This window comes from Grampus griseus (assembly GCF_964374135.1).
Source record: "Grampus griseus genome assembly, chromosome: 16".
Classification (NCBI taxonomy): Eukaryota; Metazoa; Chordata; class Mammalia; order Artiodactyla; family Delphinidae; genus Grampus; species Grampus griseus.
In genome coordinates, this window is record NC_139010.1 from 72,110,611 (window position 1) to 72,371,862 (window position 261,252).

At 44.3% G+C, this 261,252-nt stretch overlaps 1 protein-coding gene across 1 annotated transcript; it reads right to left on the reverse strand.

Moving 5' to 3' along the window:
* Positions 1-12,195: 12,195 nt before the first annotated feature.
* On the reverse strand, positions 12,196-216,294 carry GFRA1 (GDNF family receptor alpha 1). Its single transcript, XM_082673720.1, has 9 exons — positions 216,007-216,294; positions 214,831-215,124; positions 213,601-213,684; positions 78,759-79,095; positions 53,388-53,497; positions 50,325-50,459; positions 40,489-40,670; positions 15,340-15,393; positions 12,196-14,393 (listed from the first exon to the last, which is right to left on the reverse strand). Exons 1-9 carry the CDS (start codon positions 216,044-216,046, stop codon positions 14,238-14,240), a joined length of 1,392 nt encoding a protein of 463 aa, XP_082529846.1. The 5' UTR covers positions 216,047-216,294; the 3' UTR covers positions 12,196-14,237.
* Positions 216,295-261,252: the final 44,958 nt, after the last annotated feature.

The window sequence follows — 261,252 nt, forward strand, 5'->3', positions numbered from 1 at the left end:
AAGAGGCAGCAGTAGGTGCAGGTGGGAGGTGGAGGGATAGAAGGCAGTGAGGGGGGCTCTGCTTAATCAGGACAGCAGGGGAGAAAATTGAGAGGTAGCTGGAGCCAGTGGCTGGTTACAGTGGAGTTTCGGAGAAACTGTCCAGGCTGGACAGGGAACCTCTGGAGGCTCAAGGCAAGTGAGATCCCTCCCCTGCGGGGGGAAGGGGGAGGCAGCAGGAACAGAACAGCAGGGTGGACAAAGGGAAGGCAAAGCCAGGCTGGCCAATCAGGTATGGAGGCCGGCGGGGAAGGAGAGGGACGGCCATCACTGAGAGTGCTGGGCTTTGAGGCCAGTCACCACACATAACAGGAGAAGTTTGGATGCCTTTCTCCCCACCCTCTGGGAACCTGTGACTCCCTCACATGTCCTCTGCAAAGGGGCCACCATTCACCCCACTGCTTAAGCCCAACCTGGGAGCTATGCTTGTTCACCTTTCACTACAGGTATCGAGTCCTATCACTCCTACCTCCCAATCCCTTCCACTCCTCTTACCCACTGAACGTGCCCCACCCTCTCTTGCACAGGCCCTGTACCAGCCCTGACTGTTCTCTCTGTCCCTTTGCTGGCCGCGTGGGTATGCGGAGCCCTCCTGCCTACAGCGCTGTGCCCTCTCCCGGTGCATGGGTCCCTACCCCTCTCCAGCCTCCCCATCTCTCCACAGTCCCTCCACGCCAGCCTCCAGCCTCCCTGGACTGACTTTTCTTTCTTGAATGAATGCACCACATTCATCCCCACCTCCCGACCTTGACACCGCTGTTCCCCTGCCTGGAGCACTCCTTCCACACTTCTGGTGCCTTCTTAACATTTAGGCTTTATATCTGAGGACACCTCCTCAAAGAGCCATCCTCTGGGGCTTCCCTGGTGGCGCAGTGGTTGAGAGTCCGCCTGCCGATGCAGGGGACACGGGTTCGTGCCCCGGTCCGGGAAGATCCCACATGCCGCAGAGAGGCTGGGCCCGTGAGCCATGGCCGCTGAGCCTGCACGTCCAGAGCTCCGCAACGGGAGAGGCCTCAGCAGTGAGAGGTCCGCGTACCGAAAAAAAAAAAAAAAAGAGCCATCCTCTGGTCACCCAGGTTAAAGCCACGCCCCAGTCCCTTTCATCATCATACCCTATTTATTTCAAAGTAATAACCACTTCCCATGTATTTAGTGCTTTACTGCGTGCCCACACCATAGGCACCTTGCCTGAATTAGCTCACATAATCCTCAGACCCACCCTGTGACATACGTGCCATTATCATCCTCATTTTACAGATGAGTAGACCGAGAGCACTGACCCGCTCACATTTTATTTGTTCACCATCATAAATTCTCCTCCCACGACTGTGTAAGCCCAATGAGAAGAAAGGCATGTCCTCTCCCATCCCCCACCCCATCCCCTCTGCCGAGAAGGATGCTTGGCACAGAGTAAGTGCTGACCTATGTTAGGAAACCCAGTGGGTCAGAGGAGGTGGAGGGAGGAGGACTCCTTTGTGGGCAGGCTGGCTGAGGAGGGGGCTGGCTCTTCCCAGGGAGGTGGGAAATACTGGAAGTGAGTGGGGATGTAGGGAAGACAGCCCTGGGTCATCACTCCAGGTGGCAACTGAAGCCTGGCAATGAAGGAGCTCTCCAAAGAAGGCAGGGCAGCAAGAAAGAGCAGAGGAACAGAGACCGAGCCTTCCCGGGCAGGGGAGCCACTTGTGAAGATACACAGGCAATTTGGAGTCAGAACTCATGAAAATGTCACCATTTCATTCATTGCCTAAAAGACATTCTGTTTCGTTGTCAGTAAATCCCAAATTAAGACAAAAAATCCAAACACATACATTGATTTTTCACATGACAAGAGGATCACCAGTTTAAAACCTCAGGTTTCCTTAAAGACCTGATCCCTCTGTGGCTTTGCAAAATGATGTGATTTGCGGGAAGCCACTTCTGGAGCCAGGCGGTTGCAGGATAACACCTGGGTTATAAGGCAGACCCTCGAGCTGAGCTGCTGGGGTTTGAATTCTGGGGTCTCCTGGACCTAGGGCACTTTGCCAAGTTACCTAACCCCTAAGTTGATTTCCTCATCGGCAAAACTGGGACAGCAGCACCTGTCTCAGTGCTGCTGCAAAGATACAAAGGGATGGTCAGCATTACCTAGAAGAGTAAGTACTCAGTGAATGAAGGATGCTGGGAAATACAGGTCTTCTACTGGAGATGTGCAAAGGCAAGGGACAAACGGACCAAACTAGAAATGGAGTCGATATGGGGGGTGGTGCTTGGGTAGTGGGGCGCTGTGGCAGACCTGGAGGTCCCGGTTGGCACCTGAGCAATCTGGCCTTTGGGGGTTTTGTGTGAGCGCTGAGTTCTGAGGGTGAGACCATGCTGAACGCAGGGGGTCCCTGCAGGGCAGGGCAAGGCCAGCTCATCAGTACCTAGAGGTAACTGGGTCCACCAGAGGGCAGCACAGGCACTGCCCTCGTCACCCCGCCCCCAAAAAAAGACACACCTTGGTCTTGGTGTGCAACCTTGAGGCATTTTATTGAGGTTGCCACCATCCCCAGCAGGGAAGCCACCATCCTCTGCCTCTGCTGCATTTGTTGGTCCCTCACAGCTGAGGCTTCTGAACCAGTGAACAGCACAGAGCAAGGCCGCCCAGCAGACAGGCGCGAAGGATCTGGATCTGGCTATCCCTAGATTACAGAAGGCGTTATTCAAAGAACACTTAATACCCTCTAAAAACTGCCTTGAAAAACTCAGTGGAATTAAAAAAAAAAATGCACTCTAGATGCACTCGGCAAAAGCTGAGAGTCCATTAAAATAGTTTGCAATTTCCCAGTGAGCGGGAAGATGCCGGCAAAGAGACAGGAAGCTAAGGAGAAGGTCACACGGTGGGGGGATGAGTGAGAGCTGCCGAGCTGCAGGGGCTCCTCTGCCACTCACCCGATAAGGGCCTTTCTGGGCCTCCATTTCCACATCCATAAAATGGGGGTGATCAACTAGTTCCCCACCCGCCAGTGGGAGAATGGAAGGAGAACGTGTGTGAAGGAGCTTGGCAAACTGTAAAGCCCTTGCAGGTTAAGGAGATATTGTCTGAATACCCTAAGGATCTTCCAGGGACAGAAATGTTTTGGAAGAATGAAAACAAAGGGGCTTTGCATCACAGTGTGGTCGCTTTCCTGTTCTGATACTGGTACCCACAGACAGAGGGAGAGGGTCAGGATTTATCCTCAATGGACTGGAAGGGAAGCAAACATAGATGAGGAACATGCATTGCAGGAAACACCCTTTTCTTTCTGCCTGTTGTCCATTTTCTTCTCAATTTGGTAACATTTTCTTTCTGAAGATCCTTTCCCGGAGTTTGGAATGAAATCCTGGCAAACCAAGGAATAAAACCCACTTTCCATCACCGATCTTGGTCTGGCCACTTCAAAAGTAGTTGCCCCGGTCCTGAGATAAGATGAGAGCAACAGTTTGACAGAAGTTCTCCAGGTGAGGGCTGCCAACGCGATGTGCTCTCTTCCCCTACATCTTCCAGCTGTCGGGCAGAAGTGGGAGAGGTCAGCATTTAGGGCAAGATGGGTACGAAGGACTAAATGGTTTTCCTGAGCCAACCCCCCTGCCAGGGGTCTGCTTCCTGCCCTCACCACGTCCCTAGTGGCAAGAGTTCCGGTTCTCTGGGGCCACCATCATTGTACTGAAGACAGAGGAGGCCCAGAAGTGACAGCTGCCAGGGCGGGGGGAGGTTCTGAGGAGGGTGACGGGACACCCCTCCGAGTTGGAGCTGAGTCAAGTGCTTCCAAAGTTGCACAGTAACAGGCCAGCCATGTTTTTCTGGGCACAGTCTGTGGGTAAATTAGATCTTTAAAGCAGTTAGGCAGGCTTTTGTCACTTGGTGTTAACTGTGTATGTTGCAACGACTTTAATTGGTTTCATGTCTAGAGTGAGGGACTGAGATGGAAGTGGGACTCTCAGGGGAGCGGTCCTGGCACTCAGATGGCTTGTCACATTTCTTTTTTAATCTGCTGTTCTTTTCCTTAAGGCAAGGGAGGTAATGTAATTATCTTTTGAAGACAAACGCACGCTGCAATATGTCAGCTTGGGCTGCTCTCATAACACAGCCCCAAGTGTGGGTAGAGGGAAATGAAGTGGGGATGCGGGTGGGTCTGTGAGCTTTCCAACTCAGAAGCCAGGAGAGTTTTCCCCATAAGGCTGCAGGGCAGAGTTTGAATGGGCACTGGCATCAAAAAACTGAATTCCAGTCCCGCTCTGCCGCCCTTAGCTGTATGACTTTGCACTTGCCCTCTCTTGCCTCAGTTGCTTTCATTGCAAAATTAGATTAATTCTACCTGGGAGTTGTGAGGGCTGAATGAGATCATGTACGCAGAGCCCATCCATCCTGGTGTGGGGGGCATGTGGTGAGCACCCCGTACTACCAGCTCTTACGGTCATGAGTGTTCTGAGGCACAATCCACAGGGTGGGCTAACCCTTGACACACCTGCCACCAAAGGGGCTGACCCAGTCTCCCCTTGGGCTGTGTGGGCCCTGCGTAGAGAGGACTCATCCTGTGTCACCAGCCACAGAGTAAGCAATTATTTAAAAATCCTCCTATGCACACAGTGTACACAGAGCCCGTGAGGTGCTTCTTCCCCAAATTGCAGCAATTCATCTCTGAAGAGGTTCTGCGGGGCAGACAGTTACTCTGCGGGGCTTTGCTGGACTCAGTAGGAACCTTTAGTCCTGAGCGTGCACTGAGCCACGGCCGCATCTGCCTCTTTCTTCCAAAGAGCAGGGGCCAAACCCTGAGCTGGGTTCCAGCCATTGCACAGTTCAGCTTACTTTATTTTTTATTCTTTAAAATGATTGGTTAAAAAAAAAAGTTGCATAATATTCCCTTATCCAGATGCACCATGAGTTCTTTCACCAGTTCACTGTGGATGGACATTCAAGTCGTTTCAAGTGTTTTGCTATTGCAAACTATTCCGCCATGAAAATCCTTTTGCATGGATCTTGCCACACTGTGTAAGAATGCAGGGTAAATTCCTTACAGTGGAATTGTTGGCTCAAAAGGGATGAAGATTTAAAATTATGATACATATTGTCAAACAGTTTTCTAAAAAAGATTGCCCTTTTTTTTTTGTGGTACGCGGGCCTCTCACTGTTGTGGCCTCTCCCGTTGCGGAGCACAGGCTCTGGACGCGCAGGCTCAGCGGCCATGGCTCACGGGCCCAGCCGCTCCGCGGCATGTGAGATCTTCCTGGACCAGGGCACGAACCCGCGTTCCCTGCATCGGCAGGCAGACTCCCAACCACTGCGCCACCAGGGAAGCCCAAGGTTGCCGTTTTTAATGTACCCGCCCAGGGTTTTCTCAGGCCAAGTGCTCACTTTATCTTTGAAAAATGGTGAATTCTTTGTCTACCGGCCTGGATGGGAGAACTCGTCACGAGGATAAAACCCATCAGTGCAGCCAGTGCTGCCAGTTTATGTGACTTTTATGGATACTCCTGCTCGTATCTTTCACATCATTGTGTTTTCGTTTATGCTTTATTTATATCATCACACACAAGCAGTCCTGTATCTGGTTTCTGCCACAGTTTTTATTCACTTTCTTGGCATTCCTCTCAGGGTTTTATTAGTCATTTCTTGTTCCAGCTCCTAAAATTTCTATCACTTGCATGCTGAGATTTGGTTGTATTAGGGAGGCGATCAGAATACTGAGGACTGTGGGAGGAAATTCCAGGTCCCCAGAGTACTACTCCCTCCCCCTTTCTGTTTGATGGTTCAGGGGACATCAGAGTCCTTCCCTTCCTGGGGCCAGCCCACTGCTGCTGGCAGGAGACGTTCACTTCCCTGCGACTAAGCTTAGAGATTTCTGCTCAGCGACCCAGAGCCGGGTAAGATGTTGGGATCTAGGGTTTTGCTATACCTTTGAAATACCAAGCCCAGTTCCAAAGGCTCACAAACTTTGGATCCAAGCTGTGGAGTTTGGCGGAAGTCATCCTAAACTTGGTCAATTGAAAGCAGCTCAGAAAGCAAGGGAGTAGGAAAACCCAGTTGAATGAAAAAGAACAAAAGTGTTCTACAGAATCTCAAGTGAAACACAGGCCTCTGTCCTCCAAAACAGCAAGGTCTTCTTGGGGTTGAGCGGGCTGCGATTTTCGGACTGAAGCAAACGACAATGGTGAAGTTAATTACTGCGAGTTGGGTTTAATAATTCGCCTTAAAAATCCTGGAGGTGATGAGGTGCCAGAAACGATAACTTCCCCAGGGAAGTGGGGGAGTCATATTTTGAGCAACCATGATCATGATGCTAATTCTAAAAGAGAAAATCTGGCCTCATGTGATCTAAAGTGATTCTTCCTTGCCAGCCACTGAGCTGGATGCTGGAAGTAAGAAAATGGCTCACTCTGTCTTTACTTTTTATCAAAACACTTACTATTTCTAAGTTTATACAAATAACTCAATACACATATGATAGCAACGAGAGGACCCACCCACTCTATCCTCTCAATATAAAACTGCATGTTGAAGACATGAGATAGCTATCAGCCGTGGCCCTACACTAGAACCTAGTTCCTTTTGGTATTGCACATATGAGCTCTTAGGCTGGGTCTAAAACCGTGGCCTCAACAAGGCGGGCCTTGTTGCTGCCTCCCCCTCCTAGGGATTTGACATTGTCTTTGGCAGAGGGGAGAAGTTGCCACTGGCATCTAGTGGGTAGAGACCAGGGACCCACAGGACCAGACACCCCTCAATGTCTCGACACTGGGGATTTCTAGTATTTGGAGATTTCAATATCACTTTCCAGTGAATTGAGATAAAAGAAGAAGACACAATAATCATTTTTTTAAGAAAGAAAACAATGTTTATTAGGATATTCTGGGGTGAGGGAGACGGCTGAAGGGACTACGTACATACATTCTGCAATGCTTAGGCAATATGCTAACAGAAAATTTAAACATCGCAAAACTACTTCCAAAGTCCAAAGAACAAAACGTGTACTTCTGCGTGGAGATGGTCTTCCGTGGGTGACGGGAATAAAGCACGTTGCAAAACAGCTGTGTGAGGAAGCCGCGAGGGAAGGACCCCAGGAGAACATCCAGGTTCCTCGGGAAGCAGGTACACGAGATGGTGAAATAAACGCGTTATCTTCTACATGTGGAAAACTCAGGCAACACACAATATAAAATGGCGACCGGAAAGAAAGCTGCTCACCCGTATCCTCTCCTAACTGGGGGCTTCAGCGGGGCTCCCTCCACCCCTCACCCCAGCTCTGGCGAGGCTGAGGGTCTGAACCCCTCTCCCGGGACAGAATTCTAAAATGATCCTAAACACCAGAATCCTTCTTCTCTTCCACCTGTATTGTGAACTTGCATGAAACAGAACGAACGCAACTGAGACGTACCCTCGGGTTAAGAGTAAGAATGCAACACCGTCCAAAAGATACAGCAAAACAATCCCACTTCCTACAGCTCACACAGCTTCTCAGCAGGAGCTGGATTAAACAAGAGAAAATAATTTCAATATCAAGGGAAAAGGCACAGAGGATGAGAAAACTCTTTAAAGCAAACTCTGGTAAAAAGCGTTTCCCCACCTCCTTTGGGGGAGAGAAGGGAGAAAAAGAAAAGACAGATAATTAGGAGAACTATAAGGCCCTGCATTTCAGGTTTCTGAAATCATTTCTTCAACCCTCTGAGGACAATCTGCTATTTCTGAATCCAGAAAAGCGCATCAGAAGTGTCTGATTACTGGGAGACCACACCAAATAAGGCAGGGCAATCTGTGATTTGGTTCTATGGCTTCCATTCTCCTTCCCCCCGCCCCGCCCCCATTTCAGAAATGCCTTCAGCTAAAGCTAAAAGATAGAAAAACCAAATTCCGGATCAAGCATGCTTTGCGTGCCAGGAAGGTAAAGCTGGATCATACAGCCCTGCAGCAGTTGCGACACAGAAAGAGAGAGGGAGCTTTATCGATAGAGCTTTAAGCGCCACTGGTGTCAAGAAAGCCGAGTACCTTCCCCTGGACCTGCAGACGCCCGGCCGGCTGGCTGACAGATGACAGGCCTTTACCGACTCCTAACAGCCTGTGTTTCCTACACCCGGGCATCTACTGGGTGTTCCAATTCCTCATCCTACTTTACTCTGGTTCTAAGATCTGTGTTATGTTTGACGGACAGCTCTGGTGTCTCCCATTCCCACCAGCACCACGGCCGGTCCCTGACAGCTGGGACTTCCACTGGCCCACAGGCTTGGCCGTGCTCACGGCCCTCTGAGGATCAGAGGGGTGACCCCACTGGGCTCTCCATGGCGGCCTTGAGGGCACAGGCTGAGGGTGGGTGTATCTGCCTGCTTCACGATGGGTAGGCTGGGTGGGTTGTATGCATGTGGACTGGGACTTACCTCTTAGAGACTGAGTCTGAAAAACAGCTTCACGGACTATTTATAAAGAGAATTTAGATTCTCCAAAGGATATCAAAGTGAAGGATTCTGCCAATCTGGAAAGGACGGTTGTTACCCTAAGCCGCTGTCAAAGGGCCCTAGATTCTCAAGTTACTCGTGCGGGAGCTTCGGCTCCAAATGGAGCTTCGTTCAAGTACAGTAGATGTTCCCTAAGTGTGCTGAATTGTTAAGCACCTGAGTTCACTTCTCAGGATGCTGGCGGAGGCTGCATCCCTGGGGTTGGTCAGGACTGGCAGGGTGGTCCATCTTTCTTGCCAGCATCCTGCACTTGAGGCAGATTAAAACATCATCAGACTCACCGGCTAATTTCCCACAAAGTCTACCCCATTTGGGGTCCTGTCCTTCCTGGTGGATGCCGTGAGCCTGCTGGGACTGGCTGGTCACGCTCAGCTCTTCTGGGGACAAATGCTAGTTTTCCACCTCTCGGCAGGGAATGCATCAGACAAAGCCGCTTTGATCCTAACACTTTTTTTCACCCTTTCTCCCAGGTCACCCTCAATAACCTCAGGAGGACACCTTCAGCACCGATGCATAACAGCTTAGTGCCGTAAGATGACGCAAATGGGCCAGTCCTTGCTACTGGATTTCAGAATGAAACACTTCAATGTCCTAAAGTTTTTCATTCACCCAGAAGTGTTTAATTTCCTACTATGGGTCATGCTTTCTGCTAGGGAAGCTGTTAGGGTGAGCGGGAAGAGAGGTTCAAAAGAAGAAAGGGACTGATGGTCTCCGGCCAGTCTTTTGGCACGTCCTGCAAAACGAAAAGTGGGGATTGGTAAGACAGCCGGACCTGGGATGAAGAGAAGAAAATCAGAGAAAACCTTCTATTGATGCTGGTGCTGGGTTTGGCAGCTGCCCTTGAGCAAAAATAAATTCCCTGTGGCAGTGGAACAAGATGCTGCTATGGGCACCTGCCAGAGGCAGACAGACCGCCGAAGTCGCAGCTGCGCTGGTCAAATGAGCCTGGGGACCTCAGGGGGCTGGGAGCTCGATGACTGTTACAGGCTGCGGTTCTCTGCAGGCAGTTTATTGAAACAGGGCTGGCGTGCCTTCCCCACCCCTCTGGGCTGGGTCTCAGAACAATCAGGAGTGCAGGTGGTGCATCCCGCTGAAAGACCCAGGCTGTCTCCGGGAGGGAGGAGAAGCTCGTCAGAGAGCTCTGGGAACTACAAAGGGATGCTTGGCGAGGAGGCAGGAGACAAGACAATCCCAGAGCTAAGAAGGGGGAGTTCAGGGGAGGGCTGGATGGATGAACTTTCTACTCTGGGATTAGCATCCTCTTCAGATCGCCTGGCTCCTTAGAGACTTCTCTGTCTTCAAAAAGCCAGGGTTACGTGCAGGATGGGCATCTGACAGAACAAGAATGAATTTGGGTAGGACTAAATTTAGAATGATTACGATGAAGAATTGATGGGAAGGGACTCCGTTAAATACTTGGGCAACAAGAAACAAGGGTGGGGACCGGGGTTATCAATAATTGATATGTGAGAGAAGGGAATCCGCCAATGTCTTAAGATAATGACCCTTGGGAAATGAAAGTGTCCCACTGAATACATCCCAGGATGGAGGCGGTGGCAAAACCCACAGATTTAAGGCCTCTGCAGTGAGAATATATTTCAGAGGTACGGTCGTCTTGAAGAATTCTAGACGACAGAATTCAAATAAATGGTCACTTGAGAATAAAAGCTGTGTCAAAGTCAAGAGGTATCAGATCTACACACGAGATGCTTATCTCAGGGATGAGCGAAAAACATAGCTTGTAAGGATATCTAACCAAATTCCCAGCTGCTTTGCTGTTTTAGAATTTCTGAAAAGAACTCCTTCCTCTGCCCTCCAGATATTAGCTCTGGCATGCTTCTTACAAAGGCGCTGGTGTCTAATTCAAGGAACTCTGGGTGTTTTGTTGGGACAGGTTTTCTGTTTGGACCAGACTGCATGCTCCGTTCACCAAGGGCACGTGGTCTCTTGCGGTACCTTGATTTTGCTTCATCTCTTCAAACTCCCCGAACTCAGTGCAGACAGGCACTTTGGCCAACATCATGTTCAGGCCATTGGTAACTGACTCTTGTGTGTTGTCATTGCTTTTCGGTCTTTCTTGAAACGATGGGTCTGACATGGTCTCATTTGTTTTATCAAAGAGCAGAAGCAAGAAAGATCGTGGGGGTATGAATCCAAGAGCTCAAGAACAGCTTGAAAGAGAATGAGAAAATGTGCATTCATTTAAGCAGGTCATTTTCTGGCCCGCAGTTTATTGACTCAAATAAGTCGTGCATTCCTGACGACATGAATGAAAACTTATTTTCCAAAAGACAGCTCCTCCGAGGCCACTGTTTTGTAAATAATAACAACAGAAATACATTTTTGCTGGATTCTAAGAACAGAATTTGCTAATTATATAAACTCTCACTGCTCTTACATGTCTTTTCCCAAGCACTTAACACTGATTTAGAAATGCTTCCTCTCTCCCACTTTCCTAGCTCAGCAGATGGAGTGTTTGGGAGTGTCTGATTCAGAGTACAAAGAGGCAGGTGGGAAATGGGGATGCAGCTGGAGACAACCCATCCTCGGAGCATGTGCAAGATAGAAACAATCTTAACATAGACTAGATCAAAGGCCACAGTGGCTCTGGAGGAGCCCTGTCCTATATTTGTTTTCCTTGAAGAAGTAGCTTCTAAAACATTTTTTACTACAGAATAAAGAATCGTTTAAAAAAAATTTTTTTTAATGGAAAACCACACTCCTTTCACACTTTGCATACAGTTTGCTATACTTAATGAAAAATAATCTATGTCATTCTCAACTTACACTTTTTTTTACTAGAGGCTTGAAAAAAACCAGATATGGAAAAATATATTCAGGTGGCATTCTGAATTCCCCCTCTTTACTGTGCCCTTCTTCCTTCGTGTACTCTATTTAAAAAGATACTCAAACACCTCTCGCTCAAATACATTCAACATCAAGGGGACTGAAAATGTGCTTCTAATCGGTTTGGCAATCTTGCCTTTTTTTTCTCTGAAATGAGTAGAGCATAGCCAGACTTGAGTTGGGAGCCACGGTCTCCATGGATGTAAGTTACTGTTTTTGTTTGCCAAAATCAACTACAATGAGAGGCCTTCTCCAACAGGCCCAAACCTCAGCAGACAGCCCTTGTATTTTGGTGACACTTTCCATGCAGGGCCTGCAGGACCGGAAGTAGTGAACCATTTTTTGCTTTTAGCACTGCCAGAGGAAGCTGGATAGGTAAAAGGTTTTGCCTGCTCCAGTACTGGGGCAAATGATGGTGTTTCTGGGGCACCGTGTTAAACTGAGATCACCCCGAATGGCAGAAACACTTGCTTGGCATGATTTTATAAGAATCTCTCTAACAAGTTGTCATGGAACATCCTTCCCTCTGTTTACTTAAGCAGTAATTTATTTTCAAATTGACGATTTGGTCACTCTCCTATGCTTCTATCTCTGAAGAAAAATGAGATCTGTGTTGGTGAAAAGATGAGGCTTTTCACAATTTAATTTATGTGCTGCACATCCATGGTTCTTCACTGAAAGCCACTCTTGTTAGCTCTGATAACTCCTATTTCCTCTTTGGTCATCTGAAGCTAATTAGAGCTGCTGTTTATTACAGAAGTAATCAATAGCTTTCTACAGTAGATTACATAGAATCAGACCTCTATGCAATTAGTCCAATGTAGATACATAGAGATACCTTAATTAAAACAAAATATGCTCTGTAAGAGATATGCTTTCACAGATGACTGGAATTCCAAGTATTTCGACATGTTTAATGTGTTTATTCAAAGGAAGAGTCTTTAGGAAACCTTTCACTAATTGAATTTGTTTGATGAGTTCCCCTTGAAAACATTTTGAAGTGAAAAAACTCGGTACTTAGTATATACATTTATGTTTATTAACATTTGGATATAAATGTACTTCAAACACCAATAGAGCTAAAAGGCTATGCCTTCATCTTGGGTTTAATAGATTTCCCACCCTAGTAATCTGATTAATTCTTACAAGGCAAACATCCGTGGGCAAAGGGAATCAGGATGAAATGTGCACTGTGGGTCTCCCCCCTCCACCCCTCTATTGATATGGGAAGAAAGCGAACGCTTCCAATACTCTATTGGGTGGAATCTCCTCGCCTCTATTCAGTTTCAAAGAAACATGGCTACTAGCACTCGATCCTTGTAGATTTCGAATCTCACCATTTCAACCAGACTTCAAAAGTGCACTTTTGAGTCTATTCGTTTAAGGAAAAGAACGATAGAAGAGGACGTGCAGCAACAAGCCAAATGCCTTATATCCAGAGTCCTGTTCTGTTCTGTGTCTCTGTGCCAATCAACTCAGCTCCACAGACCTTATTCGTGACCCTCTGGATCCACAAACCTTTTTTCTTTTTTGCAGAATCAGTCACAGTCTGTCATGGAGGACACAGAACACGGTGCAAGCAGACTCCCCACGACCTTCAGACCCAACTGCTCTACGCAGCGGCCAAGCCGTGACAGATGGGAGTCAAGACAATCCTTAGGAAAAGAACTGAGTACCCTGGCATGGATCTGCTTCCGAAGAAAGGGCAGCAAGTCCCAACCCCCGTCCCAGTCAAGTAACATGAACACCAAGGTACTGGTCTGTGTCAACTGGCAAGGGTGCCCCTGGACAATGTAGAACATTTACGAGTGGCTGCTGGTTTCCTCACAGGTATGCACGCTTGCGTTTCAGGAAATGATAAAAGACAACGCTTGGCTGCTCTGTGTCCTCCTGCCTGTCCACAATCACGTGATGCAGAGCCCGCTTTTGAAGAGCTGTCTTTGTGAACATCGGAGTTAACGCTACTTATGAGAGGAAAACAAGCTCCGTGTATTTTGTATTAAACCACCAGTAAAAAAAATGAAGACAATGTCATTGCTTTCAAAATACAGAAAGCCAGTAGTTGAAATCATTTAGTAGTAAAATTTTTTTCTACATATGACCTCATACGTGTAAAGAGTGTTGGAATGATGCTTCAGCTGTATTTGACTCTTGTTAGTTTAAGGGCTTCTCACTCAGGTAAGGCTTAGGAAAATGTCTCAGTGGTCAAGGTTCTGTGAAGTCTCATGCCCACTCTCACTCTGTATTTTGACTAGAAGACAGACACTACACTGGGATGTGACAGGTATTTTTTGTTTTTGTAGGAGAGTGCAGAACTGTTTACAGCGCATAAACTTAGCACGGAAAATACTAGTACATATAGAAAAGTGAACATTGGTACAAGCCTGTTTGCACAAAGTCCATCAAGATTGTCTTGATGAGGATCTTCACTTTGTGACCAAAAAAACCTGGCATCCGTGTACCGCTGCAGTCATGTCATCAGAAATAAAACCTATTACATGAGATATGGAAGATTCTTTAGAAATACTAACTCCTTCTCTAGCTAGTGAAGGCCAGAGTTAAATTGTTAAAATCACCATCCTCATCGTCCTCTTGAAAAACATGGCTCCAGTTTGCTTTACAGCCAAATCAACAAACTGTCCCCTTACAATACAGCATGCCCCAAAGCCTTCTGAGTTTGGAATGTAGCACTGTATCGGGGATCCCATATAAGCCCTAAGGATCACAAGAAGCTTTCTTAGAAAAAAAAAAAGAAAAAAGAAAGAAAAAAGTTCCAGTTGGATGAAACTGTTTTAGCAGTGTCTCAACTGAGTTCCTAAAACTGGAATTTCAGATATACAAGAGGACAGGAAACAGATAACTTGGTTTTTGTCTTTTTACATGTCCATATTGTTTTTTAAATGCAGCTACGATGTGTCAGCCAAAGATAAAGATAATAGGGTGGACAGGGCAGTTACCACCAGGACCAGCAGTGGGCTCAGACTGCAGCTTGGAGAGGCAGCCATTGATTTTGTGGTTATGTGGCTGGAAGCCCCAGCAAGACCATCCTTTTCGTAATCACGCTGTAAGAAAGAATGTTTTCATTATCACCCACTGCACGTGTTCGTTCTATCAAGGCATATTTTAACCGCACTCTTTCTCTCTCACTGCTCACCAAGCTGACCCGAGATTTTACCCCCACACCCAAGGTCCCCCAGCAACTGTGCACCATGGAACCATTCTCCTTCTGCGTACCAGTGACCGAGGAGGGATGCCTGCTGTCTCTCTCCATCATGAAGGAGGGCAGGAAGAATCATCTTGGGAAACTTGCCCAAGCAAGTATGAGTTCATGCAGAGATGGGTCACAAATCGCATTGGAGACTGGCAGAGAAGGCAGTAGCCTTTCCCTCCATTGGCTGGTTCAACCATGGACTTCATAGATGAAGGATCTCGCCCTGCTTTTCAGAGAGTCCCGACCAAAGCCCAGGCTCCCAAATTCCCAGTCAGCACAGCTGTCCTTCCCCAGGATTGATTCCTTCATCCCCATCCCTAGCACCTGCTCAATCCCATAATGCCACATCCCGCCACAATGAGCTATGATTGTGACAGAATCAACCACCCTCTCACTTGTAGATTGGGGAGTGTAATGCGGCCCGCCTTGGCTACTTCTGGGCTGCTGTGGAGGTCAAAGGACATCTGGTAAGGAGCGAGAGTCGTTATATATCTTCTCTGTGCCAGATGAATTCATATGACTGTGACCACAGAGATTATCATGGTACTGGGACAATGGTATTTGTGCTGGTCCAGTTCTGAGATTAGGATCCTGGGGTCCACACTTGGTTCTCACTTTGGGCACTAGGATCTGAAGACTGCACCTGGCTCAAACGGCAGAGGGACATTGAGGGTGACTTAGATTTTTTCTGGACCTGAAACCTTGTTGTCTTTGAGCCCTTCACATCATATCCTGTTCCAGGGTCCCAAAGGCTCTGTTTCTATAAATGCAGGGAGACTCAGAAAGAAACAACTTACATCAGAAAGACAGAGGTGTGGACTTCCCGACATATTGGATTTCAGCTTCTGTGCCTGGAAAGAGACAAAAACGCACACACACAAAATCACTCATACATACTATGGAAGAGTAATTACTGATGATTAACTGTCTAGGACCGTGCCATTTACAGAAATATGTGAGCCACAACTGTGAGCCCATATATAACTTAAATTTTTCTCCTAACCACGTAAGTGATAACAGGTGAAGAAAATTTTAATCACATTTTCTTTAACTCAGTATATTACCATTTCAACATGTAATCAATATAAAAGATGATTAATGAGATACTTTACATTCTTTTATTTTCATACTAAATCTTCCAAATTTGGTGTGTTTGACATAGTACATCTCAGTTTGTACCCACCTCATTTCAAAGTCACTGCACAGGTTACAAAAGAAAAAATTTTGAAGTCATTTACATTTTGAACTCATTTATAGTTCTGAAAGTTAATGTTTAGGAACTGCCTTCTAGGTAAAAATGGTGCAATAAAAATCCACATTTATTAGTAATATAAAGATAGGTCTTCCTGAAGCTTGTGTGTTTGTTCATTTGTTTATTAGTTGTTCCAGTCCACAAACACTTACCAAGCTATTTTCCAGCGCTGGGCATACGGTGATATGACAAAAACGGATGTGGTCCTGGGCTCATGTGGCTGCCCTCTAGTAGGAAAACCACTCAGTGCTTGGGGGCTAAGGCACAGGGCAGGGACTCTTTCAGACAGGTCCCCTTCAGGAATCGTGAAGGGCATTACGGACCCCAGATCCATCCATCTTAAAACTGCTTTAGGTGGTCACAAAGCACCGAGCTGATCTCCCTGTGCTATGTGGCTGCTTCCCACTAGCTATCTATTTTACGTTTGGTAGTGTATATATGTCCATGCCACTCTCTCACTTCGTCCCAGCTTACCCTTCCCCCTCCCCGTACCCTCAAGTCCATTCTCTAGTAGGTCTGTGTCTTTATTCCCGTCTTGCCCCTAGGTTCTTCATGACCTTTTTTTTTTAAGAATCCATATATATGTGTTAGCATACGGTATTTGGTTTTCTCTTTCTGACTTACTTCACTCTGTAGGACAGACTCTAGGTCCATCCACCTCACTACAAATAACTCAATTTCGTTTCTTTTTATGGCTGAGTAATACTCCATTGTATGTATGTGCCACATCTTCTTTATCCATTCATCTGTTGATGGACACTTAGGTTGCTTCCATGTCTTGGCTATTGTAAATAGAGCTGCAATGAACATTTTGGTACATGACTCTTTTTGAATTATGGTTTTCTCAGGATATATGCCCAGTAGTGGGATTGCTGGGTCATATGGTAGTTCTATTTTTAATTTTTTAAGGAACCTCCATACTGTTCACCTAAAGGGGTGGGATAGGGAGGGTGGGAGGGAGGGAGACGCAAGAGGGAAGAGATATGGGGACATATGTATATGTATAACTGTTTCACTTTGTTATAAAGCAGAAACTAACACACCATTGTAAAGCAATTATACTCCAATAAAGATGTTTTAAAAAAATACATGTACGTTACCTATGCAATACAAATAAATACATATTTTATTGAAAACTGCTTTAGGGCAGTTACAAGTTCCTGAGCTGTGAGGGCTTTAAGCCCCCTATTTCCTCACAAATGAAGCAAGTTTCCACTGGGTTTCTACCTGAGAACTGAGGTGGAGGGAAGGTTCCATTGCTCAAACAATTACAATAAAAACTGCTAACCCAGTGCAGCTCTCTTGTTTTGTAAAGGAAAACAAATTAGAGTGCAGAGAAGTTAAGTGACTTATCCAAGGGCACACAGTAAACTACTTTAGAGTCAAGATTGAGATAAGTCTCTGAAACTCCTGAATGGAACTGTGCTCTTTCCTGCTTTACAGTTTCTCCCAGGCAACCCTGGCATGCTTGGGTCTTCATGCTCCCCCTGCCCCCAAAAGCCACACAAAGAATCCCTCCCATAGCCCCCTCCCCCTGAAACTAGGAGCCCTTTGGCGTCGAAAGACCAAGAACTCATTTGTCGACAGGATGACCCTGGTTAAGCAAAACACCTGAATCTAGGAGTATCTGGGCAACCAGCTCTGTGGGAATGCCCTGGCAGGCTGCCTACTGCGGGACAACGTTTGCAACTTGTTGAAGACGTGCTAGCCTGAAATGATAGCATGTTCACCCAAGGAGTAATTTATTGACCATAATGCTACGTGGGAGGTGTCATAACCTTTACCTCTATTTGCATATGCACGCTGTGAATATGAAATAGAAACCTTTAAACAGGCGTCAAGAAAAAGACACTGTGAAGCATCCCTGGGCTATTCAAAGGTCACTAAATGTTATGTATAAGAAGATCAGAGGGCAAATCAGAAGAGGAATTGAGCCTTACTCAAAGGCCTACTTTTAATCCATATTAATAGCAAATCTGGTCCATTGCATTGTAACCTGTAGAGAATAATATGTAGAACTTTGCACGTTTTATTTCTGTTCAAGGTTGGAATTGTGCCAGACACCAAAATGGCCCTAAAACATCACATTCTGTCTTTTCTAGGCGGTAATCTACAAAAGACAACCCTCATTAAGGGCTTTTGCATAACTAAGAAGTTCACTAAAACGTGCAGAGAAGGCAGCCTGACTTCTAGCCTGGGCCACATTATTTCTTCAAGTTGTTTCTGTTCTGTGCTGTGGTCACAGCTAAGCTCCACCTCAGTGTCCTAGACTGCAGTGCCCTCTAAGAGGCCCAAGGGCTGGTAGGCCTCCTCCTCCTTTGTTCTATTGATTAGCACCAGCATGCAGTGTATCACTCATCATCTATAGCATCTGAGAGACTCACTAGCTACACTCAGTCACTTCAGGGACCTGTTAATGTACTAGTAAAATGCCCATCTATTACACGATTGTAAAGGGGGCTTCCACCAATGGACTAGAAAAGGTCTCTATCTTAACCAATTTTCTTAAGTGGACTCTACCTCAACATAGGTAGATTCTGGTCCTCAGTGGTCACTGAGAGCTCGACTTTGTACAGGATTAGAGTCATACAACCGGGTAGACATGCTCTTGCCTCCCATCTGAGAATGGCTGGGATGACTGTTTGATCACACAAGAAAATACATTGAGACCAGCTCCAAGTCTGTGAAGGCTCTGGGATCTTCTTCCCCCAAAGCAGGCATCTTGTTGGCCTGTATCTGAAGCAAATAATCAACCTCTGGCTTTGTCTCCCTGTATCTCCACTGGCTTTACTTAAGGTGGAGGCAGCAGCTCCAAGCTCATCTGGCCTTGAGAACCATTCTGGTGGGCAGAACAGGACGAACCGCTGAGTGAATATAACTGTGCGCCACCAGGTCTCTGCAAAGGCTCTGAGAAAATGCCTTCTCTCCTGTCAAACCATTTCCTAACCCAGCAGAAGCACCTAGCGCTCCAGAGGCTTAGCGGTCCACGCACACTGGCCTCAGAAGCTTCTGCCTACAGAGCGTATTAACACTGCTTCCCATCGAGAGGTCTGGGGGGCCGGGAAACCCCCCAGAACTGCAGAGGCAAAGAAGAGCAGCCCTCTAGTTCCGCCAGAACTTTGCATGAACCACACTAACACCTGTGAGTGTGATTAGAAGGCAAAGAACAGATGTTAGTGGTTGTTGGACTAGCAGGCAGCACCTGGGTAAAAGAATCGACGGGTTGCACATAGACATGAGATCTTTTAAAATCCTACACCAAACCTGGGGTATATATTACAAAATGAGGGCCAGTGGGTCTGCTGCTTGGACTGAGTGGCATCAACTGGGCGTTCAGTGACTCTTAAGGGTTCGTAAGCTGCAGATGGAGGGGCAGAGCCTGGGGATCCAGACCTACGTATGTCTAGCTGGCGGCATGCTTATAAGTCCTGTATTCAGTCTGAACCCCTCAGGTGACCACCGAGGGTCAGAAATCTACCTATGCAGATCCAAAGTCCACTTAGGAAAATCTGGCTCTTAAAGCCCCTTGTAGAAGCCTGAACAACCTGCTGTTTCCACATTTTAAAGGCTTTTATCCTGAGCCTTTTTTAAAACATCAAGCTATCGCTGTCTTGCTAGTCAGGCCTGATAAACACAAGAAGATAAAATTATAGGGCATCTCTCACCTTCAACTACTGCAAAGAGTATTTACATATTTTAAACATTGCCTCCGTTGATGAAAATTGGGACTGTCCCAGGAAGATTAAAGAAACAAAAAGGAAACCAAAACTTCTGAGATCTTGCAAGGTATAAGGCAAGTTAGAAACTGGAAGAGCACCATTGCCGAGCCCTAAACGGGTAAAACCAGGGGTGTAATAATGGAACAAGTCCTGTCTGCAAGCTCGACAGCCCTGCTCATTAAGAGGATAGGCAGGGGCCCAACACAGAGCCTGGCCAGCCCAGACCTATCTAGGCACCAAACCTTACAGTTTGTGGCTTTAAAATATCGTATCTCTTAAAAAGGAGACAGGGATAAAGAAGAAGAGAAGAGAATGGATTTCAATTTTTCTAAAAGTCAATTTTAACCATTGTTACAGCATGTTGAAAAACGAATTATTTAATCCCTTTTATGAAAGCGGGTTTCGTAACAGCTCACTCATAGTTATGCGGTTATGGGAGAAGCTGCCTGACTCGGAGTTGGGGGAAACAACACCACCAAAACACAGTACCACAGGGTTTTCACCTGGAGAAGGTGAAGAGGATGCTGGAGACACCATCCACAAACCAGTAGCTTTGCTGTCATTCTGGAAAACCAGGGAACTTGTTCTTTAGGCTCTCCATAAGCCTTGTCCCTGCAGCAGTCTCATAAAACTGTCGCTGGCAGTAATCCCACGTCCAGGAATGTCGCATAATAGAATTTCCATGGCACTGTAATTGTGGCCAGACCTCCCCAGGCCCTGGCACTAAAGGGTTAATAAATGCATTGGATGCCGTTAACCTCTGTTACTCCCTTGCTTTTTACCCCTGTGATTAGCATTTGGGAAGCCTGCCTGGTGCCCACTGCTCTCCGGTACAGAATGCCCAGGCACACAGACAGTTCATAGCTCTCAGTCAAGCCAGCTCATCGGGCACCGTGTACACAACACGTTCTGCCCGCGGTGGGTTCTCCCCGAGCCTCGGGTCAGATCAGGCTTTGGAGCTGCACACTTGCTCTGCTTATGGAATTGGAGACTTAATAGCATACCCACTTGCAGTCTGGCCTTTGCTGCCCCAGGACTCCATTTCTGTAGAGAAGCCAATGTTTAATCTTGGGTTTTTAGGCAGCTGTCAGCCAGCAGGGCATGGAACATTTCTCTACTCTCCTCCATGTATAAGAAAAGCCAGTTTCTGCTCTACCTCCAGAAAATAAAACCAGAGGAAGTTGCTCAATCCAATAGCAACAGATTGTCCAGGCCGCAGCCAAATGGTCATAATTAATGATGCTTCTGCTTCTCTTCTCCCTTGCTTTACTGATTAGAGAGATTTGCTATATTAAGAACCTGTTTGCTTAATGACAGAATACAAGCAATAAACAGAAATACACAGACTGTAAAACGCCATCAACGTTGCTCTCCAGTACTAAGTACCGAGCTGCATCTATCACCCTTGTCAATATCAGCTTATCAGCATACCAGACTCTTCTGCAGCATAAATTGGACCTTTGCTAGGGAAAACCATTGCATGAGTTCTTTCCAAAATAGTCCAGAACTCAAAGCCATTTCTCCGTTTAAATCTACGCATCTTACATTTTCTTGTAAGGCAAAACATAAGAAGGCTGTCTACCTAATTTGAAGGGTAACTTATTACGTTCTCATTTTTCACTTTGCATTTTAATCAAATGGATTCACCAGATTATAGACTTTTATGAGTAGAACTTACTACATAACAATCCTGTTGTGCCCTAGACACATATTTGCCCAAATTAATTTCTACGCACACAAAAAAGACAGAAAAAAGAAGTTGCCTGCTTAGTGAATCCAAGCTAAGGAACGGTCATATGCTCAGTGCGCTGTAGTCTTATACTCTTTTCAGCTTTTTGGATTTCGCCTGTTGGATTTGGGAGAGCCAGGGGAGGTTTTATTTCTGGTCTGGTCACAAGCAATTGGCCAGTCTTTCTAAAATCCTTGTCACTGTCTATTTTGAAACTCACCTTCCCGGTGAGTTCTGCTTTTCCTATGAACTTGGTAGCAACCACTGGTCTGAATAATGTGTAGTCAAGTCAGTGCTTAAAACAAGTGGACACATAAATAAGGTCTACTCTGAGCCGCTGGGCGTGGGCGTTTGTCTCTCAGAGCCTGTGTTCAGCTCTGTTTCCTCTGAGCCGATTTCTGCCAGCCCCATGGGCTCTGGCACAGGCTGGGGAGGGGCTGAGGGGCTATGAGGAGGGACAGAGTGAGATGTGGGTGGTGATAATTCTTGGGCAGCTTTCCTACCATGTCTCATCTACCTTCTCCCACCAAGACACTGTGTCTACATATTACCTGAACCTCAGCCCAAAGGCTTTCATTACGTTAAGCTCTAAGAAGACCTTGCAAAGATGTTTCACCCTGTACAGGTTTAGGAAGGCCCACTGGGTACCAAGTTTACTTAGTCTGGCAAGCTCTGGGCAGGTCGAGCCTGGTCATAAAAAGGGGTGGGGAGAGGACTGGAGGCCTGAAGTCACGCTTCCTTAGCCCAAGGAAGCACAGGCTCAGATCCCAGATGTGCTGTTTAGACAAGGCCCCCATGAAGTGAGGCCAGATTTTGTGTGTGTGTGTGTGTGTGTGTGTGTGTGTGTGTGTGTGTGTGTGTGTGTGTGTGTGTGTGTGTGTGTGTGTGTGTGTGTGGTGGTCGTAGCCTTAAAGGTGATATGGTTTCCTGTCTTAGGGCCAAGCCTAGAGTAGAAACTCTTTTACCTGACGGCACTGGGGGCTGGGGGCTGGGCCCTTAGGTCATTGGTCAATTGAGAAATGACGTTAAGGAGCAAAATCATTAAATCGCTTAAAAATTACACATTTGTATCTAATTTTTTAATTTAGAAGCTTTTCTTTTTTTTTTTCCGGTACGCGGGTCTCTCACTGTTGTGGCCTCTCCCGCTGCGGAGCACAGGCTCCGGACGCGCAGGCTCAGTGGCCATGGCTCACGGGCCCAGCCGCTCCGCGGCATGTGGGATCCTCCCGGACCGGGGCACGAACCGGCGTCCCCTGCATCGGCAGGCAGACTCTCAACCACTGCACCACCAGGGAAGCCCCAAGAAGCTTCTTTTTTTAATTATTGTGGTAAGAATACTTAACATGAGGTCTACCCTCTTAAATTTTGAAGTGTACAACACAGCACTATTATCTACAGGCACAATGTTGTACAGCAGACCCAGCACTTACTCATCTTGCATAACTGAACCTACATACCTGTTGAACAGCAACTCCTCGTGTCCTCCTCCCCCAGCCCCTGGAAACCAAAATTCTGTTCTTTGCTTCCACGAGTTTGACTATTTTAAATACCTCATATGAATGGAATCATGCAGTGTTTGTCCTTGTGACTGGATTACTTCACTAAACATAATGTCCTCCAGATTCATTCATGTTGTTGCATATTACAGGATTTTCTCCTTTTCAAGGTGAATGATATTCCATTGTATGTATTGTATCAAACATTTTAATTTAGAATTTGAATGTCATTCACTGATTTTTGGATACATGATCAAGGCCACTTTCTTAAAAAGGTTTTTTAAAGAAAGAGTTTGCTGATTGGAATTCCCTGGCTTATGTTCTGCACAAGCTACGCCTATCATTTACAATCTACAATTTCCAGTTTTCGTTTCATTAAAACAGGAATGGCATTTGTTTGACACCCACCGAGGGATCTCAGTGCAGAATCTTTCTACATTTTTACAATTTTTCTCAGTCTTTTAGAATTGTCTGGGCCACACCTAATCAAAGGCATTTTTTTAAAGGAATTTGAACTTTTCTAATGTATTCAACCTAGTTTTCATTGAAACAACTTTCTTTCTTTTGTGCTCCTATGTCAATCATTCATGTAATATTTAATTAAATTATGTAAGCAAAATACCAAATACAGCAGCACCCAAAGGTTTCAGAACAAACGCTCCTGAATCTTTTAAACCTGCGCCTCCACTGGAGAGAGCAAGGGGCCCAGGTAAGCAGAAGGAGAGAATGCCCACTAGCTTGGGGCATTCAGCCTGCCTTGGGCATTGGATGTTTACAGGAGAATGGCAGAGGTTGGCTTCTGTGGTGAGTTGGTGAAATGAGGGTCAGTTAAGAGAGCTTCTACTGTGATTTAGAACTTGCTCTTGGTACCAGATTGACTGATAAGGTATGCTAAAAAGACCACAGGTTAGGAAGGTCCTGGTCCTAGCTTTTCAACCATCACCTCTAATGACAATAACCCCCGCCCTACTACGGCCTACCTCACGAGTTGTTGTGTGAATCAAACGTGATACTCGGGGTGGAAATCCTTTTAAAATCCAAGTTGCTGTTGATGATCTCTTAGCCTCTCTGCGGTCCCTATACTGGATGTTCTTGGATTCAAGCAGGGGTGTGAAAAATACAAAAGATTAAGCTAATTTGGCTTGTGATAATGTGATACTGAATAGAACTGGCTCATGATCTTCTTTCCTCGGATTTAAAAATGAATGCAATGAAAGAGATACAGTCCTGTAAGATATATCAACGGTCCTCCATTAGCTAAGCAGTCCCTCGGGCTTGCCTGTCAGTCTCCCGCACACCATAAAAGGATGTCTGCAGCCCTGCGCTTGTAATTTAACACTAATGGCAGGATGGCAAGCAGCGCTGTGCGCAGACACTGTCTACAGCAGGGAGCTTACCAGGGCGCTTGGGCTGGCCTTTCTTCCCTCCCTTTACTCCACAGGATCATCTTACATCTATTTTGCTTTTCCCCAAGTTGGGGCGAACACAGGTTGCCAACTACATTAGAGAACTGTGTGTTTTTGTTCATGGTTAACTTGCTTGATTAGTAAACTATTCAGACAAGAAGCAATTACGAGCTGCATTTTAGAAAATTATGCCCAATTAACAATAAGATTATGCCAAACACTGTGTGAAAGATGTTTTAGTTTGGGGTGGGGGAGGGGTTTTGTAGAGCAAGCATTCAGTGATCATGGTGTAATGGTAACTAGGGGGATGGCCCTAAAAGGAAACATTTGTTTTCTCAAAACGTGCATTTGGAAACGCAAGTGTGCAGAGAGCAGCAGAAAAGATTCATCGTGGTCCCTGACGAGAAGTGCATGAAGCCGATCTCATCAGACACGTGCCCTCATCACCATCAGATAATATTTATTAAGCCTCTCATTCTCTTGTGCATTTATGTGCAGCTGAGAGCAGCCCTGTAATGGCTCTGTGACTTATGGTGGTAACTAAGGTTTGATAGAAAATGCCAGGTCTGGAGACAGCACGGACGCAGGGCTTTTGTTCACTCTCTGGGTGGGAAGACGGAGCACCGGTGGTGCTGCAAGAAACAAGGGGAAAGCAAAAAATTTAAAAACTTCAAAAAAGTGTACTTTTAGTGGACAGAGAAAAATATTGAAGAAAATAGAGGAAAACCAAATAGACTAATAGTGATAATGACTGTGACGATTACTCTTAAGAAAAGCCTCCATTGGTAATGATCCCATCCGCATTTTACTGCATACTCCCCAAGGACTCATATGACTTTCGGAGGGGGGCTACTCCCCTTTTGTACAGATCAGGAAGCAGAGGTTTCAGAGAGGTCGGGACCTGCCCAAGCTTCCACAGCCCCGAGTGGCTGCGCTGAGATTTGAATCTCTTTGACTTCAGCCTCTTCGACTCTAAAGCCCACGCATACTGGCTCTGCCAGACACGGTACCATTATCTCTCGTAATCCTTAGATCAACCCTTAGCATAATAAGGGTGCTAAGCCCGGGGTCACACAGCCAGCATGCACAGAGCCAGTGCGGCAGCCTAGAATCAACCCAAGGAGTCAGAGGTCAGGCCAGCGCTGGTGATTTTCACTCCCCCGACAGCCTCCACAGAGGAGCACCCCGCATGTCATATCTGAGGTCCCTGCAGCCCTCAGGGTGGCAGGGGAAAGCCACCCTGGGGGAAATTCCCACAACGTCTTCTCAGTGCCCCCCATCCTGCGTTTCCTCTCCAGCCTTGTCCACGACGTGACTCCTCTTGGGCCTTGAATCTGAGGAGCACACGGGAGAGGAGCCCTTCACTGAACCTCACCCCCAAGAGAACCAGAGCCATTTTCCTCCCACAATTGTGCTCCACGGCTCAAGCGCACGGCAGAGTCTATTATGCAGGGAAGCACGGTTGGTTAGAAGTCCTAAGGATAAAAGGTCAGTAGGGGATACAAGAAATTGGATTTATTTATAGTATGTGATCTAAGTGTGCTCAGAGGTATTCTCGTAGGTTGCCCAGAACGAGAGCATGTTTATAGCCAAGATGGTGCAGACGTCCTATTCCTTTTTATTAAGCATGTTTATTATGCAGCAATTGGGTTACACAATTGTCCGACTGCTGAATTACTATCCTTCTGATGGGCCAGCCTCACTACCCTCTGGACCGCAGGGGCGGGTGGCCTAATGGCTTTTCCCGAAATGCACTGAGGGGGCCTGGTCTTCCCGTCCCTATCCTTAAGTGGTTATTCTCACTTTTTGAGAAAAGTAGAAGAAAAAAAAAAAAGTTTAGGAGAAGACATCAAAAAAGGGTGACAATAAAAATTGTTTCAACCACAGGGTCCACACCCTATACAGCACCCAAGTTCATTTTCCAGATGAATTTTGGGATAAAAGTCACCAAATTGTCCCTCAGTGCTCAGGCTCCTTCTGTCTCACGGTCAGCAGAGACGAACCAGGAGGATAAAATAATGATAAAAAGTTACTGTGCTGGAGGCTCAGTTACTATGCTGAAGAATTTTAATTTGTTTAATTATCACAACCCTCCCAGGTGGCTGTGCTCATTATTCCCACATTACAGACAACAAACCCAAGGATTAAGGAGATGCGACTACTCTCCATTGTAGACCACAGGAAGGCTTGATTTTATTGTAGAGAGAAGCCTGGTCCTTCAGTATTTTCCACTCTTAAGCACAACAGCCTTTTTCCTAAAAAAGCAACTTTGAGCAATTACCATGCCACTGTTTGCCTACTGTCTGCACGATCCCTTGTCAAGAATCGGAACAGCAAGGCTTGAGTTACATTACCTGAAAGTGAGCTTGGTTTTGGAGTAAAACAAATGATGGCGCTGCCTTGAGTCTCCAAAGGAACTCAGAATCACTAAGTGCTACCCTCACCCTGATATAACGTAGCGGGTGCCGTGTGCTGGGGCCGGAAACAGCTGAAGCCTGGAGCAAATGCCTGTCCCTGGGCAGCAAGAATACCCTCCAGCTGTGGCCTCATGGCTGAGATGACCGTGACCTGGCAAAAGATACCCAAATGCTGTTGGGATGCACAGCCTTATGTTGTTCTCAAGCAACACCAAACTTCAGCTAGAAATTCTCTGGAGCTGACTAAGACGGGTGAGGCAACTAGAACACTGAGTGGGAGACAGAAAAGGAGGGAAACTCGTGTCATCTCGGGGTGATGCAGGAGAGGGGCTGCAGCCCCTGCCGGTGCCCTCTCCCGTGCTTCCTTCTCAGGCGGGCAGCTCAGAGCCAGCCTCCCCGCCACCCGCATCACAGACACAGCTGCATGTAACACAAAGCAGAAATGGACTGTGGGCCCCGAGTCCCTGGACTGCACCTTAAAGAGGAAGGAGCCCAGCCACATGGGACTTCCTCTGACTGTTGCCATTCCTCTGTAACAGAAACAGGGCTCCGAGCCAGGGCCGGCTCGCTCAAGAGTCTCACTGCACCCAAGGATCCTGGGACCGCATCCCCAGGGTATGCTCCACAAATTCCATGGTTACTGTGTTTGTGTACCTGGCTCAGGGCCTCCTATTTATCGACTTTAGTGGTCTGACAATACACCCCGGAAAATCCCAGAAATATAATAACGTGAATTACAATTCCAGTGACAAGATGACACAGTGCCTTCTCCCTGATGCTATCTGCCAACACTTTTATTAAGCGTAATGATAGTGTACAATTATATGATAATGTAGGCCTCCCCATTTTGCCACTTACTTCACAGAATGGTGAAGTAGGGGTTATTTGGAGGCATGGATAAGAGACCTGATTAGAGTTAAGAGTTGGGGTTGAAGTGGTGAGATCAAGGGGCCATTTGTAAAATAAAGAACCTTCTTAAGAGAAAACCAATTCACTCCCTGTTCCTACTGAAGCTCTTCTGACCCGGCTGCTGTTCACCCTGTGGGGGCAATAGGCTTATTCCAGCTCTAGGAGATTAGGGATAAAAGAGGAAAAAAGAAAAATTATAACTCAGAGATACTGCACTCTACGTGCTTAATTTGCAGGGCTTTGTGGTTGAGAAAAATAGATGCCGCGATCTGCCTTTGTTGAAAAGGTGACATTTGGGTTCATTAAAGGTGTACAATAGATTTTCATAAAGGCTATTTTTCTAAGTCACTAAATTGGTTTTTAGGAACTTTACACTCTCCTTCATTTGAACAATTATTAAACTATATAATAGAATTGTACAATTGCTAAAATTTTACAGCCGGGTATAAAATGCTGTATTATTAAACTATAATGAAGATGCTCAAGCCCATTACAACTTTTTAAATGAATTATAAAACCCTTTGCTGCTGGTAAAATATCTTAAATTACAGTATTGTGTATTCTAACAATATGTTGAACCAAAGTTTGCTACAATGCAAATATGCCACTCACAAAGAAACCATTACTTGAATTAAGTTTGCAGAAGCCCGAAATCTGATAGCATCTGATTCAGCAAAGCAGACAACACCTGATGTTTGCAGGCTGGGTGAAATAGCTAGTCCCCTGAGGGAAGTGCCTTTCCCCACATTCCTTTGACCACAGAACGAGTCAACAGTCAGAGCCTCTCATATTCAAAGGCTGTACAGGTGACACTTAGCAGGGCCCTGGGGATTGAGGAAATGCTTGTGGTAATAGCAGTCTTCTCCCCTTAAAGTCACCCCATAGGTGAGATTTTTTAAATGTCAGATGTTTAGTTGCTGAGTACCTGCCACTTACATGTATGTTACGGGCTGTATGGTGTCCCTCAAAAATTCATATGTTGAAGTCCTAACCTTTAGTACCGCAGGGTGTGACCGACTATGGATGGAGACAGGGTCTTTAAAGAGATGATTAAGTTATAATGAGGTCATTAGGGCGGGCCCTCATCCAATCTGACTGGTATCCTTATACAGAGAGGAAATTTGGACACACAGACACCAGGGTGCACACACACAGAAGAAAGGCCATGTGAGGACACAGCAAGAAGGCAGCCATCTGCAAGCCAAGGAGAGAGGCCTCAGGAGAAACCAAACCTGTTGACACCTTGACCTTGGATTTCCAGCCTCCAAAACTGTGAGAAATACATTTCTGTTGTTTTAGCCACCCAGTCTATGGTACTTTGTTACGGCAGACCCAGCAAACGAATATGATGTATGACACTGCACTCTGTGATATAGGGTGATATGCATATGTACCTGCCAGGAAGCCAGGCCTCCGAGATGAAATTCCTGTTTTTTGGTACCAGTTATACCCTGCAAGTTTCCATTTCCAATAGGGTTTGAATACACAGCTGAAAATGCCTTTTGGCATCCTGGATTGTACGGCAGCCTTAACAGAGTAATACCCAATTTTGAGCTCTGAATTCAAGCACTCTCCTGGATGAAGGGCTTTGAAAACACTCTATAAGCAGTTATTTCAAAAAGTGTTTTTACAACAGCCTATTTCCTCCCAGGGCTAACATGGGTGGATTCTGGGCTGTAGCTTCCCTCTGAGCTCATCCGCTGGCACCTGAAGCCAGGAAGATTAAATCCCAGGAGGCCACTGTCAGCCTCTCCATTGCTGCGAGTAGCCGGGCCCATCACACAGGGCCCCAGGGCCACTTGGCAGGCTGGTCCTGAGCTCCGTCAGGAGGCTGCCAGGGGAGCCCAGAAGCAGCCTGGGTGGTGTGCCCTGTGGCTTCGCACTTCTGCTAACGTAAGACCCTCCCACAGCTCATTTCTCCCAGGACTTAAACTCGCTCTAAGCAGGAGAGCATTATGCGAAGGAAATGCTAGGTATAGCCAAGATTTGGAATTTTCTTTATGAAACGAAAACAACAGTGGGTGCTAGAAAACACTGTGGATTACACAGAAATGATGGCAACCTCACAGAAACCATAAACCAAATGCCACAAAAAACATGCTGCACCGAGACCGTTTTCTTCAACAAAAGGCCCGGAAATGGCATCTAGAAGCCACAATCATTTAGATTCAGTGCACGTGCTGAAGGCTCAGTGCTGACCTGTCTGGTCAGCAGTCAATGTCAGCCCCTCCTAAAACTCCCCCATCCTCAAAGTCCATGCATGAGAACCCCAGCTGTGGTTTGGTATAAGCACTTCCATCTACCGTGGTGGTCCAGCAAAAGTCTCCTTTGACATGTCACCTGCAGGGTACTCATCTGGGATGCTGGATGGGGGAAAGCATCACTCAGACAGGGTGAGGGTGGGAGGTCCTAAAGGCCACGGACTCCTGCGGGCCCCTGGATGATGGGAACCTGGTCAAGAGCCTCGGTTAACACCACGTATGAGTCTACCCCGGGGGTCACTCTGAGGGGAGTGCTGCCTTGGGGAAATTAATTTAAGTGTCCCCAGCTGGGCGTCACGTGGTCACCAGAGCCCCGTTTCATTGTTCGCGCTGGCACGAATTAGGAAAGATTTGGTCCAATGCACCCGTCTGCTCTTTGATCTCCTGAAGCCCCTCACCACACAAGGAGAAGGAAACCTGAAAAGACTCTTACATGCCTCCATTTTCCATGTTGGCAGAAAGAAAAGGGGGTTTTTGAGGCAGCCCTCATTTCCCAGGCAGTGGTCTTCAACCAGGGGCGATTTTGTCCTGCAGGGGACGTTTGCTGTGTGGCGGGACATCTTTGGTTATCACAGTCGGGGAAAGGGGCTCCTGGCATCTAGAGGGCAGAGGCCGGGGCGCTGATCAACATCCTACAAGGCACAGGGCAGCCCCACAACAAAGAATTACCAGGCCAAAGGGCAGTGGGGCTGCGGTTGAGTAAGCCTGGCCTGGAGAACCGTTCAGTTCATAGCCGAGAAGTCACTAAACAACCTTTACTGAAGTTTCCACGATTGGTAGTGAGGTGTGTAGCCCATCTTCAGCAAAGATGCCAGGGAAGCAAGTGACTTCCCCTGGAGAGGCATTTGACACTAAACCATATTTCAAAACCATCACTGTGACAAGGCCTCACATTTTCTCATTTACTCTACAGGTGCAAAGCCCCACAGGCCACCAATATCAAAAAAAGCCACTGGAAAACAGGACCCACAAGCAATGCATAGTTTAGCCTGGCCCCTTGGAGCACTTCTCTGTTACTAAAGACGGGACAAAGGGGGCCAGTGATACCCAAGTGCTAAAAGCCCTTTGAAGCTTACAGCTCATAAAAACTTCCTTAGGGCAGAGCACTGCCCTGAGAACGCATGACAAGTAGGATCACATTTAATCCTCATAATACCCGAGGAGGCAATCTTACTGCCGTCCTCATTGCACAGGCGATAAAACTGAGGCAGAGAGGATAAGTGATTTGCCCAAGGTTTCAAGGCTGGTAAGTGGTGAAGGGAGCCCATGCTCAAAATTTCAACTCCAGCTTCCTTGTGAGAAGTTTCACAGTGTGTCCCTAGAATTAAAATTAAAATTCTGCTAACTTTTATTCCCGGTTCCTAGGAGATAAGTTCTAAATCCTTGGAAGTTCATGAATGATAGGAGTGTTCTGACTATGGTGATGGTTATGGCTCTGTTTAGACCAACCGTGGGTCAGGGGGTTGGGGTTTTGAGCCACATGAGGTCAGCCTGATCTCCTGACCTCCGGGGAGCAAACAGGAATCAAATACTGCGTTCAATCTCATGCCCAATGGATCAGTCAACCATGCCGATATAATGAACCCCAATAAAAACTGGTCACTGAGGCTCCGTGGGGCACCCTGGATGATGAACACACTGATGTGCTGGGAGGGCGGCATGCCTGAATTCCACAAGCATTTCACAGGGAGCGGGCATGGAAGCTCTCCTCGCAGGCTCCAGCTTAAGGGTCTCTTCATTTGGCTTATCCTGATTTGTACCCTTTCAAATAAAACTGTACTTGTAAGTATAGTGCTTTCCTGAGTTCTGAGTCATTCTAGTGAATTGAACCTGAGGGCATCACGGGAACACCTAAGTTTGTAGCCAGTTCGTCAGAAGAGCCTGGGAACTCCTGAAGTATGGTTGGCCTCTGCAGTGGGCAGTCTTGTTGGGGACCGTGCCCTTAACCTGCGGTATCTGTGCTAACCGGGGGCCGGTGTCAGAAGTGAGTTGTACTGCAGGATGCCAGCTGGTGTTAGAATAGGCATCATTCGCTTCCTTTATGCTCGTTTATGAACTGGCCTGGCACCTCAATTTGCCAGATGTTCGACAAGAATTTAGGGACTGATTTAGTCTCTATTGAATGAATAATGTTATCCAGAAACAAAAAGGTCAAATGCTCCGTTTTAGGTATTACAGTGTAGCCAGTTAAAATGCATAGAGGAGAAACATGCTGCTGTTCTATTTCCCTTCTGATCAAGCCTCTCTGTGTCTCAGGTCTATTGTTGGAGAAATGGGAATAATAATAGTACTGACCTCATGAAGTTACTGTCAAAATTAGTTTATATATATACGTATATATGCACACATACATATATGTATGTATTTATATAATGTGCTTAGAATAGTACTTGACCCATGGAAAGTACTATTTGCATATTTGCTTTATTAATACAAAACCACAAAAAGCAGAGGTGATGCAAGTTACCGCAGAAAATAGCTCTAGGATCCGTCATACGATTAGATCGTTTGTAATGTTTCCCAAAGTGGGGTTTGGGAACCAGTGGTGTATATGACTTTGTTTAGGTGGCATAAAAACATTTTTATTGCTTTCATTTTAATATTTATATAATGACTTTTTAATATAGAGAGAGCTATTGCATTGATTCACGTTTCACAAATGTTATTAATAGTATATTTCGATACTGAGTTTAAAGATGAATATTAAGCAAACAATAGCACTGGTGGAATGCAGTATGGGAAAGCCTGCGAATTCCTGGTCTTTGAGGCTAAGAGGCAGGGCTAGCTCTCAAATACCATCTTTTCTGCAAATAAGAGTGTTTCCTGTTTACAATTGTGTCATCTCTTCCCACTGTCAGCACTAGTTAAAGAGATATGGCAATGGCCTCTGGCAGGTGGTCATACTCTGACACCCAGGCTGGACCAAGACCTGACTACTGTCACAGCTCCAAGTTCACAGCACCAAGAATCTGATGGTTAGGAGGATCTCTTGAGAGACTCCTGCGCATGGAGAGATGGACTCTGAAACAGTTCTAAGCCCAGTTCAAGACCTGATCCTTTCTTTATTGTCTTGTGGTTTCCTTCTCTTCTTCGCCTGGTGTCCATAGACTATCCCACACCTTCCCCTCCTTCCTTGGGACTTTCTACAATGATCGCATCTTAGAACCAGCAGGATATCACTCGGTTCAAAGCCTTCTTACAAATGAAGGAAGCAAAACCTAAAGAGCTCCATCTTTTTCCATCCATGTGCCCCTACCCCCACCCCAATCCCTGGGAACAACCTTCCTATATGGCCCCAGGGTCCACAGTTAAAGCTCTAACATGTGTCACCAACCACGATAACGGTGGTGTCCACTTCCAAGTGCAGAGGGTTGGCCAGTCGTGCTAGGCCCTCTGCATACTGGCACTAGTTCTTTAATCCTCACAACAAACCCCAGAGGTGGGCGATAGCTTAAAGGAGACATTCAGAGACGGTAAGAAACATGACCCAGGTCATGACAGAGCAATAGGAAGTGAGCTGGGAACCTCGCTCCAGTTCAACCAACTCCAAAGCTCATGCTCCCCCCCAGCAAAGCAACTCCTAGGCTGTCAGCCACAGGGTGAAATGGAGGTACCGGAGGGGGGCTTTAACCACTGGCAAGGGTGGCGTGAGTACAGGGGATGAGTGTCCCCGCGCTAGGGGCCTGGTGTGGAAATAAGCGCCTCTCTCCATCTCCTTCCAGCTTCCCACCTTCCCACCAGTCAGCCTGTGCAAAATCCCACCACCCTGTCCTTGCTCTCAAGTATTCTTCTCCGGAAGATTAACAGGACGCCAAAGCTCCCCATTGCTCTGCTAGCATCAATTGCAAGAAAAACATTTAGAATATTGATTAAGTGCTTCATGCTAGAAGATTTAAATTTACCTCCTGTATTTCCAGGATTAGCTGACACATGGGGTCAGCCTGCTGACACAAATGATTTACAAAACACCCATTGGCAGCTTTCCTTTTTAAACTCAACACTTAAAATTTTCACTTGGTCACAGCCAGTGGAGTCCTGGGTATTCAGCAGGTTTGGATAATCACCTTCTTGCCACATTGAGACTTGTGGGGTTTGGCCCTGGGAAGAGCTTCAAAATCATTTCCAGTCTGGTCTGGCCCTATCCAGTACAGATGGACTCCGTTTAGGTCTGAAGAGGTACCGGGGCAGTGAGGGGGTAACACATACTGTTCCTCCAGGATGGAAGGTCTTGTTTCAGAGAGAGATTTTTGCAGTATTCTAATATCCAGTGTTCTAATTCAATATTCAAATATTCTTCACATGTAGGAGTTAAACAGGTTATAAGCAGGTGTTAAGGAGGCAAAGTGCATCTGCCCCCTGCCCCTACTACCAATCTGTAAACGTTGTGCTGCAACATACAAGTGCCCAGTGCATTTCTATAGCTTCAGACTGTACTTGGCCAAGAGAGGGGTTGTACTGAGGCTTTCCTGGGAGGCCAGGGAGGTACAGACCTAGACTGAAATCCACTGAATCCAGGTTCTCTGCTCCAGGAAAGATGCCCACCTCAAGGCATTTGCCCCCATGGCCCACGGACGGCCAGCCCTGTTCCTCTTAGGGCTAGCATAGTCTGACTGCCAAAGTAGGTGACATGATTGCTAAGGCGGGTAAAGGGACAGGGAGCCTTTGCATTGCTCACTTTAGCAGTAAGCATTCTTGCAAAAGCTATTCATTTGGACCCTGCTCACATCTCTTTTATGAATGAGAAAGCTGCTTTGCGAAGTCCTTTTTCTATAGAACGCTGCTTAAAAGTTCCATTAAGATGAGGGGAGGAGACTTGAGATCCACAATTGCTGTACCTCCATGTCTCACTCATAGATATGTTTTATTCGGTTCCCAAAAAAACTGACTTTGGATGTGGCTCGCCCTGTTCCCTGGAGCCCCGAGTAAGTGTTCACAGCTTCCTACACCCTTCTGCCTGCCCTGCTCTGAGTGTGCGCCCCCCGTCCATCAGACTTTCTCCTCTCGGTCACACGTCACGTCTCTTCCTGAGGAAAAGCACAGAGACAGTGAAAACTTCTCAGGGGTCCTCAGCCTTAGTCCCAAGGCTGTATTCCCCAAGTTTCTACAACCCTATTTGACCATGGAAATCAAGGGCCTAAAGTCCACTTTAAGAGGTCTTCACTTCAAGCCACCAGAGTTTAGTGATGTATAATAATGCAAAACAGAGATTTTTCCAACACCTACACTTCCCAAATTTACTTTAAATAAGTGACAAGTACAGTCCATTTGATTTAAACATTCTGAGCTTTTCCAGCTACCAGACCACTCAAGTGCACAGAAGATGAAATAATTCGTAGGATTCTTAATGTTTCTTTGTCATGTGACCACTTTGTGCAAGTCAAAGGGATATGCCAGCAATAGCACAGCCTGCGTCATGCTCGTTGCTAATATGCCTGCCAATTAATCCTGACATGGGAGCTTGGCTGGTTACCCAAAACCTGGTATTTTATCATCTCAGGGGGTTAGCTCTTGGACTTTTCTATGACATTTTATACTAATCAACCAACTTTCCTTTTTTTAAAGCTGAGCCTTTCGTAGGAACTGCAGATGAGTCCTATATACACCACACGCAAGGCCACTCATTTTCCCCAAACAGAATTGTGTTTGGTTTGTTGATAATTACACTCTGAAGCCGATTTTTGAAAATGTTTATTCTTCCCTTCCGAGGGGAAATCTATCTCAAATGTTAAGACAGAAACCCAAGTCCCTCAGAGTTTTCTCATATTATTGTATATTTAAAAATATTACAAGAGGGTGCTTCTCGAGGGTAGTGAACTTTAGAGCTGCCAAAGATAGTTGACTTGCTCCAAATCTGTTACCAATGGATCCCAAGCTGGTTTAACTCAGTTCTATTCTGAGTAATGACACATATGGCTGGGACAAACGCCACTCTAAGATATTTCTAGGACCCCCGGCAAGTGGTAATTTATCTGAAGATAGCCAGGCAAAGGAAGGACAGATGGGAAGAATAAGTCTCCTGGGAGCCCTACGTGGAAGCAAGAGTCCTAAATCAACGCCAGGGACCACGTTCTCATAGGCTAAGTCCCCTCTCATCACTCACCCACTCACCCCCAATCCTCTGGCTTCCAGTGATTCTTTCAACCATTCTTAATATAGGTCATTCTAAAGAGATAATCGAGCTACAACAAGTTTTAGTGGCAAACTTTCAGTCTTTCCCCTGTACCCTGTCTGCTGGGATTTCAGCATGAAGCATCCCAGCCTACAAGCTTTCTGTTTTTCCCAGCATTCGAAGCACCCCCTTCAGGAAGCACTGGGACATATGGGTCTCTCAAATCCAGCTTCTCCCTTCCTCTTTTACTATTATTCACCGCCCCCAGATTTATTGAGGTATAATTGACAAATAAAAATTGTATTTACTTCAGGCATACAACTTGATGTTTTGATATATGTATACATTGTGACAGGTTTACGGCAATCAAGCTAATTAACATATTCATCACCGCACATAGTTACCATTTTGGGGGGTGGGGTAAGAACAACTAAGATGTACTCTCTTGGCGAATTTCAAGTATATAATATGGTACTGCTAACTACAGTCACCGTGCCCTATGTATCCAGATCTTGTTCAACTTGCATGTCTGAAAGTTTGTACCCTATAACCAACATCTCCCCATTTCCCCACCCCCAGCCCCTGGTAACCACCATTCTAGTCTCTGCTTTAAAAAGTTCAACTTTTTTAGAATCCACATATAAATAACATCACGAACCTGGAGGACATTATACAAAGTGAAATAAGCCAGACACAGAAAGACAAATACTGCATGACCTCCTTTACTATTTTTTTTTTTTGGTATGCGGGCCTCTCACTGTTGTGGCCTCTCCCGTCATGGAGCACAGGCTCCGGACGCGCAGGCTCAGCGGCCCTGGCTCACGGGCCCAGCCGCTCCATGGCATGTGGGATCCTCCCGGACCGGGGCACGGACCCGTGTCCCCCGCATCGGCAGGCGGACTCTCAACCACTGCGCCACCAAGGAAGCCCTCCTTTACTATTTTTTTACTTCTTACTCTCTGCCAATTCCTAATTCAAAGAAAGAGCCCAGGTTGTCCAAGGTCATGGAACAAGGCAAAAAGTACACTGGGCTCAGAGTCGGAAATCCTAGCCCCACTACAGAATTACTGTGTGATCTCAGTTATGTTCCTAGCCTGTCCCTGCCTCATTTGCCTCATCTGTAAAAGAGAAGGATGTTTATCATACCTGACTTGTGGGCTGTTGTGAGGACTAGAGGGCACAATGCATGCGAAATGTTTTGCAAAATGAGACACACTATATACCTGTTAGTGCAACTCACACCAATGTTCCCTAGTGTAACACCCCAAGCAAGGCACAACGCCACCATCCATCTCTTGCAAAGGGCCAAATGGCCAACTGACTTGGGATTAAGCATCGCATGTGACATTCTGGAGCATTCACTCTGCCCCAGGCACTGAAACATGACCCTCATTTAATCCTCTTAATCTAGCAGCTGGGCAGTCGTAACATTTTGTAGCTGAGGAAGCAGAGGCTTGGAGAGGTCATGATGCTGGTAAGGGCAAGAGTCTGGGTCTGCACACAGGCTTGGCTGTAAAACCCAAGCCCTCACCCCCTGCCTCATGGGTGCAAAAATGGGCTCAGACAGGTAGTCTTCGCAGGAGGTAAGGTGAGATTTTGTGGAACCCTTAAGAGCTCCCTAGAAGTAAAATGCTGTTTAGCTCCAAGATGTGTGGATTGCGTGTGTGTCATCGGGGAGAGAGGTGTGGCCGCCCCTCCTTCCTTGGTGTTCCCACGTCTCCATTTCCCCCTCTGCTGAGAAGTTAAATGGCAGCCCTGAGAGAAACATCATGCTTTAATTTTTACTTTAATTTTACTTTGCCCCTCTGTTTATGAGGCAGAGTTCCTATCACTAATACAGCAGAAGGAAAGGCTGTTTCTTGGGAAAAGAGCTCATGTCTCCCCTGACATTGCCAGGGTGACCTTGCAGTGGCACAGAGTCCCCCTGACAGGGAGGGGTGGTCGGGCAGATCTTGCTGGAGGTAAACACCATGTGGCCAAGCCAAGCACTGTACCCCGAGAAGCAGAAGCCAGGTGATTTGGTGGGGCCGGGGGAAGGGAGACGGGGAGAACACCTCCGCATGGCTGTCAGACTCCTCTCTCATGGGGGAAACTAATTTCACGGAGTTTCCAGTGATGAGTATTCTTCTGAGTTGCCATCTATTAACTTAGTCTGACCTTCCAAAAATGCTGACGAGCTGCATCTTGCCCACTATTTGTACGTTCACTGAGGACAGCATTTGTTTTGAATGCCCATCTCCATGAAGTTTCCAGAACACAAAAGGAGCTTAATAAACAGGGTGAACACTGCCTCTGCCATCATGCTCTGTGCACTTAGACACGAGCAGAGAAGAAACCGGTTTTGCTGCAGCCAAAGCTTGCCTCTTCTTGTGGTCAGGAACCACCTCTGGCCACTGTCATCACCTCATCCTAACAGGGTCCTACCCTCCTCTGGCCACCTGTCTTTACAGATGCTGGAAGCTGAGCGGACCCGACAAGAACAGAAGGCTGACCTGAGAGGAAGCAGGACGCTGAGGCCTGGCCAGAGATAAAAAAGAAACTGTGCTCCGTGGTGCTGTGTCTGCGTCTAGACCCACCTCTAACCAGCTGGGGGACTTAGTGCAAGTCACTTCCCCTCCCTGAACCGCAGGGCTGTACTGCAGGATGGGGCAGTTAGATGCCATAATATTCCCCAAGCTTCCTCCTAGTTCTGGCATTTCCTGCACAGTGCACTGGAGATGGGAAGGGCTCAGGAAACACTTTAGAAGTATGAAGAACATCTGGTTAACCTTAGCTTGTGTCTTCCCTACCCGCCTTCTCCTCAGGCTTGTGTGTGGGTGTAGATGATGGTGTGTGTTGGTAGGGACCCAGGAGGACGAAGACAGAGACTAAAGCTCAGCTGAACGGCAGGTAGGATATCTAAGAAAAAGAGGGGAGTGTTGGGGGGTGAGAAGATAGCAAGCAAGTCACAAGTGGAAAAACTGCCCGAATACGTTCTAGGACACAGACTGGGTTGTGAGTCAGGAAGGTATTTGGCAGAGAAGTTTCCGGTGAGTGTTCCGGCGAGGCTGATCCTCGGCAGGGCCTGGGCTGGGGGTGGTGGGGAGATGGGAGGATGGATTCCTGTGACAAGTGTGAACACACACAGTGCCTGGCACAGGTCCCCTCTCCTGGCATGGCAGCAGGCAGAAGTCACCACGTGGTCACTGCTGCCTCTCAAATCAAGGAAGAACCGTGGAAAGAACACAAGCCTCTAGATTCCAGGGCTGGTTCTGTGACTCGCTAGCTCTGCAGGCTCAAGCCAAAGCGTCCCCTTGCTGAGCCCCACGTCCTCCAAGGCTCCAGTAACAACACAATCAAGGCATCTCTCTAGCAGCTGTGGAGGGTAACATCCGAAGAGGTGAAGTGTGTGAAAATACTTGGTGAGTATATGAAGATGTTCCAAAATAGCTGAATACTCATTATGATGAAAAAAATCAACAAAAAGAATCAACACTCTGCTTTGACTAAAGTTAGGAAATGACTATTTGTAAGTCATTGTGGTTCTTTCCCTTGGAGATCTGAATCAACTCCAAAGAAGTCTTTGGGCCGTTCTCACTGGACTCTATTCACACGAGGGGTTTTCAGTGCAGTGCCTCACAGCTCCTCAAACCACGAAAGAGCATCTCCTTCTGCTTCCTGAAGAATGAACCCGAGCAGGACGCTACATTTGCCTTAACACTTTGATAGTAACACTGTCTCTGGCTTATCTTTAGACAGAGTTAAATATTCCACATTCAGTCTAAATGGCAATGATGTTGACAAAGCCAAGAGCCCCCAAGACGACCCACTGAATGGGAGAAAATGTTTGCAAATGATATGACTGATAAGGGATTAATATCCAACATATATAAACAGCTCATACAACTCAACATCAAAGAAACCAACAGTCCGATTAAAAAATGGGCAGAAGAGGGAGATTGGTTCAAGATGGCAGAGTAGAAGGACATGCTGTCACTCCCTCTTGAGAGAACACCAGAATCACAACTAACTGCTGAACAATCATCGACACAAAGACACTGGAATTCACCAAAAAAGATACCCCACATCCAAAGACAAAGGAGAAGCCACAATGAGATGGTAGGAGGGGTGCAATCACAATAAAATCAAATCCCATAACTGCTGGGTGGGTGACTCACAAACTGGAGAACAATTATACCACAGAAGTCCACCCACTGGAGTGAATGTTCTGAGCCCCACGTCAGGCTTCCCAATCTGGGGGTCCAGCAACAGGAGGAGGAATTCCTAGAGAATCAGACTTTGAAGGCTAGTGGGCTTTCATTGCAGGACTTTGACAGGACTGGGGGAAACAGAGACTCCACTCTTGGAGTACACACACAAAGTAGTGTGCGCATCAGGACCCAGGGGAAGGAGCAGTGACCCCATAGGAGACTGAACCTACCAAAGCCCCAGCCCTCGTCAATGGCAGAGTCAGTTCCAGAGCCCATCCTTCTCTCCACTCTAGAGAATATCACGGTCTCCATCTCTCATGGTTAAAATGCACTTTTGAGACTCAAACCTGAGCAGCAGTCTATCATTCTCCCTCCATCTCTAAATGCATTTCAGAAAATGCATCTGTGTTGCCCTCAGAAGTAAAGCACCGACAGAGTGTTCAAGCCCTTGCTCTTACCTGTAAATTTGCACAAGGTGGTAAAACATGAGTGGGGATTTCATTCTCAGAGCCTGCTGGCCCCAGGGGCTTGTTCTTGACCCGGAAGGCTGTGGTGGTGGTGGCAGTGGTGGTCTGAACTGGGAGGGCTGGCTGCCACACGGTCACATCTGAGCCATTGCCAAAGGCTTGAATTGCATTTTCTGCAGTAAAACAGGAGGAAATCCAATTTTAAAATCAAGCAGCAAATGTAACAGACAGTCTACATGAAGGCAGAGAGGCACACTAGAAATTCTGATGAGAGCACTGGACTTCTGTGAACCAACCCCATCTATCCATCCACCCTCCACACGCTGAAAGCCAGCCGTGGGTCAGGTGCTCAAAAATTCATTCATTCATTAAACCCTGAGCTGGACACTTAGCTATGCTCTAGGTGCAACAAATATGTAATGTGTCCCTATTCACGTATCGGGTGTGGAGCAAGATCCTTGCCCTGAAACACCCATCAGTCGAGCTTTTTGAAAGCCAGGCTCAGACCTGTTATTTGGGATCACAGTCACTGTTCCATCTTCCAAGAAAATGCTTGTGTCAAAATTCTATACTAAAAGCAAACTATTTAGTGTTTTTGTTTGTTTTTTGTATTTTCTTTTTAAAATTTAATTTATTCTTTTATACAGCAGGCTCTTATTATTCATCCATTTTATACACATCAGTGTATACATGTCACTCCCAATCTCCCAATTCATCAAACCACCACCCCCACCCCCGCCGCTTTCACCCCCTGGCGTCCATACGTTTTTTCTCTACTTCTGTGTCTCAATTTCTGCTCTGCAAACCGGTTCATCTGTACCATTTTTCTAGGTTCCACATATATGTGTTAATATACGATATTTGTTTTTCTCTTTCTGACTTACTTCACTCTATATGACAGTCTCTAGATCCACCCACGTCTCAACAAATGACCCCATTTCGTTCCTTTTTATGGATGAGTAATATTCCCTTGTATATATGTGCCACATCTTCTTTATCCATTCGTCTGTCGATGGGCATTAGGTTGCTTCCATGTCCTGGCTATTGTAAATAGCGCTGCAATGAACATTGGGCTGCATGTGTCTTTTTGAATTATGGTTTTCTCTGGGTATATGCCCAGTAGTGGGATTGCTGGGTCATATGGTAGTTCTATTTTTAGTTTTTTAAGGAACCTCCATACTGTTCTCCATCGTTGCTGTAACAATTTACATTCCCACCAACAGTGCAAGAGGGTTCCCTTTTCTCCACACCCTCTCCAGCATTTGTTTGTAGATTTTCTGATGATACCCATTCTAACTTGTGTGAGGTGATACCTCATTGTAGTTTTGATTTGCATTTCTCTAACAATTAGTGATGTTGAGCATCTTTTCATTTGCCTGTTGGTCATCTGTATGTCTTCTTTGGAGAAATGTCTATTTAGGACTTCTGCCCATTTTTGGATTCGGTTGTTTGTTTTTTTAATATTGAGCTACATGAGCTGTTTATATATTTTGGAGACTAATCCTTTGTCCGTTGATTCCTTTGCAAATATTTTCTCCCATTCTGAGGGTTTTCCTTTCGTGTTTTTTATGTTTTCCTTTGCTGTGCAAAAGCTTTTAAGTTTCATTAGGTTCCATTTGTTTATTTTTGTTTTTATTTCCATTACTCTAGGAGGTGGGTCAAAAAAGATCTTGCTGTGATTTATGACAAAGAGTGTTCTTCCTATGTTTTCCTCTAAGAGTTTTATAGTGCCCGGTCTTACATTTAGGTCTCTAATCCATTTTGAGTTTATTTTTGTATATGGTGCTGGGGAGTGTTCTAATTTCATTCTTTTACATGTAGCTGTCCAGTTTTCCCAGCACCACTTATTGAAGAGACTGTCTTTTCTCCACTGTATATCCTTGCCTCCTTTGTCATACATTAGTTGACCATAGGTGCGTGGGTTTATCTCTGGGCTTTGTATCCTGCTCTATTGAACTATATTTCTGTTTTTGTGCCAGTATCATATTGCCTTGATTACTGTAGCTTTGTAGTATAGTCTGAAGTCAGGGAGTCTGATTCCTCCACCTCCGTTTTTTCCCTCAAAACTGCTTTGGCTATTCGGGGTCTTTTTTGTCTCCATACAAATTTTAAGATTTTTTGTTCTAGTTCTGTAAAAAATGCCATTGGTAATTTGATAGGGATTGCATTGAATCTGTAGATTGCTTTGGGTAGTATAGTCATTTTCACAATATTAATTCTTCCAATCCAAGAACATAGTATATCCCTCCATCTGTTGGTATCATCTTTAATTTCTTTCATCAGTGTCTTATAGTTTTCTGCATACAGGTCTTTTATCTCCCTAGGTAGGTTTATTCCTAGGTATTTTATTCTTTTTGTTGCAATGGTAAATGGGAGTGTTTCCTTAATTTCTCTTTCAGATTTTTCATCATTAGTGTATAGGAATGCAAGAGATTTCTGTGCATTAATTTTGTATCCTGCAACTTCACCAAATTCTTTGATTAGCTCTAGTAGTTTTCTGGTGGCATCTTTAGGATTCTCTACGTATAGTATCATGTCATCTGGAAGCAGTGACAGTTTTACTTCTTCTTTTCCTATCTGGATTCCTTTTATTTCTTTTTCTTCTCTGATTGCCGTGGCTAGGACTTCCAAAACTATGTTGAATAATAGTGGTGAAAGTGAACATCCTTGTCTTGTTCCTGATCTTCGAGGAAATGCTTTCAGGTTTTCACCATTGAGAATGATGTTTGCTGTGAGTTTGTCATATATGGCCTTTATTATGTTGAGGTAGCTTCCCTCTATGCCCACTTTCTGGAGACTTTTTATCATAAATGGGTGTTGAATTTTGTCAAAAGCTTTTTCTGCATCTTTTGAGATAATCATATGGCTTTTCTCCTTCAGTTTATTAATATGTTGTATCACATTGATTGATTTGCATATATTGAAGCATCCTTGCATTCCTGGAATAAACCCCACTTGATCATGGTGTATAATCCTTTTAATGTGCTGTTAGATTCTGTTTACTAGTATTTTGTTGAGGATTTTTGCATCTATGTTCATCAGTGATATTGGCCTGTAGTTTTCTTTCTTTGTGACATCCTTGTCTGGTTTTGGTGTCAAGGTGATGGTGGCCTCGTAGAATGAGTTTGGGAGTGTTCCTCCCTCTGCTATATTTTGGAAGAGTTTGAGAAGGATAGGTGTTAGCTTTTCTCTAAATATTTGATAGAATTCGCCTGTGAAGCCAGCTGGTCCTGGACTTTTGTTTGTTGGAAACTTTTAAATCACAGTTTCAATTTCATTACTTGTGATTGGTCTGTTCATATTTTCTATTTCTTCCTGGTTCAGTCTTGGAAGTTTATACCTTTCTAAGAATTTGTCCATTTCTTCCAGGTTGTCCATTTTATTGGCATAGAGTTGCTTCTGCGGTGTCTGTTGTAACTTCTCCTTTTTCATTTCTAATTGTATTGATTTGAGTCCTCTTCCTCTTTTTCTTGATGAGTTTGGCTAATGGTTTATCACTTTTGTTTATCTTCTCAAAGAAACAGCTTTTAGTTTTATTGATCTTTGCTATTGTTTTCTTTGTTTCTATTTCATTTATTTCTGCTCTGATCTTGATGATTTCTTTCCTTCTGCTAACTTTGGGTTTTGTTTATTCATCTTTCTCTAGTTCCTTTAGGTGTAACATTAGATTTTTTATTTGAGATTTTTCTTGTTTCTTGAAGTAGGCTTGAATAGCTATAAGCTTCCCTCTTTGAACTGATTTTGCTGCATCCCATAGGTTTTGGATCATCGTGTTTTCATTATCATTTGTCTCTAGGTATTTTTTGACTTCCTCTTTGATTTCTTCAGTGATCTCTTGGTTATTTAGTAACGTATTGTTTAGCCTCCATGTGTTTGTGTTTTTTACATTTTTTTCCCCAGTAATTGATTTCTAATCTCATAGCATTGTGGTCAGAAAGGTGCTTGATATGATTTCAATTTTCTTAAATTTACCGAGGCTTGATTTGTGACCCAAGATGTGATCTATCCTGGAGAATGTGCTGTGCGCACTGGAGAAGAAAGTATAATCTGTTGTTTCTGGATGGAGTCTCCTATAAATATCAATTAAATCTATCTGGTCTATTGTGTTATTTAAAGCTTGTGTTTCCTTATTTATTTTCATCTTGGATGATCTGTCCATTGGTGTAAGTGAGGTATTAAAGTCCCCCACTATTATTGTGCTACTGTCGATTTCCTCTTTTAGAGCTGTTAGCAGTTGCCTTATGTATTGAGGTGCTCCTATGTTGGGTGCATATATATTTATAATTGTTATATCTTCTTCTTGGATTGATCCCTTGATCATTATGCAGTGTCCTTCCTTGTCCCTTGTAACACTCTTTATTTTAAAGTCTATTTTATCTGATATGAGTATTGCTATTCCAGGTTTCTTTTGATTTCCATTTGCATGGAATATCTTTTTCCATCCCCTCACTTTCAGTCTGTATGTGTCCCTAGGTCTGAAGTGGGTCTCTTGTAGACAGCATATATGTGGGTCTTGTTTTTGTATCCATTCAGCAAGCCTGTGTCTTGTGGTTGCGGCATTTAATCCATTCACGGTTACGGTAATTATCGATATGTACGTTCCTATTACCATTTTCTTAATTGTTTTGGGTTTGTTTTTGAAGGTCCTTTTCTTCTCTTGTGTTTCCCACTTAGAGAAGTTCCTTTAGCATTTGTTGTAGAGCTGGTTGGGTGGTGCTGAATTCTCTTAGGTTTTGCTTGTCTGTAAAGCTTTTGATTTCTCCATCAAATCTGAGTGATATCCTTGCTGGGTAATTTGGTTGTAGGTTCTTCCCTTTCATCGCTTTAAGTATATCATGCCACTCCCTTCTGGCTTGCAGAGTTTCTACTGAGAAATCAGCCGTTAGCCTTATGGGAGTTCCCTTGTATGTTATTTGTCGTTTTTCCCTTGCTGCTTTCAATAATTTTTCTTTGTCTTTAATTTTTGCCAATTTGATTACTATGTGTCTTGGCGTGTTTCTTCTTGGGTTTATCCTGTATGGGACTCTCTGTGCTTCCTGGACTTGGGTGGCTATTTCCTTTTCCATGTTAGGGAAGTTTTTGACTATAATATCTTCAAATATTTTCTTGGGTCCTTTCTCTCTCTCTTCTCCTACTGGGACCCCTATAACGCGAATGTTGTTGCGTTTAAGATTGTCCCAGAGGTCTCTTAGGCTGTCTTCATTTCTTTTCATTCTTTTTTCTTTATTCTGTTTGGTGGCAGTGAATTCCACCATTCTGTCTTCCAGGTCACTTATCCGTTCTTCTTCCTCAGTTATTCTGCTATTGATTCCTTCTAGTGTATTTTTCATTTCAGTTATTGTATTGCTCATCTCTGTTTGTTCTTTAATTCTTCTAGATCTTTGTTAAACATTTCTTGCATCTTCTCGATCTTTGCTTCCATTTTTTTTCCCGAGGTTCTGGGTCATCTTCAATATCATTGTTCTGAAATCTCTTTCTGGAAGATTGCCTATCTCCACTTCATTTAGTTGTTTTTCTGGGGTTTTATCTTGTTCCTTCATGTGGTACATAGCCCTCTGCCTTTTCATCTCGTCTATCTTTCTGTGAATGTGGTTTTTGTTCCACAGGCTGCAGGACTGTAGTTCTTCTTGCTTCTGCTTTTTGCTCTCTGGTGTATGAGGCTATCTAAGAGGCTTGTGGAAGTTTCCTGATGGGAGGGACTGGTGGTGGGTAGAGCTGACTGTTGCTCTGGTGGGCAGAGCTCAGTAAAACTTTAATCCACTTGTCTACTGATGGGTGGGGCTGGGTTCCCTCCCTGTTGGTTGTTTGGCCTGAGGCGACCCAACACTGGAGCCTACCCAGGCTCTTTGGTGGGGCTAATGGTGGACTCTGGGAGGGCTCACGTGAAGAAGTACTTCCCAGAACTTTTGCTGCCAGTGTCCTTGTCCTCATGGTGAGGCACAGCCACCCCCCCACCTCTGCAGGAGACCCTCCAACACTAGCAGGTAGGTCTGCTTCAGTCTCCTATGGGATCACTGTTCCTTCCCCTGGGTCCCAATGCACACACTACTTTGTGTGTGCCCTCCAAGAGTGGAGTCTCTGTTTCCCCCAGTCCTGTCAAAGTTCTGCAATCAAAGCCCACTAGCCTTCAAAGTCTGATTCTCTAGGAATTCCTCGTCCCATTTCCAGACCCCCAGGTTGGGAAGCCTGACATGGGGCTGAGAACCTTCACCCCAGTGGGTGGACTTCTGTGGTATAAGTGTTCTCCAGTTTGTGAGTCACCCACCCAGCAGTTATGGGATTTGATTTTATTGTGATTGCACCCCTCCTACCGTCTCATTGTGGCTTCTCCTTTGTCTTTGGATGTGGGGTACCTTTTTTGGTGAATTCCAGTGTCTTCGTGTCGATGATTGTTCAGCAGTTAGTTGTGATTCCGGTGTTCTCGAAAGAGGAAGTCTATTTAGTGTTTTTTTTAAGTACCACATCCCTAATTATGATACTGGGGTAACTCAGTGGCATTCATAGAAATTTGGCAGCCAGTAAAATCAAACAGCAAAAGAGTGTGATTCGCTACCACAGAGCACCTACTATGAGCCCAGCATTGCTCAAGGTACAAAGGCAACCAGTTTCTTTAAAAGAAAAATCTATCCCAAACCTCATCAATAATATATAGTGAAAATTTAAGTAAGATTATTTTTTCCCTTTTTGCTCCCAGTTGTCCAAACAAAATCTGCATAATTAGGAAGGAGCAGCCCTGTTAAATGAAAAGTTTAAAATGTAAAACTTTAAAATCCTATTACAATTTCATGGGATTAGATTGTTTTTATGTCACAAGTAAATTGGATGTGTGTTGTTCTCCTCCCTAAGATGAATAAAAAACAGTTTTTAATCAGGTCCTTGGGGATTTGGCATGGATTTAGGAATTTTTTATTTCATATTCATTGTATAAGATATCAAACTCTTCCATTTGGGACCTGAATGTGTAAATTTTTAATATATGACTCTTAGCTGGCATTTTTCGATATACAAGACAGAATAATTTAAGCCTAGTCTTCCTCTTAGAAGGGACATTTTGTTCTAAAATTGTTGTCCTTTAAGTTCAGCAAATTGGAAGCTTGTTTTCTAAAACGACATTTTTTAGGCTGTAAGAAACCGCTTCAAATTAATATCAATGCTTCTAATGCTCCCATCCATGTGACATGGCTTAACGGGTGGGAGGAAGATAAAGAAAGAGGTACTTGGGGGACCAGTTTCCTTAAATGACCCAGGATAACAACAAGAAAACAGCAAAACCTTCCTTTTTCTTGTTAAGGCATGTAGATTCAGGAAACCCATGTCACTTGTTGAAACTGTCTGTGATTTCTAGCGTGTTTGCCTTGCCATTTGGGAAGACTGTTTGTCCACTTGCTCATTCATTCATTCAAGTGTCAATGGAACATCTATTGAGTGCCAGTCACCGCTCTGTGCTGGGTATCGGCAGGGGACAACAATGACAGCAACAAGAGACAAAAGTCCCTGTCCTCGTGGAGGTCACATTCTGGTTGGGGAGGCAAATAAGTAAAGTATATAATACATTAGGTGGTGAGAAATGCTTGGAGGAAGATGACACAGAGGTGGGGTTCAGGGAGCACCAGGATGGGAACGGGGAACTGGAGTTTCGATGGCGTGGCCCAGGAAGGCAAAGGTGGCACCTGAAAAAGGACTTGAGTGACAGTAACTGATGTCTCATCTCTGCCCCCAGACCATTCCGCTCTCTTCCCTTCATCTCGGCCATGTACTTTGGCTTGAAAATAACTGTCTCCTCCCCAATTACCAGAAGTACACAACAGGCTGGAATCATGCTCACGATAGGGGAATTGGAGGGTTTTGGTTAATTTGCAGGGAGCAGAATTGGGTTATTGCGTTTGGGTTGGAATCTACATATTCCAATTCCTTCTACTCTAGGGCCTGTTGCAAGAGACTGAATTTACAGCCCTGTGTCTTTGATAGGCTGTGCTCCATCTAATCAAAGTATAAATGGAATGACTATGAAAAATTCTGGCTGGCTTTGGTCACCAGTGAAGACCAAACGCATTTATTTTTATTGAAAAGTCATTAACAATAAGATACCATTATCCCCTTCACCAAAATATTATTAAGCAGGGACAACTTTAATTTCTCTATGAGGCAGTGGTTTTCCAGCCCAAGTGAGTATAATCTTTTTTCTCACACTGACCTCTGTTGTCATTGCTTTATCTTCAATAAAACTTGGATTCTGCCAGAACAGTGTGCAGGATGTGAAAAAGAGGATGTGTGTGTGTGTGTGTGTGTGTGTGTGTGTGCACGCGCTTATATATATTTCTTTTTTTTTTTAGTCAAGACCAAATAAAAGGCTTAAGGTGTAGTTCCCCGGTGTGCCCAATGTCTTGGCAAATGTCTCCATACTTTCGACTAGTTTTATGGGTTTTAATTTCACTTTAGTGTCCAAAAGCTTGTTTTAGTTTTAAGATGATCAAAGCATTGGGTTATAGCCAAGCACCTACTGAGCAAATCACTAAGATTTGTCTTTTCAACAGAAGAAACAATTGAGGAGGTTTTAGAAGTAACACTTAAAAGCTTTCCCACGCGTGCAGTAAATAGTTTGCTAATTCTTTAGAAATCACTCAGGGCACCATGGAGAAATTGTCACCTGAGGGCACAGTGCTCAGAGGGGTAGGTGAACCTTGGTCCGCACTTCCCACTGGGAAGTCATACCTGGTCCCTGACGTGCAGGCACGAGTTCTTGTCCATCAGGCCCTTCAACATCAGGCCTGACACAGAAGCCCTCAGGTCACAGTGGGCTGCAGAGGAAGGAACTCGGGCTTTGGATCCTATCTCTGGCATGGCTGGTTTAGGTGAATACCAGCCATTTATTCAACTGTGAAATGGAGGTAACACCGCATCTCCTAGGCGCAGGTTACAGTCAGTGCGACAATGTATACGGTACAATTCTCACAGACTGAATTTGCACACGGAGCAGGCACCCGATGAATTAATGGTGGCTGCCACTGCAAAATGCAAATAAGGCATTCAAGCATCTCAGCTGGATCATCGCCTAGAGCGTGCACATCTCGGTGGACAGAAGGGAGACCTGGCACAGTGCTCACACAGTTCATCTGATGAGGTCCATCGCTCACACCCGTACATTTCTCTCTATCCCTCTCCCTTTGGGAAACATGTTTCCAAGTTGCCTAAAGGACCCTGCAATAATAACCGGTACTGTTCCCAAGCAGAGCCCACCGCCCGCCCCCCATCCCCGGCTCAGCTCATCTCCAGAGATAACCGACCTCCTGAAGCTGCTGGCTGCATCACCAGCCGATCTCACTCAAGAACCGTTGCTTCTCCTCGGAGCCAGCCCTGAACATCCAGGGGGCTATTGATGTTAACATTCTAATTTTTCTCAGAGAGCCCTTGGAAGCCTACCCCCATCTAACTTGTCTGAGCGTCTCACATTGTATATTCTGACCAGGTTTTAAGAACTGCTGGAACTGACTTGGGGTTGGTTGCCAAGATCAAAATCTCAACTGTGGGTAGAAATGTTCTTTCCCACACAATGTACCCTTGGTTATTTGCATCTCTCACTCTCCTGGGCCTCTGGACTCGCCGTCTTAGCAGCACCTAGTTCATCACTTGCTCCGGCCCCGCTGCATTACGTAGTGAGGCCAAAAGGAGCTGAATTCACTGGCAGCGATCAGGAAAAAAAGGGACACAGAGACAGAGAGAGAGAGAGAGAGAGAGAGAAGGCAGACACAAGAAACACAAAGGGCCAGCTTGAACTTAGAGGGGAAAACACGTTTGTGTGTTTGTTGCCTGTTGTTTTTGCAACTCACTAAGACATGTGTTGTCCTTGAAGAAATTCAGAAATTTCAAGCACTCCTCCAGGTCGTTTCCACTGTTGTTGCAGTCACACCAGGGGGCCACGCTGAGGCTACTGGAGTCTATGTAGTTGGGGGTCATGACTGTACCTAGAAGAGTAAAAAACAAGGCGTTTTATTCTTGTGTGATGGTATAAACGTTCCTAGAGCCTAAAAAGAAACAAATGTTTCTCTGACAGTGGATGCACCCGTGGAGAATTACAAACGTTGTGTTTGCTGAGTGGAAAATTAGGTTAAACAGTGCATTTTCTTGGCAATTTATCTTGAGCACATAAAATAATTTACACATTTACTTAAAAAATTCTAACGGAACTCCTTGAGCTGCGCTTAGGGTGTTCTTCGCCGCACAAATGGTACAGATGCCATGGAGTAGCGGAGAAGTAACTTAGAACGCGTGAGCTGCCAAGTCCCTTGCATTTTCTTGAAAATGTCATTAATCTTCATAAATAGATAGAGCTGGTCTGACACATCTTAAAAAACCCTTTCAGGACTTTGCCTCTACCTCCCTCGGAAGCAATAGGTTCCTTCAGAGTAACCCAGAGAAGCTTAGAAGCTACCCTTATGGGTTACCCCACATTCTGGATGTATACAAGGCGGCCTCTGCTCACTAGACTCTCAACTGATTCCGTGTTCCACGTTGTGATGGAATTGGAAATAAACAAAGGAAATTCTCTAAGCCAATGGCTCCTCGAGTATTGTGTTAGGAGTCCTCAAAAGTCCTCAAAGAAATGCTGGGTGGTCACTCTTGCCTGCCTCTTCCTGTGTATTCATTGTTCTTCTGATGAGTTCTGTACTGGTACAAATAAACAATGTGTGTATACTTAGCACGACCCAAGTGTCTTCTCCTGGGTGGCTCACACCAGGCAAGGCCTACTCATGCCAAGAAGCCTTCTGTTTTTATACAGTTTGTGGAATTAAGAAGTAATAGGCAGTCCAGCGAGCCACAGGATATATTTGGTTCAGAAACAGAAAAAAAATTCTTTTTAAGCTCTTCTGGGTCAAGGGCATATCTTCTTTGCCCTACATTCCTTACTGACTTGAACTAAATAATGTCCCATTATACCTTGGGATGAAAACGTCAACCCACAGCAGAGAGAAGCTTCTAACTTTGGGTGAGAAAGGAACGGGCACCCCAAACGCTGAGTGAAGAGGCTAGAGTATGTCTGCTAAGCATCTGCTGTATGCCTGGCACCAGAATGGATCCCTGCCATTTGGAAGAAGTAGGAACAAGCTTTGTCCTGAGAGAAGTTAGAACCCAATGACCAGAGTGGAGGGAAAGAGTTGGACCCAAGAGAGAAATAAATTTTGGTGCACAGAATGCATTGTCTCAACCAGTTATTCCCTTAAATAATGAGGATTTCATCATCCTCAGGCCAGAAACACCTGGCAGCTCTGAGGCTTGGCGCCGTATGGAGTATTTCATGAGCATGTGCACCTAGAAGGTACGGACTGAGGTGTAAATAGTGATTATATCCTGGAGTGGGGCTGTACGTCTTTAACATTGTCTCCTTTGCGTTCTCTGTATTTAAAAAAAAAAAAACTCTTTACAATGAGCACTCCTTACTTAATTCAGTTATTTCTTAAACCTGTAATTCCATAGTTGATAAATAATCCTACTAGGGACTACTTTATTTAAGAAAAGGGGAGAGTGGATGCGAATTTGGAGAGCTGACTTAAGGGAGATAAGCTCATGGGACCTATCCATGAGAATGGTCAATAGCTGGTGAATGGTATTACCCAAGAGAGCACAGGTATCCTTGCAAAAAAAAAGTTGGGATGAGTGTGCAGGCACCTGCAATATCCCTGCATTAAGTACAGTCAGTGATTTTCCCAGTGGCTCTTGCTGAAGACACTCTGCTGACAAAGAATTTGGTCTGTGCTGTCACTCTTGGTGGGACTTTCTTTCTGCCTGGTGACATGTGTGATCCTGGCAGGCGCTCGCACCCTGGCTGAGCCATCAGGCTCTGACAACCGTGATTTCCCTCATCCTTCCCCAGCCTTCATTACCTGTTGCTTCTCAAACGACAATCGTGAGCGAGCCCTGCCACCAAGGCTTCTGCAGCCCTGGCACCCGGAGCCCTTCCTTTCCTCCTGCTGCCCCTGTTTATCCTTGGGTACAGATCTGCCTCTTTCTGTCCCTCTTCCGACTCGCACTGGTGCCTCATTTATTTGCACTGTTCCCCTGAATGCCAAGAACCTGGTTCCTCTAACGCCTTAGGTCTTGAAGGACAGAAAACACTATTTATGCTATGTCTGTTCTCAGGGGAAAAAATTAGGCAAAACACCCCTTACCCACCAGGAGCTGAATTACCCAGAATATTAATGGCGAGCAGGACCCCCAGTATTCAGGGATTTTCTTTCCAAAGGGCCATTTCTGGAAAACAGCCTTTCTGACTTCCCCAGACTGAATGACTTCCAAGTTCCCTCTCTCCAAAGTTCCCCAATTCAATTAACTTGGTTTGACTTGCTCTCCTCTTCCATAACCACGCTTTCCCCCCTACTTTTTTTTTTTTTTTTTTTGCAGTACGCGGGCCTGTCACTGTTGTGGCCTCTCCCGTTGTGGAGCACAAGCTCTGGACGTGCAGGCCCAGTGGCCAGGGCTCACGGGCCCAGCCGCTCCGCGACATGTGGGATCTTCCCGGACCAGGGCACGAACCCGTGTCCCCTGCATCGGCAGGCGGACTCTCAACCACTGCGCCACCAGGGAAGCCCTCCCCCCTACTTTTGTTCTGTGCGGTCAGTTCTCCAACTGAGACGCTTCCCAGGTCTTCACACTGGCTGCCTTCCAGTTCTTTAATAATCCCTGCTTCCTGCCTTTGCGCATCCATTGCGTCCATTTTCCTCTTTTTTCTTCCCCCCTTCTTCAGAGGCAAGTCCTGAAGGACCCAACATCAAAACACCAGCACAGAGCATTCCTAGGAGATTTTTACATCCACGGGGAGCGGCAGGCTACAATGGAAGGAGTCTGAGTATTTGTAAACCGGCATTTTCTCCCATCCCATGTCTCCCCAGTCTTACCAATAAGCCCCGAGTAGGCGAGGAGGCAGTCAGCGTAGTTCTCCTTTAGGCAGCTGCTGACAGACCTCGACTCCGGCTGGCAGTTGGTAAAAAAATCCGCCAGGCGAGATCTGCAACAGGAAGAAAGCAGGGGGTGGGGAATAGGCTTTAAAATAGCCTAAGCTTCTGGACAGGCATAACTTTTCTTTACTCCTTCCTTGATAGGCCTTTTTCCACACCAAAAAATACAGAGAACGTGAACTCTTACAATATAAGCATCCTCTCTTATGCGCGCCCCTAACCGTCCCCTCACCCTCCTGTGTGGGCGCCTTGCAGAGAAGACTTCAGGGCCTATAACTGGAGAAATCTAGACGCTTTGAAGTTTCCATTCAATATTTATTTCTGACTAGACTTATTTGCATCTTTAGGAAATGTGCTTCTCCACACACTCACCGGAGGTCCACACTGGGAAAATATTTACTTTATACAGAAACATGTCCCTGGCATCAAAACAGGATCCTATAGCCCAACTGCTCCTGTAATTACTAGTGGCTTTAAAAATATGTGTATCTGTCATCTAAGTCATTTCTCAGCCACCACCCCAGGGAGGGGGCAGTGGTTTATTCCAGCCAAGTGATACTGAGGAAGAGCTCGCCTTTCCAGAACTGAAGAGAAAGGCAAAAGGGACAGGGTGATGCTGGCTCAGGGTGCAATTTCACTGTCTGACTGGGAGTAGGGGGTCCACTGATCAAAGCGAAGCATCTGTCTGCAGTTTGCTAAGCCCCCAGGGGCCAGCGCAGTCCACCCAGAAGACCTGGGTGGAGGTGAAGGTGCAGAAGTGAAGATAGGGCCGTAGACAACACCCGTCTGGGGAGGAAAAGGGCTCTTTGTGGCCAACTGGCTCTTTTTCAGTCTAAAGGGGATATTGTTACAGAAATCCTGAATGAAAGCTGGGGCACCTCTGAGGTCATCCGAGCAGACCACAGCTCTGTTTCTATGTGAATAACACAATGGACTTCAAGAGAATTTAAATTATCTGATAATTATGGGACACAATGGACGTTTGTCTTAGCTTTCTTCCCTTCAGCTCACCCGAGTTGCCAGCCAACATACCCAGAGCTGTTTTTACTTCTATCCACCCAAGGAACTGTATTTACTTAGCATCCTTAATGATATAAGCAAGCTTGCCTGGGTGGAGCTGAACAAGGGAGGATGTCTGGAGAACACAGAGGTTTGTAAAAGGCCCGTAGGATGCACATTCCGTGTCCCTTTCCTACAACTTTAACTGGAAGGGGATTAAAAGGCCTGATGAAATTATCTAAGTTCACAGCACATTGAAAAGGATGGTTCGTATGGGACTGGTCTCTCCTTGAACCCTTGTAAACAAGGCGTGTCTGAGCTTCCCTACCTGTGCCAATCTGTACATCCCGTATGTCGTGCGCCTGGTTCCATCACGGTGACTCCCCGGGGCAGGTGTTGAAGCTCTGCTTTACTTTCTTTGCACAGCACCTGACACTCCTCAGACAGCCCCTTTAGAACGCTTCCCAAGCAGGGCCATGTGCTGAAGCTAAGTGGCTTGGCAAACTCCTCCAGATGAGGCTCGTGCGTATGCCTGTGTACGTGCCTGGATCTCTCCCACGGTCTAAGCCTAGTTGGTGTTTTCTGACTCGAACTGAACACACTGAAAGGCATAAAACCTGTCCATTTTCTGTAGCCTGGTTAAAGGATTTATCTTTCAGAGGAAATCCCTAAAGGTGACTCAGGCTTACTCAACTGGCACCAATGGCATCCAGCTTGGATCGAGTGTTAATTTCAGAAGAGTTTCCCTGGTCATGAAAGTTAATGATCTCATGGCATTGGGCTACTAACTTTGCAAAGGCCAACTGTGGTTCAGGCAGCTGCGACTCCAGTTCTGCACACAACCTCATCAGCTCTCTGACCTGGCAGCCCCGCGCTCCCAGCTGCCCCGCAGAGACGGTCGAAAGGTCTCACTCTCTCCGAGTCTCCTGTTTCTCGTAGCCTCTTGAGCAGACTATTAACTGAACAGCACCGTGATGCGGAATACTATCCTCCAGCGCAAGGCTAATGCCACCAGATTCATTTTACTTAACAACCTCAGAACGGACTCACAATTGGACTCTGGAATGAAAGGCTAATTGAGTCAGTCTGCTGCAGAGAACATAACCCTGATTGGGAGGATAAAACTAGATATACTGCTCTGAGCATCACCCCAGACAGGTTGGTTTTAGAGAGGAGATCATCAGCACAGATCCCGGTCCTAAGACAAAACCAAGCCAGTGGACAGCAAGAGTTTCAAAACAATCGTGAGCACATGCAGCACAGCTAAAGCGCGAACACTTCCCTGTTTCCTTCACCTGTGACCCCCTCCCCCTGCCGTTTATACGTGGAGACAGGACGGCCACTTCCTGTGATGCACATTTTACAGACAGAAAAACTGACGTCAGAAGAAGTTTATACAGCGGTTCCTGGAGTCAGCTCATTACGGGCAGACTGGTACCTTTTCACGAATTTTGCGAGTTGGGTAACATCACAGTGGTAGCTTGAAAGTGGCCTTGGTGGGAATATTTACACAATGGTAATCAGCAAGTGCTACAAGTCAGGGTCTTGTGCTGTTCTTGGAGAACCAGTTGCTACATATTTACTGGCACGGTGCTCTTTAGAAGCCAGCATGATGTAGTCAGTCGCAGAGATGAAGGATGTGTCGGGTCTTGGGAGTTGAGTCCCAGCTCTTCCAGGACAGGCTTCCTCTCCCTTTGTGTCAAATGGCATGTGAAATGGTGTCGTAAATTAACCTCCAGTCTCCAGTATTTTCCAAAGAGAGAAAACAGTCCTCCCCAAAGATCCTCACATCCCAGCAGCACAGTCCTCTGAAATCTCTCAAAGCAACGTGTGCAAATGATTACATGTATTGTTCCTGCCCGTTCCATTCACTGAATGATGGGTCAAGTGCTTGTGATAATAACGATGAATAAGTTCCCTGTCCCTGAACTCAAATAACCTGCCATCTAGAAGCTAAGAGAAACAAGTAAAAAGATTATAATACTACAGTGGCTAGCTCTTGATAAAAGGTAAGAAAAACTGCTAATAAAAATAACACAACGTGAATGAAGTATTTAGTATATATTAGGTATGCCTTCATACACTTTGTATTTTTCCCTGACAACTCTAATAAGGTAAGGGCTATTACTTCGTTTTCCTAATTTTACAGAGGGGGAAACCACAGCCTGAGAGGCTGTAATATTGAGACTGAGACTTGGAGGATAGCTAGGATCCTTCAGGAAAAGGTGGAAGAGGGTACTCGGGGCAGAAGGAAGCAGTATGTGATAAAGTAACCATATTCTTAACAATTACGGAGTGTTCCTACCTGCCAGGCACTGATCTAAGTGTCTGGCATGTATTCACATATTTAATTTTCACAACAACCTTAGTAGGTGATACTATCAGCCCCATTTAACAGATGGAGACACTGAGGGAAAGAGAGGTTAAGTAACTCCTTCCAGGTTGTAGAGCTCTGTGCCAGAGCTGGAATGTGACCACCTTCAGTGGGACTCCGGAGCTGGAGGACATTCTCAACCACTACACCTAACACATGCATCATCCAGAAAATTGTCAGTCGATCACTTGAGATGGTGGGACCATGGGAGGCAAATGGCTGAGTGACAGAGATGGTGCTGGCAAGATCACCAAGGGCCTTGAATGACCTAAGAGTTTGGATTTTATCCTGAAAGCAGTGGGAGTCACAGAAGGATTTTAAACAGAGAAGTAACATGAGCAGATCTGCAGAGGAGGAAGACTCTTGGGTGTCTCAGTTATTAAGCAAAGATTTGCTTGAGACCTCTTCTGTGTCCCCCCTGCTCTAACAGCGATGAGAAGAGCAGGATCAGGAAACTGGCCAAAGGCAGGAGGGACAATGGTGTTGGAGGCTGCAGCCAGCGGAGAATTGAGGGCCAGAAGGGGAGGAGGTAAGGAGGATGCCCTGAACGGTGGGTGTTGCTAGAATGAAGGTCAAGACTGCAAAAAGGAGGGGGCAGAATCAGGGTGTGAACAGCTCAGTAGACAGTGGTGCCGTGGAATGTGGAGGGGGACCCAGGAGAGGACAGTCTGCAAGGAAGACAGTGAGGTGGGCTGTGGGCGTGCTAAGGTCATGGCGCCTTGGGAGTCAAGCGTCTAGTAGGTTGTGCGAGCCCCGGACCTTCATCTGTCCAGTAGCCAACCAGCCCCAGCATCCCAGGACCGCCCCCTGCACACGACCTCCTGCCCACCCTGGGTTAAGAATCACGCTGTAATCTTTTTCAGTGGCTTCCTCCGCCTGGGCTGCAGTGATGCAAACGAGAAAGCTTACATGGCCAGTGTGGGATTAACAAAGAAATTCCACAACTGCATTTCTTCTGGAGACATGAAATCTCCATGACGACAGCAGTGATGAACCTGATTGTTTTTCTCTAAGAAAATGAATAGGCACTAAAGTAGAAATGTATCTCCCTGCGAAAGAGAAATTTCCCACCCTTAAAGGGAAGGAAAAGGCCGGCAAATGCCAAGTTGGCCTTAGGAAATCTGCTGAAAACAGTGGTTTATGCAGAAAATATCATATTAAAGGAAGCATGCTGTTAACTGGAAATAGAAAAATGATTATAATGATAAAATCTAGGCGCGTCTTAAACAGCAGATGGTCTTTTGACAGTGGGGGGAAAATCATTTACCTACTTTTTCTGTTACCGTTTTTAGGAAAATAGCGTCATGGCAAACAGGTAAGAAACATACTAGTGATGCCCAGTTTCACTCATCGTGGATTATTCTAATCCTTTAAATGTTTTTTTTTTTTTTTTTCCCCCAGGGCAAATCCCATACTTGGACACAAGCTGTGTGGTTGCTGGAATGGAGACCTGGACAAAGACTTGTGAGATCCTGAAAGAGATCCAGGCTCTGACACTAATAAGCCAGAGTTCCTGAACACGATGCTTGACTGCTTAGCTCTTGGATTTCCCTTCCACTTCAGAAAGACAGTCTATTGGACACTTGAAGCTACTTGCGGGAAAAAAATCCACTTGTTTCTGAAGCATTCTTATTTTCATCCATGGTCCCGTTCCACCATTACACATGATTTAGTGCCAAGGCATTTGGTTTCCTTTGAGTACAGAGACCAGATCTTTTTAGTGGATCCCCTCGTCTCACATGCGAGAAAGCTGAGGGCCGAAGAGGTTAAGGTCCTGTTCACTGTCACATGGTAAGTGGTGGCAGAGGGGCCTTCACTGGAAGAGGAATCGCCAACTGCCTGTAACAGCCCTGGAAGGAGAGAGTGAGGAGGGTGCTGGACTTTACCCTGGGATTGAATTAAAGTCGTCAAGTGTCTAATTGCTCTGTGCCTCCCACTGTCTGACCAGCTTTTCTTCAGAGCCTTCTTCCTAAGGTTCCACTGATTTCACAGCCTCAGTGAGTGCTTTGCCTGCAATGCTGGGGCTCAGGAGGGGCCAGAGGGTGCAGACAGACTCTGCCCAAGAGGGTGGTGAGTTTCTCAATGAATGAGGCTCCCCTTTCTTAGGGAGTCTTTGGGACAACACCACTGCCCATACAGGACTGCAAGACTTGCCGATCCACTAGCAACTCAAACTTGGAACAGGATCCATTGATTAATCTGCTCAGGTAAGAAATCACTGGCATTTTTCTCTGAATCCAGCGTGAATGTTAGGGCTTTAAAGTCTTGGTTTTCAACTCAAGCCGTTTAGTTTCTGAAAGCTTTCTCAATGGGTCAGTTTAGAGGAGCCCCAAAATGACAGGCCTGGGAGTGACACGCATCTGTTTCTAATCCCAGCCCTACCTTCCATGGTTAAATACCTTAGTAAGGTATTTAACATCTCCAATCCTCAGTTTTTTCACCTGGAAAATGGGGCCAATGGTATCTAGAGGTGCCTTAAATGGTTGCTGTGACACCTAAGTGACAATTATATAAAGCACCTCGCTCAGAACCTGGAATACACGTTGCCCAATACATTTTTACTTCACATCCCTTCATCTTTTCTCCCCAATTTCTGGTCCATTCTAATGTGAAGCCCTTGCAACAAAAACATCTAGCAAGCTCGACACAGAGAAACATATATCTTTATCTTCTGCTGGCCCTTATATTACATACAGGCAGACCTCAGAGACATTGCGGGTTCGGTTCCAGACCACTGCAATAAAGTGGATATTGCTTTAAAGCAAGTCACATGAAATTTTTGGTTTCCCGGAGCGTAAAAAAGTTATGCTTCACTAAACCACAGTCCATTAAGTGAGCAATAGCATTATGCCTAAAAAAATGTATGTACCTTAATTAAAAATACCTTATTGCTAAAAATGCCAAAACAATTGCAATAATAACATCACAGATCACAATAACAAATACAGCAATAATTTAAAAGTTTTAAATATTACAAGGATTACCAAAATGTGACACAGAGACGCAAAGTGAGCAAATACTGTTGGAAAAATGGTGCTGATAGACTTGCTCAATGCAGGGTTGTCGCAAACCTTCAATTTGTACAAAACACAGTTTCTGCAAAGTGCAATAAAATGAAGTATGTATTTAGAACAGGTTAATCTGTGTAACTGAGGGCTGTAAGTCTGACCAAAACAAATTTGATGAGTCCGAAGCCAGGAATCCTGAGGTGTTACTTAAAACCTCTCAGTCATATGAGCTTATAGAATAAAAGCATTTTAAGAAAAGCTACGTTTTCCCAGGCATTTATAGGGGGAAAAAACGTATTTTTTTAAATGACTCAATATCAGTAAGTTTGTTAATACTGCTAACGTTTTATGCAGAATAAAATCAATTAGAAAAACATGCTGCCCAAATCAGCCCTGGGATGACAAAGCAAGAGCACTGGAATGGTAATTTTCTGGAACAGCGACACAAAACAGATTCTTCCTCTTTCTGTTTTTAGAAAATTACTTTAGCCCTGCTTCTCCGGCAGCCTACTGGAGAGCACATCTGGAAAGCATCCTTCAGCAAATCGGAGCCTATGTTAAACATATTTTGCAGGGGGTGTCTTCTTGCTTTGCTGTTTCCCACTTTGGACCGTACATTCTGGCTTCCCAAAGCAGAGGCCCAGTGTTTGCCAGGGGCAGGCTGTGAAGCTGGGGGGCTCGGGCTGCTCTTCAGAAAGATCAGGTCCTCCCGCTGCCTGGGAGCAAATGTGACCTCTCTGGAGCACCGGCCCTGGGGCAGGTTTGCACGCCCCAGGCACAGATGCTCAAAGCTCCACTGTGTTCCTCAGTCCCTTAATGTGGGTCCCCACTCCTGGCGGCATGAGGAAAGCCTCAGCCAACGATGTGCTTCTTGGTGACTTAGCCAGACCGTGGCCACAAGTTGTTGGGACATAGAGCCGTGAGGTCCAAGAAGCCCTCAAGACTTGCCTAATGCTTTTGTTTCCTGGGACAGGAAGGCCCCTGTGACCAAGGCGAAATCAATGCGTGTTCCCCCCAGATCCCTGCTCAGCCTCATCCAGATTCTTAGGGAGGTTGCAGCCCATTTAACCAAATGCCCCACACCTGTGCCCCTCCCCCTGGGGAGTCCCTGCTCATCTGGCTCCTTGGCAGCTCCCGGCCTAGCACGTGGGTCACAGAAGGCTGCGGTCACTGTCCTCTGAGCTTGACCCACAGGAAGATGGAATGCAGTGGAGCCACGCCTCAGTTTAGCCCATGTGTCCTGCTTGGGGTCTATCTCTAAGGGTGAGGGCTCAATGAAAGCAAGCTGCAGGGCAGAGATGCGATGCCTCCTTAGCCTTTCTGATCACATCAAACTGCAGCAGCCCCGCCCCCCCCCACCACCACCACCAAGGGAAGCCCAGGTCAGCATCAGATCAATCTCAGCATCCCTCAGGAAGTCACCTTGCATGAACACTGACAGCCATCAATCAACATCTGCAGAGCAGCTGACACAGCTTGACAACTAACCTCTACGTGGCAAATCTGGAAAGCAAGTTATGGTAGTTGGCAACGGAATCCATCCCAACCTAGCAGAGGCTCTCTGCAGCGCCTGATGGGATGCCCCAGAGCTGCCCTTCAGCTGGGACTCCTCCCTTCCCCTCCCTCAGCAAATTTCTCCAATGCACACACTGATGGCCACACTCTAAGCAGACTGTAAGTCATCATGGGAGCACAGACACATTGCGAACAACCCTATGCTTCGTGGCCAAGTCAAATAAGTTGTTTTGTATTATCTGTGCTACAGCACGTCTCTAGCGCAGAAAATGTAGCTTTGGTGGTACTTGCTTTTACAGGAAGAAACTGAGGGAGAAGAGAAATAGGGGGTTTTTCTGGGTGATGAAATTATCATTAAGCTTTCAGGTATCCAACAGCTGTCTGTGACAAAGATGCTAAAACTCTTTGAGTAAATCGTATCCAATAAGTTTTCTATATTTCTGCAGGGAATCTTTAGTAATCAGTTTTGTGACTTTTGGCCATGAGGAGAAAAAGAAATAGAAATCTAGATGTTCAACCAATCCTTCGCCAGTAGAACCACACCTTAAAACTCCAGACCAACACCTTGTGAATTTACTTCATGTAGAATTGTGCAGGTACCTCCACCTTCAGGAGTGAATTACAGAAGTTGCCTTACATTCATCCTGAAATCTAAGAAGCTCTAAGTCAACTGCTCAGGTACCCAGGGCAGGAAAGGTCACCCACCATGCTTCCATTTACTTATGCCCACTCTTGCTTCAGAAAAAATTTTGAGATGAATTCGAATGTAGCTTTGATGCAACAGAATAAATGTAAAAATTAGAGAGGGTATTTGGGGCCAAAGAAAGGTAAGACAGAGGTAGAGGTGCAGTCAGTACAAAACGCACACATACACCTGGCTAGATGAAAGCTAAGTACTTGGCTCTGTGCTTTCTAGAAACCACTGGGAAGAGGAGGGAAGTAACTAGTTCCACAATTCACGATATACCGAAAATCAGAAACAAGATAGATTCTCAGAAGAAAATCTACTGTGGGAGGCCGAACAATGACCCATGAAGGTGTGTACACTCTAGGCCCTGGAACCTGAGACCTAAGGCTATGTCACCTGACATGGTAATAGCACCTTTGCAGATGTGATTAAAGTTGTGGGCCTTGAGGGGGGTAGATTATCCTGCACTATCCAGGTGGGCCCAATGTAATCCCAAGGGTCCTTAAAAGTGGAAGCGGGAGACAGATAAGGAGGTGAGAGCAATACAATGGGAGAAAGACTGGACCAGCTTTTGCTGATTTGGAAGATGGAGGGAAGGGCCATGAGCCAAGGAATGAGAGCAAAAGACAATAAAGTATATTTGCCCCTAAAGCTTCTGGAAGGAACTCAGCCCTGCGGATGCCTTGAGTTCAGCTCAGTGGAATTGGGGCAGTACTCCTGACTTCCAGAACTGGAAGAGAATATGTCTGTGTCACTTAAAGCCACCACGTTTGTGGTAATTTGTTACAGCAGCAACAGAAAATGAAAACACTATGAAACGGCAGTAAAGGTTTTGCAGATGGAATCTGAAAATGGGCCAGGACTTAAATTTCAATTCAACCATTTACTAACCATGACATTTTGGGCACGTACCTTAACTTTTCTGAAGCTTAATTTACTCTGGTAGAATGACAGGAAGTCCTTCCAATGGTTCCTGAAGGATTATGTACGTGTACCTGGCACCTAGCACCTGTTTACAACTGTTCCAGATTCCTAGATGAGGACAGAGTTCATCAGTGCTGTTGTTTCCTGTTCTGCTCTGACCTTGAGACCTCTATGAAGCCCTAGGGTAGAGATGACCACACTGGTATTTCCCTTAGAATCCATCTGCTAACAACTTGACAGATGAAATGCTTTTGTCCTGCGGTCACAAATTCACCCGTTCAAGGTCTGTATGTGCTCAATAATCTCACGATTAACATCGGGCTTACACCTTCCGTTAGGACTGAAGAGAGATTTCTCCTGTGAGTCCCCTACATCTTCAAGCAGAAAAATGAGTTTTACAGGACAATGGACTCAAACCCACGGAAAAACAGTGCAAGGCAATTCTACAGGTCACTACATATGATCCCTATACGATGTCCTCTGCTGGCCTGGTTGGCATCAGGCCTGTGTAAATTTAAGGAGGTGCTGTCTGCAGCCTCAGAAGCAAATGTCAAACCATGATGTTTATAGCTCGAGAAATTGAACTCTAATTACTTCAGGGAAACACAGGTAAATTCTAGAAATTATCCCAAATGCTGCCTGGCCTCCTTCAGTCAAACCTTGCTTCTTCAAGGGTTCCCAGAAGATGAAAAATTAAAATTACACAGGCTCTCTTGACTTTACTAATTTGCAAAACTCACCCCTTTGCCCCTACCCTCAAAGGACAGCCCTGTGGTACCTGAGCCCCAAGCTTCAAGCTCTGCTCAGCCGAATATTAATTTATCTTCCACACATTGAAGGAGCCTAGTTTCTGTGCCCTGGGAGGGGGGGTGGGGATGGCGGAAGACACATGGATGTCTGAATGGTAACAGCCTGCACTTGCACAAACAGACTTCAAGCAGAAACATATGAAAAGAAGATCTCCTATTAATCCTTAATAGGGTTTCAGGCTTCCTAAGGAAAATTATGTTCAATAGTAAATACACACTAGGTCATTTTTCTTCCAGGCAAGTTGTTTTAAGGTCAACAGAGACTTTGAGCTCAGCAAATAACTAGTCCCTAATATCTTCCTTCCTAGATGGGGCATCGCTCGGGAGATGGAATTGTGGTGTTACGTGTCAAAAGAATAAATCACTTATTCCACCGCTATCAGATGATAATTCCCCCCTTTTTTCAGAAAATCCATACTCTTGGCAGTGATCCATTCTCATGTTTAACATCCTCTTGTCAACAGTACCCTTCCACCCCACTCCATACCCCATTGCACCCCACCATCCCAGTTTCTACATTTTACCTAAAGCTCTCAGCTGCATTTAAAACTACATTCCTCCTTTTTTTACCCTGTAGGGCAGAGCAGCTGTTTTCCATGGCTCGCATAAGCCATTTTCTAATAAACTGTCCCCTCAACCACTCCACTCAAACAGGGCTTATTTTGACCCATTCACAGTGAACTCAAGGGTCTCCTCTGAGCCCTCCCACCAATCCCCTCCCTGGCTCTGAGCCCCATGGAGGGCGTGGCTTTGGCCTTTCGGCCCACACCTCCCCTCCATCACTTTCTTTTTCCCATCTTCACTTTGATGATACACTGCTTGCACCATAAAAAGGTGAGCACCTGGGATTATGCCTGGCACAAAGCAGATGTTCAGAAAATATGTGTTGAATGAGTGAGTGAATAAATGAATGAATGAATCCAGTGCCACACACTATGGCTCCAATCACCTAGAGACCAATACTCATCATGGACATCTTGGCGTTACAGTTGGGCACAGGTGAGCAGAAACAGCAGCCCCCGTCTAATTCCTCCAGACACTGCACTAACAGCTATGTTCGTCTAGAGCCGGTCACTGTGCCTGACGCTTCATAAGCCTGGGTCACTTAATACCCAATAACCTGACCAGCCAGGTTAGTCTTATTTTACAGTGGAGGACCCTGGGGTTCAGAAAGGCCAACATCCAGCCAAAATCACGGAGCTGGTAAGAGTTAGAGCCCGATTTTGAAGAGAAGACCACAGACTCTCCAGCTCACGCTCACCCCCACAGCAATGAAAGAATTGATGCTCCGTCTTTTATTTTAGTTCTGGGGCATTTGCCGCCATTTTGCTGTGAACCGTGCACACAAGAAGCCGAAATCTGATTTAGGGGGATATAAGGGATCTTTACTAGGCCCAGTAAAGTGTAATGACAGAATCAGTGGGCATTCTTTCGGTTTAATAGTGCTTGCAGTTTAAAAGCATAAAAAAAATAATATCTGTTGTTACTGTTCAGTAAGGCCCAAATGCAATCCTACGACACAGCCGTGTTCATCTCGGCCCAGGCTGGGCATCCCACCTCCCCAGGCTGTGTACACCATCACCCCTCATCAAGAAGTGAGGGGGGCAAAAAGTGGGGCTCCCCAGACCCACAGGGAGAAGCCAGCAGCCCCTCAAGCACCCTTTCCTGGCTGCAGGGACCGCTCCTAAGGCTGGGGACAGGAGGCACCAGGCAGCAGCTGGCCTGGCCAGGATCATCTCCTTGAGTGCCTTCCCACTGTGCCCGGCACCCATCGGCTCCGGGAAGGGCAGACACACATGTGGGCCCCTTCCCGGAGCTGATGGGTGCCGGGCACAGTGGGAAAGGGAGTGAGCCCTGAAGTTAGACCAGGGGTTCCAATCCCAAGAGCCCCTGCTGCTGTTTCAGCTCTGCATTTCCCCAAGTATGAAACACAAGCACCAACAGCAGGGCTGTGGGCAGATTAAGGCCCAGAACCCAGTGCCTGGCACAGAGTTCAGTGCTCAATGAAGGGCCGATATGAGTGTTGCCATTACTACTCTCAGGGTGCTCTCAACGCCGGCCCTATCTCTCCAATCATAGCTTTGTGAGGCAGGTAATGGGGCAGGTCATGTCTCTCCTCCTTCACACGAAGGGACAGGTGTACGGGAAGCAAGTGCCAAGGAGGGTCACAACTTCAGCTGGGCTCTGGAGGCACCTGAGGCCAGCACACCCTGCCCCAATGTGGACAAGGACACAACGCCTGGCTCCCTCAAGAGGGCGCTCTCCCACGCAGCCTGGAATAGAGTCCCGTGGACAGGCAGTATTTCGTGGCACCTCTTGTATACCCAGAAAACACCCCTTCCTGCTTCCTCTGAGCCGAGGGATGTTGGGGAGCAGCCTAGAGAGAGCCCCGGGCCTGAGGCTTGTGGAGTGGACTCGTAAAGGTGCCTCGGCAACCAGTCGCCCGGGACCAAGGGTGCTGACCTCCAACTTGGTCATCCAGCACCTAGCTCAGTGCCTGGAGCACGGGGTTCAACAAGGACACCAACCTTCCAAGGGCCAGGGTCACTAAGCACCTACAATGCAAGATGCTGTGTGTAGGGCTTCCCTGGTGGCGCAGGGGTTGGGAGTCGGCCTGCCGATGCAGGGGACACGGGTTCGTGCCCCGGTCCGGGAAGATCCCGCATGCCGTGGAGCGGCTGGGCCCGTGAGTCATGGCCGCTGAGCCTGCGCGTCCGGAGCCTGTGCTCCGCAACGGGAGAGGCCGCAACAGTGAGAGGCCCGCGTACCGCAAAAAAACAAACAAACAACAAAACAAAACAAAACAACAAACAAGATGCTGTGTGTGAAGCAGTGGCTGTAGCGGGACAAGGACAAGGATGGAGATACAGCCCCGTCGGGACACTGCATCTGACGTCCCACAAGCTGCACCCACCACCTGCCCTCTCCTGTGACCAGCAATGAGCTAGGAGTGAAACAGCCTCTGCATGTGTATTTGTGCAGGTCAAGGCTCACGGTGATCTTGGCTCACGGGATCACAGCACTTCTGAATCTTGAACGTCCGTGTGTGGTTGAGTAACCCGCGCCATAGCCCCACCATAGGCGCTGCCCGTCCCACACTCCCTCCTGAGAACCCAAGATGCTTCCACTTGGAAAAAGTGACAAGAAAAGCAGAGTAAAGCATGTCAGCTTTCCTTATTTGAATAGCTCAGGTCAAAGATTGCTCCGAAGGTCATTTTAGAAGGAGGATTTCTATTCAAATAATTGCTTTAAAACACTGCTTTGCTTTGCATTTTTTTCCAGCATAACTCAGACAAATGAATTCCAATCTCAGGCCAAGCTCAGCCTATGGACAACAGGCTGTCTACTTCCTCTGCACACTGAGGGCGAGGTTCCGCCCTGCACCGGGGCCGGTAAATAGATACATGTTGGTCATGGCTCAGCAGCCTCTGTTTCTGAGGAGCTACCACCTGGGCAGACCTTAGAGTCCTTCACGGTGGATCCCACAGCCCTCCCAACAGAGCCCGACCTTAGTGCAGCCGAGAAACTGCCCAGGTGTTTTCTTCTCTCCTTCCCCAACCTGGGCTAACAGTCACCTCAGTCACAGCTGTGAGGCCTCTCCTAGGTCCCCTGCTGAGTCTCAGTGCCCCACAGGGCCCACCTGGCTGCTCACTCCTCATCCTCAGCTTGCAGACCCCTCGAGCAGGGCGAAGCTCAGCAGCCTAGGTCATCAACTGGTCAACATACCTTAAGGCGGTGGGTTTCCAGGTGTGGACCCCAGACCAGCAGCAGCATCACTGGGACTGATCTAGAAATGCAAATTATCCAGCCCCACCCGGACCTCATAGATCAGAAACTGATCTTGACTGCAGGCTAAAATTGGAGAACCACTGCCCTGGAGCAACGGCACCTGGGAGAAGTCCGGAACCCCCTCTTCCAGGAGGTGTGCGCATACACTCCATGTTGACGCCCTGGGCCCTGCAAAGCCCCCGGCACTCCAGTCCTGCTGAGCCAGTGAATGGACCAACCACCCACCAGAACGCTGAGCAGAAAACTTTCTCAAACCATATCTGTAGCTAAAAATGTTTCACCTCGATTTTTTTTTGTTTTTTTTGCGGTACACGGGCCTCTCACTGTTGTGGCCTCTCCCGTTGCGGAGCACAGGCTCCGGACGCGCAGGCTCAGCGGCCATTGGCTCACGGGCCCAGCCGCTCCGCGGCATGTGGGATCTTCCCGGACCGGGGCACGAACCCGTGTCTCCTGCATTGGAGGCAGACTCTCAACCACTGCGCCACCAGGGAAGCCCTGAGAAGTGAAATACTTTTGATGAGGGGCACTTAAGTCTTACTTTGACAAGATCCAAAGTTCTCTTACTTACAATTTTTGTTTTAAAATGAATAAATAAAGAGTTAAAAACAAAATCACCTCCAGTCTCCAATTCCACACGCTCTGAGGTGATGTGGGTGGTTTTCAAGAGACGCACACATTGCATCCGAAGCAGGGGCACAGCGGACAGAAGCCGGGCTCTGCAGCCCTGCAGACTCTCCGGGTGCTCATTCCAGCGGCACCACGTGGGTGACTGCAGAAGTTGCTCAAGATTGCACCTCCTCATCTGCGAACGGGGGACGAGGACAGCCCTCACTTCCGGGGTTGCTGTGAAGTGCTCAGCACAGTGCCTGGCGCACAGCGAATGTCACATAAATGTTACCCTCTTCGTCATCATGTTCATCACCATCATTGTCACCCACAGCTTCCTGCAATAATGTCCCTGGCTCTGCAGATTCTGGGCCCCTGAGTCCTGTACAACGAGCCACCCTGCCCCCCCCCACCCTTGTGGCTTGCTTCCTAACAGGATGATCGGATGATTCATGGCACAGAACCACCCAGACGAGAGGAAGGTTCAGACTCAGCGGCACTGAGTCAGTGACTGCCCTTTGCTGGATGGCTCACATCACTGACTCAGACACAAGCACCTCTAAGGACCCTTTATTCACAGTTACTCTGGGTCACTGAAGCAGCACGTGTCCCGTGAGGCTGCCAGGGGTGCCCCCACTGCGTATTCAGTTTAAACAATAGTGAATCTAGGACTCCAGGCCCAACAAACTCGTGGCCAGCTCCATCCACGTCTCAGTGGGTATCTTTGTATGCTGATAACTGTTTATTCTAGACAGAAATGCTCTTGAGATGACACACGGTCCAAACACCTCTGGACTTTGTCTACCACCGCCTCTGCCCCCCACTTTTCCCTAATGGTGCCGACTGAAAAGATGGTGATGTACAAAGCTTAGCAACACAGCTTCACGTAATGGAGCTGGAATTTCCATGCGCCGCTTAATGCTGTGGGTGCATAAAAGTGTAAAGCAGTAAAAATCTACCCCTTCCATCCACAAATCCTGCCTTAAAGGTCTCTGTCTGCTACTGGAGCAGGGATGGCGGGGGGATGCTGTATTTGGAATCATAAGCTTTCTTTGTCCCCTGTGATCAAAACTTGCGGAAGGTGTGAGGGAGAAAGAAAAACTTATTGAGTCTTTGCTTTGTTAGGTGGCAGGCACTGTGATGATGCCATTGCAGAGATATCGCATTTAATCCTCATGGCTGCCCTGTGAAGATGGAGTCGTTACCTCCCTTTGTAGATGCAAAACTGAGGCCACGAGCTGCCCATGTTCTACAACTATCATAACCAGGATGCGAGCCCAGGGTCGCCTCACTCACAAACACATTGACAGTCACTGGGGAAGGAAAAAAAAAGTCCCAACTCCAGCTTGGTGTGGTACTTTTCACATTGATGGTTCTTTTAAATTCTTATTTTCCTTGGATGTAAAATTTTCTGCGTAATTAATTGCTTTCGGAAATCACAGAGCAATTTCCCATTCACTGAGGTGGAAATGTCTCGTAGAAATGTAAGTGTCAACGTGACTGCAGGACATCTAACTTGGGGTAGTGCCTGAGTGGGGGTCTGGGGTTTCCTTGGGTGGAGCAGGACCCCAAGCCTGGCTGTGAGACCCGGGCTCTAATCATACACGACAGCCACCCGGTGACGGGGGGCAGATTTCCCCGCACAAAAATGAGACAGCTGTGGGTCACAGGCTATGGGAACTTATGTCAACTGCAAACCATGCATGATCAAAAGAAGTCTTGTGTCCTGTGGAGGCCGGGACAGTGAGGCAACAGCCTCAGCTTCAGGGGTCAGCATGCCAGCCAGCATGGGATGCCCTTGGACCCCAAAGGATGTTGGTCTGGATAAGGGGGCAGCCCTCTAGGAATACTGGGGTCTCCCTTTCCACCACTCTTTGCTCCGTGGATAAAGCACATTTGAAAAAGAGAACGATATAAAACGGAGGCATCCCCTTCCCTTGAAAGAAGAAAAAGAGACTGTAAATTCTGTATGGTTGGGTTTCGGTCCAGGCTTGAGCGGGGAGCTAGTTTACGCTGCCTAGGAACTTCACGGGTCCTAGTACGTGAAATGCTCACTGGGCAGAGCAGAAGGGTCCCCTTTGAAGAGGAACAGGCTGCACAAAGCAGCAGAAGGGATCAATTGGGTTCTTAGACAAAGTGGCCTGAAATCTGGGTTCCAGAAACTCCCTTCAAGTCCCCACCCACTCCCACTTCAGCATATCTGGGAACAATTCCAGGCTTCTCCGCACCCCCCCCACCCCCCCACCCCCGCACGTTTTATCAGCACTGCATTCAAGATGCAATCACAGAATGGAAGTTCTCCTATGATTAATGAAATGGCCAGAGGGCAAGGAGAAGGCAGGAAGGCAAACACCTGGATGACGCCCCCCCCCCACCCGTGACATAACCATGGGTTGTTTAGAGCTGGTTGTAGCTCTGTGACAACAGAGAATTCATCTCCCATGAGATACACAGCCAGGTCCCTGATATCTGCTGCCTGGGGGGAAGTGAGGGTCAAGGACTCTAAACTCCAGTGACACTTCAGCAGGGAGTTACAGAGTTCAAGCAACCAGGTTCCTGGGAGCTCCTGGGTGACGGTCACATGACTTACACACCTAGGACCCTCGGGTCAGACAGACTGTGTTCATTGAATGTGCCTGCATAAATGACTGAGTTAATAATAAGAAGAAAACCAGTGTGGTCTGGAAAGATTTTTTTCCTGTTTGTAGAAATGATTTGCAATCAGTAAGCCGTCACAGAGAAAGCACTCTATAATAAGCAATGAATGCTCAAAAGGAAATTAAAGTAAGAACTTAATGACCACATATTACCTGAGTAGCTTCTTTTCTTTTGTAATGTTTTAAGTGATGCTAGGAGGCTGTGATGGACATTATGTCCTAACGCTCTGTGAAAACTATCTTTAAAACTGATGCTGTCTTAGTTACTGAGCCATAAAGAGCGTCCAGACCCGAGGCTGGATGGGATTATCATTCTGCCCGTCTGGAACTAAAGGTGGTAAGGCTGAACAGTATAAGAACATTGTATTCTTGTCATGAAAGACAATCATTTGGAAAGAACGACAGAAGCCAGATTTTGGAGTTAGCAAGATCAGGCTGGTTCCTAGCTCCTCCACGTGGGCTGAGATCATGGGGTCCAGTGCCTCTCATCATTAAAACCCAGTAAACGGGTCGTTGTTCCCACATCTTCCTCAAATCCACAGCCCTGGGCCTCTGTCCCGTTTCTACCCCTGGTGGTCTCTCCCCTGCCTCTCGTCCTTCCAGCCCAGCTCAGATGACAGCTTCTCCAGGAAGCCTTGCTGACCCTCCAGGCCAAGGCCAAGTTGGCTGTTCTTATCTCTGTCCTCCCGCAGCACTTTGCACCTTCCTGACCACAGACTCCACACTAGGCTGTAATGACTGTATGTGCACCTGCCTTCTTTTCTGCACGGCCAGTGAGGAGCCAGGTCTTTACTCCTGGCACAGTAACTGCAGACCAGCTGGTTGGATGGATGGATGGGTGGGTGGGTGGGTGGATGGATGAATGGACAGATTTCCTATGTGCTGACTCTATCCTCCTGGTCACCCCTCATCTGGTCCACTGCAAGCACATCCTATCTGGCCTCCTGGCCTCTCCCCACCCCAATCCTTGCCCCACACTGCCACCTGGGCACTCTCTGAGGTCCAGCTGATCATATCTCACTTCCCCTGCCCCTTGTAGGATAAAATCCAACACTTCAACATGGCACCAGAGGCCCTCAACCTCTTGCCTTTGTATCACACTAATTTTTCTCCCTCTGCCTCCAGGACAGACCCTAGACCGCCTCCCACTCCCTTCACTATGTCCTCCCAAACCCGAGTGCCTTCTTTCTGCTTGATGTTCCCTACTTCTCACCTGCTGAGGCCCAGTCTGAATATGGGTCCTGAGACCCTCCACTATGACACCTCCTCCCCCAAAGAAATATGGGGCTCTCTTTGGGCTTTCTGGGTGGATACAGTTCCATTCCTTTTCCCTCCACTTTCATACTCAAAGGCAGCAAAAGACAGTCCTGCGGTCAAAATTCCATCTGTCCATGTGGTTCTAATAACTGGCAGAATGTACAAATGTAAAGGAGTGTCTGAATCTCTCTGTCTCAGGGCCAAGAGTGGCCAATGTGACTCTGGTGAGGACGTGGGCAGGTGAGGGAAGGGGTGAGGGGAAGCAAGTGGAGCCCCTGAGCTTGGGCAGGCACCGGGAGGGGCTGGCTGGGGAGAGTGAGAACGCTGAGTAAATCTGGACGGGCGTTTTTTAGCAACAGGCTCCAGCAGGAACAGACAAATGGCTTCACACCCGTCCCTGCCAAAGGAGAGATAAGGAAAGAGATAGAAGGCAGCAAGATAGAGCAAATTGCAGCGGTTTCCCGCCTGATTCACAGCTCAGGTTACCCCTGTTAGCCAGGGATGCAGTGAGCTCAGACCCTGCTTAGCCGGCGCTGCGTGGATGCACAGGCTGGGGGTGGAGGTCTGGAAGATCCACCAGGAGGCGTGTTCCTCCCCGCATCCAGCAGGTGCTGGAGGACGTCCATGCTTTTTGCTTAATGAATCACCGTACACACACAGGAACCCCCTACCTCACCAGGAGTCCAGGGGGCCTCCAGCCAAGAGATGGGGGTGCCGGAGGGAGGCAGGCAGCTCGCGCAGGTGGGGCGCATTAAAAAACAAGCTATTCTGGGCTTCCCTGGTGGCACAGTGGTTGGGAGTCCGCCTGCTAATGCAGGGGACACGGGTTCGTGCCCCGGTCCGGGAAGGTCCCACATGCCATGGAGCGGCTGGGCCCGTGAGCCATGGCCACTGAGCCTGCGCGTCTGGAGCCTGTGCTCCGCAGTGGGAGAGGCCACAGCAGTGAGAGGCCCGCGTACCACCAAAAAAAAAAAAAAAAACGAGTGATTCGGCACTCTGCATCGCTAAAGACACCCATGTAATCATTTGAAATGAAAACTGCTCAAATGAACTAGAAAATGTTCTACTTGTATTTTCTCATATTCCCGAACCTTTCTTTCCATGGTTCAGAAGTTTGCATTGTCTAACTGCTGATTTCCATTTGTGAATGAATCAGCGTAAAATAAAATTGAGTGCCAAATTAATCTACCCTTCTAGTTTTAGGCATTAATTATCCTCTGAGCCATTTTCTCCTGCGCTTTGCCACACGTCAAGACAGGCCCGGATACAGTGGTGTAGAATCCAGTTTTCAACGCAGGAATGTAGCCCAAACAGCAGAGGATGTCCCTGATTTCTAAGAGCCACAGTTTACTGTGCAAAACAGGACTGATTCCAAGCAAAGGAAATACATTCCTCACCTTTCAAAGGTGCACTAACACTGTCAGACCAAGTAAGTTACTGGAGAAGAAATCTGCTGCATGGTCTTGTGACATGTTTCCTCAGTTGTGTCCCAGTTAACAAATTAACAACAACATGTTTCCTCTAAGTATAACAGGGTCAGCCTCAGTGTGGAAAATGCGGTGCTGCCTAGGGCAGAATTTTGAAAATTACATATGCTGTTCTTCTGGAGCTATACCAAGGGAGATCTTCTTGGCTGTGCTAAAAACAAACAAACAAAACCCCAAAAAACCAAACAAACAAAAAAGAAAACCAAAAAACCCACCACCAACAACAACAACAACAAAAAAAAACAGGTCTCCAGGATACAATTATAGGATCCTTAGTCCCTGGGGAAAGGTAGAACCATATGTACTTGGTCACTTGGTAAAAGCTACCGCTCTTGGAAACAATGAGGATACAGAGCCTGGGAACCGGGAAGAGCAAGTATATCTTGGTGGGGGAGGGGCTAGGCAAAAAGCCTTGGAGACAGAGGGCAGAGGCCCTGATCCCTTCCCTTCTGAAGTTCAGCATTATCAGAATCTTTCCAAAAGCTATGAGGTACCCTTGACCAAGCACTGCTGAAGCCTTAAAAAGGCAATGTGGAACAACATGGATTGACCTGAAGGACACTGTGTTAAGTGAAATAAAACAGTCACAGAAGGACAAATACTGCATGATTCCACTTTACATGAGGTATCTAAAATCATCAAACTCGTGGAAGCAAAGAACAGAATTGTAGCTGCCAGGAACTAGGGGGAGGGGTAAGCAGGTAGTTTCTTTTTTTTTTTTTTTCATTTTTATTGGAGTAGAGTTGATTTATAATATTGTGTTAGTTTCAGGTGTACAGCAAATGGATCAGTTATACATGTACATATATCCACTCTTTTTTAGATTCTTTTCTCATATAGGCCATTACAGAATACTGAGTAGAGTTCCCTGTGCTATACGGCAGGTTCTTATTAATTATCTATTTTATATATAGTAGTATGCATATGTCAGTCCCAATCTCCCAATTTATTCCTCCCCCCCCCTTATCCCCTGGTAAGGTAGTTTCTGATGAGTGGGAATAAAACTTCAGTTATACAAGATGAATAAGTTCTAGAGATCTACTGTACAATATTGTGCCTATAGATAATACCATATTGTGCACTTAGAAACCTGTTAAAAGAGTAGACTTCACGTTGTGTTCTTACCACAATAAAACAAGAAAAGAGAGAAAATGCAAATACAACACTCAAATCCATCTAGGCTACATTGCCAGGAAAGGGAGAGTCTGAGATACTGTGTGCTCAAGTTGGAGGGCTGGCTCTGGTGGGAACCCCTTAGGACCCAGCCCCCAGGGCAATATGTCATGCTTTGGGAAATAGTGGCTGCATGCTGAGTATGAACTAAGAGTTGTTACTCTGCACCCAAGATGCAGCACCTCTGCTGCAGGTGCAGAATGACCAAGAAGGGCACAGTCACCAAACCACAAAGCAACCTCTGGGCTGTCCACAACAGCGACACCGTGTGGCAGCAGCTAAACCCACAGGTCAGGCCGGCTGGCCAGTAGCCTCAGGCTCCCTCTTTTCCTGGCATTGGAAGCAGAACAGGTTTTGGAAAATAACTGTGTAATTCTTAGATGAAAACAGGAGGGGGCATGCTCAAGAGAAAGATGCTAGCCCTTTGGGTAATGAAGAGCAGCAGAGGCGTCTGAGTGATTAATGAGAAAAATTAAAGAGCTATGAACATATTTGTAGCACCCTGAGTCAGAGCCCAAGGGCTGAGCTTAGCTTGGAGGTCAGAATTTGAGGGAAAGGAGGAGAGGCACAACTTTAAATTTTGTATATATAACCACTTTCATCGGGAATAAAGGAATATGCTTCCTTTAGGACCAAACCCCAACCTGACATCCTTCCAGGCACTAAGGAAAGCAACCGGAGGACAATGAGTATGGGAGACACTGTGCTTCAGGGGAAGAACTGGAGGCTCTTAATCTCATCACACCCTTCTAATAACACCTCCGCGTTTGCTTTTCTGCAGGCAAGCTTGGAGGCCTAAACAGTCAAGCTCTCGCCTGTCCCCAACCACCCTAAGAGGAAAGAAACCTGTCAGCTTCCCTAAAAGGGAAAAGGAGAAAAGAAAACAAAGTCAAAAGGAAAAGCTAAAGTTGCATCTCCTCTGTTTGAAGGCAAAACGCAGGAGAGAGGTTTTGCACAGAGGCCCCGCTGGACCCTGGGGAAGGAAACCTGTGCGCTTCGAGTTGGAAATCATTAAGCGCAGGGGGGTTTCAATGAGCTTCAGCAGCTCTTTGATAGTCCCTGATGTTGCGATGGCAATGGAGCATTTGAAATGTGAGCTTTCAAAGAATATGCTTTTTAGGAAGCGATTTTCCCTCTTGCTATCCCTTCGCTTTGGGGATATTCAAATTAGACCTTCAGTCATCCCATTGGGGGTACCTCCATTCCTCCAAATGGGTCTGGGTCAGAGCAGCTTTAACATGAAACCCTGCCGAAGCCCCAGCTGCTGTTCCACGTAGTAGTAACTCCAAGGGCTTTGCCCAGATGGATTGAGATGAGATGCAATAAAAGGCATAAACTTAAAGACAAGACTAATAAAACCTGATGAAAGAAAACACCGCTAGCCTACCTAGCAGCTTAAATTACATTTACCACATCTGACAGGGAGGGGGTAATCATGAGTAATAAGCTCAGGCTCTGGAAAGAAATTACGGGATAAATAACTTAAGGACAGGTAACACCAGGGGAAGTCACTGATTCACCTTCCCAGAGAAGACTCGAGACGGTTTAAAACCCACCAATCACATGCAGGCAAATTTCACTTGGGAGGGCCCTCGAGAGTCTAGGATTTGGATTCCCAAACATCCCAGAGCCAGGAACCTGGCAGCAGCACCGAGACTGCTTCTGGTTGCAGTTTCCAGTCCAGCCCGACTTCACCCCACTGCCTGGTGGCTGTTGTCACCACAGCCCGACCTCGGTGTGACCAGGCACAGTCAGTCATCAGGTGAGGGCTGTCCTATTGTCCCCTGTTCCTTTCCGCCCCATCAGCTGAGGCCACGCTATGCTACTTGGGCTGCCTCAACACAAGCAGTTCCTGGAACCAGGCTGGTCCCCAGACAGGACCCAAACCATCCCATTATCTGCAGATTCCTCCTGCCACCTCCTTGGAACACCAAGTTCCCAAACTTCCAGCTGTTTCTCACCACAGCTTAGCAGGGAAGCAATCTGATTCGACTAATTCATACCAACTCTCCGAGGATTCTCTCTTTTTAGAGAGCAGGCCAGGTAATGCAAATGGACCCCTCACGGTGGGCTTTGAGCCTGCACAGGAGGTGTCAGGAGCCTCCTCTGGACCTCAGGTGCAAGACAGACCGCGTGAGAAGAGAAGGAAAGGCTCCATCACCATGCTCTCTCCGCCTGCCAGCCATGGTCCAGTGGACGGAGGGCTCACGCACTGCTCCATTCCCTCCCCTGACAGCAGCCTCCCATCTCCAGGCTTCCTGGCTTGGACCCATCAGTGAACAGGATAATGTCTCCTGTAGAGACAGGGAGGGGCTGTCTGGCTTCAAGCCAAGGAAGACCCTGGAAAGTCCTGCTTTTAGCAGAGGGATTCCTCTGCTCAAAGACTAAAGGGACACAGGAACTTGGGGTCTTCAGAGGACAGGTCTTCAGATTCTCTGTCCCCTGGCATTCTAATGCCAGGCTGAGCTCCCACAGCTTCTCCCTTGGTCCTGTCCTCACCACGTTCATCTCGAGCAGGGCATTCTTAGAGTGCCCGGCTGATTGCCTTCCCCAGGTTATAGCTGCGAGGAGGTCCTGCCTCTTCCTCAAGATCCTTAGAGCACAGTGATCCCCGATCCTAGCCCTCAGTTAAGAGGGTCTCAATGGAAGAGGGGCGTGAAGGTGAGGAAGAGTCTTTGGAGAAGTTGCATTGCCTGAGCACCTGACTCTTCCCAAGACAAGCTCGGCCATCTGAGTTCTTCCTCAGATAGCTTCCAACTTGGAAAAAAAATGGAGGGATATTACTCCCCGGAAGTCTTCAGCATGAGGGAGTTCTACAGATAAAAAGGACTTTTATTTTTCTTTGGTCACTATTAGAGCTAGTCTAAGGAAAGAATGGGACTCCATTCTATCAGAATAAAACTTAAACTGACAAAACTCAGCTTACCAGAATCCTCAAACTATCAGTTTTTCCCCTGCCCTCTGCTCTAGAAACGGGAAACTTACAAGAAAACAAACACAAAGTCACACCCTCATCTACTTGTCCAGCTGTGAACATTTATCAAGTGCACAGGATCTTGTCAGCGGTGGCATTTGAAGATTCCTGGCTCTATCCTGGGGGCCAAGTACAGGTGTTGTCCGATGATGCCCCGCCTGCATCTCTATCCTGTGCTCTGAATCTAGCACCAGCATTGCCTCAGGCGGCAAAGAGTCACGTCTCTGCTTATCAAAATCTACTTGCTTTCTGATCAGCAATGAATTCAACCCAAAGTTCTGGAAGGACTCACATCAAATTGTTGACAGTGATGGCTGGGAGCAAGAGGAAACTTCCCTTTCCCTCTACTAATTCTATATTGCTTTTTTGCTTTAAAAAAAAAAAACACACACACATAGAATATATTCATGGAGTCCTTCAAACATTAAAATAAATTAATAAATGGCCAAAAAGGAAAAGGAAGTGACTCTTTTCAACAACACTGCCAGGTTTCGATGGGGGCTGAGATCCGGAAGCACGGAAGGCATCTATTCTCAGCCACATCGTCGACTGAATGGCCCAGAGCAGACCCAGGCATTCTGGAAGTTCTCCTCTTAGGGGCTGGACACGGCTCCATCCCTCCCTCTCGCTGCTCTCTTCCAGTTTTCTGACCTTGATGACAAGAGCCCCCGTATTTCCAGCACCTGCTACCCCACTTACTTAACGCTTTTGACCCCTGGCAGCTCTCAGGTCTAACAGAGGGGGCACATGCCTTCAAGCTCACCTGGGCTCAGGTGACCCTCTGCGCTTACGAAGTCCTATTGACCTCATTCCAGCACCTCTCAAAGCTTCCCTCAGGTTAAAGACGGGAACCTTCCTCAGCACAAAAGGCTGATCGGCTGCTGAAGAACCTCGTGCTGGAGGCAGAGGTCAGGTTTTGGCCCATCCATCCCAATGACTCCCCTCCCCCACCCCCCTGCAGAAATTCAGAAAATAGAAGCCTGGCCACTGAAGCAGCATAAAGGTTCTCTCCACCATCTCCTTAATCACCAGGCTGCTAGCACGCGCTTACCTGCAGATGTAATTCGTCTTGCAGGAGTCCTGCAAATTCAAGCAGTTGGGCTTCTCCCTCTCCTCGTAGGAGCACACCGGCACGATGGTCTGCCGTCTCCTCTCGGTGCAGGCGATGTCCCGGCAGGAGCAGAAGAGCATCCCGTAGCTATGCTTGGCCGGGACCTTGTCGAAGAACTGCCGGAGGGCCTTGTGGCATTTGCGCCGGTTGCAGACATCGTTGGACATGCTGGTGGTGCACGGCGTGATGTACGCGGACCTGTACTTCTTACAGGTGTCGTCTAGGTTGCAGGCCTTGGCGGCGTCCAAGCAGTTGTTCCCTTTCGGGATGTGCTCCACTGCAAAAGGAGAGAAAGGCGGGCATGATCACAGGGCTGTGTGCTGGGGCTGCTCTGCTTTCATTGAGATCTGGCCATTCACCTGGCAGTGCTGGCAGCTCTGATCAACTCTGTGTCTTGAAGCTAATAACTTAATGAGTTCATGACAATGAGGAAGTATCAGGGGCACAGAGGCTGGGAGCCCACGGCAGCACACAAGCTCCTAGCGTTGTCTCAGATGTATGATTAGGAGGTGTTGAGTAAGGCCAAAGGAGCCCAGGCACCTGCCTGACTACATATAAACAAGGCAACAGAAGAACAAGTTTCCAGCTCCTGGTTGGTAAATTGAAATTAGGATAAAAGAAAAAAGCAACAAATTATATACTTGTTTATTACATAATATATAAAATGATATGCTGAATGTAAGTATAATTGCCATGCAATCCTCCAGGAATATAATCATGTAATAAATGCGCATAGTACATGTTAATTACTATATGATTACAGAGTAATTGCACGGTTATTTGAGCCCAGAAGACGGAATATTATGCTAGCTCTCTAAACAGGAAGAAGCAACTACATCGAAGCTGTAGTTCTAGCTCACAGGCCACTGGAAGAGAACCAGAATAAATTACATAAAAATTTGCAAACCTCAATTACCATTTAACTTACTGCATAGAAAATTTGGGATCTATGAGTACTGAGGTTGCAGGTTAGAAAAATTCAGTTAGTATTTTGGATAGAATTTCAATGGGCTTACAAACCACACGCCTTAGGCATCTCACAAAACATATGTTGCCTTCTGTCCAAGCCCTCTGTGCTCATGCTGTCAGAGAAACCAGTGCTGTCCACTGCCAGGCTGCCCGCTGAGAGGCCTGGAGAGAAAGCACGGAAGAGGCAGGGCTCACTGGGGTGGGCTGGCAGCGCCAAGGCTAACGGGAAAAGTTAAAAGATGAATGGACGAGGGAAATTAAGCTCATTTCCCATAATATAGGTCTTCGCCAAGCAAGGCGAAGTGATGGAAAAACCTCCTAGAGCCAAGTTATGAGATGGTCCATGGAAAATTGATGATTAGGTGTAGCAGGGACCCTCCAGAGACAGCAAGAAGGCAGCAGACAAGCACCACACAATCGTGGGATTCAATCCCCATCAAGTTCCTGCTCAGGCCTCAGCCCCTTCATGGGTTCTGAAACCCCCTTTCATTCTCTTTATGCACCCAGTTGGTGGGGACCATGAAAGCATTTGAGAATTAGCAAGAGAGGAGACAGAGTCTAGCTGGGTTGGGTGGGACCAAAAGACAGGGCAGTGCATTTGGTATCTAAAAGGCACATGGGATATTCAGCCTTAAATAAAAGAAGGAAACCTGCCATGGGGAACAACATGGATGAGCCTTGAGGACATTATGCTAAGTGAGATAAGCCAGTCCCAGGAGGACAAATACTGAGCGGTTCCACGTATATGAGGTATCTAAAACTCCCAAACTCACAGAAGCAGAGAGTTGAATGGTAGTTGCCAGAGGCTGAGGTGAGGGGGAAATGGGGAGTTGTTATTCAAGAGGTATAACGTTTCAGTGATGCAAGATGAATAAGTTCTAGAGATAGGCCTTACAACATCACACCTACACTTAACAATACTGTATTGTGCACTTAAAAATCTGTTAAGTGGCATTATTTCACTCTTTTGGATGGCTGAGTAATATTCCATTGTATATATAAACCACATCTTCTTTATCCATTAATCTGTCAATGGACATTTAGGTTGTTTCCACGTCTTGGCTATTGTAAACAGTGTTGCTATGAACATAGGGGTGCATGCATCTTTTCAAATTATAGTTCTGTCTGGGTATATGCCCAGGAGTGGGATCGCTGGACCATATGGCAGGTCTATTTTTAGTTTTTTGAAGAACCTCCATACTGTTTTCCACAGTGGCTGCACCAATTTACATTCCCACCAATGGTGTAAGAGGCTTCCCTTTTCTCCACACCCTCTCCAGCATTTGTTATTCATAGACTTTTTAATGATGGCCATTCTGTCTGGTATGAGGTGGTACCTCATTGTATAGTTCTGATTTGCATTTCTCTAATATTTAGCCATGTTGAGCATCTTTTTATGTGCCTCTTGGCCATCTGTATGTCTTCTTTGGAAAAATGCCTATTTAGGTCTTCTGCCCACTGGGACCTAGAGATTATCATACTAAGTGAACTAAGTCAGAAAGAGAAAGACAAATACCACATGATATCACTTATATGTGGAATCTAAAATATAATACAAATCAACATATCTACAAAACAAAATCAGACTCACAGATAGAACAGATTTGTGGTTGCCAAGGGGGAGCGGAGGTAGGGGAGAGAAGATATGGGAGTTCGGGATCAGCAGATGAAAACTATTATCATATAGGATGGATAAACAACAAGGTCCTACTGTACAGCACAGGGAACTATATTCAGTATCCTGTGACAAACCATGGTGGAGAAGAATATGGAAAAGAATGTACATACGTGTAAGGCTGAGTCACTTTTCCATACAGAGGAAATTGACAACATTGTAAATCAACTATACTTCAATAAAATTAAAAAAGAAACCTGTTAAGAATGTAGATCTCACATTAAACGTTCTACTAAAATAAAATAAAATTTTGTACAAGAAAAGAAGAACAGACACAACAAGTTCAACATTTCAGGAAATGAAAAACTCTCCCTGGTCTACTGATGGTGTGCCTTGCTTTAAGAAAACCCAACATGCTGGAATCACAAAGATATACCCTGGCACCATAAGCAGTATTTTATGATGCTCCAGGTGTGTGTTTCTGCCTATGACATCTGAATTCAACAATTTCATGGGGAAGGCAATAAACAAGACATTCAGCCCTTCTTAGGTGAGCAGTGCAGGAAGCCAGAAGCTGCATGTACATCCTGCTGGTTTAACAAGCACCCCTGGTGCATTTTCTCCAACATGACTTTCCCAAAGTGGCTTCTCTCCTCTGTTTTCCCACTCAGGCACTTCAGGACTCAAGGAGTGAAATATTCACCATGTGTCCTGACAGATCACCAGGGCCTCCACCAGGCTTTGGTGACACTTCTAGCCTTTTTCTCTTTTGAGACTTTCTAATGATGTGCTGTTGGGCCCACTGGCAACAGTGATTGATATTCCTGAAGGTCTACAGCTAGCTAGGAGATTTCTAAATTATGCATTTGGGGATGATAATCTAAAATAAATTAATATGACCAGATTCTGGATCATCTGGATTAGGCCCTTAAGGTTGGACATCCGAACACAATTTCCAATAACTTGCATTGGTGTTCAATGGTATTTTATGATCTCTGGCTAAAAAGAAAATAGAGGCACACGGGTTGACTTAATACTTAAATGATGTAGCCAGGGATATATGAACAAACAGCTCACGTAAGTTCAAATGGAGAAAAATGTCAGAAAAATTAAGTCATCCCATGGCACACAGTAATGTAGGCCTGTCAAACTCAAAAGAACTCATGCTGAAACAGAGAACTACATCCTGACTGTAAGCACCAATTTAGTTTCAGCGAAACAATACCATTCCTCATATTAAATCTGTTATTGATTTGTATTTCATTGTTTTAAAAGTTTTGCTCATATCTAATTGGTGTGTGGTGCCTTTATAATTGTATAAAAGCAAAGAAGAGCTGATAGTTTTATGTTTATAAACTTCAAATAAAATTATAATAAGAATAAACTTAACACATGAGGTCCAGAACATTTATTTCTCTCTGAAAGTTCTCCGTATAATACATAAGTTTTAAAAAATTGGCCTGGAACAAAGCTCCTTGACATGGGTCTTGGAAATGACTTTTTGGATATGACACAAGCAATAACAACAAAAAATAAACAAGCAGAATTACGTCAAACTAGAGAGCTTCTGCACAGCAAAGCAAACCATCAACAGAAGGAAAAGGTGACGCATGGAATAGGAGAAAATATTGCAAATCATGTTCTGATAAGGGGTTAATTTCCAAAATATACAAAGAACTCATACAACTCAATAGTAAAAGTAACAGTAATGATAATAACCTAAGTAAAAAAATGGGCAAAGGACCTGAAGAGACATTTTACCAAAGAAGGTATATGAAAGGCCAACAGGTACATGAAAAGATGCTGATTGGTAGGGAAATGCAAATCAAACCACAATGAGGTATCACTTCAGGCCTGTTAGAACAATTGTCATCAAAGGAGACAATAAATGCTGGTGAGATGGTGGAGAAAAGGGAATCCTTGTGCACAGCTGCTGGGATTGTAAATTGGTACAGTCACTATAGAAAACAGTATGGAGGTTCCTCAAAAAATTAAAAACAGAGCTACCATATGATCCAGCAATTCCGCTCCTGGGTTTTTGTTTCCAAAGGAAACAAAATCACTTTATCAAAGAAATATCTGCACTCCCATGTTCATTAAAGCATTATTTACAATAGCCAAGTATTCACCAAGGAATAAACAAAGAAAATGTGGTATATATTTTTCAATGGAACACTATTCAGCCATAAAAGGAAGGAAATACTGGCGTTTGCAACAACATGGATGGACTCGGAGGGCATTATGCTAAGTAAAGTAAGTCAGACAGAGGAACACAAATACTGTATGATCTTACTTATATGTGAAACCCCAAAAAACAAAAATAAAAAACAAACTCATAGGAAAAAAAGCCTCATATTTGTGGTTATCAGAGGCAAGGGGAGAGGGTGGGGGAATTGGATGAAGGTAGTTAAAATGTACAAACTTCCAGTTATAAGATAATTAAGTACTGGGGATGTAATGTACAACATATAACTATAGTTAACACTGCTGTATGATATATTTGAAAATTGCTGAGAGAGTAAACCCTAAAAGTTCTCATCACAAGGAAAAAGACATTTTTTTCTTCTTTTTCTGTATCTATATAAGGTGATGGATGTAAACTTATCGTGGTAATCATTTCAAAATATATATAAGTCAAGTCATTATGCTGTATGCCTTAAACTTATACAGTGCTGTATGTCAATTATATCTCAAGAAAACTGAAAGAAAAAAAATTGACCTAGTGTATGCCTGCTTTGTTAAATAATGTTTACTTCCTTTTCAAAGTTGTTAAAACTCCATAAAATACTAAATAATTGTTTTCCTCTTGGTATTATCAAAAAAGAAAAGCAACATATCAAAGGAAAAGTTTTGCATGAAGTGGGAATAGGGTGAACGATTTAATGTCCAAACCAATTGCTCTGAGTTCGCTCCATTTAGCACCTGGTGTACCTCAGCCTCACTTTGAGCTGATTCTGTTTTCATCAATAAATGACGCTGCCAGAGCACCATCTCTTTATCATGATTTCAGAGCCTGTGACAAATTCCAGAATGCACGACCTGGCACATTCAGAGAGGCGAGAAACGACGAACTGATTCCCAGATTACAGGGAAATGTGTGACTTCCTTTTTGCTTACGATTCTCATTCACACACAACATTGTCATAACCATTCCCAACTTGATATACGAGGCCAGCATTACCCAAATAGCAGAATATGATGAAGAAAAAAGAAGAAAATTACAGACTAATATTCCTTACAAATATAGATTCAAAAAGTTTAGTAAATAGAATTTAGCAATATGTTAAAAGGATAATGTACGACGACCAATTAAGGTTTATCCCAAAATGCAAGGTTGGTTTAATATTTAAAAATCAGGGGATTCCCTGGTGGCGCAGTGGTTGAGAGTCCGCCTGTCGATGCAGGGGACGCGGGTTCGTGCCCCGGTCCGGGAGGATCCCACGTGCCGCGGAGCGGCTAGGCCCGTGAGCCATGGCTGCTGAGGCTGCGCGTCCGGAGCCTGTGCTCCGCAACGGGAGAGGCCACAGCAGTGAGAGGCCCGCGTAACGCAAAAAAAAAAAAAAAAAAAAAAAAAAGTCTCACATGCACAGAATATATAAAACCACTCTTAGCACCAATTTCACCTCCCTTCTTAGTGTCCTCACAAATTCACCTCCAACCCTCTCTCAGGTATCCTGCTTAATGAAGTTCAAAATAAACACTCCTGAAATCACAGGACAGATAAATTAGAGTTGAGTTTTTACTTGGTAAGAAGATTGATCCCCCGTATGTATTAAATGCGTCCGCCAGTGCACAAAACTGCTACGTCAGTGACTTGAGGGCAGAGGGAGGAATGGGCAGAAGGATTCAGTTTAGGCCACTGAGTCACACCCAACTCCCCATCAACTCACACACGGCCTGGAGGAGAGCTCGCATGCCCCTGGTTTATGGTCTGGGCACGCAAGCCTTCTGGCCTGCGTGGGAAGGCTTCTGAACAGCTTTACCGTAACTCTGAGTGCCATCCTCTCCACAGCTCATTTTAGAGCTCAGCATTAAAATGCTGCCCCCCCCACCTCCTCCACCTGTAATCTCTCCCTCCATCTGTTGTTATGTTTTTGTTTTTTTTTGCGGTACGCGGGCCTCTCACTGTTGTGGCCTTTCCCGTTGCCGAGCACAGGCTCCGGACGCGCAGGCTCAGCGGCCATGGCTCACGGGCCTAGCCGCTCCGCGGCATGTGGGATCTTCCCGGACCGGGGCACGAACCCGTGTCCTCTGCATCGGCAGGCGGACTCTCGACCACGGCGCCACCAGGGAAGCCCACCTCAAGGTTTTTGATTTGATCATTACAATGTAAACTGCCTTTTCTGACTATAAAATCAAGTATTTAGGATAAAACTTGATCAGGGACAGAATGTAAAAAACAAAAAGCAAAAACAACCCAGGGCTCGATGGCGCTGACCTCTCAGCTGTTTGCTGCTCCAAAGAGTATACACGGACCAACGATCTCAACCCTGACCTACAGGCAGAGCAAATGTAAAACATCCCTCCAACGACAGGGAGACGTGGAGGTGTCAAGGATGAGTTATGCACTGGGAGAAGCTTTCACATTCTAAATTCCTCTGCAGCGAGGAACTGCCTTTATCCCAAGTACAATCCTCACACTGTCCCAAATCAAAGAGGCTATCGCTGTGGCTGGCAGCCCCTCATTATTTACACTTAGAAAACGCCACTGTTATTGGCAAATGCCGGGGCCAGCTAACCAGTCAAAATGATTCAGGATGAAACACAGATGCAAGGATCTAGAAATCCATTTCTACAGATTAGGAGGTAGAATAGAACAGTAACTATATTAAAATTTGCATGGCCCACATGAAGATGTGCTTCATTAAGCAGAAAGTTCACAAGAGACAGTGAGAGAGCATTGTTTACAAATGCTTGCCAATTTCCGGGTATCTTTCTGTCTTTCTTTTTAGGGCTGCAGAATTGAGTTCACAACCCATTTTCCCTTTCTTTCTGACTTGATTAATTGCCATGTTAACATAACTACTGTTCTTCTCCTAATAGGCTCCCTCTAACGTGTTATCCCAGCAAATAAAAAAATGGATAAAAAGCTCCAAGATCTTCACAGGGGGTAGGTAGGGCAAGCTTTTCTGGAAGGTCACATTTACAGTCTGGTCTTCTGCTATCCACGTGGATCAGATGGCAAATCTGATCATACAGGTTGTGACCCTTGTAATCGATCCTTCAAGAGCTTGGCCTTTTCCAGCCGGGGTGCTAAAAATTACATTTAAAAGGCACATGTTGGCTCTTTGGAGCCCATTTTGTCATTCATACACCATTTCAGACACATTGTATTACACGATGATGAATTTCCTCCTCACCGTTTTTTTTTATACCTTCCACAACTACATTAAGCCTCAAGCCGTACCCAAGTTTTCTCTGGGGTTCACAGTGACTGAATTATTTTGAATACCTGTGAATCTGGAAAAAATTCTTCTGTCTGGTGAAGACAGCATCCAGTGTTCACCACAAGTCATGGGCTCACCCCATGCTCTCTCACCCCAAGTTCACCCATGAGAGCTTCCGTTTCCATAAAGTACACACTGTGCCCCCCCACCCCCCCACCATCCATACCTTAAAAAATGAGATGCCTCCTATAAGTGGTAAGTCACATGCTTGCTGCTGCAAAATGATTAATAGTGCTGTCTCAGCAAATGGTTTAATTAAGGTTTAATTAAAAGGTTTAATTAAAAAAGGTTTAATTAACCTTTCCAACCTCCTCTACCTTTTCCTTTTGTTATACATTGGATCTCTGAAGTTTCCTACTTGTTTATGTTCATCTAGGTTTGAAACAAAGGCATGAAAAATGATAGCAGGTGATGCAGGAGCTGGTGCCCAGGTGAGATGCCTGGTGAGGTGCGGTACCTCACTGTACACAGGATAAAGGGACAGGCGCTCAGAACTCGATGGCTGGGTTCCCACCTAATTTTTGTCTTGGGAGCTTAGCGTTGTTTAATGACCTTGGCTACCAAGAGCCTGGCTTTTTAAAATCTCTTTCAACCTAATTATAATTACTGTGTATAAATCATACAATGATCAATTATAAAAATGCCGGGTTCATAAATATTTAACTTAGCATTTAAATCCACACTGCAGGAGTGAATGAAATTTCCAAGCTCATCTCTTTGCAAACAACTGCTTTATTGCAGTTCCAATGCCAGTTACTGAGAACTGAACCAAGTCTGTCTTGCAGCACACTCGGGCTCATAATTGAGCATAATGCCTTTCCGTGTATTAAGACAGCACAATTTAGTTATTTCTAAAATAGGCATGCCTCTCATTAAAAAGATATTTTGCAAAGTCTTCTATCGCCATCTTTTAATTCCTCAAGTATGGAGAGGCACAATTACAATATTAGACACAAAAACACTCATTAAAATATATTTTATCTCATGTAAGATTGATTCAAGATAATTGAGGTCAGATTTGTTTGGAAAATATATTGTGACAAGTGCAAATGCTGATGCAAAGAGGAAATGATCTTCTACGAAGACTCAAGCAAAACAGCTAAATATTTTCCAGCAAAATCATAAAGCCATAATTAGATTTCAATTTAGTAATATTCAGCCTAAGACAGGCCATTTTTAATAATCTAATTATGTGTTCGGGGGCCTACCCCAGAACTCAACCACTGCTTCAGAACTATTAATTGTACCCCATGCTGTCGCATCTTCAAGCATGAAATGTGCCATTACATGTAGGACTGACTCTCATTTATGAGTATTTTTTTCCCAGTCTCAGATCATCTTTAAAACATCCCCAAATGCCTACTCCTTTAATTTTCCAAAAGCGAAATCTTTTAATGACTTTCTCTGGACCAGAACACTTGATCCTAACTAGCTCAGATTTGTGGTGCTCCTACAGACAAAAGTTACAATGAGATAGATCTACAAACTATCTTTATGAAGACACAAAGAGCAGCCCTCGCTTTTGTCTGATTTTCATTAATTAAAGGTATTTAATTACTAACATCTCATTAGCAATAAAATAAATGAGTACTTCAACTACAGGAAAAGATCTGCATGATAATGTAAACCTCATTCATTTTATGGGGTACAAACTAATCCACTAATATTCAGCCTGTGCAAGCTTCACTGATATTTAGTCATTTCAACAGTAATGTGCTAAACACATCTTCAAAACGGATACTCCTTCTTCCCAGAGAAAACAATAAAGGTGGGCCAACCAAGTAACCAAGAACCTAAGTTCCCTGTCACTTTTCCACCAACATATCACCAACTGGAAGGGAAATATGGAGTGGTTTGTTTTTAACAGTTTTCTAAGTTACCATAAAGATTAAAAGGTAGCTTTAAAATAATGTGCCTGAACTTTTAAACTAGCATACCTAAATTTAGAAATTTCTAAGTGTGTGCCATGCAAAGTCATTGCTCTGAGAAGCTGGACACTTATCCCAAAGAGGCTGCCAACACTCTAGACGTTTCATGGAACTCTTCCCTAGAAGCCCAAGGCATGTTCTTTGGAATACTCTGAACAGCAGCAAACCTCTGTATCAGGGATGGATTTTCAAAGTCAAATGTCATTTAGCACTAAGTGTGGTCATGAAAAAGGCAATGATGTTGGGCAGTGTTTAGGGGTAGAAAGTAAGTGATGAATATACATAAGGATTTTTTCATATGGGGCACCTACAAATTGGCCCTGAAAGTAACCAATGAAGTGGTTCTCCTAAAAAGGTTTTGAGCCAATGATCTCTCTGGAATAAGCGTTTAGTTTCTCAAGGTGACTACTTTGAAGGACAATATGCATTTGGATGTATGTGCTCTTGGTAGTCTTATTATCCATACTCATACTGTACATGTGCTGTGTTTCTCCAATGAGCCAGAGCACAAGGATGCTACCAGAAGGCAGGATACAGGCTGAAGTGTCACCTCCACTATACAGTCTACAAAAATTGTTCTGACCCATGATATATATATACAGAGAAGAAAAAGTATGCATTCAAAGCCAAAGAATCAGCTGAAACAATGAAAAATGAAGAGGTTGAAGATCCTATTAAGTAGCCTGGCTGATGCTGAGATAATAATGAATCATTGATGATGTTGACGGTTGTCAGGGCCCTCACAGTGCAGGATTTCAGCAAAGATAAGCTAAATATCAGGCCTTTATTTTTAGTTAAAGAGCATAAAATTCAATGCCTTTCTTCCCACGAGCCTATTTACACACCTGCTGTGCTACCTATTTGCCTTCACCTGCTTCCCAATTAATACCCCATTAAGCCACTCCACCTGCAGTGGCTTTTACCTTCGCCATAGCCCTGCAACCATCACTCATCTGCTACAGCTCAATTGTTTCTTTTGGGAAGATAAACAAAAGCTGCATAAATAATAATGGCAGGGCTTTGTATTTACAGCGTGTGCATTCTCAAAAGACAGTAGCCAGAAGCTGGGGCAGATTTCAGGGCGAGAAAGCCACCAGCTGGGCAGAATGTCTACAGTGAGTGTAGCCACGTTCCAGAAGATGAGGGGGAGAAGGAATGCGCATCTTAATTAGCCAGATTTGTGAATCTGGATTTTATATATATGTATATATTTTTTAAATGATGTTTCTGCTTCATGCAAGAAGGTATTTCATATCAAGTTGGGTTAATAAAATTTTGTTTGGTTAAAGGTTCTTAGGTGACCTATTTTAATGAAGATTCGCATATTATTTCTCTTTTTTTGCAAACAGGTTTTTTTTTTTAACATCTTTATTGGAGTATAATTGCTTTACAATGGTGTGTTAGTTTCTGCTTTATAACAAAGTGAATCAGCTATACATATACATATATCCCCATATCTCCTCCCTCTTGCATCTCCCTCCCACCCTCCCTATCCCACCCCTCTAGGTGGTCACAAAGCACGGAGCTAATCTCCCTGTGCTATGTGGCTTGCAAACAGGTTTTAAGTGTGAAAAGTTGGTTCCTTCGAGCAGTGACCAAACCCAGGGGGCATCAGAATGCCTTGGAGAAAAAAGTTTTAAAACGTAAATAAAAACCCAAAAAACACAGATTCCTGGGTTCTTTCTGTCCTACCCTCTGAGAATCTGTATTTTTACAAAGCTCCCAGGTACTACCAATGATAAGACTTGGAATTCCCTGGTCTTCAGTCAGTTAAGTCATTCTTTTTACTATCTACCTGCACACCCACTTATCTTCCTGATAAATCTAGGCTTTCTGGTCACATTTTCTGGAGTGCAGTCCCTAAGAGGTGCCTTCTAGTGGGTGGTTCATTCCGGCCTCACTCCATGAAGATCTTGCTGAGAAGAAGACTTTCTTCGCCTGTGTTCCCAGTGCAACTTCATAATTCAGCCCAGACTAGATTTGCCAGGTAGTCCCAGCCCAGGCTCTTCTAAGGTGGGCTAAGACAAGGCCCCTCCCCCATCAACCTGCCGTGGCCTCCTGTGAGCTGCAGAGGAAGCAGACGGCAGGACAGGCGTGTGTGCGCCCCTCGACGTGCACCTCAGTGAACCTCTGGGTTTTATTTTAATGGTGTGTTGGCAAGTGTCCCTGCTCATCTCATCTCTAGCTTTACGTTGGTTCCAAATGCATTCGCACATTTACCCTTCTGAGCCCCAGTATAACTCTAGTTAGATCCCCATCTGAAGGACTACACCAGTTAGCTCAAGGATTAAGTTTAAAACCCCAGAATTTTTACATTAAAATTCCTTAGCCAGGACCTCCATTGTGTCTGTGCAACTTAATCTGCGGCTCTGTCTCCGGCAGGATTTGCAGAGTAAATATAGCTATCTCCGCATGGTGTTCGGTGGGCACCAAGCCACATCTCCTCCCCGGAGGCGTTCTCCCACCTGGCTCCTGTCCACCGGATGCTCTAAGGCTGCTGAGGCAGGCTGAGGCAGTGGGTAACCCAGCACTCTTAAGACTGCTTCTGGAATGTTTCTTTCCTCAGTTTCTCACAGGAGCATATCAGCTACAAAGTGGTTGTGTCACTGATGTACGTGGTGTGTCCCTGAAGTACACATAAATTAAGAACCCTGGGCTAAATGAGAACAATCCCAGCTCCTAGAACCTGATATTTCCACTTAGCTATTTGCTTAATAAAAACAGGTATAGTTTAGGCAAAATGTATGTGTTCTACCCCAAAACTTCTTCAAACTTCAAAGAGTGCCTTTTCTGTTAGAGATCTGGACTTGCACGTTAGCTAGTTTCTTTGAGAAATGGCCACTTGACCGGTTACATTAAACCATTGGCTGAAGCTGGATATGAGTGTTGGGGGTCAAGACGATTCCATCAGCTTTATGCCTAGCGAGATCAGAATGACATTCAGCACAAGTGCCAGGACGCAGGCCAGCTGCTAATGCTACTCTCAGCACCCCTGGACATGCCAGAGGTACAGAGTCACCCTTTTGCTAGGGCATTCAGGGACAATAGAAGTGAGCAAGCTAGCCTCAGAATGGCCAGCCACGCTGCCCTTGGGTGGGGAAGGGATGGAGGGGAAAAAAGCAGCTATGAATTTCTGCCCTACAGGAAGAAGACCCAGGTCCCCAAACACCCCTGCATTCGTGCAAGAGGCTCTATGTTGCAGAAAATCCTGTTTCAAGACACAGGAAGAACCACAAAAAGCCAGACCTTATGTCTCTGTGATTTAGCCTTTGTACCATGATATTGTCAAACACAGGTATTAGCCTTTGACCCTTTGGGCTTAAAAAATGAATAATGAACAGCTCCTAAGAATTTCCCTTGATGTGTCTAGAGCTGCCTCTCTTACCAGGAAAGACTGGATGGTCTCCTCTCTGTGGTGTTAGCTAATGAAAGGCCCCAGAGAGTTGAGAACGTTCCTAAGGCAAAAAATATGGTAGAACTATAGTTCCTAGAGTAGAAATGGGGACTGCTTTGAATCAGTGAGAAAGCTGGCATCCCCAGGGCCATAGGGTACCCTCCAAGGAGCTCTTGAAAGAAAACAAAACAAAATGGAAGCTCACTTGGCCGTCTGTTGGGGAACAAGTTTCTCCCAGTTCCTACTTTATTTATTGCATGGGATGGATGTTAGATTTAAGAGCTATTAGTTTTAACTGAAAGGAGACCCATCGCCTAGAGTCTTCTATGAGCCCTTCAAGGATTTCACATAAGAAGTTCTGTTCAATATTAAAAGTGGGAACATATTTAGTGATGTTTGAGGGTTATAGTGGTGGCTTATGCAGTTCAGAGATTTGACTTAGAAATACATTTGTAAAAAGAAAAGCAAAAATTAAACGTAGCTTTAAGAAAGATAGGTCAAATAGCATAATAACAGAGAATCAAAGTTTTGGAAGTCTAACCTATACCCTGAAATTGGGAATTAATTTCTAGTATGGTGTCTGCATACTAGGAAGTTAAAAGAAAAGCAGCTGTCTACATCTATTTCTGGACACCAATGAGAGGTCCTCTTAGTGTGGTGAAGACTTTTTTAAAGTACCAATAACTCAGGAGTGCTTCTCACTGGAGAGAGAATAGAAATTATAAATGTGACTACAAACCCCACACAGTCTTCTGAGGAAAGTGATCACAATCGTCTGCTAAAACTGAACATCACAGAGGGGAAAAGGTATCCGTAAGAGACGTGTGTGTCAGTAAATACATAAAGTACAGAAGTCTCACATATTTGACATTTGAAGAACAAAGCTATCCATCAATGTCCTGGCACAGATCGATCACACAGAATGCTACTGCTGAAAACCTAATCATATGATGGTAATAATGTAGCCATAAAACCTCTGGTCTATAATTGACTGCTTCCACTTGAAGCTAACATGTCTAAGGCAGTGACTAATGTTCAACTGAAGATTTCACTTGCATTGAATGACAATCAGTTACACCTAACACTAGTCTGGTGGATGACTTGTGTTGGATAATGGCCCAGGTGCAAGCGCCAAGGGGCAGGGGGAGAGCATATCCCCAAACAAGCAATGCAGGTATGTGATGCTTAAATGTGGATCTCATATCTAAATGCCGCCTCCTTTAGATCTGATGAGGCTGCCACTTTCTGACAAAGTCATTAGAAATGTACGAGGCTGTAGCATCCAGTACCATTATAGCAAGTTCCTCAGGGCATCCAGGTCTTAGCTGTTGAGTTTTGGTTAGTGAGCATATTACTGTAAATCCCATTCCTGGACCATAAGGGCTTATGCTCCGTCTCTCTCCTTGAAATAGGTAACCAGATGCACAGAACCCAAGTGTGGGGGACTGAGGGAGGTGGGGGACAGCATTCACATTTGGCCTTCTCTTTTTCTTTAAGCTCCTGGACCGTCTGTGATTCTGGGGTCGGTCTGGTAAATAGTTTGGTTAAATGAGTCTTCTCAGACGAGAGATGTGGCTGGGATGTTGGCAGTGAGAACTGAAGTTTGAAAGGAAAGCTTATTGGTATTGCTGGATAACAGAACAAAAGATTATTTACCTCTCGGCACAAATTCAGAGCCTTCCATTAGTACAAATAGCTATTGAAGGGGCAGAGACCATGCAGTGGGGATCATTCATTGTGGGCTTCTACCACAACCAGATTGATCAAGTTCAACGATGCCCAGCCACACAGCAGGATCAGAAAGGGCCGTATTAGACACGTCTTAGTGTTTTGTTTTGTCTTTAACCTCCAGTGAAGTTTTTCCTGCACCACTACCACTTTGGTAACGCTTAATTTCAAATTATGAGAATTCCTCCCTTCCCCTCAACACACACACACAGGAGAGAAGCCTGCATCTTCCCATTCACAGTCCTGAGTAATAGCCCTTTATATGTTGGATTCAAGTAAGATAAAGTCATCCCAGACTTTATTTTCAAAAAACCCCAAGACGCTCCCATGTCCCCAAATAGATTTGCCAGCTTCAGCTTCTCGGTTAGCCTGTAACCATTTGTCACCCAAAGCAGAAATCTTTATGCACACTGTGAAGTTCATTGGAACTAGAAATTTTAATTAATATGTCTGGCAACTTCTAATGGACTTTTAGTATACGTCAGATTGCTTTGTGCCCTTTGATAGATACTTAAAGGTAATTGGGTAGTCCTACTGATGTATTTTTAAACAGCAAAATATTGATTAATAATGTTTCAGTATTAATATAACCACTTTGTGTGGATCAAGAAACGTCCATGGTAGAAAACCCGTATTTATCTACAAATTAACAAGTCTATATAGATCTGTTACTTTAAGCTAAATGGGGTGCAGCCACTCATTACATTCCAACAGGGACTAGCCTCCTCATAATAAAGATTAAAGCGGAAGTTGGCCTTATTTTCCCACTGCATGAAATGAATGCTTTTCACCACTTCATGCCCTGGTGCAGCTGAAGAATAGCTGCAGTAAAGCACGGGTCCGCTGCCCCCTGACAGGCCGATATTTTTAATGCCTGACTTGATGAAAACATTTCATACTTTGGGAGCTTTAATTGCCACCACCGCCGAGCAGAATGACATAATAAATGATTGTACCATTCAGGCTGGAGGTGGGGATGATCCCAGCTTTATCTCTGCTTAAAACCAGTTGTACGGTTCATATACTCCGAGTGTATGTTCATGCAAACTGAATTACTGCAAAGAGAAAAAGCTGGAGAATTTTGGAGACTGGTGAGGAACCAGTTCCGGAGGCTGGATTTTAGGACACTGGGCAAAGCACTTCTCAAACAAACAGGAACTGTCAGTTCTCTTTTATTTATTCTTTTAATACCTAGAAGTCCTAATGACTCTACGAAAAAGGCTGGTTTGAATAAAATTCTTCAGTTGTCTTTAGCATAGCATGATGGGTCCACTAACCCTCAGGCAGTCTGTGTAAACAGTTGTTTGAGTGGCCGACAACCTACAAACGGCAGTGACGGCAGTTTCCAGGCTGGGACCCCAAAGCCAAATTTCAGAAAGGGTCACTTTGCTCTGAGCTGATGACAAAATATCTGTACATTGCAACTGCTACCTGAATGCTATTTAGATTTATGGGGAGAGAACAAGAGAGCTGCTGGCAGGGCTTCTGGTCTGGGTTTAATTCTCTGTCTCTCCCCTACCAACGAACATGGCCAATTTAATTGTACCTCTCCAACAAGCAGGAAGAGCCACAGATGGGGAAATTAATACACAAGGAAGTAAAAACATGCACGAGGAGGTCACATGACCTCCAAAGAAGCCTGGAATATGGGACTCCAGGATCCAATCCCAGGCCAATGTTCTCTCCCCTCTAATGTGTTTTGACCTGCAAGTGTGATGGCCTTGCTAAAAGAGGTGAGGCAGCCTACATGACACTGCTCTGCTGGGTACAACACCTGAATAGGGGCTCTGAATGACATTTCATTAAACCGGTGACTCTTAAATTTTGATGAGCATAAGAATCTCCTGGAGGGCTCAGATCTCACTCCCACAGTGTCTGATTCAGTGGATCTGGGGTAAGATCCAGGAATCTGCATTTTAATACACTTCCCATGTGATTCTGCTAGACCACATTTTGAGAAATACTGCTCTGCTGAAAGAAAATGGCTTCCTAGAAAGCTAAATCCATTAATGAGATCAATTTCCTGCATCCTACAGTACAAGATAAGCCAGTAATAATCTAAGCTATAACAAGCATCCTTCAATAATTCTATCACATAACTCATTCATCAATTCATTCATTCATTCATATTTTAACATTAAGATTTATAGTGTTTACTATGAGGCTAAGCCATATAAATTTTGCCAAGACAAACCTATCCACTCACATTCAGGTCAAGTTTGTGAAATATTAACTAAACAAATTGCGTGGGTATAACTGTAGTGCTGGTTACCAGTGAGGTATACATAATAATGTAAGCTAAGCAAAAAAAGCCCCTGCTTGTTCAAAATCTCAAGGAACAAGTACACGCAAGGAATAAAATAGAGCTAGATAGATACAGGAATCCGGCAGAAACCATCAGCTGGCAAAGGATGAACTACCTAGAAACAGTCCTATGACAACTGGGTATTCCCGTGGAAAAAAAATAAAATTAGATTTCTCTAAGACATCCATACACAAAAATAAATTCTAAACAAATGAAAGAATTAAATATGAAAACAAAACTTTAAAACCTTTGGAAGAAAACATAGGAGATTATCTTTATGACTTTAAGATAAGAAAGAAAATTTTAAACAAGACACACAAACCCCCAAGTCATAAAGGAAATATTAATAAATTGCATTAAAATTAAAAACCTAGTACAACAAAAAACATCCAAAAACACAGAACAAAGACAAGCCACAACTAATAAAAGATACTTAAACTCACAAAACAACAGGAGCATGATATCCAGAAATCACTTAGAACTCCTCTGAATCAGTAAGAGAGAAATCTGATGAGATTATCAATAAAAGACTGTCAAGCCTAAAAATATATTGCATTAAGATAAAATTCTGAGAATGGAAAAGAACATAATTTCAAGTTCAAAGGGCAAAGGGAGTAATATAAACTATTAAGGAATATCTTAGTAGTATATTATTTAAATGGATGCCAGTGAGAGTCAAATCACTATACTATTTTCATTTCACTGAATTCTTTTTCAATCTTCAGTTTTATCTTTAAATATCTATATTACAATGTATGCAAATTAAATCCTTTCTAACTACATAAACTTGGGTTGAAATAGTTTAGATGCCAATTAAAGAATGTATGAAGATGTACACAGTTTTTCAAAATTCTTTTAGGGAATACCTGAGCAAAAAGAGTTTGCAGACCACAGCTATAAAGAATCTCTCACTCGGATGAATAAGATTTTCACTGCATGCTGTTCACTTCCATTTAGTCATTATTATAACCCAGCGTCCACTGACAGAGGATAGGACAAATAAATTATGGTATAGTCACACCATGAAATACTATAAATGGCAATGAAAATGAATAAACAAGAGCTATATGTATCAAAATGGATAAATCTCAAAACAACTTCTGAAAATAAGGCAAGTTGTAGAAGTATATGTACTGAATTAATAACAGTTATATAAAGAAATAGCTAGAAAACAAGTGTACACACACACATATGGTAAAAACAACATGCAAGAGAATGAGAAACACCAAATCAAGAGGGGAACAGAATCCAATATCTAAGCAAGCCCCAGGTTTGTGGGGTCACAGCAGATACAATAGGAGGCGCTCTTTGAAACATGAACACAGAGTTTTGAACAGAAAATACGATGTGCTTATCACTGCACATGCTACATTATCAAGTATATTCCTAATAGGAGAGCACTTCCAATTTGAGTTGGGGTTGATAAGAGTAGAATAAATTGCTTATAATTTTACTTGTTGAATGACGTGACATTTTTTCCATAGACTAGTTTCTGGCTCTATACCTTTCAAACTGTTTCTCCTCTACCACCCACTGACATCACGTGTGGGCACCACAGGACACATCCATGTTACTCCATGACCTCCGGTCCTGTGCCTGTGTGTCATGTTGCTGGTGAGCGGGAACAGTGGGCAGGGAGGGTGTTCCTGGAAGCTGTGCCTTCACCGGGACGTCTAGCGGTAACTTAAATATACAGTGAAGTAACTGGGGGCCATATAAATACATCCTGCTAAACCCAACCTAAATGCATGCCCAATGTCAGCCTCCCCTTATCCAGATGCTCGAGTATCTGAGAACAGTCCAGTCCTCTGGACACAAGTGGGAACGTGTGATGGAAGCAAGGTCAGAGTGGAAATAGATGGTGATTTCACCAATTGCAGCTAAAATCTCTTACTTTTGCGAATTTTACAAATTTTTACTAAAACACATAATCATGGAAACACTTTGCTAGGGCCTCTCCTAGGGATTGTGGAAGGAAGGGACCAACATCTTAAGTTTCATTAGCTTCACAGTAAATCCATCCCTGGGGAACTGGGAATGATGAGGGGATCTGCAACGATTTATTTATCTGCGTGTGTGTGTGTGTGTGTGAGAGAGAGAGAGAGACACAGAGACAGAGACAGAGATCAGATGCAAATACGGCAAAATGTTAAGACTTGATCAAGTTGGGTTGGTGGGTGCTTGTATGTACATCTATGTTACTGTTTACATTTGTTCGTATATTCGAAATGTTCCATTAAGAGATAGAAACAGGGAACACAGAACCCGCTGAGCGTGCCCGCATCCTCAAGTCTCCCGGGAAACAGCGGTGGAGGGTTCTGTAGATATGGTTGTGAGAGAGCTGCTTGGCTGCAGGGGCAGGGACAGCCCGACAGATTTTGTGACAGCTGTCAATCACCAAAGGTCAAGCTCATCTCATGTGCACAACTGGCTGGGGGTGGTGGTTCACACCACACCTTTGCCTCTAAAAACGCATGCGGTGACACATCCTTTCTTCCAGAAGAGGCCAGCCCATGCCCCCGCTCCTGACTCTCCACAGAAAGGCTACCTGTTTTATCAGCACAAAAGCAAGCACTGGCCCCCAGCGTGACTCTGTCACCACATGTCACTTCACATCGGCTGGCACATGTCAAAGATTGACACAAGAAGCTGCCACATGCCATCCTCTCACAGAGCACATCGAACCTCTTTTTGTAAAACACGTCAACAGCAACCAAGAGAAAATTTCCTTTATGAACCACGATGCCATGTCGGTGAATGAGAGCGAAGTGAAATCTCATTTCCTACCACTGGAGACAACAGAGGAGGAAGCAACTCTACAAAGGGTCTCAAGTTAAAAACAGACCCTCCACTCTCCCCGACGAACGCTCCTCCCCCCAGATACCCGTTTCCTGGGGACCACCGTGGAGGTGTCAAAAAGCCACACAGAACCTTTTTTGGAATATGAGTGGTAACCAATTCTTCATGAAACGATGGATATTATTGGATGTGACTGCTGGAATTCTTTCCATTGTGCTCTCATCGAGTGTGATAACAATGAAAATTATTTGGTGGGAGGAGGGACGGAGGATGTTTTGAGAATTTTGCCTTTTGTCTGCTGGCGTAAACTTCAAACACTTTATTACAATTACCAAGAATTATAAAACTTTAGGGCTAAATGTGAACTCAGAGATGATCTAGTCCAATATTCTAGTTTAAAGGTGAGAAAAAGCCACACAGCTAAGCTATGAGCACTCAATCTTCCCACAGCAAGTACATGAGCGGCTATGGGCACAGACCCTCAAACCAGACCCCTACAGTCATGGGACTTTGGACACGTTACTTAACCTCTATTCTTCTTCATCTGTTAAATGGGGATATGGTATCATAGTAAGAATCTCATAGAGTTGTTATGACGATTAAATGAGATAATATATGCCTCACACATAGACGGGCCAACAGTGTTGGTTGTTTTAGTTTTATGATTAACCAGTTCACTTACTTCTTCCATACCGCCATGATTCCACTATCACAGGACTTGTTCCAGAAAGAGCTTTACTGGGGGGTCCTACTGACAGCCTAATAAACAGAAAATGAGCACTTCCATACGGTGACTTCTGTAAAATAATTGGCTTTGATCTTAAGAAAAGAATATTAACCACGAGGAGGCAGCTTATTCAGGACATGGAGGAAAGAGGATGAGAGAACGAGGAGGTGGGTGAACTAGAAATGAGACACATGAGAAAAATGCATCTGAATATTCTCATGGGGTCAATTTTTAGCTTGATTCCAATTTAATCTCAAACACAGTATTTTTTTAAAGGAAAGAAATTGCTCTAATAACAAGAGCACACCGGGTCTAAGGGTGGCTACACACATCTGGACAAGGGACTGGCTGGGCACTGTCACCACGCAAGCTCCCCACAAGCCTCGGGGGGTCACCAGTAAATTATATGGATTAACTATCTCCAACGTTATGTGTATCTTTAACATATGCTTCCAGGATGTTCCTGGAAAACAGTCACTGTCATGTTGGAGAAGTTATAGCACATTAATAAGGATCTCAACATGCTTGAGAATACCACTGCGCCACCAGGGAAGCCCTACTGGAATAGTTAATATTTATTGAGGGTTTAGTATATGTCTAGCATGGCGCCAACTAAGTGCCTTACCCACATTATCTTACTCTGTTCTCCCCATTTTAGAGCTGAGGAAATGGAAGCCCAGAAAGGCTAAGTGGTGGGGCTGGGCTTTGAATTCAGGCATATGCCTGACCTCTGGGTCCACTGCATTCCTGAAGGCCTGCTATTCCTCCTGTCTCCCTGACTCGCTCTCCCCGGCCCAGGCCACCACGTTCCAAGTCCTCCTCCTCCCTCCACCCTGGTGAGCAAGATTACTCTAACCTTCTTAGCTATCCCACTGCTCTTCATTAAAGAAAAACCCTGGTGCCGTGGTTGAGAGTCCGCCTGCCGATGCAGGAGACACGGGTTCGTGCCCTGGTCCGGGAAGATCCCACATGCCATGGAGTGGCTGGACCCGTGAGCCATGGCCGCTGAGCCTGCGTGTCCGGAGACTGTGCTCCGCAACGGGAGAGGCCACAACAGTGAGAGGCTCACGTACAGCAAAAAAAAAAAAAGAAAAAGAAAAAGAAAAACCCTGGCCATACTGCATTTCCTCCAGGAAGCTTCCCAGATCGGGGCTGATCAGCCTTTCCTGACATGTGATCTCCTAGGCAAGGGACAGGGAAATGTCTCTGAGGGGTTCCAGCGTAGGGGTCCCCCCTGGGTGTCTGCACAGTCCACATCTCCATAAGAACTGTTCTTACATTCAAAAAGCACCCCCCTGGAAGTTCCCCACCCTGACCATATCTGATTGAACCGGAGGTCACCACCTGGATCAATCAAAGAGCGTCTCCCAGAAATCTGGTGCTGGTGCTCTCTGCTGACCCCTTAAACCAAGAAAGAATATCAAGGTAAGGCCCCTTATAAGCCCCGAATATGCTTTCGGCGCCTAGGTTTCCATAAGACACATCTGAGTTCTTATTTCCCTCTGTGAATTCAGCAGGTTGAGTTGGTTTCTGTTATCCCCAATCAAGAGACCACTGACTGAGAAACATTCCAAAGGGGAGCCTTGACAGTTTATGCTACTGATGAGGAAGTGCCCCCCCAGGCAGGGATGCTATGAACTCCCACACCTGCCACAAGGCCAAACGCGGAGATGGGAGGGGGGCGGGGGGGAGGGGGAGGGCATCCATTACGTCAAAACCACTAACTCTTCAGGGGGAGGTAGCCGATGATCATTAACAGGGGATTGGAGCAGTAACTTGTCACTGGATAAAATGGGATTTAAGAATATACCTGAATGGAACCGATGAATCTGCTAGGCAGGTGAGAGGTTGCAAGCTCCTCTGGCAAGATGGAAGGAAAAGGGCCCATCTGGAATCTGTTAATGACACTGAAGGGGGAAAAGAGCAGGCCTGGTGGTGGGTGAGGGGAGCACGCAGGAAAATAAATATATGATGAAGACCCGGCAGGCTGGTGTGGTGGTCTTAAAATCCAGGATGTGGAGAGGCTGGTAACAAATGGTCATTCACTTATTAATTTGATTATTGAGCATCTACTGTGTTCCAGAAGTGAACCACAGCTTCATTTCCAGTGAGGGAGAGAAGCAAGAAAAATAAACAAATAAACAAGATATGTATTATGGAGGGAATAATATCATGGGTAAGATGAAGAGTCAATTCTACCACCTACTTTTAGGGGGAGAAGTCAAGGAAGAGCTTTCCCAGAAGTTGAGGGTTGAGCCAAGCCTGGTGATTTGGAGACACCAGGAAGGAGACTATTGTGTCTAGAACACAATGTGAGAGGGAGAAGTGGCAGGAGATAAGATAGAAAAGCTGGCAAGGGTCAGGTATGCACCGATTCATAAGCACGGAGAAACCTGTGGATATTGTCCTAAGTGCAGTGAGAAATCACTGAAGGGCTCTCAGCAGGGAAGTGACAAGACCCAATTCACAGTGGATGGGCATGGTGGTGTCAGGTGGACCAGAGAGGAAGCAGGAATACCAGTTTGGAGGCTATTGCGATAATTCAGTACCCCACGCTGTGTAATATCACAACATCTTCTTCATGACCACCATTTAAAAATCACCCAAAGGACCTCTCTAATAGCATATTCACCTACTCAGTAGCAGTCAGGTACACTCCTATTTAAACACTTTAAGGCAGTGTCTTTTATGTATTTATTTATTCGGATATTATTTCAAAATCACACACATTTGCTACAATGATCGTGTGGCAAAGCTGCACTGCGGACTTCTTAACATAATTTAAACTTGTTTTAGTGTCTGCTGCACTAGATTAGCTAAGCTGATGACATTTTACTATTTAGCAAATAATTATTGCTGAAGTTAGGCAGGGAGTAGAAGACAAATCCTTTTATTGAATGCTGAATTGTGTGTCCACACTGGACTGAGTACTTTATAAACCTAGTCTTATTTAATGGACAGCACAATAGATCAACCAACCATCCATCCATCCATCCATCCATCCAACCAACAAATAAATACTCTAAGTGGTCCCAAGTTTACAAATCAAGAAACAGACTCAGGACAGTTAAGTGATTTGTTTAACACTACAAAGCCAGCAATCTATGGGGTTCCTGAGCCAGGAGAGCTGGTTAGAAGGTGGACACAAGGATTTTCAAAGGATGCAGAGACAGGGTGAGGAAGGGGAGTTCTGAAAAGAGGATGAAGCCTTTCTCAGAGCCCCCAGGGCTACCATTTCACCATGCCGCCTCCCTTTATACATCTTTCTGGAACTTCTAGAACAGAAGCAGGTTACTACGTAGGAGGACTAGGATATTTGTGAAAAGTGAGCAATGTCCTATGACTACCTGGTCAGGGTCAGGCCCTTCGTGGAGCAACAGGGCTTTGTCAAATCCATCCCAACTAAACAACGCTAGAGGTCCTGCCAAGTTGGGTGTTATCTGCTGCTTTGGAAATTCAACAGCCATCACCTTAAGACATCACTTTGGATAGCTTCCTATTATTTGAGAGTTCTTTAAAAAGTAGCCACTCTACTAACTGTGAAAGTAAAACAACTTCTAGAGAATAGGAAAATATATTAATGACTTGAGACGGGCAAAGATTTCTTAAACAAAACACAAAGAGCACTTACCATAGAGAAAACTATGTTGGACTACACGAAACAAACAAACTTCTATTCATCAATCGATACCATTTCAAACATGAGAGGCAGTCTACAGTGTGCACCGCAATGTATTCATCTGACAAGGGGCTGGTATAGGATTTTATAAGTACTCTACAAACGAATCACAAAATGACAACCTAGTAGAAAAACGGGCAAAGCACTCAAACATGCATTCACAAAAGAGAATAAAAATGGCAAGTGCTCAACATCGTTAGTCATCAGGGAAATGCAAAATAAAACCGTAATGAGATCACACTGCACACCACCAAGATGACTAAAATGAAGGGACAAAATTTAAGAAAAGTACATGAGGGAGAATATGGAGCTTCTAGTACTCTTTTCTTTTTTCTTTTTTTTTTTTTGGTACACGGGCCTCTCACTGTTGTGGCCTCTCCCGTTGCGGAGCACAGCCTCCAGACGTGCAGACTCAGCGGCCATGGCTCACGGGCCCAGCCGCTCCGCAGCATGTGGGATCTTCCCAGACCGGGGCACGAACCCGTGTCCCCTGCATCGGCAGGCGGACTCTCAACCACTGAGCCACCAGGGAAGCCCTCTAGTACTCTTATAGTCTGCTGGTGGGAGTGTCAATTGGTACAACCACTTTGGAAAAAGAAACTGGTAGTGTTAAGCTGAATCTAAGCATTCTCTTAGGACCTAACAATTTTACTCAGCAGAAATGTACATACATGTTCACCAACAGAAACGTACAAGAATTTTCATTGGAGAATTATCTGCAGCCCCAAACTGGATATGACCAAATGTCTAACAACTATAGAGCAGATAAACTGTGATACAGTCACAGGATGGAATACTATACAGCAATGAAATATACAGACTGTCACTCCATGCAGCAACATGGATAAATCTCATGAACATAATAAACTTGTGCAAAAGAAAGCAGCCTCCAAAAGTGCATATCACTTCCATTTATGAAACGTGCGAATGGGCAAACCTAATCCATGCTGACGGGATGCAGAATGGTGTGGCTACCTCTGGGGGGGAGAGTGACTAGGAGGGGAAAGGAGGGTGTTCCTGGATCCTGGCAACGCCGTATTTCTCCATCGGGTGGTGCTTCCATGGCTGTGTTCACTCTGTAAAGCTGCATCTGGCTGTAGAGTTATGGTTCGTTCACTCCTCCGCTAACTTCAATAAAAAGTTAACTTCAAAAATACCGACTCCTGACACCTGCATCGCAAACACTTATTAAGCACCTACAATATACGAGGTCCTGGCCTGAGGCAGAGGGGAGAGGGGATCTGCCCATGCATAAGACCAGGTTCCCACCCAAGTGGCCCTCCAGCTTTGAAGTCCCTGGGCCCCTCCCCCTCCCCCTGGCTGCTGCTGACTAATCGGCAGAGACTATTAAATCCATAGATTATAAATAGACACTGATCAGGGGAGACCCTATAGAAAGTCACTCTACCAGTTCTTCAGAAAATGGAATCACCTTGAGTAACACAATCAACAGTGCAGGACCTGACCTGTGTTCCGGGTGGGAATTTATATACCAGATATAGTAATGCTGAAAATACTTGTTATTTTCAGCCTCCTCTTAAAGTTATACTATTGTAAGAACTTCTCAGAACTCTTACATGTCAAGAACTTGATGTCATTTAATCCTCACAGTAATCCTATGAGCTATATCTTACTATTCCCATATTTAAAATACGGAAATAGACTTAAAGCAGGTTAAGTAACTTGCCCCAGGTCACAAAGCTGGGGACTGGAAGAGCAAAACGAATTAAATGCACCCTTTAAGAACTGGTGATGCTGTTCCCAACACAGTGACACACTCTCCCTCTAAATCCTCCACCCTCTAGTGGAGGGAGGGAAGAGGTAAACAACAGAGGCCACCTGTCACCTGCCTGTCACTCACGGAGTGCAGACAGGCAGCCCCAAGATGAGAGTGATTTGCTCCGAGTCACCTGCAAACATCTAGAGAAGGCCCCGATGGGCTTTCTTCCAGAGCCCAGAAATTGATAAAACATTAATGGAATACAAAATGATAAAATATGATTATATTTCACCCCCAGATTCACTGATTTGCTGGGAAATTTTTATCAACAGTCAGATTCAAGGAAACACGGTTAACAAAGGCAAGCTCTGAAGGCAATGTGCTGGGGAAAATGCGGGAAGGCACAATTAGTCCTCTAGCACCTAATGAAAAATTTAAGGTTTGGCTATCAGGGTGTAAACAGCCCTGCTTCTGTGCCACCAAGTCATCACGCTAGATGCATGCTGGAGTCGCGGGCAGTGCCAGCGCCATAGAGCTTTATGGACTTCGTAAAAAATAGATGGTTGTAAAGACCAACTCTGCTCTGGGTTATGAATCTGGCCGGGTAGAAAGGGAGAAGCCCTCTGTGAACAGGAAAGAAAATGCTAGAAAACCAAGAAGGCCACCATTCCACGCAGGCCTGGGTGGCCCAGGCAAATCGGTTTCTCGTGAAGCAGGTACTGAATGAGACTATTTCCATCTACAAATGGGTCTCTTCAGTCACCCAAGGAAGCAGTGGAGGGCTCCACAACAAACCAAAGTGTGGGGTGGAAACACAGCTTTCTGAACTGTTCCTGGTTCGAGGATTTAGATGGTAGATGGGAAAGGGCCACAAAAGAATATTCCTTTTAATGAGAATAATCTATCACCACTACATCAATCGGATTAATGTAATGGGACCATTTCAAAAGGAGGAAATTACAGGTCATTAGGAGTAATTTCAAATTAAGTTACGGGTTTAAATGATTCCCTTCAGTTTTCTGAAGAATTTACCAAAAATTTTATCTTGCAGGTTTCATTCAGAAGACAAATAATATTTACATGACTTCACAAACCTTTCACATGCAAAGAACCATGTGGAGGCCTGAATGCTGAAATACAACCAAAATTGTCTCAAACATCTGTCTTGCTCCCACCCACCTCCCATGCAGTGTTTTTCTGGTTCAATCGATCATGCATTCCATCCCAACCTATTCTTTATTTATTTTATTCAGTGATAAAACAAACACCTCAATTTCAGGTTGTTTACAAAACGGTTTGATAAGCTGCTCCCAATTAAACGGCTAAGAACTACAGTGAGAACAAAAATATAAATCATGTTACCCATCTGTCTTTGGCTGACAAAAGCGGCAAATGGAAAGGTTACGTTGATTCCGTGCATTTAACCTGTGCTATTGTGGAAGGAAACCCCAATTAGGGATGATATTTCATTGCAGGCTTTACACTGTTTCCCTTTTGTTCTTTAATTTGAGTTGTACCAATTGTGTTACCAAACTAGGGGAGGGTTCATTATCTCCTCCTCCGACATGTTGCACTGGGCTGCCCTCATTTATAAATTTAATGTTGCCAATGCCGGCTAATTATAACCAGCAACTCTCAACCGCCAAATGACTCCTTGGCAGAGTTTAGCAGCAGGACTGTCTTCAAACCATCAGACAACAACAGACTCGACTGCAACCCGCGTTGCTCTCTCAGGTAGAATGAATAAGGCGGGAACTCAATGAAAAGGTGCTTTCAAAGATTACAAATTTAAGGCGAAGATTAATCCAAACATTTCCCCTGGCGTTAGCTCTCTGGGCGCCATTTGTGAGTGGACAGGGAAATCTGGAGGTGGAACATTCCGAAGTTTTTTGTTTTGGGTTTTTTTTTTTTGCGGTACGCAGGCCTCTCACTGTTGGACACCTTGATGCCACCAAACACAGCGGCTGCCCGTCCTCCACACCAGAAAGTTGCACTTGAAGGAAACAGTGCACTGCATACCCTGAGATGCGGAGTATGATACAGCTAGTTCAAAACCAACGCCAACATGTATCCTGACTGTATTCAACTATGGACGATGTAGCCGTGGACCCGAATCGGTAAGTGTAGGTCAAAATGGTGCCAGGGGCTTCCCTGGTGGCGCAGTGGTTGAGAGTCCGCCTGCCGACGCAGGGGACATGGGTTCGTGCCCCGGTCCGGGAGGATCCCAGGTACCACAGAGCGGCTGGGCCCGTGAGCCATGGCCGCTGAGCCTGCGCGTCCGGAGCCTGTGCTCCGCAACTGGAGAGGCCACAACAGTGAGAGGCCCGAGTACAGTAAAAAAAAAAAAAAATGGTGCCGGAAAAATAAACCTGTCTCCATCATGACCTCAAAGTCACTAAAATCAGGGCCCCAGGTTACCTTCTGACCCAGCCTCTCTGCAGAGGGCAGAGTAACCTGGAACCCCACTCCACCTGGCTCCTTCTAGCCCCACGGATCTTCCAACGCAGCACTTCCCAAATGTGCTCCTCAGAACTGGAGGAAGGGGCACATGAAGAAGCTTTCCTCAGTCCCATAAACTCAGACCATCCTGCTTTAAAAGAAGTGGAGCACGATTGTTTTTGTTTGTTTGTTTGTTTGTTTTTGCTACATTGGGAGTTCTTTACTACAAAACTACCTTAATAAGCTTTGTATTCCCAGAACCATATACAATGCTGATTCCTGGTGAAGGACAGGAAACTTCCCCACAGGACCGTGCTCCTTTCAGGGTCTAAAGCTTCACATTGCCTGGGCCCTCGGTCTGGCTGGCGGGAAGCGAGAGCTCGGAAAGCTCACTTGAGCCTGCACTGCTTTTGTGTGGTTCACCTTCTCCACGGACAAGTGAGGTGAGAGAGCGTGGCTGCCGGGGAGGCTGGGGCTCCAAGCCCGCTCTGCTGACCACCAGGTGCCCCCCTGCAGCACGCGGGCCACAGGTGACCACATACAGAGGGCCAGAGGGTAGCACGTCCTCCCCCCACCCCACCACCCCCAGAGCTGCTCTTAGATAGAGTCAGAAAGCAGAAAGTGAAGAGCACCAATAATTTTGCAATTTCCAAATCATATGTTAGTAATTAATCCCACCTCCCACTGATAACTGAACCCTAAAGATTTCAATATGCAGAATCGTTTTCTTTACCAAACAGAATGGGATGAATGTTTTTTTTTCACCAGCCAGTATATCACGGACACCTTTCCTGGTCGACACAAGGAACCTCCTCATCTATGCCATCAACTTCACTTTACACACCTGTAAGAACTGTCACTTATTCCCCAGTCCCCTGGGGCTGAACATAAAAGACTTTCCGTTTCTTTTTCTTTTGGCTTTTATTATTTGTTGCTACAAATAATACTGCAGTAAGTATGCTGGAATTTATGTCTTTATGTACCACGTTTGTACCCTAAATTCCTAGAGACGGGATTGCAGAGTCAAAGGAAAGGATATTTTTAATTTTAAAAGTCTGTCAAATTATTCTCCCCAAACTGCTGTAACCATTTTACATTCCTGCCTACACTAAAGAAGGGTGCTTAGCACTTTCCCATGATAGTTATTTGGGTATATGTCTTATTTTCACAACCAGTCAGAAAATGCCTGGACGGCAGCAAACATCACTTATCCATCTCTGTGTAGCACATGCTTGGTGTTTCATTTCACTCACAGTAGATGCTCAAGGAACATTTGCTGGATGAATGTCAGTAAGAAATCATTAGACATCATTCAAGTGCCTGGGATGAAACCATAATCCACAAGCAATAAACTAAGACCTAGTGTTATACAACATGACAAAGGCATGCAATTATCTGTAAGAGTAACTGTCCTAAATGGGCTGGAGATCAATGACCAATTAATGGGCAATATAAGTTTCACAAAAGGATGTATTGCCTTTAACAAATCATGCCTTTAGACAACCCCCAAGTGGCAGGGACCACCAGGCATACAGCCATGAACAGATCTGAATCTCCACTCACATGCCACACTCAATGCTACGCAAGCCACCGTGGGTTCCTGAACTACTTGGAAAGGAGGACACCTGTCAGTAACAACAATGAACGATTAATTCTACGGTTGCAGAATCTTAATTTACTGCTCACTTCCTCATAGGAAATCCATGCAAGAGTAGAAACCAGGACATACCCGGGACAGTGTCTCCTCAGCAGGTAAGCAGAGAGACAGGCTGGTTTTCAGCCTGTAGGATGGACCTGGGAGGGAGAACTCAGAATAGGCATGAGAGCTGTGATGCCAACTGGGAGAAGAGAGGTGACCCCCAGTGCCCCGTGTTCATCCATAAGACTATCCAGATTGGGCGGGGGGGTGGGGGTGGGGGGGTGCATCTCTCAGCACAGTCTGGGAAATTTTCTACTAGAAAACACACTGTCCATGGGCTTCTGAAACTCTAAGTTTTCTTCAGTGAGGTCACTGGAAGATCAATTTTCTAACCTGATGCTTCTGCCCCGACTCACAGCATCTGATGTGCTGTATTTCCTGTTGGTTCTGAATCCAAGACTCTCACCTTCTAACTCCCAAACATGCAGATTCTCACTTATGATGAATCCCACCATCTTTTACAAGAATAAATGTGGAAGTAGTGGCATTTCTGTAATACAGCCTGGAAACTTCCTATGTCAAGAAGGAAGCTGGGGCTTCCCTGGTGGCGCAGTGGTTGAGAGTCCGCCTGCCGATGCAGGGGACACGGGTTCATGCCCCGGTCCGGGAAGATCCCACATGCCGTGGAGCGGCTGGTCCCGTGAGCCATGGCTGCTAAGCCTGCGTGTCCGGAGTCTGTGCTCCACAATGGGAGAGGCCACAACAGTGAGAGGCCCACATACCGCAAAAAAAAAAAAAAAAAAAAAAAACCTAGCAAACAGAATCCAACAGCACATTAAAAGGACCATACACCATGATCAAGTGGGGTTTATCCCAGGAATGCAAGGAGTCTTCAATATACACAAATCAATCAATGTGATACACCATATTAACAAGTTGAAGGATAAAAACCATATGATCACCTCAATAAATGCAGAAAAAGCTTTTGACATAATTCAACACCCATTTCTGATAAAAACTCTCCAGAAAGTGGGCATAGAGGGAACCTACCTCAACATAATAAAGGCCATATATGACAAACTCACAGCCAACATCGTTCTCAATGGTGAAAAACTGAAACCATTTCCTCTAAGATCAGGAACAAGACAAGGTTGCCCACTCTCACCACTATTATTCAACATAGTTTTGGAAGTTTTAGCCACAGCAGTCAGAGAAGATAAAGAAATAAAAGGAATCCAAATCAGAAAAGAAGAAGTAAAGCTGTCACTGTTTGCAGATGACGTGATACTACATATAGAGAGTCCTAAAGATGCCACCAGAAGACTACTAGAGCTAATCAATGAATTTGGTAAAGTTGCAGGATACAAAATTAATGCACAGAAATCTCTTGCATTCCTATACACTAATGATGAAAAACCTGAAAGAGAAATTAAGGAAACACTCCCACTTACCACCGCAACAAAAAGAATAAAAATACATAGGAATAAACCTACCTAAGGAGAAAAAAGACCTGTGTGCAGAAAATTATAAGACACTGATGAAAGAAATTAAAGATGACACAAACAGATGGAGAGATATACTATGTTCTTGGATTGGAAGAATCAATATTGTGAAAATGACTCTACTACCCAAAGCAATCTACAGATTCAGTGCAATCCCTACCAAACTACCAATGGCATTTTTCACAGAACTAGAACAAAAAATTGCACAATTTGTATGGAAACACAAAAGACCCCGAATAGCCAAAACAATCTTGAGAAAGAAAAATGGAGCTGGAGGAATCAGGCTTCCTGACTTCAGACTATACTACAAAGCTACAGTAATCAAGACAGTATGGTACTGGCACAAAAACAGAAATATGGATCAATGGAACAAGATAAATAGCCCAGAGATAAACCCATGTACATATGGTCACCTTATCTTTGTTAAAGTAGGAAAGAGTATACAATGGAAAAAAGATAGCCTCTTCAGTAAGTGGTGCTGGGAAAACTGGAGAGCTGCATGTAAAAGAATGAAATTACAACACTTCCTAACACCATACACAAAAATTAAGTCAAGATGGATTAAAGACCTAAATGTAAGGCCAGACACTATAAAACTCTTAGAGGAAAACATAGGCAGAACACTCTATGACATAAATCACATCAAGATCCTTTTTGACCCACCTCCTAGAGAAATGGAAATAAAAACAAAAATAAACAAATGGGACCTAATGAAACTTAAAAGCTTTTGCACAGCAAAAGAAAACATAAAGAAGACAAAAAGACAACCCTCAGAATGGGAGAAAATATTTGCAAATGAAGTAACTGACAAAGCATTCATCTCGAAAATTTACAAGCAGCTCATGCAGCTCAATAGCAAAAAAACAAACAACACAATCCAAAAATGGGCAGAAGACCTAAATAGACATTTCTCCAAAGAAGATATACAGACTGCCAACAAACACATGAAAGGATGCTCAACATCACTAATCATTAGAGAAATGCAACTCAAAACTACAATGAGGTATCACCTCACGCCGGTCAGAATGGCCATCATCAAAAAATCTACAAACAATAAATGTTGGAGAGGGTGTGGAGAAAAGGGAACCCTCTTGCACTGTTGGTGGGAATGTAAATTGATACAGCCACTATGGAGAACAGTATGGAGGTTCCTTAAAAAGCTAAAAATAGAACTACCATATGACCCAGAAATCCCACTACTGGACATATACCCTGAGAAAATCATAATTCACAAAGAGTCATGTACCACAATGTTCACTGCATCACTATTTACAATAGCCAGGACATGGAAGCAACCTAAGTGTCCATCGACAGATGAATGGATAAAGAAGACGTGGCACATATATGCAATGGAATATTACTCAGCTGTAAAAAGAAACAAAATTGAGTTATTTGTAGTGAGGTGGATGGACCTAAAGTCTGTCATACAGAGTGAAATAAGTCAGAAAGAGAAAAACAAATACCGTGCGCTAACACATATATATGGAATCTAAAAAAAAAAATGGTTCTGATGAACATAGGGGCAGGACAGGAATAAAGACACAGACATAGAGAATGGACTTGAGGACACGGGGAGGGGGAAGGGTAAGCTGGGACGAAGTAAGAGAGTAACAGTGACATATATACACTACCAAATGTAAAATAGGTAGCTAGTGGGAAGCAGCTGCATGGCACAGGGAGATCAGCTCAGTGCTCTGCAACCACCTAGAGGGGTGGGATAAGGAGGGTGGGTGGGAGACGCAAGAGGGAGGGGATATGGGGATATACGTATGCATATAGCTGATTCACTTTGTTCTACAGCAGAAACTAAGACAACACTGTAAAGCAATTATACTCCAATAAAGATGTTAAAAAAAAAAAATGAGGGCAGAAATCAGCATAAAACCTAAAAAAAACAACAACAAAAGGCTTTCAACCAACAGAAAAGATTTTTAAAAAGACAATTATTCCACTGTTCAAAGGACCCTGTGCTGTGATGGTTGCACAGCTCTGGAACACACTAGAAAGCGCTCTGAAGGGCGATGATGTCTATGGTATGTAAATTATATCCCAATTGTTTAAAAAAAGACACTGACTTAGAAAAGATGTTATTTGCCAGAGCTGTGCATGCCTTGGGTGGATGGACAATGTGACTAGATTCACAACATCTGGATACGGATCTCCTGTCTTACAAAAGGCCAGATATACCTGCATGTGGAACAGGATAGGAAGATAGCCACGTCCTCATCATAATGGTCACAAGGCCGCTGACCACTCTAAAGTCACACGCTGCTGCTGGCAGGCGACCCCTGGTCACAGGGTGGGAAAGGCCAAGTGCCCCACTCTTAATCGACCCAGGCCTGGATGGGGAAATCAATGTAATGACCCGTAAGAGGAACACGCTCGTAAAGAAGGTCACTAAACACCTCTGGTTATTTGCTGGCTCTTTAGGAAAGAGAATATCATAAAAGTCTATGAAGAGGGCATAACCCCACGCTCTATTAACACATGTGATTTGGGGAGGAAAAGGACTCGTGGGCACTTCAGCTAACATTTTTCCTCCTCTGTACAGCCCACGGCCCTTGTTTGGATCCAGCATTTGCTAAGTACCTCCATGCCAGACACTTGCTGCAGAAACACCAGAGGCCAAAGCACAGGCCAACACCACAGACGAGCTCTTCGTTCTCAACTCACTGAAGACAGATGTTGTTCGAAAACAACCTATCCACAGACCAAGATGTCCAGCATCACTATGGTACCTTCAAGGCCCATTTCATTTTGGGTTGTCAGTTGCTACGTGCAAACGCCCAGTAGCATCCTAAAATTCATGTGAATTCATGAATAAATACAATTTGCTCCTTGGGAACAGGCCTTGGCCTTTCCCACGAGGCCTCCCTCCCCGCTGGGCTGGGTTGCCTCCCTCCCTCCCGCCCCCTGTAACAGATGGCCTGAGGCAGGTCCACAGAACACAAAGCACATGGCCTCCACTTGGGGGTTCTGGGTCCCCCACCTTCTGTTTTCAGCCTGGAAGGCACATGGTAACTGTGAGGGTCGCGGAGGCAGGGGGACTTAGGTGAGCCACAACCTCACACCCTCCTCCAACGTTGGCCGCAGACCTCCTTCACGTGGCCCTACTCGTTTAGGAACTGGAACTCAAGTGAACCTTCAAGGGTCTGTGTCATCAAGTTTAATCTGTCTCTCCAGCACCAGGGAGATGGCAGACGTCCAAAGCCCCTGGACCCTATGCAACGTCAACAGTCCTGGCTGTGGATGTTCCATAGATGCTCCCACTGAACCCACTGGTGCTTTTTCAGCTGACACCATTCCTAGCCCTGAAGAGGTCCGCACAGCACTAGATCCCCTGAGGGTATCGACAGAGGACAGCCGCTCTTCTCGGCCCCTCTTGTCACACGGGTTCTGTATGCCACCGACAGAACGCCAGCTAATTCAGACTGACAAAGCCCAAAGATCAGACTCTCCTGGACGGCCTGTCACACCCCAGCTCATCACGGGATGTCTGAATGCACCGTATCCGTGAACAGCAAGACACAACCTGGGGCTGGGTACCATTCACCGGGCTTCAAAATTTACAGCACCTCTCCAATTCTGCATTTCCCTTTAAATAAAAATCTAACGCTGACCCCCCCAAAAAATCTCAGATTGTTTTGTTCTTTGGTAGGTTTTGTATCACCAATTAGTCTCTTTTGTGCTCTTGGCCCTGCTTGGGTTTGGGCCAGAGTGAACAGCATTTAAAATGAAGGCATTGTGTATTCACAAATCAAATAAGTTCCTGACAGCTGCCCCAGTGGCTTCCTCATTCAGTTAAATTAATGCCCAAGGCCTCAGGGTGAATGGTCTTCTGGGGAGAATGCGGGCATTTATTTTCAGATTCCCATTTGGTGTTGGGTCTTTCAACGCCAAATCCTGTTTAATGTACTCGTGTTCTGTTAAACTGTGAGCAAATTTATTCTATGGACTACTTGACAGAATTCATACGATTAAAGTCAAATACGATTTGCACTTGAAAAACTAAGATCTTTGCTTCACTTTCAAACAGGAGCAACCCAGTGTTGCCCTTAGCAAGTGTAAGCCCGACCAGACCTGTCCTCCCTCCAAAAACCACCCCTCGTTTTCTTCCCAATGACCACTGTCAGAAAGGTCTTTTAAAAGGACTGCAGGCATTTTGCTCCTCACTCATGAAATCATTTATACAAAACTTTTGTAAGATTTCTTATAAAAACTACTGTCCTTTTTAAGTATGTTACCAGCACTGTTTTCCAATATTGTGTTTTCTCATTGTACCTTGCAAGGGACAGACAGTTCTTAATAATGGGTTATTCAATTTTATAACTGTCCTCCAGACTCTATTCTCTGGAAACACCAAGCTTCTCAGAGCTTTTAGTCCTCAAATCTCTGAGTCTGAGGTGAGTTTTGAATAAACTAGTCTAAGTTTTTCTGGCAGTTCTATCTTAAGCACCTTGGCATGCCTTCAACACCTCGTAGTGCTCAAGAACATCTTAGGAATGCTCAAAGGAGCAGACATATAAAGACTCTGCACTGCGATATTTTGTTTTTATCACTCGAGTATGGGTCTCCTATCATGAATAAGAAATTACTTTAAATATCCCTGAAATGGTTGGTCCACTCCTCTCCTTATAACACTGAGGAAATCGCAAGAGAGAAACTCTTAGTCACAGTACCAGGCTGTAACTCACAAGAAATTATACTTTCTGCTCTCTCAGTGGTAATTCAGATCAACTCTCCAGCCACAGCCACTAACAGCATTTTCTTTGGTCCCTGAAATCACTTCTAACCAGGATAAGTCTGGGGGATTATTGTTACCCTCCCAGCCCACGAAACAATTCTGGAAGTCACTGTGCACCTGTGAAGTTTCCAGTTCCTGCATTGGTCTCGGTTTGTCTATCTGTCTCTATCTCATCGATCTCTTTATCTCTCTCTTACACACACACACACACACACACACACACACACACACACACCCTCATATACACATGAGAGAGACAGAGACGACAGAGACAGGAACAGGACCTCATGCTACTTAAACCCACTGCAGTAACGCTCCCAGATCTATCCTTGTTTTGTGGGACCACTTCCCTTCTCGCTTGCATCTTAAATAAATCGCTCTCTCTCCATGAAGTCCTTTTCTGTGCATAAACATATTCAGACCTCCTTCTCCTAAAAACACCTCCCCTCAGCTCCTCAAATTGCCATCCTACTGCTGACTATCCAGCTCCCACCCTGGAGTAGGGAAGAGTGGAGTTGACACTTTAATCTCCTTTTCTTATCCGCCAGTTCCACCCATTCCTTGAACTCTGATTTCAGCCAAAACATGCCATGGAACTTCCTCCCTTGAAAGATTCCAACAATCTCTTTAATCTCAAATCCAACAGCGTGTTCTCAGACATATTTTCTTTAACCTTTAAATAGGAGACTGTCAACTGTTCCCTTTATGGACTTCCCTGACACCAGACTCTCAAGGTCTTCTTAATTTGCCATCTGCTCTGCAAGCCGTTCTTACATCAATACTTAGGCTAAAAAATTCCTCAAACTTGAACTTTGTCCTCCCTGCCGTCACCCCGTCTGATTCCCACCTTTTATCACAGGTCCAGCCCCACGAGGCCTTGCCTTTGCCCCTCTCCGTCTTTCTCTCCCTTGAACAACTGTAACACTTGTTTTTTTTAATATTTTATTTAATTGATTGATTTATTTTTGGCTGTGTTGGGTCTTCGTTGCTGTGCACGGGCCCAACTGCTCCGCAGCGTGTGGGATCCTCCCGGAGCAGGGTTTGAACCCATGTCCCTACATTGGCAAGCAGATTCCCAACCACTGTGCCAGCAGGGAAGTCCCAACAACTGTAACACTTTATCTGACACAGCCCTCTTACTCTCTACCTCAAGGTCATCTCTATTCGCATCGTCCCTCCCTGGCCAGATCCTAAACTTGGTGCTGGTGGAGACTGCCTCAATCTTCTAGAAATTTCTGTGCATTTGGCCCAATGCCTAGTACATAACCCCTGCTGAGTGCTGAAGGAGTTCATTTTCAAAATGAGTTGTGACCAAAGTCGTTTTTTTTCCTTTCCAGTTTCTTTGTTAGACTCTCATTTGGCATCCCTGGAAGACCAAAGTTCTGTGCAGACAATCCAGAGAACTGGGGCTTAAAACGGAGATTCCCCAGGCTCCACCCTCACAGCAGCTGAAGTGGTGGGTCTAGGGGGGATTCCAAGAATCTGCATCTTTGTCAAGCACTCCATGAGACCAGACCACACTTTGAGGAAGCTGGCTTTATATTCATAATTTCAATATAACCGTTCCTACAAAATACCCATGAGAGTTAACCTCTGGATCAAGTGCAAAATTCAGTTCTGATTCATGAAATTCTTAATTCTTAGTAAGAGTCCATGGTCAAAAGCCTTTCAGGTCAGGCAGGCAAGTGTGATTGTCCATCAGCAATTACTCATTGAGAGCTTACTAGGTCCAAAGAACTATTCTAGGTACTTGGACTATGGCAATGAGTTAAACAGACAAAGCAAAAAACACCTGTCCTCCCGAGGCCTGAGTTCTGGAGGAGTCTGGGTGCCGGTGGACACCCCACCGTGTTTGTTACCAGGTCTCAAAAGAGAACAAGGCGGGGGAAAACTGGCTCCCGAGGTTTCCAGTAGGGTCAAACCACAAGTGTGTCCACAGCCTGTGTAACCAGTTTCCACGCTGGGCAGCCCTGGCCCAACGTCCTTGTGGACCAGCTACTTCCTTCCCCAAATGTCTAGCTGCTGTTGCGTCACCCTTGGTCCTGGTCTGGTCCCACCTGCTCAGCAGGCCTTTGAAGGAAGGGCAGGGGTGCTGGCCCATGGAAGTAAATGCTCAGTCCCCCTTCAGGTGACTACGGCCATGGGGGGCGGAGGGTGGTCAGGGCAAGCCTGAGGGGTCTGGGCAAGGGGTTTCCTAAGGTCCCCAGAGCCTCCCTTCCACTGTCTGGCAGGCAGAGGCGGTGGGGCTGGTGCGGAATCTTTCATGTGTACCGGCTGCTGCTAGAGCTGTTTTATTCATCATTACTTTTATTTGATCCAACTGTTTCTTGACGCCATCCACATCCGGCATGCAGATTACATGCGTACCAGAATTTCTTTCAAAAATAAAACCCACCATGACTCTGCTACGTAAACAATCTCTTAGTACTTCTGAGCACTTCAATAGCTTCCCTTCGAAAACAAAACCCTAAGTGGTATTTAGAGGTGGGTTCCAGAAGGGACAGTCAAGTGTGTCCTGCCCCTGGGAAATGAGCAGCCGTTTCTCGCTACAGGCCGAGGGCTGGGTCCCATTCCCTGTTCTCCTCCTTCCTTTACTCACCTCGCGCCCATTCCCTGCACTGGTTTTCCCTCGCCACCAAGGAGTCCTGCCTCCAAATTCAGGACACAGGACTAACTCCAGGTCCACTATCGTACTCACCCAGCACCCCTGCGATCATTAAGATTCTCCTCGACTTGACTGTTATAGTTCATTCTTTGCTTTCCAAAGGCTCACCTGGACCCTAAACTTTAAAAAGTGAAATAAAAACCTCCTTCCCCCAAAGCTGATCCCAGCCACCCACTAATCAAAGGCCTCCAATGAACTCACTTTAAGGTTAGGATCAAGAGGTAAACGACCAAGGTTATCCACAGTGTGACACCAAGCTGGTCGAGTCTATTAAGTAAAGAAGACACATCAAGAAGAATCCTTAACTATTTCTTAGCATCTACTAGGTGTGTGGCGTTGCAAAGGAAGAGGGAGGTCAACCTCCTCTCTCCGGGCTACACGGCTCACACGTGTCTCACTCTTTACTTTCAACTTCTCAACTGACATAATTCACACTGAATGCCTGGAATATGACCTGGACATCATAACTACTCAACAGATGCTGCTCCACTCACCCCGCTAAACTCCTGGCTTTGGGGCCAAATCAAAGGAAACCTATACCCTCTTTGTTATCAACTGCAATAGCAGAAGTCTCTCCCACTCTCTCCTCCCCCACCCCGGTCCTTAAACATTTAAAATGCAGGCTCCAACCCAGTGCCCCCGGGGTGCTCAATAAATATTTGATGACAACTTATTCCTGTTGTTCAAGGCTTTGGGAAGTTTGAGGTAAAGACTCAGGGAGGCTCAGGATTCTATTCTCCACTAGGCCCCTGCTTTTTCCAACCTGATCGTAATACATCAAATGAAACAAACTACACTTTATGTAAATTTAAACCTATCAGTTAATAAAGCTGGGCTCAGATAAGCACGAAAACCCCCAAGAGTTCAGACGAGAAGGCACCAGACAAAGAGCTTCTCCCGAAAGCTTATCTGTTCTCCAGGGACCTTGATTTCCATAGCTCCTGTTAACCTGATGTCTAAGAGTCCTGGAAGAATTCATTTTCAAGTTAAATACTCACAGGACACCTCCTCTTGCTAACACACCCTGGCCAGGGCTCTAAAGTCATCCGCACAATATTTGCAGGCTAATCTTTCTATGCTTAGTTGTAAAAGCTGTCAGTTAGGAAAACCTCTCTCTCTTGACAGTCAGGAACTGCCTCCTATTTTCATGCACATAGACACACAATGAATCACAGGCTTCACTAATCCTTTAAGAGTGTTAGAGGTCCCAGGAGACTGTTGGGATGCAGGCAAACCCTGCCCTGTATTATGCTATTTCCTACTAATCCTAGAAAAATGAATGTTAATTTATCACAAAAAAGGGTTAATTATGCATTTATTTCCAACATAGGTACGCAAGATCAGGCTCAGAAATAATACTGAGTATAATTTTCTTTTGAATGAGGATTCCATTTTGAGCATTTTTATCAAACAGACGCTAAACTCGGAGCAACTGTGCAGAAGAAAAAGAGTGGCTGGGTAATGACAAGACCCAACTATAATTTTAATTAACCTTCTGATCCTGCTTAAATATAGTTTGCCTTGTAAAAAATCTGTAATAACATCTATTTCAATCTCCTCTGCTATTAGTTATTAAATTGAAAATGGATGCCTAGACTGATTTGGCAAAGATATTCAAGAAATTTGAATTCTTTATTCTCTCTTTATTAAAGTAATAATTGGTAGCATTAAAAAACTTCTCTGATTGAGTCATTCAGTGTAATTAAATCACCAGATTTATTAGGCTTCCTGAAGCCGCATACACACAGCTGGAACGATGTTGATTGTTGGCAGGTGCTGAACCACAAGCACATCTTGGCAGTAGCTTCCCTTGAACTTCCCTGCTGCTCAGACCAAGTGTGCATCGGTTTCACATGCCCTCTCCCACGGCCTCTAGGGTTCTGAAGGCCCCTGCCTACTGACTCCCTCCTGCTCACAATGAAAGAAGAGTCCTCAGGAAGGGCCACTCTGTACGTGTTGGTGTGGAAAGAAGGAGAGAGAGGTGCGCCAGGGAAAAAACACTCAGATTAGCCCAAACGCAAATGTTCCATGCCCCGGTTTGGTGGTTTCGCCTCTTCCCTTCCCCTGAATCTCCAGCAGCTCCACTCTGAATGCCTTCCTTGTCCTGAGGTTACACTTCGGGACTTTAGCCTCGGCTATCCTCAGCCCTGAGAACCCCTTGGAAGATGAGACCAGGTCAACTGTTTCTGAGCCAGACGCTGCCATCTTTACAAAGCCTTTGGTGTTTTACTGGAGCGAGAGCAGAAAGAATCTGGGATGACTCACAAACTTAATAGAATATGCAGTCCCTAACTCTCTGTGGGGCCGTTCCCTCCTAACAATTGATACACTAGAAGTTACCAGCTAAGACATGGGAGCTTTCATACCTCCATCCATCCATCCACCCACCCACCCACCCAACAAATATTTACTGAGAACCTATGATGCATTTCCTGCTGAGGTGGTATGGAGGAGAAATAAAGGCCCAGGAATCCTCCTCTCAGTAAGTTCAGAGTCTAGTAAGGAAGGTAGACACGGATCCTAAAAATGAAAGTACAACACGGTGAGGTAAGTCAGTGGGAAACAGGAGGAAGCCCAGACTTAGCTGGAAGAGAGGATGCAAAGGTTTTCAAGGGAAAGTGGCACGTGAGTCCCTTCTTGAAGGGGAACAGATTCAGAGAGGGCGTGCCAGAAAGAAAGGGGAGCAGGTGTGAAAGCAGGAGGCCACAGAGGGACTGGCACTTTGGGGATATTCGAGTAGTTCCAGCTGGCCTGGAGGGAAGACTGCATATGAGGAGGCTGGAGACTTGGCCGGAGTCAGAAAGTACAGGGCTGTGTGTCTCAGGCCAAGGTGCGGGGATCCTATTCCAACAGGGCTGGGCAGCCACCACCTGAGGGTTTCAACCCCCCACTCCCTTGCTCACAGGACAGACCCACTTGCTCAGCTCAGTGCTGGAGGAGGACATCTCTAGCAGCTGTGAGAAGACAGTATTAAGAAAAGGCATACTCAGAAGCCAAGAGCCCCTTGGTTAGCTGCTGTCGACATCCAGGACTGTAAGGACAAAATACTGATATGAAAACATCCTCAGTGGACTGGGAGCTGCACCTTTCAGGGGTCTACTTTGAAGGAGCCAATATCAATTTTGATATATAAATTCATTCACTAACACTAATATATATATATACCTATTTGTGGAATATATTCTGTGTCTGGTATTGGATACATTCCTCTTTTAAAACTGGAAGTTGTTACATGCTCAGTTTCTTACATCAATACACTTTGAAAAGCACTTCCATATAGATGACTCGGTCTCATCCTCACCCACACAGCCCTGGGTACCAAGCACGCCTCAGTTCCTGGGGTGGGTGCTAAGGGGCTGGTGCTTTTGCTGATTGCTGAGCCATGCCGTCTTTGATTCCTTTATAGGAGAGGCTGGATTACAGTTCTGAGGATGTATCTGATGGAGGCATGATGCGTGTCATGGCTCCCATCTTACAGATAAAGAAACTGAGGTTCAGAGTGTCCAGTGTCACCATGGCTCAGTGATGGAGCTGAGACAAGATGCCCCTTTCAAACCTTCCCTGTGCAATGATTTCTTCTGTACTACACTGCCTCTGGTACAAGGCACATTTTATATTCCAACCCATGTACGACGAAGAGTACACCTATGGCTTTCACAGAACTGCCTTTTCAATACTACACACTCCCCTTGAAGGGCACAAGATAGACTAGTACCCCCAGAAGATTCAGAAAGATTCCCCCATTCTAAACTGAGGCATAGGATTTGATAATTTTAAAACAAAACATTGCATTAAATACCACCCTAAACTAGAAAAAGCATTCTGTAATGCGTCTGTTTAGTTTGGGCCGAACAGGTATTTTTGCAGGTGAAAAAAGTCCGCCAGTGGCCATATCTGCCAACCCTGATCTTTTCGAATTAAGCTTCTTTAAAAAGTCACTTTGCTTTTTCTTGGCAAACCTCCAAAGAGTGATTGTGTCCTTGTGGGCTAAAATATGATTCCAGTGTATTTCTGATCCATATAAATTTACCACGTAACCAAGAAGCCCTTTCCAGACTCAGATATATCTATATCTCAGGAAAGAGCGCTAAGTGAATTCTAAAAAACAAAATGAGCTAATTTTGTGAATCTTCCAACTAGTCTTTTCCTGCATTCTTCTCCTTAATAACCTATAAATTTTAGTCATCAGAATCATTCTTCAGTGTCTGGGGCAGTAAAACTCTTGCTAAAAATCAATAGTCTGCCTACTTTTAAGACTTCAACATGTTGTTAGGCTTGAGCAGAGGAGGCTTTCTTTATAAAACTCCATAATGACCTAAAACAGATTTGATTCTAGAAATCAGAATTCTCACACTAATAGACTTTCATTTAAGAAGGCTCTCTTAACTGAGAACAGACTACCAAATGAATTAGATTTTTCAATTTTGTTCCTTAGTCCGTAAGTGCTAATCTCTCAGTGGAACGGTCAGATAATATACTACTAGAGATTACTGAAAACTCTAGTCACAGTACTGAATTATCAATTTAAAAGGCTATGCACCAGTGCTAATATAAATTATCTTTTAAAACTATCTATAAGGGTAACATTTTAATAAGCTTTAAAACATGATTTTTCTCTCTCGATGTTGAAAGCAAAATATAATATGTAAATGGCTCTGAGAGAGGTATGGATTTATTGTATTCTTTTCCAAAAGATCTGCACAACCACTTCCCATAACTGATGAGAAAGCCCCAACTGCGGGTCCTGCCTGCAAATGTACCGTCCTAATCAATCTCAGGTGGCAGGTGCACCTCGCTCCCTCTGTCCTAGGACTCTAAAATGAAATCTCGTTCTTCCACAACCTGTTAGAAAACCTGCACACAGCATTCAAGCTTCACCTGAGCACATCACAGCGAAGAGGCAGGATACCGCCAGGCCCCAAGGGAAGCAAATAAAATACCAGCACTGCGGCAGCCTGCAGAAATGTCAGCTTTCCTCCAGGTTAATAGCATTTGTTCTGTGCCGAGTGCAGAATGTGCACTGGGTTTTATCCTCAACATGGAGCCTCATCCTTGGGAGAAAGGGTGACTTGGAGGAAACGTGTGACTTCTTAGCTGTCTAACTACATGCCAGCTCCAAAAGATAGGCTTGACATTTATCAGAAAAGCCTGAGCAAGCGGGAGCCCAGCAGGCTGCCTTCCGCCAAGGACGGAGAAGGAAAAAAATGCAGCGTTAGATTACCATGCATAGATCATTAAAGGGCCAGATGAATGCTGGTTGATTTTATGCTCATTACAATTCTTGGCCGGGAACCTCATCTTAGAATTTCCTTGCTTAGCTTTACTTTGTGAGCTAAATTAGGAACTTCAGAAAAATCAGTAAAGGTAACCGCCCAGACTTCGCCAATCCTCAGGGTCCCTATGTTTCGCCATTGTCCTACCACGGGGAACCGCTTACCCCACATGCCTCACCATAGGGCTGCTCCATTCTATCCTAGGTACAAAACGTAAACATCAATACAGTAATAAAAGGAAAGAATTCAGTTGCATTGCTGTTCACATTCAGGAGGAAATGGATATTTTCTTGATTTTTCTCTTTTTATTAAGTTCATTGCCTTATTTTCCAAAGGGACCTGGCCGTTTCAACTTTGCAGGGCCTAAGCATTAAGTCAAAAAAGCAGGCCCAGGGCTTCCCTGGTGGCGCAGTGGTTGAGAGCCCGCCTGCCGATGCAGGGGACACGGGTTCGTGCCCTGGTCTGGGAAGATCCCACATGCCGCGGAGCGGCCGGGCCCGTGAGCCATGGCCGCTGAGCCTGCGCGTCCGGAGCCTATGCTCTGCAACGGGAGAGGCCACAACAGTGAGAGGCCCGTGTGCCGCAAGAAAGAAAAAAAAAAGCAGGCCCGCATGGGAGATGGAGTTTCCTGCTGGTTACCAAATGCCCTTCCTTTAGCTTTGTCCTAAGTGGATGCTTTAAAAAATATAGGGGCTACTAATGTCTGATGCAGGCAGACAGTTTCCACCACAAATAACCCGGCAAATGCACTATTTTTAAAAAATATGACAAACAAAATATTTAATTTATAAGCAGAAAAAATACCAACCAGTTGCCTGTTTTTTTTTGTTTGTTTGTTTTTTTACAGCCCAAGAGTTTTAAAGCACATTTTCCACAGACATGTCAGTCGGTAAATACATACTAAAAGCCTGCTATGTGCCAGTGCTCCTGGTTTTATATGGAGCAGGAAACAAAAGTACATGACATCCTTAGGCATCAGGGAGATGGGACAGAAGGCCTGCATGGAGAATAGGATTCTAAATGGAATTCATTGCTTTCTTCCATCTTTCCCCCTCTTTCCTTCTTTTCTTCCTTCCTTCCTGTCTTCCCTCCCTCCCTCCTTCCTTCCTTCCTTCCTTCCATCTAGCAGCCATCCCTCCTTCCATCTTTCTAACCATCCCTGCAGCAATAAAATCAAGGCTACAATGGACCGGACACTGGAGATACAAAGATAAGATTCAGTGTCAGCCACCTCCTAGAGAAATGGAAATAAAAACAAAAATAACAAATGGGACCTAATGAAACTTCAAAACTTTTGCACAGCAAAGGAAAACATAAACAAGACGAAAAGACAACCCTCAGAATGGGAGAAAATATTTGCAAATGAAACAACACACAAAGGATTAATCTCCAAAGTATACAAACAGCTTATGGAGCTCAATATCAAAAGAACAAACAATCCAATTAAAAAATGGGCAGAAGACCTAAACAGACATTTCTCCAAAGAAGACATACAGACTGCCAACAAACACATGAAAGAATGCTCAACATCACTAATCATTAGAGAAATGCAAATCAAAACTACAATGAGGTATCACCTCATACCAGTCAGAATGGCCATCATCAAAAAATCTAGTAACAATAAATGCTGGCGAGGGTGTGGAGAAAAGGGAACCCTCTTGCACTGTTGGTGGGAATGTAAATTGATACAGCCACTATGGAGAACAGTATGGAGGTTCCTTAAAAAACTAAAAATAGAACTACCATACGACCCAGCTATCCCACTACTGGGCATATACCCTGAGAAAACCGTAATTCATAAAGAGTCATGGGGCTTCCCTGGTGGTGCAGTGGTTAAGAATCTGCCTGCCAATGCAGGGGACACGGGTTCGAGCCCTGGTCTGGGAAGATCCCACATGCCGCAGAGCAACTAAGCCCGTGAGCCACAACTACTGAGCCTGCGCGTCTGGAGCCTGTGCTCCACAGCGGGAGAGGCCGTGACAGTGAGAGGCCCACGCACCGCGATGAAGAGTGGCCCCCGCTCGCCGCAACTGGAGAAAGCCCTCGCACAGAAACGAAGACCCGACACAGCCAAAAATAAATAAATAAATTTTTAAAAAAGAATCATGTACCACAATGTTCATTGCAGCTCTATTTACAATAGCCAGGACATGGAAGCAATGTAAGTGTCCATCAACAGATGAATGGGTAAAGAAGACGTGGCACATATATGCAATGGAATATTACTCAGCTGTAAAAAGAAATGAAATTGAGTTATCTGTAGTGAGATGGATGGACCTAGAGTCTGTCCTACAGAGTGAAGTAAGTCAGAAAGAGAAAAACAAATACCGTACACTAACAGATATATATGGAATCAAAAAAAAAAAAAAAAAGAAAATGGTTCTGAAGAACCTAGCGGCAGGATAGGAATAAAGATGCAGACATAGAGAATGGACTTTAGGACACGGGGAGGGGGAAGGGTAAGCTGGGATGAAGTGAGAGAGTGGCATGGACATATATACACTACCAAATGGAAAATAAGTAGCTAGTGGGAAGCAGCCACATAGCACAGGGAGATCAGCTCGGTGCTCTGTGACCACCTAGAGGGGTGGGATAGGGAGGGTGGGAGGGAGACGCAACAGGGAGGAGATATGGGGATATATGTATTTGTATAGCTGATTCATTTTGTTATACAGCAGAAGCTAACACACCATTGTAAAGCAATTATACTCCAATAAAGATGTTAAAAAAAAAGATTCAGTGTCATCCCTCAAGCAGTTACCTGCCACTAACGCACCAACAGCCAAGCAGGAGACTGCCAGGCAGTGCGGCAGGTGATGTGGAGGTGTGGTCTGGGTGCAGAGCTTCACAGAGAAGAGACTTTTGAGCCCGGGCTTGAAGGTTGAGCTGTCATTCATGAGGGAAACAAGGTAGACAGAGGCGAAAAGACAGCATGATCGAAAAAACGGAGGCTGTACCAAATCTGGCTTGTCTGGGAAATGGTAAAAGTCATAGAAAATAGAGGATGCTAGAGAAAATGAGGTGGAAAGGAAAATGGAGGACTGACTGTGAAGAACATCAAAGGCTTATAAGAGATGTAAGTTTCCTCCTCCCGCAACAAGGAGTCACCCAGGTTTCTTGAATTAGACAATTACAGGGACATATCTATGTGTGATGGCGGTGACCGTAGTGACAGTGTGGAGGACAGAGAGACCGTGGCCCATCAAGAGGCTTGTGCGATGGTGCAGGGAAAACACCTAGGGCCTGGGCTAGGAGAGGAGACACGGGAATGGGAAAGAGGGGAAGGACTTGAGATTGACCCAGAAGGTGGAATCCCGGCTTCTAACGAGCAGCCGTGAGATGAGTGGAGTTGTGGGGGGGGGGGGGGGGGGAGGAGGTACACAGGCTGAGTCCAGGCTCAGGGCAGAGGAGGTGCTGCCATCTGTGACAGGAAACAGGAAGACGGCAGGCCTGGGCTTGGGGGCAACAATGAGGCCGAGGAGGCCAAGGGAAAAGCATCAGAAATAAGGATTGGCAGGTGTTGGCAGGTGTCGGAATCCAGGTGGGTAACTGAAACCAGGGTGGCAGACGGCACCAAGCATCCACTCCCGGTCTCCGTAGGAACGTGAGGTACCATCAAGGAGAGGAGGATTTAGGCTGGAAAATGAATCACATGGACAGCAAACAATAAAATTGCTCGCTGAATATCTGAGTGCTGTCACTATAAATACTAAACACCTCTACCCAGCCCCTGCTATTTCTTCCTCCTGACAAATAAGTACATACACCTGTACATCTGGGAGCATCGAGGACAAAGCCAAATGTCCCAACTGCTGAGCTACCACGAAACAGCGTCCACCAAGGAGCCCAGGATCATGGCAGCCAGAGGCAGGAGGCCCTAGAGACCCCAGTCTGAGCCCGTTCTGCCATATCCGCTAACAACAGGGTCCAACTACTGCCACGATTGCATTTTCAAAATCTGTACTTTGGTACGTCTTTATAAGTAGGCACATTAGACTTATAAAATGCACACTTTCAGAAGCAGGGACAGTTCTGCCTGCAGTGTAACTGAGGTGGAACTGCATACAGATCTTGTCTGGCCTTGGCTTCTTCCCAACTGGTAAATCGTGAAGTTTTCAGATAAAGCTGAAGTATAAACACAGGGACGTTTGCTGTGCCAGGAGCCCTTCCCTGGAACACTCCAGCCCACAAGGTGTGTGTGGGGTGGGCTGGGGGGGGCTTTCTCTCCCCCAAGACTCTTACAGAATATATTGTTAATTAACTACTTCTTGATTTATTATTATTTAATTGTCATTTACCCATATGTCAGGCTTCTTAAGAACGGGCAGATTTACACTATTCTATGGGTTACCAAGCCAGAGTGTACTCAACGACTTCAACACTTCACGAATCTAATTCACTTGTTTGGGGAAGCAATCCAAGGTTTCAAAATTGGGTGGAGGAGACAGATTCATATCCGATGAGTAACTGTACCAAGTTCTAGAAGAGGTAGAAATGGTGGGCAGTGGACGCCCAGAAGAAGGCAGGGATTAATTCCCACCTCTGATCTGATGGGCGTCCCCCATGGTACGTGTCTTTGCTCAAGTCAGTAAATACACTCAAACCAAGGGCGCCCTGAGTGGGACCAAAGAAAGAACGTCCCAGAAGGAAGAGAGGTGCGCAAATAGAACAGCATCACCCTGTGCTTTCCGCAGACTGAGGGCTTTCTCTCCTGTGCTCTTCTAGGTCCCTTCCCTTTTTTTTTTTTTTTTGCGGTACGCGGGCCTCTCACTGTTGTGGCCTCTCCCGTTGTGGAGCACAGGCTCCGGACGCGCAGGCTCAGCGGCCATGGCTCACGGGCCCAGCCACTCCGTGGCATGTGGGATCTTCCCGGACCGGGGCACGAACCCGTGTCCCCTGCATCGGCAGGCGGACTCTCAACCACTGCGCCACCAGGGAAGCTGGGCCCTTCCCTTGATGGAGTCATCCTCTCGGGGTCACTGAAAGGAATCTTGGGTCCATCCTTTGAAGCTTCCGTGTGCACCGGAGCAGTCTGTATGTAGGTGAAGCACCCCTGTTTGCAGGAGTCAGGGCTCTCCCCAGCCAGGGCCCTGCTCCCGTCTACTCCCCCGCTTAACCATGCCGATGTGCACCGGACAGTGATAGATGCAGAGGGAATTACTCAGAAGCATGGGGTTGGCTGGCCCCCAAGAAGCTTACAGTCAGGATGAGAAGACCAAATGCAACCCCAGCCTAATCAGCCAGGCCGTCAGTATCAAACAGCCATACTCTCGGGACTTAATTTAACACATTACGCCTACGGTAATATGTCAGGCGCTGATATAAGCACTTTATAAATGGTAACTAATTAACTCTTCATCAAAACCTTATGAGGTAACTACTGTCATCACCGTCTTACCAATGAGAAAACTGAGGCATGGAGGCTATGTGACTAGCTGGTGGTCACATGGCTGGTAAATGGTAGAGCAGGGATTTGAACCCACACTCTTCACCATCACAATACATTGCCTTTACTCATGGAGACACCAGAGCTGGACCCTGGAGACAGTAGACACAGCCAACCCTTTGGGGCCAGTGGTCTGAGAGAATGGTCTGAGATGGAGAGGCATGGCGTGGGTCTGGAATAATAAGCAGGATTTAGACAGAAAGAGAGGGCTGGGAACAGGCCACTCCATGCAGTAGAGGGGTCGGAAGGAGTCGGGAAAGCACTGAGGGACCCTGAGTAAACTGACTCGGCTGGAGAGTTGGGAGCATGGAGAGAGTCATGGGAAAGAAGGCAGGATGTGTCCTGTGCTCCCCACGGAGCAAAGGCTGCCTGTACGTGGCAGCTGGAGACAACTAATCCCAGTCCTGAAGGCTCTGGAGAGCCACTAGGGTTTGCAAGTGAGCAGACGCTCTAGAGAGATGCACGTTCCGTGGCAACAGAAGAGCAGGGCGCAGATTCTAGAGTTCCAGGGGTCGCTGGCCCAGAGAGGATGGCCCTGTGCACTGTCCCCTAGAAATGAAACACAGACTCTAGGTCACCCACCAAGCCGACCTTGCAAAGGTTGTTTCCTGTGCTGTGACTCCTGTAACTCTGGTAATCTGCAATTTGCCAAATGAATGAGATTCCCCAATAATCGTTATTCCTATCCATGACAGTCAGCAAATATTTCTTCCCAAACAAATACATAATTAAATCAGACAACACCTTTCTGACTCATAGGTTTTAAAGTGCCTGGCTGAGGTGAACATTCAGGAAAAATAATGGTATTTCCAAAGGAAAATTCATACATAGCTCAATTTACAATATTGTAATAAGAATCTGTAGCATAAATTCCAGCACTGGACAGAAAACCTATTTGTGTAGCATGTGAGAACATAAATAAAGCCAAACACTTATACTGTCCTCACAAATAGGAAATTTTCTTTTGTGAATCTATGCTCCCTGACACATATTCCAAGAAAGTAGGGTGCCGTGATAAATATTTTGGCGTAAAGGTCTTCATCAATATCAACTCTCTCATTATTCAGTTACTAAATAATAAGGGTGGTAATAATAGAGTAACAAATGACAGAAAGATATAATTAAAGTTATGTATCAACTTTCATTCAATATTCAGTCACTACAAATTTTGTCACCTTCTTAGCTTTTTCTCCCAACAAAACTAATTACAGGCAGACCTCGTTTGATTGCACTTCACTTTATTGTGCTTCACAGATATTGCATTTTTTACAAATTTCAAGGTTTGTGGCAACCTGTGTCTATTGGTGTCATTTTTCCAATGCTCACTTTGTCTCTGTGTCACATTTTGGTAATTCTCGCCATATTTCACACCTTTTCATCATTACTATATTTGTTATGGTGGATCTGTGATCAGTGATCTTTGATGTTACCACTAAGACTCAGTGAAGGTTCACATGATAGTCAGATGATGGTTTTTAGCAATAAAGTATTTTAATTAAGGTATGTACATATTTTTAGACATAATGCTATTGCACACCTAACAGACTGCAGTACAGAGTAAACATAACCTTTACATGCACTGGGAAACCAAAAAATTTGTGTGACTCACTTTGTTGCAGGGGTCTGGAACCCAACCTGCAGTATCTCTGAGGTCTGCCTGTCCCTCATCCTTACTTTCTAGCTTCTATACCCAACAATGGACAACCACTGGCCTCTTGTTACCTGTTTTACTGCTCCTTCTGTCTTCTTTTAAGGGTTCTAAGTGCTCTGTTTTGGTTTTGAATTCTGGAGTTGAAGCTTCTCTTTTTGTTCCAATTGAAAAGCTCCATCCCTTCTGGGCTTCCATAGCCCCCCCACCACCCCCTCCAAATAATATTCTTTCTAGCCCCTTCTATAATTTGTATCTGCAGCCTCTTTTGAGAAAGCATCCCTTCTCCAAGATCTTTATTCCATTTCTGAACAGTGTTTATAAGCCTTTTATGGATCCACAATTTTAACAGGGAAAGGCCTTGGGTTCAGAAGCCCAATCTTTTCCCTGCTTCTAAATCATCACATGCGACTACTGTCATCCATAAATAATGTGTTTCCTGGTAGAGAGTCGATTTTGATGAAGCTCTTGAGGTGGATGATAATAATGAACTGAAATAAGCCCATTGGACTCCATTTGTGAGAATCTAGGAACAAAGACACTATTATTCTTATGCCCACAAGAATCATCACATGCTCGGGATACTACCTTTGTACTAGTATGGGGGAGGCACTGCTCTCTTGTTGAGTAGCTAAGAGCAGAAAACATGGGTAGGAATGGTCTGTGAGCACAGCCATTTTGAGAATAAGAGAATAGGGCTGGGAGAGAGGCCAAAGGCCTGGGTGCCCAGCCTCTGCGCCAGGGCTTGATAAGGATGTAACCATCGAGATGACCAAGGCCAAAAGCTTTTACAGGCTCAACTTACCAAGGGGCTTGAAAAAACTGAGGTCACTGGCCCAGTGGTGGAAAGGGCACCGGCCGGGAGTAGGAGTAAGGCCTAGCTCTGCCGTATGCCTTCATATATGTCCTTGTGCTAGAAGTCTTAGTTTCGTTATCTGTAAAATGGCCATAATAGCACACTTTTTCATAAACTCCTAAGAATTTATTTATTCTAACTTCTGCAGCAGAAGTTATGAACTAGCTCTACCTCCAAAAACATGGGTTGATCTTTAAAAGTTTTGTGTGGAGATATAAGAAACTGAGCAAGCTCTGAAGTGCAATATCATTTGTATTAAAAAAAAAAGGGCACATAAAAATATCTTTTTCAAGGATACACATATTTTCAAGGATACACATATATTCAAGAACACACACATACTCAAGAACACAGACTAAACACACGTGAGTGGGGGTCAGGAGCAGACAGCAGGGCAGAGATGGGAAGTAAAGGGGAGAAACCTAGATAAACCAAAGAGAGGGGCTGCCCCTTTGACAATGCAATGACAAGTGTCTTCCATAAATCATGGAGGATGACTGATCGAATGATGATATTAATAATAACACAATAACTCTCTTGCTGGCTCTGTATTTTATTTAAGAACCATAGAAAGAAAACATGTCTTAAATATTTAGTTAAAAAGTAAACGTGTTTTAAGTGGCAGAGTCTGGACTGAACATTGCTCTGTCTGTACTCACTCCCCTGCCTCAAACCCCCAAAAGTCAAAGCTTCACTAAACAAGAACCTCAGAAAGTTGCCGAGGAAGCAGATCTGGAGAGCTCTTGATTCTGTGGCCAGTAGCAGTTACTATACTACATTCACGAACACCCTAGATGCTAAGGCCGGTTCCAAAACAGATCAAGCTGTTCCCCACCTCCTGAATTGGAGATGACCCAGAAGGAGCTCAGTGACTCGGGAGCCAACAAACTACCAATTACCTCATGTCCAACTTCTGGGAGCACTAGGAATCCTACTCACCCTGTTCCCAAGTACCACAGAAGTAAAGAAATGCAAAGGGCTCATTGCTCTCACGTTGCCAGCTGTGAGCGCTTCCCCAGGCCCAGGCTTGGAGGGCCGCAGCAAGCAAGCCAAGTCTAGGTCTGAAGGCTGCAGTCACTCGAGTAATGACCTCCCCCTTCAAGTCTCACCAAGGGGTGAACCCGCCAGGAAGACACTTCACAGGAATCTTGAGATCCTGTTTCCCCATGCTTCCAGCCTAAAGTAGCCCAGTAGTTTGTGATGACCCAACACCGGGCAATTTATCTGTTGGAATCCAGGTCACCCAAGGGCTTTCCCAAACATTTCGCCCTCTTCATTTTTCTTTACTTCTTGACTCTTTCCAAGTCTTTAGTAGTGAAGGGAAAAATGTATTCTTTTCCTCTGAAAGAACAAGCATGGCATTTGTTGATCAATGTCCTTTTCTTTCACCATTTCAATATCATCTCATCAGTACATTCCAGAAAGATGAGGAAGAGGCTTTGCTCACTGGGACTGGGGTTCAATGCTGATTGATCCCCTTAGGTGAGATAAAGCCTGGTGGGCGAGAACAGCAGCTCACACTGGGAGGTTACCCCCCATTCAAGGAGCACACCAATTGATCCAACCTAATTCTAATAGCTCATACTCACTGCTTGCAGTGCGTGTCATGTGTCAATGTCCACTAAGGACTTTAAATGTATTATGTTATGGAAGTGTCTCAATAGCCCATGAGCTGCCCTTTATTATACCCATTCAATGGAGGAGCTCAGGCTCAGAGACGTTAAGTTGCTCAAGATCAAGAGGCTGGATGTGAACACTGTTGGGTCTGAAGTCAGGCTACTTCACCCCACTTTCACACCAAGTGGGCTGAGCCCAGTGGATGTAGGACAAGGTGCTCATATGCCATCAACTGATAAAGGCATGAGGAGCAGGTAGAGAAAAGCATGACCGGGCTTTTCCTCCTCCCACCCCTCTCCTCTTTGGGAAAGGCCCAGGGCTCCTGCAGGCTGGGAGGAGATATCTAGTTTTTGGTCCTCCATCTTCTTTCACCTTGTCCCCCTCTCTTCCTTTGCTCATTCATCTATTCTTTCTCTATGTTCACTGGGGTCTCTTACTCAGACAGGGCAACAACAGCTGATACTGCTTGACCGGGCATTTTGGTGCCAAGCTCCTCTGTGTTTGGTGACCCACCAGGGCCACTGATCTGAGCATCACTGCCCACCTATCAGTCCAATTTCTGCTCGAGATCCCTGAAGGCTGGGAGAGTGTTTCCTCCATCTCAGCACCCCCAGGGACATGCTCCAGTTTCACTATCAGGACCTGGGACAGATCTCCAGATCACCAGATGAATGTTCTTCACATCATACCACTGCCTCCCTTGGGAAATTTATTGGAGTAAAGGTTACTGCCTGGGCCAGTGCTTGGGAGCATTCCAGGGCACCGGCTGCTAAAAGTGTTTCCTGAGGTTGCATGGATCATTTCCACAAGGTGTGGTGCCCACCACACCTGGAAGCCTTCTAAGAAAGTCACTTGCTTTTGCCTAAGCCCAACTACTCATGAAATGCACACTGTTAACAGACCCTTTGATTCTCCTTATGCCGTAAAGATAGGCCCGGCGGGGGGGGGGGGGGGGGGGGGGGGCAGATTTCCTGACCTTCTATTACCCAGTTTGTGGAATTTCCAGGCATACGAAGAGCTGCCCACCAAAGCCCCCAGATGGCTTGGGGAGCCCCAGAAAATCGTGGGCTGCCAGGACCTCCTTGCAGGCTGTTAGCAGAGAGGTCCACACAGCTTGGATGGCAGCCTTCTGTCTGGATGGCAGCCTTCTCTCTAGGCCCATTTGCCAGCATCCATCAGCTTCACCAGTTTTCAGAAATGCCCTCACTCACCAAGCTGACAATGAAAGACAGCATTCCCCAGAGGAGCAATGTGTTCCCTTACTGGGCTTGGCAGGGACCCGCAGCTCCTGGATACAACGCCAAATCAATCTCCCAACAGGCCAGGGGTGGCTTTTGGCCACCAGAGAAGGCTGCCTCTCTCACAGGCCCTGATCTCCAAGGGGAGGTGGCACTGCAGCTGGGCTCCCTGGCTGGCTGCCCCAGGACTAATTGAAATGTCGCCTCACAGGTCACAGCAGAGACATGAGGCCCTATCAGTGCATCCTCCCTGCCCTGGTGTGAGGCTGGCTTGAGTTCTCAAAACAGGAGGCTCAGGGAAAACTGGCCACATCAGTTACCCCAGGGTCTCGGCTGTTTAACCAGAGCCCTGGCCGTTGAACTGGGAGCTTCTTGGCCCTGGAGCCAGGACCAATGCGGAGAGCACCCTTGGTGGGACACCCATTTCACCGGAAGCCCACATGCCCCCAAGAGGCCTTCATCTGAGTCTTCATTGGCTTCTTCTACTTCTCTGTCCTGCCTCCCCTGCTCCCTTCCTAATTTCCTCAGGGAGCTCTTCCTGAAGGAATCATTTGCACACGCATTCTCATCTCAGCGTCTGCTGAACGCTAGCAGGACAGTAAAGGCTGGGCACCATTATTATTGTAACTATTATTGTGCCTTTCACAGTGTCTTACAGGACTGCATTGCCTTAGCTGATATCCAGGCATGGTCTCTGTGTACCTCCAGGAAAGCTGCAGTTTTGAGCCTTTGAAATTTATTTTACTTTATTCTTTTTTTTTTTTTTTGGCAGTGGAGGGGGTGGTGGTGGAGGAAGTACCATGGGGGAATTTCTCAGGGCCTTAGAACACTGGGTCAGCCAGCAGCAGCTATTATGGGGTTTGACCACGCCCTCGACACAGGACCCCAAAATGACACCACAGGCATGAAAACCGCTGGCGCTAACTGGAGTGGCAGCAGGCACTCCTGTCCCGGTGACAGTCCCCAGGAAAGAGAGACACTGCTGAGGGTTCAAATGCAGTTAAAACAGTCCGGGACCACCTTGTCATTTTCCAAATCGGTTTGCATTTTACCAGTGATGAAATGTGACTCTCCACAACCCCCCGAGGAGCTAAGTGACAAGAGAAGAAAGCCACGTTACTTCACACAGAGGTGGTGGCGGTTCCTAATTACTGATGCACCACTAAGCAAGGTCTTGCCAACAGCCAAATGAGCGGGGCACTTACAAAATGAGGGCACGTGGCACAGCTGATCGGTTTACACATGAGTCGGTGACACTACATCACGCTGAAAGGCCAGATTCTTTATCTATATAAGTCAAAGGGGAAAGGCTCTTTAAAAAAAAAATCCACACTTAAATGCCATATCGTTTCCCATCCAATTAACTCTGTACTCTGTATACAGACAGGAGAAAATGCTGAATGTTCATTTTAAGCGCCATGTATCATCTGCTTAATTAATCGCAAGTAAACTCCAATTTGCATTTCAGGTGAACAGAACATAAAAGAAATCAGATTTTCCCAGTAAATGAAAGTATGGTATTTATAAGGAGTATGTCTTCCCCCTCAAAGAAACAGAACAATTTTTTTTGTGTGTGTGTGTGGTATGCGAGCCTCTCACTGTTATGTCCTCTCCCGCTGCGGAGCACAGGCTCCGGACGTGCAGGCTCAGCGGCCATGGCTCACGGGCCCAGCCGCTCCGCGGCATGTGGGATCCTCCTGGACCGGGGCACGAACCCGCGTCCACTGCATCGGCAGGTGTACTCCCAATCACTGCGCCACCAGGGAAGCCCGAAACAGAACAATTTTAACAGCAGTTCATGTCTCAAGCCCCTGTGAGCTATAAGCAAACTTCAAGTGCTTCTTCTGCTCACCAGTCAGGCTCAATCTAATGCCCCTTCAAGCTATTAACCCAAAAACTAGAGATGACCTGTTCATACAGGGTCACATCTCCGTTCGTTTCTCAAGAACCAGTAATGTTCCTGGGAGCTTTAACGTGAGAAGGTGCATTCAGATAACTGCTATTTAAATGATCAAAGCATTGCATTTCAATGGAAGATGAGGTTTCAAGGCAGCAAGGGTATAAAAAACAATGAGGGCAATACTTATATTAGTTTAAAAAAAGCACCAAGTATTCTAGAAAAAGACTTAACTCTTCCTGAATATAAATATTCTGTGAATATTTTGTATTTGCACATTATTTTTTTCATTCAAAAATGCCCATTTGGGGTCATGAGGCCAGAACCCTGGTCCAGTGTTTGCCTGGCCAGCATTTCTGGAGAACTCACGGAGTCCCCTGATGTCACCTGCCTGCGATTTTCTCCTCCATACAATGAGTGAGCCGGACTAGGTGTTCAGTGAGGCCCCTCCAAGACTTCAGCCTTCTTCAAGGAGTTATATTCTAATTCCCCAGGCCTGAAAACTGCTATCTTATTTTCAATATTAATAAAGTCAATTAACATAATAACCTAGGAGTCAGTGGCTTGAAGAATCCAATGAAAGAGCTCCTCCAGAGGCGTTTTATCGGGCACAAGAACACAGGGATTGACTTTCCTGTAGCAGTTTTAGCTTTTGTGTTTTATTTAGGTTGGTACTAAAATATGTTTACCTTCTGTGAGCACACACCCGTGGAGGGGCTAGAGCAAAGCAGTCCACAATCTTGTCGGGCTAGGAGAGGGGGCAATTTGAAATCTCAGCATTTGTCCTATAAACTCTACGTGAAGGCTGTGCAGACTCTAAGGAGAATGGCAGCATTGAGTTAGCGTTTATCTCTGAGGCACTCAAAACACAGTCACACGTACGACATCATAAGGGTTCACAGCCAAGGCTAGAGACAGAGATGCCTTCCTTCACCCTCTGACCACATTACAAGTGTTTATTGAGCACTTACCATGTGATAAGTAAGCACTGGGTTACGCTCCAGATAGATATCTAGATGGTAGACGTCCCAGCCCTCTCAGATCTTATAAGCTGGTGGACCAGTCAGCCAATGAGAAGGAAACCACAAACCTATATATAATTACAAGCAGACTGGGAAAATCAGGGCAACAAGCAGAACATGGGGACCAAGAAGGGGAAAGGGAACCTCTTACAACAGGATGGTTGGGGTGGGGGAGGCTTTTGAGGCAACACCATTTAAGCCAAAATCTGCAGACTGAGGGGTCCAGACATATGAAGAGACGCCCACGGGAGCTGAGGTTCAGAAGAACAAATACCAGCATCCCTGCTACAAAGGCTCCTGCCTATGATAAACAAGGATCCAAAAAGGTAGGCAACAGTGAAATAAGCCAGGCACAAAAATGACAAATACGGTGTGATTCCACGTGTACGAGGTACATAGAATTGTCAAATTCATGGAGACAGAAAGTAGAATGCTGGCTCTCAGGGGCTGGGGTAGGGGGGAATGAGGAGTTATTGTATGAGGGGTACAGAGTTTCAGTTTAGGAAGATGAAAAAGTGGTAGAGGTGGACAGTGGTGACGGCTGCACAACAATGTGAATATACTGAATGCCCCTGAACTGTACACACAAAAATGGTTAAAATGGTAAATTTTATGTTAGGCATATATTACCACAGTTACAAGAAAAAGACAGGTGGGCGAGCCATTGGGCATTTGCAATGCACCTAAGCACACTTCCTGGACCAGTTAATGAATCCACCTGCAGTCAGAGACTTGGTTCTGCCCCTTCACTGACTCACAGGTTCTGTGACGCAGGTTCTGAAATTCATTCATACAGCCGTTCATTGATACTTCTTGAGTGAAACATCTCTTAGGCAAGAGAAATAAGGAAAGTAGGTTGAAAACCACTGACTTCCCCAATTTTATTCAACGCTTTGAGTTTCATTTTCTAGTACAGCTTACAGTTCCAATTTTATCCAGTACAATGCTTTTTTTCTAAGTCAAAGACAGAATTTTCTATGAACTAGAGATATATAAAAGTTATCCAATTCTCCATTTATAGCACTCATCATTTTAGAAGGTCAAGACAAAAGCATTAGTCCAGAGGGTTTTTTTTAAGAACTTTTTTCCTGATGAAGGTGAAGATGGGCATAGCTCTCTAGGAGAAGACAAATGCCCCCCCCCCCCCCAGGGAGGCATTTCAAACATAATGAGAGCCCCAGGCAAGGCAAAAAGAGAAACCAGAGCTCCGGAGGGCTCCCATGTGTCAACTGGGATGCAGCTGGGGGAAGCAGTCAGGAGTCAGGCCCAGAGCTGACAGAGAAATGAACACAACAGCAGGTTCCCATCCAGTAAGAGAAGAATTGTTCATTCTCTGTGAAGTACCCAGTGCCCACCACGACACACAGCAGGGGTACCCAAAACTTGATGGGTGTCTGAAATCAAACTTCTAGAACTTAATCGTCACCAGACTGCTCTTCTCTCAACCTAGACAAAAGAGGTGAGCAGTACACCCCTCTTGTGCAAGTTCAAGAAGAGCAATGGGCTCCCAGGAGGCCAGGTCCACCCGGGGCCAATACTCCCAGACAGAAAGTGGGAGGAAGCCATTTCTCCCCACTGCGGGCTCTCTTCCTGCAGAGTGCTGCCTGGATCCCACCCCGTGCTCCACTTCCTATGTGGGAAAATGGCAGAATCTGTGTTTCATTCAATCCTTCTCCAGAAGTCTCAAAAATTCTTCCCCCAAACACAGAATCAGGATCTACCAATTCCCAGAAGCCATTTACAAGAGGTTCTGAAAGAGAAAAAAAGGCAAGGAGCTGGGACGGAAGGAAGAAAAAAGGAAGGAAGCTGGATCTGACTCTGCCTAAGGAAAAAAAAAACACACAAAGCCTTTCCCTTCCTTCCCTTTGGGCCACCAATGTGCATCATTTATTTGGTGACAAAGCTCTGAATGTTAATTGAATGCATTAAAGGTATAATAACACAGTCCAGAGAACTGTTCTGCTGTATTTTTAAACTTCCTTGTGCCTGGCTACCTACAGCTGAACAAGAACAGGTAAAAGATTTCCCTGAAATAAAACACAAGGGAACTCGAGAAGGGGAGCAGGTACCTACCTGAGAGTTCGCCGGGCTCCCATGGAGAAAAGGGCAACTGCCTGGTGCAAGGCAGTTTGGTATCAATGCAATAATTTCTGGATAGCTGTCAGTGCTAAGGTTAAAAAACAATATTTGAAGGCTTCTATGATGACTGCCTACTGGGAGACATTTGTTGAAAATTGCTTTGCCTATCATTTAGTCAGCAAAAAACCCCCACAGTACTAGTTATGCTAGAACTCTGTTGAGTGTGCATCTATAAATGATTCAAATTGTAAGCACATAAAGCCCCCATACAGGTAGATGTAATCACCATAAAAGCCTAGAGCCTCAGCTCTGTTCTTTTATATTCATAGGCTGTACAAATTTTCACCATGTGTTGCCAAATAAGAAGCATAATTATAAAGAAAGTATATTCTGAGTTTTAAATTCAACTTTCAAAAATGAAATCAGAATGACTTTTTTCGGCACAAGGCGATAAACTTTTCAGCAGCCGCATGTATTCTAAACCATCCAGCATCCTACAGCCTGACTTAATTTTAATTGTTTCCACCTTGTAAGAAGGGCTAACTCACACACTGCCAGGGAAACATGACAAGGTTTTTACTAGACTGTCTCCTCCAAAAACAGTTGGCCCCTGTATCCACAGGTTCCACACTGTGGATTCAACCAACTGCGGGTCAAAAGTACTCAGAAAAAATGAAATAAAATTCCAGAAAAGTTCCGAAAAGTAAAACATAGCATTTACAACTATTTACATTGTATTAGGTATTATAAATAACCTAGAGATAATTTAAAGTATATGGAAGGATGTGCGTAGGTTATATGCAAATACTGTCATTTTATATAAGGGGCCTGAGCACCCTCGAGTTCTGGTATCCAAGGGGAGGTCCTGGAACGGATCCTCTACGAATACGGACGGGGGACTGTACTTGAAAACACGTTCAAATGAGCTGAAGCATTTAAAAGAAAAATAAAGGCCTGGTATTTCAGTGATCAGGACAATGTGAACAAATCCAAGTGAGTTTGCAGTCACCGGGAGGTTAGGAGTGGTCTGGATAGCAGTGCAGAATTCAAATGAATCCTTTCTTTTGTTCCTCACCATGAGTTAAGGAGTAATTTCATTCCTTAGTGGTTTGGGGCTTTTTGCCTGCACTGATATAAAATAACCTTGTTTTGAATGCCCTGCCCCGGACCAATTCCTCTTCCCCATGGGCCAGGAATATCTATCTTAATGCAAACAAATAAATTCTCATTCCTACCAGAGACTGGGAGTTGGGGTTTGCAGGTTGGGTGTCTTGAGGCCTCTCATCTAGAAAAGGAGCTGAGGTAGGCCTCTGCGTGCCCCCCGGCCCAGGGGCCCCAGATGTTAGCGGTAGGTCTGCCCAGGAACCACCATTCTATTACCTGCCCTCGGCACCACCACCAGCTCCCGAAAACTCCGCTAGGATGGTCCTCCCTGGGAGTCCCTACTTCCAGGGCATCCCAAGTCCGACCAACACAATGGTCTAGTGAAGGGTAAGTGAATTGTCCAAAGCAAATACAGAGCTGGCTTTGTTTGGAGGCTGAATCTACAAAGAGTCAAAATGCAGCATCTGAGAATCCGAAGGAGCTGCCTCGTGCACCTTCACCCCAGGGGAAGACCCCTCTCTCGAAGCTGACAAGCTCTTGTCCACCCAGCCTCAGGCTGCGCGCATCCTCTTAGAAGCATGGCTTATAAAAACACAGCAAACTCCATACGAATGTGGCCGGGTCCTCCACAGTGCTGAAGATCCAAAGTGGCTGTCCCAGCAACCAGTTCTGGACACCAAGAACAGTCAAGGAATAAGAGATGCTTCCTTTCATTCCCAGCCAAGCCTGGAGAAACAGAGGCAGTCCCAGGGGAGTGTTAGAAAGTACGCTTTCTATCTTTACGTTTTCTTTTAAGTGGTCAAGTGAAGGCAGAAACAGCTGCCGCCTAGGAATCAAATCCTACATCCTTTTTACAACTCCGCCCCCTCCATCGCTGCACAACTCCCCTCCACACACACAGCCAACCCCCGTGACAAAGAGCCGTTCTTCCATCAAGCTGGGAAACCATATTCACCAGGCTAATTTTCAGAAGTTACTAAAGTGGCCTAGAAAAGTGGAAGCCAAGGAGCATCAAGATTACGAAATAAAAATAGATTTTTTTTTTTTATTACCAAGGCATTTTAAGAGCAATTATGTTGCTGCAGTCATAACAGCCACTTGTGCAAACAGCAGGTTTAGAAAGTACAAAAGACTCCTGCTACCTCCACACCCACTCCAGGGGCTATTAAAATTTGGGGAGGGGCAGGAAACAGAAAGGATTTTTAAGACTTTGGGGTTTTTTGAGTTGATTCCTAAAAATCTATTAACATATTCTTTACCATTCAAAGGAAATTAAAACCAAATACACTTTGGGGAGAGGAGGTGGAAAAAAACTATACTTTGGGGATAAAAGATAAAGGGCTTCGTTAAGTTCCAAGTTCATGGAAATGTCACCAATCCCTCACCATCAATTACATCTGTTTTGTATTTTCCGATGTAGGCAGCAGAGAAGGACCGGTCTCCTAAGAGACACAAATCCTGTCTTTGTTGGGAAAATTCTGTGCTCTGCTACCTGAGAAGACAGGCAGAGGGATGCAGACAGTCTCTAAGCCAAGCCTAGTGGGGGTCCTCTTGCATTTGAACCTGCTTCCAGGTAGCCCTCCCCCACGTCCATTTACCTGTGCCGGCCCTGTCCCAAAGCCAACCAGAGTCAACAATCTCTGAAAAGGAAGCTCATTATAAACTCTTAAATGAGAAGCCTTAGGATGGCGAACGAGTTACTAATAATTTTCTGTCTCTCAACCTGCTGTATATGCAGAAATTAGTTTCTAAATATTCCCATGAATTTATTTTACTATTTACAAGTTAGGTCTGTTAGGTAAATCGATGTTGCCAAAGTTGACTGATAAATGAGAATAGAAAATCTAAAACTAACCACATGAATTCTTTCCCACCAGAAGGTCAAGAAAACAAAGCCATCTCCAGTGAATCATTCCTGACCCAGCTCACCTTTCTGGGTCAACTTTAAACTACCCCTCACTTCGGATGAACCCAGTAGACACTCTATGCTTTCTAATTTATCTTGAAGAAATCGAAAGGGAGTTTAAAAGGTTAATTAAAATTTCTAGTATAGCTCTTGTCCATATCTAACTAAGTACACAATATTTAGCTGGATCAAGGACCAGTTTCCTGAATAATTAAGTATTCTGGTTAACAGAGAATTACCCTATATCCATGGATTACCAATGCTCAACAATTAGAACAGAAACAAAACCACTGAGAAACTCTTTTTTTTATGACCAACCTTTAACCTACTGATTGACACACAGCAGAGCATCAATAATTTTTTGCTATATGAATGAATTAAGAAGATACTCCAACACTTAGGAGCCCTTCTGAGACACTGGTAAGCTCACTTCATCACTCTATCGATATCTTCATCTTCATTCCCTCAACAGATTGAGAACCGTCTCTGAAACTTCTGACTCATTATGTCTGCTGACCAAATACCTGCTGTGCAGGCAAAGGAGAGCAGGGGTCAGCAAACTCTTTCTGTAAAGGGCCAGATAATAAATGTTTCCAGTCTGCAGACCATATAGTCTTTGTGGAAACCATTCAACTGCCACTATGGCGCAAAAGCAGCCATAAACAACATTTAAATGAAGGGCCTCGGCTGGGTTCCAATATAACTTTATTTACAAAAATAGGCAGCCACGGTTTGTTAACCCCTGCACTAAAATAATGTTTTTGTTTCCTTCTTGGCCAAGTTTAGGAAGCTCATCTCCCACTGAGCCTTCTTTAGTGCCTTCTGAGAGAACTCCTTCTCTATTTTAAATCGATTTACTGATTTAGTTCTATCTTTTTTTGGTTATACTTCCACAGCCAAGTTTAGAAAAAACATCCCCCATTGAGTCTTCCTTAGTGCCTTCTAGGAGAACTTTTTCTCTACTTTAAATTGACCTACTGATTTGGTTCTATCTTTTTTGTCATACTTCCATATGGTCAAACTGAGACACATGGCACGCCAGGCAGAGTGCTGATTCTGTGTCTTTCAAACTGATAGCCTTTAAATAGTTGCTCAGTATTCTTGCAGAAGGCAAACTAAGTGCTGTCTCAGGGAAGGGTAACAAGGACCATCAGTGGGGCACTCATATTCCCCTACCTAGTTCCAAGCAATTCTGCTTAGACTCAAACTTGCCAACACTAGGCAGTGAAACCTAAGCCTCACCAAGGAAGGGGTTCCTTTAGGGCTCCACTTCTTATCACAAACTACTTATCAAACAACCTTTTCCATATACAGCCCATGCTCTTTTTAAGAAGCCGTATTTGATGATGTTTTAGCACCCTCACCCCTGCGTAGATGGGTGCAAATGTCTACAAAGTCCTTTTTACCATGTGCATCATAACATATTCGCAAGTTTCAAGGATTTGGATGCACAGATCTTTGGTGGGCCACTGTTCTGTCTACCATCCTATCTTTAAAGTCTAAGAGAATGAGGAAAGTAGAGACAAAGAGACACGCATTAGTTTCTGAAGGAGAGCTGCGCTGCCAGCTGAGCTGTTCCCCACTGGGAATCCTCACCAGACACAAAGAAGGGCAAGGACCAGCACGCTTAGCTTAGAAACCTTTTGAATAAGGCTTCGAAATCTCCCTGAAAATTCGGATTGACTTTTCAGAAAGCTTCATACCACTATTTCAAACAAGAAGCAAGTTCACAGAAATGACACAGTCCTAAGCTGCTCCAAAACCCACGGCAGTCTCAGGGTGATTAACACTTAGTCCAGAGTGAGATGAAATACACGTGCCAGCCTCAGCTCACCATGCCCCTGGGGATGCCATGATGGCGGAGAGGCCTAAAAGCTAGTTAAGAAGGAAAGATCCAAATTGGGGGGCGGGGCAGGGGGGGAGATAGACAAGGTAAACAGTTCAGAGTATCAAAGCAGAAGCGGTTGACGTCATCATTTCTCAGAAAAATAGACTATACAGGATGAGTCTTCAAGATGATGTCTAATCCCCTCATCTTATAGATGAGAAAATTCAAGCAGCAAAACTAACTTTCGTGATATCACACAGTAGTTAGGTATGGCGCCCCAAAAAGTCCCCAAGTCCCCTCAATGCCAGTCTACTATGACGTGAATTTTCTACTTTGTATCTATACTTTTTCTAGATTTTAGAGCAACCACACTTTGGTGGCCATAAGAAAACATAAGACAAGAATTTAATATACCATTGATCCACTCAAATACATAAGCCATGACCATACAGCCAGGGGCCTCCTTGAACAGAACAGAATGCTGACATGTACCTTCAGAGTGGCCACATGTGTAAACATTTTTCTAAATGCTATAGAAAATTATTTTTCAGAATAAGGCTCACCATAAGGCTATTAGTCATCCATTCACCCATCCACTCATTCAAACATCCATTAAATACCGACTGTGTGTGAGGCCTGGAGATAAAAAGATGACTAAGATAGGTCCCACCAACAAGAAGCCTGTAGTCTAGTGGGGGCCGACAGGAAAACCATTCTGCTAACCCTAACACTACATCCTATTTCAGACCCAGACTGGCAATACCACACCTGATGATTTGCTCACTTTATTTAGCAAAATGAACTTTGAATGACCTTGAACTTATTTCCAAAAGCCAGAGTCATCCTCATATAACCAGCACATGCACTAGGAAAGGATATTAGAAAACCTATACTCTATATACTATTCTTTTTCTTAAGAACCAAGTTTTATTTATTTACAAAAAAAAAGAGAAAAAGTTGGAGTAAGGGGCAAGACAAGCTTTACACCAAAGTCCTACAATGTAACTCCCTTTGCTTCAAAAGTGTAAAAAATGTGGGCTTCCCTGGTGGCGCAGTGGTTGAGAGTCCGCCTGCCGATGCAGGGGACGTGGGTTCGTGCCCCGGTCCAGGAAGATCCCACATGCCGCGGAGCGGCTGGGCCCGTGAGCCATGGCCGCTGAGCCTGCGCGTCCGGAGCCTGTGCTCCGCAACGGGAGAGGCCTCAACAGTGAGAGGCCCGCGTACCGCAAAAAAAAAAAAAAAAAAAAAAGTGTAAAAAATGTACGTTTGTACTAAATATGAAGCCACATAGTCCTACGGTACGCGGAAACCAGAGCAGTTCTGCTGGCGCATCAAAGCCTATTTCCTTTAATAAAAAAGTGAAAGTATGTACATATTTTACCAAAAAAAAGTTAAAATCTTGTGTGTGTCTGAGAGGGAGAGAAAAAAAGCAGGTGGACAGCACTAGGGTGGACTAGTAAAGAAGCAGGTACAAGGAGTTCCACAGGAGCTAAAAAGGATGAGTGATGTGAGCTTGTTGAAGCTGAGAACTAGAGGCGAGAGTTCAGGGCAGGCATCAAGGGATCCATAAGGAGTCAATTCCACAAGATGATCAACCCCAAGACAAAAAGGAGGCCCCAGATAAAACCTAATGGGTGATATAGATGAGCTCGAGTGAACAGGAAAAAGAAAAGTCAAATGCAAGGCTTCTTTTTTCCTTTTGCAGGGAGAGGAGAGGAGGAGTGACCATCAGAGTTACAATCCACCTGAGCATTGTGCCCTTCCCAGTCTGTCTGTGAACGCACACACATCCGGCCAACGTGTGATCAGCAGCCAGTGCCCTCATGGAAGGTCAGGCCACAGGACAATCCGGTCTTGGCTCTGCTGGTGTGTGCATGCAAGCTGCATGTCTCTATGCCTACGAGAACTTCCTTCCCCTCCAGGGCAGGCTAAGATCCCAAACCTCTCAGAAAGTTCCAGCTCTGACTTGTAAGGTATAAAACTATACTATTTTGGGAGGATGTATTTCAAAATAAGTTGTAAATTTATTAAGGATAATTTTTTTTTTTAATTTCAATAAAGCTGTGGTGATGCAGGAGAACAATCCTGAAGTTGAGGACCAGAAGGTCCGAGTGTGAATCCTGACTCTTCCAAACGTGTGACTTTGAGTGAGTCAATAAACCTCTCTGGGTGACAGTTTTGTCACCCAGAGAGCAAGACAGCAATGTTTATCTCACAGGGTTCATTAACCTGACAAATACTTATTGAGCACTTACACTGTGCCCAGCACTGTTCTAGACACTGGGATGTAGGGATGAATAACACAGCAAGGCCCTGGTACCTGGGTAGTTTACATTCCAGCTGGAGAGACAGGCAAACAAGAAGTAAACAAAAAAATGAACAAATAATTTCAGACAGTATTGAGTGCTGTATTAGTTTCTTAGGACTGCTGCAACCAATGACCACAAATTGAGTGGCTTAGAGTAACAGACATGTATTTTCTCACAGTTCTGGAGGTCAGACGGTTAAAATTAAGGTGTCAGTAGGTCTGTGTTCCCTCTAAGTTTCTAGCAAAGAATCCTTCCCTGTCTCTTGCAGGCTCTGGTGGCTCCAGCTATTCCTGGCTTGTGGCAGCATCCCTCCATCGCTGCCTGCATCTTCACATGGCCTTCTCTGCATCTCTCTGGGTCCTCTCCTCTTCTTAAAAGAATGACCAGTCATTGAATTTAGGGCCCACTCTAAATCAAGGAACATTTCATCTCAAGATCCTTCACTAACACTATTTCCAAATGAGGTCTCATCCTGAGGTTCCAGGGGTCATGAATTTCAGAAGCATTCTATTCAACCCATTCCCCATTTTGCACAAGTGCTGTAAGGAAATAAATGAGGCAATGGGCAAAGTGTCTAGAGGTAAATCTTCAGCAAAGATGGCCAGGGAAGGCACCTCTGAGGAGGTGATTGCCTAACTCTAAGAGTAGCCCGCTACAGGAGGAACGTTCCAGGGTCCAAGTGTCCAAATGGAGACCTGAGGAGGCGACTGAGCTGAGTGAGAACTGAAGGTTGTAAAAGATCTCAAGAACTACGATGCATTACCTCCCTCCCCCAGAGAGCTCAAAGGACTGAACTTGTAATCCCCTCACCAAAGAGAGTGGGTGGTCCAAGCTCAGGAAGCCCCAAACCACAGCCAGCCTCCCTTCCGAGAGCACATTAATTTATAGGCCTCTCTCCCCACCTCCCCTTGCGATGCAGGTGGTTTCCTGATGCAGGATATTAACTTTCAGCTGCTGGAGGTCCCTAACCTCCATGCTGGCCTAAAAGGTTTCGTCAGGTTTGGATAAGCCTCAGATAAGGAGCTGAACTTTCGCAGGCTTATAAGAACTGCACCTCCAATCCTTCAGAGATTCGCTCATCACTAGCCTTAATCCATCTCAAATAAATTCTGTGCATACAGACATGGTTTCCCACCATGGCTGTTTCACAAGGAAAAAGAACAGCTTTGTCTGTTCTGCAAAAGCCTCCTCTGTTTACACTATGCCCATGGATTTAATTTCCGAGATTTACATTTTAATTCTTTAAGATATTCAGGAGAGGGGCTTCCCTGGTGGCACAGTGGTTGAGAGTCTGCCTGCCGATGCAGGGGACACGGGTTCATGCCCCGGTCCGGGAGGATCCCACATGCCACGGAGCGGCTGGGCCCGTGAGCCATGGCTGCTGAGCCTGAGTGTTCGGAGCCTGTGCTCCGCAACGGGAGAGGCCACAATAGTGAGAGGCCCGCGTACCGAAAAAAAAAAAAAAAAAAAAAAAAGAATTCAGACTAAGTCCAATTGTCTGCATTCAGACTCTACCCTTTACTAGATGGGAGACCCTCTGCAAAGTAAAACTAGGTAAGCTTTATGAATCTATTTCAGCATCTGAAAAATGGGGATAAAAATGGAGACAAATCAGTATGTGAAACTCATAGGGTTATTTTGGGGAAGAAGGGAATTAAAGTATGTGCCTGGCACACTGTACTTAAGTAAGCAGAGCCCATCTTTATCCTCTGCCACCCAACACACAGCACTTTTATCGTGTGCACAGTGCATGCTATTTCTCTGCTCAAAAAGCTACAATGGCTTCCCTGTGCTTCCTAGAATAAGTCTAAATTTTGCTGCCTAGATTTTAAAATAACCAAGAAAACCATTGTTCAAGCTATCTAAAATATCAAGCTGGTTTTTTTTATGGATTGGAATTCCATCAACTCAGGGGCATAATTAATTCACTGTAAAGATCAACAACACTGATTGGTCATCCTTAAATAGCAAAAGGAGTAATAGAATGAATAATAAAAAATGGGATAACTCAATAACAATACTATGCATGTGACAGACCAAATCTTTTCAGTCACACTGGGAGTGTTGGGGGCACAAGAAGACAAAGAAGTTTTTGGCTATGGACAGGCTGTGAAGGCTCCATAGCTGGTCCCATCCGATCCCAACCTTGAGCCTGGAGGGTTCACTGCCCTCTCGAAATTCCATAAACGCAACACCATGCTTGTCTTTGTCTCCACCTCCATTCGGACTGTCCTCTCTCCAAGCCACCCACCCACAGGCCTACCCTGGTCCTGCCCACTCAGGCCTTCTACCTCCTTCAAAACCATCTCCAGCCCCACTCTTTCAGCAGTTCTGCCCCTTTCCTAGGGACCCCCGTCCTCTACGACTTTCTCCAGCACTGGGAAAGGACAGAGCCCACCAGCCCACAGACTGACTGGCTGTGAGTTTCTAGTGAAGCCGTCAGCGTTTGGAGGTAGGAACAGTGTCTGCTAAATATCCCATGTTCCTGCTCATACCCGCACAGACAGAAGCTGGTAAATGTCTGCTGATTCATTCTAAGTCCAAATACTGCCCCCTCAAAAAACAAATAAATAAATAGTGGTGAAGGAAAAGAATGGAAAAAGACTTTTGGACTCACGGACAGGAAAGTGATTTGGCTTGGCTGTCAACATGACCAGCTGCTACACTGCCAACATCCCTCTCAACTTTATTAAAGAACCTAGGGCTTCCCTGTGGCGCAGTCGTTGGGAATCCGCCTGCCAATGCAGGGGGCATGGGTTCGAGCCCTGGTCCGGGAAGATCCCGCGTGCCGCGGAGCAGCTAGGCCCGTGCGCCACAACTGATGAGCCTGCGCTCCGGAGCCTGTGAGCCACAATTCCTGAAGCCCGGGTACCTAGAGCCCGTGCTCTGAAACAAGAGAAGCCGCCGCAATGAGAAGCCCGAGCGCCACGGCGAACAGAAGCCCCCGCTCACCGCAACTAGAGAAGGCCTGCGCGCAGCAACGGAGACCCAACACTGCCAAAAATAAATAAATTAGATAATTAAAAAAAAAGAACCTAAACCGTCAAACGTAAAAGAAGTGTGTGTACATGCTCACACGTGCACATGCGTACATGTGTGTACACGTGCACGCACACCAGCGACACACAAAATACCGGTTCCTCTGAGCATTGTCGTTTTGTTCCACTGTCATTCGTCAAACATCTATTGAGCACCTACTCTGTGCTAAGCACTGCATCTGGTGCTAGGAGCTCAAATTAGAAGACACAATTCCTTCTGTCCCGGAGTGGGATGGGGAGGCTTAGACGGATCATTACGACAATGTGAGGGAAGCTCTGCCAGAGGCGAGGGGAGGCGATGGGTAACTCCAGAGTGGAGGGACGAATCCCCCACCGGCTGGGGTGGGAGTGAGTCAGGATCACCCAGCATAGGAGACTCCGGCTGAGTTTTACAGAGTGAGCAGAAGGGGCATCTCTAGGAGGGGGGCTGCGAGGGGAGCTGAAATCTCCACCATTTCCAGGTAAACTGTCATCACAGTGGCTGTACACACTGTCCTAACAAGACAGCAGAGGACCGCGTGGAAACGAGTCTGCTTCTCACACACACACTGGAAGCATTAGCATCAGGCTGAAGACCTACAGCACCCACCATGGTGGCAGAACCTGGGGACCCCCCGGAGGCCAGGGTGCAGAACAGAACAAGGGTTGCTGCAAAGAGGAGAAAGCATTCCAAATAAAGCAATCAGTTGATCCAAAGGCACAGAGGTGTGGACGAGCATTTTTAAGACTCAGGATCAATCGGGTAGAGCCTTCTGGGGATAAACAGGACGAGATGGGGGAGGGATGCCAGAAATTAAGGTGGGCATGGCTTGAGGAGGCCTGGCCTAGTGTCTCCTAGAAGAAAGCAGCATGTCAATGAGCGTCCACATCCAGCCATCACTGTGAGAACGCGTTGCCAAACCTATTGTCAAGTATAAAGAACACATTTCTATCAACTGGCAAAATGCTTCCCAAAAGATTGCTTCAGCTAAGATAAAAAAATTTGAATGAATCAGCTAGGATTGTTTGTAATGTTCTCTGGCTTCCAGCAAGCCAAGCTCCAGAGAGGATGGAAATGGAGTTCCCTAACATCATGGGGTTCAAGAGCCCCATCCCTGACTTCTGGGCTAGAGGGGACCAAGTGCACCACAGGTAGCAGAGGACATGGGCAAATGGGCACCACCTGTCTCCACAGGTGCTCCCATCAGCGGGCCTGATGAACGCAGCTGTCACAGGCAGGCCTCCAAGTCAGAACATCCCCTCTGCCTGGAGGGGAGAGTGTACCAGCCTGGGCATCTGGAAGGGGGCGTCAGAGAGAGAAAGCTGGGGAAAACTGGCAGGTGGGCGACAGTCCAAAGAGACTAACACGCTCCGCCTCTCATGCTCCCACCTGCCTAAGCTGGAAACACTCACAGCCTCATAATCTGTCTCCAGGACAAACTCGGTGACTTAAACGATGGTCTGTCTTGGACTCCAGTGAGCAGCACTCAATCTAAGGAAGGTGCAGGGAGCTTAAGCACTCAACAGCTGGGATATTCTAAATACACCAGTTGCCTTCTCCCTAGCCTGCCCAGGCTATGGAGGAAGTACAAATGCCTTCGCTCAGAAACAAGGCACTATGCAATCTGCTTGAGATAAGGCAAACCCACTTAGAAGCTTCTGGAGCTAGAACTGGCTGAGCAGTCGCGAGAGCAAGCCTAGGTGTGATGTGTAGGCAGAGGAGCACTGCGATGGACCGAATGTCTGTGTCCTCCCAGAATGCACATGTTGAAATCACATCCCCCAACATGACACTATTAGGAGGCGAGGGCCTCCGGGAAATGATTATATCATGAGGGTAGAGCCGTCATGTGGGATGAGTACCCTTATAAAAGGGACCCCAGAGCGATCCTTTCCCTCCTTCTGCCTCATGAGGACACAGAGAAAAGACAGCTTTCTATGGACCAGGAAACCAGCCCTTAGCAGACGTGGAAACTCCCAGCACCTTGATCTTAGACTTGAAGGGTCCAGAACCATAAGAAATAAATGTTTGCTGTTTGACACCCCGCCCCACCCCCGTTTATGGTATTTTGTTATAGCAGCCAGAACTGACTAAGATAGGTACCTAATAAACTCACTCCTCTGCACCAGGGTGGTTCTGTGGGGCCTGGTGTGGGTCAAGGATCTGTGACCGTGTTTCACCAGGAGTAGAAGAAAGTCCTCCAATGGGAATCAAGACATTGTATTGCAAACCCTGAAGTCAGACTACCTGCGTTCAAACTCCTGGCTCAGGTGTCACACCTTGGGAGTGGGAAAGTACAGATAAGCAAGAGGAGGAGGCTAAGCTGATCTATGAGTTAATGGATAAGAGTTACAGACACCAGTAAGAACTCACACTTAATATAGATACAACTGCTTACATATAGAAATAGACATGCATATATACATGGGTTAGTATACACACACATATTTTTCCTTGCTCTGCCAGCTGAGAGGGCCTAAAAGAAATGACACCCCAATAACAACAAGCACACCTAGCACCCAGATGTTGGTTTCTAACATCATTCTCCAATAAAAGGAACCAGTGCTCCTTAAGGAAATGACACTCTAGGACAGAGGTGGGAAATATACAAGACGAACTTGGAGCATCTTACACAATAGTATCAGAAAGTATTGAGGAAGGGCTCAAAAAATAATTGACAAGGATATATCAAAGAGACGCAAGGAGCCCACTGAAAGAACTCCTGATGGACAAGGCAAGAAAATAAAATTTGTATTGCTTTATAGCCCAAGGTGTAGAATAAATATCATGAGTCCACACTGATCTAAATAAATGATTGAATAAATTAATAAATGAAGGATAAGGGCCAAATCTCCTTTGCAGAAAAGTAACTTACGTAGATACCCTCCCCTCAATGAGATGGAACATAACTCCGCACTCCTTAAGAGTAAGTTATGCACAGATTTCCTTCCAAAGAGTACAGTATGGAAAGGAGGGGGGAAAGTAACTTTGCAGTGGAGAAACTTGACAAACACGACTTCAGCCAAGTGTTAAAGATCAACATCAATAGTCATAGATCATGTTGACAGTAAATGCCTTTGATATGATGTCATGCAAATGGAGCTCTACCTCTGTGATCTTCCCCAAAACCCATAACCTCAGTCTAATCATGGGAAAAACATCATTCAAATTCCAAGAGAGGGGCATCTACAGTACAGACTCAAAATACCAGGACTCCTCAGAACTGTCAAGGTCATCAAAAACAAGGTAAGTCTTAGAAACTGTCACAGCCAAGAGGAGCCTAAGGAGACATGGCAACTAAATGTAATGTGGTGTCCTGGATGGGATCCCAGAAGAGGGAAAGGACATTAGGTGAAAACTAAGGGAATCTGAGTAAGCTATGGACTTTAGCTAATAATAATGGATCAATATTGGGTCATTAGTTGTAACAAATGAACCACACTAATGTAAGATGTTAGTAACAGGGGAAATGGGATGTGGGGTATATGGCAACTCTCTGTACTACTACCTTCACAATTTTTCGAAAAATCTAAATCTGTTCTTTCAACTAAAAAAACACCCAGGCTCTACCACTCACGAGTTATATAAACATCACTAGATGGATCCTACTCTGTGCCTCAGTTTTCTCATCTGTACGGTGGGATTATTGGTTATAATACCTACTTCATAAACTATGGGAGCAGATTCAATGAGACAGTGTGTGTAAAGCACCTGTCCCAATGTCTGGAATACAGGAGATGCACAAATGTTGGCAACATCATTATCATCCTCATCACCCCTATAAAATAAAATTTAAAAAAGAAAAACTGTTCTTCTTATTAGTGACCATCTCAACAATAAAACTTTCCCCCTTTATTTTATTTTATTTTATTTTTGTGGTATCCGGGCCTCTCACCACCGCGGCCTCTCCCATTGCGGAGTACAGGCTCCGGACGCGCAGGCTCAGCGGCCATGGCTCACGGGCCCAGCCACTCCACGGCATGTGGGATCTTCCCGGACCGGGGCACGAACCCGTGTCCCCTGCATCGGCAGGCAGACTCTCAACCACTGCGCCACTAGGGAAGCCCTCCCCCTTTATTGATCTGGAAGTTTTGAAACTCAAGTACGTGGCAGGAGAGGCTCTGAAACTTCACCTGAAACTCATATCACGGGATTGGGGTGAGGACACTGAATCTGCTACAAGGAAAAGCCCACCCGAGGCCACCTGGCAGGGAACAGGCCACCCTGCACAGCCCATGCAGAATGTGATTATTTAAATATGCCTATCATCTTCCTACCACAAACACACAAAGTGAGTCAACGTGAAATGAAATGGTAATGTTGTTCAGTTTGTTCTGGAAAGATGGATGCATTTCCTACATGACTTGGATATTCTACTGATTCTGGACAGAATGGGGGATGATATATATACACGGTAAAGATTAGCATATAGGAAGTGTGACCAGGGAACCAACCACTTTCCACCATAAAAAATGTTCATGCATTTTTCTTATTTACTAGTTAGCATCATATGACAACTTGGAGTTTTTCCCTGGAAGTGGTAACAACAGTTTTAATTTATTCACCCAAATCCCATACTCATAAAGCAAACAATATTTCATAATGTGTAACGTTACCAGGGGGACCGTAATTCATGGCTAAAGGATCAGAGCTTTATAACAGATGGGTTTTCTTTTTTTCTTTTTCTTTTTCTTTATTTATTTAGTTAGTTAGTTAGTTACTTTTGTCTGCATTGGGTCTTTGTTGCCACGCGCGGGCTTTCTCTAGTTGCTGTGAGCGGGGGCTACTCCTTGTTGCAGTGCGCGGGCTCCTCGTTGAGGTGGCTTCTCTTGTTGCAGAGCAAGGCTCTAGGTGCGCGGGCTTCAGTAGTTGCGGCACATGGGCTCAGTAGTTGTGGCTCGTGGGTTTAGAGCACAGGCTCAGTAGTTGTGGTACACGGGCTTAGTTGTTCCACAGCATGTGGGATCTTCCCGGACCAGGGCTCGAACCCGTGTCCCCTGCATTGGCAGGAGGATTCTCAACCACCGAGCCACCAGGGAAGTTCCCAGATGGGTTTTCTGAAGTGGTTGGGGAAACCTAAGATCCAGCCCCAGCAGTCTGACCAATACATTTGAAATATGCAAAAGAGCTTAAGTCAAGCACATTATAAATGGCAGTGGTTGCTGTCACCACAAGCCCACCTCAACAATTAATGGGCTGGGCTGGGCTGCCAGAAAGCAAACTATGATTTATTGTTCTCTTCAGATTAGTAAAAGCAATGCTATCCAGTGTGAATTCCAGTATTAATCCACATGGGAAAGAACTGATGTTTCCAAATGGCCATGAGAGTAGGTTACACTTCTGAAACCACATTTCTTTTCACCTTAATTCTCAGCCACTCAGAAATCTCTGCTTTTACCCAAGTTCTCTGGATAATACTCAAAACCTGCAGCATGGGACATTTTGTACTCTATTAACTCAAATCCACTTAAAACTGATCAAGATAGAGCATCAGCAGAAAGCCACGTTGGGTCAGGGATATCCCCAAGTCTCTCATTTTACAGATGGGAAAACTGAGGCTACAGGGCAAAGCAGCTGGCCTAAGTTCCTCAATAAAGGCAGCAACACTGCTGGGAGCAAAACTGGGATCTCCTAGGTATAGCAATATATATACATCGATGATGTATCAGTATATGTAATACAGATGATATACACTTCGGTATGTACTGGAGAAAAGTGGCTTTTTAAAATCTGAAGACACACAGAGGAATATTTTAATGATGCCTTTGATGAACATAATTTTCCAGCCTTAAGTCATGGCACAAGACTCGACACATGCAGAAAGTGTGGCGCTCAGTAGAGGGGAGCTGGCTGGGAAGGGGGCCATCCGTTCCCACTGCCCAGGGGCACAGAGACCCACTAAGGGAGCAGCTAGGGTCTGTGGGCAGGGTCCCATCTCAGCCCGGCCTGAGCCTGCTCAGCACTCAGCCTTGGTCCTTCTCACACATTCTGGTGCATTTTCACAGCAGCCGGTGTGGCGACTTTAAATGTAAATAAGATCAGGTGACTCTTCTGCTTAAAACCCACCACTGACTTCCTTCCTCTGATCCCGAGACTACACGCCTGCCCTCCTCTCCTCATTCATTTCATACAACTTCCTCTCTCACTCCAGCTTCCTTCTGATCCTGGAACACTGGGGTGTTCCTGCCCACCAGGCCACTCCCTTGCAAGTTCCGCAGCTGGTCCCCCAGATTCTCCAATAGCTCGTCTTCCTTGTCGTTCTCTGGTCACCCCATCTAAAACGGCCCTCCCAACCTCTATCGCACCAACCATTATATTTTCTTCACTGCTTGTACCCCTCTTGGAATTTGCCTTGTTTATTAATTTGCATGCTTGGCACTGAATGTTCCCGAAGCTAGACTGTGAATTCCAAGAGCACAGGGGTCTTTGCCGTCTCGGTCACTCCTTTATCCTCAAGGCCCAGAAAGTGCCTGGCACACGGTTACTGGTTACAAAATAAACGAGCACACTATGTTTGAAAGGTATCAAAAAGTACTTGAGCTGGAAGAAACATTTCTCTAATAGCAAGATCCCAGCCCCGGGTGAGCACCGAGGAGGAGGGAAGGCTATGCCTCTTGGGCACAGAGTCTATAAGGGACTTTATTTCAGTTCACTGAGCAGAGAATCAGCTCAATGGTGAAACCTTTACACGGTGCTCACTGATGCTCTCAAATGCCCAGCTGAGAGGTCGTGTTCTCAATTCCAAGCCACCCTCTTGGTTCTGTTTGACTTCAGAATCAAGGCTAAGCCTGTGGGTGAGCATTCAAAGGTGCTTCAGTAACTTCAAATGAGCTGTGTGTGTGTGTGTCTGTGTTTGTGGTCTTGACTTATTAAATAACCGGTATAGAAGTGCTCTAAAACTCGAGATTCTAGACACGTGTGCACGTACAGCATTGCCAATTGCATTTGACGTGGTGAAGAGCAATTCTGTGGCTCTTCAGAATTCCTGAGAGCCATCCAATGGCTCATGAGCTCTGTGGACAACAGAGAATGTGGGTCAATTAAGGCTCCTTGAAAACGTGGCCCTGGATCTCATACATACAGAAAGCCCAGCTGTGGGCCCACGGGTCCCTGACCGTCCTCATGCCCTGTGGTCTAACAGCCACAGCAAGGGGCAATTTACAGATGAAAGAACCTAGATGAGCTCAAAAATGGCACAGGGTAGAAATCCACTCCCACGTGCACACACCACAGATACAGCAGAGAAAGGCCCGGGAGTAGCTGCTGCGCTGTCACCTGCTGTAACAAGATTCATTTGTAGGGAAGTTAAAGATAATGCGATCCAGAGGAAAGAACTTCGGTTTCCTCTGAGAACGTCTGATGTTGTCAACTTGCAAGCCTGCTTCCCTCTTCAGCCCGCCCCGGTGCACGGCAGCCCAAACACGCAGGGACTCCTCTGGGCAAAGAGGCCTCAGTCACTCACCGCCAGAAGTACACATTACAAAGCAGCATCCCCAGGCTGCCCGTGAGTCCCTGGGCAGCAGGGCCTGGGTGCCCACAGCGTGGCCAGTCCAGAGCCCCTCAGAGCTGTCCTGTGTGGATGGGCTGCAGAACCGACCCTGTGGCTTCTGTTCATCTGAAGCCACACAGCTTTCTACTGTTTATTTCTAGCACAATTCATGGCCCCTCTGTTTCAAGTTAACGGCACAATTCTGGAACAAGAGTTTAACCCCAGAAGATGCTGTGCAGTCATGTTTCAGATTCTGTCTGTAAGACGCAACATCTTTGTTTTGGTCTGATGTTACTGTCACTGGCACATTTTTTTTTAACATCTTTACTGGAGTATAATTGCTTTACAGTGTTGTGTTAGTTTCTGCTGTATAACAAAGTTCATCAGCTATACGCGTATGTATATCCCCATATCCCCTCCCTCTTGCGTCTCCCACCCACCCTCCTTATCCCACCCGTCTAGGTCGCAAAGCACCGAGCTGATCTCCCTGTGCTATGCGGCTGCTTCCCACTAGCTATCTATTTTACATTTGGTAGTGTATATATGTCAGTGTTACTCTCTCACTTCGTCCCAGCTTACCCTTCCCCCTCCCCGTGTCCTCAAGTCCATTCTCTACATCTGCACTGGCACATTTTTACTGCCACATTTTACTGAGCATTCATTTCACAGGCAGAATGGTCAGAAGCAAAGGTAAGGAGGGGGTACCAGCTGGCGGTTCTTTGCCATCATTTTAGAGAACGTCTCTCTCCGTATAAAATGGTCCTGCAAGGCCAGAGCCATGTAAATAATTCACAAAAGCAAGTTCAGTTCTCCCCGTCTGAAATCCTAGTAATATCTTATGAGGGAGCTGCCGCCCGCCATCTCACAGGGCCACGGGTAGCTAGCAGCTTCCGTCCCTGGAAGATGCTATTAAGTCTCGATAGTCTGTGATTTGCAGATGATTATAACTTTTGCTCTGCATATCATTTTTCCTGACAGGCAAATCCCATCAATCGAATAGCATGACTGATTAAAAAGGAGGCAAACTTGACATAAGCAGTCTGATAAGCCGTTTTTCATATCGACTACAACAGCCGTGAACGCTCACGGTTGTGGGTAGAAAAGCCAGATCTGATACCAACCTTTTCTCTCCCCATCCTCCAGGGGCCTCGGCACACGTGCTCCAGCAAGACTTTCCTAACTCGAGCATTTTATGTATCAAAAGGAGAAATGCAATTCAGTGTTGGGGGTAGGGGCGCTTGCTCTCTAGTTCATTGAAAAAAATTGTCCTCCCAGAGCATCCCACTGAACTCCCAATCTGTCAAGGGAGAAAACGCACCGCAGCCAGTGCCCTGACAGCAGCACGTGCGTTACACCCACAGTCACGGCACCTTCTCAATTTTGCTCATGGCTTCGTCTCTAGCCAAATGGAACTTATTACTTATGGCTTGTTGGGATTTATGAATTATTTATAAAAGTAGGTCTATGACTCCAGACTCTTAAAAGACAACACAAGTCCCCACATTGTTACCCGCAACTGCGCTTCTATCAGAGAGAGCAGACCGACTTTCTCCATAACACGCTGCATGTTTAGGATGAAACAATCGTTGTGAAAATATCCAGCCTGTTAAGATTTCTTTGGAAGCTATCTATGGGATGCCTGGATGTATTTTTAAACCGGTCTCTTTTATTTTAAGCCAGCCTGGGATTCAAGAAAGATGTGGCGGACGTGGGCGACAAACGTATTTCCCAACTTGAATATAAACAGGCAGGTCCTGCCACTTTCTCCTGGTGGTTTCAGGCTGCCATAAAGAAAGGGAAAGAGGCAGTTGCCCCTGAATGTGTTTCTAGCAGGTTCAATAAGACCATGCCTGTGAGTCTTCCAGAGCACAGTGGCTGTGTATCCTGAGTGGGGACTAAAACACGCACTGGAAGACACAGTCTAGGTTACACTTTCCCTCTCCAGCTCCCCCACACATGTGAACGTGGCTGGCAAAACACGTAAGACAGTGCACACCCTCGCCAGGCTCTTCTCAGTCACTGGACCAACTGGAGGGGTTGTGAGGCATCCCTGGGTTGAAGAGCAGAAAGCGACCAGCCAGCCATGGTCTGGGCCACACCTCCAGGTCAGCGACACTTTTGCTTGACAAAGAAAGCCCCAGGTGGAGGTGGCCTATGGGGGCCCTGACCAAGCTGCAGCTGGCCTTGATGCAGGAGCCCCGAGGGACAGTGGCCTCCACCCAATCCCCTCCAGAGACATGAGCTCCCACCACTCTCACAAGCCCACAGCAGCCCTGCCCTTGGAGAGGCACCCGGCCATGAGCCCCTCCCCAGGGGCTCTGCCCCAAATGTCCAGCCCCGACTCTTCCCCCAAGCAAGGTCCAGAGGAAGAAGCAGAGGCTGGACAGTGGAGGCCCGGGAATGCTGATGACACTTCAGGCCACCTCAGGCCATCATCCTCACGGTACCTCCTAAAGCTCCCATGATACGTCCACAGAAGAATGTAAAGCCCCATAACCCTCTGCACGCAGATGATACTCTCCCAAAAGAGCACAACCAAAGGAAAAGCAGGCAGGAGACAGTGGGCTTACCTTGCTGGAAAACATCTGCCAGGAGGAAGGAAAAACAGAGGCGGAGAGAGGGAGAGAGAAGCGAGAAAAATAAAATTAATAATAATGTTGAAAATGACAGTGATACTCATCATAGCTAACATACACTGACTATGCTAAACACTCCTGGTACGATATTCCCTCTACTCAGAGACAGTGGTTAAGAGCTTGAGCTCTGGAAGGCGGCTGCCTGGGTTTAAATTCTGGCTGCACACTTATTAACTCTGTGGCTTACAGTTCCCTAAACCACGAATAGATTTGTACTGCAAAGATTAAACAAATGATGTCCCATGTTTTAAAGGTTTAGATCGGTGCCCGGGACATAGTAAACATACAAAAGTTGCCAGTTATTATTCATGTTAATATTATTTTCACAACAATGCTATCAAGCAAGTTGTAATATTATCCTCACTTTATAGGTAGGGAAACTGAGCTTCTGGAAGGTTAAGTAACTCATCCAAGGTCACAGGGGAATAAGCTCAGGATTGAACTCAAGTCAGTCTGATTCCCAAAACCATCATCTTACCCCCTACTATGCTGCCTGGCTGGTTTATAAATAACAACAAAAGCAACAAAGGCACACAACAGGATAAACAGAGGAAGGGCCTATGAGTAAAGTTCCATATTTAAATCATAATAAGCACATTTGTATGAATTCTCCAAATTTTAACTCACAACTAATTAACACTATGTCTTCATATTAAATCCTAGGTCAAAATCTGTTAAAAGGTGAAAAAACATTAATTCATCTTTTTCAATAAATATTTGAGAAGCTACCATATGCCAAGCACTAGGTCTGGCACCAGGAAACACGCCTATTAGCGAAAAGCATAAACGAATAAGCAGTGGCCAACACCTGCCGAGGGGAACCGCTAGCATGACTTACAACGCTCCACATTTGTTCTGCCTGTTTCTGAGCTTTACATAAATGGACTGAATTTGTTCTGTCTGCCTTCTTTGCTCCATAGTGATTATGGGAGCCATCCATGCTGTAGCATGCAGTAGGTCATTCATTCTCACTGCTGGATAGTATTCCACCACATGATTTTATCATAATTTATGTCTCCATCCTAACGTGGACGGATATTTGGATTGTTTGCAGTGTTGAGCAATTAGGAATTGTGATACTTTGTCCGTATCTTTTGGTGAACATATGTGCATATGCAAGGTACTTTTTGACATCAGGCTCACCCTGCTTCTACCGACTTTCAATCACCCCAAAAGTATTCTTATCTCCTCCTACTTTCTCATCCAGTAACTTAAAGATGGAAGATAGCACTGGCAAGAATACAGACAGCACCACCCAGATGTGAGCCGGTTCCTGCCCTGCTCATGGGGTTGTAAATAGGCATAAAACTTCTACAAGATAGTTTGACAGTATGTATGGCAATGTTAAATATATGTCCTTACCCTAACAATACCACTGCTAGGAATTTCATTTAATGAAATACCTAAAGGTCTTCAAGTACCTAAAGTCTACAAAGATGTTCATTACAGCATTGTGTATAATGGGCAAACAACACAGATTGCCTATTTGTTTGTCTACAGAGAATCAAACCGAAAATAATACATTCCATACAATGGATTATGGTTCAACCACTGAAAATGGTTAAAGTTTTTTATTATTTTTGAGTGAAGAAATCAGACATGGAACATGTATCCTGAACCCGTGTATGTGCATGTATGAACATGCCTCACATTCATAATCTGAATTAAAACTTATCTGCATCTTAAAAACTAAATGAGAATTATATCATCAACATCTAAATTTGCTGTCAGTCTTCAGCTAAAACATCAGTTCCTACAAGGTCACAAAGAGCCAAGGGGTCACAAATGGTGTGGATGAAACATGTACCTGGTGGGTTAAACAGACTGCAAGGAAAGAACACCAGTGAGAGCAGTTTTCATTCCACTGGTGCACACGTGACCCCCGTGAGGGGGTGTCATTCACGTGCAATACACATGCTCCCCAGGGCATACCCAGGCCGGTGGCTGTGGGACAGATAAGACAGATGCAGGCTCACAACTCCCAGGGAATTGGCTAAATCACCACCCCTTCTCTCACACTCAAGAAAGCCAGATGGGATGTAAATGGGCAATACTGGTGTCATTATGGGAAAACTTTAACCCTGCTTTAATTTATATATGCTATACACTATTCTCTAACCTCAGTAATTCATCACCGGCATAAGTTCTGACGCAGCAGTGTGTAGAATGCCACTCAGTTCCCATGCCCTGACTGTCCAGAGACGGTGAAAAGGACCACGTGCAGCTCCCTAAATATACCATGGTGATCACGCGCATCTGCTGCCTGCAACGCACAGTCTGAACCACCCACCCTCTAACCAGCTCGCACACCTGGAGGAGCCCTCCTCCGCCGCCTTCAAGTGTCACAGCGCCACCGTGAAGTTTCTCAGAGCCTATCCCCACGAGAGGAAAGTCACTCTTTCCGCCTCTGTGCTCCCAGAGTAACTTGTACATGTTGCAAGTATACGTCATATTATAATTAGTTATTTATGTAGACCACAAGCTCCTGAGAACAAGAGCTACGTGTCTTGATCACCTTTGTGGAACCTAACTGCCTGGCATGGTGTGCTCCCACACAGGAGGGAAGGACAGAGGGGCTGGGCTGTCTCAACACCCATTTGGTCCAACTCCCTCATTTTATGGACGAGGAAACTGAGTCCCAGAGAAGTAAGAGATTTTTCCCCAGGTCACACATGGCGTCTGTTAAAGGCTGAGCCGGGACTACATGAGATTCATTTAACCTTAATGAAGCACAAAACTCATCCTTATTATTAGCAAAGTACAAATTAGAGATTTATCATTCTCCTCTAATGAATACAGACAAAAATTTCCAACATTGAAAACATCATTTAAATGAGATTAGTCTTTCAAATACGGATCTAGTCTCGACATCCATCCAGAAACCTCAACCTCCTCTCCATGGCTTTTGACAGGGTGCACTTCCTTTGAAACTCAGTACTGATTTGAGTCACTGGAAAGTATCAGTGGTCAGGGAGGGAGGAAACTCAGGCAGGGATTCAGGAATAAGATACCTTACTCCTTCCAATTCCACTGCATATATCATGGTTTAGCAGACAAATCTGCATAGAGTACTATTCATATCTTCTATTCCAGAAAACTCTCCTGATTTTCATATAAGCTCTTTTAGATTTTTTAAAAACCCCTTTTCAGCTTCACTTACATTTTGCACCTTTTTATTCAAATGTAAATGTTAATAAACACTAGTATAAATATTACAACAATTTGGCACGAGTGATCTTGTAATTTACACTCTAAATTTATGTCTTTTGTAGTCTATGGCATAAATCATTCCATTCTCAGCATTATTTAGCTCTTTGCTCTGAATTATAACTGCTTGGGTACCTTCTTTAAAATTTCACTTTTCCACACTGAAACAGCCATCCAGGCTCACGCTCAAATGATTCATGGACAGAAGAATGGAAAATAAGCGAGAAGAAGGCAGATTCTGTGCTGTTTTACCCCTCACCCTGCCCCGAACTGTAGACCTCAGAGGACATTAGCCATAGAAATACTGTCATCATCTTCTATTCTGGTGTACACAGCCACGACCCCCAGCTCCCAACCCACAGGGACTAGTCACTTATAAAAATCAAATGGCGTCAAATTTGAGCGCAATCATCTCCTTCCGGTCTAACCAACCACTAAGAATTATTTGGGAGTCAATCACTTATAATCTCTGAACTTGAACTGACCTGGAGATACTTAATACCACGGTGTTGGGAAGGTTAAGTTAGATGATTCACACAAACATTTCCCCGTCCCCCCATCCAGGGCTAAGGAGAATCACTCTGAGAGTAAGACTCAGCAACGTCTTCTCTGCTCTCCCAGAAATCAGAAATCATAGAAGTAAGGAGTTGGGAGTTGCCAGCGCCCAGCCAAGCCTCAGTCAGGTTGAGTCCAAAGGACACCAGAGACACTTGTGCGGAGGAAATGAACTCCTTCAGACAAAGCTCCACTCACACTCACTTCCCAAGGGAAAAAACCTCAACCCCAATCATTCAAATAAACAAAGAAAGCCTGTTCTCCAGCCCCACACGCACCCCCTGGAGCCATTCTGGTCCTATATACAGATGAAAGGGCATCTTCATCCCCATCAGATGTGGGGAGAAGAAAATAAGAAAGAAAGAACTCAGATTTGCCTTTCTTAGCCTCAATGTCCAATTTCTACTGTTAGGGACGAGCATCAAGGATATTTGCCCACCTCCTCCAGAGCTACCGAGAGCTTCACACCCCAGAGATCATTAATGCACTGAGTCCTCCAGAGACAGGGGCCATAAAGGGACTAGATTATTTATTATTATTAATAAGTTATGGCAATTAGGCTGGGTGATTCCTAAATGTTGCTGATTAAAAACTTTCTTGAGTGCTACTCATCCACATGGCTAGTGTTTACCTCTATTAAAAATGATTTAACCACACTCTGGGTGAACCCATCTCTTGTGCCTGGGTTAATAATTAGCAGTGCACAGAGCCACGTGGGTTAAGTGGGTTGGCTCTTCTTTATTTATCTATTGCTTTGTTTTATGAGGAGAACTGGATGGCAGTCTTATTGCCCATTCAGTCTGCTAGGAATAATTTACTATTTCAATCCACAGCTCGTAACTACGGTTAGAGAAACCCTGACTATTATTACAATATCACATCTAGCCCACACCCCACAGCATTAAAGATATGCGAAACAGTGAAAGCGTGCATGACTTCCATAAGACTGGGGGAGGTAAAGTTACTAGTCCTCAAACAATGTAATCATACTACTCTCTCAATTTTGCTTCCTTTTCTAGGTTAAATTATATATGAGGGGAGTTTAGTTTCTTGAAAATGCATGCACTTAACTCCCATTTAAGAAGTCTCACCTGGGGAGATAGCTGTCTTGCGAGTCCTCCTGTGGTTTGAGCTACAGAAAGAAAATTCTCTTTCAAGTACAAGTGCCGTTACAGTAAAGCACTATAAATGTCACTGGGACCCAACTAACCAGGGACAAGAGAAAGGATGTAGGGAGCAGCGGGAATGAACGCTGCTTCCTTGAATGGGGTCAAGTTCACCATTAACCAAAGTCAATTCAAGATCAGTTGAGCTGCCCCTTACCAAATTTCAAAAACCGGCAAGCTCTGTGCATGGCTATGAGGATTTCTAGAATTCAGTCTGTATACTTCTGCACATCTCTGCAAATCAAGTGAATTATTTCTTTTCAAGGTTGAAAAGTGGGGCCCACCAAAGCCTCCCCAGTACTCCAGAGTAGTTCTGCTTCAAATTGAGGAAGTCTAGGTCCAAAAATGGCAGGTGGGCTTCCCAGGGAGGGCAGGGTTCATTCCTTCTCTCCCAAATACAGTCCAGTGCTGGGTCACTACATGATTGTGGCCACCGGATCCCAGGACCTAAGATTGGGTCCCAGCCCCTCACCAGGTGGAAACTCGAGGTGAAACTTCTTGCAGCCTATCTTCTCATCTATAAAAATGGGATGATACAGATGAGCTCTTACCCTGCCACAGGAATATCATGAGGATCAAGTTAGATCATTTAATCAGTGTGAAGCACATGGACTTTGGGGTCACATAATACCAGGTTCAAATTCTTGCTAGTCCACTAGACAGCCATCTTGGGCAACTATTTAACCTCTTTGAGTCTCAGTTTCTACATTTATAAAATGAGAATAATAAAACTTCTTTCAAAATTCATAAGGAGAATCTAGATCATACCTGTAAAGCAGTTAGCACAAGTAACTGGTTTATGGTACATGCTCAACAAGTGAAAGTTAATGTTATTATAATAATAAGCAATAGAATAGGGTAGCAAAGAGCTCAGGTCCTGACGTCAGAGCTGGTCCCATTTCTTGCTGTGTGATCTTAGGCAAATTACTTAACCTCCCCAAGCCTTGCTTTTCTCATCAGCAACACACAGATAATAAGAATAATTAATTTTTGTGCTGTCTCATAAAGTGCTATGGAGATTAAATGAGGTAAAGCATATAAGACTGCACAATAACTAGTATTCAGAAAACTTCTATAATTGTAGCATTATTAGTCAACAAATATTTATCGATTGCCTATTATTTGAAAATATCGCCAATTGTGACTTGTATAGGACTGTAAAATATCATAAGAGGAAAATCCATTAAAATTAAATGATTGTTTTGATTCCTTCTTTTTTTTTTTTTTTTTTTTTTTTCGGTACGCGGGCCTCTCACTGTTGTGGCCTCTCCCGTTGCGGAGCACAGGCTCCGGACGCGCAGGCTCAGCAGCCATGGCTCACGGGCCCAGCTGCTCCACGGCATGTGGGATCCTCCCGGACCGGGGCATGAACCCGTGTCCCCTGCATCGGCAGGCAGACTCTCAACCACTGCGCCACCAGGGAAGCCCTGATTCCTTCTTGTCATCATGTAGCTACATGCCATTAAGAAACTCTAAAGCAATTATCAAATATTATTTTATGAATGAATTATTTTTAATCTTTAAAATCAGAGGTCCAATGACATCCTATCTCCAAACACCAAAGATCTAAGGAGTTGCGATTAGTACCCAGATGTTCAAGAAACCCAGAGCCCAGCCTTCATTTTGGGCACCACTCACCTCTCTGACATTGCCTGTCTCCTCTGGACCTGTCGTTATTTCTCAAGGCCACCACATAAGGGGCTCACCCATCCCTGCCCTGGGGTGTGATGAGTGGAGACCCAGGGTTTACAAGAGGTAGGGACTGCACGGGGCAGCGGAACTGAGAACCACTCTGCTCAGCACTGTGGGGTGCTACGAAGAATTTGCCTGAGGAAAGGGTTCTGCTGCTCCATTAAGTAAATTAGTGAAAGTCTGAACCCAACAAACCACTTAAGTGGAACCCCTTCCTGTCCGAGCGCAGGTCTGTGCGCTCTTGGAGCACGGCCAGAGTCAAGGGCTCCTCCAGAGCCCGTGCTTGGCTTCAATGGCACCGTACGGGGACTGTGATTAGTTTTCTGTGTCTCCAAAGCCAGACAGCTCAGGCAGCTCAGGCAGCCGCGTGCCTCATCTCCCCGCCCCTCCTGCCTCCCCCAGGCGCACCCAGGCAGCTCCAACTGCACGCAGCCCGCACCAACCGGAAGGCCTCACTCCCCGTCTCCAGCCCTCCGTGCCAAATACCACCGTTCTTTAATGTGGGTCTGTATCTCTCTCTCTTTTTTCTTCTCTGTCCTGTTTTGGATGCAGGCCAGGGAAAGTTTTCCTTGCTCCTGGCCTCCCCTCACCTTTTACCGTGTTAGAAATGAAGACCGATACTTTGCGTGTCATTGTTGTTCCTCTGAAGGCACATGGCGCTCTGTAAATGTCTCTTATTTGTGAGTAAGAAAAAATTTTTTAAAGCCCCAAAGTCTCTTCCTGCTCCATTTTCTAGGGAATGTACGACCAACATCAATCTGAGGGCCTGTGCTTGTGACCCAGCAGCCGACAGGGACTTGGGAAGGCAGCGCAAAGCCCGTGAGTTAGTAAGTCCCTAACATTTTTATGACATTCTATCCAGAGTATATCTCATTCCTAGCACAGAAGAACAATGCTCTTAACTACTGAAAGAACATAAAAAAATAGATTTAGGAATAATACTTTTTATGACTGCATTCTGTGTACTGTGAAAGTTATGTACAAATCTGCTAGTACTTTATGGAGCTGATAAAGTAAAACAGTATGGCTTCCCAGCTAACAGGGTATTTTATATCCATTTAAAATGTTTTCTCTTAAATTGAATTACTTTTTGAGTAATTATAATAAGACTAATCTGGGCTTAATGAATTCATGTACAAATACTTTAGACTGCATTATTAAAACCTCTATGATATGAAACTATATTAAGCTCAATTCCTCTAGCAACCAGTGCTTTTCTTTGAAAAGAACAGCATACATGACTTTCTCCGAATTCTTTTAAATCAGCTAACTGAGAAATCATAAGAAGCCGCATTAACAGGTCAAACTAAAGAAGAGGTTGACAAACAGTATTGTTCTAATTTCCCTGAACTTCTTTAATTGAGCATTCATTAGAAGTCATAGAAAATACTTTTATTAAGCATCCTCGTATACCAAGGGCTGAAGAATTCATTCATCTTCCAGAAGAAATCAGTTAACTATGATTAGCCATGCTATAAAACCACTATGGGTAAAAATACTAAAAGTGAGCCTGTGGGTATCAAGTCTTACGTTCTAAAAAGTCTCCAAACTCAATCATCTCAATATCTGGATTCTAGTCCACACTATAGGCAAAGCCACTCATCGCCTCTGGGATTTGGTTCCCCCATCTGCAAAGTAGTTTGCACCAGATGATCTCCAAGGTCCGTTACAGTTCTTAAAGATGATGGTTTTAAGTTTAAATTACACACATTATATATATCAAACGGGCTTTACTGCATATAGCTTATTTGTCACCTCATCCACGTTAAATTACATTCACAGAAAAAGAATTCATTCCCTACAATTCACATACATCCACAAACATCCACAATACAGCTGGTTATTTCAAATTTATCCCAAGATATTATCTCGATGGTAAAGTATTTTTCCCATTACAGATAAATTATAAACCATCTGAAAGCTTTAAGATTATAGTTCCTTGAATCAGTTTCTATCCAACCCCCCACTCCTGCCCAACATATACTTTCCGAAAGATGCTCTTTCGTCTCCATTTCCAAGTCAACTGATTAGTTTTATCATATATGTATTTGTTGGGCAGATCTGTGAGATCCTAGTTTTAGTTGGATTGGTTACCCAGTCTCCTAACTTCAAACTAGATATTTACAAATGTCCAGCAGAATAAATCTCTGTTTTCCAGGTGATCATTACCAGTATGGACAACGTTAAAGTAAACATAAAACAATGGCCATCATCATTATTCTGATGGTTTGGCACAAATTACCGTCAGGAAAGCTCCCAGGAGCCAGAGATAATTAAAATCTGAGTTCGGAGAAGCTGCCCCCAACATCAAGCATTGCTGATGAGAATGATGTGGGAGTAAATATGTTTCAGCAAATTGGCCCAAGTCTTCAAGGAGGAGGTTTGGCCATGTGATACTCATCGGCCTGACCTCAGTTTCAGGAGGTACAGGTTCTGTCCTGGCTCTTCTATAAATCCCCTGTATAAATGGGGACAAGTCATTGAAGTTCTCTAGGTTCCAAAGAAGGTGTGACTAGAAAACCTCTGCAGTTCTTTCCAGCTCTAAAGTTCTTTAATGAACACAACCAGGATCTGTCATTAGGAACCTCTGCTATACACCTGCACCTCACCTGTATGTCTCCTTGGTGCACAGATACACACTTGTAATTTTCTCTCTCTCTCTCCAACTAAGCTGAAAGCACTATGATTCCAGGGATATTCTGTCCATTGTAGTCCCAAAGTCCAGGGCAGAATATCAGAGCACAGCAGGCACATTTTAACATTAATGATAACTAATACCATACATCAGGCACTATTTTAAGTGTATTACAGACACTGCCTTAATCTTCTCAATCCAAACTCTTAACCACTACACATACTGTCTTTCAATGAATGCCCAGTTGGTAGGTGTGTGGAAGGATGAATAAGCAAACATACACATTCTTTCCAAAACCCCCCAGAGAGTTAACTTGAGCCATGCCCATAACATTTTTAATATCATAATCCCTATAAATCTAGAACTCCAACCTTCATTACCTGTGAATTTGAAGTCTAATTGCAGAAAACACCTAGATGTGCCTTTACTTTTTAAAAACCTTACAAATTCTCTTTTTTAAAAAACTGCAACTATCTCAGTAGGTTTATGGCAACCGCTAAGGTAAGGTAGAGCATGGGGAAAGGATATAGAGCTGGATAAAAAGATGAGAATTCCAAGAAGAGGGTCCGGAAAAGGAGAACAATACAAGGACACATGGATGAGCTACAAAGATCTGTGCAGCTGCCCCTGATCCAGCTGTCATCCTACTGGAATTCATGGAAAGGAGGGTGTGAGAGGTGGTGGGAAGGAAAGAACCAGGGTGATTGGTAACTCAGTGCAGGCAATACACATGCAGGCTCTGGAGTCAGAGTGCCTGCATTTTGATCCTGGCTCTGCCACTGACAAAGTTAGATGCCCTCTCTAAGTCTCAGCATCTCCACATGAAACAGTGGGAGTGACAGAGGCTGTTGTGAGGATTAAAGGATATCAAGCGCCTAAAGACTTGACACAGTGTCTGACACATGTAAGGTACTTAACGGCAGCAGGTAATTTGGACAGAGACTTGGGAGAAATTAAGTTCCAGGATATCATTAAGGTCAATGAAATTCTTTGGCACCCTGGCCACTATGCTTGTTGTGATGAATAAAATGTATCTGCATGGATTCTAAAACCAAAAACATCAGACTCCAGTAAAATATCACAAAGTCTACTCCCATGCCCACCAGCCTCCGGCGTGGAGTAATGCAGCTGCGGGGAAGATATGAGAAAACATCTCTAGCACAGGAGCACCCATTCTCTCCTAGTCATATGTGTTCTTGGGAAGCAAGATCAATGTTTATCACGTGAACAAACATTAAACCCTAAAAGTATTACCCCACACTCTAGAACACATAAGTGCTAGTATTTTCCAGAGGTAGCTGGGAGCAAGTAATTAAAGGGGAACTATAGATACGTCATGAATTTGTCAGAGCACAAGCCTTTCTTCTGGAAGACAGTACATTTTTTAAAGTCACCCACTCACAGGCTCAGCAGCTAACGCAGCTCCTCTCCTTCCATCGTTCCACATCAGTCACGGCTGTGCATGGTAGGACCTCACACGGGACTGGGCTCTGCTACAGTGAACCTAGGCATTTCGGAGGGGCAGGGAAGGGAGAATGCTGAGGACCCCTTACAAACAACCTCTGTAGTTGTAAATGTTCATTCTTGTGAAGAAGAGTCAGCAGGCAGTAAATGTGGTTACCAGAGATCATACCCCACTGAGTGCCTTTTCAAAGACAGAAGGGGAAGTTCACTTGGTGGTTTAAGATACTTTTAAACCTGTATGATATTATTCACTGGCTCAACACAGTCATGAAATGTCAATGTCATTTTCATGAAGGATTTGTGCAGCTGGCTTGCCCTGAAAAAAGGGATTCCAGCATCTCACAGAGCTTAAGAAATTTTCATATATATATAAAAAATGTATATAGTATACTGTATATACATACTATATATTACATAATATGCACATAATATATAATATGCATGTGTAACATAATAAAATGTACACATATACAATAGAATATATACATAAATATAATATAATACATAAATAATATATAATATAGTAAAACATCATAGCTATTATTCTTCAAGTCCAGAGAGCCAGGTTCTAGTTCTAGCTCTGTCCCTAACTGGTTATGGCTAGTGGCTTAGCCTCTCATGGGGAGCCTCAGTTTCCTCATCTGTAATTGAGAATAAAGCCTGCCTTAACTATTTCTTCAAGGAAAAAGTAAGACAGTGGATGGGATCACACTAAGAAAAAATAAACTTAAAATTCTTGATACTTTTTTAGTGTCCACTGGAGCTGACACACTATAATGAGCAATTAATGGACCCAAAAGAAGCTAAAATTCAGACTCTACAGTCGAAGAGCTTACAGTGATAAGGAGAGTCAGACACTCTCAAGGAAAAGGCACTAAATTCTACACAGGGAGGAAAACAACACACTGAGGAAAAGAGACGTTTCAGGGTTGGGACTCTGAGCAGTGTTCAAGGACCAGGTACAATCTACGCTAGATACTGAAGGGCAGTCCTAAACAAGGCCAATATCTACAGCGCCCTCACTTCTAAAGGCTTTTCTTAAACATTTCACATCATGCTCCCCAAAACTCTATGAAGTAACTATCATTCTCATCCCCATTTTCCCAGTCAGGTTAATTTTCCAAAGATCCTACAGGCAACCTGACTGTAGGGTACTTCCTTGCCACCACTCCCCTTAGGACTCAAAAGGTGGAAATGAGAGAAAAAGAAGCAGCAGGATAAACGAGTCAGAAAACGTGCCAGTATTCACAAACTGGAAGACTCAATATTATTAAGATACTGATTCTCCCCAAATTGATCTATGGATTCAACATAATCCCAAGAGTAATTCTACCAGACTTCTTGTGGGAAATGATAAGCCAATTCTAAAATTTATAGGAAACATAAGAATCTAGAATAGCCAAAAACATCTTTAAAAGGAAGAGCAAAGTCAGAGGACTGACACCGCTTGACTTTAAAACTTATAATAAAGCTATAATAATCAAGATAGAGTGTTGCTGGCATTAGGACAGACAAGTAGATCAATGGAGCAGAACAGAAAGTCTGGAAACAGAACTTCAGTTTTACAATCATTTGATTTTTGACAAAGGAGTCAATGCAATCCAATGGGGAAAGGCAAGTCTCTTCAACAAATGGTACTGGAACATCCATACAGAGAAAAAAAAATTTAGACCCCTACTTCACACCATACACAAAAAATTCATGATAGGTCATAGACCTGTAGATAAATGCTAAAACTATAACGTTTCTAGAAAAAAATAACAAAATACTCTAGTGACTTTGGAATAGGTAAATTTCTTAGACCATATACTGATAACAATAAAAGAAAAAAATAAGTTAACTTTAAAATTAAAAACTCTGCTCAATAAAGAACATCATTAGGAAAATGAATCAATAAGATATTTTGGGGAGAAAATATTCACAAAATCTACATCTAACAAAGGCCTGGAATCCAGAATATGTAAAGAACTCCTTCAACTCACTAACAGAAAGACAAACAACCCAATATTTAAACGGGGAAAATATCTGAACAGGTACTTCACAAAGGAAGATATACAAGCGACCAATAAGCACATTAAAAAAGTGTCCAACATCATTCGTCATAAAGAAAATGCAAATTAAAACCACAATAATATATCACTATACATTCAACAGGATGGCTAAACTTAAACAGACTCACAACACCAAATGTTGGTGAAGATAAATAGCAGTGAAAACTCTCATTCACTGCTAGGGTTGAAGTAGAATTGCACTACTTTGGGAATAGGTCTAGCAATTTCTTATAAAACTAAAAATACACCTACACCATGATCCTGAAATTCTGCTCCTAAGTATTCACTCTAGAGAAATGAAAACAAATTCCTCAAAAACAACTTGTATGTAAATCTTCTTCGTAACAGAAATAGCCCAGATGTCCAACAACAGAAGAATGGATAAACAACCGTAAGTACAATATATTCATCAAATAGAACACTACTCAACAATATAAAGGAACAGAAATAGTAACAATACACAACATGAATGAATGTCATTAATATTATGCTGAGTGGAAGAGGCATTACATAAAAGTACATACTGTGTGGTTTCACTAATATGAAATTCTAGAACAGGCAAATTAATCTATGGTTAAAAAAAAAAATAGGCAATACTCCCCAAACTGATATACAGATTCAACAAATCCTATCAAAATTCCAGATTTCTTTGCAGAAGTTGGCAAGCTGATCCTAAAATTCATAGGAAATCATAAGGGATCTTGAATAGCCAAAATAATCTTGAAAAAGAAGGACAAAGTTGGAAGACTCATATTTCCCAACTTCAAAACTTACTACAAAGCTACAGTAATCAAGAAACTGTGGTATGGTTATAAAGTTTAGGCACATAGATCGATGGAATAGAATTGAGAGTCCATAAAATGAACCCTTACATTTATGATCAACTGAAGTTTGACAAGACAATTCAATGGGAGGAAAATAATCTTTTCAACTAATAGTGCTGGAACAACTAGATATCTACATGCAAATAATTAAATTGGAACCTTATCTCATACCATATACAAAAATCAACTCAAAACAGATCAAAGAGGTAAAACTATAAAACCCTTAAAAGGAAACACAGGCATAAATCTTTGTGACTTTGGATTAGGCAATAGTTTCTTAAATATGACATCAAAAGCACAAGCAACAACAAAAAAACACAGATAAACAGATAATCTTCAAAATTAAAAACTTTTGTGCCGCAAAGAGCACCATCAAGAAAGTGAAAAAAACCACAGAATTAAAGAAAATAATTGCAAGTCATGTATCTGATAAGACACTTGTACCTAGACTATATAAAGAAGTATTACAACTGAAAAATAAAAAGACAACCCGATTAAAAAATGGGCAAAGAATCTGAATAGACATTTCTCCAGAGAAGATACATAAATGGCCAATAAGCACATGGAAAGATGCCCAACATCATTAGGCACCAGGGAGATGCAAATCAAAACCACAGTGAGGTACCACTTCGCACCACTAGGATGGCTATATGCAAAAAGATAATACCTGTTGGCAAAGATCTGGGGAACCTGGAACACTGCTGGTGGGAGTGTAAAATGGTGTAGCCATTTTGGAAAACAGTCTGGCAGGTCCTCAAATGGCTAAATAGAGAGTTTACCATATGATCTGGCCATCCCACTCCCAGGTATTTAACCCCCCAAAAGGAATACATACATCCACAAAAAACTGGCACACGAATGTTCATAGCAGCATGAGTCATGATAGCCAAAAAAGTGGAAACAATCCAAATGGCCGTCAACTGGTAAACATTTTTTTTAAATGTGGTATATCCATATAATGGGATATTATTCAGCAACACAAAGAAATGAGGTACTAATACATGCTACAATAAGGATGAATCTTGAAGACAGTATGCTACGTGAAATACGCCAGTCATAAGGGACCACATATTACATGGTTTCATTTATACGAAATGTCCAGGATAGGCAAATCTAGAGACAGAAAATAAATAGTTGCCTACGGCTACAGGGAAAGAGGGGATGAGGGTAATGACAGCTAAGGGGTGCAGGGTTTTTTCGGGATAATGAAAACATTCTAAAATTGATTGTCTGATGGATACACAACTCTGTGAATATACTAAAAGCCACTGAACTGTACACTTTAAGTGACTGAATTGTATGGTATGTGAATTATATCTCAATAAAACTGATTTTTGGGGGGAAAAAAAGAGTCCTGGGTTGTTGACTACATTTCTAACGACTGGCGACGTCAACCTCCACTTCTCTGGGCCACAGTGGGGCAAGCCAATCTTGTAACTGCATCCAGCTCTTCATCCTATGACCACATCTAAAGAACCATGCTTGGGTACTGGGTACCACGCTGGGCACGGAGAAAGCTGTGCACAGATGAAAGACAGCATCCCCTCTTCTCAAGGTATCACCACCTGGTGCTTCAGCCTACACCTAGCCACGCGTGGCTACTGAGCATTTAAACGTGGTGAGTCTGAATTAAAAGTGTAAAAGGGACACTGAGTTTCAAGAACTTGGTCAGTGAAAAAAGTAAAACAGCTCAATAATTGTTTACATTGAATCACATGCTGAAATGGTATTTTGGATAAACTGGGTGAGAGTAAATGTTACAATTAATTTCACCTGTGCTTTTTGATTTTTGGAATGTGGTACTAGGAAATTTCAAGTTACTTCTGTAGCTCACATTCTATTTCTCTTGGGTAATGCCAGTTTAGGTTTTTAAATATAAATAAATCACTGAAACTTTCCTGACCCCCAGTGTTTTGGAAGATTATCTTATGCAGACTTCTAAATGGTAACTAACTTTGAAGTCCACTCAGCAGTTATAAAATGCCCACTGCTCTACAATTATGGAGGCACAAAAGGTTTCTTGTTTGCTGCCCTCTGCCAATTGGTCCCTTGATCTAGAAATGAAGATGCTCGGATTGGCCTTTTCGTACTGGCGTGCCTGAGTCTTTACAAAGCACAAATGTTTCCCAAATAAGGCAGGCCCAGAAAACTTCATCTGAACTCTTTAAGACTCATGATCAAAAGAGTTGCCTTTTGAAAACGATTAAAGATCAGACTGAGATGACAGACCCCCTATTCACAGAAAGAAAACTTCTTCTGAAAGGAGTTTCATCTAAAAGGGGCTTTGCATGTCATCTGTGAGGGTTTCCCCTTCACCCCTCACTTGTGAACCCTGAATTGTTAAGAGAGATTTCTGCTTCTCCTTCTTCGAATTCCTCTTTGATCCACATGTCCAGGGTAATAAGAACTGGGCCTGTGGGGCAGAGGCAAAAGCTCCAAACTTCTGGCTCTGCTGACACTTTATAAGAAATCCAGAGGTATGTCTGTGCCCCGAGAGAGGACACAGAAATGGACCTCAGATGTGGGAGGCTCTGGAGGTAAAAGTGTTATCACAGAGTAGCAGAGACCCTACCAATGCGTCTCGTTGCTCCTTCTTTACTCAGCCAACGCCCAAGGAACTGTGCCAACTGACCCCTTCATTTCCTGGCTCTCTAGAGTTAAAAGAGCAGGTCTGGAGGTGAAGTAAGGTGTCCAGAGTTACAGTCCTGGTAAGTGGCACAGCCATGATTCCAAGTTGGGACTGCCTAACTCCAAAGCTAATATCCTTCTTAAGCACTGAACAATACTGTCACCCTTTCACTCCACAAACACTACTCCCTGCTGCGTGCTGTGGGAGTAGAAGGTTAGGGTGACTCTTTTGAAAAGATATATGCACTAGAATCCTGCCTCCTCAAGTGAGATGCTACTTTTGTTCAGAATCTCTAGTACACTGAAATGGAAGACAGTTTCATTGGCTTAATTGCTTCCATTCTGTGCATAATGGAAGCAGAGAAAAAATATCTCAGGGTCCTTAATCTCCTCCGGGCGTGCAGTGGGTAGAAGTGGGGGACATAGTGCTTCATTCCATGTCCTGTCACATTAGACCTGTTTCTTCCACACGCTGCCAAATGCAGAGCACACTGTACCACGCCTGTTCTAGCACCCAGGGCTCACCATGCACCGTGTGCAGCAGCGGGCACATACGAAGATGAATACAACGCGCTCTCTGCCCTCTAGGATGTTCCTCAGTTTAAGTGCCTATCGAGTTAGTTTCAAGGATCTGTGTTTGGGGCAAAGTGTGTCATCAAGAACAAAGCTCATTTCTGGAGCTGCTTTGTGGCTCGAGATGTCTCAGATTATAGCAGTTGTTACAAAATGTACCTGACTTCGAGTTTCAAAAGAACTGGCTGTAACATTGCTATTTCTAGATGGCCTGTTTCAGGGCCTGGGTAATCAAAGCCCTCATTAACCACTCTCCTCCCACCACTCCCATTATCTCCCAGGCCTGGTAGTAAGTAAGCAATTGGCTGCCTCAGAAAACCCTGGGTGGTGTGATTTGGAAAGTTAAGTGAATTATGATGGAAATGTCACTGCAGGCCACCATAAGTCTGGAGTCCTCTATTTAAAGGTGCCTCAATCATCTCCAGCTGGTGACTCCTAGGAGGGCAGATGGTTCCAAAGGATGGCCAGGGCCAACACCCCCTTCTTTATCTCTGGGTACACTGGGCAGAATAATGCCCCTGCAAAGATGTCCATGTTCTAATCCCTGGAAGCTGTGCTATCTTGCCTTATATGGCAAAGGGGACTTCGCAGATGTGATGAAACTAAGGGTCTTGAGATGCGAAGATGATCTTGGATTATCTGGTGGGCCCAATATAATCACATGAATCCCTAAAAGTAGAGAGCCTTTCCCTAGAGAGATGTTCAGACAGAAAAAGGATCAGAGAGATGCTATGAGGCTGATTTTGAAGATGGAGGAAGGCAGCCACGAGCCAAGGCCTCTAGAAGTTGGAAGAGGCGAGGGAAGGTATTCTCCCTTAGCGGCTCCAGAAGGAACACAGCCCTGTTAACACCTTGACTTTGTTCCAGTAAGACCCATACTAGACTTCTGATCTACAGAGCTATAAGATGACAACTTTCGGGCTTCCCTGGTGGCGCAGTGGTTGAGAGTCCGCCTGCCGATGCAGGGGACGCAGGTTCGTGCCCCGGTCCGGGAAGATCCCACGTGCCGCGGAGTGGCTGGGCCCGTGAGCCATGGCCACTGAGCCTGCGCGTCCGGAGCCTGTGCTCCGCAACGGGAGAGGCCACAGCAGTGAGAGGCCCGCGTACCGCAAAAAAAAAAAAAAAAAGATGAAACAGAAAGTACAAATTGAATCAGAGCACTGGACCACAGAGAAGGAGCCAGCACCTTGGGTTGATTCTGTATGCTCCTGTCGGTCCCAAAGAACCCTCAATCCTTATTCATCTGGAACCTGTTCACACCAACAACAGCATCACACAGACCTCTTCTCATGTGCAAGAAGATTAGGGAAAACAAGGGTAGTATTCTCAGAGTCTTGTTCCTAAGACTTTGACCCTCCCCGACCCTCCTTAAGTACTGCATGATGTGTTCAATGCAGGATAGATAGCTGGAGTGACTAATGAAGATGAGGAAGTTGCTCCTCTCCTGGCCTAAACCATAGACCCATGAGGCTTCTATACAGACAATCAGCTGTAGGATTGCCTTTCCCCCCAGTACATACATGTTTCAAGGAAATATGTTAGTTCCTGGACACTGTTGGGGCTTAGTTCATGATGGAGGGCTATGAGGTCAGAGGGACTGGTGGGCACCCTTCTCCCTCTTCCTTTTTTCCTTAAGGAGGAGATGATAGTTTATCTTAAGCAGTTCTCACTGATAGAAATATCTGTGTTGGAGCTTCTTTGAGTCATTTTGTACTTTACCAAATCATCCATCCAAGGAAGCAGTCATCACCTATTTGACAACATTCTGGAGGTCTCAGTGTTTAATCTCATCAAACCAAAGAGCATCACTGAATAGCAAATAGGGTAACTGAGAACATACAGACTTGTCTAAAGTATGGTTCCTAACCAAAGGGGTCCCTGATGCATCGTGATGATTCTTACCACCATTTCCTGAGTGCCTACTCTATTCCAAGCACTAAATATGTATTTTCTGATTTAATCCCAATAGCATCCCTGAAAGATGAGTTTATTATCCCATTTTAGAGATGAGGAAACTGAGATTGATAACGTGTTCAAGGTCACACTGATATTACATGAAGGAGCTGAATTCAAAATCAGTTTCTCTCATGCCAACGTCCAAGTTCTTCCCACTATGTTGTGCAGCCTTCCAAGATGGAAACTATTTGTTCTCCAGAAATTTCTTTAAAAGTGCTACAATGAATATACACATAGAAAGGCCGATTCTCAGTTGAAATCTAGCTTCTCTAGCTAGTTCAGGGAAGGGTTCTTGGTGATATAAACAAGACTGGTTTCAACCCTAGAAATATTTATTGAGCAACTACTAGACAGAGGCCATGCATATAAACAGGCCAGAGCCCCTACCCTCTACTAAAGAAATCAGGCCTGCACACACATGTGCGCACATACACACAATTATAAGACAGAAAACAAGAACTTTATCAAAGCTGTCAGCTAGAAAGGTGTTAGAGAAATACATGGCAGCCACAGAAATTAATTCAGTAAGCATCAAAGAGAAGGTACACTCCAAGCAGAAGCAGAAGGAAAACAAGGGGATGTGGAAATACACAGCATCTCTGGATGAATGGAGCACCTTAGTGTTCTTAGGGGAGAAGAGAACGGAGAGGAAGCTGGAAAGGTAGGACAAGGCTAGATTCCAGCTTGGGAAAGAAAGACTTTGAATATGGTGTTAAGGAAAATTTGGATTTTATTTTCTATCATTAAGATATTGTTTTATATATATATATTTTTAATTCATTTCATGGGGAGCCATGAAGACTTCTGAGCAAGGAAATGATCTGTTTACAGCTGTGCTTTCAGGGAATTCCTGAAAGAAGTATAGGGATTAGCAATGGCAGATGGGTCCCTGTACAGTCTTCAGGACTCCTCCAAGAGTCTGTGAGGTCTGAGAGCATAGATTTCCAGTCCCAGCTTGTTCACTAGCTGACTCTGCGACATGAGTCAAGTTATCAAAACTTCCTGAGACTCAGTCCTCTCATACCTAAAATGATGAGGTTGAACTATGTCACTGCTAAAACTACATCTACCTCTAAAATGTTATGATTCAAAGTTATAAATTTGTACACACCACAGCAAATGTGCCTTTGCATCATAAAAAGCATGGAGATAACTAGTCCTAAGATCACTTGGATCTCATTGTGGCGTACAAAGACATAATTTATATAAAGTATTTTTTTCAGTGTATATATGTTAAGTAAAATCCAGGTGAAACCTTCTTATTCTGAATGCTACCTTGCTTAAATAATGTTTTCCTTTCCCAGACTTAAAAAGTAGTATTACCCTTTTCCCTTTTCAAACCTAGACCTTTGTCTTAACTAAAAAGAGCTGCTAACTTTTTCTCAACTCACCTGCTTAGTGAAGAAAAATAATCTGTTGGAATATACCCATAAATTTAAATTCTAACTCCAAAATAAAAGCTAATGCTCTGTGGCAGGCATTACTGCACACTTCCCCAACACCCTAAATCAAGACCTGGGCACACAAGCTTATTTAAAATGAATTCAACCTAGTTATGAATCAACTGCACTTCCTTCTGCAAAAAAAGACCATTTCAGAGGGATTTTCTTAAAATGTGGCTGTGTCTACAGTGGACGAGCAGATGTTATTACTGGGATCGAATCGGGACCCCGGTATGAAGAGGACGAGGGTGGCCAAGGAGAAGAGAGAGAACGCAAACCTCTCTCCTGTTCAATGGCTGACGTTCTCTTCTTGCCGACAAATATCTGATGATTCAAACTGGCAGGAGTTTCAGTAACAGGGCTGCCCCTTTATGTCAAACTATCAAAATCTGCTATTGGATTCTGGAAACTGTTAAAATAGACAGGTTAAAAATTAAACACAGTCCATACTATTCCGAAATACCATGAGCAAAAACACCAGTGATCTCACCCTCCCGGGGAATATACGTTACAGAGTGTAATTTGGCCACCCTCCAGGATCTTGTCTTAAATAGCTGTTGGGTGATTGAAAGAGATGAGTATTTTAGTTCCTTGACTTCTCTTGAAATATACACCATTTGAATGAATCCATTTATTGTAAATATCAAGACATTGTGCTTAAAATTTCATATCTCAAGAAAAGTTCTCTGCGATTTTTCTTCAAACGTTTTAAGATAGTTAAATGAGTCCTGATTTAAAAAAAAAAAAAAAACGAATCCTGGTGTTTAATGATGATAAAGGACTTGTCTATTTTTGTAACAAATCACCAGAACAAAAAGCTATTATGGAGTAATTAAACACCACATTCGGCATAGATATGGAGAAAGGAAGAATTGCAAATACATTTCACAGCTTGTTCTGAAGTTGTCGGAAGTGGAACACATTTTAATCATTAAACTCCTCAAAGGTGTTGAAAAAATAGTTATCCGGAGGGTTATGGGACCACCTCCAATTCTGGGGCGCCAAAGGCTCAGATGTTGCCAGGACCTCCACCTAAGGGGTGTCACTAGTGTGAAGCCCCATCTTGATCTTGATAAGCCGGTTCAAAGGGAGCTGCTGGAAAGCCCACTTCTCATGTATTTTGCTGCTCAGGGGGCTCTCTGACCTTTCATTAAATACAGTTTGCTTGTTTCAGGTCAAAGGACAAGTTACTTTAAGCTCAGGCCTAAACCAGAATTCTAAGAAGCCCTCTTCAGCTCTTTCTTGTGATCGTTTGAAAGGTGTACTTACTTTGAATTGAGTTAGTCAGATTTCTGAGTATACCTGGCAGTGTGTGAGCATATTAAATTATAAGGATTCCCTGCCTTAGGGAGTTCCCAGGATTAATCCCCAGCATCTCAGAGCAATCCAGATTTCCCCGCACAGACACCCTGGGCAGATACTACCACAACCTGGCCTGGCCCAGCCTCGATGCTGAGTCCCCTTGGTTTAAGGACCCAGGGCTCATTCTCCTCTCTGGTGACTCTCCTCTCTCTCCCTGCTCAGCCCTGTTAGACCAGGAGCTCCACGGATGCACTGCCTGCCTGCTCGCCTTGCTCACCCGGCCCTCTCACCATCTCACCCAGAGCCATGACCCATCAGACGCTCCCAATCTATTAGCATCTTCCTCCTTCAAGGGCATCTGTCTGGCCCAGCTGGCTTCCTCTTTGAAAACTGAACGATCTAAATAGTTTGCCTGGTTTCTTTTAACAAAACACACTTGATTTTTCATTTTTCCCCTAACACAAATTATGTATAAATCTTACATAAAAGGGGAAAAAAAAGAATTATCTTCCTTAGACCTCACTGAACATGGCTTTGGGGAAGAGTCTGTTATGTACTATAATCGATGCCTGGAATGGGCAGCTGCAGATCGATTCATTTTTGGATATGGTTCCTTTTGTCTCGCTCCTCAGCCCCTGGGTTAAATGAGCATTTTAGATCTCCTTACTCTTTGGAAGAAGGTAGAAGTGTACTTATATTCACAACCCTGATGAATGCAGACTTTTTGTGCTAATCCAGAACAGAGCTCTGATTACCCCACTGTCACTGATTTTGGTTACCTTTCGAGAAAAATGCCCACATTGGCTTACCTTGTTCCCTGTCCAGTAAAACTTTTAAAGTGCTGGGAAGAACTTCCAGCTACGGGAACCCATTTAGTTCTCATTTGGCTAGCGTCAAACCACCTACTTTTAACTGGAGAGCATCTAGGGATCTAGTGAAATGAAGGGACAAACACAAAGAAGAAACGAGCTCCAACTGGTGTGGGGAAATAGAGGCTAGAATCCTAAAATTTAGCCAGCCTTTTCCACCTGGGATGGGTATTTCTGAATCCTCAGAGTATAGCTTAAACTTAGGATACACAGCAAAAGAGACTTCACTCAAGGGAGGTCCATTCATCTGGGTCCAGTTTAGCTAACTTCTCATAGACATGGGCCTGTAAACCTAGTCATGCCCTCCATTAGATTATGCATTTAATCTCTTAATGCCCCTCTTACATATACAAACATTCTGTAATATAAATTACACTACAGACATACAAAAACTGTATTAATCAGGGCCCCTGCATGGAGCCCCGAGGTTATGCAAGGACCTACACCACTAACCCAGACTAGCAGTAGGAAAATCACAACCTTCAAGCTCCAGACCCACTGAGTCAGGGTCATCTGTACTCCTCTCCGAGAGCAGACAACAAAACCACACCAAACCCTTGGAGCTGGTTTGCCAAGGCCAAAGGAAAGAGACATGTAACCGAAATGGCCACTGTAGCTTGTCTGAAAGCTTATCGTATCCAGAGTAGCCCCCAGCTGTTAATTACAGTTCCATTTTCTGATCCACACGTTTCTTTCCATAAGAAATGAGTCTCCAAGCCCTTCGGGTCACTGCACCTCCGAGCACCGAGAAACTCATGACCCACTTCCAGCACAGGGAACCCCAATCCAAACCAAGGAAACGGATCCAGCCAGTGGCTGCCCGACACTGAGTGAGGTGGGGGGAGTCCACCAGAATCAGCTCCAACAACTTTCCCTCCCCAAAGCTGACAGATGTCCATCTGTCACAGACTGAATGTTTATGAGCCCCCCCAAAATTCATCATGTCGATGCCCTACCTCCCAGTGTGACGGTACTGGGGCCTTTGGGAGGCAGTTAGGTAGAGGTGAGGTCCCTCATGCTGGGATTAGAGCTCTTAGAAGAAGTGACACCAGAGACAGCTCTCCTCCCACCCTGCCCTCTCTCTCTCTCTCTCTCCCCCGACCCTCCCTACCAGCATACACAAAGAGGTCATGTGAGCACACAGAGAGAAGGCAGCCACCTAGAAGCCAGGAGAAAAGGACTCAGAGTGAAACCTACACCTTGTTGGCCCCCTGATCTCAGATTTCCCAGCCTCCAGAAGAGAAACACATTTCTGTTGGGTAAGGCACCCAGTTTTTGTTATGGCAGCCCAAGCTAAGACACCACCTCTATGAGCTTTGTCACTGCCCTTCAGAACAGTGACAGAAGAGGAGTCCACTGAAGGGAGCGATGAAGGTCACCTCTGTTCTGACTAGAATCTATCTACATTTGCTTTGACGTTTGTTACAAGCACATAACCAGCAGGCCATGAACATGGGTGCCCCCTAGTGTCTGCTGAGGATAACCACCCCCCGCCCAATGTCCCCAGTGGGGAGGGGCACCATAACAATGGGGCTGCCACTCCCTTAACTGCTTCACCCAAATAACTCCCTAAGGACCCTGAAGGCAATGCCTTTGCCAGGAACCACAGAACTGGGAACAAAGTTACCCTTTAGCACAGAAAGGGGCCCTGGGGTGGAAAATTTTCCCTCCCTTCCCAAAAAGAAGGTTGCCAGGAACTTCTCAGATACAAAAGTAGACAAGTACATATTTTTTCATGTTTATAAAAAATTACCAAGTAAGAACAAATCACTATGAAGAAAACAAGCAAAATTCATATGGTTCCTGCCTTCCAAGAGGCAGTGATCTGAGGAAAAACAGACCCAGAGGTGGAAAAAAAAAATGATTAAAAGCAGGCAACTAATAAAAACTACTGAATAAATCCCTAATATATATACAAATTAAACATCGACTATGGGTATCCCATGTGAGGGAAGGACCAGCTGTTAAAATTAAATACCACACTTATTTAATCAAGAAAGGAGTTGGGGCTTCCCTGGTGGCGCAGTGGTTGAGAGTGCCTGCCGATGCGGGGGACACGGTTCGTATCCCGGTCTGGGAAGATCCCACGTGCCGCGGAGTGGCTGGGCCCGTGAGCCATGGCCGCTGAGCCTGCGCGTCCGGAGCCTGTGCTCCGCAACGGGAGAAGCCACAGCAGTGAGAGGCCCGCGTACCGCAAAAAAAAAAAAAAAGAAAGAAAGGAGTTGAAGGTATAGTCTTGTCACCACCTCTGGGAGGCTCCCTGTCTTTCCCCCAAAAACTGACGCATAACCTCATCTGTGCTTCCAGAACATTTTTTATACCGTCCCCCGGCACCACGTTGGTAATATCCTGTGATTATCTGTCTTCCCCACCACACAGGAAAGGTTTACTTCTTGTATGTAACTGTTTCAACACTACCAGCACAACAATGTTAGTAAAAACATAACTTGAGTGCTTATTTTGAGCCAGGCTTTGGGATAAGAACTTTACGTGCATTATTTCATTTAATCCTCACAACTAACTTACAAGGTTGTGCTATTATTATTTTGTGAGGCAATATATTTATATGGTCTAAAAATATAAAAATACCAGAAAAGGTATACAGTGCAGTCTCCCTCCCACTTCAGTCCCCCATATGTCAAGTTCCCACACCCCGTTCACATATAACTTATTATTATTCATGTCTTATGTATCCATCCAGAGTTTATATATAAGCCTCATGTTTTATATAAAGGTAGCACATTATACAAGTTGCTCCGCACTTTGAAATTTTTACTTATCTTCGAGATGTTTATGTAGAAAACTATCTCATACTTTTCTTAACAGCTGTATGTTATTCCACTCTGGTTGAACCAGAAAATATTTAACCACACTTCTACTGATAGACACATGGATGCTTCTATTATTATATTCTACAGATGAGAAAACTGAGGCTCAGAGAGGTTAAGTGACTTGTCCAAAGTCACACAGCTCCTATGTGGCAGAGGAAGGACTCAAGCTGGTTAGATTCAAGCCTGAACTCTCAAGCAATTTGCTGTATTTTTTGCCTAGCACAATGCCTGGTATGTAGCAGATATTCAATAAATACTTCATGAGTAGATTAATGAACCAACATACCAACAGGAAAAAACAAGAAAGAAAAAGTAAAAAGAAAAAATAGCAAGGGGAGCAACTCTGCTCTCTCTTTCCTTCATCTTCACTGCTATCATTGTTCTTTTTCACGCTCTAGATATCTGCCTCCACTCCTGTGTACAGCATCAGAGTAGTAGAACAAAGATTTTCAGCCATTCCTAGGTCCTGCAAAAACCTGAGTCCTGCCTGATCCCTGCACATTATTTATTCCTATTCAAGCTCTGGATGAAGGACATCCTAGAACGGATGCAACATCACCTCTGCTGGCCAAAAGCCCCAAAGGCATGCTCAAGAAGGTCACAAGGAGGTGGGAAAAGAGAGTTCCTGGGGGCAAACAACACCTGTGCCTAGATTCCCAGGGGTCACACTGACACATCTGAGCATCACTGCAGATTAGACGGTCAACTTCCAGACTTCACTCCTGGGCTTCGCAGCTGGTTTTCCTCCTCAGTGCAGACGTCCCGAAAACCTTCAACTCCTTCCACATGTGCCAGAAAGCTGACACATGTAGCCTTGTTTTTACACTGAGTTTTACACTTGGCTCAGCCGTCCAATAAATTTAACACCAGAATTATATACAACATTAAGTGTGTTCAGACACAGCTGATTTCTTCACAGGCTCTTTTGTGAGCAGCTGCTGGGAAGGTGCAGCATCTGACAACAGGAAAGCTGTGTCTTTCAACGTTACAGACCCCGGGGAACACTGTCCTGAAAGGTAACCTCCCTGTGACCTCACAAGGTATCAGAATGGTTTAATTTCTCTGACTTGTAAGTGTTAGGAGAACATGACAAACATGACCATCTGCACTCAGCCTCCCAGCCCCTCAAAAGATATGGAATGCCTGCCTTCACATGGGCCAGGCTTAAAATGACTCAGAATGTGACATATACCATTCCGTGTTCACATTCTCTGTACCTATTCCATATACATGTGAAATTTCTGGAAAGTGAGCGACGGCCTCGAGAAACACACACCCATCTTTCCTCTGATCCTTTGCTGTCGTGCTTGATAATAAGAGGTATTTATTCAACAAGGGCTCACAATTACAACTCAATTGGTTGTAATCTGCTCACTGAAGAAATAATGTCCTCTCCAATGATTCTAATCTAATCCATTTAATCTAAAATCTATGCGCCATTACAGATTTTTCTGACACAATATTTCAATCTCTTCCTCCGCATTTAATTTCAAACGATTGACACGCAATACAAATGGCCATTCCTTTTAAAGGCTGCAATACCAAAAAAAAAAAATCTATCATTTTTGCCCATCTTGAAGGCTAGCTTGCTAGCTACGGGATTAGCATTTGCGAGTCCCCTAAAGTGAGCAACTTTTAAAGCTTATGTGTTAGCTTTTCATTTTCCTCAACTGGGCTCACCCTGAAACATGCAGAATAGAAATCAAAGTAGGAATATCATGAGCCATGTCCAGCTACATTAGAAACAAATAGAAAAATGTATTTCATCAAGATGTCCAGAGAGAAAGAGAGCACGAGACATCAGCTAGCCAATCAATCAACAAACACGTTCATCTTCATCTGCGGGTTTCCATTAAAAATGTTTATATATATGGTTCTTCCTAACACATCATGTTAATAAATTTTGTTCGAACAAAGCCTGTGTCTAAACACTGGTATGCTTTGCATGCCTTGTGTTTCTCAGGTTTCACATACAGTCAAAATGCAGATCACGACAGAACAATTTCTTGACATTTTTGTCTTATTATTATCACAGTGCAATTCTAGCGCGTCTTTGCCAGATATATATCAGAGGTGAAAATCTTTTTAAAGTAAATCCTTATAGAATCCCTTTCCTTTATACCATGCTGGAAGTGCAGTGTCTAAAGGTCTTTTGGGAAAAGAAATAATGGAAATTTTGTTATTGATCTCATGCAGAGGCAGTGAATCTAATGAGTTATTGTTGTTTTACCCACAGCAAATATTATGTGGTCCAAAACAATAACATTCAATTAAAGAAAGAAGGCCAGATAGGCTGTAAGATAAAAACATAACTTAACAATGAATTCCTTTTAGTACTTCCTAAATGCTAATTTAGTCTGTCATACATTTAGAATGACATTCTTTTTAAAAAGTAGCTTCTCATGCCACTGTAATAATTAAAATGATTTTGTACTAGACAAGTATCATGGTCAACAAAAGAAGGTTACTGGTCTTCATTAAAAAATAATTTATACTTGGGTTTTTGTGGGTTTTTTTTAAATCTAACAACGGCAAAACCTTAAGCCGATAGTCAAGTCTCCCAGGATGTATCAAAACTTTTGTAGAGTTAAATCTGGGCAAAAGCAATCTTGAAAATGTTGCACAATGGAGCCCCATTAGCAGGGCTCCTCATTATATTAGTTGAGGGTCATCAGACTAAAAGGTTACAATGTGTCCCTTAGAGCTTTGCTGGATCCAGGAAATCAGAGCACTTCATCGAGGGAAAAAGGGCATTTACAGCAGGTGTTTGTCTCATTTCTCTATGGTATATTATCAAAAATGGAAAGCCAATGCATTTTAAAATTCTGTATCAGTTTCATCAAGCCACCAAGAAAATCCAAGTGACTTGAGTTAGGAAGCAGCTGCCGTAATCCTAAATCTTCAGGGCAAAGCTCCTACTGTTTTGCCATGGGCTGACCCAACACACTTGCTTTTCACTCCCATCCTTGTGACCTAACTGCTCCACAGCCCTGTTCTTGCTGGATGGTGAGACCTCCCAACCCCAGGCTCACTTACTCCATTTCATCCTTGCATCACCCTTCCTGTGCTCAGACAATGCCCCACCCATCTCCCCAGGCAGCAAAAATTAAGACTGAAATCTTAGCACCCATGACTATTTTCTTTCCCATAAACAGTGACAAAACCACATTTACAAAGAGGCGTTTTCTAGAGATGGATTTCTCTTCAAGGGGTTGAGTCCTACCATCTCTCAAAAATCAAAAGAATCCAAAGAGTGAATGACTCACTTTGAACATCTGCCCTTTAGGAATACTTGGGTGGGACAAAAAGAGGGTCCTCAAATAGGTAGGAAACAACTAGAAAGGGTTTGTCTATCTACCCTCCACTCACCATAGAGTATCACAGGTAACTTTCACCTGCCTTTCAAACCCATTAGCCCTGAGCCACTTGGTAAAGGATGGAGACTAGATCTTATGCATCTCTGCACCCTGGCAGCCCACATGAATATGTGTAGACTGAAAGGAATAAATGAATGAAACCAGCTAACGGACAGAGTACTCACTCTATGTCAGGGATGACACTAAGCTTTTAATCTTCAAGACAATCCCATAAGGTAGCACAGTTAAGATCAACCTATTTTGCAGATGATGAAACTGAGGCTTAGAAAGGTTAAGATTATCCAGCTAAGACTTAAAGGAGTTGGGATCTAATACCAACCCATCTGCTCCAGACCTTATGCTCTCAAGCACTGTGCTAAAGTACTTAAGAGATTACTAAAATGGCTCTCAGTCCTCAAAAACAATTCCTTACTTAAGATGCACCTATTTACATATAATGGATAATTTATAATTTCATAATACACTGGATTTCCAAAACATGTGTGTTTTGGAAAAACAATACTCTCAGACATTGTAATGACAGAGTGTCTTTTGCCAGGAGAACTTAAAGACCTTTTTAAATCAACAACAGTGGGATAAAACGAATTCACACATTTCCAAGAACCTGTCACCAAGAGGTTCATGGTCCCCACGCTTTGGTCCAAGTCTCCTGTTGTGAGCATTTTAAATTGCCTGGAAGAGACTGAGAAAACAGAGACGCCTTGGAGAACCAAATCTGTCAAAACAAGTCTCAGCCACACAATTTCTCAGTTCTTATCCTACTTTCATTCCGATGCAAAAATGCAGAGTCTCGGAAGGTCTCCGAAGCCTCCCAGCTGAGAGTCTCAGCATTGTCCCCCTTCACCGTGTTACCATCCTCAGCTGATCCAAGCAGCAGCTCAATGGGTATTAATCCGAATTGGCACACGATGCAGATGAGTTTGGGAATGGAATGAAAATGCATTGGCTAAGGTTCCACTTTGGCAGGAAACAGAGGCTCATCAGAAGTAGGTACCATCTGGAACTGATAGGATGGTCAAATTGGATATTCTTCTAAACGTGGGAGTATTTGCCATGCTATTTGTGATTGTTAGATACAGGTGAAGACTGAAGCTTTTCTAATGGGCAGGATTTGATAGCACTGGCTAGACATCTATTTTCTCTAAAGATTAGCTAGAAATATCACTAGATTCAGATTAGAAGTTTCTTCAGCATTAGAATTAGGAAAATCAACTTGCTACCCAGCCATTTTCCCTGGAAGGCAGAGAGTACTGTGCAAGTATCTGAAAAGTAGGCTCAAGTACACAATCCATAAGTAAGAGTTTTGATCTTGAAAAATGGTGCTTTCCAAAATGGAAATTGAAAAAAAAAAAAAGTCAATCATACAACAGCTGTGTTTACACATACAAAGTGAAGTAGAAAAACTGAGGCAATTACCCAGATGATTTCAATCAAAACATCCTCTCAACTGAAATATCCAGAAAAGTGAAGATATAATATGAGGGATTCTTATTTTTTAGCTTGAATTATCCACATGATTGCTTCATCTCTCCACTATTCTTATTTACACATAGCCTAAAACCTATCCTGTGCATCGGCAATTGAAAATACAATTATTTGCAGATGTACATACTTAGGGCCACAAGTGTCTATGGTCACAATTATGTGCAGATGTAACTCAACATAGACCAGACCAGTCAGGTCCAAAGTTTTGGAAACCTGTTTTGAAAATTTGACTAAAAACAGAGATTATTCCTTTTAAACTCCACCTCCTATAAAAAGTCACTTTAGCAGATGACTATTTATTCCCCCAAACTAATCCATATATAATAAAACAAATCCTTAAAACTGTCCTACTCTGATTCTTCGATTATTTGAGGAAAGTATTCATGAAAACAAATGTTTTAGTAACAAAGAACCCTTTCAAAAATTGCCCCCTTTTCACTTCAGAAATATATTTCTTAAATCAACTAGAAAAATGACCTCCTTTCTAAATATCATTTCTTTTCACCTTGATTTTTGAACTATCTGCTTTTCCCCCCTCATATGTCCATAATTTCCACGTATACCCTCCCGAATCTAACTTATTTTGCAATGTATCTCCAAATACAGAATATATTCAAATATTTGTATCACAAAGGAGAAGCAGAGAATGCCACTAACTCAAATGCAGCCCCAAACTATAAATTCATTTTAATTAAAGATATTTGATAAGCACACATGCTGAAAGAAATGAAGAGGGGAGGGTGCCAGAAAAAGACTTATCTTTTGCAGAGAAATTAAAAATCACAGGAAGAATTCAATAAGCCTGGGAGGCCTCTTGAGACCTGCTATTTAAGTCCTTTTATCTAAACACACTGGTGAAAACTTGGTGTTTCTCATTTCTGGTCAGTATGATAACCTGAACTAAGGCAGATATACAAACTCCCCCCAACTCCCCCAAAAAGATACCGTACTAAATGTAATGTAACAGCAACAAAGACCCATGAAAACTAGAAAAAAACTGGGGAACTGGGCACATGCTTCTAAGGCAGTAATTTTCAACTTGGGCTGCACGTAGAGGCTTTAAAAAAATTTCTGGGGGTGGGGTACAGGTTTTGGGATACTAGAGCTCCCAGGTGATTCCAATGTGCAACCCATCTTGAGAATAGTGTTACAGGGACCTGAGAGAGCAGCCACCCGTGGTCACAGGCCTTAGACCAGGAAACTCTGGAAGACCTCCCTGCATGAAACCAGAGGCCTGGAAGATGCAGAACTTGAAAACAGGCCCAGAGTATCTCTGCTCACTGGCCTGGGGACAAGACACAGAAAGAAGCTTGAATCTTATAAGAGTGTGGAGTCCCAAGGATACCCTTCACATGATGTGTAAGTTCCAAGCCAAGGAGTTCACTTCAAGGCCCAAAACCCATGAAACCCATGAGGCCCAGACAAGCAATATTCGATTACTTGAGCACCTACGGTCTTGAATTCTGTTTCTGAAGCAAGGAGGCGGCAATTTTTGAAGGGGTTCTTTGTTATGAAAAACTCTGTCTTGTAAAACAACATTGTAAATCAACGATACCTCAATTTAAAAAAAAAAAGCAAACTGTTGTCATGGATAACTTCGCTTCTCAAATAATGGAAAGAAACAAAGAAGGGCAGTTAAGGACATGTTTTATTTAATGTGGATTCATTTGGGGGGACAAATTGTCATTCTCTGCTTAAGTGACATTTTATAGATTGTGGAGTTTAAAAGAAATGATCTCTGTTTTTAGTCAAATTTTCAAAACAGGCTTCCAAAACTTCAGACTTGACTCTGTCTATACCAAGTTACACTGCCTTCAAGTCTTTCACAGGACTCCTGGGGAAAGCCATTGTCACTGCAGATAAACTTATAGTTGAAATATTAAAACCTACACCAAAATAACAGGAAAAGGGAATGGTACATTTGTTAATAATAGCATGTCAATAGTGGCTCATTAATTGTAACAAATGTGCCACATATGCAAGATGTTAATAATGGGAGAAACTGTGGAGGAGGAGGCTATATAGGAACTCTCGTACAATCTACTCAATTTTTCTCTAGATCTAAAATTGTTCTAAAATATATTGTCTAGGATTTTAAAAAAGAAAAAAAAAGGACAGTAATTACTATGCATAGACACTTGATGAAATAACTATTAAATGATATGCATCAGCAAAAAGAACACTCAAAAGGGTTAGCAAATAAATCAGCTTAATATGTTAGTAAATTGAAAGATGTACCGACTACTTAAAAACAATGAAACTGGTTTTGGAGGATTTAAAATCAGGCAAAAATACACGTGCTCTTGTATGGTATATGAATTATGTCTCAATAAAACTGTTACCAAAAAAAACCCAAAAATGTACATGGTTGATAGCCCAGCAGCTCTATTTCCAAATATAAATTCCGCCATATATGCACAGAAAGGCTAGAGTAAGAGTATTACTGTGGCATTATCTGTAATCTCAAAAACAAAGCAATAACCTAAGTACCCATCCAGAGTGGAATATTGTTCATGCAAATATATATGCAGTAAAGCATAAAACATGGACAAGATGAACAACAGCTCCGTGAACACGGAATTCCAGAGAGGAAGACATCTGCTCAGAAGACTAAAAGACACTTCACAGTTTAACATGTCCAAAATGGAACTCTAAATCCTCACCTCCCAAAGCAAAACTAGCACTCACCCCTGGTCTTCCCCATCTCAGAAAATGGTGCCGTCATTCACCTAGGTAAATGACAGCGCCCAAACTGCCTAGAAGTCATCCCTGCCTTCTCTTTATCTCTCATTCCTTCTACCCAATCCATCAGTAAGTCCAGTGCATCCCTGAATCCAACTGCTTCCTATCACTAACCCAATGTGAGGCCCCATAGGCTCTGGAGTTGATGCTACACAGCCTTCTAACCGGGTTTTCTACTTCTCTACCAGAGACAAGATCTACAATCAAGAGAGATCTTTCGGGCTTCCCTGGTGGCGCAGTGGCTGAGAGTCCGCCTGCCGATGCAGGGGACACAGGTTTGTGCCCCGGTCTGGGAAGATCCCACGTGCCTCCGCGGAGCGGCTGGGCCCGTGAGCCATGGCCGCTGAGCCTGCGCATCCGGAGCCTGTGCTCCTCAACGGGAGAGGCCACAACAGTGAGAGGCCCGAGTACCGCAAAAAAAGAATTAAAAAAAAGAGAGCTCTTTCTCAAACATAAATAAGATCACGACTTCATCCTGCCCCAAACCCTTTACAGTCCTTCCAAGAGCTTCTCAACACACTTGGAACAAACCCAGAGTCCTTGTCACAGCCCAGTGAGTCCTCTAACCATGTCACCGGCCCTTGCTGGCTCTCCTACTCTCTTTCACTCCACTGCACTCCCACTTGTCACCATATTCCCAGGACCCACCGGTCCCCCCACCATTGGGCCTGGGCACTGGCTGGTTCCTCAACCTCAAAGACTCTACTGTGGCTGTAGGTCAAACATCTCACCAGAGAAGGCTTCCTCTGTCTAAGAGAGTGCCCACCCTCTACTGCTCTCACCCCCCCACCCACCTCCCTCCTCTCTTTGTCTTCATCCCTTATCGACTGTCCCTCCCTGGATGGAATGTGGGCTCCTTGAGGCAAGGTCCTTTCCTGGCTTGTTCCTCACTTTATCCTCAACATACAGGACAGCCCCTTGGCCTAGAGAAGGTGCTCAGAAATTACTTGTAAAATTAATCAATTATTCAGTGATGTTTTTGTAGACTTCAGCTTTACCTCTAATAGTTCCTTTTTAAAAAGACAGGAGGCAAACTGAGGCGCCAATTATGTGTCCCATAGGCTGAATGAGACAGTTATGTGGTCCTGCACTCCTTCTAGAATGGGGCCGGGCTGGGGGTCGAGGGCGGGGGGGTGGGAACCAGAGCAGCCCCCACAGAGCTGGAGAGCAGGAGGGCCGTTGGGCTTCCCGTTTCTCTCGCTGCGAGGCTGGGGGCGAGTCCCTTACCATCTCCAGACCTGAGCTCCGCCTACAACATGTCAGGTTTGCTCCAGTTGGGTGGCAAAAGGAGCAGCTGCTCCCTGCCTGGAGCTTTAAAGGGCATGGAGGGGCTGGGGTGCCGACCGGGGAGGGGAGGTGGCCGACCTTGAGATGACCTCAAATCCCCGACAGGCAGGCCACCCCTACAGTTCACATCTCACCTTCCACAGTTCAACCAAAAGCTCCCTCAGGCTCCTTCCGGTCCCAAAGTTCTAGAACTCATGGTTTCAAACTGTCCTGAATCCATACCTCTCCCCACAGTTGAAGGAAAATCAAAAAACACCCAAAAACAACTTGGTTTTGACCTGTGCAATTCACAAAGCATCATGCCACGGGTCATCTCATGCCAGCCGGCCAGTGAGTCTATAAAGTACCCAGGGGGTAGGAGTACGACCCCAGTTCACTGCTGAGCAGACTGAGCTTGGGAGGGTAGAGGGGCATCTAAGAGAAGGGGGCGCTTTTCTCTTTGAAAAGCAAGTGAGTGAAATCCCTAGTAAGCCAGCACTTGTGCTCTGGGGCCTCTTTTTCCCAGATGGCTGTAGTTGGTCCTTCTCAAATGTGACAATGACGACAATGGGCTGAGAAAACCATGCAGGGCCCACAGTTCCTGCCACGGTGCATTCCGACGTTTAGGCGCACAGGCTGAGCGTCCAGGCCTGCTCCACCCCAGCCCAGTCTAACCAGCCCGAGATGGCTTCTCCAGTCTCCGCTCACACTGGCCTCCTTCACACCACACGGCCTCTCCCTTGCCCTGCCTGGAATGCTCTTCCCACCCCGAGAAGCCTGACCCTCATTACAGGCTCCTATAAAGCCCCACCTGCCTCTCCTTAAGAGCACTCTTTATACCTGGAGCTTTCTATGTACATGTTTATGTCTTTCTCCCCTGCTAGACTATAAACTCCATGAGGACAGGGCTAATCTGACTGTGTTCACCATTATACCACCACGTGCCCAGCCAGGGATGGCATGTGCGAGGCTGTGAGGTCTGGAAATGCTGAGGGCCTTCTGCGATCGTGAGGGAGGAGCAGGGAGCTGGAGGGGCTCCCTCAATGCAAGCAGGGAGCAGGGAGTCCCTGGAGGGGCTCCCTCAATGCAAGGGGCAGATCCAAGAGCCAGAGGTCAAGAAGCCATGTCCTTGGTGACAGTGTCTGCCATAAACCTGCCCCACCTCTGTGTATCTTACACACTCTAAGAGCTAACCACTTACCTTTATCATCCAAGCCTGTTAGAGGTGAGTTTCCCAACATTTATAAGAGAAAGAATCCCAACAGATGGACCTCTCTAACAAAATTGTAAGCTCCCAGCCCCATTCCGTACACTTCCGTCCTGTTCCACCTAAGTGCTGGGCATCAGATAAGTACTTAATAATTTGTTTTCACCTCCCTGGCTTAGGCTGGCTGCACATTCATTCACTCATTTATTCATTCAACACATATTTGCTAAGTGCCTACTATGTGGCTTCCTAGGATGGGGGAGAGAAAAGAGGACAAGCCAGATGGGGTCCCTTGCTTTTATGCAACTTAACATTCTAGTGAGAGAAGTGGACAAACAAGCGAATCAACAACATAATTTTGGACAGTGGTAAGACCTACGCAGACAATGAAACAGGGAGATGAGATAAAGAAGGAGGGAGAAGGGAAAGATTTATCTAGGTGGTTATGGAAGACCTCCGCGTTGAAAATGACAAGGAATCAGCCAAGCGAAGATGACACAGAAGAATATTCCAGACAACAGGGGAAGCAAGAGTAAAGGCTCTGAGACAGAACAAACTTGATGTGTTTGAGGAGCAGAAAAAAAGGCAGAGTGGCTTAAGAATCTATCCATCACCCTTCCTGCGGGGAGAACGGGACAAGATGAGGGACAAGATGAAGAGGACAGGGACCCGATTATTTAAGAATTCTTCTTCCAGGGATAGTCAGGTGCCTGCAGGGACAGAGTCATCATGCCTTCAATCTCCCCATCCTTCAGGCCTGACTTACTTGGACACACTGCGTATGTCAGCCGAGAGAGGAAAGAGTGTGGGACTTGGCCCCAGGACCAGTTTGCCCCCGAGCAAGCCCCTCAACCATTCTAGTCTCCAGTTCCATCACCCATCCATCCATCCATCCATCCATCCCAGCCAAGGGCCTGGACTTGGGGATCAGAAAAGACTCTTTCAGCTCCAATGTTCTCTAATTATTTTTCTTTGCATTGTCTTTTAAGAAAGAAACCAATCAATAGAAAACACGAACCCATCCCCAAAAGAGAACTCTCATTGAAGAATTACATTTTCAAAACATACGTCAGAAGGGCAACAAGACAAAGTCAGTAAGGCTCAAACACAAAATCTCTGTGTCTGACCCCAACAGCTGCTTTGCTCGCATCGCAGAATTCTAGAGTGGTAAAATGCAGCCATGGATGCTTTCCTGCATAAGGTGCATGGAGGCGCGCCCCTGCCCCCCACCAAACGCAGGTACCACGGCCCCAAAGTCTCCTCGTGCCCCCACGAGGACCTCCCCCACCACCGCCATAGTTCCCTCCTGACGCACAGTGGTGGCCTTGCCTCCATTGCTGGCCCCCTGCCCAGAGCAGCAGCAGTAGATCATCGCTGGCAAAAAAGTACAAGTCTCCCACCACACTAGCCTCCCTGTTTGTGAAGAGGGCACCTGGGGGCCTCTGCACTCTGCTAACAATGCCCTTCAGCCAGTGCTGAGAATGGGCAGTTCTTTGTCATTTAGGGTAAAGTCACCTCCTCAGAGATGCCCCCCTGACGTCCCTGTGCAGTGGGGTTTCCCTCTCCCCTCTATTTGCCGTCGTATTGGTTTATCTTCTTCAGATTACTTACTGCCATCGAAACCACTTACTTGTTTGCACTCATTATGTCTCCTCCACTGGACTGTAAGCTCCCTGAGTTCAGAGCCTCATCTGTCTTACCCATGCCGTGTCCTCAGGACCTCGCTCAGTGTCCAGCCCACAGAAGGTTGACCTGGTAGAACTTTGTTGATAAACAGAAGGAAGAAGTCATCCTAAGAGCTTTGACAAAGCATCAAAGACCACAGTGCAGGTCAGAACCGTAAAGCTCCCAAGGAAACCAGCTCGTTGTAGCCCATCAACTTTCAGCCAAGACAGCACGTCTGGGGTGGCTGTGAGGAGAGCCGTCAGGATATCATACACCTCCCCCACAGGGCCGTGACAGCTCAAAATGCTTAATGAATGATGCGCGGTTAGAACCAGCGGCCTGGCCCATTCACTCTGCTTTGCCGGAGAGGAACAGAAGGGTCTAGCAAAGGAATGTAACTTTAATGGGACGTTCAGAGACTCAGACTCAGGTGTCTGACACGGGCAAAGAATTTCTCAAGCCCCCAGTGCTGGCCCTCTAGGAGTCTGAACACCTCAGTCCATAGAAGCTGGAAGCTGGTAGGGAGGGAAGTCTGCTGAAGCCAGCATCCCACACTTGGCACGTGGAGGTTCATGAGGAGGGACAGGCGGGTTGGTGCCAGGTCCACATCAAGCAGAAAAGCAGAGTCACTGGGGTTGGGGGAGGGGTATGTGTATGAGAGGGGCACAGGGGTGAAGGTGGACTGAGAGAGGGAAGGTTCCAGAATGGGCAGGCCAGGGAGCACTGCTCTGCTGTCATTCCCTGTTACAAAAGGCAGCTCAGAGGAAAGGAAAAACAACAGTGGGTCTTATTTATTTATTTTTTTTACAATTACCAAATATAAAACCCCGAGTGTAAATTTTTCTATTTCAGGGTTTCTAAACAACATTTAACTTAGTGAGTGTCTTACATCTAGGGTAAATATTTGCCAGTCACTTCTGGCCCACGTCAGAGTGCTTATCTAAAAAGCTGTTTGGTTCTGCTCCTGATAGGAAAAATCTGCATTCCACCCAGCATACCCACCCGGCATGTGACCCACGAGCACTCTCCTTCCCCCAGTCTCCCAGGTGCACCCAGGACGCCAGCAGCCGCTGGATCTGCGTAAGAGCACTTCCTGGAAGGTCTATCTGTGTGTGCTGTCCTTTCTCTTAATTAAGGGCAAGGGCGTGGAGGAACAAGTCCAGGACTGGCCCTACGCTTAGGGTGCTACTGCATCAGCTCCACCAGGCTGCGGCACGTTTGGGGAAATCAAGGAGCTGTGAGGCAGGACCGCAGATGACAGCAGGAGAAGCCTGCGGCTCGCGCACACCACGTGGCGTGGCAGCTCGGTTTTAGGGGCCGAACCAGGCATGTCAAGGTGGCAACTACAAATGCACTAAGAGGTCTGCAGAAAGGAGCCACCAACGCTGAGAGAGGTCTAGAAGGATGAGCACAGGGCCCGCCGAGCCCACCCTCAGGGCAGTGCAATGTCTTGAGGCTGATGAGTGAGTTCTTGTTTCTTTAGTAAGAACTTCCTTCATTTTTACTTAAACACTATGTCTCATAACTCAGATCCAGTTCTCACAGTGACGCTGTAGATATCATCCGTGCTGGACAAATCAAGAAACGGAGGCTTAAAGCAGTTAAATAACTTGCCAAAGTCATGAACCGATGAAGTCGGGATGCAAACGCAGGGCTGCCTCCAAACACTTCAGCACGACTCGCCCCAGCCTATAAAAACACCTCCCTAAGGTTCTAAACAGGCCTCTTTCTGGTTCCCCAGGCTTAAGAGAGAAGGTGGGTTCAACATGAAGCATGTTTGAGTTACGGCCAGGATAACTCAAAACACTTGGGGGGCACTACCCAGCAGGCAGCTGGATGGACATAGGCTCAAAGAGGGTTCCTCAAACTCAGAGTCCAGAGACTCCAAGGGAAATACTGGTCAGAGCAAGGGACTCGGCAGGAAACCCAGAGGAGCGGCATCGGCACACAGGTGGAATCAGAGACCCTGTGAGCACCTGTGCGCTAGGCGCAGTCAGTCCAGCCCAGGCAGGTACGGAACAAACTAAACCAGAGTCAAGGGCACGGAAGCGTCTGGGAAAATTTCTGACCAAGTCCAGGGTATTCTTCCTAAGCCTCCCTAAAAGGTGCCATGGTTTCTATTCAAACACAAAACCATGCTTAGACCAGAGGTACCTGAGAGCCCCTCTTGCATTTGGTGGCTTTTGTTCTTGACCTAGCAATCAAAAAGGCTACAAGCAGAAGAGCACGCAAGGGCCTAGGCCTTAGGAGCTGGACAAACCTGGCTTGAACTCGACATCTTCCAAAAACTAGCTGTGTGGCCTTAGGCATGTCACTCAACTTCTCTGAGTTTGGGTTTCCTCTTATATAAGATGTAAATAATGCCCCAATGCCACTCTGGGCCAACACTCAGGATTAAATGAAAGAATCTGTGAAGGCATCTGGTCTCCTACTGCTGGGCAGCCAGCAGGCGTTTCGCAAGTAATGTTTTCCACAATTGCTCTCTGGCAGTCATAGCCAGCTTTGACTCTGACCTCAGAGCTGGGAACTTGAGTTCCTGGGGACCATCACAGCTAAACCTTCAAGCCTGAAGAGGCTCCGCATGGACATCTCAATCCTTGCTGGCAATGCCTACTTTCCTAAGGAGGAATCTTGTCACACGCGAAAAAGGTATTTCAAAAAGCCGGATCTTCGGAAAAGATACACATGACCAACCAGCCAGCATTCAAGAAGCAGTTGCCGGGTTTCCCTGGTGGCACAGTGGTTGAGAGTCCGCCTGCCGATGCAGGGGACGCGGGTTCGTGCCCCAGTCCGGGAAGATCCCACATGCCGTGGAGCGGCTGGGCCCGTGAGCCATGGCCGCTGAGCCTGCACGTCTGAAGCCTGTGCTCCGCAACGGGAGAGGCCACAACAGTGAGAGGCCCACGTACCGCAAAAAAAAAAAAAAAAAAAAAAAAAAAGAAGCAGTTGCCACTAAATCCAAAAGGAAGTCATTTCCAGGCAATGCCCTTCTGAAAGAGGATTCTAGAGGGATCTCAAACCCAGACAAAGGGGACTGAGATGAATGGATAGTGCTCAAGAATTCTGACCCTCACCTGACCCCATGCACAATATAGTAGCAGTAAGTTCACTTTCTCTGCCCAGTGACATAGCCCCCAACAGCTGTGGAATGTCAAAAACAAGGCTGCTTGGGTCTAAAGTTACCCCTCCTCCACCATTAGAGGAAAGAAAACACATTTCTGAGTCTCTCCTTCTTTATGTTTTGCTTATGAGGAACAAATGTCGACAAGATATAGGATACACTGCTCCGTTTGCCACCAAAATGCACAGACCATAATTTTATATGAAGCTACACCCACTTAATTGTGATGCATTAAGTATTATGTTCATTGTTTCTGAAAGTGGGTAGAAATGAATAATTTATTTCAGACAAAGGAAACTCTTGAATATGAAATGCCTCATCTTTTAAAATTACAATTTGGAAGACAAGAATGAAAAAATACCCATAGCCAGTGAACCTTATACTGCTAATAGAAAACAATGCTTCAACTGTTTCTACTTTGTTTGCAAACATTACGTTTTTTTAAACATTCTTGAGAATGATCAGGAAAAAGACACACTAGGTTTTCACCATGCTAGCAGCCGCTCAACACAGGGCTAGCATATCTAATGTTAATTTTCTGTGCTGGGTTTCCTGCCAACGAGTGCCTTGGCTCACCTGGAGTCCGCTCCCCAAAGCCCTGCACCCCAGTCTCGGCCACCTCCTTCCAGAGCTTTCTTTTCTTTCCTGCATCCTAGTTCCCTTTTTGCTCCTTTTCCCACTCCCTCCTTGGCACTCCCTGTGCTCTGCACCCTCTTTCTGGTTTCACCATCCCCCCAACAACTAGCACAGTGCCAGGCGCAGAGTAGGTTCTCAGAGAATGTGACTACTGTTATTTTTAGAGAAGATAATTGATGTTTTGGACTGAACTGAATTGGTGATCATCATTTCCAGTATGGCTATTGCTGTCTTTTTTTTCTTTCAGAGCAGAAAAAACCTACATCCACTCAATCTAGTATTGCTGTTTCATGCTAATTAATTGGGAGAGGAGGGAGAAGGGAGTTAGGGTGCATATAAAAGGAAGCAACCGGCATTCGCCTACCATTTCCCAAGCACTTTCCAGTGCTCTTCCTAAGTGTTACCACCAATAACCTTATGAATTGGATACTATTATTATCCCCATTTACAGGCAGAGTCTCTATTAACCCAGGGTCCCACAGCTAGTAAGTGCTGGAATGTGGAACTCAAATCTGGGTGTGTTTAACCCCAAAACCCTACTCTTTACCGCTGCTATTCTGCATTTCATAATTTCCTAGCATCATTGGGACCTCACCCTCTGTCCCTCTCCAGCCCCACCCCAATCTCTGGAATGAATACAGACAGTCTGCCTGGTGGCTCTTGAGGATAGAGCTGCCGAGCTCTGGGTGTGTTCTTACAGGAAACCGGCAGTAGCATCACCTCTCCCCTTTCCCACTCCAACAGTATCATTAAAACAATGTCATAAACACACCCTGGGCTCCAAGAAGGACAGAGAGGGTTTGCTTACTTCTTCGGAACTGCTCTGTGAGCTGTGGTAATTACTGGCTGCAGGCCCAAAGGCCCTCCTACCTCATCCTTCTCTCACCCGGCTTGCCCTGGGGTTAGTGGGCATCTCTTTCAATTAAGACACCTCCCTGCATTTAGAATCTTTGCGTTTTTATTCAGACGGTCTCTTGTGAAATGTTCTGAAGCAAGTCGAGAATGCAGTGCAGAAAACTGCCAAGTGAGGGCTTCCCCGGTGGCGCAGTGGTTGAGAGTCCACCTGCCGATGAGAGGACGCGGGTTCGTGACCAGGTCCGGGAGGATCCCACGTGCCGCGGAGCGGCTGGGCCCGTGAGCCATGGCCGCTGAGCCTGCGCGTCCGGAGCCTGCGCTCCTCAACGGGAGAGGCCACAACACTGAGAGGCCCGCATACCGCAAAAAATAAAGAAAAAAGAAAAAAAGAAAACTGCCAAGTGAGACCCAGGACTAGGGAGCCAGAAGAATAAAATAGTACATAGAAAAGAAACAAGCCATACATCGAGTCCTCCCAACAGGCGGACCACAGACAGGTAGGTCAGGGCCATCTCTCCCAGCCAAGAGGACAGCTCTGGCCTGGAGATCCAAACGCCCATGCCTGACCACTGTCCCCAGATCAGAAAGCAGAAGCCCATCCTGATTCCAGGCTAGAGGGCAGCCCTGGGGTTGGGACTGGGGCTTTGCAGAAGGCAGATGGGGAGCCATTCCTCTGGGGGGTCCAAGACTGTCCACATTCCCACTGACCTCCAGGCTGCCTCCTTTCACCAGCTAGGTCACTCAGTGTCTAAGGGGCCCCACTGAACAATTTTCAATGCCACCCTTTCTCCTGTTACAAGCCAAAATGCCTCTGAGCATGAAGACTTTTCATGAGCTGACTCCAGGCCACCCTGCTTCCCGCACTCACTCCTGCGGCACCTCTCTGCTCTGTTGTCACCTGCTCTCCATGTGCCTCAGTCCCTTCCCAGGACCACCCTGTGAGGCCCAGGCGGCCTCACTGACTGCTGCTCCTCTGCCGACCCTGGGCCCCTAAATGGGGAGCTGTGTGCACTGGGTGCCTTGTGCATCTTTTCCCCCCAAGGAGAAGGTGTGGGAGAGAGAAGCCATCAGGAGCTGAGGCAAACAGGTACCTTCTGAGGTGAGGAGTTACTAATCCTAACAGCAGACCTATGTCTCTGTCTAGTCTGGAAGCAGACCCCTGTGTGTGCTTTTATGACACAAAACTATATACAGTTGAACCATATGAAATGTGTGCTATTCTACCACGCTGGCCTACAAAAACGGCAATTTCAAATGATTCGACGTAAAACTCCCAACAATGCTGAGTTTCATTAGCCATCATCCTTCCCTGGTTCTTCTGAGACAAAGGCCAAGCCCCTGAGCGTGGCAAACCTGCCTCTCTGCTCAGCTCTTCTCCCACCACTGCTCATACCGAGGGCCCCTGCCATAGAAAGCAGCTTATTACAGGACCCTGGACACTCAGTGCCTTTGTCCATGCTGTTGCCGCTGCCTAGAATGCCCTCCCCAACCACCCCTCCTTATCAAACTCCTATCTACTCCTCAAAGCCCAGTTCAGAGTCTCCTTCAGCAAGCCCTCTCTGACCCATAACTCCATCTAGTCAGTTATTCCCGTCTTAGGGCTACATCTGAGCCTTGTATGGGGTTTTATTCATTCACCTACCACTTTGCAACAAAACTTATTTGTTTTATACCTAAAACAAACAAGAGAATTCTTAAAAGGCAATGTCAGGGTCCTATTTACCTCTGAATCACCTAAGGCCTCTCACTAGGCTCATAGTAAGTTCTCAATAAATACGTGATGAATGAATTTGGCAGAAATGCCATTCCATCACACCAAAATACTGAGAGATAAGAGATATCACAGAAACTGACCAATTCTTCTCTTCATTATATTATACTTATTTTATATATAATATATAATATATATTACATATGTGTATATCATACACATACACACATATATAACTCAGCACAAAGCGTCTAAGACTTCTTCATGCAGTCTGTGCTCTTGACTTTCAGGGATTATCTCTCTGGTTGTACGTATGCAAATGGACACTGCAGCATGGGTTCTGGAGCCAGACTTCCTGGGTGAGAATGTGGCTCTACCCATTCTTAGGCGTGTGCCCTCAGGCCAGCTCCTTACTTGGATCTCAGTTTCCTATCTACCGAGTGGGGCTAAGAACACCTTCTACTAAACAAGGTTGACACAAGTTATTGCACGTAAAACACCTAGCTCATTGCCTCTCACCGCTGTTGTAATGACTATTTTTATTTCTTTTAAGGTCTCGTAGGGAGGGTAACCATTTTCAATTGGGAGTACGTTTGGAGTTCCGGCCTGTTCACTCCTTCTCCCATTCAAATGCCACTTGCCATTCCTAAGCAAACAAGAATACAATGGTTCCATCAAGGACTCTCCAGAATTCTCCAATCTCCTGGTATCCTCTTATAAAGAGTGTATTTGAAACGCATACTAACAGGGATCAATGGAACATTTCATAAACATGGGCTTTAAGAAACCTGCTGGCCTATTCCTACAAAGAATGCAATCAATACCTATTTTCATACATAATTAACTGTACACAAAACGATCATGTACAAAAGGCAACAGAAATCACAGTTGGCACGGTGTTTCTTAGACCACTAGGAGGGACGTAAAGGAAAGTAGTACCAGCGTGACGGAAGACAAATGAATAACGTATTAGGTCACCTTAAAGTGGGACTAAAGTGTGTATTCCTTTCTTTACCACTGTGTAATGCTATTTATATGACAACATGACAAAAAAAAAATGGCCCTAGGCATTCTGCTCTACTTTAGAAACCTTCCATCTCACACTGAAATGAAAAAAGATACAATCCAGAAATCTCTTCTCTGGTTAATATTTCTGCAGTTCCGCAGGAATGGTTTTAATAGCGTGCATGTTCTGGATTTTGCTTGTCAATTAAGAACCGATCGGAATGCAAGGCTAAATATTAAAATAATAGATACTGGCTTATATTTCAACTTTAAAGGTTTTTTGTCAAATAGTGTTTTAAGGTGGAAGACAGAGGAAGGGAAACTGGGAATTAAGGAGGTAGAGTAGGATCTAGACAGTTCCTCCTTAATAAAGGATCAGGTTGGTACTTAAAATTTCATCACATAACAGTAGAAAGAGCACAGGCTTTGGAGATGCAGAGATAAGATTCGAAACTTAACTCTTCCACTTACTGGCTGTGTGGCACTGAGAAAATTAATCAACCTCTCTGATCTCAGGTTTCCCTCTCAAAAATCAGAGATCATTATACCTACCTTTTAGCATGATTGGGGACCAAAAGGAAATAATGGCCTTGAACAGGCAGCCCAGCCCGTGCAGGGCACTCAGGGGCTCCCCAGGGAACTCCTCTCCCCAAACTTACCTCCTCTTTAAAGAGACTGCAGGTCTGGAGATAACACAGCTCTAGGACTACGGGCAGAGTCCCAGAGGCAACTGTGGTTTGACCAAAAATAGGCCATTTGACCAAATGATTAAAAGTCTGTCATATGCTAATGCTTGGACAGGGCGGACCGAGGGCCAATTTAGTAGGAGTAAATTGCAATTGATTTTCGAAGAAATTGCTTGTTCTCTTGCCTTTCCTCAGCTGTGTCACACTCTCTCACCCGTAGCTGCCTTTGTCACAGCCAGAACCAACTGAAACACGTGTCAAGGAAGATCTTTTTGAGGCAAAATGTTTAATAACACAGACATCCACACTCACACACACTATAAATATACACACACAGGAACAGGCAGATATATACATATATATCTGTGCATGTGTATATACATGTTTATATAGATGTTCTAGAGGGCTCAAATTTAGAAACAATTCTGTACCATGACCGTACCCTTCTGTGTGTTTTACAAATCCCTCTGTGGGTAGAGAGCTATCCTGAGTCATTTTTATTTTTACAACAGCCTACTATTTGAAGAAAGATCAGAAAAGAGCATACCCCTAAAATCTCCTCTCCATGCTTTCCCCAGCCCGATCTGTGCAAATCCCTGGCTATGAAAAGAAAATGGTTAAAAGATCAAAGAAGATAAAAAATCATAAGAATAAAGGTTAACAGTGGCTGCTTTCACCCCTAATTTCTGATATGGTGATAGACCCTCTTAGAACATTAATTAGAATGGGAAGAGAGATGAAAGAAATGCCCAGGGGACATAATAAATTAGCCCCTTATGCAAATTACCCATTCGATCTCATCACTGACCCAGCTAGTTGAGTCTCTAAATTACGGGAAGCGGTTAGCTTCTTTAACAAAAAATTCCAGACAAAAGATTAATTTTTTTTTTTAATCTGAAGGCTGAGAGGGTGTAAAGCGACAAATAATTTCTCAGTTTTCCTTGCAGACAATTCTGAAGGGGGCCAAAGATATGAAAATCAACATTCTGGCCACTGGCTCCTGTTACCAGAGACCTATTAAATAACCCTTGTTCTGAAACAATTCCGAAACAATGGACAGCCACCTGCTTAACTAAAGTCGAAGGCTGTGCTTCTCACCCTAACTGTGTGAACAAAGTCTGGTATCCTAAAAGGGGCCGAGGGGCAGGTGAAGGACAATTTTAAAGGAGGTAGGGAAATGCCAGGAGATGGAGAGTTTCAAATATCCATTTAAAAACAAACACATACCTAATTTTACTTGTCATCACTGTCCTAGACAATTTATGTATTACTGTCCTAGAAATTTATGGAACTCTCAGTTTTCTTATCAGTAAAATAAGGGGATTGGACTGGAATGACCTCCAAAAGTCCTACGGCACCTACAATCCAGGGATTTTATTTACCCCTTTGTTTTCACACAGTACTTCTGATAATTTAATTTGTTTAAATATAATCTTATGACATGCATTTTGTCTTCTGAACTCACTCCTGGCTTCCTTTCCTCTCTCCTACTATCATTTTCCCCTTTTCCTTATTTTCTCCTCTTAGTTCTTATTTTATCTTCTTCCATGTATTCAAATGAGATGCTTTAAATACATTCTGGTTCAAAGTAAGGTACATATTGAATAAATCATACTTTATAAATGTTATTAATATGAAAAATATATATGGCAAGATGATGAGTTTCTCTAGCATGAAGAAAAGGCTAGAAAGAAAAACTGTAAGTCGCAGAATAATACAAGATTCACTATGCAGGCCCTTAGAGAAAGAAGGAAAATGTGTTACAGGTCATCCTCATCCACTGCCCTCATTTTACAAGAGGAGATGTGTCTAAGGAAGGGCAGACACTTGCCCAAGGTCACCAGCTAGTTAGAGGTAAAGCTGGAAGCAGAACACAATCTCCTGACTCCTGGACCAGTGCTCTTTGGACCAAACAATCCCAGTAACTTCTCTAGAGAATTCGCCACTGTATCCCAAAGAACAAAAATGGACATCCTTTGGAAAGAATGAGCTTTGACAGCAGAAAAATTAAGAGATGGCAGAAAGAAATACTTCAGAGGACTAAAGAAAAGGAATGAAGACAGACATATTGGCTATAAATAATTTTGCACCTTGTAACAATCTTCAGTTCATGCAATTACCTGTCACTCACTGATGTTTTATCTCCCCTCTTCTGGTAACGGGACCTACAGTAACTCTATGCAAAACATTCCACTGTCTCTAAGTTCACAGCCTGCACTGGAACATTCCGGCCTTTGCCAGAAGTATCTAGACAGTGGAATGACCTGATGCTTTACTCAAGAAACTTCTTGAGGTTGACAGTTAATCTAAATAATAAAATTTGCCTTTAGGAAGTGGCCAGTGACACAAGAAGACACAGATTCCTCAGGTCATAAGGCAGGTAATAAGAAAGCATGTGTAGACTACAACTCCATTTTTGTAAAAAAGGGAAAAAAAAGATAAATATATACACACACACACACACACACACACACACACATATAGGAAAAAAATCTGAAAAGGCTTGTATCAGATGTTTACAGTGGTTATCTTTGAGAGCAGAGACTATGAGTGGTTTAAATTTGCTTTCCTTTTCTATCTGTTTGTAATTTCTTATTGTTGTACAATAAAAATGGGTCGCTGAGGGGCTGGAGAGCGAGAGGATAAAAGCCAAAAGTAGTGGTGTGTGAAAGTGAAATGTAAGTGTACTTAGCAGAGCCTGTGGAGACGGAAGCCTCTCCCAGCTTTAAGGCATGCCCTTCTCAGGGAGCAGTAATTCTCCCTGCTATGAGGGGCGTTGCAAAGAAGATTTATGGGGAGAGGTTAGAAGAATGGGAATCAGTCAAGCTGAGAAGGGTAGGCTGATCACAAGAATCCTTAAGCACAGGAAGGGCTCCCACCCCGGGTGATAGCCAGCTGCAGCGGACTCACCTCCGACCAAAGAGCTTAAGGAAGGATAGGGCCCCAGAGGAACAGGGGGATTCAGAGCAGGAAAAAGGAAGACCTTACCCAAAGGGGATTTAAGACTCAAACTGGGTTATTAAGAGATAGGGCTTCCTCCAGGGCCCTTTATATATTGGATGGATTTCTTATTTCTTGTCCAAGCTGGTTTATGAGCAGCCTTCCTGAGAGCTTGGGGTTGCTATCCTTTTCAAGACATAGGATCCTTGTTCCCTGACCCGGGAATACGGTCTGTGGAAAAAGAGTCCCACTCTTGGAGTCAGGAGTGAGCCAACAGCTAACACGGCCTTGGTACAGCATTAAAAATGACTGAGATTTGGGCTTCCCTGGTGGCGCAGTGGTTGAGAGTCCGCCTGCCGATGCAGGGGACACAGGTTCGTGCCCCGGTCCGGGAAGATCCCACATGCCGCGGAGCGGCTGAGCCTGTGAGCCATGGCCGCTGAGCCTGCGCTCCGCAATGGGAGAGGCCACAACAGTGAGAGGCCCGCGTACCGAAAAAAAAAAAAAATACTGAGATTTATTGAGAACCAATTATAGTTCAGGCACTAAGCAAAGCATTTTACATATAGCCTTTTTAATTCCCAAGAACCTGTAAGCGAGGCATTATCATCATCTCAACTTACATCCAAGAAGTCTGAGGTACAATGATATCAAATGACCTGCCCAAGACAAAGTAAGCGGCAGAGCTGGGGACGCACCCAGGTGAGTGGAATTCCAGAGCACATGTTCCTTCACCATCGCGTACAAAGATGAAGAGGCGTGAAGCTGCCCAGAGCACTGGTGGGACAGCAGCCGGTCAACCTGGGTTGTTCAGACATGGGGTCGCTGGGGTGAGATAGAAGGTCGATTAATAGAAGAATCTATGAAGGGAGGGAGACTGAAACCAGATCATTCCTGGAAGTCACCAAGGTGTTAAGGTAATATCTGGCAATGGGTGGCCAGGTTGGACTGGGAGAGACTAGACACAAGGGTGGGGCCAGGAAGAAGGCCAATGCGAAGTTCAAGTAGAAGATAAGGTGGGTAGATTAAGGGAATGGAGAGAGAAGAGCAATCCAAAAGACAGCAGGCAATTTCAGCAGGACTTAGCGATGGGTCCAGCGGAAGGAGTGAGGAGGGTAGAGGAGATGCTGGAGATGATTCCAAAGCTTATGAGTTAGGCAGATGATGCCATTACATAAGACAGGAGACTCAGGAAGAGAAGGATGTAAGGAGAAAAGGGGAGGGATGATGAGATCCTTTTTGGATGTGCTGACTTGGAAGTAACTGAGATACATCCAGATGGAATCATCCAGGATTCAGCTGGAAATGCTGGTTTAGAGCTCAGGAGAGGATGGCGTAGGAGGGGAGGCTCTGAGTCATCGTTGTACATGGTAGCTGAGGTCCCAGATATGGATGAGGTTTGTCCAGAGAGCATGCAGGAGAGAAAGAGGCCGGCACTGATCTCCCCAAAGGCAGTGCCAAGTAAAGGTTCTGGAGGTGACCCTCAAGCAGTGTGGCCCTGGCCAAATTGCTTCCCCTCTTTGAACTTCAGTTCTGTGAAAGCAGAGGATTAGACGATCTCTACGTCCTTTCTCTGATATTCAACCACTCATGGTTAATGAGACGCCTGCTCAGAACCAGGAAAGATGCTCGGTGCTGAGCGAACACCCGCCATTACAAGCAAATCCCCGACTTCCCAGTGGGAAAGACAGACACATAAATAAGTCCTCTCGATAGTCTGTGATTAACAGCTATCATAAAGGCAAGAGTGAATTGTAGCATGAGAGAGTCCTGAGTGGAAGTGCCTGTCTGGGGGAATTCCAGCATGGCCCTCAGAGATGAAACCTGATCTTGGTCTTGAAGAACTAATAGAAACCTCCCAAACAAAGGCAAAGCCAAGTGTCAAGGCATGGGAAAGTGAACGCACATGAAATATCTGGAAATGGATTGCTCAGTGAGCTTGACCGGAGAGGTGATGTGGCTTAGAGAGGAAGGGCAGGGCCAAGCTAGCCTACAAAGGAATTTACCATATGCCAGGATAGATAAAAAAGAACTTACAGGAGTTCTCAAATATAGTGACAACATGATTAGAGAGCTGAGTGGAAAGGAGAGGGCCACCATATACCCCTAGCAGCTGGTATTTACCAGCCCTTCTCTCTTATCATGATTTGACAAGACAGCAGATGACCTTATAAGGCTCTCCTTCAACATACAAACATTTTAAGAAAGTTTCTGTTTAACAGTTACACATATATGATGGTACATTAAAACAGAAATGCTAAACATGGCTCATTATTGATAGCATCATTCAAAAAGGGGACAGACTCAAAAGAGGGTTTAGGGGCATCTGATTCCGGGCAAAGCCATTTCCAATTACTTGGGGACCAATCTCAAGATCCTAAGGCTTCCTGGGAAGGTCTAAGCCACTCCTGGGACTTGGCAGGGAAATGGTGGCAAAGCCAGAGACCTAGACCTTTGTCGTTCACTAAATCAGATTTAGGATGTTCAAATCCCAGCATCAGGACCAATAAAGATGTTAAGAAAAAAAAAAATCCCAGCATCACTCTTTCCCCATGATCTCTCCACTTGACTCTTGTTTACAATACCATCAACTTTGATTACATTTGAGGAAGGTCTGGCATTTCTTGATTCTTCTCTACAAAATCTAACCTCCCAATCAATACTTTTAAACACTGGAGCCCTTTTTTTAATCTCTCGCTGCCACAGAGGGCCTTACATCCTCCCTCTGATCCTCCATCTTCAGGCTTTTCTCTGCACCCATCGCACTTTCCAAATTTCTCCTTCTTTGCTCTCACCCTCCAGAGAGTCCAAAAACATTGCAGACAGGCTCATCTTCCTTTCAAATCACTATTTCTTGCTGCTTCTTGAACGTTTGTGAAGAAGAAAAGGTGAGGCAGAATGGAGGTTAAAGAGCAGAGTTGTGGCTGAGAGACACAGATGTGAAACACCACCTGATAGGTCCATCCTCTGAGCCTCTGAGCGCCCACAGAGCTCTGCCCTCTTGGCTCCCAAGACACATTCCTTGTTCTCTCCTCTCCTCCAACGTCCTCGTGCACTGGCTCACTTCTTCCGTTGTGTCCTCTAGCCCACTGCCTGGTGAGGCCCCTAAAAACCGCACCAGCATCCGCGCACAGAAAAGGCACTTCCTAGAGCCCTTCAAAGCGCCTTAGAGGCCGACGCTTCTGCTTCCGCTATTGCGTTTCCAGGAGAGTAATCCCTCCGACCTCCCACTGCAGTTCTCACCAGACGAGGCTGCTTTATTTCCCTTCTGTAGCTCAGGCCTCAGATGACAGTTTTTAGATTCTACCTTATTCTTGTTCCCTTCCTTGTTCCTGCCATGGATAATACCTCCATATGGCCTTTTAACTGGTGATCAAGTAAACAATGGCAAAGGTGGCTGTGGGTTTGAAGAGTCCAAAAAAATGGAAACTCAAGAACGTCAAACATGTCTTGTTCGGTGAGAGGATTCAGCTCACACTTAGTGTATGTGGATAAACATCCTCTTCCCCTTGGGCAGAGAAATCCAAATATGGAAACTCGGATTACTACCCTATCTGCAAAAGGCAAAGGCCCTGTTGTCCTGGTTACCTCAGAGACTCTCAAGACAGAGAGATTCTCATCAACCACAACACTCATCACCCTGAACCTCTGTCCCTCTCCATCCTACAAATGCCAAACGGGGTAATATGCATTACTCAGTGACTTAAAACCTCTCAAGGCTCCATTTGGCTTTCCTATACCCACTTAAGGAACACAGTCACTGTCAGAGGTCAAAGCTCATTACAGCTGGAACCTAAATCCAACGCCCTTGAGATATGAAATGTAGCTCTAGACAAGACCTTCCTGGCTCTGAGTAATTCATTATGGCTTCTGAGACGTCGGCAGGCTGGGTCTCACAAACCGAGGATCATATTTGCTATGAAAAGACACCGGTTTGAGAGAGGGATCCAAACAAATGAACGAGGGGGGCTTGGTCCGTGCGGAAGAATTTCTGACATTCGTCAAAGAAATCCAGACAAGTCAGTGGTATCCGAGAATGACCAAGTCACTTTCAGTGGAGAATGAATGCAAGGATTGAAAAGAGCAAATGTAGGAGCACAGAGGAGGGATTCTGAAGGTGTCCTCAATCTTCCCTCAGAATCATGGGCTGTTAGGACTGGAGATTCTTACTCCAATGACCTCATTATACCAAGAAAAGAGAGACCCAGAGAGGGGGAAATGAGTCTATTGCAGCCCTATAGCTCATAACAGTTTTGAAATTAAAACCCAAATGAACCTTCCTCCTTACCTAGTTCCTCACTCTCACTGTCCCTGGGGAGGTTCGTATCCTTCCAGGCATCAGTACAAAGACTGAGGAGTAATGCTTCCGTGGAGCAGGCAGCCAGCAAGAGGCACTGCCCCTCGCGGTGCCAGGAAAGCCAGGTTGGTTCCTGGCACCCCATCCTAGTTCCTACTGGCCTGCTCCCATGATCGCTCAGAGGGTCATACACTCTTGTCTGTGCATCCCCGCTTCACTGCCTTCAGCCACTGTCCTGGCTGGGCCAAAGGGACAGACAGCGTTAATAGGGATTTGCGGTGGAAGTTATCAGCATTATTCAGGATAATATATGAACACCTCTGATACTAAACTTGCCCCCTTATATTTTATCTTGAAACAGACCCCACACACACACACACACACACACACACACACACACACACTCTTCCTCTGAACCAAAAGCATAATACAGAGGAGTGCTTCTCAAGCTCCATGTGCATACAAAGCACCCAGCCCAGGGATCTTCTTAAAATGCGAATTCTCATTCAGTAGCTCTGGGATGGAACCTGAGATTCCACACTTCTAACAAACTCCCAGGTGATGTCCGAGCTGCTGGTCTGAGAACCACATTCTGAGTAGCAAGGGGCAGATGTTACAAAGTCTTGCAAACAAATATAGGTTTAAATTCTCGTTCCACCAATTAGGAGCTCTGTGATCTTGGGCTGGTTTCCTAAGTTCACCCTGCCTCAATCATCTCATCTCTAAAATGGAAATAACAATATCTAAGATGCACTTGATGATGACTACATAAGTTAATGATGAAGAGATCTTAAACAGTACCTGGAACATAATAAGAGCTTAATAAATGTCAATTGCTGCCTGCCTCTAAGATTCACGAGGGCAGATATGACATCTGTCTGGCTCATTGCCAAAATCCCAAAGGCGAGAATGTATATAGAATGGATGTCTGTGAATGAATGAACGTGTGTATAATACACCCACACATAATTTCAGTATTTACATACTTCCTTGGTTCTATGTCTTTCTGCAGGAAAACATAAAACATTTAGAACACCAGAACACTCTCACCAGTACCAAACCACCATATCTCATAGAAACAAATTCAACGTGAACCACCATGGTTAACCAAGAAACATACAATTTGTGATGGCTATATATACTTGAGAAAAAGTCTTAACTGTAAACAAAAAAGTCAACATCAGTCTGGAATCTCTATGTCATTAAGGGAAATCACTGCCTTACTCATTATTTATGGGGTTGTCTGAATGTAGATGTTATGAAAAACTTAATTCGAAAACTAAGGTCACTTCCAAACCACATGTAGATTTGCAAAGAGAGACAAAACAGACTATGGGAATTGAGACCACTTTTGAAAGGTCAGTAATACATTCTCCTGTATACGTACACACTTGCTCAGGAAAAATTAGAAACAAAACAAAAAACTGCTAACAAATGGTTGAGCTTAATCTTTTAAATCAAAGGCAGACAAGTGAGTTCAACCAAAATTCTTCAACAATCTAAGATTATCTTCAGGTGTCTCGTAAAGAAAAGTGGCATCATTTAAACATGTCCCATTTCCAGGGAGGCACTGTGTACAGTATGCAGCAAGAAGGGAATACGATTGCCACCTACAGACAGAAGTGGCACTCCCTTTGCAAGAGTTGGCCAATCATATTTTAACGTGGAAAAAAAAAATTCAACAAAGTCACCTCCTTCCAACCTCTCTCAAACCACCACACAACATTACTTCATTTAGAATTACTTTCAAGTCATACAATCATCTCTAGGCATTCTGCCTCTTCATTATCATCATCCTATTTCTAATTTCCCAGAAACACTGTGCCATTCAACTATCTACTTATACACTACTTGAGAGCCAAAGAGAATGTAAGCCAATAGATTTCAAGCAGGCGAAGGCATCAGAGTGAAAGTATAAATCTGCTTACCTGGTATGAATGGGACTACCCGGAATATATCAGACAATCTGCTGTTAACTGGTTCATACGGGGAATCTTCAAGCAGATCATTTCCTAAAAACAACAGAAAGACTGGACTCAGATCTGGAAAACAGATATATTTCAGTCAGTTTTCGTTACTGAATCTGAATTCTAATTATGTTATGATTGTGTAACAAAAAGATACTGAAACTTTCAAAGATTTCAAATGCCTCTATTTGGCTCTGGTTATTTCTCTTCACTCCCTCTGCCTCTGTTGTCCTGGCTCTCCCCATAGTGCCATGAAAACATTGGAGAGCAACCCAGCCTGATCTTGCCAGAAAACTCTCCCACTCTTTGCAAAGGAATGAAATCAGAGAGGAAGGGACCAGTGACGTCACAAGCCCAGCTTGCCTCCAGGAGCCAATAGAAGAACAAAGCTGGCCCTTTTTCTTACTCCCAAAAAATGCCATGCAGTCAGAAAGCAGGTACCCTGGCTATTAAACACTACGTCTCTGAAACAGGTTTTCATTAGTAGGTTCTGGAGGAAGTGGCAGCTGAGAGGTCAAATCTGTATATTACAAATTTTGAGCCTCAGACTCAGTGGAGAATGAATGCACTGAATGTTTGAGTCAGATTTACAAACGTGACCCACCTCTGGCACACAAGGACCGAAAAACTGCCCCTGTAATGGATGGCTATGACAAGTAGACCTTGCCCTCTCTGAGCCACTTCTGCACTAACCAAGGCTGAACTACACCAGCTGGTTTAAGACTCAGGTAATCTAAGATGACAAAATTTTTTTTCCCCACATCTGCCTTTGATTAGGTTTGAGGGGGGTAAAGATAGAATAGATTCCACTGGACCTTTCATTCTCAATTCTTTATCTTATGTCAGTATAACAGAAGGAAGGAAGAGAGGGGGGAAATCCAGGCAAGATGCAGTGGAAGCCTTTGGATTACCCTGGGAAGCCAGGCCTTTAACGGATTCCTACTCCGATGTTCCGACCAAGTTTCAAAGAGGTCAGCGGGGTCCCTGGGACGTCCCTTCACCCCCTCACGGGTTTTCCAACAACCAGACCGGCAGCAAACACCAGCTGCCCACGTCCCTGGGGGCCAATGAAAGGTCCTCATTCTGCAGCTGGGGAGAAGTGAGTGGAGGATGAGGTCAGCCGGACCCCGGGCCTAGGGACCCGCCTGCCTTCAGGGGCTGGGGGAGGGGGAAAAGAAGACGGTCGCGTACCCTGCAGGCTCTGGTACATGCTCCAGTAGATGCGCAGACAGTTCTTCTCCTTCTTCATACCCCGCTTGCAGCGGCAGTTATAAAGCGACTTCTGTTTGAGGGCCTCCATGGCGCTGCGGCACTCGTCCTTGGCCTCCAGGCCCGATGTCAAGCTGAAGTTGGTCTCCTTGCCCGCCACGCACTGCCTGAGCGTGCGGTACTTGGTGCTGCAGCTCTGCTCTTTCAAGCACTGATCGCTGGCTTTCACGCAGTCCAGGCGATCCCCGCCGCTGACCTCGGCCGACAGGAGCACGTCTTGTGGGGGGGAGGGGAGGGAGCGTGAGTGCGGCTGGGCTGGGGCGCGGTGCGCCAGCCGTGGGGGAGGACGCGCGCAGGAGCAGCCTTCTGCGGCTCCCGGCTCCCGGAGCGCGTCCGCCCCCCTACGCCTGGGGGGTCCATCTTCCCGCCCGGGCACCTCCTGCCGCTAGTCTCCCCCTACCCAACCCCCGGGGCGCCCCGAGGCTTTGCGGGCTTTTTGCGGTTTGCCCGCGAGCCAACGCTGCCCACCGCGCGTGCAGGCCCTGCGCCCCGGGACCGACCAGCCTCAGCGGCTGCTCGGCCTCCAGGGCCGCCCTCCCGCAGTTCCCGGCTCCAGCCACTCTCTCGGCCCGGCCCGACTGAAGCCCGGGGGCTTTCGCCAGGGGAGAACGGCGGCGGGCTGGGCGTTGCACGCGGAGAGGGTGAGCCCTGATACCCGGCCCGCCCGGCGGGGAGCACCGAGATGCTATTCCAGGAAAAGTTTTCCCTTCCAAGTTTGCTCTCCTGGCCCGGTGCTCGCCCACACCCCACCTGCCCCCCCGCGCCTCCGCAAGCTCCCCGGGACTTGCAAGGGGCGTCGGGCTTGGGGCTGGAGGGCTCGGACGCTTTAATTTCCCGCCAGGCTAGGTCATTAAAAACGTAGGAAACAAAAACCAAGGAAGAAAAACTGCGGGCGAGTGCCGCGCCACCCCTGCCCCACCCCCCAGCCCGGGGTGCTGAGGATTCAGGATCCCCTTCCCCAAAACGAAACTTCGCGGTCCCACACCCACCGCGCCCGCGCCGTAATTTTTTTTGGGGGGAGGGGGTACTGGGGGGCTGCCTCTAGTACTCCCCAAGAAGACTCAGCGGATAAGAAAGCTAGCGGCGGCCTCGACTTACCCAGAAGCGGCAGTACGAAGTACAGGGTCGCCAAGAACATGGTGCCGGCGCGCAGCTGGTCCCCGCCCCCCCGAAAATCCAGAGCTGCCGCTGGGTCTCGCCGAGGGAGCTCAGCACGCAGCGATTCCCGGACGGCCGCGCTGCTCTGGCCGCCCGAAGTTCAGCTCCATCCAATGCGAGAGGAAACTCCCCGGTCCGTCCGCCGCTACCGCCGCCGGCGACTCAGCTCCGAGCGGGCTGCTGGCTAGAGGGCGGGAGGCGGTTCCGCTTTTAGAGGTTCAGGTCCGACCCAACCTGGAAGGGAGAGCGCGCTTTGAAACGAGAGCGGAGAGTGCTGGAGCCTCCCCGCCCCTCTGCCCTCCCCTGCTCCCGCCTAGGGGGACTTTTTAGCGCCCGGGTGAGGGCCCACCCCCTGCCCGGGTCGGGGCGCGGGGAGGGGGTGCCGGGGGTGCATGTGCGTGTATTCCGGGGAGCCGCCTGCACGGGCAGGGTGGAGGCTGGAGAGGTCGGAGGCGGGCTCCCGAAGTCCAAGGGGGTGTTTATTGGGTCCAACCCAAGAGGCTGAACGCAAGCAAATAAATAAATAACGTTACTTTCCGAGCGGGGCGAGCGGAGCCGGCCGCTTCCTGGAGTCTAAGCACTCGGCGGCGGCAGCTCTTTCTCGCGGAAAAAGCCCCTTCTCCCGGGAAAACCCCTTCTCCCGGGAAGTTCGCCACCCCCCTCGTTGCGCCAGCTAGCTCGCTCAGCCAGCCCTCCCCACCCAAACCACCAATCGCTGCCCCCCATCGCTGTATCCCCTCCTCCCCGGGCTCGCCTCCGTTCCGAGGCAGCCTGGAGAGGGGGAACCTACGTCCCGTTTGGGGTCGAAACCCGGCTCCTGCGCCCCTACCGCCGCTCGGTCCTCTGCTTGCTCCTTGGCGTCCGCGCCGCGCATACACACTAGCCCAGCGCCCTGGCGTCCGGCACATCAACGCTGCCACCCAGGCCGAACGCACGGGCCCGCAGCCCCGGAGCGCCAGGGCAGGTGCAGCCCCGCGCCGCGCACGCCCCTGGGCCCCAAAGTTGAGGGGCGCCTACAAGGGGGGTAGAGGGGAGTGGGGGAGTGGCGGCGGGTTCCCAAGCCGACAGAATGAGAAAACTCTCTCCAAATGCCACCAACCTGGGCTCAATCGACCGTTTCCAGCTGCAGCGAGAAGCCAGTTTATTTATTTATTTATTTGGGTGGGAGGTGTTGTCGCCCTCTCCTTCCCTTTCCAGGCTCACGTCTCTGCGCTACGAAGAAAGATGCAGTAATCTCCGAGAGCTCAGAAGATCGATTTGGGCCAGGATGATTTCCCAGCAGAGCCCCGGCTCGGATGCCCTTTAGGGATGTTAGTGTTTATTGGGAGATGCGCGGCGGGCAGCGGGTTCCGAGGCCAGAGTTCTTTGCCAGAAGCCCCTCCGCCTGCCCCTGCCACCCCGCAGCACACCGCCAGCCCCCTCTGATACTCGCCGGCAGGGACGCCGCAGATACACACACTCGCGGGCGGTGGGACCCGGGGCCAGATCCCGCCAGCGCGCACAGGACACACAGCGCTCTGCAGCCGGCCGCTAGCGCCGCTTAGTCTCTCTGTCTGTCTCTCTCTGTGTCTGTCTCTCTCACACACACGAGGGCACAATGCACAAGGGCTCTTTCTTTCTCCGTCCTAGCGCAATCAAACCAGACCCTTCTTCCGAACATAAAGTTTTTCCCCACGTCACTCGCGGCTGTGACTCCAAGACTTGGCGTGTTAAAAACACACTCAGACCCAGGCCCTCGGAGCTGCGATCGCGGGATGCGCCCACCCAATCATCCACCAACGCGCTCACACTCACAGATGCACACGCAGCCTTTACCTCTCTCCTCGAGCTTGTACAAGGAGACAAAAGCGGAACCCCTGACCCACTGCATTTAAACCGCGTCAGACCTGACTCTGGGAAATTTATAAACTGACCTCCATCTTGGCTGTTTCAAAAGTAAATTTTAAAATAATAATAAATTTAAAGGTTCAACACACGCACAGCCCTTCACCCCAATCCTTGGGACCACTCGTTCTCAGCCGGGCTGCCTACGCAGCTACCGCGCCCTGAACACACGCTCCCCTCCTCACACGCCGGGTAGGGAGGGGGGCGCCCGGGACACCGAAGTCTACGCTGTGTCCAGAGAGGGGTCTGGGAAACAGCCCGCAGTCGCAAGCTCGTCCAGCTGCTCAGGACTTGTATTGGGGATCTTTGCTGATGTCTAAGTTCATCTCTTAGGGAAACAGAGTTTGAATCAAGGGTGGGTGAGCCCAGCTGCCAAATATGCAAACCCATTGTACTAGACAATGGGCTGCCGAGGAGAGAGAAGATCGAGGGGTGGGGCTGGGGGTAATTGAAAAGGGCAAGGGCTTTGGTTGAAGTTTGAAAGCGGGGTGTAAGAGTGGGGAGAAAAGGAGGAGGAAAGGGGAGGGCTGGGTAGCTCTCCATTCAACTAGACATCAGCCGGGCGCGCCCCTTGCTGCTGCGGCGGCCGCTCTCTTGCGTGCGGCGCTTTGTTTGGAGTGTGTCTGCACGTCGACTGGCGCCCCAAACCCCGGGGACATCCCACGGATCTGCGCTCCTGTGCACGTGTTCCTCGGGGGCAGGTATGAGGAGACTGAAGCCCTCATCAAGCACCCCCTTCCTCACGCGCGCGAACACACACACACACACACACACACACGTAGTCACACCACACACGGATTCCTTGTTCAGTGTATCAGTTTACACTTGGTTGTTGAGTAAACGAAGCAAACATATGTCACATTTTCGCGACAGATGGTTCAAACCAAGGGCTACTTAAGTTCTCTTTCTCTGGCAGTGGTAACAGTCTAAGTTACAGAGCGGACTAACGGAAATGTGATTGTCTTCCAATCAGCTTCTTCACGTTAAAGAAGTTTATTCCCATATTTTCACACACAAACTAGAGAAATCCTGGGGAGGTGGTTTTAGTGAGAGAAGTGTGGAAATGTGACTTAAGAGTTTATCTGAAGTCTGTTTCTCCGTGGACACCCAAAACATAAAATCCTCTTTCATCATTCCTTTTTATAAGCAGAGGTGAATGTCTTCCTTTGGAAAAATCAGTAACTGGAATCCCAATTTTCAGTGGATGGCCTATAGCTTATCATTGCTGACCATGTGGGACGCTTGGATGACAATGATAAATAAAATACAAAACAAAAATAAATGTTCATTTAAGGACATCATCTGCATCTTTTTAAAGTGTTCTTTGTTTAGAAATGATCCTATGTTTTCCTACCATTCCACAGGCATCTTTTAAGTAAAATTTTAATAGCAAGCAGAAAGGGTGGGATAAAAGTTCTCCAAATGTGAAACATGGGACTTCTTTGAAAATATTTGTAGCTTCAAGATATTTCTGAACTATTCACTCACACTAGTCTTCATTAAGTTCTTACTGTTGATGAAAACAGACTTTTTTTTTAATAAACCACAAAGTACATACTGTGTTGTCCAATACAGTAGTAGTAGTCACTAGCCATGAGGCTATTTCAATGAAAATTAAATAAAAGAAAAATGCAGTTCTTCAGTAGCACTAGCTACATTTCAAGTGCTCCATAATCCCCTGTGGCTAGTGGATAGCATATTGGACAGCACAGATATAGAACATTTCCATCATCACAGAAAGTTCTGTTGAACAGCACTCGTCTATAATGTTGGTGTGAAATTAATGTGGTGTATTTCTAAAGTTCCTAGAATACTAGAACAGGGCAGGCATAAAGTGAGTGTTTTATAAGGAGCAGCAATAGTAGTTAAGGTTGTTGTGATGATGATGATGATGGTGATGTTAATCTTTGGATAAAGTTGGAGAATCCATGAAAACACAGCACACTGCTGTGTCTCAGAAGGAGATCAGCAAGCAAAGAAGCTAAGGAAAGGGGAATGATCTCCCAAGGACAGCTGTGTATGGAAAGATGTGGCCCTTACTCCATGCTAAGACTTCTTGTAGTAGGAGTTAATAAAAAAAAAACAAAAAAGAAACCTCTTCTTTACAACTATATCCACCACCTTCTAAAAGTAAAAGTAAGAGAAATACATGGCTGGAAAGCTCTTGGAATATAGACGATAGAAATGCAGTGTGAATTACTGTATTAGTATTATCTCTGTTTCCTTGGAGCTTATCTGTTCCCATGTGTACAGGACTGATCTCGGGATGAAAGGTGACATTGAAATATCAAATATTGTTAATAATTAGAAAGGTTCATGCCATCCTCTGTGACATGTTTTCTCAGTGGGAAATTGGTTTTAATGCTACAAAATTAGGTTCAATCCACCCATAAGCACATGAAGTAAGCAATTTTCTTGCATTTCTTGATGTAAGTGTATTTTTGTAAGTTAACAGTTGAGTCATGGTGAGTATGACAGTTTTATTCCATGCAGTATTTTGTCTCCTACTTTCGTTGCCTTGGCCCTATACAGTATAATGCAAAATACATTCATTTTGTCAAATTATACTGCTCAAAAATCACTCAAGGTTTTTTTTTAACTCAAACTAGTCTATCAAAGTATTTGATATTAGACAGTTTGACAGGCTTACCTCCGTAGCTACACAAAACCACTCATCATTACCTAAACGTGCCGTGCTTTTTTTTTTTTTTTCTGCAACATCTTTGCCCATGCCGTTCCATCTGCTTCGTATACACTTCATCCTGATAGATGAGTATGTGAAGATCCAGCTCAGCTTGAACAGGCCACTAAGGATAGCGAGGACTCCTGTTTGAAGAATCATTCTCTGTAGTGTGTACTCTCACGGACCAGTCGGAATCTTTATTACAGCAGTTGTGACATTGCATTGTAGTTGGTTGCTATATCTGTATCTTCAAATGGAATGTGAGTTCCTTGAAGGCAGGAAGATGTTCTATTCATTTTATTTTTGCATCCCCAGCATCTAGACTGATGAATGACACACAGTCACCTCCAATAAATGTATACTGATTGCATGAATAATGAGTGATGCTGTATCTCATTTTCCTCTGACACAATAATTCTACTGAAAGGTTTACATAAAATGCCTTTACTATAGGAATAGTACTAAATATAAGTACCTCATGCAGTTACTGGCATTGCTGTTCCAATAATAGTATCAAATATGTATTATTCCTTTGGGCATTTGACATTTACTTATTTTAAAAAAAAACAACACCCATTATTGTAATAGAATGCTCTTTTTCTGGTTCACTTTAATAGTAACATATGACATATTTCATTTCTGGGAAATGATAGCTTGCCTTAGGTCATATTTTAAGGCATAAAGCCAGAGGCAGAGTAAAGTTCCCACCTGAAGTTCTCTAATCATCTACAAATGTGTCTCTCTCTGGGAGAGAAGGACTTAGAAGGGCCAGAGTGCAGCTACCCTGGATCCTTCATCCTCGAAGGCAAATTTTTAAAAGCCAAGTTCACCCAAAAGTGTTAAAAATTCTTTTATAAACGCGTAAGACCTTGTGTAATCTTTTAGGAAAATGAGAAAATAGTATTCATCCGAACCCAGAAAGCTGGTGTAACGGTCTATATGCTGACATGATCTAACCTTCTAGGGCTGTACTTCAACATTTGTCCTTTGGCAATACAGGAAGAGCCAGCTGCTTTCAGATTTCAGAGCCCTTTTCCAGGCTGACTATATATTACTATGTGTCTTTTGAACATTATTTGCAAATGGAGGCTTCTTATTGGCTGTCAAGGTGCCTGACCCCTAGGACCCTATCTTAGGAAACCTCTCTTCCTCCTTAGTTTTCAAGTAATTTTCACTTCTTAGTAGTAATAAGCCAGTGCAAGGGTTTTAATGCATTTGTGAAAGAATATTGCATTTCGTGAGAGTTTAAGTCATCTGTACTTTGGCCTTATGCCACAAAATGCATTCAAGGTGTGCAGCCCTGATGAAATAAAGTGCTTGTCATGTCTTATTGCTTGCATAGATGGCAAAAGATACCCCATCTGCAGGGGCCTTGCAAGGCTCTCTTGGTGATTGCCAAAGGTGCTGGATGAAAAGCCCTGTACATTTCATTCCTCTTCATCCAAAAAGGATGGGGAATGGCTGCACTGAGGAAACACCTTTTCTCTCCACTGCTCTCCTAATAAGCCCTAAGCCCTGTTCCAGTGGGACTGTTCCTTCATAAGGGCAAGAGGGAAGCTTAATCCCCAGCTTTGTCCAGTAATTAGCCTCTCTCTCCGGAGGCAGCAAACACAGACGCCGATCCGGATGAGCTTTGGGACGTGGAATGAAAACAGGACTGAAAACACGGACTCATTTCTTCAGAAGTCTTTTAGCAGGCTTTAAGACAGTAAAAACTTCTGACTTCTATTGCTACTTATTAGGTCTGAAGTGGTGGGATGGGGCCTCTCCAAGCAGTGATGAAGCAGGGAAGCGGCAAAGGTGACCAAAAACTTGGGAGTGAGTGGTTCAGAGGCCCTGCCTGCAACAAAGAAAAGCTCTGTAGTGAAGCACATCCTTGTCCTGCCACTTACCAGGCGTCTTTCAATAAATGCCATGGAAATGCACTGTTTACCAAAACCCAAACCTCTGGCAGCGCTGCAGTAGGAGCCCACTAACACAATTAGCTCGCAGTTAATGACGAAGCCCCCACCAGAACTAATTAAGCCAGCAGTGCTCGTGGCACAAGAGATTTGGGCCTGCTTTAAAGCATCTATTGTGACATCATTTAAAAGTCATTTCAAACTCATCCAAAACCGTTGCTCTGATAACAAACGTAGTGTAATGTTCTTTGAGTTGTTGATTTTATTTCCCCCTGTCAAAAATCTACAAAAGTCAGTTGAAACTGTCCAGGAAAAAACATCACATGATCTGAGGTTTTCCCCAGATTTGAAGTAGATAGAAGGAATGACAAATCTGGTATATAGATTACTCTAGCACAAAAGTGAATTAAGATGGTCTGGGAGATACACTAGCACAATGAATATATGAGGCTGCCCTTGACACAGTTCATAAATTTGAGGCCATGACAAAGAATTAACATGAGATCAATTTGGTTTTGATCTGAATTATCTGTTAAGCTTAAAATACAGAAGGATCAATAGGATGGATATTTGTGTGAGGGTTTTATCTACACATAACCCATATTAAGAGACAAAAAGAATTTCTTCTTTTCCCATCCCTAGAGGACCTCTTGGTGGAAAAGCCCCTCTAGTCTTCAATATTTCATCTCAAGTGTCAGTAGAGATTCACCTTTACTCTCTGAGATTTCATTGATTGCTCAATTGATTTGTGGTCTGATTACTGTGGTTGATTTATTTATTTTCTTGTATCTCTCCAGTACTGTGGATGGTACTGTGATGTACACTCCAAAGGATGCAGGTAAATGATCTCACCTAAGGTCAGACCCAAATGCTTCCTTCCCAATGGTAGAGAGCCCTAATTACCCCCCTAGGATTCTTCTCTCGTCCTTCTAAAATAGCGCCTTTCAGATTGCAGGCCACACTCCATTCATTCATCACAAAAAACATTTGTGAAATATAAAAATGCATTACACAAAGAAGGGGTAAAAATAGTTTCAAAACAGTTTTCATTTCTGTGTGTGTATGATGCCTGTATTGTATTGTCATGTAGAATATGTTTCTTATTGTGAATCATGGTTTAAAACCTTGGAAATCACTGCTTTATATTAATCATACTCTGATGTTTATTTGGACATCTGGCCTGCCAGAATAAGGACTATACTTTGGAGCCTCAGTTGCAGCCAGTTGTGGTCCTGTGGCCTGGAACCGATGAACTAGATGTAGCAGAAAGGATGTGAAGAATCTCTGAGGGCCAGTCTTACTCTACATTCTTCTGTTGTCTTCTGTGCTGCTGCTTGATGTGCTATGTTTGACCAGGCAGGTGAGAATTGCAACTAGAGATAGCAGAGCAGCAAACAGAAGGGACCTGAGTCCCAGGATGACCTCCTGGAGCAAAGCTGTCTGCCTACCCTGGACCTTCCACCTCCATACTATTACGTGGGAGACAAATAAACTTGTCTTATTTAAGCCACTGTTATATTGGGTCTCCAATACAAGCAGGCAATCTTCTGGAACTAGTACATCCAATTTTTAATGAAAGAAGTGAAAGAAGAAAAAATAAATTCAACAGTTATTGCCTGAGCCTCTATCATGGACCAGCCCCCTGCTAGGTTGCTGTGGGAAATACAGAAGAATGTTGGCACTGAGGGAAAGTGTAATCTCATTGATGAGCTGTATATCTGAAATAATCAATTCGGTAAAGGAGTGTAGGGCGAATTGTCAAGATGAATGGAAATAAAAAATAAAGCTCTACAGAGTCAGAAGAGATAGGTAGAAAAGTAGAAAATGAGTGGATGCATGAACTTGAGAAAAGGGGAAAAGAGAGGGTAATAGTCCTAAGAGGTTTTCAACTACTCCAAAGAACTGGAATGAAACTAAAGACCCCCAAATAGAAGTGGTATGTCCCTTTATCCCAGGTCTCCCCAGACCACCCCTCTACGGCGTTCAACCAAGGCTATCAGCAGAAGTCCGTGCTATGGCCAAGCGGCCCATCAACAGACTTGCTCCTTATCTAGACACAGATTCACTCCCATTTGTCAAAAGCCCTTGTTACCATCATGACAGACCGAAGGCTCCCTTGTTTGTACCTCATGCAGGGACGGGATGTTATTCTTGTGGAAAGTTATTCTGGATTTGGTGAGAATGGCTTCCCTAGGGCGTCCCAACCATCCCACCCAGACGTACCTCCACTTTAGGAGGCATTGGTGTCGTTCTGCCTTATTCTACAAGATTTCGATGAGGTTCCTAATATTGCTTTAGGTAATTTGAGCTGCCAGCCATGTGCGTATTCTGGAATTCTGTTTTCTGCATACCAACTCAAAGCCATTTAATACTCTGGCTTCTCAGCTTGGAAGATGCATGACTTGGAGATGCCTCACTGGCAAAGCTGGGACATATGAAAAGGAAAAGTGTTATTTCAGCAGACTTGCCACAGAGGTATGTGTTAATTAAGTTAATTGTACCATCAGGGATACAGACGGTGACAGTAACTGCTCTCCATAATGGGGCTGGATTATTGCCATCATTTATTAGATGTGCTGTTTTTCTTAAACGCAGTCACTTTTCCTTATTCTTTAAGTGCACACACACACACACACACACACACACACACACACATAAGTTATAGTTTACCTACCACTTCCCCATGAATTCAACTACATTATTTGATCCTGATATCTACTCTGTGATGGAGAGGTTATTTTCTCCACTGAGCAGATGAGGAAACTGAAGCTCAGAGCTGTCTAGTGACATGCCAAAGAGTGAACTGCCCAAGGTCACTCAACTTCCTAGTCAAGGAGCCAAGCTCTAAGTCCAGTGTCCCTTCCCATATGCCAGTGTTTATCAAAGATAACACTTCATGATGTTCTGAAGGTCAAAACCCATATTTTTATATTCTACATTCCCCAGTACATTCAATGGATGTGTTAAATACTAATATAGCTTTGAAAATGATCAGTGAATTGTCTAATTGCTCCTTTCGTGAAATACTAAGGTCGTAACCTCATGAGAATTGATCAAGACCAAACACAATCTGGACAAATAGAAATTTGGATTGTTACCCCAGACCCCTTCTCCTACATGCTTCTCCAAAAATATTAGAAGACAGTTGGCTTAACCTGAGTCATTGCCACTGTAACTACTGTGAAGGCGAAGAAATGGTCAAGTCAGTGCAACCTTGCAGTGAACTAACTGGGACTTCTGTCAAATGCATCCAATTCTGATGCATCTGAGTGTGCAGGATGTTCATCAGAGGCTTCAGGATAGCTTCCTATCCTACCAAAATGATTCCCTGCTTTGCTGGCCGAGGAGCCATCTTTAAGGCTTTGACATACTTAGTGTCCTCTGTCAAACACCAACATCCTTGGGAGAGTTAACTTAGAAGTGTTTTCAGTCAATTTCATTTTAGCGTGACTGAGTTTGCGGCCACTTGGTTGGAAGGAGAAAGGGCTGCAGCACGAAATGTCACCGTGTTCTGGAGCATATGAGCATCGAGCTCCCAAAAGAGACTCATTTCTGGAAACTGGCGGTCAGCTTGGAGTTGGTTTGTAACAGCACCCAAATGCTTGAGCGTAATGCTTCTTAAAAAGGTATGATAAATTCCCACTTTTACCTCATGCTCAAGTAAGTTGTAGGAGTAGAGATGGAAAGATTTCTTTGCCAAATAGCCGAGACTCACTGTGTGTCACCTTCTACAGGCTTCTTGGAGGAGTCTTCTTAAATTGTTGAACAGAAGAAATCTGAATTCATTGACTAGTATATCAACTCACTATGAGTTGGAAAGAGTGTTCAGAGAAGCTGATTAGTGCCTGAAATCACTATTCCCTGTTAGTGTAAACACTTATTAGCAAAACCTAATGAGTTGTAGAAAACACACCTCTGGACTGTGCAGAAAAGAGGTAACGTGACAGGCCTGGAACCACTATCCTGAGAAAGGCCTGCTTACGAGGTTGGCCCTTGGCTGGAATTGGGGAACTTGGGTTTTAGGAGAGTTCCCAGCATCTCCTGACAGGAATGACTCACCATGCCTAAACAGTTTGTGAAAACAATATGCTTTATCCTAAAGACTCACTTTCCTTCTAGGAGTCTAGAATTTTGGATCATGCTGGGAAGAGTGTGACTATATGACCAGCCCCCCAGTAGAAACCTTGGTCACCAAGTCTCTAGTGAGCTTCCCTGGTAGACAGCATTTCACATGTTACCACAACCCTTTGCTGGGGTAATTAAACGGGTCCTGTGTGACTCCTCCGTGAGAGGACTCTGAAGCTTTTGCCTGGTTTCCTTGGACTTTGCCCCATGTGCCTCTTCCCATTCTGATCTTGCTTTGTCTCCCATCACTGTAATAAATCATGGCCGTGAGTACAACTAGATACTGAATCTTATGCATCTTTTTAGAGAATCATTGGACCTGGGGGTGGTATGGGGGACCTCCAATACAGAAATATTCTACATGTAATTCATGAAATGAATAGACAGCAGTATAAGATTATGAAGGATTAGGTTGGGTCCATCAAGGAAGGAGTGGCTTCATGAGCATGAGACGGGCCCCATGTTTACAAGGGGCCCGAGTTTGGATTAAGGCTCTGCTGTCACTATTTTGCAATTCTTAATAATTTATGAACAAGGGATCCTGCATTTTCATTTTGCATTGGCCCCCACAAATTATACAACTGGACCTTGATCAGCCTGGTAGTTAAGAGAGAAAAGGATGGAATATCTTATCACCCCCAAATGCTTACCCTCTCACCCCTGGCAGTTTTTCACTCAGTTTTCCACAGGGCCTCAACGTCTACCAGTTAGGGATGCACTTTGTGGAGTAGAACGTACAGGAACGTTAAATGGCTGTTAGTTATTCACAACCCAGGGAGAACTTGTTTACTCATTCACTCACTGCATATTTGCCTCCTTAACCCTTAGCTAAGTTCAAAGTCCCGGGTCAGCATTTCCCAAAGCGTGTTCTTCAGACTACTGATTCCCATGAAATGCACTGGGGGAGAAAAGCTTTGTTGTCAAATAAGTTTGGGATGCTCTATCCCCTCTTGGAGTTTAGGATATACATTAGCATAGTAAAAACTCTGAAAAGTCTTGCGTTGAAATGAGCGGTTTACCTTTGCATTAGCTTCCTAGAGATGACATAACAAAGTGCCACATTGTGGGTGGATTAAACAACAGACATTTATTGTTTCACAGTTCTGGAGACTGGATGGCCAAGATCAAGTTGTCAGCAGCGTTGGTTCCTTCTGAGAGCTGCGAAGGAGAAGCTATTCCATGCCTCTCTCCAACGTCTGATGGTCCTGATGCAGGCGCTCTTTGACATTCTTTGACTTGAAGATACATCACTCCAATCTCTGCCTTCATGTTCACATTCTTCCCATGTGTGTTTGTCTCTGCGTCCAAAATTTTCTCTTTGTATAAGGACACTAATCATGCTGAATTAGAGCTCACCCTAATGACCTCATCTTAATTTGATTATCTCTGTAAAGACCCTATTGCTAAATAAGGTCACATTCTGAGGTACCAGGGGTTATGATTTCAACATAAATTTGGGGTGAGGGGACATAATTCAACTCATAACAAACTTTATCATTATTTCCCCAACATATTGAACTACTTGAGTGCCTAATTCCTGTTAACATCCCATGGAACCAGTGTTTCCCAGCATAGATTGAGAGATGAAGAGTGGAAAGCTTGTGTGGCTGCCTGGCTACGGCACAGAGCGCCCAGAGGTGAAGGGGAGGATGTGAAGAAGGGCAGAATGGCAGGAGGTCTGGCTGTTGAAGGGGATAAGGGCCAGAAACTTCTCTGGATTCTGCCCTCTGGGTAAAGCAGATGTATCAGAGGTTCATCTAGAGTTTCTCAGGGATTTCTAACCAGGAAAGTGACAGTATTAAACATGGCAGTGGAGATTGGAAAGGGAAGAGGCTGGAGGCAGGGAGACTGAATAATACAACCTGAGGTGTGTGATGAACTAGAAACCTAAACTAAGGCAGCTGCAGTGGTGAGGGAGAAGGGCTCCACTGAAAAGGTAGTAAAATATAAAAGATATACTCACACATTCATATTCATGCATATATTTTCATATTCAAAAATATATTTGAACATATATATTACATATATTATATTACAATATACATATATTACATACATATGAATATCTATTATTTTATATATAGGATCTTTATAAAAAGATTTCAGAGGAGGTGTCTTTGCCCTTTGAGCCTTTTCTTTGCCTGGCTGGTGGCACTCAGTGGAACATCTCTCAGAGGGCTGGTCTGGGAGATGTGTCAGGCTGGGAGCATCCTGTTTTGTCCCTATCAGTGTGCCTGTACCATGAATTCTGAAAGGCAGATGGGGTAACAGGGTCCTGTGTGATCTGCCCCAGCCTCACCTTGCACCCCTCTCCCTCACTTTCCTAAGCTCCAACTGTATTGACCTTCCTTCTGTTCCACCTCAGAGCTTTAAAGCTTGCTGGTCCCTTAGACTGGCTCTCGACGTGGCCCTTCTTTTGTCTGGCTGAACATCGTGGCTTCTAAGACCCTTCCTCTGGGAAGCCTTCTCTGTTATCCCCTGGCATTCTCTCATCAGACTTGCAATCCCTTGTTCAATATGTCTTTTTCCTCTAGACTCTGAGCTCTGTGAGGGCAGAAGCATGTCTGCCATATTCTTGTATCCCCAGCACCCGTCAAGGGCCTGGCTCAAGTAGGCACCCTAAATATAAGATGGGTGAATGAATGATTTACTATACACAGAGAATTTGAAACAATGTAATAATGGAAATAGTAAAAACAGTTGAGGGACTAGATGGTGTGATAGTTTTGAAGTGAGTTTGGAATCCACCCTTACCAAATGACTTTTAAATTTGAAGCCAAAGTCAAATCTTAAAGCGTTTCTATTAATTTAATCTTATCCAAAGAAACTTCCTCTTTCTTAGAAAAATAAAAGGTATCATGATTTATTTTAACAGCTTCATAGACTTCAAATTATTTTTATTAAGAAAAAAATAGAACCCTTTGTATAAATACATGTGAGTAGAAATGGCCAGAAACATGTGGATTGCATTTCCCTTAAACTCTCTTGGGTTTGCAAATCAGAAAGAGTGGTTTGGAATAAAATGCATTTTCTATTTTCCTGAAGTCAGTATATTTGGGAAACAGTGATGTTTGAGATGTTCAAGAAACTGAAAATATGTGTGGGCACTTGTTTAAGTACTGTTATTTCCAGAAGTAACTAAAGTGGCTGATAAGAAAGGGGAAGTGGGCATTTAGCATCTGAAAAAAACCAATTCAAAAAAACATTTCTTTTTCTGTGTAGCTTTCACACAAGAGAAATCTCCCTCTGCCTCCCCCCTTGACCACATCAATATTTTTAGGGGGTGAAGGCAGAAGGAGGAGAGTTTACCCAGGCTTTTGTATGCGACTGAGCTGTGGAAACAGGATGAAGATTTTGCTAAATCTGTCCATTAAGTGCCTCTAAGTGCTTTTAAAACATGTCCTAGAGCAGAATGGAGGGCGCAAGAAAGGGAAACTGGGAATTAAGGCTAAATTATAACATTTAAGTGTCTTGATAGTGGAAATGTCAGAAGAAATAGCAGGAGTGACGAGCAGATAAAACTTCAGATGCTCCACTTAAATCTTCTTTTGTTGAGCAACCCTAAAAGCTGAAAAGTTGTTTTGGTTCTAAAATGGTCAAATTATATTTTTGTGGAGTGAGAGTTTATTTTTCTTGATTTCTATCACTATCCGTCTGTTTCGTTTTCTCCTGGATGTGCTAGACAAGAATTGAATTAAAATATACCAACCTAAATGCTTAATATGATTACCAGACATTTTAATAATCTACCACGTCAACAGAAATTTACTTTCTAATTTAGATTTCTGGAGGAACGATTTCAACATAAAATCAAGAAGCTCAATTGCATATAGAAAAAAAATTAATGGAAGGGAGAAAAAAGTTTAAAAAAAAAGGAAAGGATTTTTGACATAGAGTATTGGTAATTTTGCATATGGATTAAATAATGTGTAGGTAATATTAATCTATTGATATTTAGAGATGACATTTGAGAGTCATCCACTTTTAGATCTGAAACTGTTACAGCAAATCCATTTGCATCTGAAAGGTGGACTGCTAGAGCCCTCTAGCTGTTAGAAATAATTCTGTCCTTCTGGGTGTAGGTGAATAACCTAACTGCAAAGGCAGCAAATAATTCACCAAGAAACCTACTGGAAAACCAATAAAAGCATCTGGCATGTCCTCCATTATTGTCTTACCGTTTGGGTTGGTAGTAATGTCCACACTGCTGTAAGCATCCATGGACATCCATTCTAGCCTGTCATAACCCTGAACTTCTTAACAGGTCAATTATAAAGACACCGCCCCCACCCTTTCCCCTATCGTCTTGATTGGTTTGCACTAGATAGTCTCCAAAACCCAGAGGTACAGTGAGCCCTATCCAGATGGATGTTTCCAGTTCCATTTTCATAAAGGGAGGGTCTATCCTAGGGACCTGAGGATACTCTGGACTTGGGATGGATCAGGGGGTACACACTCATGGCCCGTGAATCAATGTGTTTTGTTTGGTTTGCACAGAACTTTTAAAAACTTAAAAAAAAAACAGGTGTCTTTTATAAATTGTGAAATTTCAGATGGAAATTCGTATTACCAGCTTTTCTTCAAAAATCACAAGATCTGATAGCTCTGATAGTACCCATATAGTACCAACAGACAAAAACTAGGTAATGGTAACCTCCTTTATGTGGACTATACATGTTCAGAGCTCCGCAATTCCCACCACTTTCTGTTGGATAGTGTAAACCCAGCATGCTGAATGTAATTTCATTACCTGCTTGGAGGCTGTAGGTAACTAAGTCTGTAACTCCTGGTCTAAACCTTGAATAGTTATACTCTCCCCCTCCTAGTAATAATAATAACAACAAAATAATGCTATTAATAGTAAAGCAAGCTTCTGGTAATTGAACTTTTACTATGAGTCAGGCACGGTGGGAGGTCCCCTATGTGTACTATCTCAAATCTTCATATCAAACATCTTAGGACAATTATTATATTTATTTATAAATAAGGAATATGAGATTCATATTCAGATAAAGTAATTCAATCAACATATAATGAGTGCTACTCTGAGCCAGGCATTGTGCTAAATGCTGGGGATGCAGTGTCGAACAAGAAAACCATAGTTTCTACCCTCGTGGAGTATATGGTCAAATTACAAGCATGATCTCAGAGTGAAAGTGTAGATTGCTTTGTTGGTATAAAACAGGGGGGATTTAATATGGTCTGTATCAGTGTTCTCACATTTTTATAACAGTGTCACCTGGAGGGCTTGCAGGTTCCTGCTGCATTCCTGTCCCTTCCTCTCAATCTTCTGATTTAATAGACCAGAGTGGAAGCCCGGTATCTGCCCTTCCTTTTAAATTGTGGTAAAGTACAGATAACGAAATATTTACCTTTTTAATATTTAACATTTTAAAGTTACTTTTAACTGTTTAATAGCATTAATACATTCACATTGTTGTGCAACCATTAGCACTATCTTCAGAACTTTTTTCATCTTCCCAATCTGAAACTCCATATAATAACTCCCCATTCTCCTCTCTCCCCAGCAGCATGATGTCTTCAAGTTTTGTCCATGTGGTAGCATGTATCAGAATTTCCTTCCTTTCTGAGGCTGAATAATATTCTATTGTGTGTATATATATATATATATATATATATATACACACTATATATATATATTCTATTGTGTGTGCATATATACAATATATAATATTTTATTTATCAATTCATCTGTTAATGGACACTTGTGTTGCTTCCACCTTTGGCTATCACACATAGAGCTGCTATGAACATGGCTGTACAAGTATCTGTTTGATACTTGTAAGAATCTGCACTTTGATTACTAACCCAGATGAATCTGATACAGGTGGGTCATGAGCCAGACTTTGATAAATGCTGCTCTAGGAGTTAGGGAAAGCCTCCCTGGGAAACTGACATTCAAACGGAGTCTCAGAGCATGAGTAAGAGTTGATCAGGTCAAAGGGAGGTAACAACAATGACCCTGCACACTTGGAAGTGGGGCTCTGACATTCACTTGAAATACTGAGATTCTGGAGTTGACACAAGAACATTCATCAGCCATGAGGACTGTAAATTGGTGTCATAACTTAGTTTAGTACCTAAAACAAGAGTATTAGTCAATCATTCCTTTAACCAATATGTGTTAAGTGCCTTCTGTATGCCAGGCATCTTGCTAGGTACAAGAAGTATCACGTGCTCTTTTATCCACTTACTAAGAATGAGCCAGCCACCATGTTAGGTGCTAGAAAGTTACAGAAAACTGTGGCTACATATAATGTTGATAATTGTTTCACAAAATCCACCTATATCGCTTATCATTATTAATAATTTCCCTCCATGCTGATCCCAGGGAATGTCAAAGGATTATTTAATACTTAAATGCCTCTCTGTAGGAACCTGAGCTGATGACATTAAATTTTTTTTCCTTAGGCATAAGGGAATTATCACTGGTGATAATTTCTGTGTTTTGGGGGCATTTTTTATTTCAATCATTAATCCATTCCTTCGTTACTGATGAAATATTGGCATTGATTTCTTGGTTTCCTCATTTGAGAATGATTCTTCTCACATTTACCAGAGTTCACCAAAGCTATATGAGATTATCTTGACACATTGACTATAAAGCTTTTGTTCTTTGAGAGGAAAAATAGAAGAAGACTTTCATGGCTAAATTACTTTGAAAAGATCTGATATTATGAAAAAATGTCTAGTGGGACATGATTTTTTAGATGCTTGAGTCAGAGATAAAGGTTTTAGGCTGAGGGAGACTCAGAGAAATTCAGGAGAATGCTTTTCTGAATACTTAAATCATTTAACTTGGATGATATTTATTATAATATACCTTGTATTATAGGTTGCTCTGTGTATTTCTTATTTAACTTCATCGGGTTGCAAGTTTCTTGAAGGTAGGAACTATTTCTTGATCATCTCTGAGTACCTCTCAACAATAGCACTGAGTAACTCACAGTACTGAAAATTTTGAAAGAAGCAAAAATGGGTTACTATTTGCTTAAAATTAACACATTTATGTGTTAGAGAAGGTAGGCAGCAAAACAATTATGAAAACAAAAATGTTGCAAATAAAACTTCTGTTTTGTTTTGTTTTGTTAAAGAAAAGCAAGACTTTTAGAAGCTTGTGGTTTATCCTTCAAAGAGTGCCCTTCTCAGAAGTGGGAATACTCCTGTCTGGAAGGACAAATCAGACCAAATGCTAGAGTTGGAGAAGTTCAGGACCCCATTCTGCCTGGCATAAAGGGACCGGTCAGAGCGAGTCACAGAATATGACAGCACAGACAGACATATTTTGTAGTCTGTGCATCGAGGAATCCAGGGACTCAGGCTGACATATGATCAGTTCTTTAGCCAGGGAAAGGGTAAGCAGAGAGAAAGGGATGGGGGACAAGCTGTGCAGAGGGAAAGGAAAGAGGAAGTTTTAACTTGAAGTTTGAAAGGCTCTTTCCCCCCTATTCCAGGGAGAGAGAAAGGTAACTAAATAAAGCAGTCATATACCATAGAATATTATTCAGCCTTTAAAAAGGGGGAAAATCCTGCAATTTGCAATCAGGTGGATGGACCCGGAAGACATGATGCTAAGTGAAGTAAGCCAAGGGCAGAAAGACAAAAACTGCATGATCTCGCTTATATGTGGAATCTAAAAATGTCGAATTCACAGAAGCAGAGAGTTAAATGGTGGTTACCAGGGGCTGGAGGGTGGGGGAAATGGGGAGATGTCGGTCAAATGGAATAGTTTCAGTTATGCAGGATGCGTAAGTTCTGGAGATCTAATGTGCAAGTTGATGACTATATAGTTAATAATACTATATTGTATACATGAAATTTGATAAGAGTAGATCTTAAGTGTTTTTACTACACAAAGAAAAATTATAGCTAATAAATAAGTCAGCAAAACAAAGATGGAGCCTTGCCAGATTGTTTTAAGTGACTTTGAAACATCTTCTTCTGAAAGAATTGTTCCTAAAAAATATTTTCATATTTGGACATTTTCAGGGGAAAAATTACTGCAATCCAAGTTGTTTATGTTGAAGTTCACATAGGCCTGCTTATCTACCATCCACTATTTCAGAGCATTAATCGTGTCCCAGTTACTGCTTCACTGGTTTTAATGAAGAGTTCAAGAAAAATCTTGAATCTGTTTATTTCTATGGATTCTTGGTAACTGAATTCCTAAGCATTTCATAGGACTGCTGATGATTCCTGGGTTTGTTTGGGTTTTTTTACCCCTATTTAACCAGAATACTTACTTTTAGGTAAAGTTCATTTGAGGCCAGATTCTATGTGAACTAGGGGAGGCTGAATTAGCCCACTGCGGGAAGAATCTAAGTCAATCGAGAAGACTTGGAAAGACAGAGGGAAGAGTTTGCAAATCCCTCCAGTTCTCTCCAGGTGCAAAAACGCAAAGGTCACGCTGGCTGACATACTGTAACTTAAGCCACATTATTTCCGGAGGGTATAATGCTTATGCATTTTTATATCCTGTCTTCTCATGGGGATGACTTAGGGAGTCTGGGCAGAAGGGGTTCTCAGTATATGTCAGCAAATCAAAGTCAAGTGTGTAGGCTTCCTTTCAGCTTGTTCTGGGCTGTATCTTACAGAACTGGTAGTAAAGTCAGAACACCACCATCTGACACCATCTCATATATCATTCCTGATAACTTCACTGGCTCTGTTAAAATGAGTGAATTTTTTTGGGAAAACTTGGCAATTATCAACATAGGAAAATGACCATGTGGTGCAATTACTTACAGTAATATCTAGTGTCTAAAAGGACACAATCTGAGGTACAGCCTTAGTCTCCAGAACACTGAGCTCTGGAGAAAATCTACACTAGGGCAGGCATCTAGTCCTTTCAGTCATCTCCCAATACCTGACACATTGGGGAAGCTTCATAAATGTTTGTGGAAGGCAGTGGAATGCATGCGATAATACTCTGCAGATAATTGTATGGCATGTAATTAGGAAGAGCTTTCTAATTCATAAAGCAAGCAGTTGCCCATGTGAAGTGATTACCCAACACAACAATTGTTAATTGCTCAGCCCTTTGGATTAACTCAGCGTTGCCAACAATAGACTGTTTTTACTCGGTTGAACCATATGAAATTGCCAACACTTGACCATTTTTTGATCCCCCAAGTGGCATTTAATAGGGTTCAGTATATTCTAATTAACACAGTAGTAGTATTAGTAGTCAGTTGAATCATATGAGACTGCTATTTTTGTAGATCAAACACTATTGATTACCAATAATCTCAAACAGTTCAACCATAGTAATAAGTATATAATAATTTGTTATTAAAGAGCAATAACAGCTCCTATTACCTACTATTTACCAGGTCCACACATTTTGCTAAGTAGTTTATATACATTATTTCATTTAATCTTATGAGGTAGGTTCTAATATTATCCCTCAAATTATGCAAATACTCCAGGAAATAGTAAGACCCTAAGCTGTTAGTCACTTTCACCTCCTGAGACTAGCTTATCATTGGCCCTAGTGGCATGTTTTTAGGGACATAAGGATTGAAAGTTGAGGGCACAAACTTACAGGGAAACAACTTCAGTGAGGTGGGGGCTTGGGGCCAGTTTCTAATTCCAGGTGGTGTTTTGTGGAACGAACTTGAATTTCATACATGGTTCCCAGTTGGTCTTGAGGTCACAGCTATGCCCTGGGAAAGGTAGTGTGTCCACTAGCGGGAGAAAAGACACACATGCACACACACGCACACGTGCACACACACACACACACACACACACACAAATAGAGAGGAGCTCTACAGATTGTGCACTGAAAGCTACTGGGGGACTGTATGTCTCAGTGTGCCCAGGAAAGTATTGATTTCTGCCTGCTCTCCCTGTGTAATTATTGAAAGTCTCCCAAATCACCCTCAACAGCCGACCTAGAAGTAGGGGAATGAGGCGAGTGAGATATTTGCCAAGGGTGCGAAATTTAAGGGATGCCCAAAAACTCGGCAATCAAGATATATCGTATTTTATAGCAATTTTTTAAAAAAACCTTAAAAATGCAAAAAATCCATGACTAACAAATACCAAAAATTTAAATAAAAGAAGGATCAGTATTACTGATTTTTCCTTTTGCCTCAGGCTCCCATGTGGCTCCACGTGGCACTGCTCAAAAGCATCCGAGTTTGAACAATAAATTATATGGTTTCCTAATTCACAGTACTTCATAAAATAATGGCTAATGCTTACACAGTGATTCCACAATGCCAAGTACTATTCTAAGTGTTCTACATATATTAACTATAAGGCAAATACTGTTATTACCCCCATTTACAGCTGAGGACACAGGCTTGGAAAGGTTAAGTAGTCTGTGTAAAGTCATACAACTAGGAAGCAAAGGAGTCAAGTTTAGAATCCGGGCAATTTTGTCTCCAAAGTTCATAACCATGACTCTATACACGGCTCCGAGAAAGAGCTTAACAGATGTCGCTACTCTGAATGTTATTATAAGTGACAGAGATGGAGAGGACTGTCCGGGAAAGGGACGTGGGAGGACCAGGAAACATTTTACCTGCTTCTCAATCTGGACTCAGTACAGCCTGGAATACAGCTGTTTGCCAGCTGTAATTTAACCTTTCTGAGCCTCTGCTTCCTGTCAAATGAAAAGATTGGACTGACTGAGTGCTAAGGTCTCTTTCATCTCCAAATAATAGCCTTTTATTCTATGAATCTTCATTACTATAGAGCGTTTCTCTGGCACTCTCCAGTCTTCCAAAGTACTTTTTTTTTTTTGCGGTACGCGGGCCTCTCACTGCTGTGGCCTCTCCCGTTGCGGAGCACAGGTTCCAGAAGCGCAGGCTCAACGGCCATGGCTCACGGGCCCAGCCGCTCCGCAGCATGTGGGATCTTCCCGGACCGGGGCACGAACCCGCGTCCCCTGCATCGGCAGATGGACTCTCAACCACTGCGCCACCAGGGAAGCCCCACAGTGATTTTTTTCCCATCCATTTTCAGTTTCCTCTGTGTTCATCCCAGTCCTCCCTCCATATGGTTTTTCCTTGGTCATCTAATCCATTCTCACAGTGTCAACTCTCACCTCTCTGTGGCTGACTCCCAAATCCTTATCTTAGCTCCATACTCTCTCCCAACCACATTTCCAGTTGTTGGCTGGACTCTGCTCCTAAGTCTCACACTAGAAATTTTAAGTCATCATGTCCAGGATCAAATTCATCACCTGCCACCATCCTCTCCTTACCCCGGCTCAGCTCTCCCCTTGTCTCTTGCATCCTCCACTCATGCAGCTGCTGGGACCTGATGGTCTTGCCTCTGCCATGTCTCCTCTATTGCTCCCCTTCTTTGCATTCCAGCTGCCATCACCCCAATCAGCCCCTCACTGCCTTCTTCCTGAATGTCTCCCTCCAGTCTCCCCAATTTTCATGACAATAAGAACAGTACCAGGTACTTCCTAGACTCTAATAGGATCCTGGCTCTCCTACCCAAGAACACAGTGGCCTCCCAGTGTCTGCAGAGGGAAGTCCAAACTCTGTTTTTGCCATTTAAGACCTGCCCTGCCATAGTTTGGCTCCAATCTGCTTTCCCAGGCTTATCTTCCACTTCGCTACTCTTTATATTTTATATGCCATGTATACTGGATAATGTCCTGAATATACTATATATGTAATGTTTGCCTTTTTGCATGGATTCCCTTTGCTTAATGTTCTTCTCTCCCTTCAGGATTCAACTCAAATGTCCCCTCCTTCATGAAGTCTTAAATTCCCCAGGGCAGAGACAGTCTTTCTGCCTTGTAAATATTTATAGCACTATATCTGTACATATCTGCAGACACTTATGTCCTTCTACATTATCTTATAGTTCTATACATTTACTTTTTATCCCACCCTATTAGAGGCCTCTTAGCTTCAAGGGTCATGGCTTTCATCTCCCCCACCTGCATGCCCTCCGGGGTGCCTATCACATCATCCCACAGGAGGTGCTTGATAAAAATGCAAGTACTAAATCACTTGATGTAATTTTTAAATTACGTGCCTGCAAAATAAAGTAACTGACCTATACTTCTGAGTGAGTGAAAAGGACAGAATCCAGATTATCCCTCTCTCTCCCAGAGGGGAATCATCCTGTCTGAAGAGTATTCCTCTCTTGCTGGCAATACTCCTCCAGGGACAAGCTTGCCTGCCCTGCAGCCTATATCCCGTAACCCTTTTAACAGCTTGAGAGCATCTCATACCTAGTGAGGAGTCTGAAATCTTCTCAGTCTGAAATGCTCCCAGGATTCTTGGGTGGCAGCTCTCTGACTTTTCTTTCCACATGTGCTGAATTCAGGTGTTCCTTGTAAGGGTCATGACTCAGTTATTTCCAAATCCAGACCTATCCCTGTGTGTTTGTGTGGGGTGGTATATTCAGAGAGGGCAGAGAAAGATTTTGAGATAGACTGCTCTTATGATTATTAACTGAAAACACTGGGGACACTTAAAAATGGCTAAAGATAACTTTCCACACTACATTTATATTTGGGCTTAAGATCAAACACAAGAAATGAGTAAAGAAGAGCTAATGATCGCAGAAGATCATTCGTTCTTAACCCAACAGTTAAGAGACAACATTAAAAAAAAAATGAATTTCCTGTTCGAGTTTGTCCTTGAACTAACAACTGATTATGGAATTTTAATTTAATATTACAGCATATGTTGTCTTTCTGAATTTAAAAATCCATGACTTGACTCCAAAATGTTTTCAAGTTCTATAGAAGAACATTCTCACCAAAATAAGGACACCAGTGGTAGTATTTATAATAAATTTACAATTTCTGAAAAAAATGGAATCAATATATACAATTAATATTGCAAATAAACGTCAAAATGATATACTTCCCACCATATAAATGAACCCTGTTTCACACATAAATGTGCTCTGTGGCAATGGTTCAAAATGCTTTTTCTTCAACAGTAAAAGCAGATTGAATGAAATAAAAAAATGACGTGCCAGAACTTAAAGGTACAAATTGTACAAATTTCAAATTATTGATTGCTGACTGTGCTTACAGATATCAGACAATACTTTTTCAGGCAGTTACAATAGTCCACTTCAATGGAAACATGATATATTACAGGAAAGTTGAAAATGTGAGGACTATTTGACTGGTATGGTCATTTTAAATTATTAAGGTGTGGGGTTTTGTTTTGTTTCTAGGTTATAGAAAAAACAATGCAAACTAAGAGGAATCTCATTAACGTCAAACCTTTCTTACCAGGCACCTTTATGAGAGTTTGAAAAGTTCCAGGATATTCAGTTAGACTATAAACTCACTTTATGTTGCAATAAGTGCACAGTTGGGCAGAAGCCATAGGCAGTGACATCTTTTAATGGAAACCCTAGCAGGCCAAAGCAATCACTCTTGAAGGACCCAGAATGTATTTATGTAGGCAAGAAATTTTTTCAGGAACTAACTTCTGATGTATAGGTAGGACAAGTGCTCTAATAGAGTCTGAATCTGAACTCTCTCAGTCTACTCACTCCTTTAAAATCACCCTTAGGTAACATCTTCCCAAAAATAACAGCCAAGTATAGCATCAAACTTAAGTCAACGGCCTTGCATCATTGCCCTTGAAGTACTCTTCCCATAACCTGGAAATGGGAAGCAGATTTATGCATTAGAAAAGTCTATTGGTCAGATACTCTTTCAGCTGCAAGTGACAGAAACCAAACTCCAGCTAGCTTAGGCCAAAAGATAATCTATTGCCACATGTTATTGGAGAGTTCAGGTAAGGCTGGATGCAGGGGTAGGGATGATGTCATCAGGAGTATGTCTTTTTCTCTGCATTTCTCAGCTGTGCTTTCTCTGTAATGGACTTGTCCCCAAACTGGCTGTAACCATGTAGAAGGCCCCTGACAGTGATTCTGAGAGCTGGTGCGGCCTGAAGGACATTTTTTTTTTCAGGTTCTCCACCAAGGTTAAATTGTTTTACATCTTCACCCCTCAACACACACACTCCCAACTCTGTCTCCTCTCATGGGTCCACTCAAGGGCTTCCATGATAATTTCACAAGGTAAGAGTCTATCTATCTGCCTTGCTCTGTCTTTGTTTCTCATTCTGTCTTCCTCCCCTCCATGCCCCTCCCAATCCATATCAAATTTTGAAACAGGGCACTAATTGGTCCTGCTAAGGTAACCAACTCCCTCAACCCTGACAATCACTATGCCCGGTGGGGTGGAGTATTCTGATGTGCCTAGAGTGCGCCCATCCCCATGGGAATTGAAACATATCTTTTTGTGTGTGTGTGTGTGGTACGCGGGCCTCTCACTGTTGTGGCCTCTCCCGTTGCGGAGCACAGGCTCCGGACGCGCAGGCTCAGCAGCCATGGCTCACGGGCCCAGCTGCTCCGCGGCATGTGGGATCTTCCCGGACCGGGGCACGAACCTGCGTCCCCTGCATCAGCAGGCGGACTCTCAACCACTGCGCCACAGGGAAGCCCTTCAATTGAAGCATATCTTAATGAACAGCCCCACCAACTACATGTGCAAATGGGGTGAGGGAAGCAGTCCCCAGAAGTAAGTGTTCTACCACGCGTAAGTAAGAAACAGACTCCACCTCAACTACTGAAACCACCGCGAAGAATCAGGATTTGTTGTTTTATGTGATTTTTCCCTGATCTCAGTTTTCTGATCCAGTGGAGACCCATAAAGCCAGTTGAAATAATTCCAGTATGGAGATCTGTCACTGATAGGTAAATGAGGAAAGGAAGGCTCGTTTCTACCTCCTGCTGTGGCATCAGACCCATCCTCACCAAAAGATGTGTTGCTCAAAACTTGTACACATGTACCCAGGCTTCAAAATGTGGACAAGGTACCAGGCCATGGAGTAAGCTGTTGTTTACTGCAGTGAATGAGGGGAGGCATTGACATGGGAACATTCTCTTCCCTTGGAATTTAGCTAAGGAGGCTTTGTGCCATTTCTGGTGAAAACCTGGTCAAAGAAAAATGGACTGTACATCTCTTACATATCAGATATCATGGGGACACATTGGGGAATATTTTTTAAAATGCCCTGCCTTTAGAAAATTCACAGCTTTTAGGGGAACACAGAAAAGCATGAGAATGGTATAACGAAGTGTTACAGGAACAAAGAGGAAGAGGTGATGAATTTTGCTGGAGATGAAGGAAACGAGCAGGAATCAGGGAAGTGGGGAGAGAGGGATGTCAGTAGAGGTTTCCCAGGGAAGGTGACATCTGACCTGCAGAATTAGAGGGAGTGTGATAACTTAGAAGGAGAACAGCATCTTAGGCAGAGGAAACAGTAACAGGAGGGAGGAGGAGACCAATCCAGCATCTCTCTACTAGTCACTGGCCAAGTTTCCACCGCCAGCACAAGGGGGAGGATTGAGGCAATTATTGAGAAAACTGTCTCAATCTTTCCTTTTCTCCTGGCTGTAAAAATTTGGCCATTGCTGCATTTTTGTAAGAGAAAAAGTCTTGATTCCAGAGACCACACAATGTTAAGTGATGGAAAAATTATTTTATAGACGGAACAGAGAAAAACCAGAACACCTGAATTCAACTGGGGAAAAGTAGACTTTACAAGAAAGGGAAACGAAAACCTTTCTTCTCTGTCTCTTTCCACTTTTTCCTCCTCTTTTTTTGGTGGGGGACTGGGAGTGGGAGTGGGGAGGAAGGGTTTCACCTCAGAGAGCAAATCCCCTGAGCAAAAATCATGTATTTATATGCAATCGATGTCTTGTGAAAGCTTCATAAGTAGTTGTAGTAGGATGATGGTAATCATTCAAATACTTTTTCAAGAATTTACTAACATCAGAATCAAACTAAAGGGCTTCCCTGGTGGCGCAGTGGTTGAGAGCCCGCCTGCCGATGTAGGGGACACGGGTTCGTGCCCCGGTCCAGGAAGATCCCACATGCCGCGGAAAGGCTGGGCCCGTGAGCCATGGCCGCTGAGCCTGCGCGTCCGGAGCCTGTGCTCCGCAACGGGAGAGGCCACAACAGTGAGAGGCCCGCGTACCGCAAAAAAAAAAAAAATCAAACTAAAGTAGAACTCCAGGAATTGACTCCCATGCCCTCTCCTCCATTATTCCATCTCCCCAAATGTCTGGGTAGCTTGTTAGCATTCAACACATCCTTTGAAGATTAAATAGCATTAAATTTTTGCCTTGCAAGGAAAGAGATTATGAATTTATGTGAAAACAAGTCTTTGGTAGAAACGTCTATAGAAATCTGAAGAGGGAAGAAATTCTGGCTTAAAGTCCACAAAATACACCACAAATGAACAGAAACTAAATGGACTTCAGTTTGAGTTTTAGCACCACCATTATTAACTGACTTTGGACATGTTTCTTAACCTATCTAGACCTCAGTTTTAAAATTGGAATAACGGCAGTACCTATAGGGTAGAGTTATTTTGGGTATTAAAAGGGACAATTCATGAAAAAAATGTTTTACATAGTGCCTGGTACACAGTATTATCTTAAAATCAACAGAGCAGTGAAATTACAGAAAATTGCTCAAGAACTGGTACTAACCAAGAAGCAGACATTACCTCAAGATTCTGATCTGGTACCATCTATCTTATCTGTTGGTCCCTTCCCTAAGGTGTCACATTAACAAGATTTAGGAACTGTCATTATGACATTGATACATGTTGAATATCATCAGAGGGCCAAGCGATGACCTTCAGTGCTTTTTACCCTTTTGTTATTTGCAAAGAGGAAAGAGAAGGGCATTGGACTCCTTTTGCTGGAAACCTTGACCATTTGGCATCACAAGAGTTTGGCTGCAGAGAGAGAAAGAAGGAGTGCTAATGTTAATGTTAATATTGGGCCCAAAGGCCATGACACAAAGTTTTTTCCATCCCCAAAGACAGACCTTCCTCATGTTATCTGAAAATACACTTCAAAAACATGTCCCTTCATGAGCATTAAGTCTCAGAATTTGCTTATGTTTAATCTTTGGCTTGAGCTGTATATTCTCTTTATAAGACAGAAGGAAGCATAAGCTTCTAACTGAAGTGTAGTGTGGGTAACAGTGGAGTCGTCTATGGATCAAAAATGACTATGCACATTCTGTTTATGTTACACACAAGAAGCAGATACATAATTCAAGGCTGCATGTCTTTAAAATGTATTTGCCTGTTGGGCTCTTGACTTGGGATTGATTTCCTACTAAGGAACTGAAATATGAATTTTGTGAAAATAGAAGTCATGGCAAACTTTTCAGTGAGTTGCATTGTAAATAGACCTTTTTGAACTGCTTCGAAACATTGTAATTCACCTCATTTAATACATAAGGAATAAAGTGTGACTGATTGCAGATATCAAATTGAAAAGAAACTCATGGAAGAGAGTGCTTAGGGTTACACACTTTGTGGGCAGAATTTCCCATGACTTTATTCACATAGCTGCCATTTAAATTGACTTTTAGCTGGATATGTACACCAAAGGGATGTGTCGACTGTTTGTGATTTATTGAAACAGCTGAACGGTTGCAAGATATGGCTCCTCGTGGTCATCCATCATTCCGAATGATGATTAAATACAAAAGGGAGATACAATTTAGAAAAAAGTGTGACATAAAGTTGGGATAACAGAACTGGGCCACACCATGGTTTGTATTCATAATGAAATTTGAGAAAAAATATTTAACAGGAAAATCATAATAGGTATGTTAGATTTTGCAAACTCAGATAAACATGACTTTGCAGAATGGGTAAAAACAAAAATTCCTATTCATAATTAAATCCTGGTTTCTTAGGTCGATTTTTCAAGTGATATTATAATGGCCTTTGGCTGTATCTACACTGACTTCCGGCCTTCCTTAAAAAAAGTGTGAAGTGAGAGAATTTTTAAGATTAGACAAAGAAGCTGTAGACTTTAAGGCTTCTCAGTTCAGAAAAAGTCAAGCCAAAGTGGGGGCTTTTGTGTCTAGAACCAGCTCCATTGCTTGCACATTTGAGTAAATCAGAACCTCAGTTTCTTGATCTATAAAACAGAGACAATGATAATACTTGTTCTGCTTTCCCACAGAATGGTTGTGAGGATCAAATGAGATAACAGATGTGAGCTGCCATTATTAGTATCTGAAAAATCAATTAATTAAAAGCGAATTACAGCGATTATTTCTTGTTAGATACCTTAGATATAGTCTTGTGTGGAAGCAGGGTGACAGTACATTATTTTCAAAGGTAGCTATTGTCTTAAAAGTGAGATATCATTGTGCTATTTATTTTGTAATCTTATTTTTATTTCCAGGCTGAGGGGCCATAAGGAAATACTGGTCATACTTAGGTATCATGAGAATTAATGTGTATGGAGAAGCCCAAATATTCATTTGTAAAGGTGAATGTGTGTGTGTGTGTGTGTGTGTGTGTGTGTGTGTGTGTGCGCACATGTGTGAAGAGCAGGGATTCTGGAACCAGATGGCTTAAGTTTGAATCCTACTTATTTGCTAGTAATCCCAATAAACAACTTAATCTTAATCTTGTTGTGTCTCAGTTTCCTTATCTGGAAAAGAAAAATATATAGGTATGTTCACGTGGATTAAATGAGCTTATAGCCAAAATACTAAGAATGGTGTTTCTACATGTTGTAAGTGCCTAATAAATGTTCATTATTTTTATCATCAAGAAAATCTTTTAGCAGCAAAATTATCAGTGGTGATTTGCTCTATTCAAAACATACAGTCATGTCCTGTTCCCCTGGTGAAGACCAGTTTACTGGAAATGCTAGCCTAGATCAGGAACACAACTTTTGGAATGCCTGGCAGAGAGTAGCTTGTGACCAAGGCCTCGGTAGCTGCCTAGGACAGAACTCTGTACCAGGCTTTGAGCCATATTGTATATTGAAGGACATCATTGGCCCTAACATGCTTAAGTAAGCTACATGAAACAAGGGTCACGGCCAAATATCTTTGGGATCATTTCTTTAAACTGTACAAATCAGGTTTCTTGATTGCAGGATGTCTCAGAACCTTTAATAAACTAATGTGCATTGTGAGTCTCCAGGGGACTATAGAATGCCATTCCCAAATTAATTTCACATAGAATCACTGCTCTTGTTTTTTAAAGAAAGCCTATGAAAACCTTGAGGAATAGTAAGGGCTCCTTAAGGCACCGCTTGGAAAATACATTTTTATGTAAGTTTTCTCAAGCTCAGATATTTTAGGCTGGTAGATTTTTAATAACAGGATAAAGAACCAAAACTACTCAAGCAAAATGCTCTTTTGGGTGGGGGGGTTTCATACAGTCCTCCACTGGAAGGTCTTAGGGTTGTCTTTGTAAGTAATGAATTAATTATGGCTTTTCAGTGATTTTAAAAAGAACATTTTCGCCCAGCCCTAGAGATTGCTGTGGAACACCATGAAAACTAGACCTAAGTGTGATCATTTGCACAATTTAGAGGTGATGAAAATTTCTTTTTTATGGATTAAAACAAAATTGTTAACTGTAGAGCAGAAGTCGGGTCAGACAGACATACTGCTCCTGAGGATGTGCTGCTGATGATTTGTATTTTATGGTAGCTGAAGAGTTTGAGCTGCTTGTTAATGAGACCCAGAACCATTACACGTATTACTGGCATCCCCAGAAACTGCAGATCTATTTTGAAATACCTTTATTCTACACTTGTTCAAAGCATTGTCTTTCTATTAAACAAATTCACCTGCACATTAACTTTTCTCTACAATATACTACTGATAGTTTAGAGACATATTTCTGTGCATCTCTTTGTCTGAATCTGGAAGCTATGCATTTTCTTTGAGTTCTGTTTCTTCTGAAAACTAGTTGTTGACAAATACTACTGTCACAATTATTGTAAGACTGAATTACCTGTTGATTTCCTAATTCGTTGCCTGAATTGTAATGACTCAAAATAAGAGCCGTGCCTCTAAAATATTTTGTCATCTTACACTGTTTGAAAGATAAACGGTCTTAGACAGAATAGTTGCTGGAGTTCTTTGTTAGAATTGAAGTTTTAACATCAGGGTCTGTATCAGAGAGAATGTAGGTGGCAGGTATTGCTCTTTTGGGGGTAGGTTTCTCTACTCCAAGCAGGGGAATTCTGTAGGGTCAAGTCTAAAGTAAAAAGGAGAAGATAAAGGAGACGGACTTCCAAATCAAAATGAGAGTTGGAAGGTGTATTAAAAAGAATGCAGGGCTCAGGTCTAGATCTGTCATGAAACCTTAGGTAAATCAGGCAGCTGTCTGGGTGTCAATTTCCACATTTATGAAATGAAAGGAATAGACATCAGTAATCTAGAAGATATAACATTTTTCATTAGAAGGATGATATGGAAGGAGAGAAAAAAAAAAGGAAAAATATGGAGTCTATCAACTAACTCTAGAATTCTTTCCCCATGTGTTAAATGTGGGAAAAAAGTCATACTACTAGGATTCATAATTCTGGATTCTTTGGTTACCATTTCACATGTAAATTAGCGCTGGTTATTGCTTTGAGGGATACAACATTTCCAAACTTGACTCATTTTTCTGCCTAGAATTTTGTATGTTGTTGTATGCCTAGAATGTTTTTTTTTTCCCCACTTCTCATTTGAATGGCTTTCACTTACTATGCCTATAAGCTATGATATTAAGGCTCAATGCCAGTAAAGTTTCAGGGAAAACAGTGAGAAAATTATTTTAAAGAACTACTTTTTGATAATGGCAGTGTTTTGACAGTTTTTGGCAGGCAATTTGGAATAATGCAACCTCCTGGATTACAGCCAACCTCTGAAATGGGCTGTAATTTAGAATGATGGCAGCTCCTATGACCTCTATATTGGAGAGTCACTGGAATTAAAAACAAAATTCTCCAAACAGTTTAGGTTTATATTTGAAAATCTGGCTTAAATGTCTGACGTGGAGCCATTTTATTTAATGAAAGGATTTTCTTATCCTATAGCCACAGCTCCAAGTACTAAAGCTGGAGATTTTCTGCCTTTTTGTGTGTGGTAAAATGCTTCTTCTCAGATTCCACTCGTAACCAGATTGTGAACATTCTAATGAGCTGACTGTGGTCTGGCTACCCCTTTGATCCACTGGGTGAAATTGGACCCACTCGGCACAGGTAACTGTATCATGCTGTCATCCTGCAACGGAGGCAAGTCTGAAGCTGTCATACAGTTTCCAACTTTCTCTTTTCACACAAATGTGTTGTCTCAGGTTTTGAGTTTGGTCCTCAAGGCCCCTTTTAAAAATTAGAGTCTATTACTCCCTTAATTCTGAGTGTTAAATGCCTTTTAAACAATTGTGTAAGTTAAACATGAGCTAGGTGTGCAGTGTAGAATTTTTTTTAACTGAACTGTAATTCTCCAAACATACCAATATATTCCAAAATTGCCAGTTGCAGGCCATAAAATATTTACATTACAAAGTAAATAATGTATGTTTAGTAAGAAACGATGAAATATTTAGAGTTTTTCTAAAGATACTACATGGGCTTTTTTCTCTACCATAGCCATTCTTGAAGCAGGCAAAATAGGCAACTTTAAGAGCTCTGAGGACAGCATGAAAGCATCTTTGAAGGAAGAGAATATTCTGAGGCAGTAAATGGAAAAGTCTCTATAAGGAAAAGAAACAACAGTAGATCCCAGATATCAAGATATATATTTCAGTTTTTTAAGGAACCAGCAATCCCACTACTGAGCATATACCCTAAGAAAACCATAATTCAAAAAGAGACATGTATCACAATATTCATTGCAGCCAGAACATGGAAGCAACCTAAATGTCCATCGACAGATGAATGGATAAAGATGTGGCACATATATACAATGGAATACTACTCAGCCATACAAAGCAACGAAATTGAGTTATCTGTAGTGAGGTGGATGGACCTAGAGTCTGTCATACAGAGTGAAGTAAGTCAGAAAGAGAAAAACAAAGTATGGTAACACATATGTATTAAATCTTAAAAAAAAAAAAAGGCTCTGATGAACCTAGTGGCAGGGCAGGAATAAAGACGTAGACATAGAGAATGGACTTGAGGACATGGAGGGGTGAGGGGGAAGCTGGGGCAAAGTGAGAGTAGCATCGACATATATACACTACCGAATGTAAAATAGTTAGCTAGTGGGAAACAGCAGCATAGCACAGGGAGATCAGCTCGGTGCTTTGCTACAACCTAGAGGGGTGGGATAGGGAGGGTGGGAGGGAGATGCAAGAGGGAGGGGATATGGGGACATATGTATGCGTATGGCTGATTCATTTTGTTGTACAGCAGAAACTAACACAGTATTGTGAAGCAATTATACTCCAATAAAGATCTATTAAAAAAAGAAAAAGAATTGAGAGACAAAAAAAAAAAAGACATATTTCATATGGTTAAAGGTCTAGGGAGGAATTAGCAAACAATTTTGGTATTTTTACCACTAAATTGAAGAGTTGCTAGGCCCAGGTCACATGACGCAATCATTTGCCAAAGCCGTTCTGTGGGAGTGTTGTAAACCTCAGAGGATGGTTGGGCCTTCCACGCTTCCAAACGCATACATCTTTAAAACCTCTCCCACATACTCCATGACCCTGAAGAAGCCAATCACAGTGTCATTACACCCCACTGCATGTGTTTAGGAAAGACCCTGAAGAATCTCTAACGGAGGCTTCCAACAGGGTCACCTGAGTCTTCCAAAGAACTTTTCAGGCCCACCCAACCTAAGAAATTCTGGTAGGATCACTCTAGTGTAGGGCCTAAGAATTTCTTTCTTTTTTTTTTTCTTTTGTATTGAAGTATAGTCGATTTGCAATGTTGTGTTAATTACTGCTGTACAACAGAGTGATTCAGTTACACATGTATATACATTCTTTTTTTTTAAACATTACTTTCTGTTATAGTTTATCATAGAATATTGAATATAGTTCTCTGTGCTGTACAGTAGGACCTTGCTGTTTATTCATTCTATATATAATAGCTTACATCTGCTAACACCAACCTCTCACTCTATACCTCTTCCAAGCCCCTCTCCCTTGGCAACCCCTCTAATCTGCTCACTATGTCCGTGATTCTGTTTCTGTTTCATAGATAGGTTCATTTGTGTCACATTTTAGATTCCACATATAAGTGATATCACATGGTATTTGTCTTTCTCTTTCTGACTTACTTCACTTAGTATGATAATCTCTAGTTGCATCAAGAATCTCTATTTTTGAAAAGCTTCTCGGGTAATTCTAATGATCATCTTGGTTTGGGAACTGTGGTAGACTGAATAGTGGACCTAAATGTCCTAATCGTTGGAACCTGTGAATGTTGCAAAAGGGAGGTTACAGATATAATTAAATTAAGATTCTTGAAATGGGGAGATTAGCCTGGATTATCTGGGTAGGCTGTGAATGTAATCGCAAGTGTCCTTAGAAGAGGGAGACAGGGAGATTTGACTAGAGAAGAAAGAGAGAAAATGATGATAGAGGCAAGATGCCAGGCCTCTGGCTTTGAAGATGGAGAAAGGGGCCGAGGGCCAATGCATGCAGGTGGGCACTGGAAATGGGAAAGGACAAGGAAAGAGATTCTCCCCGACAGCCTCCAGAAGGAGCAAGCCCTGCTGGCACCTTGACTTCAGCCCAGTGAAACAGATTTTAAACTTTTGACCTTAAAAACTGTAAAAGAATAAATTTGTGTTGTTTTAAGTCACTATGTGTGGTAATTTGTTACAGTAGCTATAGGAAACGAATACAGGAGAAACCACTGCCCCGAACCATATCAATTTTAATAGTCCTTTGTTGCTAAACACAACTCTTTGAGCCACAGCTTCAAGGCCCTAGGATTTACCCTGTTCCCAAGGGTAGACGGACACAAAAGCAGCCTTGTCTCTAGAAAATACTACTGCCCCATCTGCGTTGAGCACTTTGCTCACAGTCACATTCCCTTGAGGATGCCATGGCTGCCCAAGAGAAAAGGCAGCAGTGTGGGACCCTGGCCAATAACTGTATCCCTCAAGCTTGGACATCAAGCCACAAGGATCCATCACACCCCTCCTGTGTGCTCAGCATTCTGCTGGCCACCGTGGGGAATGCAGAGAATCACGAGAGGTTACTCCCCATTCTCCTGCTGAGTAGAGACATTGCAGAATGATTACGAACACTTAGGTTGCATTTTCCAGGAATCTCAAAGCTGGGCTCCCCTGGCTACAAAGGATATTGTCTCATTTGGGGTTAGGACAAATGCATCACATTTAGAGGAAAAAAGATGATGTCCGTGGGCTTCCCAGATGTACTCTGATTAGAAGACCTGGAAATCAAGTCAGTTTTCCATAGTTAAAGTTTTCCATAGTTTTCCAGTTTTCCATAGTTGGTCCACTGCGGGATGTATTAATGAATTATCTGTGCAACATTTGAAATGTGGGTCTATTTTCCAAGGTAGGTGAGTGTGTCGGGGGAGGGGGAATCTCTATATTTTATCAGTACTTGTTCCTATCAGAACTCCACACAGTGAAAGAAAAAAAAATGGCGGCTGCGTAGAGCTGGGATAGCATCTCGTTTCTATGACAACAGTGCCTGCTCTGCTCCCAAGCTCCATCTGGTATTTTCAGGCCTAACAGCCAGGTAGCATCTAAAATGCCTAGTGGAAAAAAGAAAGGCTTCGATAGAGATTCCTCAGATCTGGCACAAATGAACACAGCAACACCATGACCTTTTTAAGAAAAACAGTGAATTACTTCACCGGCAGCTGAGCATTATGAAAACAGACCACTTAGTACATAGGACATGCTCAACTCTATCGCATAGTATAAGCAAGCACAACATGCACATAAAATTAAAGTTGCTGTTGGGGCTGATGAGGGTGCTTTTCCTAAAGGCAATCTAACGAAACCCGCACAGGGTGATTCCGTTTTTCTCTCTTGCTCTTTCCCGGCCCCGCTTGGTCCTGCTTTGTGGAGCTGTGTGTGCTTTAGGTAATATGGATGCAGCAGCTCTTACCTGCCTCACTGACCTTCCCTCTAGATTTTATCCGTGTTGATTACTGTTCCCTGGTAGCTCTGCAGAATTTATGAGAAGCTGAATTTCAGCCCTCCTCCACGGGCACTTGCTCACAGACAAGCATGCTTTTAAAACACTACAGTGCAACACAGCCTTCTATCCCCATTTTGAACACAATCTAGTGAAAGCACTTCCTTTTCCTTCCTTAATAATACCGTCATTAAGAGCATAACGTCTTTACAAAATTACAATGTATCTAAAGTATGATACAATATGACTTTATAGCTAGATTTATCTATAAATCTATATCATATACATATCTATAATATGTCATACAATATTTGGGACACACTTATGCTAAAAAATTATTCATTGTTTATCAGACATTCACATTTAACTGGGCACCTGGTATTTTTATTTGCTAAATCTGGCAACCGTATTTATAGACAGGAATATAGGCCTGCCATTCATTTGATCACTTAGGTTCTGATACAATGCATCAAAATGTCAATACATTGAATTGAGTATTGGTTTCCAGCATTTTCTGGTTATTAAAAAGAATGTTTACATGTTCATTGCCTATGCAAAAAAAAAAAGAAAACCTGTTGTTTACACCAAAACTTTTCATACATTCATTTTTCTTTTATTCATCTAACACAGAGTTACTGGGTACCTGCTCTTTGCCTGGCACTGTTCCAAAATCTGGGAATCGGTGGTGACAAGACCAACAGGTGCTTCTTCATGGAGCTAACGGTCTGTTGTGGCTCCTGGATTTTATTTCAGGATGCTTGCTCTCACCGCATACAAGGCATTTCGATATACAAAGACCCACCAGATATGGTTCTGCCCTCTAAGATCAGTTGTCCCTTACCCGTCTTCAAATTTCCCCAAACCTCATCAAACCAATCCCATGTAGTTCCATGGGCATTAAATCACAGGGGAAATTTAAATTGTCATTTTTTCACTTGCTTTGTGCCTGAGTATGCAAGATGGAGAGACAATTGACCCTGGACGGATTGGCAATTACCTGGTGCAATCCCACCATCGGTTTCTGGGGTCTCCTCTTGCCCTCGCTGGGATCCATTCACTTGGGGGTCCTTACTCTTCCCCTCCTCAGTCCTTACAGGAGATTTGGACACACAAGCAATATTTGTATTCTTTCTCCCTCTTCCTTACTCCATCTTTCTATATTGCCCTCAACTCTTCTTTTCCTTTTAACTATTTCATCTCTTTGATACTGAGAACTACTAAACCAGATAGGAAAATTAAAGGTCTGCAGTATTTCAGAAAGTTCTTGAGATATGGACCCACGTTCCATTTTTCCTATATGATAGATTCTCTCCACTCGTATCTCAGTTTTTGACTATGACACACTCAGTTTTATTTTATGAGCATTCTAAGGTAACTTATTATTATATGATATTTTAAATATCTAACCCCTGTGATAGTCAGAATAATGGCCTCCGAGGATATCTGCATCTAATCCCTGAAACCTCTATGTCATTTTACATGGCAAAAGGGACTTTGAAGATGTGATTTAAGTTAAAGATTTTGAGATAGTGAGATCATCTTAACTTTTCAGGTAGGCCCAAGGGAATTACAAGTGTCCTTGTAAGAGAACAGCAGGGAGGTCAGAGAAGGAGAGAGATTTGAGGATGCATTACTGCCTTGCATATGGAGGAAGGGGCCAGGAGCCGTAAGATGCAGACAACTTCTACAAGCTGGAAAAGGCAAGGAAACAAATTTCCTTCTAGAGCCTCCAGAAGGATTGCTGAGTATTCCTTTGTTTGTTTGTTTGTGTGTTTTAGCCCATTAAGACCGGCTTTGGACTTCTGACCTCCAGAACTGTAAGATAACAAATTTGTATTTTACACCACTGAGTTTGTGGTGATCTGTTATAACAGCAATAGGACAATACGCCTATAGGTCCAGGCACTAAAAAATCAGAAATGACACTGAGCAGGTTCCTTGAGACACTTTGCTAAGCCAGGTGTCAACCTTTAGTTGCCAGATTGTGGAAGACATGCATGGTCCTTGTGGTGGGAGTTGACACTGGAGGGCTGGGGTCATGGTTATTTACCAGCCACTGTGGGAGTATTTCAATGTTTTTGCAGTTGGAACATGTGTGCCAGTGAATTTTTGCTGTGCATACACTTACGTACAACTAAATCTAAAGGATATAGAGTAGATTCTAGCATCATTCTTGAATTTTTCTTCCCTAGGGCCCTGATATTAACCCTTAACCAAAGGAACCAAGGCAATGATTCTAACAGATTTCTAGATTCTTTTCTATGTATCCTCCGTGGGGTTTTTCCTGAGTGTGGACTGAGATGCTTTAAGTCTTGCTTTAAGGCTTTTATTACTGAATTCTCAGTTGTTTGTTATTTCAATTCACTGTCTGAAATTTTCATCTGTAAGCATTGAGGTTTTCTTTTTTTAATCTCTCCTGTTTCCTTCTCTCTTTTACTCTGCCTCTCTATCCCCATTTGAAAACAAGTGAATAAGGGGGAAAGAGAGTCAGTGACTTTCTCAAGGTCACATCACTACTGATGTGTGTTATCAGCCAAATGGGCCCTGCACCCGGGTCAGCAGTCTCCATTTCCATCCAGTGATGTTTAGTCACTCCTCCACCAAGGCAAAGTGCTTAATGGTCATCTTCTTATTCGTAAAATGCAATCATTCCCCTGCAGAGCCCTTTAATGGCCGTCCACCGCATTTTGAATAAAATCTGAACTCCTTCCATTGCCTTGAAGGCCCGGCAGGATTGCGCCCTGACCATTTCACCAACCCCATCTGTGATGTGATCCCACTGGCTTCCTCTCTGTTCTCCAGATGCCAGCTCTGTCCAGCCTGAGGGACTTGATGAAGCATAAATGTTCTGTCCACAGCCTGTAGAGGGTCTGTGTCCCACAGTCCCACACTGATAGGTTTTACACCATCGCTCACTCTGTGGGTATGGAGCTAATGAATGTGTGTCCTTTGCTTCCTGTGGCCCCTATGGGCGCATGCGTGCAGAGAGCTCATTCGTCCTGCTCCTTGTTGTGGCAGAGCCTCGTACATAGTAGTTATTCAGTGAACACTTAGTGAATGACGTTTGTGGTCACTCCTCATGGCCTCATCCTAAAGTCCTGCCACCACGCGCAAGCCACAGAATTCCTAGTCCACCATGTAAACCACTGAGACAGGCTGCCAATCAGACGCCTGGACTGAATAAAGGAAAGACAAGATGTCTGGTCAGTTATAGAAAATATCATAGCTCGTACTGAAAGGAAGTGGAAACTAGCTTTCTGACCCCTGCGGTAATCAGTTTACACTGTGAAGTAGGAGATTTGCATCCCCTTATCTACTTCTAGATGAGAATATTAGGTTTCATTCACAGCTACAGCCTTGTGGACTGAAATAGCATATTTTATGAGTAATAGCATCTGTAAGTAAGATAAAAGACATCAAAAGAAGAAAATGAAAGCATTTAAAATACAACAATTACCAAAATAAAATCATCTTTAGGACATGCTTCTCACAAGTTCTCTTAGGCTTTATTGATTTCTTCTAAGAATATCCCCAGGAATCTGTTTTCTGAGTGTTTGGATCCTGTGTGCACAATGCTTGCATTTATTCCCTTGAGGCTAAGGCACAACAGAGTGCAGGAGCTCGGCTGTTTCCTGCTTTTCTCTGTGTTAACACCTTCAGAAAGAAAATGGTAAAGGTAGATTATCCAACGGTTTAGGAGACCCGTGCATGTACACGTTTTATAAGTAGAATAATGAGATATAACAAGTACAGAATTACAAGACTGTCAAATTTCAAATGAGGATATATACACAACTTCAGTAATTCTAATATTTTGCAATATTTCCTTATTTGTTTTCAGATATTTAAATTCCTTTCACTCTCTTTATTCATCTCCTTCAATTCTATTCCAGAACTGCTTACTATCACCTGTTACATCATCAGCTTATTCTCTGTTTAAAATGTTTCTTAGGGAGCTCTTTTATTTAAATGCTAATTAATTGTTTCCTTTAACCATCTTACACAGTTTCCGAATCCTATCATCGACGCACCTGCAATGTCAAATAAAAGATAAGGTTTCTGAGCCGTGTTAACAATGGTAAAACTTTCCGAACTGTCTGTGGCATCCTGAAGGGAAAATAATGGCAGTGTTTGGCTTTTAAAATGTAATATTATTGCACTAAGGCCACTAAATTCATTTTAAACATTGGAAACATCAAGTAATTTTATCCTGATAAATGAGCAGTTTTTCAAATTATTTTAAGAAGATATAGGGTTTATGGTTCACTCTACCTACACATGTACAATATATGTATATATGTACATTTTTTCCAAACTTTCCAAAGAGTCACTGTGAATAATTCATAAAAAGTAGTAGAAATATTGAAATTTATGCCACATTTCCAAATAGTCACTATGATTAACTCACTGAAATTAATAGAAATTTTCATAAAAATTGTAAAAAGAGATTAGAGTAGAATATATTGATTGTTGATTTAAATTTCGGCTTAATAACTAAAGAGTCAATTACTTACTAAGTAGCCATGCACTTAGTAGGTAGGCAAAGAATACATTAATGACTAAAGTAACTGGTAAGAAAACTAACAAGCAAGCAAACAAAAAGTCTTACATTTATCTTTTAATTCTTCCTACGTAATCCCTGGCCACTTAAATTTATTGTCATGGAAACTACAACTTGATAAAACCAGATTTCAAGCCCCTTGCTTATTCTTCTTTGCAATCCCAAATTCTTACTTGCCTCACGTGTATACCCAGTAAATATTTATTAAAGAAATGAATTGTACAAGGTGGAGAACAGTGGTTTCTAACTTTTGTTTTATGTTCATTTCCTGGGCCTGACAGTCTAATCTCTTGGGTAGGGCACATGGAGTAGCCCTCCTGGGCCTTGTGCTGGGCTCTGGGCTCTGACAATGTGAAAATCAAGTTCACTGGCTAAACTACAGCTTTCTTCTTCCAAAGACTTTGGTATTGAATGACTCCTAATGTGTTAATGGAATCTCTTCATGCAATATATTTTACAACCAAAGAAAAAAGTTTGCTTTTCTTAATCAGTAATTAAGAATTGACAGTTTACTTTCATTTCTATTGTAGAAGTGTCTGAAAATAAAATTCACACCTTTAAGCATTTATATTACATGTATATGATTTTATCATATATATGTGAATATCTATATATGTATGTCTGCATATGTGTTTTCTCTACATCTATCTACCTATCTCTGTGTGTGTCTGTCTCTGTCTCTCTGTCTCTTTCCCTATATCTATCTATCTATCTATCTAATCTCCTTAATGGGGTGGAACTCTTGCAGTAGTTAAATTGCCTGAGGCCTGCTCTGTACCCTAGTTGTTATACCTTTTCTTCAAATTCTTACTAGAAAGTTCAATACAGAAAAAAGATAAAAGAGGAGTTGTTTTAACTGAAGTAGTTGAAAGCCACTGGTGAACAAAAAAGATCTTTTGTTGCAGCAGAAGGAATTAGGAGGGAGTTCTAGACTTAGCTCTGACATTAATTGTCTGTGCAATGTTGGGGAAATCCATCATCCTCCAGGCCTCAGTGTTAACGTCTAAAAAATAAAAGGACTGTGCAAGATATTTTCTAAAGTCCATTAAACCACTAAAAATGCTTTGATTGTAATATCAATAGAAATAAATCTTAAAATTAAAAAAAATCATAACTCTTTCCCACGACTTAACTTTTAAGGTTTGTTACAGTTTGAATTGTGATCCCCAATAAGATACGTGAAGTCCTAACCCCCCAGTAACTTAGAATGTGACCTTATTTGAAAATAGGGTCGTTAGAGATGGAATTAGCTAAGATAAGGTCATACTGAAGTAGGGTAGGCCCTTTGTCAAATATGACTGGTATCCTTATAAGGAGAGGAGAACAGACACAGAGGCAGAGACACAGCGAGAACGCCAAGGAAAAATAGAGGCAGGGATAGGAGCGATGCCTCTGTCAAAGGTTTTGGAATGCCAAAGATTACCAGTAAGGACAATAAGCTAAGAAGAGGCACAGAAAAGATGCTCCCGCAGAGGGCCCAGAAGGAACCAACTCTGCTGACGCTGATTTCAGACCTTCTGGCCTCCAGAACCGGGAATGGATAAATTTCTGTGGTTTTTAAACGATCCAGTTGTAGTACTTTGTTATAGCAGGCCTAGGAATCTAATAAAAATAATAAGAAACTAATACGGTACTTTGTATACTAATATGTAGCTGGTTAAATAAGCATTTACAACAAGGCATGATCCATTTTCAATTATTTTTCTTTATATCACATTTGATTTTAATTTGTTAAAGATACATTGTTACTAATCCAAATTCTAGAAATCTGAAAACGTCCTTAAAAAAGACCTTAATGTGTTGGTAATAAACTTTTTTTAGGAAACGTATCTGTCTTGAAATATAACACAGCTGCTGAAATAGTCTCATTTTCTCCAGCCTCTTGCTTTCGGAGGCAGTAGATGAAGTGGTTAAGGGTTTGCCTTAAGAGGCTATCAGGGTTCAAATCCTGATTCTGCCACTTCTTAGCTAGTATATGTGACCTTGGACAAGTTACTGAGCTCCCTCTGCCTCGGTTCTCTAATTGTAACGTGGAAATAATAAAAACATTGATCTTATTGGACTGTTGGATTGATTAAAATAATGAAGACATGTCAAGGTCTCAGGCAGTGGTTGGAACATAGTTATTAACAGATGTTAGCTGTTAGTCTCTGTTTCTAGTGTTTCTAACCCATTGCCAGACGACTGCATAAAGCAATTCTGACGTGCCACTCACCAGCTAGCAAACATTACATGAATCTCCATCATATGCATAAAAATGTTAAACACTCCAAAAATTGGCGTCATCTGACTTTCTGCTTTTTTTCTCCCTTACTTGCTATACTGAAGTTTCACTCTCCTTTAAAATCCAGCTCATGTTTTATCCCCTCCTGAAAAGCCTTCCCAGATTACCTACATCAAACTAGCTCTTTCTCCCCCTGCCATATCTCCACAGCATCAGCGTAAAGCTCTTATACACAGCCCACTAGGAGTCATGCGTGCTCTGTCTCATTTGGTAGATTATGACCTCCAGGAGGGCAGGGCCTGTATCTTTCAATTTTGTATCCTCCATAGTACCTACCAGAGATTTTACACTTAGTAGATACTCAATAAGTGGTTGTTAACTTGGTTGAACCCACATTTTTTTTTTCTTTTTGGCAGATGCCCTAAGAAAATCATAAAATAAATGAATTACTTTTCTTCTTTTCATTGCAATATATATGCCCTGGGCTAGTGGGTATTTGTAAGCCTGGTTTAGAATTTAGGGAAGTCATCAATCTAAGAAAGGAAAGGAAATGCATTTTAAATCACAAGAGCAATATAGACTTATATAAGGCCTTCTAGCAAAGCAATTATCGACAGCTCAATAACCCAGGTGCTATTGTTATTATGAACAAAAATACGAGGTTGAGAGACAGTGAATGATCTCAATTTTTATATTCCATGGGTACACAGTTCAATGAAACATGTACAGACGGAAAGTTTCGATCTGAGAATCATGTGGGTATCATAATGCAAATAATTGGCTTTCTTTCTAAAGAACATCTGTTGAAACTCTGAAAGCAGTTGTTTATACTGCTGCCAAAATGCTGAAAAATATAATAATTCTCCAATGAGGTTAGAAATATCTGGGGGAAGAAAAATACTTTTTATGTAGTTTTGTTTTTATTAAATCCTGTTGTTGTTTCTCTAATATGGCACATAGGAGATGCTCAATAATATTTGTTGAATGAATAGCAGACACTCGTTAAACAGTTGTTGAATGAAGCATCTTTTTTGAGGCTTATAAGATACATTTTCAAAAAATAGAATGCCCTAGTTTTACCATGTCTTGTAGCACTTTTATTTGGCATAAATTTAAGTAATGTTACTCTTGCTCTGAACATTATAGAATATAATCAGCATGTATATCTATAAGAAAAAAAATCTTAACACTACAGAAAATGTATGCATAAAGCTAGATATATGATAGCAACATCTTAATATATTAATACGTTACTTTTACTATTATGAAACACTTTTAAAATTTGAATTGTGACCTTGCATAAACATGTTTGCTTCTATAAATAAAATAAAAAATCCTGCTAATGCCTATAGTTGTGGTACCTCTAAGAAGACTCAAACTTGGGATTTAAAAGCACCGAAATATTGTGGGACGTGGAGAAGACTACGGAAGATGAAGAAGCCATTTTTCCCATGCCCCGTTCCCAGAATTCCCAGCAGCATTCTCTTCCATACTCCTGTGTGAGTGAGGCAACTGGGCTCCCTAAAGGCTGCCCAAATTTCACTCTGCCAAGTTTCAGTACAGAAAGAGCATGTTAAATAATAAATGTGAGTTTGAGCGTAACTAATAAAATTGGAATGTTAAGGAGCTGCATGCTTTTGAAAACCAGCCTCCTTGTGAGGATGCTCCCTGTGCAAGTCCACGGGAAATAATTCTGAAAGGAGTAATATTAATTAGTAATATAATTTATCTTCTGGAAGCTGTTTCCTTTGATGGCTGCTGTGGCACAGTTCATAAGCCTCCAAACGAGTGCTCAAAGAAAAAGGTTCACACCACAATTTCAGCTTTGTTTCCCAATTTTGAACAGATAAAAGAGTCAAATTTATTTCAACATATCTAAATTTTACATATGCATCCATATGATGGAGGATTATGAAGTTACAAAAATGTATTAATGAAGAGTTTTCAATGAGATGGTAAAACGCTTGTGATATATTAAGAGTGAAAAAGAGCAGAATCCAAAATCAAATCCATGGCCTCTGATCTCAGATTTCTTGATTTCAAATCCTGTTCTGCCACATACTAGATAGGCAACCTTGGCAAGATACTTAACTTCTGTGCCTCAGTTTCCTCAACTATGCTATGAAGGTTATAGTAAAAATCATCTCAAAAGGGCTTACAGTGTTCAGAATAGTACCTGGCAAATAAAATAATAACTACCGTTATTATTTATTTGCAATATATTCACAATATATTTGTAAAGAAAAAATGCAAGATGAGGAGAATTACCTGAAGGCAACAACCAAAATGTTATTACTATTTGCTTCTGAATGATATATTTATGGGCAATTCTTTTCTACTTCATTACACTTTTCAGTATGCATTCTTTTATAATAAAGTTTAAAAATTAAGTTTTATGCATACATGGCTTGATGGAAATTTAGGTGGAAATTTGGAAAAGGTTAGCATTTATAACCGACTATACTACAGCATTAATGAAATATTAATTAAGTTTATTATACAGATGATGTAACAGAATTTACATTTACTATTTATTTTACTTAATACTAAATATATTTTTAAAGTTTAGCCAATTTCAATTTAACATTCAGATATAAAGTCAAATGTTTATTATAATCTTAATATTTTGACCTGCTAAAAATTAAAAATATTTTATTTTTTAATTAAAAAAATCCCATACCAAAGTCCCAAAGGTGCCTTTCATGTTTAAGCTTTAATTAGCAACCAGTTTGGTCTCTGACACATCCTGTGCAGATACTGAAGTGTTACTATTACTGCAGCTTGATTACAAAAGGCAATGATTAATTTTAAAGCAGACAAAAAAGATATGCCCTGATTACAAAGAAATGATTAAGGCGAATGTCAGACATTGC

Coding starts and splice junctions, on each gene's coding strand:
- GFRA1 (XM_082673720.1), bottom strand. CDS start 216,046: ATGTTCTTGGCGACCCTGTACTTCGTACTGCCGCTTCTGG. Junction 213,685..214,830: donor CATGTACCAGAGCCTGCAGG/GTACGCGACCGT, acceptor TGTTGTTTTTAG/GAAATGATCTGCTTGAAGAT. Junction 50,460..53,387: donor CGCCTACTCGGGGCTTATTG/GTAAGACTGGGG, acceptor TTACTCTTCTAG/GTACAGTCATGACCCCCAAC.